The 288,358-nt window shown below is 46.2% G+C and overlaps 1 protein-coding gene across 5 annotated transcripts; it reads left to right on the top strand.

Annotated features, from left to right (window-relative positions):
• Positions 1 to 2,510: 2,510 nt before the first annotated feature.
• Positions 2,511 to 203,600, top strand: POGLUT3 (protein O-glucosyltransferase 3). 5 transcript variants are annotated; one of them, XM_069640275.1, is made up of 9 exons: positions 2,511 to 2,613; positions 18,811 to 19,008; positions 38,274 to 38,560; positions 40,042 to 40,258; positions 72,570 to 72,766; positions 145,458 to 145,652; positions 160,180 to 160,391; positions 182,674 to 182,778; positions 202,769 to 203,110. In XM_069640275.1, exons 2-9 carry the CDS (start codon positions 18,912 to 18,914, stop codon positions 202,878 to 202,880), a joined length of 1,422 nt encoding a protein of 473 aa, XP_069496376.1. In that variant the 5' UTR covers positions 2,511 to 2,613; positions 18,811 to 18,911; the 3' UTR covers positions 202,881 to 203,110. The 5 variants fall into 5 exon arrangements, with proteins under 5 accessions (XP_069496376.1, XP_069496374.1, XP_069496377.1 ...); XM_069640273.1 differs by having other exon boundaries at positions 2,588 to 2,857; positions 202,769 to 203,600; XM_069640274.1 differs by lacking the exon at positions 160,180 to 160,391 and having other exon boundaries at positions 2,591 to 2,857; positions 202,769 to 203,600.
• The last annotated feature ends 84,758 nt before the right edge of the window (positions 203,601 to 288,358 follow it).

Genomic DNA, 288,358 nt, shown 5'->3' on the forward strand with positions numbered 1-288,358 from the left:
ACTGGGAGCCAGTGCAGAGATTTCAGTCCTGGAGAGATACAATCTCTGGGCTTGAGGCCAAGGACAAGTCTCGCAGTCCTGTTCTGGATGAGTTGCAGAGGGCGGAGAGTATAAGCAGGCAGATTTAGAAAGAGGCTGTTGCAATAGTCCAGCCTAGAGAGAACCAGAGCTCTGGAGACAGTGAGCTTCTGGGGGAAGGAGAGAAAAGGAAAGGAAGAATACCTTCGAGGAGGTGCAGCTGGTAGTGTGACTTCTTAGAGATGTCAGAGATGTGAGGAGAGAAGGAGAGAGTGGAGTCAATGAATACCCCAAGGTTTTTAGCCTCGCAGGTGGGAGCAGAAGGAGGGCCAAGAGAGGCCGGCCAGAGAGCGACAGGAAAGGAGGAAGTTGGTGTGCCGACGAGGAGAATCTTGGTCTTACTGGCTTTAAGGCAGGGGTCATTGGCGGCACACCACTCCTGGATAGCAGACAGACAGTCAGAGATGAGAGAAGGAGAAGAGGTGGCTGAAGGTAGCCTGAAAATGAGCTGAGTGTCATCCGCATGGCACTGAAAGTTGGGGCAGAGAGCGGCAATGCGGTGGGCAAGAAGTGCCAGCTATTGGTTGAACAACCAGGGAGAGAAGTTAGACCCCTGGGGGACACCACAGGTAGAGATAAAGATAGAGGAGAGGAAGGACCCAAGTTGGACCTGTGAGGGTCAATGAGAGAGGAAAGAGGTTTGCCACGCCAGGACCTGACCAGTGATACCCAGATTATCACGGAGACGGTTCAGCAGGATGGCATGGTTGACCGTGTCAAAAGTCAGGTGAGAGATCAAGTAAGATGAGGACACGGGGGTGTTGGAATCAAGGTTGGAGAGCAGGTCTTTACAGATGTTCGGGAGAGCAGTTTCCATGCTTCTGGCAGCTCTGAAGCCAGACTGGTGGTCATGAAGACAACCAACAGATTCCATGTGAAGATTAAGCTGGGAGATGGCCAGCTTTTTCAGGAGTTTGCCCAGGAAAGGAGTGATGGAGAAAGGGCGATAGTTAGCCGGGCAGGACGGGTCGGCTGAGGGTTTCTTAAGAAGAGGGTGCACAAGGGAGTGCTTCAGGGGGAAGGGGAATAACACGGTGAGTATGCCCGTAATGTTTTCATTGTTATGAAAAGAGAGAGATGTGGAGATGTGGTCATGCTACGCCCGCGACAGAGTGACGCAACTCCGTCGGGGAGAACAAATCAGGAGACAGTGTGCAGGCGGAGCCCAGACAGAATACACATGTGCGTATCACTCTGTTGGGGGCGGGGGCTACCGTAGCACAAGGCCGTGAGGCTTCATAACACTATGTACTAAGTAACATTCAACCCACTGGGCCCCGTCAGTCCTTGCAAGGCTAAGGAACCAAGCATGGCGTGATCGTGGAGAACTTATGCGTGGCCAGAGCAACTCTGCTTTGTTTCCGTGCTAAGCGGAAACTGTGCAGTGTCTCATCACAGCAGGATGGCATATGTTGGTTTTAAACATTTTTCTTGTGAATAAATCGCTTTTTTATATCTGTAAACAATTTAACTCCCTTGTGCTCCTTGTAAGAGCAAAACTGATACATGCTATCTTAGCTCCACTGCTTATTAAAGAAAACTACCAGAGCGTTAATGACAAGAGTAGCCTTTGACTCCATCTTCTTTTTACAATTTTGCCCTAAACCTCTGGAGTCAGGCCCCCTTCAAAAAAAGAGGGTTTCCTGCCCTTATCTCATACATGGAACCCCTTTGGCAATGGTATGCGGTTTCTGGGGCATTTTTTAATCCAAGGGATGATTACAGTTCCATTTGCAGAGCATTGCTTTTACCATACAGGACGTGTGATGAATATTTACCGATTACAGGACGTGTGATGAATATTTACCGATGTATCGCGCATGTTCCCATTGTTTAGACTGCTAACTCCATAGGCACCCTACTGGAGGGTGAGACAGGGCAATCACGCAACGACAGAGGGTTCGGCCAGATAGCCCACCGTGGCCGAGATTGAGTTTTAGTGCATATTGGCAAATGTTACTGGCCCAATGTGCTTTCAAAAACATCATCTTTCGTACATTCAAACAAAATACGTACCCAGAAAGTAATCTTTTTGTCACAAAAAAATCGACACTATTGTGAATGTCGGTCCCTTATATTTCGTTGTTTGGGTCCATGACATTCAAACTTTACAATCATTCCGCTTAGGGGGTGTTAGGCCGTTTGCGCAGCAACTGTAGCTTCGTTTTTTTAGCTGAGGTGATTTGTCATGCTGCCGTGGTTTCGTGGATTGGGTGGTGCATTTGGAGGTGGTCACTGGTCACTATATCATGTTATTGATTGACAGTGCAAAGGCAGTGTGCTGTTGCAGTGCTAGCTGTTTTTGAGGTGATTGGATGCTGGCCAGAGATGCTGCACCCCGTCACTCTTCCGCGAGGAGTTATCAGTAGCGCATCGCGTGTGAACACTCTGTCAGTCCTCTTCTCCTCCCTCACCGAAAGGAGGAGCGGGGGGGGGGGGGAGCTAACCCGTCCCCCGATAGGCCGACCCTGCTCCAATCACGGACACACAGATCCCTTTTACCAAAAACGACTTCCTCCTCCATAAACGCAAAGTGTAAGTGTGCGCCTGTGTTCGCGTGGCGCGCAGCGGCTCCCTCCACCTGAGTGCAGCATGGCCCTCTGCCTGCTCTGGCTCAGCCTGCTGGCCGCCCACCCCCGGGCCTCGGCGGAGCAGGTCAGCCCGCAGAGGAGCCTGGTGTGGGGCCCCGGGCTGCGCTCAGACGTCGTCATGCCAGTCCGCTACTTCTTCATCCAGGCAGTGAGCCCCGAGGGGCAGAACTTGACGCGCGCCCCTTCAGGTACCGTGTGCTCTGCGACACCGTCACAGCTCCGTGTGTAGCGGGGTCTGTCTGCCTGTCTCTGCCCGCCGCCTCAGTCTGGAGCGCACCCCGCTCTCCCGAAGCATCAACGCGCGCAGGCAGTTGCAGCCACTGGGAGGACCTTTCACCAGCTCCGCCCATCACATTCTCCAGCAGGCCAGGCGTGAGCTACTCCCGCGGAGAAAGGAATGCCCCCCTTTCTCTGGCATGCGGTTTAGAAACGCAGCATTCCAACATGTTGTTTCCTGTCTGAATTCCACCAGCAGGGGGGGTCTGCAACCCTTGGCTTACCAGGTGTTTTGCACTACAGGTCCCCTCAGCGCCGGCCAGCACAGTCCACGAGGGATCATGGGAGTTGTGGTCCAACACATCTGGAGAGCCACAGGTTGCAGGCACGAGCCTCAGCCACTATTTTGCTGCTTCCAGACTTGCATGCTTGTACTTTGGGGAATGCAGTTGTTTCTCTCAAGTAAAGATTTAAAACTATGAGTGGCTTTTGATTTATGTTTCAGGTGCCTACAATAAAAATGGTGGTGAGGCTTCTGAATTTAAAACTTATTGGGTTGTTGGTTTGAAGAATCATGTTGAGCTCATCGCCAGCGCAAAATTCTACTCTATTATGTGCTAGATAAATGCCCTTTAAACATTAAATGTTGGTATTATTAATAATGTAATAATTGATCGTTGCAGGAATTTTAAAGGACGGTCACTACCTAGGTTTTGGCAAGTACAATCCCTTAGTGACTTTTGAATCCTAGTCGAGTTCACATCTAATTCCATGCAGCCTGACTCTTCTATTTTAGAATGGCCCAAACATGACTCTCAACGTTGCATTTACACATGCGTATCCCTTGGACATCCTATGTACAGAGATTATTTTCTATCTGGCTAGATGGTTTTAGAAGTCTGCAACTCTCTGCAGCATAGCGTGCCTTTTTATTGCATCTTGTCTTCCCAATTGGAGCGGGTGCGCGTGGCTCAGTGTGTACCTTCCTCCAGCAGACACTATGTTTTGTTAGATCTGCTTATTCATAGCTATTGTGTCTCTGTGCTGCAATCCTTCTACTGTCACTGCTGCCCAGTAAAGCACAGCGTTTGGTCTAATTGTCCATTGTATTGTGGCTTTCTGATTGGAGTAGGCGGATCTTCTGTAGTGTGGCTAATGCTGAGAAGCATCCTGTGGGGCATCACAAAATGTCATCTTAAGAGAATAGGAAACAGTTGAACTGATGGATTTTATGTTGTGCCGTTTATTTATTTATTTATTTATTGCATTTGGTTGTACGCCCAAACCCTGTGGTATTACAGCGTAATCTACATATGTACATGGGTTGCATAAAACAATGGTGTCATAAACTGTTTTGTGTGTCTTAGTCAATTACATGGGTTACATACAACAATGGTGTCATGTGTCTTGTTCAATTACATGCATCATATGTGTTTTGGCATAATCACCTGTCTAAGTAGGTTACACCCAGAATGAGTGACTAAGTAGTTACTGTGGTGGGGAAAGGATAAGTCAGTTCTACATCAGAGCCCATTACAAAGCCACTCCAACGTGTTTCATTCCCTCGGATATTACAGGAACTTCATCAAAGGGCAGGTGTTGTAATTCGAATCAGACTGCAGGGGATACATGATGGAAACATTCTATAATTTATGTAGGAATATCTAAATATTAAAAACCAAGTAGGAAACCTGTATCCTACTGGTCAGGAGTGAATCCCGTATCAAATGATAACGAGCGGGGGTACAAATCCTGTATTATGCAGAAATAATTTTATGCTCCTGGATTGCCACAGCGTCTAAATTGCTAGGGCATTGTCTGAAGACACCACAACAAGACATAATGGCATTTCCTCTCAAAAGATGGATAGTGTGAAGAAGTGGTACACGCTTTGGTTTCACGCTGACCTTTAAAGGTCCCAAGCAGGTAAAGATGTCAATCCAATTCTTAAATAAGATAGGAAACAATTGGTAGAAAAAAAGGGTGTGATAGAGAATATCATTATAGCGGTGGAGATATGTGTATACATTATAAGAAATGTGTATTTGACCACATTTATTTAAAGGTACTGGTCAGAACGAGAAAGGGAAAGCCTGTAGTGGTTACATACCTTTTTTTTTTTATTTTTTATTTTTTTATAGCATTTCAGAGTAACCATTCACTTCGTTCTGATGGGAGCTAAACAAACTGTCTGTTGCAGGTTTAAATAGACCGTCTGAGCACAAAATAATTCAGGGTAATGCATAATGCACAATGGCCTATGTGGGTGATGTATGCAAGTAATTAGTTGAGGAAGTGAGCCATTCTGTTTACCGAATGGCCAAGGGCAGACCTCTACTTAAATTGGTTCTGTTGTTAGTCAGTACTTTCATTCAGGCCTGTGATGCGGCTACGTTAGCAAGATAATCCTCTTCTTAAAATCCAAGAGGTTTTTTCAGCTCTAGTCCTGTCCCGATGGAAAATGTTCTTAAGAATTGTCCATTTCATGTCTTCTTCCGTATAGATTTTCTCTTTGTAATGGAAGACCATGGCTTGTAACCACAGAATTTCTAACGTAACGTCTATGTTTGCATATTCGTGTTTTAGCTTTTCTGATGGTCTTGCCTATATATAAGTAAGTACAGGGAAACATATGGCATACACAATCATAGTTGTGTTGCAGTTAGTGAATGTCGGTTGTTTTCTGGGGTATCTCATCTCAAACCCAGGTCTATCTGGTTACTTCTCTCAGTGAATTTGCATACAGCGCAATTTCGCGTGGTGCATGACTGGTCATTGGGAGAAGATTGACTGCTAATCTCGTGCTTTGAATGGGGGTTCTGCCCATCTCGTCATGTCACTTTTACCCAATTTGTCTCAAATGGACTTACTCTTTTTAAATGCAGAGGTGGTGTCAGACTAATACATAAAAATAAACCATATCTGGTTTGATATGGCAGTCTATGGGTAGGTTGAGTTACAGTTACACTAGCCCACAGAGGTTGTTGCAGCCAAGAGAGGAGTAAACCATCTTGGGATTTCTTAGGCCAATCAAATTCATGTGGCCCTCCACACTTCCTGCAGACAATGCAGTCTGGGACTGACATCATGAAAAGACTCTTGTCACAACAGCCAGGATTGTACCCTTACAGAAGGCTTGAAATTGAAAAATCCACTATGGCAAATTGACTCTATAAGGGGTTATTTATTTAATTAATTATGTATTCATTTTTCCTCTTATAATGTGTAGGAGCCCACAGGCATCAGGGCACAAAAAGACTGATGGGAGTGAGAATGATCAGATATCAGGGTTAGTCATCTCATTTAAACAGAAGCGTCTTCAGGCGTATTTTAAAACGATGCAAATCTGAAATCGGCCTCAGCTCAAAATAGGCAGCTTAATCCATGCTATGGGAGCTTGCACTGGAAAGGAGAGACCATCACCCTTTACTCTCTTAATGCGGGGGCAACAAAGAAGCACAGAGTCACTAGGCCTAGCGGTCCTGGCAGATTGTTGCAGCTGGAGACCATCCCGAAGATATGCCAGGGCTGAACCACATAAGCACTTATGAGTAATTGTGCTAATTTTAAAACTAATCCTCTCCTCAATAGCCAGCCAATGCAAATCTCTTCTATGTTCAGAGATTGGGCCACCTCATGGGATACTTTTTACAATATGGACTGCATCATTCTGCAGTACCTGCATCCTGTGGATGCATCTCTTATTTACTCCCACCAAAATAGCATTACAATAATCCAACCTCGGCATAAGCACTGCTCTAGTCAAGGTAATACAGTTTGCCTGAGAGAGGAACGATTTAATTAACCAGAGACATCTTAGATGGTATTGCGCTTTATTCACAACATTACTGGTATGAACAGCTGAATTCAGAGAAGGCTCGAGCGTAATGCCAAGAGTTTTAACTTCTGTGACAGTGTGGATCAATTGTTGTTTGATCTGGAAGCCTACATATTCTGCATTCAATTTCACTCGTGATTGTGTCGACCCAAATATGGGTAAAGCCCCCCACTCGTCTTCATGAAATCCTCTTTGGACATTGGAAGACCAAGGTATCACCTGAACTTTATTAGGGTATAGTTTGCCAAATTCATCTGCCGTAGGGGTGAAGATGAAGACTGCAAGGAGGGAGCAAGACCCTCCCCTCGCCCATCCCAGAGAACCATTTGTGGTGAACTGGTGTTTGGACAAGGCCTGCTGCTTCTCATCTTTGGAATCCATGATCCTGCTCCCTGGAGGTGGCAACCCCTGTGAAACCGCATACAATTTTGAAAAATAAACAGCATAAGAGGAATTGCCGAATTCGTCCGTGTTAGAAAGAAAATCCAAAATGTCAAAGAAAGGGATCCAGGGATTGCAGGGGTGTCCCCCGCTCCCTTTCTTTGACATTTAGGGGAATTCAGGGGTGGCAGGTGTGTCCACCACTTCCATAACAAGGAAAGCGGGGGATGAAGAAAGATTTTCAACAACAACAAAAAAGAACGGACCCTGCATCAGAAGTTACGCCCCTCAATGGGGAGGCAGAGGTCGCGTCTCAGGGAAGCGGCAGTGGCCATGCAGAGGAAACGCGGGTAAGTGAGGACCAGAAGGTATGTTTTATGGGTAGGCGGGTGGCGGGATAGCGGGCAGGGGTCATGTACGAGATTATTTCATTACGGGCATTTCAAATTCGTGATTTTGGAATTCGAAATTTTCCTTACCAAAATAACCACGTACATCTGCCCCTGCAACTGTTCTCTGGCAAACTCCTTGGTTTGAAAGAGCGGCAAAATCACTCGCGCTGTCCTTGGCGACCCTGAAAACGGTCCCCTAGCAACCAAGAAGCCAACAAACATCTATTTTCTGTTTCCTGCCTTGAACTGCTTTAGAGCTTACTCAACCACTTTTTCTTTCATTTTCAAGCTGCCATAGGACCCTCCCCAAAGGTACCTTTGACACTCACTGTTTCTTCGATCGACTTGAGCCACTGACGCGACCATCACCTGTCTGTGCTCCAGCCATTTTTGAACCAAGCCCCAATGCAAATCAACATGGTCTGGACCCCATTGAACCGACTCAACCATCCCGACGAGACTCAATCAATTGGGAGCAACAAAATCAACTGTGTTGATGCCTTTTCAGTCCATTGGGAAGCACCAAGAAGCCCAGCTCTGCACTGTCAAGTCACCCTGGGAGCATATAAAGGTACTGGTAGAGGTTCTGTCCACATTACCTGGTTTATAGGACCCTAGTGTCTTGTGTCCCGTTCGCGTCTATTACCCAATGTCTTCCTTATTTCTGCACACGCTGATAAAACATGACATGAATTTTGCAGAATATTAGCATTATCCTGCTGCTTTTAGGAATAACATGGGGGTTAAGGTTATGTCTACTCTGCAAATTACAATGGCTCTTGTCCACGTTGCAAATATAAGTGAGAGAACCAGTTGGGAATCCCCGGCATGTTTAGAAATGCATACACTTGGTGAAAGAAATACTTCGGGGATATCCCACTGGAATGTTGAAGGTCCTGAAGAAGACGGACATCATTTCACGTCTAGATGACCGTTCCGCTAAAACTAGAAAAAGGGAAGTGTTATTATAGGGAACCATTAAGGAGTATTATTGAATTGTGTGTTCCCTTGACCACCCTCTAGTAGACCAGATTGTCACTGTGACCATTGTCATAGTAATAATTTGTTTTTACATAAATTTACACACTTGGTAAGGTTTGTGCTTAGGTCATAAACCTGAAAAACAAGAGTGCCAAGCATACACAAAGGCATTTTCATAGGTAAAAAGGTCTTGGACCAAGGTTGAAATACATTGTCACAGAACACACTAGTTGGTGGCACAACAAGCAACCTCCCACTGGGTGTTTTTGTGCCATATTAAAGACAACACAGCATCAACAGGGAACGTAGGTGGAATGGTCAAAAGGAACAGACCACCACCCAAGGGAAAATTCACCCCAAACCCTTGAAGCCCCATTTGCAAAGCAAAATGACAAAACAGAATGCAAAGAATCACTGGTGGAGATCCTAGGACAAGGAGGACCAGAAGAAAACACAGGATAGGGACTGTTGTGTGGAGCAAGGGGGGCCTACTTGTGCACGCTCGGCACAGCACAGGTAAGGAATAGTCGGGAGGCAAGTGTTCTGATTACTGCCTGTTTCTGGATCACCCACTCCAATGTGGGATGAGGCCATTAATTCATTGAGCGTTGACATGGATGTATCACCGGTCATGCGTGCGTACGGTTAGTGCCCCGGCTGATCCTACATGAGCTAGCTAGGGCCACAATTATGATCAGTACATAACCTTCCTGACTCTTCCTTACAGCACCTCACATCTCCACATCTCTGGAATTTCAATGAGGGGGACCACATCTATACCCACGTCTCACACCCTGACACCCACATTCAATGGGGATCCTGCCACCCATACCTTTACCTATTTGCAGGCTGCTTCGATGCCCCCCCCCCACTGCACATGTTGCTGGGCCGCATTTGCCGGCACAGTGAGCCAGCATGCAGCAGGCCAGGGTAGGGGGCAGCGTTCTAGCATTACAAACACAAATATTACCGAGTTCAGAGATCTGTTCATGTAAGAGGCATTCTTGGTCATGGTCTTTTGGTTTTGCAGGTGACAATCCTTCATTCTTGTGGAGGTTGTATGGAAGTTCATTGGTCATGATGTTTTGTTCTAAATGGCTTCTTGGTTCAGCTAGCTTTAACAACGGTGGGGAAGACTCTTCTGTTTATCAAGAGCATTAGGGTTATAACTCATCATGGAAGTTGCCTGCCTGTGACCTGGTTGGGACTTCTATGGGGTTGTGGTTGGCATTGAATGCTTCTGGTATCTTTTCATCCCAATGGTTGTCATTCTTATCTTTTAAAATATGCTGCGTTCCGAGTGACAGAATCTTGATCATTGTTGGCAGTGACAAGGGTCCAATGACGATCAGTGATTGACAGGGGACTTGCATCAAAGGGCTAGCTTTACCTCTGGTATGGCGGGTAATTATAAGGACAATCTCTGACCTCTAAATCCGTTTCCTAGACATATTTTATTTATTTTAATTTCTGAGTAGGGCACTACACGCCCAAAGGCTTCAGAGCGCAGCAAGAAAGAAGAAGAGCAGAGCAACGAGGTTGCTGAAAGGTCAAACCAATGAAAGAGGCTGTTAGTCCACTGAATTAAAGAGCACCATTTTTATACTTCTCTTAAATGTTGCTAGGGACTGAGATGCTTTAGTGGCAGGAGGTAGAGCATTCCATTCACGCGGAGCATGGAAGTCAAAAGTTGCTTCTCCACATCTTTTCAAACGAAAGTGGGGTTGAGTCAACGGAGAATTATCAGAGGAACGCAACTGTCGACGGGGGGGTTTTGATGACAATCTCCTAGATAGATAAAGGGGAGTGCACCTCTTCTGACATTTAAAAGCGAGAGAAAATATCTTGTGTCTTATTCTCTGCTTAACTGGAAGCCAATACAGTTCTTTTTTAAAGGCTGTTACATGATTGCGTCTAGATAATCTGAAGACTGCTCTCACAGCCCCATTTTGAGTAGTCTGGAGGTGGTGGAGGTGCCTAACAGTATACTATTACAGTAGTCTAACCGTGAGTTCACATGTGAGGATGACAGGTGCACTCTCTTTACAGTAGAGAGACATGGTCTGATCTGGTGAAGCAACTACATGACCACAGGATGAGCGTAACTGTGATATTTGTTTCTTCATGGATAGCTCAGCATCAAGACACACCCAATGTTTTCACTGACGGCAATAGTAGTACCAGAAATTTCAATGTGTGAATATTGGGAATGGAGCTTCTTCAGGCGAGGACCAGATGCCATAATAAGAAGCTTAGTTTCCAAATTCTGTATTTTATTGTAAACTAGGTCTACTGTGTTGGTATCCTTAGAATGATCACCAGATAGTTCAAATAGGATCTGGGTGTCATCCGCATAATTCGAAAATTGGACACCCAGATCGTCAAGAAGATCAATAAATGGTCTTATGTAAATATTGAACAGCAAAGGCAACATGCAGGATCCTTGCAGCACGCCACGTGTCAGGGCTATGGGATTCGCTGGAGCACCAGGTACGGCCACACTAGAGGTCCTACGACCAAGATAGAAGGAGGCCAACCAGTTGGCGGCAGTTTCAGAGCAAATAGCTCCAGTTAACAATTTGTTATGTAAGAGTTTGTGATCAATTATGTCAAATGCTGCCGATAGAACTAATAATAACAGAAGAGCTGGATTAATTATTTAGATGATTTCCATGATGTTAAATTGAAGATCCAGAAACGCGGTTTCCGTTCCATGCTGGGATCTGAAGCCGGACTGATGGATATTTAATAGATTATTTTCCTATATGAAATTCTGAAACTGTAGATAAGCAACTCTGTCCAGAATTTTCAACAGATAAGGAGCATTGGTGATGGGCCTATAATTCTTTGGAATTGCAGGGTCCAGTGTGTCCTTTTTCAACAGGGGAGTAACCCAAACATCCTTAAGGATGGCCGGTACTGTACCTGATTCGAAGGACAGGTTAATCATTTCTGTGATCCAAGGGATCAGAACATCTAGGAAGGCTTTCAGAATGTCGCAAGGGCAGGAGTCCCCCAGACATGAGGTGGATTTCATGTTTTTGACAATCTCCAAACCCTCATTTTCAGAGCAGCTATGAAAAGTAAACTTAGAAGTCGTTTTGGACAAGTATAAATGTGCATTGTTTGATATGGTAGACTCATTATTAAGAACTAAGCTGGACAATTGCTTGGAAATAGACGGTGACTGCCAATTTATTTTGCAAACTCGTCCTAAATGGATTGACACAGAGGGAGTCTTAAGAGATAAGTGGTAAAGTTGATGAATGACTTTCACATTCTTTGAGAATTAAAAAAAGTTCTTTGATTTTGTGTTATCGGTGCGTACGTTGTAAGTTTTCTTTTTTGCTTCAATAATGGTATGTTTATATAACTGTACACTTTTTTTTTTTTTTTTTAATAGTTCTCGAGGGTGATAGGTGAGGGGTTCTTCCTCCATGTATGTTCTAAAGCTCTTTTTTTCCCTTCTTGCTTCGACAATCTCATCTTTCAACCATGTCCGATGGCGTCGATATGGTAATTGTGCTGGTGTTGTTGGGCTTCAACTTTTTCATTGTTAATGTTAGGGGGTCGCCAAGACAAATGTGCAGGACTTGTCATGTTTGCGGGATGCCTGTTCATTTGTGTTGCTAGGGAGCACCTGCTGGTTGGGTGTTAAGTGGTAAAATGGTACACTTCGTATTCGATGTCTGCTTGTTTCTCAAAGGCAATCTAAATTATTTGATATAAAATGTTCAGCATCACCAATGGATTGAGACCAGCAGGTGATCACTCGTTTACTTGGAAGGGCGGTCCACTGTCTGTTTTCAGTAGTCATGGGATTCCGTATAATGCCGTGATCTTTTCTAATTTGGGTAGGACCACTTCGGCAGCCATCAACTGCTCTAGCTTGACTTCTTGGTAGTGCCGGAAGGCATCAAGGATTAGCGAACAGCAGCCCATTAAACGGGAGCAAAAAGCAGTTCTCACATTTTCCCACAGGGATCCTCCTCTTTCTGAAGAGAAAATGACAGGCAGTGGTTTGTTGGACCCTGCAGCTGGGCACGTAACACACATGGCCACCAGTTCCCTGACTTTGACGGCTACGTATGCAAACTACACTTTTTCTCATAGCTTTGTTTTTGTTTTTTTAAATGCCTTGTCATTCGTGTAACTAACCAATCAGTCAGGGCATCCGGGATCACTATGTTGGGTGTTCTGCAAGAGCACCCCCTCTGTAGACTTTGACAATTTATTTAAAAAAAACTTTTATTTACTGGTGAACAGTTACAGCAATTACACACAGTAAAGCATTACTATTCAATTACATAGATACAGTCCTTTTCACAGTAGTGGATATTGCATACAAGTATGTTAGCTTAGCACAGATTTGCTTGATGACACCGTAGTTCAGATTAGTCCTGCAAGGCCGCCAATACAGGGGACTTGGGTTCTTCATCAGCCTGTCTGTTAAGATAACTAAAGAATGCAGTCCAAATTTTTTAGGGCGAGAATGCATGGGGAGGGATATGATGTATTGCTCTTCACAGGACTGCGTCCAGGTGAGTGCATTCAGCCACATTTTAAAGGTATGGGGAGAGGGGCGTTTCCAACACTAATATGCATTTCTTGGCCACCATACCGCTTACATTCAAAAACTAGACATTTACTTGGCATCATCACTGCTCCATACCCCGAACAGCACACCAATCGGGTCTGGGTCAACTGTTGCCCCCACGACATCAGAGAGAGCCCTGAGGAGCTCACACCAGAATGCATTAAGTGCGTTACATGACCAAAACCTGTGCATGTCGTCGGCGCTTTCCAAGCGGCATCTTGGGCTGGTGTGTATCTGGCTCTGGGCGAACTTGGCCAGTTTATGTGGAGTTAATATAATCTTTTCAGCAGTTTGTATTGCATGCAGCGAAGTATAAAATTAAGTGAAACTCTGCGTGTATGAGAGCATAGTTTTCTCTACAAGCCGTCCGTAATCTCTAGGTCAAGTTCGCCAGCCCATTCATTACGTGCCTTGGGGGGGTTGGTCTGGAGATTTCACAATCAGTATTTTATACAAAGAGGAGACTTACACCTCGGCTATTACTGGTATTGGCTATGTACTGTATTTCGGGTGTATCGGGGGGCTAGTCCGGGTAGGATGACCACATGGCACGGACTGCAGCTCGGAGTCTGTAGTATTGCAGCATCTCCAGTGCTGAACCAGTGTGACCGGGACGCCAAGTCTGTGGAGTGATAAACTTCCCCTCAGGGAATAGATCAATCAGTGCATGGTGCCCCAATTCTAGCCAGCGCTGAGACAGACGTTTGTCATGTGTGGGTTCGAGCCTGGGAAACTCCCAAATAGAGAGCCATTTGTAATGAGGGCGCAATTCCGACACCGGACTCAGTAGTCGGTTACATGCCATCAGTGTGGTCGCGATGGGGTCAGATGTGGCGTCCACTTCATACTTACGATGGAGGACAAGAGAGATGATGTTTACCTCGGCCGCTGCAAGCCTTTCCAGTTGACATGGGGTGAAGCAGTAGGGTTCTTGTACCAGTATGTGGCGTATTGGGCTTGTGCTGCAACCCAGTACAGAGTCAGATCGGGGGCAGTGAAGCCCCCGACTTTGGCAATTCTTGCTTAATTTCTGTGAGGGCGCTAGGCATGGTTGCAATACGCTTCATCTGCAGCTAGGAATCGGAGCAGGAATTGAATCCCTTGTCGTTGTTTCAGCTGCGTCTTTGGTCTTCAAAGTGTCAGTCCACTGATTCTGCACGTATGAACTATATGCCAACAGAGTACGTTTATGCTCACAATAGATCCAGGACACTAACGATTCGACATTTCAAGAATTGAAGCATACAGCTACGTGTCATGCAGGTTTACCCTACCCATAGTGACCCTTGGAACATACTGCTAAAGACCTGTTGGCTCCAGAAGGAATATTGCCAGTAGTCCTACAGGATTAATCCTACAAGTGTATTACTAATGAATACAGGACACCACCTCTTTGCAGCAGTGCCAGGAGGCGTTTTCCCTACAGAGATCCCCAATCCGGAGGCCCAGACGAAGGCGTTCCAACAACAAGCCGTAACGCCACAGGAGTAAGCACATATTGTGCTTATTTTTCCTTTTCCAACTAGATAGGGGGCTTCTCCCCCTGGCGTAGACCGATGGTTTTGGTCCTCTGTTTATAGAATTCAAAAGCTACCCAGGCTTCATCCCCACGGCCCTCCGAGCATAGCTAGGCAGAGTGTGCCTTGCTGTACCTGAGACCAGACGAGCCAATTTTTCCCTTTTAACTCTTACTCCACATAAGTCAACAACGAGAAGTTGCACTAAAGGATCCATTTATTTGGCCAGCCTAGATCTAACACAGTTTAGGATGCCAAAATAATTCTAAAAACATGCAGAGGTAAACCAGGTCATTAAACAACCTGAGCTAACATTCAGGGACCGAATTTTCTGTACCTCTCTAATCATGATGTGCAAGCGTTAAACAATCACTTCCATATAGTGCTAAAAAAAGTTTTTGCAACTATCTGCTCTTGTACATGTTTACTTTGATGTTATACAATGTAATCCATATCACACAAATGATACTAACCCACCAAACATGTGATTTTTAGACAATTGCTTCTCTCTTTGTGATTTTGCTTTGACTTTTTGGGATTCCTTCCTTTTTTGGATAAATACAGACCAAGAATAAATTGACCTAAATTATTTCTACACGAATAGGGGATTTGTGCCTTATTTGCTAGATTAGGGGATACAATTGTGTATTCATAAAGATACTAGGTTTACTATTTGAAGCCTTACTTTGTAAATAACTTGAACATAATCATTAAGACACCAAAAGATAGTGTCTAGTAATCTATCTGTGGTTGGAGCTCTTCCTTTGTTCCCTATTTGTACAACAACCCTCCCACCCTTCCACAGTAGGGGCTATCCCTTCCGTTACCAAGCATTGCAGCTTATCGACAGGCCAAGCCCACTTTTACAAGAAATACCCTCTTCGATATACTGTTTGTCATGAGTTATGGACGGTACAAACACTTCTTTAAGTGGGATACGATTCTTGTTTTGAGAAGTTAAGATGTTCATGCTGTTGCACTGAAGGCGAGGACGCAGTAAGATGTGACTACATTTGGAGGCTGGAAGCGCATTTACTAAGGCGCCCGTGTCAGTGATGGCCAACATTCGTAGGCCATTGTCATGGATCTTGCATCTCAGTCTTTTCACTTTACTTTCATAAGGTTTGTTTCAGTGCCTTAAGGCCACAATGATGACAATTTAGTGAACTCTATAAATATTATAGATAAAGACTAAACTATCTCTGCTGAAGTCTTAGGATTTAGGAGGGGTCTCTTGGTCAATAGAAGGATCCATCTATGGAACAGCTGTCTCAATGCCACTGACTTGGTGACATTGGTTTGGAATGTCACACTGTTGCGGCAGGTGTAGCCTCGTGCAGGGCAGGTTCCGCGGCCATGTCCATCCCCGTCACAATGCGCTCATGCTTGTTTGGCACATCAGAAAGTTCCATCTCTTGATGTCGCCGAGTCACGCCGATGTAGTTGGCAGGATTTGGGGCTTGCAGAGCTTTTATGTCTTCTCATTGCGTGAGCTTTCTTAATGGCTTGTTTTCTCTCAGAATGTGATTTGTCCATGGCTAAGGCACGTTAGTCAGCAAGGCCATGATTTTTCACCAGTCCTGGATTTTTTCTGATGAGAGAGCAGAGTTTGGTCTGGTACGCACTGATTTTAACGAATTGAAATCGAAGAATGACATTTTAACAAATCAAAAAACAGCGAAAAAATTACGAATTTTATTAAAATAATATATGTGGGGGTTAAATCATGTGGGATGGGGTTTTAAACAAGGGGAAACAGGGGGCTTAGAGGGGGTACCCCCTAAAAAAAGAAACAAAAAATGGATATTTGTTCATTGTTTTGGATTTGTTAAAAAGGCATTCTTAATTTTTTTAGTTCGTTAAAATCACATGTAACCCGTTTGTCTGGGTATGTTGCAGCATAGTTAGACAGATGTGCAGACTTGAATTATTTGGGTGGGCCTTTGCATGATTTCGGCTGGTGGCGGAAACGCATGTGGGATGCGTCAAGTGATTCTCCAAGCATCTACAGGGATTGCCACACATTAAATCATAATCCGGGTTGACCTGTGGCTGAAGGTAGGTTGATAACACTGTTGTGACTGCCGTGCAATCTTCATAATCGCCTGCTCAGGAAGCGTGTTGAAATGTTCATGAAAATCTTCTCCCACCAGGTGTATCAGTGTGGTGCGTATGATGTCGGGGTCACTCACCATAAAGGACTTTTTTCAACGAACTAGACACAGCACCCAACTTGAGCCTTGTATTAAAAATGTCAAAGGGCAGACGGGGGGGGGGGGAGCAGTACTTGGTTGGCTGTGCAGTGGATGTGCTTTGTCAAGGATTTTGACATGGATGCAGCTCTTCCGAATCACAGGGATGTTTGAGTGGGCGTGAAGATTTGCTTGGAGCCAGCAGCCAAGGCAGCAAGGCCATGTGTAGACTAGTGACCAGTTTTCCCTGCTGTCTTGGCAGTAGGAGAGGCTGCTGTGGGAATGACCACCTCATCGTCAATTGTTGTGTGGGGGCCACCTGAATATGCAAGGCACAGTATGGGAAAGAATAGCTGGAAGGCACGTATTCTGATTGTCCGTTACTGGTTCCCCTGCTTGAGGGAGGGCTAGGCCCTTTTTTGTTCATTGGCCTGTGATGGTCATGTGTCATTGTGAATTCTGAAGTGCGTGTGCGAGGTTAGCGTCTCCTACAAGAGCCAGCTTGGTCCACAATTCCGATGAGGACATAGCATGGACGATCAGGAAGGAGCGGTACAAAGGACAATTGTTATTAGGGTATTTCTTGAGCATGAACCTAGCTTCAGGAAGCAATGGGGCGCTTTACAATCCTAAGGGGAAGAACACAGTAAGGGAAGCGGAGAAAGGGAGCAGGGGGCTAACAGGGGAAGGGTGGGCAATTGGCAGCAAGTGATCTACAAGCAACAAGGGGAGCAGACAGTTGGGAGCACCCTACCTGAGTCTCAGGTAGGGTGGGGATGGGGAGTGCAGGGTATGTGAGTCAAGGTGTTACGGTGTTAGGGAGGAGCCATTCCTTGAAGAGGGAGGCCTTGAGCTCTTTCTTGAACTGTAGAAGCGACGTGGAAAGTATGATGTTGTTTGGGAGGAGGTTCTAGAGTTTTGGAGCGTAGACAGAGCAGGCCTATCTTCTGGTTCTTGCCTTCCCCTGCACCATCAGAGTTCAAGTCTGCATATTTCCTTACTTCTGGTGGACTGCCGGCCTCCAGGGATGCTGAGTGTCTCAGCGAGGTTGTTTGGGTACTTCAGGGTGACTGCTTTGTAGATGATGCAACAGGATTTGAAGATGATACTGCTTGCAGTGGGAGCCAGTGCAGTTAGATGAGGTTCAGGGGCGGGGGATGTGGTGTTATGTGGTCGAATTTGCGCAGCCCTTTAATGAGTCTTGCTGCAGCATGCAGGAAGCATCTCAGGGGAGGGGTGACGGGGTAGTCCCTGGAAGGCCTTCCAAAAGAGCACTGCCACCAAGCAGGTGGGAGAGAACCAAGGCTTGGCCAGCAGAGCTGAAGTTGTTTTCTGGGAGGAAGGGCTTGATTTTCTGCAGGAGAGAACATTGTTACCGAGCTGTCCGTGTCTTCATTGCTATGTGCTGTTCGAACGTGGGGTGTCTGTCGATGTTAAGCCAAGGGATTTGGCACAGGTGGCCAGCTGCAGTGCAAAGCCCTCGAATTTCATGGCAAAAAACCGGCAGCAAACACAGATACAAGAACAGAAGCTGCATTAGCAACAAAGGCAACACAGCTCTCCTACTGCTACATGCAGGGGTGTTGCTAGGTCTGGAAAAGACCCGGGGCTATGCTAATGTCGGAGCTGTCAGGACTGGGGGCTAGCTAGCCTTTTGGTTGTAGCTCCTTAGATTCTATCCGGGGCTACAACCAAAAGACCAGGGGCTATAGCTCCCTTAAACCCTCGACCCCCCTAACAATGCCTCTGGCTACATGTCCAGGAATATCAGAATTTCCAGAATCTGTCTTGTGCCGGTCCTGCGCTTACTGTTCGCATGTGCAAGTAGTCAGTCACCAGATAGCTGAATACCCTGCTACGGGTGCTGCCATTGTTTTTCTCAAGTTTGTAGCGTTCTATTTTCAGTCCAGCTGTGCCTACTACATCTTCATTATTACCACCAGGGCCACATCAGCACCAGCGCTCTGTGTAAGGAATCTGGGCAGCCTAGATAGCCTTACGTGATCATTATTTTTTCTTCTTTTCAGGACCGAAAACGTTCAAAGTATCCATCAAAGCACTCTCCTCAAAAGAATACATCCGCATCCACGTGCCCAACCCTCTAGACAGAAACGATGGCTCGTTCCTCATGCGCTACCGGATGTACGGAAGCATCAACGAGGGGCTCCTGATCGACGTACTCTATGGCGAGGAGCACGTCGCCCAGTCTCCGTATCTCTTGAAAGGTATGCCAATAGTCCAGCCTGTGTAAAATTCCATGTATTTGCAAAGGCATGGTCCTCCCGTGTTTCATAGAATTGTCTGAGGTTTTCATGTCTGCTTTTTAACCTTCACTTAAGGCACACGGCATAAAGTGGTATGTGACTAAGTGCAGTAGGGTGAGCAGAGGGTAAGTTAGAAGTTAAGTAGGGTGATCAGTCAACACATTTAGTGGCTGTCGGCTTAGACTTTGATATGAAAAGAAGCCTGCAGCGTTGCACACAGTGGAACTGCACTGAGTTTGAAAAGCGTGCTTGTGAATCCAGCAGAGCCTGCATGCGTATCACATGTTCCTACTAGAGCACAGTTCTCATGTGAAATATTTTGCTGGCATGAACGTTGTTTCTCCCTCGAGGTATATTCTTGCAACATTTTAAAAATAGTAATTTTTTTCAGTTGGTACATGGCAGACCTATTGAAAATGCATTTGCCGAAATTGTGAGAACAATTAACAGGGCCAAATAACCTGTTCTGTGGGATGGTGGATTAGGAAGGTTTAGGATCACGCTTTAGCTGCCTGTGAAGAACAACAGCTGAAATATCTGTGGGTCTTAGTCTGGTCCCGCCCACAATGACCGTCCAACACTGAAATGCTAGGCAAATCTCCTCTGAACCAGAGTACTAACGGCACCGCAGACACGGGGTTCAGCCCTGGTGGGCATGCCACGGGGTTCTGCTCTGACCTAAGTGAGGTGCGGCTCAGGTATGTCATCTCTAGCACACATATTTAAGTGGTCAAAGGGCCTCATTACGAGTTTGGTATTTCAGAGGTAACCCCTCTGAGATAACACCAAACGGATTTACAGTTACCCCCACTTGATCCTGTGAAATTACCGCAGGATTACAAGTGGTGGTAGGCGGTATAAATCCACATTTTCTGGAGTCCATAGGACTTCATTGGGGATTTTTGGTGGAATTAATTCCACCAATTCGTGGAGGATTCAGCTCCAGCATCATGCTTGAGGTACATACTCCACTTTTCCACCCAAAATCGGCGGAATTACCACTCTATGAAAACGTGTAATTTGGCAGTGCAGAAAAAATGGAGGTAACTGAATTACCTCAATTTTTCCCACACCACCAAATTCGTAATGAGGCCTAAAGTCTGGATTAGCAAGGCTACATTAGGGTACACCATTCTCACTTTAAATACTAGGTAGCTTGCATCAACAGTATAGTGAGCCTTTTGAAGGAGTGGTGAACTTCGAGTTAAGGTTTGATTAGTAGTGGGGTAGGCTTTGCTTATATGCAGGAAATACTTAATGTGAGCAGTCCTACAAAGTGGGGGAATGTTCACCACGCATTGAGGCACTGGAGGCGAAATGCAAAAAGCTGGGAGGTGCTCAGAATCTGTCCCAGCGAAGCAACATTTGGATCCAGGGCGTGCCAGCTCACGTATCAGATGGGGAGCTCCCTGAATTTGTTTGCTCCATCCTGTAGGTCGGTGACAACGCGAATATGGAACTGGCCAGGATGTACCGCACTCGCCCAAGAGCACAGTTATGGCCCAACGAAGCTCAGGATGTGCTTATGAGAGTGCACTTTTACCTCGCCAAAGTGTGATTAATGGAAGCTGCGAGAAACCTGCCAGAAAATCTCTTCAGCAATGCCAAAATCCTATTGTACCAAGATCTCTCCTGTGAGAAGGGCCCAAAATCTCTCCTGTGTCATGGGCCCTCAGGCCCATGACAGAATGGCTCTGGGAAAAACAAATCCCATACAGATGGGCTTTCCCCACAGCTCTAGCCTTCAGCATCAATGGAGAAAAGTGTCTGATAAAATCACTTAAGGAAGGGGAACGCCTGCTCTCACCTGCTACACCCGGAGACTCAACATCTTCTGCACCTGACGAACATTCAAGTATGGGATTTGATACGTCGAGAAATATCTGCACTAAGTCCAGAGGTCATGCAAGCTTGGAGGTTCGGATGTGGAATCTGAACAGACACTGAAACCTAATGGTCTTATACCAGCCCTTAATGGCTTGACCATTATAAGACCCTGTTCCACATGCAGACGGTGTATCCTTAACCTCAGGCCGTGCCCGGGTCCCCCCCGTCCCCAACGAGCCCCAGTGCTTTGCTCAGTTACACATCAACCAATGTTGTTTTGTTTATGCAAGGAGGGGATATGAGGGGAGTTATGTTTGGAAAAAGCCCCGATATCTTGCCATATGAGTTGAGAAGTCTTTGCATCAGACACATATTATGAACACTAGCATGTTTTTACCTCGATGCACCCACACTCTTAATGCTAGGCCCTGACGATTCCATAAGCGAGCTACTTCACTGCACCACTTGGAACGTATATGGGTTAAACTCCCCAATGAAAAGTAAAGGGGTGTCACTACAGCTCCAGGACTTGGGCACCTCCCTGGTCTTCCTTAAGGAAACCCATCTCCTCCCGAAGGACGAACACAGACTTGGGAATAGATGTTTCCCCATTCAATTCTTACCATCAACAGGGGAGAAAAAGAAAAAGGTTGCAATTTTAATAGCAAGAGGAGTCCCCTTCATCAGGACCCACACACTGAGGGACCCCACAGCGAGGTATGTCTACGTTAAGGGGAATCTCCTCAGGCAGAAATGTACCTTGATTCCGCTATACACGCCCAACAATGAACAGGACCACTACTTAGCCACTATACTCCCCCACATAGAAGCATTGACAGACGGACAAGCATTTATAGAGGGTGACTTCAATCTCGTCTCTAACCCATGGTTGGATAAAACCCTTCCTACCACATTATCTGACTAAAGGAACTGTGGCGGGTCGGAAGTATGAGTCGGACACTTTAGTGGTTTTTAATAAAATTATGTAGATGAGGCCTAACTTTGCCTATCACTAAATGGTTCAACCTGACTATCTAAAAGAACTAAGGGTGCTCATCAGTCATCGGAAAATCCTAAAATAAAAATGTCCTTGGTCCAAACCTAACTCTACCTGACCCTACCACTAAGATAAACAAGTTGGAGTCATCCAAGAGAAGATCCTTATTCTCTTGGGTTGCTGATTTCTTCAATAGTCTCTGTATGAAATGTCTGTTTCACCTGTTTCATCCTTTTATAATCTTCTTCAATAAGTCTCGACTTTGCCCCCTTTTAGGGCGATCAAGTCAGAGGGCTTCCCCTGCATCCAATATTCTCTCATCTCCTCTCCTCTACTTGACTAAGATAAGTGCCAGACTCTTAAAGGGACATTTCTTTTACATTCGCTGATGGTTTTGCTTCAGCATTACCTACAGTCACATGGAAGGATGTTGCATTCTTCTTCCCATTAGGCAGTCCATTACATGCTGATAGTGTGGCTGATCCAGCGAGTTCCTCACATGAACAGTAGTTTTGGCCCCTAAAGGGAGTCACTCCCAGTGAGGTCCCACTTGCCCAGATGCCTAGGGTTGGTCTTGCAGAGCGGGCTCACCTCCCTAGCCTCAAAGTGGGTGGCTCCCCCATGGGACAAAGGGACGAATACCATTGATTTGTCACAGAACGCAAACGCATATATTATTATGCTTCTGTGCAAGCTGTGAGTGGTAGATACATGGAGGGTCCTGAATAGCAAATCGATACACTTCACACACTTTTTTTCCATGTCCATCGAGGACACTCGAGGATGGACCGGTTACTGGTCTCTGACCGTGGTGGCACATATCTGAAGTGCCCATAAGAATGCGAGTACTGGCGGACCATGCCCCAGTGATGAAGACTATGAAAATAACCTGAGCAACCATCCCGTTCAAGGCACCCCTGGAGGTTGTATGACCCTGTATTATTGGACCTAGTCCCACTGCAGCATATTAATAGCACAATGAATGGCTACTTGATGAGCACTCCCATGTGCCAATCTGGGACTTGATGAAGGCATTAGTGCATGGGGTATTTCTAAGCCATTTAGCGGCCCATGCACAAACACTGGAAAGAGATTTCTTCTAAAAAAAAGCCAAATTTAAGCAGTGGGGTTCCCAGAAAGCATGGCAAGCGTTAAAAGAAGCTAGAGCTAAAGTCAAAGCCCATGTGGCAGGGAGAACCGCTAGAGCCATTCTCAAAGCTAAACAGTTTTATTACGCTAAAGGGAATAGATCCAACCAGATCCTAGCATACAAACTAGCAACACTAAATACCCTAAATAACATCCCTGGGGTAACATTATCACTTAGGAAAAGAGAGAAAGGTTGAACTTCTCCAAGGATGCTTTACTGCCCTCTTGTCCGAGGCTCACCTTGATCTACACTTCCAAAAGCAATAAATTGTGGGGACTAACGTCCCAAAGCTCCCCAACAAACTTCAGCTGGACCTGGAAGCTCCTATACAGCTGAGTGAAATTCATGCGGTTACCTAAACATTAAAAAATAAAGCTCACGGCCCTGACGTCTTCATAGCCTTACTTTACAAGACATATATGGCCAACCGTCTCCTCACCTAATGAGCATATATAACTGATTTCCTAAAACTGGTACAATCTCCCCTTCCATGAAAGAAACGATAACCACCCCAATCCTAAAACCTGGAAAAGATCCCACTATCTGCGAGACTTACGGGCCTATCTCTATAATGAATCTAGATGCCAAAATATACTCTTAAGATATTGCCCAACTCACTCTCCAGTATATTCCCCTCTATGTGACCAAACTGGGCTCATCATCGACAAATCCTCCCATGATAATATCAGGCAAGTCTTAGATTTAATCATCATCGGAACCAGAGAAAGACTCGAAATGGGCATACTCTCATTAGACGCCAATAAAGCATTTTACAACTGGCAGTATATCAAACTGCTTGTTGAGTCCCTCAACTTTGGCCCCGTGTTTACGACCTTCATCCTTGCCAAGCACCAATCACTCTACACTAGAATTAGGATCAATGGACAGCTTACCCCAATAATTCCAATCGCAGCAGGCACCAGACAAGGCTGCCTCCTTTCGCCGCTAATCTTCACCCTGTCTATCGAATCCTTGGCTGCAAGAATCAGGGGTAATAGACAGATCTAACAAATAAAGCGCGTGAAGACAGAATACAAGGTGTCCGTTATGCAGACGACCTGATGTTGACCCTGACTGATGCTCCCGCCTCACTTAGCACTTTATTAGTCGAGCTTTGTAATTACAATTCAGCATCGGTATTCACCATTTAACTACGCCAAATCCAAGGGGCTTAGTATCTCCCTACTTCCTGAAGTTATACACCAATTGACCAACATCTCCCCAATTTAGTGCGTGGGTTGGGCCATCGATTATCTTGGGGTCCACCTCCCAACCAAGCTGGTGGACCAATGCCAACTTTGGCCCGCTATTCAAGCAGCTAGCGGATGATATGGCCAGATAGAGGAATTGGGAGAAAATACAGCAGTGAAGATTAACTTGATCCCTCAGGCTCCTGTATGGCTGTCTGTCCTTGCCGTTGAGAATACCAGAGTCCCTCCTTCAAGGGCTGCAGAATAAAATCTATTCTTTTATTTGGGAAGGAAAAAAAGCTCAAATGTACTTCTCCGAAGTGCGAAGACATAGGCATGGGCATCCTGACATAAATAGATACAACCTGGCAGTGCAAATTTCATCTGCACTGGTCTGGGGGCAGACTGATGGGATTGGAGACAGAACATGCAACTTCTCAAGCTCCCCCTCTCATGACTCCTGTTCACCAGTCCCATGGTCCTGCGAGAGTTACCCTCCCTCTTAACTATGACACGCAACCCACTTTATTATAAGAATGAGGCAATATCGAGGTGGGGAACTCCCGTAGGCATGGCCAGGGAGATTTCGGCTTGGAGGGCCGGAGGACTGCAAACTGTACAACAGCTATCCCTTGACGGTGCGCCCTTACGTTCATGGAAACGAAAGCTACGTTTCAGCTGAGTGAAGCGGACAGGTGTTAGTACGTGAAGCTCAGGCATTGGATTGTGAATCCCAGGGCCAAAATTTGAGGCACTACAAATATCGTCTTGACTTATAATCTCACCTTTAGAAATGTCTTGACCTGCTGAAGGCTTTGTTTGTCTTCCTTTCCCGGTCTTGATAGAGGAGTGCTCCTTGAAGAGATAAGGTTGGTCCTGTCCTGTCGCCACAATATTTGGCTAATTGAAACAGGCAGAACAAAGGGACAGCCAAAGGGATGTGACCCTTGGGGGTAAGGGGAGCCCATAAGGCATAAAAACCCCAATAACGTTGTATCCAAAACAAAACAGATGAGTAGAATGTGATATGATAATATTATTATTTGCAGACTAGGTTGGTGGAAAGGAGGCAGGAGGAGCTAACCTTCTTAATGGAGCAATCAACAGGGTAAGTCAGGAAGGCAAGGAGCAAGGATTCAAGTTGAGACACAATGACAGCAAGGAAGGAGCCACAAAGGAAAATAACCGCAGGGAGCCGTTAGGGAGCAGGAAAAAGGAGAAAGCAAGAATGCAACAGCAATAGTGGTGAGGCAAGAAAAAGTCCAGAAGGTTAAAGGAAATGACCCAGCAGGAATCTGGGTTGCAAGGCAGCAGCGGCACTGAAGGAAGGAAAAGAAGAGATGCTGATTGCGTGACACCGTCTTGAAAAAGACTGGACCGCTACCCGGAGTTGCCAGGATAGCGTAACGGCACACAGGAGTGTGCTTGTTTCCAATGTTGCAACAGCAGCCAATGCGTCCCTGTGACACTAGGCCCCAGAATGCCCTCAAACTCACTCTGCAAGCAGTGTTGGCTAAGGCCAGGGTTGCCACTCTATACAGACTAGTAGACAATCAGAACCCACTGTTAAACTCTCCTACATGTCTAGATGGGAGGAGGGTCTAGGCACCCGGCCCCACACGAAGACTCCTGAGGCTGTATATCGTTTGGCATACACACATTCTCCAAATCCATCCCAAATCCATCCCAAACCAGGAGTGTGTTTTATAATTTGCGTTATAGGTGGTATATAGTCCCAACCAGAATACACGAAATCAAGTCTACCTGCCCTTCCTCTTGCTGGAGGGGTTGCTCTGACGCGGGTCCCCTAATCCACATGTAATGGCCATGCCCTAAATCAGCAGTCTTTTGGAAAGAGGTCTTGGCGCATATTAAAGCTATCACAGGGGCGCAATTATCCTTGGACCCAGCGGTAGTGCTCCTCGAGGATGCTCAGGCAGAGGTCTACCCTGACTCGGGGTACACCACAACCCTCATCACTCATCTCCTTGTTGCAGCCAAGATTACAATTGATTGGAGCTGGGAGGAGGCAGAGGGCCCACTCCTGCAGATGTGGTGGGGCAAAATCTGGGACATTTCAGTGGCCGAAAAAATCTCAGCACTGACTCGAAACCAATAATCGAAATTGTTAACAAGTGGCTGCCTTTCATCGAATACTCACAAACATACCCACAACTGACAATGAAGCCGTGACTTGTGGTGCATTTTGACCTACTATGACCCCTCCCCGATTAGGAGCCTTTTCTGAGACCCTCACCAAAAACCCTTAAGTGGAAGCGGCCATGACCCTTTCTCAAATTATCTGGGCCTATCAACTCCTGGGCAGCTGTTCAATGGATTCTTATACTCGCGTCTGGCTGTTGATGTTTTCTGCTCTTTCTGGCTTTCCTTTGTAACATTTGATACTATGACCAAGGCTGTTCTTCAAATAAAATTGTTTAAAAAAAAAAACAAGACTAATTATGCCTGTGAGTTAAATTCTTTTTGGAACCTCTCCAAGTCCGGTGGGCCAAATATCTTTAGCCAGTAATCCAAACTCCTATACGCACCAACAGCATTTAGCTATTAAGCCTCTATTTGAGAGACTAAACTACCTACCAAAGTCAAGAGACTAAACTACCTACCAAAGTCAATTTGCTCTGAAGGATGCGACTCCATCCTTCAGAGCAAATAATTGTAGCTCCAACCTAATAGAAGCAGCCGTGATAGTTTTTGGGAAGCCCACAATCAAGAACCAACATTACCTCTCTGATATCTATTAAGAGTGCGGACCTGAGCTAACCAAATGTCGGCGCCATAGAAAACAGAGGAGCATAGCTTAGCACTGGAAACTGTTAACAGGGCCTCAATAATATGTGCCTATTTTTCTATAGAAGGCATCCAGGTCCCTTAATGTACTTTTGTCTTTAAATATAGCAATGTCTAAATATCACTTTCTTTACATCTTCTTTGCAAATCTCAGTCGAAGATTTTATATTGCACAACTGTCTGAATAATGGACCCTCTGAGCTTGACAGACTCGGTGTGCTGCTTCCCAAGGTAGAGAATGATGCTCTTTACCTTATTTATAATGTATTTTGGTATTGCCTTTCCAATTTACATAGCTGCCTTCATACCCCCACACCCATTAGATCCCCAACAACCAAGTTGTCAATGCAGTAAGCAGTTTACAGAGGTTACCTGCGGTCTGGAAAGAAAGCATCTGGAATCCAGCGAAATTTACTGAGCTGGCCTACAGTCTGGGCGGAAAGCATTTGGTCTCTAGCACAGTTTACTGAGGGGGCCTGCGGTCTCGGATGGAAGCATCTGGAATCCAGCAAAGTTACTGAGCAGGCCTGCAGTCTGGGGGGAATGCATTTGGTCTCCCGCAAAGTTTATTGAGCGGGCTTGCATTCTGGGAGGAATACATCTGGAAACCCGCCAAGTTTCCCGAGCAGGCCTGCAGTCTGGGAGGAATGCATCTGGTCTCTGGTAAAGTTACTGAGCAGGCCTTCAGTCTGGGAGCAATGCATCCGGTATCCAGCAAAGTTTTGGGAAGATCACTAAGCTCCAAATTATAAAATAGAGGAGCAAGTATGCAGCCTTGAGCACCTAACCCACCATCTTACCCTATAATGTGTGTTCTTATGAAATAATGTAATTAGTGCTGGTAGTACAAGAGGAAATACCAGTTGCTTTGATTTTCTCCATAAAGTGGGTCTGTCCATGCAATGAAACACTGCTTTGAAATCTATGAAGCAGCAATATGCTTTGATCCGTTCTAATGTTCAAATAGAACACCTAGCAAGATATGCCAAGTGAGACCCCTTGTGTACTTGCCATCACAGTAGAGTGCCTGATGTCCCTGAAATGTATTTTCCCAATCTACCCATTTCTGAGGTAGTCCAAAGTACTTTAGCTCTGATCATGGGCATAGAAATCAGCAGAGAGATAAATCTTTGTGAAGCTGCGTTATCCTTTGGCCCTTTCTCATGAATGGGCATTGACGGTGCCCGTGTTCAGAAGTCTGGCAGTTGTCCCGCTGGCAATGCCTCAGACAATATATTTTTCATGGCCAACGACATACCTACTGACCGACTTGGCTTGAAGGATGCAATTGGTTTCTTTAGCGCATCCTCCTTTACATTCAGCCATTGACCATTTCTGTCGCCCTGTAAATCCTCAAAATTGCTATCGTTAGATATGCACATGAGTAAATGTGATGCACAAACATTTGCTCGAAGGCATCTCAGAAATGCTCCCATTAGCTGCGAATGTGCTCTAGTTTTAGGCACGTGCATCCAGTACATGGTAGCAGGAGCACATCTGGGATGCTCAGGGCATCTTCTGATTTGTCCTAGTGCGAATCTTTGAGAATTTGGCCTTTTGAATCTGAAACAATTGGCTTGTACAAGAACGGCCAATTAAATTATAAATACTGTTTTGTTACATGCTGTTTTTATTTTTTGTATTTATTTATTTGAAATTAACTTGAGGGAAAACAGTTTACGCATGCTGTTCGGTGATGGAGTAAAGGACAGAATATTAAACAAACAGCTTAAATAAAAGTACTAAACTAAAGGCTAAACTCTGCTTAAGGTACTACCCCAACGTGAGGTCTAGTACTGCTCCAACGTGAGGTTTTGGCACAGAAGGCCCGCTAAAGGCAAGCCCGTCTGTGCTCATCTTGGCTGAGGATGGGGCATGGCATTTTGCCAAAATACAGCAGATGCTACTGGACCACTGGTGCCCTCCACGTGTGATTTGCATGTGGTCAACCGAAGATACTGGTACTGCAGATACATTTGGCCCCTCCCGAGACTGTTTGCTTTAGGGCTCAATATTGTTGACCCATATAAGGCGCGGATGGGGGCTGCAGGGGCTGGTGCGATTCCCCTGATTGGATCTCGGCAAGCTGCTGAATTACTGGCAAAGCCCAGAGCCCCACCGCTAGGACTAAAGGGCTTATTGATTAATGCTAGATCGGTTTTATAAACAAGGGATCCTGGGAAAACCCTATTCTGCCCAGGAGGGTTTCATGATAGACAAAGATGCAGGTGAAAGTGTCAGTGTAACAAGCATGCCCCCTTACTGTTCAATCACCGTTAGCACATACAAAACAAGTACCAAGCCTAAACGTTTCGAATACTGGTTTTTATATTTTATAGCATCTAAATTTATATTGTTTTAGCTATAGTGCTGGACATCATGGGTTACAGGGTGAAGCAATACAGATTTGCATAATACAACAGATAACAAGTAGAAATTCTTGCACATATATCTATACAGTTAACAGAGTGCAGATGTCTGCATAACGACAGGGGTCAAATCACATAATAAATGAAATAATTATATAAAATGTATTTCGGTTCAGTACAGTTACAGAACATTGGTGACACCGTGGTTGGAAGAAAGGGGTTGTCTACACCAGGGTGTTTCGGCCGTCTATAAGGGCTAGATAGGCCACATATTTCTCACAGCCTTCATCAGGAGGGGAAGGACAGTGTTGTCAGGATGTTCAGAAGGTGCTGATAAAAGTGGATGAAATTCAGTAAGGGGAGTGCCCGGGAGAGGGTCGAGATGTATATAGCCGTTCGTAATACTCCCTGAATGCAGTATTGATTCCCTTCAAGTCTTTAATCAGAGACCCATTCAAGCCGTCGATTTCTATTATATTGGTGGCCGGGCGTTCCTTACGGATGGCTCAGGCCAGCGTTTTGCAAGGCCGAACCCCCTCTCCATGCCTCACTGCCATTATTGGGCCCCCTATATACTTCTCCTCATTATTAGCCAATTGTAGGAGTTCTTCCCTTTGTGGCTGCAGCTCACGCCGTAATTCTGGTGTGTCTATTAAACCCTGCCTATTCTCCCCCTCACGAATTTTGATTTCCAGCCCTCGCATGGTTCGGCGCATAGCCTTCAAGATTCCTCCCTCTTTCGAGATTCAACATCCCCTTATGTAAACCTTGAAGGCTTCCCAAACTGTTCCTGGGTCTGGAACGGATCCTTCGTTAGCCTGAAAAAAAAGTCTCAATGTCTTGCTCAATCTCAGAGCAGAATGCCACATCCTCAAGGGCTGTAGCCTTGAAACGCCAACAGAGCGGACCAGAGGGATTTATTTATTTATTTATTTATTAAATTTATATAGCGCGCAGGCAGCCCAGGGGCATTGTGGCACTGTTACTTGCAAGGAAGACTTAGTTACAATGTGTGCAGGTTGTGCCTTGGGATACAGTGAGGCAGTGACCTGTGATCAGATATACCACATAATACATCATACAATACAATTATGAGGGCTAGGCCATGTAATTGTTAGATGAACAGGGTCGTTTTCAGGGTTTTCCGAAAGGCGGTCAGTGAGGGTTCAGAGCGCAGGGAGCTAGGGAGGGTGTTCCAGTGTACGGCAGCGAGGTACGGGAAACTGGAGCCCCCTGCTCTGGTCCTTTTTACCCTAGGTACTGAGAGCATGCTGGCATAGGGTGATCTAGTGGGTCTTGTGGAGGAGACCAGGTGGATCCTCTGGGAAAGGTACATTGGGGCGGCAAGATGGACACATTTGTGGGTGATGCTTAGAGCCTTGAATAGGATCCTCTCCTTTATGGGGAGCCAGTGGGATGCTTTTCTGGCAGCGGTGATGTGTTCTCTCTTGGCAATGCCTTGTGCAGCGCGTAGGGCATTATTCTGTATTACTTGGAGCTTCTCAAGATTTTTGTTGGAGGTCCCAAGGAAAAGAATATTGCAGTAATCAAGTCGCGAGCCGGTTATGGCCCTGGCTATGTTAGTGCAAGTGTCTTTTGACAGATAAGGTCTGATTGCGTTAAGGAGTTTTGCATGGTAAGCGGCCGAGGAGGCAATGACGTTTACTTGTCTGGTCATGGATAGATTGGAGTCTAAGTAGACGCCTAATGTTTTTACCGTGTCAAGTACTGGTATCGTGATTGAGTCAATGGTGAAATGACTGAACTGAGCGTCAAGTTTCTTGGTGGTGTCAGGGGAGCCTACGAGTAGGAGCTCAGTTTTGTCAGAGTTAAGGCAGAGGCCGTTGATAGCCATCCACATTTGAATTGAATTGGATTCAAGGCTATTTCAAACCGGGCCAATACCGGTGAATGGTCGGACAGCGTCCGGGGCAGTATGGATGCCTCAATGACCGTCCGTAGCATGGGGGTAGTGGCCATTATATAATCTATTCTAGAAGCGGTGCAGTGCATGTTCGAGAAAAAAGTGTATTCCCTGGTGCTAGTGTGTTTGCTGCGCCACACATCGATCAGGTTGTGATATTGAGATATTGTAGTCCAGGCTTTAACCACCTGCGGTAGGGATGTTTGAGTTGTAGCCGATCTATCTAGCTCCAATGTAGGGACGAGATTAAAGTCGTCAGCCCACACAATCCCATAATCTGGGAATCTATGTATATGCCTGGCGCACTGGTAGAAGAACTCTGGAGAGTCAGTGTTTGGTGCATAAATATTCACCAAGAGGAGTTTAACGCCTAACAACTCTCCGCCGGCATGAGAAATCGCCCATCCTCGTCCTTAACCTGTTTGTGTAGTTTATATTGCAATGAGGGGTGGATATAAATGGCTACCCCTCGGGAATATGTAGTGAAGGATGAGTCATACCTGTGTATTCCCCACCCGGAGAGCCTGTGGAGGGGGCACCTCTGGCCAAGTGGGTCTCATGAAGGCACAGCATGTTCGCCCTGTGGTTTCTACTATAGTTCGCGATTAGTCGCGATTTCTTAGGGTTGGTGAACCCCTGTATGTTCCAAGAGAGAATTGTCAGTGCTGGTCCAGGTATCCTGTCCAGTATTAGATTGGGCATGTCCCCAATAGGATCGCATCTGCTAGCCCCCGGTAGCATTTAAGAAGTCTATGCATAATGATATCTCGTGCAATTGTTCGTGCTGTTCTAATGCAGTTTGTGAGAGTCGCCAAATGCATGTTCAAAACATTAACACTGAAAACCAGTATACAACCAGCCCAGAACAATAGCTTCCCTCCCTCTCTCTCCCTCCCATTCCAGAAACAGTAACTTACCGGCACCCATCCCACCCCCCTCTCAGTAACTAATCTCATGCTTCAAACCAAACTGACTGCAGTGACTGCGGGATGTGGAGGGCCGAGGGTGGCCAATGTGCTGCTAGTGGCTTCGGCCGTCGGGCTGCCTCGACTGGTTCATGCTCAACCAACTCAGCGGCATTATACAACTCGTTGCTGAATGAACACATTTGATTTCCTTCCAGCACTAAAAGTGTTTAGGATCTGCTGCCTCAGGCGAAGTGAAAAAAAACAGTGGACCCGTTGTGTATAACTGGGAGTTTGGCAGGGAATAGCATTGAAAATTGAACTCCTTTCTTGCGTAGAGATGATTTAGCTGCCTGGAATGATTTACGTTGATCTTGCACCCCGGGGCTAAAGTCTGGGAAAAGTAGGATAATGGAGGAGCCTCAGCGTAGCTCACCTTTCTCCCTGGCCACGCGAAGGATGATGTTGCGGTCTCTGTAGTTGGATATTCTTGCTATTATCGGGCACACAGGGGCGCCTGGAGGAGGCCGGGAGGCCAGGGAGCAGTGGGCTCTTTCGACCATGAACATTGCAGTCAGCGGTGGTTTATCCAGGATTTCCACCAGCAGTGTTTCAATAAACTTCTCCATGTTTCCTATAGCAGTCGATTCAGGGACCCCTAGTATCCAAATGTTATTTCTTCTGGAGCGCCCTTCCAAATCATTGTTCTTTGCCAGCACCTTCTTCACAGTTTGTTGCATTTCTGCCATTTCGTGCTGGAGAGTGGCAACCTTGTCCTCGCTGTCCCCAATCCGCTGCTCAGCTTCGGACATGCGACCACACAACTTATCTATTTGTATAGCGGATACATCCACTTTGCAAGTTAAAGCATCAATGTTTGCCCCTAAGTTGTCCGCGCTGTTCTTCAGGGCTAGCAGTGTTTGATTCAGGGCAGCCACATCCAGATGGGATTGGGATTGGTTTGAGGGGAAGGGCGATGGCGTACGAGATTGATCGGTGCAGGCGAACTGGTCTATTTTAGCATGTTTCTTAGTATTCACCATATTTGTGCCAGCCCCCACAAGATTTCCGAGGAGTAGTCCTGTGTCTTTTCAAGGCATGGGTGGGCTCAACAGGGAGATGAAAAACCTCGTAGGAGTTTATTGCAACTAATCAGCAGGCCTTTTGCAGATTATGGGCCTTATTACGAGGAAGGTGGTTAGGGATTACCGGCACCGGAAGGACACCAGTGCCGGTAATCCCTTACCACCCTATTCCGAGGTCCCTTAGCGGGTCCCTTCCTTAACACATTAAGGGACTTCAGAGCTAATAACGGTACCACAAATTGCGATACCGTTATTAGCTCCATCCCCATTCCCATTTGGCCCTATGGGGGCTCTAATGGGAATGGGGAATAGTTCCCGGAATGGGGCCTTACCAGGTCCTCCAAGGTTGGAATGGCCGGTAAGTGGCTATTTTGGGAACCCGGACCTGGAATGCGGTAAGGGGGTAGCCATGGTGCTAATAACACCATGGCTACCTCCAACCTCGTAATGAGGCCCTATATCTGGTATCCGGTAATTGTGAGGGCCAGTGCGGAGCTCTTGAACTAGGATGTCTTGGCTGGGGGTCTAGAGAACATCCACCCCTCGCTGCTTGCTCATGGTCCACTAACTGCTGTCCGCACTGGAAACCAGACAATTTGACCCGTTCAGGTGCTCGGGAGGGGCCAGAGCTAGCCGTAGCAGACCGCCCTGGCCAATCGATGTTGCTGCAGGCTCTTTTGCCGTTTACGTAGAATGCTAGTCCGGGGCCTAGGATATCTGTCTATCGCGTCCCTTACCGGTGCAGGGGCGATAGGGCAGGCGAGTCAGCGGCAGTTCAGAGGGACTCTTAGATGTTCCTGCAAATTCTGTGCCCCCCCTAGCTGAGAGGCCACACACTGTATGGGCACCCTGATTCCAAGGGTGCGAGATCGCCCAGTGCCATGCACCCAAGTCCAGCACAGAACAGAGCGGCGGCAACAAAGTAGTCTGAGGGACTAGAGATTGCGCCCGCGTTGGGGACACCCAGGGCGACTGATCCCCCTATATACCAGGGAGGTATCCCTGGGCTCTCCTCACGTCAACCAGCAGGCAGGAGCGAGGGCTACCAGGAACCTTGTACTCCCTCCCAACCCCCCCCGCTGTGTATTGAAGATTCTACAATGCCCTCCGGGGCCAAGGAAAGAGAGCCCCCGCAATCGGCTGCATACGCACCCAGGCCACCAGCCAGCTCGCCAGGGAGACGCGTGCCACCAGCGCCTCAGTGGCCGTCCAGCGCTGCCCTGGGCATTGGGCGGCTGGACCGCAGGGCCCCCCAGCACAGGCCAGAACAGGCGGAGATGCCATGCGCCGCCGCGTAAGCCACAATCCAACACTCACCGCGGCACTGCTACTGCGCTGGTATGTAAATGCAGGAGACAGGGACTGCCACAGCCCGCACCTCCTCCGGGCGCAATCCTCTGTCCAGCGGGGTAAGGCACATCCCGCACAAGCAACAGCTCGGCACTCGAGGTCCCACCAACAGCCGCAAGCTCCAGGAGCGGGGCAGAACCACCCCGCCTCAAATGCTGGCAAGCTGGCAGCGAGCCCAAATCCTCTCCTTCCAATCCGCGATTTTGAGATGGCAGCCCGGGTGTCCAGGCAGGCACCAGCATATATGTCACCCACAGGCGGCCCAGCCAAAATCTTTTATGTGGGCGCCATTCCCCCTCTATGCACTGCAGGGCAGCTAGGCGGCGGTCAGTCACTCCCTGTTTATCCTCATCTGGCATACTGGTGCTGCTCTGGGTGGATTCGACAGGAGCGCCATGCATTCATAATGCTGAAAAATGGTTCCAGAGGTTGAGCTGAGTCCCATTGTGAAGGATATTTCTCAGGATATTACGGACGAAGCCAGAGCCTCTCAGGCAGCGGCCATTTCCTTAGCCACGCAACAGCGCCCCCCAGGAACCTTTCAGTTCTTGCAAGGTGGGTGCTATCTTGTGGCCGGCTGGGAGTCCATATCCTGCTGGATGGACGGTGGGGCGTCAGACTGGCTGGCCGTGGCTGATTTAGGTGTTTTGAAGCAAGTTTTTAATGGAGGTGCCAGCCTTCTGCTTGGTCGCCTTCGTGGTGACACCGGACCTCATTTTTGGGATTGAGTGCACTTGAAGTGTAGCCAGAGTAGGTACCTAGATGACCCTCTTGCAATGGGGGATTCCAAATATTAGCCAGTCCAAAAAAAGAGTAGGCTATGCTCCCAGCCTCCAGATGCTCAGAGAGGCACCTTGCCCCAGTTCAGATATGAAGGATGGGCTTGGAGGGGGGAGAGAGCTGCCAAAAAGGAAAAGACATGCCTCAACACTTAAAGGGGCACACAGCCTAGATCACCCGATGGTACACAAACCACATCCTGGTCCAGCTGCAGAAGAGGCCTGTTGCCTGTGCTGGGGAGGAGGCACTCCTCTGAGCTCCAATCTGGGCTTCATGCCCAGCGCAGACAGCCCAGCGCTGCTCCAATCGTTCACGTTACAAAGTGTAGGAAATGAAAGGGGCCGCCCAAGAGGATGTTTCCTAAAGTGGTGCTGAGTGAGCCCAGCCGCTTCCCCCCACCTATAGCCTGTAAATGGGGCTCAACTCTGCAGAGAGCCGTCGCCACGGGATGAACTGTTGTCTCCATGGGGGGTCCCACTCTCCAGTGGTAGCTTGCAGGATTGTGAGGGGGTGTCCGCTCGACTCACACTTTACAGCAGCACAATCCGAGCTGCAGAGTCGAGTTGTCAGGAGTCCGCTCAGTAGAGGCTTGAGGAATCAGCGGCCATCTTGGAGCTGTCACAGAGCGGTGTCGAACCAAATGGAATTGTGTTGAAATTACATTGGGGTCATCACAGCCACGGGAGAAACACTGCATTCAAAGTCCCCACAAAGTCGATTGCTAGCTGGCAGGGCTGCGGAGCTCATGAATCTCATGACTTCATGAGCCTACTGCCAGGCTATACCCCGTGGCAGTCACAGTTTTAACTTGAAAGTCCCTAGAGTGGTGCGATTTCCAGATGCTAATCACGGACACGTCATTACGCTGCATAGGCACAGTCGCATGATGATGCCTGCGGCGTCCGGGTTGTCGTACGAGACAGCGGACATCCAACATGAAGAAAATTTGTAAGTGGTACGTGTTCAAAAGTCTCTGATTAGTCCAGAGCATTAAGAAAGTAGCACAAAATAGATTGCTATGAATAAGAGACTGAAAGTTGTGAATGAGCAGCCAAGGGGAGCCAGTAAAGTGCGAGACAAAATGCTGAATGGGCAAAACTACGTTGAACAAGCATAGTGAAGGCTTTGCAGGAAAGCCACCAAAATATATTAGGGAGAAGAAAACCTGAGATGTGTCAAGAAAGACTTAATTTATGAACTTGTGAGTCTTTGTGAACCGCCAAGGTGGAAAACTGGGTAAGGGCTACTGGTTACGTGAACTGTAATGGGTGGGCCGTGCAGCCTGTTAACTGCGCCTAGACCATGAAGACCCAACATATCCAGGAGCCGGGTGAGAGCAATCCTGAAACAAGATAAAGTTGAACATTATAAGACTGTTGTGCAATCCAGTGCTTGAAGTTTGGGGAAGGGAAACCCAAGCTCCTTTGTAACATTGTGTTGTGAACCAGTGCTTGAAGCTTTGGGAAGGGAATCCTGAGCTTCTTGGGAACATTGTTTTAGAACTATATCTTATGTTGGCAGTGTTGTAGTTAGTGTGGGTCTTAAACATCCAATGAATATTGTTTTGAGAAACTTCAGTGCTGGAAATCCAATACAGCAATTGCAATGCATGTCAGTTTTGCAAGTGACCAGCTACCAGGTCGAGGGGTATGTTCGACAAATTACTGATGGTATTTAATCGCAGTTTGCGTGGTGGTAGAATGTACAACATGCTGTTTAGAGCGAGAAACCCTATTAGCTTCCAATACTTGCACAGACAGTACTAGGAATCTGGTCTGTGTGACGCCTTTTCCAACAAAACTACACAAGTCAAGAAACCTGTGAAAAAACACTGGAACATTGTGGTGAGCACAGAATGCACTTCACAAATGCCTCTGTTTGCATTCAAACAAGTGAAGAACAACAAAGAACATTGTAGTACATTGTAGATTACCACTGAACCAACCCCACCACTAGGGATTAAAGCACCAGCAACCTCTTGTTCAGTCGGTAACAAATGTGGATATTTCACCTTAAAACCCACCTTACAGGGATGAACGTTGATCTACACTGGGCATCTTTGCTGTATGACCTGTGGGTTTTTGTGTCCTTTAGATTTTCATGCGAGTACTGTGCACAGTGTTTGTACAATTCAGTTGAGTGCACAGAGGGAGGGTTTTTTCTCATGTTATGGTTATATGTAGTATCACCACAGCAATATGCATTCATTTGTTTGTGCAGTGTCATGCGTATTCACGTGATATTTGGCTGTTTTGTTAATACTTGCAACAATATTTATTTAAAAATTCTCTTTTTTGTTATCTACAGTTCTTGTTTTCTCTGTATTCCATAGACACAGTTTGACTCCTTAACTCATTCAAATTTTTAGTATTGAGTATCTTCACATCAAATTAGCAGCCACCCGTCTCCCTTTGTTTTTTGCAATTGACTCCTCTTCCAGTTGCTGCCCTATGAATACATCTGGTGGGTGACGCTTTCTGTTTGTAGTTAGTTTTAGCAGTGCATGGCGGTGGCGCAAGTTCTGGTTGAATAGCTGGTGAATTTGTTGAATTTTTAGATTTTTACCTTGTAACCATAACATCCCCTTAGCAAGGTTTTCTCACTGATTATATATTTAAATATATATCACTTTAATTATTATTCTAAAGTTTGAAATGTATGCTGTATGTTTTTAAGCCTCTTGTGGACACTTATATTTGTGTTGCTGTGTTCCTAAAATGATCTTTTTGCCTAATATTGGGGATGCTGTTTTAACACATGACATGAACAATGTTTGCATTCTGAAATGTGTATCAAGTTTCTGTGAGAGCATCTATTAAAGAGGAGCTTTGTTTTACGCAGGGGCTGTGCTCCATGAGTACTGCGACTGCCCAGAGGAGGACCCCGAGACCTGGCGGAGAACTCTTTCTTGTCCAACTGAAGAGCCTCAAGCCACAGCAGACTTTGTGCCTTTCCCCAGCATAGACCTGCAGCGGATGCTGACGGAAGTCCCAAAGAGGTTTGCGGAAAAGAGAGGTGCAATTGTGCACTACACTGTCCTGAACAACAAAATATACCGGCGAGCTCTGGGGAAGTACACCGATTTTAAAATGTTCTCCGATGAGATCTTGCTGTCATTGTCCCGAAAGGTACCAGTATTTTTTTTTGCTCACTGAAGAGTACTTTTGTAGAATATTGAACTCCTTTTTGTATGTCTAACATTAGTGACCAGTTGGATATTTTTTGCAAAACAGTGCTCCCAGCCAGTCTGACGCATGAAATATGTTGGTGGGTTGGAATTTATTTAGTCATACAAGCTTTCTAATTTTATTGGTTAGGAAAGAATTGAGTGTTCCATTTCATGCTAAACATGTGCCATATTGTGAAGTGGAGGCTGATGAGGGCAGTAGGCAGCTTCTTCAGACTGGTGTCTTTATTGGTAGAAACTCTGGTACACTAGGTAAGTATAGTAACACAGAAGGACGGATATAAGCAAAGATTGAACAGAGGCACTGGGCTTCCTACTTCCGGTGATGGCAGATATAACTCGCCCAAATCTAAGACTTGGAACACAGAGACGGAACACTGACATGAGCACTCCAGAGCATGTACACCTGTCACTCAACTAAGGTCCCATACACCACAGCAATTGAGCAAAGCAACCTGATTCTTATTGATACATTTGTAGAAGGAACCTAAGAGCAACACTGGGGGCATACCCCCAAACCACATTCAACACAAGGAGTTAAACCAACAGCCATCGCCAAGTTATGTTACCATCCGTGGGTTGCATGTTGTTTTTAGGACATGTAATTACAATTATCTCGGCAGTGGACTCTTTTCAGAAGGTCCCCTTTAAGCACTGTGAATGTGACCTATTTCTCACCACTCGTTCTTTTTGTACATGTTTAACTTACATCCAGAAATGTTCTGAAGAGGCAGTCCCACATCCATGCATTTCTGACCAAAGATTTTTACACTTTACCACACATGGAATTTAAATGTATGTTTTTATTTTTTAGAGGTTGAATAGAACAGTGTGCCTGGTTTTGATGGTATGCTTACCTGTCACTTGGGCTCAACGTCTTCTTTGATTCCACACTTGTCAATGCCTTACATTTATTCTTATGTCATATCTTATTATAGTGCCACATTTTCTATGCCGGGAGTTGTATATAATTATACCAGTCCTGGGCTGTGTTGGAAAAGGCTGTTCAGTGGGAGAAAAAAATCATTGCCAGCCTGTATTTGATGGCAGCTATGCAGTGTGTAGTGCTAGCATTGCGTAGCACAAGGTGTATTGTTTGCACTGTTCAGAGATTCCACAAGCATGTGCTTTTCACACTCCTTCTCAAGTCTGCCACCGCTTCCGGGATTTGGCTCCAGGATTCTGTTGCCTGTTTAGTACCTTTAACCCCGTTTAAAACATTGTCCGGCATTGTAGCCCAAAAGTCAACCTCTTTTCCCCATTGTAATCCTTAATGTGCTTTTAATACAGATGTCTTATTAGAATGTAATATGGTCCCACTCCACTACCCTACTCTATCTTATTAAGCGATATCCTGTGCACCTACTTAAAGAAGAATGTTATTCCTTCTTGTGACCAGCCTGTGTGTCATTGCCCATCTAGGTTCGCCTGCCTGATTTTGAATTCTACATTAATGTTGGGGATTGGCCAATTGAACATCGAAAAGCAAACGAGACGCCAGGCCCTCTGCCAATCATTTCATGGTGTGGATCCATGGACTCAAGAGACATCATTCTTCCAACGTACGATATCATACATTCAACATATGAAACCCTGCGAGGTGTCACGAATGACCTGCTCTCTATTCAAGGCAATACAGGTAATTTATTTACATGACTTGGGAAACCATTTCTAACCATATTTTTATTTATTTATTTTTTACATTTATAGAGCGTGCTAAAACCCTGAGGCACCTAGGTGCTGGTTGCAGAGTGCGAGAAAAAAAATCTAGTGAATGGCTTTTATGACACGGTCTATCTGGATGGATTCCCACTGTGGGAAATATAAGTTGGCATATCAGATGATTATAGGAAATGTGTGGCTATTTAAAGCCTCCACAGGGTTTTGTCACGACTCCATGCGAGCTAGGTCTCCCAAACAAATTCACTACAGGGGACATCTAGAACACCCAAGAACAATTTGATCACTGCAAGGCTGTGGGTATGGAGAGGGGTAATTGTGTCTAGGTTGGTAGGGCAGGCCCATGCTGGAGACCGCCTTGTGGGCAGCGGTCTGGCTTCTACAGATTGATTGTGAGAGGAAAGTTATACATCCTGTCTGAGATGTGGCTAAAGAAGTACAATCCTGTAAAGAAATATAACATGAGCTGGTTGGATGGGATATGCACAAGTACCTATGGTTGAGACATGTTCTACCACCCACCTGGAATGGTACTGAACTGCCCGACTGTTTGCATCATATTTAAACCCCAAACCTAGGTCTACAGTTTATAAAGTAATTGCCGGGGTCTCCACGAAGAGCCCTGACAAACTCAAGGAGTTATATAGGTCAGACCCAACCCAGTTAAACTTTATGGGGCTAAACCGTCGATATGGGAACAAGGTAAGTCCATGAGAATACTCAAAATAAGCACATTCAGAAAATGTTGGGAGTCCCCAGACTCAACATCTTCATTAACCACATCAAGAAGTGGGTATGCCGCATATGAAGGTTTGGTTTGGAAAAACAACTATAATAATTAGGATGTTGGATGTATAAAAAGGCCCTAGTAACATACAAAGTTCAGATTTCGTCAAGCGAGTGACCATGCAGATATGGATCTTGCATGTGAAAGAACTGGGCAAAAAAAGAGGAACCGATTTGGTTTAATTCCTCGCACTGGATAATAAAGAAAACTGAAATGGAAGTAAACAAGGTACTGGCAGCTAGGTGCTGCAAATCAATGGAAGAAGTAGAAATTGATTTTTGTTTTACAGCTGGGCCCATATGTCATAGGTTTGTTCATGCAAATGGAAGGCTATCTGGAAATTGGGATACACATATTGGACACGGAAAAGTACCGACTCCAAATGAGATTTGATGCCTTCCGTTTAGGGCTCATGCTTAGTCAGTGGCTTATGAGGATGTCTGTTACTGTCCGTTTTTCCCCAGAGTCAAATGAGACCCAAATGAATGTAATCTTTTTCCTGCCTAACTAATTTACGACAAATCAGTTTCATGGGCTATATAATTGTACCTAATGAAGGCTCTAAAATTAAGGGAGTCCCAATTCAGATAGCATAGTGAATTGTATGACATTGACCATTTTTATGATTATATTCTTTTTAGTGTATCTTGTTGAGGAATGTGCACCGTATGAATTGTTGACATATGTATGTGTTTTCAAGGAAATATCTTTAGTTGCAGGGACGTTAAGGAGAGAACTTAACGCAACAAAACCCCTGAAATTCAGCTAAAGCCACCTTAACTTCGTGCCCCCTGCTGTGCAGCCTATGACCACAATGATGACATCACAGATGATATCCCTAATGATATAACTAATGGAATCACTGGTGACATCACTGTTTACATGATATATAACACCACTGATTACATCTGTGATGACATCAGGCATAATATAATGTATGACTTGGCTAATAAAAGCTTCGATTAACTGAATAACAATTTAGGCCATGGCCAACCCTGTGGACACAGTGCTTAGCCTAATGCCATGGCTAGTGAGTGTTTTACAATATACAGTGGGCACGGCTGAAGGCCGGAACTGTCTCCCATCTGCAGTATCTGGGATGTCCCTTCTTAGCTTCAAAGCGAGGAAGGGGCCGCCCCCCTCAGGCCATGTTGCTCCAAGTGGTCATGTAACTTGTGCTCATTTATTAGGCAGCATGGCCTGAGGGTGCCGGGCCCTTCATCGCTTTGAAGCTAAGCAGGGTCGGTCCCGGTTACTGCATGGATGGTTATCCCAGATGCCTGGGCCAGTGATTTTTCACCACAATGTCACTGTAGCTATATAAATCTATATATATATTCCTTTTTTTATAACCGCGGTTATGAACTTTGTGCCCCCTCATGTGTGCCTAATCCCACCACTCCCCTGACCGCCTCCTCACCTCATCTGCCCTCACCTATTCCCCCACAGTACTCGCTGTTTCTGTGATGCAGTTTGCTATGAAATGTCAGCTATTTGCAGCTATTCTGTCTGATAGCCGAGGTTTTAGAAAAACTTTGAGTTACCATCCCTACTCCTCCTCCAAATGTAACTCGGTGTGCCATTATCTCTCACACACACGCACGCACGCACACACACACACACACACACACACACACACACACGTTTTCGGCTAACCCAGGTTATAGACATGGCTATCTCTTGCATTGAGAAAAAAAAAGATGATGGCTGTTCCATTTATAAACACCCGTTTTCTTGCCAATTTACCTGAGGCATAGCTATCTCTTTTGGAGAAGGGGGCAACCCTTCTCTGTCAAATACTAAAAAAAAGTACAGGATGGAATAACCCCAAACCACGAAAGGATTGTGAGTCAACAGTTCATGGCAAGTTGTTTCGAATCTGATCCAATGATGACCCAGCCTACCTCAGGGTTTGTGCCTGCGAAAAGATAGCTCGCTATTGGAGGAATCTTTTGAAGGACTAGATTAGATTTAGTGCCACCAGAGCCCAAATTAATTTTATGGGAGACATGGGGTTATCAGGATCCTTTAATACATGAAGGGCTGTTTGTAGACATCACAAAGCTGATGGCTTAAAAGCATATGTCTCCGCCTCGGGTACAGAATGTGTACCAACAATTGCAAAGTGGCGTGAATGCATGAACAGCTATTTGACCCTTTACAAAAGGGTATATAATAACAGGGGATGCCCACAGAAATTTGAAAAAGACTGGGTTACGTGACAATATATATTGTAACTGGCGGAGAATAGGCACAGCGGGAAAATGTCTATTTATTCAAAAGAAAAATGAATAAGGTGTCTGAAGGAAGTCACTGCATACAGATGGTCACTTGATTTATTTATTCTGTATCTTGCAATTCACCCCATTGGCTCCTGTTACAACCTTATTCTCCAAGTGAAGCAGAATGTTTCACACCTCCCTTCCTTGTAACCCAAACAAACGGCATGGCATAAACTATGTACAGAGCTTTATACGAAAACGAACAACTAACAACAAATCCCTACGAACAGAACACAACTCTTGTATTCTACTCATATACTGGTATTCTCACTCCTGCAACAGTCCCTCTTGAGATGGACATCCTTTCTTATACCACTTTCTATCTCCTCTCGCAATACCCTCCTACCCAAATCACTCACTTCAGATTTCTTGCACAGTCTATTCACATTCCATACTCTGCCATCTTAAGTTTGTACTGCTCCATGCATACTCTCCACCACTTTGACAGGGTCAGACCACATTCGTCCTGCATCCCTCCTTCCAGGGGGAAGCTTTATTCACACCCAATCTCCTAGACAAATGCCTTTCTTTGGAAGCCTTTCTCATTTCAAAGCACACCTTATTATTCTCGTGTTTATCCTTGAACCTCTCCCTGACCGCATGAAAATCAATCTTAATTAACTTGGCCCTACCCAACCACAGCTGGCATACCCTGGTGTTGGGCTTTATTCCTCTGAGCATCTCAAAGGGAGATACCCCTGTGGTCGATTCGAGGTGTAAACCTATACGCCACAACTGTATCATCAGCAGCCTTCCTCCAATCTTTCCCTTCTGAAATGTCACAATGGATGCTGTCTTTAATAACTCCATTCGTCTTAGGATGATAAACGGCACTGGTACAAGCTTTATGCCATTCCCTTTCAAATATTTCTCCATTGCCTCAGATACCAACTGCACTCCATTGTACATCAATAGTATAGAGGGATATCCATCCCTCTTAAAATTGGTGTCTAGAGAACAAATAATATCACCAGTGCATATATTCTGTACCCAAGATGTCTCTACCCATCGATACGATATTCTGACTTCTCACAGGACCCACAATATCCAGTCCTACACATTCCCACAGTATGGATGGGACAGTCATAATTGCCAAAGGCTTTGTTCTGCTGGTACAACCTATAGCAGAATTCTAACACATATTACAATATGATCTCTTATTAATTTTTCCACTTAGACATCTATTCCCGGCTATCTTGCCTATTAACTGTTTCATCTTAGACATTACCTGATGTCCTTCATGAGCCACTTTAGGAATTCTGTCCCTCAAACCCACAGGGGGAAAAAGCTTATCACCTCTCAAAATCATGTGTCTTTAAATGCAGTTCATCAAAAACCATTCTCAGAATCTGGTATCCCCCATTTCCGTGTCTGCTCACTCCTCAAACCACTTTCGATCCTCTCCTTCACATTCATCATCACAGCATTCTTCTTCTGATACCAAGTGTTGATCAACACCCAGTTTCTGATCCTCACTCTCCCCATTCAAATGCTGCTTCTTCACCACATTGGTCCAGCGCAACAGACAATCGGGTGCCTTGTTCCTATTTCCTGAAACATACTCCACCTCCCGGGTATAATCCTGTAAACCTGCGACCCATTTCCTTATTTTGAAGGACACTCTGACCAAACCTTTTGTAGTCATTACCTCCTTCAACTGCTTGTGATCAGATTTAACAGTGAAGCTGGCACCCCACAAAAAGGTCTGAACTTCTCAACTTCCCATTTCACAGCCACAACTCCTTCTCTATAGTTGAATAGTTTCTTTCTGCATCCTTAAGCACTCTGGAGGCCAATGCTATGGTGCACTCTCTCCCATCACACCTCTGAGACAGAACAGCTACTAACCCTTGATTTCTGTCATCAGTGGTCAATGTGCTCCCTCTCGTAGGATCGAAATTATTACGTAGGAGCTCTGTTCAAAGCTACCTTGATCACCTGAAGCTCCGATTCACATCCTGTATCCCACTGAAACTTCACCCCCTTCTTCACCAATTTCCTCACATTTGGAAGTTTTGGCAGCAAGATTAAGAATTAATTTAAAGTAATATTCCACCATCCCAAGGAATGAAACAATCTGCTCCTTACTGCTCAGACTGGGAAAACCCCAAATAGTATTAACTAGTTCTTTCTTTGGGCTGATGCCACTTTCTGAAATGTCATGACCTAAATACTTGATCACTCCTTTGTGGAACATGCATTTTTCTTTACTGCGTGTCAAACCTGCATTCTTCAAAATGTCCAGCACTCTATTCAACCGCCCTTCGTGCTCTTCCACACTCTTACAATATACTAGCACATCATCCTGAAAGCACAACAAACCCATCTGATTATATAGTTGGTACATCAGACGTTGGAACACCGCAACCGATGACACCAAACCAAACGGCATGCGCTTCTACTGAAATAGCCCTTCCGGGGTAATGAACGTAGTGATGTTCCTAGATGAAGGATTCAAAACAATCTGGTGATACACTGATTTCAAGTCCAGCGTAATTCGCTCTTCAGCTCTACTTATGGTAACCAACATCTCAGTAATGTTCGGTAAGGGATGCCTATCCGGCACACTACACTTATTCACAGAACGCAAGTCAATACACACAGTCTCAATTGGGCTTATGGACAACTACTAAAGGAGAGACCCACTCCGACGAGCCCATCCTTTCAGCACCTCTTGTTTTTCCATCAGTTCCAACTTCATGCCTCAAATTGATGGGCACATTCCTCACTTAATGCACTGCAGGAATTAAACCTCTTTCACTCTGATCTCATGCATGTAGCTCCTCATACATCCCAGTTCATCCCTAAACACAGGGTAAATATTGTAGCCTTCAAACGTATTCTCCCTCTCTTACACTGGATACACTGCTTCATCAGCATTGGGATCTTTTCTGCTGTGCTCAACTCAATAATGAAGTCCCTTTACTGTAAGCATACACTTTCCCTTTTGCATGCTTATCCTTGAATTCCATTGTGGCCCAGAACAATCCTACTAGATTGATGTCTGCCCCCACAAGCTGTGGTTTTAATGTGTACTTCGTTCAACATAACTTTTCCATCCATGTATCTTTCAAACATTTTATTTGGCACGAGCGTGTACTTGACCCCAGAGTTTATCACCATATCTATGTCCTTTCCTTCAATTTTGATCACAGGCATGGGTTTCTCTTCATTAGCATCTCCGTCTTTAATGGCTCCTATGATGTCTAACATGTCCTCCACAACATACATGCACTCTTCAAACTCGGGGATGACGTTTTGGGGTCGCAACCACAACCCCTGTGTTTTCTCTTCCTTGCTACCTCTGAAAACTCCCTTGCTACCCCTGTAAAAAAAAATGTAATCAAGAAAACTTTCAATTAAGGTCATGGAGTAGCAAGGGCCCCGCAGCCCCTGTGGTGCAGGGGCCCAACCACACCAGGTTCGGGGGTGTCCCGGCACAGTTTTCACCCATTAGAGTGAAGGCTGGGCCGGGGCTTGCAGAACGAGAATGAATCGCTCAGTAGGGGTTGGAGCTGACGGTAACATGTGGCACGTGTCACATACCATGTTCAGCTCCAACCTCTTCTCCTATGGCTTCCTCGCGGCTCATATACAGGAACCAGGAAGCTGTCCGAGCTTCCTGGTTCCTGTTTGTGAGCAGCACGGAAGACCCGAGGGTGTCATGGAGTGATGGACCGAAGCTGGAAAAACAGGTAAGAAGGCTTTTAAAAACAGAAATGTGATGTGTATTTTGCATGTGTGAAGTGCGTGTCAGGTGTATGTATGCGCTATAGGTCAGTGAGTGGTGGGTGAATGAGATTAAATGTGATAGTGTGTCTGTTTGATAGTTCTGGGTGGGTGTGTGTCTATGTAGATAATGCAGTGGGAGTGGATGTAAGAGAAGGTGTATGAGCGGTAGGTGAATGAGTATGAATATTATAGTGTGTGCCAATGTTCTCGATTGGTACGTGTCTAGGTGGAGAATGCTGTGAGTGGACGCGAGAGAAGGTGTATGGGTCAGTTAGTGGTGGGTGAATGAGTAGGAATGTGATAGCATGTGTTTGAATGTTCTAGGTGGGTGCGTTCCTGTGTGGAGAATGCAGTGCAAGTAGATGTGAGAGGTTTACGCATGAGTGAATAGTGGGAGAGTGAGAAGGAATCTGAGTGATTGTGTGTGAATGTTCTGGGAAGGTGGGTGCATGCCTGTGTGGTGATTGCAGTGTGAATGAATGTGGGAGGAGGTGTGCGTGTGTGTTGACTTTGCATGTTTTACTAGTATTTTCGGGCAAAGCCAAGTTCATGTGTGTCATTGCCTGGCTAGACTGGCATTTTGATACAGCCAGTCTAGCCATTGCTTACTTTGGCATGACCTTTATTACTCGGCATCTTTGATAAAGCAAACACGATAAACAGTATTACCTCACTAGACTGAAAATGTGGTCTAGCGGCCTGTATATTTCTTAATGTAGCATGTTTTTTTTATTAACTGAGCATCTATGATGAAGCAAGGATAAGTGGTTTTATGGGTTTAACAGGCTTACACTGGAACCAGTTTGGACTTTTTTTTCGTATTGTGACATGCCACTTTTAATGGCCAAACCAATAGGACCATTTTTTTACATAGGAGTATTGGCAAATATTGGCTGAGCCAGCTGTTTGCCTAGCACCAGTAATAATACTATAAAAAACATCTCAAAGCGAACATGAGTATGTTCTTATATGGGAATACTAGCATATGTTGGTAGAGCTAGCATGGAAATGTATGGACAAAGCCAGCATGAAAATGTTCAATATACTGGTATATATTGAAGGGATAATACATTGGGAAATGCGTTTGTACACTTTTGGTGACTTGCATCTATTGTACTTTTTTCCATGACTTATCCTAAACCCTAACAAAACGATTGCAATCTGTCCGTCCTTCTATCCAAATGTTCTCAGAAAGTGTGCTGTGTAGTGCACCATTTTAATCCATTATTCAAAACATTTTCTCATGGGAGGCAGAAGAATCCCCCTGATGCCCACCAAACCCGTTTTTCTTAGTTCGGGCCTACTCGCTATTCTCGATCGCAATTTATGGCAAATACTTTACGATGCCGATAATAGCGGTCTGGTTGGTCGGAATATGACGTAGCAGTAATCGATGCTGGTATTCCTTTACCGGCATCGTTTTTCCTGGCATCGTTTTTTCCTTTGCATCAACCTCGGAATGAGGGCCTCTCTCTTCTTCACTTCCGGTTCAATCCGCTTCTGTAGTTCCTTGACGCACCTTTGTGTATGTTCAGCTTCCTTTGCAACCCTAATGACTTCTTCTAAAGAGGAATTGTTCTTGGACCATACACGCTCTCTCACTTTACTGTCACCGCATTCAAGCGTGAATTGGTCTCACAATATTTCCTGTAGTGTGTTTCCAAAATAACATGACGATGCCAAACCCATCAAGCATTTTGTTCTACCGACCCATTTGGTTCTTGCTTCTTCTTCCCAAAATGATAAGGCTCCAAAACAATGCTCCGCGCCTTCTCATAGTGTATATCTAGCATTTTATAAATTTCTCATACCGTGTCAAATTAGCAGATTCTTCTTCTGATAATGCTGTATCAGTAAACACTTCTACCTCTCTCCCGAGAAATTAGGATTATGTATAACCTGCACATAGTGCCAAAGCATTTCTTCCATTGCTTACATGTTATAACAGGCTCTGCGTATTTCAAAAAAATAATTAGGGGGGTGGTGCCATCTGCATAGTTGTATTACCAGTTTTCTATGAAAGAACTGACACGAGGAACAATGATAACGATCGCTGCTTACAGTCTGTGCACCACCACCTTCCTTCCAAGCACTGACGGGAAGAAGACTGATAATGATCCCTGCATACAGCCTTCTTTTTTTTCTTTTTCTTCCCCAGGAATCGAGACGAGGAAGAGGTGCCCAATAATTATTTGCGTACCTAATAGATGTAGTACAGTAGCTAATATGGCAGCAAGTTGCTCATGTCGCTTTCCCTAATTTCCTTGTCAGTCTCCCGGTAGACGCAGAGATACATTCAGAAGACTCTTCCTCTAATGTTGCATCCCGGGCAAACCGCCAATACTAGGTTTGAGAATCCCAGCAGTCACATCCCGCCGAGACAGAGTGGACCCTCAAATTAGCCTCCCTGGTCCCCCACTCACTTGTGGTAGTGGCAGAGTGGCAATCACAGGGCACTTAGCAAATCCCACGAAGGATCAGACATCTCCCGGTGGCCGGGAATTAAACGATGAGGCACGAAGACACTCCTCTGCACAAGAAGGGCCCAGATGTGGCTAGAGCTACTCGGTTGGGCTGCTGGCAGACCGCCGCTCGTCGCCAGTGCAGGAAATCAATGTGCACCAATGGTCATTTGATGTCTTTATTCAGTATCTTGCAATCCGCCCAACTGGCTCCTGTTACAACCTTATTTTCCAACCATCTCTTTCTACCTTAGCCTCCCATTCCATGTTCCAACTTCCATATTCCGGTTCTAAGTGAAGCAGAAAGTTAGTGTGGCTTTTTTGCGCTGCTTCGTACTGAGAGAAGATGATGCCGTTTACTTGTATAGATGGTTGTAAACCTGAGCAATGATATAGAATTCATTTACAATCAATGGAGTTATGTTCCTTGTTTTAGGGGGAATGGAAGGACTCCAACCTTAACTTTATGTAACCAACCACATTTGTTTCACTCTTTATGGATTTAAGCATGTTATTAATGAAATTGCAATAAACCCTTTTTAAAGAAAAATAATTGAACTATGTAACTCCAAATGCAGTTTCTTAGTGAAGGCAATGCATTATTTGAAAAAGATAGCTAATAACGGAGTTATCAATGCGTCCAGACAGTGGAGTAACTTGGCTGAAAATATTGGGTGGGACATGACACATGGCATCAAAATGATAGGGCCCCTGCCAAATGAGTGGGACAAAATGGTGTCCCACACAAGTTGGGGGAGAAGGGGTAAGCACCTACAATTACACCCATGCGTCCAGATACACTATTTAATTCATGTATGTAGGTGAAGAGTTTGTTGTGCAGGAATTGGAACTAAAGAGCTTCTGTTAGGACCCTTATGTATCTATAGAATAAAGATCACACTGTTTCGATACATCTTTTCCCCAATTCAGCTGTGTGGCTCATACACAGCAACCTGTTTCATGCTAAGAGTAACTTCAAGATCGCATTCAGGCAAAACATCAGTGATGAGCAGTGGATCAGGATCCTATCAAAGATTGACTTTTAACATATATTGGACTCTAGGTGCTCCCATACCACCCTAGATTAGATTTTTTCGGGAGCTCTTTGGTAACTTGTCCATTATCTTTTTGCAACGTCTTTTGATGGACATGCTGGGTCTTTCCATGAGTGGCCATAGCATATCAACAGGAATTTTTACAAATAGTTTGCTTTAAATTCCTTCACTGAGCCCTGATGCTAATCAGTGTAACCTCAGGGGTATATCTGCTGTCTGACCAAGTAAGATCTGTATAATATGAGGAAAAGATTTGCTGTCCACGCCTATAAGTACAACCTAAAACCGAGGGATAACTCTGCAGTCAATGGCCTGCAATTGTGAGTGGACCAGGTTTTCATGAAATGGTTAGACATGTTCCACTGGGATTGTCTGCATCAACAGAAAACATGTGGTAAGATAATGAGTCTCATTTCATAACAGCAAAGAGGAGAGGATGCATACACACAGCTGCCTCTTAATATTCTCTACTGTACCCCTGCCCTTTTGTAACTATACCGGCTTGTGCCTTTAATGGAGTATATGATAGATATCCAAACCCATCTTTGCTACGCGATACATGGAAGGGGATAGACCAGGCAGATTTCTAGCCAGAATAGCCAGGGCTAAGAGTGATAGGCCACCCATTACTGGGAGACGAGGGCATGATGGCAGAATTTTGACAACAGAGACTGATTTAAATGCTGTATTTCAAACATACTATTCGAGCCTCTATTTTAATTCTGATGTGAGATTGGATGCGGGTCTTGAACAATATTTGAGGGATGTCGAGCTACCGGCATTGTCGAAAGAGGCACATTTGGCTTTGGAACATCCTGTGACGCTCGAGAAAGTAACTGCAGCCATGAGGTCACTGGCATTGGGAAAGGCACTATGATCTGATGGGTTGGGGATAGAACTATATAAAGAATATCAATGAACTCTCGCCCCTAGATTGTTGCAGGTGTGGGAAGACTCACTTGAATGTGGTAGGCTTCCTGCTTCCCTTCAAGAGGCAATAATTGCAGTAATATTGAAACCAAATTGACTGCCCCATGATGTGGCCTCATACCAACCACTGTCCTTAATTAACACAAATGCAAAGGTGTTTGCCAAGATATTGGCTTTGCATCTTCCCCGACACATGTCACTATTTGTACATATGGACCAATCTGGATTTATTCCCAACAGATCCACAACATTAAATCTACGGAGGCTATTTTGTGTTATATTGCAAATCAACCCACATGCCAAGGCGGTTGCAGCCTCATTAGACCCCGAAAAGGCTTTTCATTCAGTTTCATGGTGATACTTATTCCAGGTACTTCGTCGCTTTGGATTGGGCCCTTACTTTGCTCAGTGTGTTCAGTTACTGTATACTGGCCCAATAGCCAGAGTGTGCACTTATAATATGATATGTACATCGGTTCGGCTGGAGAGGGGTATGCGGCAGGGGTGCCCGATCTCTCCTCTGTTTGCACTCATGATCAAGCCACTGGCATCCCTAATAAGAAACATAGACACAGGGGGATCAGGATGACTGGACCGCCTCAAGTGATCTCTTTATACGCTGATGATGTGTTACTATACCTTCAAGACCCAGAGAAAAACCTACGTCCTGTTATGAACCAGGTACATAAGTTTATTCAATACTCTGGCTATAAAATAAATACTACTAAATCAGAATTATTCCCTCTCATGACTTCCACAATGCAATTTACTGACCTCATAGGATTCCGATGGGTTCCTCTCCACTTTAGATATTTGAGGGTAATCATTTCTTATATTCAGCAACCTCTGTATGCCAATAACCTTGAAGTTTACTTACAACATTTGGCCACCAAGTTGAAAATATGGGCTGGGCTACCAATATCGCTATATGGAGGACTTTCACAATTGAAGATGGGGGCAGTTCCTAAACTGTTCTATCAATTTTGCAATATTCTGATTTGGCTAGGTCGGGTCTTCTTTAATAAAGTTAAATCAACGGTGGTAACGTTCCCTGTATCCACAGCGGTACACTTACCGCTGGAAAAATATGGAGCGACTCCTACAGACCTGAGGTCTGTCTTCTTTAGTGAGCTATATATTGACTCTTTCTCCTTTGACCCGGTCAGAACCACGGTCAATGTCTGGTGAGGCTATTCCGCAGACTAGACTTAAAGACACCTTACAGTGGTACGGTTTCTCTGTCGAACTTCCCTGGCATCCCTCCTTCGTTTGATAGGGAGATCAGAAGGTCCTGGGACATATTGGGGCAGCTGACAGTGGGGAAATGTTTCCTGAAAGGCGATTTGTGACCCTGCAGGACTTGACCAATAAGTTAGGAGGTAGTCAGCGTTTCATAGCCTTTGGCCCTCCATGCTGAATGAACCAGAAACCCACGAATGCATAACAGCGATAGTAACGGGGGATAGGGCTTGGCGTATGGTGTCCAAACTATACAGATTATTTCAATCTCACTTGAGATCCCAAAACACAATTCAAGAAAAATGGGAAAGGGATTTGGGATTAAGATTGGATGACGGCAAATGAAATAGATGTCGTCTACTGACTAAGGCAGTTTCTATGAATGCTAGGCTCCGATTATTACAGTCCTGAACCAGCTGCATTATACCCCGTCCAAACTGGCTAAATTCTCCCCTGGATTTAGGGGCGACAGTGGTACATGTGTGCACCAGCAGACTCCTTTCATATGTACTGGGAATGCCCACTAATTTTAGCATTTTGGCAAATTATTGCTGCTATATTGGGTGACATATTAAATATCCTGCCATCGATGATGCCACTTAAATACTTATTGGGGGATATTGGAAAATTATCCATAGTAACCGGCTGATCTTTTAACATTGCTTGCATTATTGCAAAGAAAAGTATCCTAAGACACTGGAAATCCAGATCTGCCCCTAACAAGGAGGAATGGCTGAGAGACCTGATATATACCAATGAACCGAAGGAATGTTGTGTCCAGAATCTTCTCCGAATATATTTGGCTCGTATTGACCTCAATGGAGGGTAAGCATGGGGGCTACAGGAGTGGGGTTATGGAGTGAGCAAGCTTATGGTATGTGACTCATGCAACGCTGATGTTTAAAATATGTGTATCCCAATGTCAAATGCACTCCTTTCATATATGTCAAGGTGCTTTGTAATGTCATTTGTACAATTTAGGTCAACAACATTAGATATGTATGTTTCAGAAATAAAGTTTTAAGAAAAAATATATATAATATGTAAGCATAATTCCTCCCCAAAAAATGCAATAAAAAAATAGAATATTTAAACAAATAAATGTACAAGAACAAAATACACATAAGCATCCAAGTGTCCTACTTCACATATAGAACAATATCAATTAACAAGGTACAAGTCATCATTGTAAATACATATATTTTACTGAACAATAAACATTACATTATAAAACGAAAACATACAGTAAACAATTAATGTATTAACATATATAACGTAAATGCTTAGAAACATTTACTTCTACACATAACAATATATGCACAATTATTTTAGTCCTTACACTCTGCATAGCATAAAAAAGGCAAACATGTAACATCTGCTAAATTAAATTTAGCAAATAATGTAAACTATAAATACTAAAAAAGCAGGACAAATGTAATACAAATTAAAAAAAAGTTAAACATTTGTAATAAATATTCACACAACACATTACATTAGTTTCACTATAAAGGATTTTAGAGCAAAAACTAAATATTTCAAAACCATAACAGGGTGACTCAAGGGTAGCATATTTGATTTTAATATATTTTTTAATGTATTAATACGTTTATTATATTGTTACCTTAACATTATTATTTCTGATGTTTGTAGACTACGTTTTTGTTTGTTTAACCTTATTTCTTTTGAACAAAAGAAATAACATTTTCAAATACCATGCATTCCTTTAGACTAGAGTCTCATGATTGACAAAATCAATTTACACAAATGCTCGATTTGTGTATATTTTATCCATATAATTGGTGGAAATATACTGTAATTAAAGTTATTTCATCCCAATAAATGGAAAGGCACATCATGAGATTTTATATAATCTCCATCCCATGATCTAATCACCAAAATGAAGGACAGATGGTCCTGATCTTGCTGCTATTTATCCTGAGACAGGGTGCATAATAGGAAAAGTACTTTTTCCCCTCCTGCTGATCTTTGTTTCTAGTCTAGTGATGTTATGGCTTCTGGTGGTGAGTTGGCCTCTGGAGATTGTGAGTTTCTCGGCCCGGTTAAGTGGCGTTTTAGTTGACTGCTTTCTAGGGGATACATGCTTTCTTGAAAGTTATGCATGCTTGAAGGGGTAGGCAGTGCAGTTTCTTGAGGATTGGGTGATGTAGTCAACATTTCTTAATCATGCCGTGTGGCATGCTGAAGCATGTTAGACTGCTTTCAGAAGGGCCAATTTGGCATCTAGGACTCCAGCGAGTAGGCATTGCCTCTGTCCACATGGAAGATTACCATGGCTTGGACACATGTTTGGAAATGTATTTCAGAATGAAAGGCTTGACTTTGGGGAGGAGCACAAGCTTGGACCATGCTGTTTGGGTCTTCTTGGTGATGTATGTTTTGAATGAGAGGTCACAGTCAATGGTAAAAACAATAAATGTTGCCCTGGGGGCGGGCTGAAGCTTGAGCCATGTCAGTCAGTGAATTCTGGACTTGGGCACGCTTGGTGGAGGTTCCTAGGTGAATTAATACAGTCAATGGGCCTCATCACGATCTCGGCGGTAACGCCGGCGGAATTAGCATGGGGGCTATTAGCATGACCGCCATAGCCCCCGGCGCTAATAGCGCGGGATCACGAGTTGGGCAGACTTGGAAGTCCCCATTCCCCATTGAGCCCATTCGGGAATGCCCCATTACCCATTGGGCTCAATGGGGAAATTTTGCGCTCATACCGCCGGCGGATTTCCCGCCGGCGGAATGAGCGCAAATTCTCGGCGGATTTCACACCAGCTCAGAGCTGGGTTGAAATCCGCCGAGGCCCTGATTCGGCGGACCCTTAAATCCAGCGTTAATAGCGCTACCGCCGGATTTAAGGGTTACCGCCGAGGTCGAGATGAGGCCCTTTGTCTAGTTGAGCATATGGTAAACCCTTCTCATCCAGGCTTGGACGAGGAGTGCCAGAGTCGATGGATGTCTTTTTAAAATCTGCAAGGAACTCACCAACACCTCTGCAGTCTCCACTTCCCCCCCTGCCATCCTTGACCCTCTGTACTTCACTGGCCTAACACGTAGTAAACAAAACTCAAAACATCCTGTCCTCAGTCTCTTCTACTCCACTCCCTCTGCCCTCTCGAGCTCTTAGGCCTCCCTTCGCCTCCCTCTACCCATCCCTCCCACTCTCTTCTTTCTCTTCCATAGCACAGGATGAGGTCTCTAGACAAGTCCTCTCAAAGAAAGTCTCCTCCAAACAGGTGCTCCCCTGCTCCTCCAGAACTATCAAGGACAACATTGCCTCCCTTGCGCCTGCCTTGGCTGATTTCTGTAACCACTCTTTTGCCACTCACTCTTTTGCCACTAGTTCCTTCCCTCTACCCCTCAAGCACTCCCGTGTGCATTCTCTCCTCAGAAATGCCTTGCAATTATTCCTTAAAATAGCATCCTTACTTCTATGCCGACATAGCCTTCCTGGTGTTCTGAATACAGTGCTTTCCAGTCTCCCCTGATACTGCAACCTTGGTCTGTCTCTGAGGTTGCTTGGTCGAATTCGACATGAGCAAGCATCCATTTTCCTATCATGGCTGTCCTTTCCACATATATATATATACATATATATATACATTCTATATATTCCTCTATAGTAAGGGTATTACCAAATTAGATTTTTTCAAATTGATCGTATGGTACATCTGGCCGAAGTCGGCCAGTACCATTAAATTGAAACAATCAAATTGGGTAATACTACCAAACATGGGGAGCGGGAGTTGCAGGGGTGTCCCCCGCTCCCCACATTTGGCAGTGATGGCCTTTGGGGGCAGCAGCGGTGTCCCCCCGCTTCTGGAGGTTTGGAGGCGGGGGATAGCGGAAAAAAAATAAAAGAAAAACGGGCCCGCCGGGTCGGATACGACCCGCGTAGGAGGGACGGAATTGATGCTGCAGAGTCAGAAGAAAAGCAGCCATCAAAAAGGTAAGTAGGGGGTGACTGGGGGATGCACTGGGTGCCGTGGGGGGTTAAAGATTTGCCAGATTTGGCCACAGCAAAATTGTCTGGGTGGCAAAATTGACAACGGCCGCCAAATCGTATACATCCATAGCAAGCTTCTATATGTTTCCTTCCCCCTTGCGTTACTGCGTATTTACAATTATTGACCAGTAAATTACTTCATCTTTGTATTCCAGATTACATTCCAGATTACTTTAGCCTTAGGTACATATTTCTGTTGGTGCTTCAGTTACATTGTCACTCTTAAGTATTTTCATATCTCATATCGTTACAGCATAGTTTTATATATCCTCCTCATGACTTCACTCTGCCCTTGTCAGGTGTTTTCTTTAACGTCCCATGATGTCCATAGGTGTGTGCTGACATCCTTCCACACTTTGTGCGAGGGTACATTCTGTATGTCTGTCTGAGTGCACAACGTCTCTCATACACTCAATGCAGTATAGCCACAATACAGGGTATCCCATTTACTGCTCTTCTTCTACTGTTCCAATATGACAGTGGTGAGGGGGCGGGAGCTAGGATAAATGCATCCACCTGTTCCTCTACACTGATGCACTGTTCATTCCCACTTTGAAAGAGCACTATTTTTGTACACAGTGTCTATCTTGTAAGTATGTAAGTATTGTATTCATGCTTATGTTGTAACTTTGTAAGCTTTGCATTTCCATAATGCTTCGCCCTTTTACTTACGAGTCTGGTGCGCTTAACAAATGAATAAAAAAACAAACAAACAAACTTGATGTAGCCCCAGGAATGCAAACCTCAGTCAAGTTCTGAATGTGTTTACTTTCTCCTCCTCAACCCACCACCACCTCCACTTCTCATGTCCCCTACCATTTGTCACCTTTTACTTTCTGTCTATTTTCCAAATCTGTTACCCGTCCATATCTATAAATAAACACATTTTTCCAACCTGCCTGAATCAGTGAAGAAATAGAATTATCATACCCTACGATTACATTTATCCAAAACAAAAGGGCATATCAAATGTTGATTTCTGTGACCTTTTCAAATTGTGTGTGCCATTAGTGCACTTTCTTGGCCTAGTCGGGATCAAAATAAATTCTGGTTGGGTTCTGTGGAATGGGCCCCTTCCCAGGTATTGAACCTCTGCTTTGGTAACACAGTGGTGTATTATTTTATGTATTATTAATGTGCTTAGTTAATTACAAACTTTACACATATAAAGAAAAATATTATTTTTGTACACTTTAAGTTCTAAAAATCATTAGCTGTATGTCATAATTACTATTGATTTACACATATAAATACATTTGTTTTCACTTTCTGAATATAACTTATATCTATTATAAAATCGTAATAAAATGTCATAAAATCCATCATAATATCAACCATAAATTTTATAATCAATTTTATTCAATAAAAATCGTTCTTTAAGTCATCACATTACTTCAAAAAGTTCATAACTTCTAACCATACATTTTAAAGTATGATATTAAAAGCGTTGTTCTCACCATTAAGGCAGTAATCCCACAATCCTTCTTCGTTTATAGTGTCCTAATGAGTCCCATATTTAACTGATTGAATCATGTAAATTTCTCCCAATTTTCTAAATGTCTTGAATGTTCTAATTGTGAGATATGTTCACAAATTCTACATTACATTTTCTAAATTGGGAGATTAATTTCAGGGCCCAGAGACGAGAGTAATGGTAGTCTATTTATACGAAGTAACAGTAAAATTCTTCACACACCAAGCGATAGGCACAGTAACTAAGGGGCCAATTCATAGAATTCGGCGCACAAGTGGCGCACGCGGCTGGCGCACAGTGTGCGCGTGCGGTAGTCTGCGCCAGACGCGTGCGCCGAAACACATTCAGGCGCACAGCGTATTCATGGATTCCAACATCCACAACCAGCCGTGGCGCAGAGTGGCGCAGCGACCCTGCAGCAGCGTCAGTTACGCCCCCAAGAACGCCCCTTGCGCAGGGAAAAGCCATCAAAATCCCCAATCCAGCGCAAAGGGCAGCAGCAAACGCAGAGCGGGGAGCGTGTATTTCAGGGGTGTGCGGGTGTCCCCACACGCGATAGGCCTGGTACGTGTATTACAGGGGTGCGCGAGAAAATCTACACGCGATTGGCCTGGGTACGTGGATTTCAGGGTTGCGCGAGAAATTCTACACGCGATTGGCCTGGGTACGTGGATTTCAGGGGTGCGCGAGAAATTCTACACGCGATTGGGCTGGGTACGTGGATTTCAGGGGTGCGCGAGACATTCTACACGCGATTGGCCTGGGTACGTGGATTTCAGGGGTGCGCGAGAAAATCTACACGCGATTGGCCTGGGTACGTGGATTTCAGGGGTGCGCGAGAAAATCTACACGCGATTGGCCTGGGTACGTGGATTTCAGGGGTGCGCGAGAAATTCTACACGCGATTGGGCTGGGTACGTGGATTTCAGGGGTGCGCGAGAAATTCTCCACGCGATTTGGCCTGGGTACGTGGATTTCAGGGGTGCGCGAGAAAATCTACACGCGATTGGCCTGGGTACGTGGATTTCAGGGGTGCGCGAGAAATTCTACACGCGATTGGCCTGGGTACGTGGATTTCAGGGGTGCGCGAGAAATTCTACACGCGATTGGGCCTGTGCGAGTGGGGCAGTGTATTACGTAGGTGTGCGGGAAGTTGAAGAGGTGAATTGCCAGTGTGGGTCCTCCCAGGTCTCCCCTCTACCCCCTCCACGACCTCTGCAGGCAGCCCACACCACAGGGGACTACCCTGCACCCCTGGTCATGTCCCGCAGGCAGCCCATCCACCATGGGCATGCCCCCCAGCCAAGCCACATGTCCCCTTGCACCCCCACCCCCCAGCAGGCCCCCACTCATGTCCCTCTGCACCCCCACCCCCCAGCAGTGCAGGGGCAGCCTCCACCAGGCCCCCACCCATGTCTCCCACCACCCCCACCCCCCCAGTCACCAGGGGCAGCCTCCACCAGGCCCCCACCCATGTCTCCCAGCACCCCCACCCCCCAGCAGTGCAGGGGCAGCCTCCACCAGGCCCCCACCCATGTCTCCCACCACCCCCACCCCCCCAGTCACCAGGGGCAGCCTCCACCAGGCCCCCAACCATGTCCCCTTGCACCCCCACCCCCCAGCAGGCCCCCACTCATGTCCCCCTGCACCCCCACCCCCCAGCACTGTGGGGCACCTGCCAGCAGGCCCCCAACCAAGTCCCACCCATGTCCCCTTGCACCCCCACCCCCCAGTAGTGCAGGGGCAGCCTCCACCAGGCCCCCACCCATGTCCAACTCATGTTCCCCACCCAACATGTCATCACAATCCAGAACCCTGGTCTCTATGGGCAGCCTCCAAATGCAAAACACCCACCCGAGTATTGCATCCACCCACTCATAATTTGCAATCACATCACAGAACACCAATTGCAAGTTCCGAAACAAACACATGTCCCTCACATACACCCAATGGGTGTCAGTGAATCTCAAAACACATAACATGAAATGCATGAAAACAATGAGATACCACACATTGAAGTTCAACAAAAAAATAATGTATTAAAGGAAACATGAATAGAATCAAAAATGAAGAAACTGAAATGTGAATGTAAAAAAATGAAAAGAAGCATGTCCGTTCAAAATAAAAAAAATAAAAATATATTGAAATCCAAAGTAATGTTGTACAAAGTCAATGTCCACAAAACAAAATCCAATGGGAAATAAAAATAAAAGCCATTGATCCATGGAGAATGTCAAAAAAGAAAGTATGTACAAGTCTACAACAATGTACAATGCAAGAAGCCAGGGTCCATTATCCCAACAAAATAAAGGAAACCTATCTAACTACACTAACTAATAAAAAAATATATACAAAAATGTGGCCAATGTCCAAAAGGTCCAAATGAAACAAAAACAAAAATGAAACCTAACACTACCTACATAACTATGTACAAGGGCAGCGGGCTAGTTCCACGGCTCACTTCTGGATGTGCCGGGCCAGGGCATCCTCGAACTCCTCCTCAATGTCCCGGAGGCGGTCCTCCTCCATGGCCCCGAGGGTCCGCAGGGCCGTCGACGTGTCCACCTCCAAACCCCTGCGGATTGCCTCGAGGCACTCGGCCCGCCTCCGGGACATCGACATGGAGTTCGAGGATGCCCTGGCCGGCAACATCAGAGTGAGCCGCAGGACTTGCCCGCTGCCATTGTATATAGTTCTTTAGTTAGTTAGTGTTAGGTTTCCTTTATTTTTTAAGTTTTTTTGGACCGCTCGGACAATGGCCACTTTTCTGTATATATTTTTATTATTAGTTAGTAGTAGTAGGTTTCATTTATGGTGTTGGGCTCATGGACCCTGGGATATTCTTGTACATAGTTTGATGTTTGGAAAACATTTGTTGGATTTATATTTGTGTTCACCATGAGGCAATGGTTTTTCCTTATTTTTCCCCCCATTATTTTGCTTTAGACTACATTAGTTTTTGGATTCCTTTGTTTTTTGATTTTTTCTATTTGTTCTCGGACATGGACCATTTGTTTTGTCATCCCCATTGTTGTGTGTTTTATTTCTTTACTTCATTTTCATCTTTAATACATATATTTATTACTTACATTTGTGGTATTTTCTCATTGGTTTCATGCATGTCATGATATGGGTTTTGACATTCACTTGCACCCATTGTGTATGTGTGTGTGAGGGACATGTGTTCATTTACATACTTGCCATTGGGGTTGTATCATGTAATTGCATCTACTATGTGGGTGGATGCAATCCTTGCCTGGGTGTTTGTGCTGGGTATGCTGCCCATTACTGCCATGATTGCGTTTCGTCAGGACCTGGGGGCAGGGGGACATGAGTGGGGGCCTGCTGGGGGGTGGGGGTGCAAGGGGACATGAGTGGGGGCCTGCTGGGGGGTGGGGGTGCAAGGGGACATGAGTGGGACATGGTTGGGGGCCTGCTGGCAGGTGCCCCACAGTGCTGGGGGGTGGGGGTGCAAGGGGACATGAGTGGGGGCCTGCTGGGGGGTGGGGGTGCAAGGGGACATGAGTGGGACATGGGTGGGGGCCTGCTGGGGGGTGGGGGTGCAAGGGGACATGGTTGGGGGCCTGCTGGCAGGTGCCCCACAGTGCTGGGGGGTGGGGGCGCAGGGGGACATGAGTGGGGGCCTGGTGGAGGCTGCCCCTGGTGACTGGAGGGGTGGGGGTGGTGGGAGACATGGGTGGGGGCCTGGTGGAGGCTGCCCCTGGTGACTGGGGGGGGCAAGGGGACATGAGTGGGACATGGTTGGGTGCCTGCTGGCAGGTGCCCCACGGTGCTGGGGGGTGGGGGTGCAAGGGGACATGTGGCTTGGCTGGGGGGCATGCCCATGGTGGATGGGCTGCCTGCGGGACATGACCAGTGGTGCAGGGTAGTCCCCTGTGGTGTGGGCTGCCTGCAGAGGTCGTGGAGGGGGTAGAGGGGAGACCTGGGAGGACCCACACTGGCAATTCACCTCTTCAACTTCCCGCACACCCACGTAATACACTGCCCCACTCGCACAGGCCCAATCGCGTGTAGATTTTCTCGCGCACCCCTGAAATCCACGTACCCAGGCCAATCGCGTGTAGATTTTCTTGCGCACCCCTGTAATACACGTACCCAGGCCAATCGCGTGTAGCATTTCTCGCGCACCCCTGAAATCCACGTACCTAGGCCAATCGCGTGTAGATTTTCTCGCGCACCCCTGTAATACACGTACCCAGGCCAATCGCGTGTAGCATTTCTCGTGCACCCCTGAAATCCACGTACCCAGGCCAATCGCGTGTAGATTTTCTAGCGCACCCCTGAAATCCACGTACCCAGGCCAATCGCGTGTAGATTTTCTCGCGCACCCCTGTAATACACGTACCCACGCCAATCGCGTGTAGAATTTCTCGCGCACCCCTGAAATCCACGTACCCGCTCAATCGCGTATTTAACTTCCCGCGCGCCACTTTTTTGATGCGCTGGGACTCTACCGCCTGCCTTCGTGTGGCGGCCGTGTTTCAGCTTGTGCGTGTCTTTGGCTGTGCGTGGCTTTGCCCTATTCGATTCCATGAATACGTGTGGTTCGAGTGCGTATGGGCGTTCCGTCTGCTTCCCTGCAGTACATCCCCAGTTACGCCCTTATTTTCGCGTGTTGTTCCCCATTCCGCGTGTTACGCCCCATGTCCCGCCCACTTTCTGGTGTGTGCGCTGCGGTTGTGCGCTTTCACTGTGCGCATCGCGCACGCCTTTCGCGATGTTGCAGTGACGTGTGCGCCATGCACGGGTTTGGCGCACATCCCGAGGAAGACACGCGCAGGGACTTCCATGAATCGCACGCGTGCGCGTGCGCCTCTTTTTTTCCGCTTGCGCCTGCTTGCGCCTGCTTGCGCCTGCTTGCGCGTAGATTTTCGGCGCACGTTTGTTCCATGAATCGGCCCCTAATAGTTTTTGGGTGTATTTCTGTTTTAAGTTACAGGCTTGATGTCAATGCAGTTTTTCAATTTATTAATGTATTTGTAATTCCTTAGCCCGTCTGAGATTTCAATTAGTTTATCTATCGTTGTTTTAGGGTGCAATATTCAATTTCCCAATCTGAACACCATTCTATTGATTCTAATGTTTGTCCATCCAATTTACCATATACACCACCCCGGTTATTCCTGGGACATTCACCCAAAGTTTTCAATAACATACATCTGTGTCCCATTTTAGATTTGATGTGCAATTGACATCTCCTTTTCAAAGCAAGTGCCGGGAGAGAGGCCAACCCCAATTTCAATCGCAGCAATTCTATTGACACTGCAGGGCCAACACCTAATACCTTTCTCCAGCAGTTCCGTTCTATTACTTTGAGCCAAGGATAATCACTCATAGCCAGGGCATCAATTCCTTACAGAATGGTGACACTAAAATATTGTTTGTACAACAATAAAACACCAGCCAGGTTGTAGCCTGACATTTCCCTGTCAAATCTGGCATCAAGAGCAGTTATGGTTAGCGCGTTCCTGCGTTAAGTGATAATAAAATCCTCATAGCAGTTAAGACATCTGCAAGATATTTGTAAGAGTCAACATATTCGATCTTGTTTCTTGATATCACTAATTCAGGTCTCAGCAACTTTTGATTCAATGCCTGCATCAACATAGTTTTATCATAGTTAATAATGAGTGCATGATCTCAGGAGAGGGCGCTACAGAGCCATCCAAGATGGCGGCCTCGCTGTGAGCTCCGTGTAGCTCCCCAAAGATCCAGAAAATAGTATTTTCCGTGGCGACCTGTTGACACTCAGCGAGAGCTAAGGCGTTTCTGTGGACAACCCTGGAATTATTTCATCTGCCGCATGAGGCTTCCTCCATCTGGGTGGCGGCGCAGTCTCGGTGGAGCTGTGGTGGGGTGGCCGTGCGGGAGGTAGCCGAGCCCGACGGTAACATCAAAAGGCGCCGGCCGTGCAGCGCCGGAGCTCCCGAGGTGCTTGGCGGAGCGGGGAAGCTGTGCGGCAGTGTTGTACAGCGGCGACCCCCCAGAGCGACAGCCGCCCTTCGCCGGTGCTCCTGGGAAGCGAGGAGGAGCCGGTTGCTGAGAAGCCGTAGAGTCCAGAGTGGGCCCAGAGGACCGGTGTGATCAAACAAGAATGCGGGAGACGGCGCCGAGGCCGTGGACCATACGCCAGCGGGAAGCCAGGTACGAGCGCGTTGTGCGTCCCCTTGACCGCCAGCACCCGCGATAGGTCGGATTGGTCCCCCGGCTCTCCCGCGTGACAACATAACCTACAACCACCGCGGATCTGTGGGGCCCGGCGGCCACATACACAAAACGAACATAGATCAGTCCTGCATTGCCATCAACAGTGAGGGAGGCCAACTGCGGGGCGCCGGATCCACCCCGGGGTTGGCACTCCGGTCAATTGACTGGGGGGTCCGGGGCACGTATCAGGAGCCTCGCAAGTGAAAAGGTTTCTACAGGCCCGCGCATGCGGATATAAGCGCCACTCCACAGTGGGGCAACTAGTCAACTAAAAAGTATTCTGAATCCCAGCAGAAGCACCCCACCTTCAACGGCTGACAGAGAAATCGCCCCAGAGCCCCTGCGAGGCCATAGCATTAGTTCTTGGCCATAAACTGCGCCGATCACTGCGGCTATGCCCGTGAATTGCACAGGTGCTCAACAAGAGGTGTGTACCCAAGTGGCGACGTCGATACATCCATAGACGTAACACGGAATTCCTCTCCAACTCCTCTCAGATACAATAGGGGAGGCAGAGGCGAAACCAAAACTTGCAGTGTGTGCGCCTAACCGTGCGGCAAGGAATCCTCGGCATGCCTGCCACAAACACACCCAGCAGACTCTTGGCTGGTTCTCCTGAGCCCGCCCTGTGTCGCATTCTTGGTGCTTAAACGCTCACTTTCATCGCGATCATGGGGAAAACGGATAGATCACAGAGAAAACTGAACTTTGAGGGCTGCTCCTCCGTCAAAGCGTCCTCTTCCAATATTGGATCACAATCACCTAACCCAAGACCGCCCCACGAAGAAGAGGAGACGCAAGACTTCGACATCAGAGAAATTCTGTTAGACCTCAAAGCAGGAATAGGGAGCCTGGGGAGCAAACTAGACTCGCTTTCCTCCAAAGTAGACCAGCTCCAACATCAGTTGGATAAACATGCTGACAGGCTAGACACTGTCGAACAGAGGGTTTCTGACCTTGATGATGGGACAACGGCCTTAACCTCCAGGGTATCCCTACTGGAGGCGCAAATGAAGGCCGTGAGTGCCAAAAGGCCGCTCACGGCGTAATAACATAAGGATCGTCGGAATCAGAGAGCACCAACCCACCCTAAAAATGGAGGAATATGTGGAGAAAATTTGCATAGACCTGTTCAGCTCAGAGATCCTCTCAAAGTGCTTTGCTGTCGAAAGAGCCCATAGGGTTCCTAATGCGAAACCCATTCCCGGAGCAAACCCCCCCGACCCATCATTGCGAAGCTACTTAATTACAAGGACCGGGATGCCATTCTCAGAGCAGCCAGAGTCAAAGGAGAGCTCCAATACGAGGGTGATAAGATTCAATTTTTTCCAGATTTCTCCCAAGCCGTCCAAGCGCAAAGGTGAACTTTCACGGCCGTGAAACGAAGATTGCAAGAAAACCAAATTCAATACTCCATGCTTTTCCCGGCGAACTTCGCCTCCAACACGAAGGTAAAACGCAGTTCTTCAACACACCAGAAGAGACCAGTGATTATTTGGACCGCGCCGGCTGCAGGCCCGCCCCAAACAATGGAAACCCTCAGAGGGGAAATAGACTGAGGAGAGATCCGCCATAAATATCCACTTCGTAATTGTCGCAAAATGAAAGACGCCTCAGCAACACTCACACAACAGTTTTATCACAACGGACCGAAATTCTTAACGAAGGTTGGGAGCCAGCTCCGTCTTGGAGGGCCACCGGCGCCCCTAGCACTGCAATGTTGAATGTTCTGTTTATAAGGGACTGTTCTTTGTGGGCCAGTTGGGGGTTGCCCACACAAGGGTGGGAATCCGGTTCTGCCGAGCCACTACATACCCCTCACCCTCATTCCACAACAATCACCTGGTTCATTCTCACTCCAACACAAGCCGGGCCCTCCGGCCACCTCCAGATTACAAGAATCCAGTCACTTCCTCTGGTCCTGACGGATTGAAACTTAATTAACCTTCCAGGTGGCAGGAATAACACTTAAAATCGCCACCTGGAACATCCGAGGTGGTAACCATCCAGCGAAGACTAGGAGAATCCTCCATTATCTCCGACGTCACAAGATCAACATTGCTATTTTACAAGAAACTCATCTCCTGCCTTCATCAGAACAACTTTGGGCCAAATCATGGGGTTGTCACAGGTACTTTTCATCATATTCGTCGTATGCTTAGAGGTGTTGCAATTTTAATCGACAGGAAAACGAACTTTAGTCTCATTACCTCAGTAAAGGACTGAGGGAAGAGCCCTGCTGGTGAGAGGGTTGATCTCAGGGAAAGAGGTAGCAGTAGTAAACTCATACGCACCAAATACCGATGGACCCAAGAACTTTAACTGGGTCATGACCCAGCTGGGGAAGATCACCGCAGCAACCATTATATGGGGAGCGGACCTTAACACGCCAATTGACCCCAATCTCGACAAGTCCCATAATACAACGGGACATCCCTCCAAAGCCAGCGCCCAAGTCTGGGAGATTTGCCATACTTTTGAGTTGTCCGACACATGGAGGCGTCACAATCGAGACGCAAGAGAGTACACCTTTCATTCTGCTGTTCACAATACTAGTTCCCGGATTGATTACATTCTGGCATCCACTCACTGCCCTTTTAACTGGGGGGAAAACCAGATGTTACCACGTTCCTTCTCTGATCATTCAATGGTCACACTGGAAGTCACCCTTTCAGGCACCACAAACCCTGGGTTCCGATGGAGATTCAAGCCCGGATCACTCAACGACACCGTCTTTGCGGATGAACTTCGCAAAGAAATAATATCCTTTATAGAAATAAACCAAGACTCTGTCGCCTCGGCCAGCACCATGTGGGAAACACTAAAATGTTACGTGCGAGGAGTATGTCTGGCCAAAGAAAATGGCATACTGAAACTGATCCGGAGAGACTTGGCCAGCAGTGAACAGCGCTTGAAAGAACTAGAGCTGAGAGCCTCCACTACCCAAGACTCACATGTTCAAGCCGAATTAAAGGAAGAACTGCTGAAGTTCAAGGAAATGGCTGAACGTGAAATAAAGTTCCTGAGCCGCAAACACCAGGTCCGCCAACATGGGGAAGGACAGAAACCAGGCGCTTTGTTAGCCCGTCTTCTATCAATAGACAAATCTCCGACCCAAGCGGAGTGTATCAAAGATGACCAAGGTCAACTAGTATATTCAGAGGAAAAAATTCCCAACGTATTTCGGGACCTCTATCAAGTTCTTTACAGTTCCAAAGGGGATTCAGATGCTGAATCTATACAAAAGTTCCTTGACGACACGGAGTTGTACTGGGTTGAAGCGGAGCTGCGTGAACCCCTGAATGCTCCGATAACAGTAGAGGAAATTCTTGAGGCAATAAAATCCCTCCCAAATGCCAAGGCGCCTGGGCCTGATGGGCTCATCGGAGAGTTCTACAAGGCCCATGCAACCATCCTAGCCCCTCTTTTGCTCCGAGTTTTTGAAGAATCTTCACAGTGTGGATACCCCCCCCCCCCACATTGCGTGAAGCTAATGTAATGGTGCTGCACAAAGCCGGTAAACCCCCAGATGAGTGTGCATCCTACAGGCCAATCTCCTTGATTAATCTGGACAATAACATTCTAGCTAAAATCCTCGCAGCACAGTTGCTTCCTCTTATGCCTGCACTTGTAATCGGTGATCAAGCTGGGTTTATCCCGGGGCGAAGCACAACCTACGGGATCAGAAGACTGTTTGGCGTCATAGAGGCCATAAATCCAACACAACAGGCAATAGCAGCCCTTCTCGACGCCGAGAAGGTGTTTGATTCTGTTGAATGGCCATTTATGTTCGCAACACTTACACAAATGGGCCTAGGCAAATTCTTTATCAAATTAGTGTCCTTGCTATACAGTGCCCCCCGCTCGTATATCACACTTGGAAACTCCAGGTCCTTAGGAATAACACTAGAACGCAGAACAAGACAGGCTTGCCCGCTTTCTGCCCTGATTTTTACCCTCATTATGGAACCCTTGGCGTCGAGGCTTCGCGCCAACCATCTGACCCGAGGTCTTAAACTGGGTCCCCATAGATGAATTGTCTCCCTCTACGCTGACGACGTCATGTTATTTGTCAGTGATCCCCAGGCCAATCTTAACCCGGTAATGCGCGAAGTCATAAAATTTGGGCAAATGTCAGGTCTCATCTTTCCCCTGACCTCGACCACAACTGAATTCGCAGATGATTACGGTCTTAAATGGGAAACCTCAAAGGTTCGCTATCTGGGTATTTGTATGTCACGTAATCATCATGAGATGTATATAGAGATAACTGTCTGTGCACTACATTCCTTGCAGGAACGAATTCACAGGTGGAAAGCTCTGCCACTAACGATATGAGGAAGAACCTCTTTAACGAAAATGGTTGTCTTACCTAAACTTCTCTATTTATTCACGAACATTCCGCTGCTTCCCCCAAATCCTTCTTCCAAAAAGTCTAGTCCTAGAGTTGTTGTGGGCTGGGAAACCGACACGCGTAGCGTACAGCACATTAACGTTGCCAGTGTCGAATAACAGATTAGCGCACCCCGATATCGAGAAGTACTACTGGGCAGCCCAGGCTCAATTTCTCAGTCATTGGTATACGGTCCACTTTGTTCGTCCTCACGTGCTGTGGAGCGAGCCTTAGCTTCCCCCAACCTCTTGAGGGCCGTCATTATCAGCCATATCCCGGTCCCATACAACACGCTAAACACGGTCCTATCCACGTACGCAATTTGGAAAAAAATAGCCAATAAATAAGGGGTGACAATAAGATTTTCACCATTATTGCCAATTAAATTCGTTCCTGGAATCCCCCTCACGAATGAGAAAGTGATCCTTATATGGACAGACAAGGTTAACATTCACTCCTTTGGAGACCTCTTCCCCGGGGGTACAGTTTTGACTCCACAAATGGCCAAAGATAGAGGCGGTAACTCCTCTTTGGATGTGTTCATTTACTTTAGAATACGTCACACCCTTCAAAAGTTGTTTCCGTCGTTTCCCAATCAACCTCCTACATGGGACTTATTACACAATACGATTCAACCGCAGGGGGAAGGAAGATTAGTGTCGCTACCATATAAGTCCCTCATAGTAGGCAGTGTGACACCCAAACCCAAGGCGCAGCAAAAATGGGAATCAGCCATTCATGAATCGATATCAGGCGGAGACTGGTCCTATATCCTCCGCCAAAAGCAAAAAGTTGCAATAAACACACGGTATAAATTAATTCACTTTAACTTCGTGCATCAGACGTACTACACCCCTGTTAAGAGGAACAATCCTCACCCAGAATTGTCGGCCCAATGCGACAGATGTGCGGCAGCCAACGCTGACTTCCTCCACCTAGCTTGGAACTGCCCGGGAATTCACAATTTCTGGTCCTCTGTTCGACAAATAACCGAAGACATCATAGGCGACAAAGTGACCCCAACGCCCCTTGGAGCCTTGCTCAGTCTTACGAAATACTTGCAGCCAGCATCTCGAACACTGAGTGCGGATTTATAAGACTCCTACCATTGCATGCTCGCCCCTCGGACATCTGGGATCCGTACATAACTTATCTGCTAAAAAACGCAGATCCCTCAGATTCCGATAACTCGGCGAGCTAGAAGATGTGTTGTGGGGCTGAGATTCGTAAGGAGGCTCTGGATAATGGCGAACTGAACATGCGGAAAGAACCCACGGAATCCTTCAACGGTGAACTTGGGAGGGCGGGGGCATGGGGGTTGTCTCGGCAGGGTTGGTTAAAGTTGGGTTTTGTTTTTCTTTCTAATTTTTCTGTTTGTTTTACTCTCTTTGCGCACCCAGGTGGTGCCTATGTATGTCGATCATATTGAAAAACCAAAAATAAAGTTTTTTAAAAAAAAAGTGCATGATCTCTAGCATAGTTATTTTATTTCAGGGCAGATCTTTTAATTCCTGCAAAGCTATGATCCATGATAACCAGATCATCAGCGTAAGTCATGCAAGGGATCTTAATTCCATCAATCTTTGGAGTACAGTTGTGGGTTTTACTCAATACTCCAGGTAAATCGGAAAGATAGACGTTAAACAATAGGGGGGCCATTACACAGCCTTGTTTTACACCCCTGCTAATTTGTATTGGTGCAGTAAACCCCTCCCCCCCACGGTCCAATCTCACCTGCACGGTGGTGTCTTTGTGTAGGCTACTAACCACAACAAAAAAACACCAGCCAGGCTATTGCCTGACATTTCCCTGGCAAATCTGGTATCAATAGCAGTAAGGGCTATCGTGTTCCTGCATTTAGTGATGATAAAATCCTCATAGCCCTTTTTAGAGGTTAAGATAACTGCAAGATATTTGTAAGAGTCGACATATTCAATCTTGTTTCTTGATATCACTAATTCAGATCGCAGCAACTTTCGATTCGATACCTGCATCAACATAGTTTTGTTGTAGTTAATGAGTGCATGATCTCTGGCATAGTTATTTAATTTCCTGGCAGATCTTTTAATTCCTGCAAAGGTATGATCCATGATAACCAGATCATCAGCGCAAGGGATCTTAATTCCAGCAATCTTTGGAGTACAGTTTAGGGTTTTACTCAATATTCCAGGTAAATCAGAAAGATAGACGTTAAACAGCAGGGGGGCCAATACAAAATCTTGTTTTACACCCCTACTCATTGTCAGGGCATCCAAATTGTACCATTTTGGCCCATAGTCTGTTTTGATTAACTGTATCGAAGGCGGATTGGAAGTCAACAAACACTACATACAAGGTTGTTTTACCACTCATACCTGCTTCAGAAATGAGCTTATCCATCAGTCTCAGGTTATGTGCTATCTCTAATCCTAGCCTGGATCCTGTGTGGAATCTGTCAAGTAATTTCACAGATTCTATCAATTTCTGTAACTCCTCCAGCATTAGGGTAGCAAAAATGTTTCCTGTGGTGTCAACCATAGATAGTAAACTGTAGTTTACAGGTTCAGTCCTAGGTCCTTTTTGGTATATAGGAACTAGAAGTGATCTCTTCCAGGAGTGATGAATCTTACCTAACAGGGTAACTTTAGAATCTAGTATGTATAGGATCGTTGCCCACAGTTCTGGTTCATTTTTCATTGCAATATTTGACAGGCCATTTGGGCCTGGAGTGCGGGAAGCCTCTTATTTCCTTATCTTTATCAGAAGATTATCTCTGTCGGTTTCTTTCCGAAGGTTTTTCTTTCACTTTACTTACTAGTAAAGTTAGCCACAATATACTGGAACCATTGTGTAGCAAACATAAAAAAACAAAGCAGTTTAGAAACACCGTATGACGTTTGCGTAGGGTGAAATGGTTTGTTCGCTGTACAGACTAATTCCTTGAGTCACCCTACGGTAAGGTTTACTTTACTTAGCCAGTTATCACATTTAAATACAGTGAGGTGACTGGCTGCTGACGAAAAAAAACAGAACGTTACCAGTGTCCTAGGAAATGTAGCACCTGAAGACTAAAAGCTTTGCCACCCACATTGTTGTGCTAGCTTGCACCTTTCTGTGGAGATAAAGGGGTGGTACAATTTATTGACAAATGATAACAATGAATTTCTCTTGCTTCAAAGAATAATGAGACGGGAGATATTGAGCGTTAATCCCTAAGCTAACTGCCAAGCTCCAGGATTGTGCATCAATTTGGCTTGATGTGAGGCCTTTCCCTTTTACCCACCCTTTCTCCGTATAGATGGGTATTTTTGTGCGATTACAGCTCAAGAAATCAACAATTACCGATGGTGCTACTAAATAATGGTCTTAGATGTATGCTAGCAGTTTCTTTAATGAATTTAAAGGTGTATTCTGCATCAAAATTCTCAATTTTAAGTTCAGTTCTTTCCTGACCAGTTTAGTTAGCAATGGTTGATCACACCATTTGCACAAAGCAGTAACTTGTTTGGATGCATTTACTATAATAATTACAACATAATGTTTAAGCCGACGTTCACTATCCTCTTGGCTGCAAAATGGAGGTAATTTGTTTTAACAAAACACGTTAAATTGGCTAATGGAATAACAGTTGTAGCAGCCTTCATGACATTGGGTTTGTGAAATTGTAACTGTTTTGCCCAACACCTTTCAGGTCCTTCCTGGAGCAATAAAACTGAGCAAGCCTTTTTCAGAGGTAGAGACAGCCGAGAGGAACGTCTACAACTAGTCCGACTTTCCAAAAAGCACCCAGACTTACTAGATGCTGGCATAACTGGGTATTTCTTTTTTCGAGAGATTGAGGAGAAGCTGGGAAAGGCACCACTGATTGGATTCTTTGACTTCTTTAAGGTAATCACTTTGCATCTCATGATACATTTGGTTAATGATATAGTATGTTTCTTGTAGTCATGTGTTCAGTGTGATATGCCATGTGATAGATTTCATGAGACTAGTCAACTTTTAGGTGGCCTTGACAGTTGATTTTGTTTTGACTGTGTGACTTGGAAATTCAGTAAAGGAACAGTGGGGATGCAATTTGCTTGGATTTCAGCAATATATTTGGCAGTAAAACAAAGACGATTGTTGAACTAGCTACATGACCTTTGGGTGGTGTACTAGACTGGCTCAAGTGCTGCGGCTTTTCAATAGACAACACAATATAGGTTATTGTTATTGTTATTGTTATTTTGCATTTATATAGCGCCTTATATACCATTGGTATGGTCTGAAGGCGCTGGTAGGTTGAACGCCCTTGGGAACCGAAGTTCATATCAGTAGAGAGAGTAGAGAGAGTCAAAAGGTGCGTGTGAGCACCAGGTATGTGTACAGCTCGTGCAGTATCAGTGTAATAGCTGCTTTCTAGTGGTAGGTGTGGTGGTTGAGAGGTCAGGAGTATGTGTTCGTTCTGGCAGGATTAATCCAGATCGGATGTGGCTGCGTTGGGCCTGAGGAGAACGCCTCGCTGGGGGGTGTGTAGCCAGCAGTGATTATTTAGAATGATGTGGAGTGAGCAGCGAATGTTGATATGAGAACAGTTATACCGAATGGTGTCATAGTATCTCTGTGTTCTAGTTGAGTGGTGATGTAAGGAGAGAGTAAGCGTGTTGGTGAGATATGATGGGTTTCATGCCCTTTCAGAGACTTCTAATTCACAGGGAGGCTATTGGGGACACTTCTAAATTTGACTTTTCACAGAGAGGCTATTGAGCACAATTCTGAATGCAACATTTCACAGCTATTGGGTGCACTTCTGAATTCAACTTTCTAAATGTACTTCTAAATTCAACTTTTCACAGAGAAGCTATTGGCTACACTTCTAAATGCAACTTTCTAAGTGTACTTCTAAATTCTACTTTTCACAGAGAGGCTATTGGGCACTCTTCTAAATTCTACTTTTCACAGAGAGGCTATTGGGTACACTTCTGAATTCCACTTTTCACAGAGAGGCTATTGGGCACACTTCTAAATTCAACTTTCCACAGAGAAGCTATTGGGTACACTTCTAAATGCAACTTTCTAAATGTACTTCTAAATTCAACTTTTCACAGAGGGGCTATTGGCACACTTCTAAATTCTACTTTTCACCGAGAGGCTATTGGGTACACTTCTGAATTCAACTTTTCCCGGAGAGGCTATTGGGTACACTTCTATATTCTACTTTCCACAGAGAGGCTATTGGGCACACTTCTAAATTCAACTTTTCACAGAGAGGCTATTGAGCACAATTCTAAATGCAACATTTCACAGCTATTGGGTGCACTTCTGAATTCAACTTTCTAAATGTACTTCTAAATTCTACTTTTCACAGAGAGGCTATTGGGCACACTTCTATATTCTACTTTTCACAGAGAGGCTATTGGGCACACTTCTAAATTCAACTTTCCATAGAGAAGCTATTGGGTACATTTCTAAATGCAACTTTCTAAATGTACTTCTAAATTCCACTTTTCACAGAGAGGCTATTGGGCACACTTCTAAATTCCACTTTTCACAGAGAGGCTATTGGGCACACTTCTGAATTCCACTTTTCACAGAGAGGCTATTGGGCACACTTCTATATTCTACTTTTCACAGAGAGGCTATTGGGCACACTTCTAAATTCAACTTTCCATAGAGAAGCTATTGGGTACACTTCTAAATGCAACTTTCTAAATGTACTTCTAAATTCAACTTTTCACAGAGAGGCTATTGGGCACACTTCTAAATTCTACTTTTCAGAGAGGCTATTGGGCACACTTCTAAAATCAACTTTTCCCGGAGAGGCTGTTGGGCACACTTCTATATTCTACTTTCCACAGAGAGGCTATTGGGCACACTTGTGAATTCCACTTTTCACAGAGAGGCTATTGGGCATTCTTCTAAATTCCACTTTTCACAGAGAGGCTATTGGGCATTCTTCTAAATTCAACTTTCCACAGAGAAGCTATTGGGTACACTTCTAAATGCAACTTTCTAAATGTACTTCTAAATTCTACTTTTCACAGAGATGCTATTGGGTACACTTGTGAATTCCACTTTTCACAGAGAGGCTATTGGGCATTCTTCTAAATTCTACTTTTCACAGAGAGGCTATTGGGTACACTTGTGAATTCCACTTTTCACAGAGAGGCTATTGGGCATTCTTCTAAATTCTACTTTTCACAGAGAGGCTATTAGGCACACTTCTAAATTCCACTTTTCACAGAGAGGCTATTGGGCATTCTTCTAAATTCTACTTTTCACAGAGAGGCTATTGGGCACATTTCTAAATTCAACTTTCCACAGAGAAGCTATTGGGTACACTTCTAAATGCAACTTTCTAAATGTACTTCTAAATTCTACTTTTCACAGAGATGCTATTGGGTACACTTGTGAATTCCACTTTTCACAGAGAGGCTATTGGGCATTCTTCTAAATTCTACTTTTCACAGAGAGGCTATTGGGTACACTTGTGAATTCCACTTTTCACAGAGAGGCTATTGGGCATTCTTCTAAATTCTACTTTTCACAGAGAGGCTATTAGGCACACTTCTAAATTCAACTTTTCACAGAGAGGCTATTGGGCACACTTCTAAATTCAACTTTTCACAGAGAGGCTATTGGGCATTCTTCTAAATTCTACTTTTCACAGAGAGGCTATTGGGCACACTTCTAAATTCAACTTTTCACAGAGAGGCTATTGGGCATACTTCTAAATTCAACTTTTCACAGAGAGGCTATTGGGCACATTTCTAAATTCAACTTTCCACAGAGAAGCTATTGGGTACACTTCTAAATGCAACTTTCTAAATGTACTTCTAAATTCTACTTTTCACAGAGAGGCTATTGGCCGCATTTCTAGATGCAACTTTTCATAGAGAGGCTATTAGAGATGCCATCTAAGTGGGGCATATGCTAACAATCACATTTCTGCCTAGATGTGGCGCAGGCTAATCAGTGTGGTTCATCAGTGTGGTTCTCTAGGGCAATGGTGCTGGTTAACATTAGACTGCAGGCCATTGAAAGGTAAGTGAGAGTGGCAGGAGCTTTCTGGAGTAGAGTAATTGCTCTACTCCCCACCCAAGCCAGCACTTACAGTTTTGTCGGTGTCTGGTGACTTCCTTGGCTTCCTCTGCGGACACCTGCTGACACTTCCTGGAGCCGCCCTTGGCCTTGGGGCCCTTAGCCGCTGGGGCTGCCGGGCAGAGGGCTGCCATGGGAGGACCAGTGATGAAGGGCTCACGGCCCAATCAGAGCGGGGATGGGCGGGTTGGGAGGCAGGAGGGGAGCGAGAAACAGGAAGAGGGTGCGGGGTGGGAGAGGGACGCTCGGAGGGCCTGGGGGCCCAGTTGGCTCCCAGAAATCGGCGGCATGCCCAGATGGGCTTCCTTACCTCGCGTCGGCTGCCTGCAGTGAATGCAGGGGCCGGTGCGAGGAGGGACGCTAGACCCTTTCAGCTGGGGCTCACGGCCCAATCAGAGTGGGGATGGGCGGGTTGGGAGGCGGGAGGGGAGCGGAAAACAGGAAGAGGGTGCGGGGTGGGAGAGGGACGCTCGGTGGGCCTGGGGGCCCAGTTGGCTCCCAGAAATCGGCGGCATGCCCGGATGGGCTTCCTTACCTCGCGTCGGCTGCCTGCAGGGACGCTAGACCCTTTCAGCTGGGGCTCACGGCCCAATCAGAGCGGGGATGGGTGGGTTGGGAGGCGGGAGGGGAGCGGGAAACAGGAAGAGGGTGCGGGTTGGGAGAGGGACGCTCGGTAAGGACATCACCAGTAGGGTGCCACAGGATCATTACCAGCCCTACAGATAAGGGGTGTAGCGTCCACCTTTACTGCCTAATAAGTAGCAAATACCCACAAAAAATTTAAATCGGGATTAAAAATGCAACGAAAAATAGGAAAAAGACATTTAGAATTTTGCGCCCCTGCTTTCACCATCACAGCTCTATGGCTATGTTTGGACCAGCAGTACTGGTAGTACCACAGGAAGAAACTACTATTTTAACTAACTGATTGGAAGAAGAAAATATGTATCTTTTAATGTGCATAATTAACTGGGTGCAAAGTAATACATATTACAAAAGCATTTCTGTTTTTCAGCTAAAACGTTTCTACTTGCTTATAAAATATTGGGATTTAGACTTATCAATTTGAGTCTTTAATTCAACAGTTAATGGCCCTTAGTGTAGCTCTAATCGGTACAGCAGGTGGCTGGTGTACAGCGAAGCGAGGAGAGGTGAACTCCGTTTGGCATTTGTACTAATTAGAGCTACACTATAGGCTGTTAGCCATTGAATTGAAGACTCAAATTGATCTACCTTTACGTACTCCACGCAGTATTAACGTGTAGAATATATTTGCATCAAGGTACGTGAATACTTTGACGAGACATTGGAATTAATTGACTTAGCAGTTTTGCTAGTGCTCCTGCCAAAATCTACATTAACAATTTCCAAATATGTATTGTGAGTGCACCAATGTGAGCACCAGTTATGCTAATAACAACACTATGAAATGATCAGATTAATCTGTTTTGTGCACACAAGCGACGCGTTGTACATCCACACTTTAAAAGTTGTAGTGCCACAAGTGAAAGGTTTTATCAAGATCTTTTGAAATATTGCACATACCATTGTTCCCGCTGAGGAAGTCTTGGTTACTTGTATCAATAATTAAGAAGGGATGAAACATGTCTGGCAATTTGTTTGACACGCACCCGATATAATTTATTTATACAGTGAAGTGTTACACTCAGACAATTAAGCTGAGGGACAAGAGGCCTATTAAAAGACTTCATATTACTATGCAGTGTTTGGTGGTGTGTTGATACAATTATTTGTCACTATTTGGTGATGTCTCTTTTTTATATATTTTTGAAATTAACATTTTTAGACGGTTGTTATTTAATTAAAGATGTATACTTTTTTTTATAATTGAGTATTTTTTCCAGTGAGACATTCCTACAGAACTACACGAGAGCGTCTATATTTGTATTACTTTTTCAGTTCTAGGGGTTACCTTCCTTGTATTTATCCCTATAGTGTCTCTCTCAGTCGTACTATGCATGTTTTGTTAAGTAAACTGTTAGATTATTTCAACAATAAACAATAAATCAACATTTTTTGTTGTATATTTTAAAACCTATTGATCCTGTCTAAATTCTGAAACTAGCAATGGAATGGTCTCTCGTCTGTCATTCCAAATATTGTCATTCTGATATTTATTCATTTAGCATGCTCTTCTTGTTAGTCTTGGAAACTTAATTTAGGCAGAATTTGACCACGTTTATCATCCTACTTATCGTCTTATAAGACAGCCACATTTTAGTAACCTAGTTTTGCAGGACATAAGGAAAATACCATTGCCACAATCTATTTCTGGCAATAATTATTGATGGTATTCACGCTGCTGCTAGATCGGTTCTGGCCTTAATAGTTATGATTGATCAAAAGATGAATCATTCTAAGTGTGTGTGTGGTGTTGTTTTATTGGTTCTATCATCAAATCTTGCCTAGGATAGCCTGTGAGCAGCCTGGTCATAGCGCCAAGCACTTCAAGGCTTTCGTGCTCGATTCAGACCTTAATAACACACATCCCATGGCTTGTGGTGGTGATCTCCACAGTCACATGACCTGTGAAAGCTACAGAACCTCTAATAGGTAGCCTACACAAAGGTGTGGTTGACAAAGTTTTGTAAAGTTGAAAAATTCAGCATCCGCAAATCCTGTACAGTGGGTATGGACTTGTAGAGTTAAAATGCTGATGGGAATAGCTCTCTGGACACAACAGACCATATAGAGATGCTTTTAAAATATTATATGAAGGGATGTGGTTAAAACCTGGGAACATTGGGTGGCGCTTTAACCAAGACAAATTGTCGACCTAGACGTCTTCTTCTCTTGCTGGAAGTTATGGTTGAGAGTAGGGTGAGGTATCCAAAATATTAAACACTCCTCTGGGGGTTGTACATTTCAACCATAGTAAATTAGGTGTTGACAGCGTTCCAGATAATACTTTGAAGTGGGAGTATAGAACTCCCTTTTTTTTAAATTGGTAGTAAAATAATTTTTTGTTAAAGAGTAAAACAGTAATTCACATTGCAATGTAGTTATTATATTAGGCATGTAAAATATATATTTAACCCTTTGTTTTCCATATTGCATTGCACCTATTAATTCATGCGCATTAAAAGATGCATTTTTACCTTAACGGTCTTGGGCAGTATTAATTGTAGAGCTTCTTTCTTTTTAACTACTCTGCTTGTACGACAGATCTGACGGAAAGAAGGTGGGCAGGCTCCTATGTGTCACGTTAGTGTCTTATTTTGTGTGGCCTATTTGCCTGGTTTTTAGGGTGTAAAGGTGGCTAGTATGGTACTTAAGCAATAATTCAATAATCCCTGAGCCAAGGGGAGGGGGCATTACTGAGTCAGGTAATGCCCCAGGGCCCATAGTTATAGTTAACTAAGGCCCGTGGCATTACCTGACTCAGTAATTCCCCCCAGTGAGGGTATTATTGCTATTAGTACCCTGGCCTGTTGGACCGGGGTACTAAAAGCTTGGTTTCTTCCTTTCCGAAAAGCTCCAGCGTTTCAGAAAGGAAGAAAAATAAAGCAAATTAAATGGCCAACAGGGAAGGAAAAACAAAGTCTGTTTTCCCTTTGCATGGCGGCCATTGACAAAAATAAAAAAGTAAACGAACAAAATGGCCGCCATGGAAAAGGACAAGAGACCACACATTGTCCCTTCTCCCTTTCCATGGCAGCCATTCAAAAAATAGGAAAAAAGTAAACAAAAAAAATGGGTGGCATGGAAAGGGAAGAAGGGACTATCTGTAATCCCTTCTTCCTTTCCATGGCGGCCTGTCGCAGATGGGGAGTGGATGCGCTGGAAACAGAAGTATTTCCATCATGTCTGCTCCCGATTAGGAGCAAAAGGTAGGTAAGTGGAGGGAAGGGGGGGAAATCTGGGGAGGTTGGAGGGGGGGGGAAGGGGAGCACTTACCTGAATCCACGGTGGGGGAAGATGGCGGCCTTCAGCCGTGAGAATGCTCGGATCGGGGAGATTACCATGTGCTAATTCCCCCGTTGCGAGCCTCCTCATTGGCTGGGAGGCTGCCAGCCCCCCATGCCGGGTACTAATTACCTGTAGAGCTGAGCATCAGATGTGATGCATCTGTGTTTAAAATGGCTGTTGCATCATACATTAGCACCAATATGTGCTGTCACCTTCTAGTCCTTCGTTTCAAGAGCATGTATGAACATTCATTATCTCACTAGTGACACTGGATTTTACAACCTTGTAATGCATTGTTCATGTATGACTACTGAAATGTGCCCCTCTCGAGGCCTACAGGAACAGAAGAGTCGGTAGTTGATTCAGAGATTTATTCAAGTAAGTGAAAACCTGCGGCCACAGTCTGCGACCATATTTTCCCCCAACCGTTGCTCCAATCCACTGTGTTCCCGCATTCCCCATTCCAAGCTCGGCTTTAGAATGTAGACCACGTGATCACTGCATATCACACATACCCCTCCCTCTAGAATTGATTGCCAATTACAACTTCGACCTTTAACATAACTAGTAATAATTCAAACAAAAACAAATCTAATTACTCCACTTAAGACAGAGCTACATTTCAAGACATTAGAAATTCTTAGAACACAGAATTTGAAGGATGGAATTCCTTGAACCCTAAGGTTTAAGGCATAATTTAATCCTTGGACCACATTGGTGCTCTTCTCATCCTCCTTGTAAAGCACTCTCTCAAACTCTGGACACTCTCCACCACCACCACTGCCAAGAAAACTCCCTTTCAGGCTGCTTGCGTCTCTTCCTTCTTCCCTTGTACATTCACTCAGTTCTTCACTATGCACTGCCCATTGACTCAACGAGCCTAATCTAGGTAACTATTTACTACTGCTTTCCACATCTATGACATCAACATCCCATTTGCTCACTCTGTTGAAATTCCATGTAGAACCATTAGCTATCATGACAGCATTTCTAAATACTTTTTTCACTTCAACAGGGTCTGACAACTTGGATAAACCCTTCTGCATATGCCTTCCCTTCTTTATTCTCACCCAATCCCCAGGCTTGAATTTCTCCCAGTTTACAGACCAGACATCTCTTCCCTACCACAACACTTATGTCACTGCATAATATGCTCTGTGACCTGTTCGGGGGGTAACTTCTCTCTAACAGCTTTCATAATTTATTCAACTTGGAGCCATCTTAGTGTTAGGCTCTCTGCCTCTCGTAAGTCTAAATGAGGATTTTCCTGTCATACTGTTCATGTGCATGCTCATACTCCAGACTCGTCCAACTACTGACTACAACTCATCAATGGTGTTCCCTACGGCTTGCTCAACCTCTTTCACTAATACTCGATTGTAGCTCTCAACCAACCAATTGGATTCTGGATGATAACGCGCTGTGATCTTCCACTGTATCCCTACTTCCTTTGCCTACTCAGTCAATTCATGTCCTCTAAATTGCTTGTCATTGCCGCTTATGGCTACTTCAGTATAGCCTTCTCTCCTACTAACCTGTAAGAAATTTGACCCATTCTCCTGACGTTGCTTCACTTGACTTAGACCCACTTGGACTAATGGTCTACCACTAATAACATGAACTTGATATTAGTTCTAAGTACATAGTATAGGCCTAACACATCAACCCCTATTTGTTTCCACGCTCCCCTCAGAGGCTCGCTGGTCTTGATCTCTGGTGTAACTACTCTACAACCTTTGTCTGAATTATGACATTCCCAACACACTCTCACTGCTCTTTCTATCTTGGCATCCATACCAGGCCACCAATATTTCGAATGGAATGTGTCCTCCCACGTATTCCTCATCTTTAATATACTCCAATATCCTACTTGCAGCTTGGAAACCTATCTCAGCAGAAGGTGCTGTGTGTCGTCGTGGACCTTGTGTCATTCATGGGCCTCCATCCTCCTCAAGCATGACGTTGACGCTGGTATATAAGGCTGGTATATAAGGCACGCACTGCGCCCATTGCTGTGGTTCCGTTCTTTGCCTCGGTTTGTTTGATAACTGCGTAGTTTGTGAGTTTTATCTGAAAAGGTCGACCCATACCCTGAAAACTGGCTTCAAGAGATGTGCCGGTGGTTCGGCTAAAATGTTTATAACCGATCCTCATTGGGTATGTCTCTGGTTCCTGTGGTCGTGTGACATCGTCAATGATTGTGGCTTGTGCCAGTCTATGACTGGAAAAGCTTTAAAAGAGAGTAAGTGGGGAAACGTGCTTTGGGCAAACTCTCCCCGAACCCGTCTTCGGTAACGCCCACAGATAAATAATCCGAAGATAAGAACCCAAGAGAGAGATCTCCAAACCAGGCCAAGCGTTCGAGATCTCGTCATTCCTCTTCATCGTCTTCAAGGAGATCTAAGAAAACGCGTCATTGCTCCAGATCGTCCTCTACAGATTCCGCCCCTGAAGGGAAAGGGGTACGTTTTCCAAAGAAGAGGGCTAGTAGGGCAGAACTGGAGAAAGTCTGCCTGCAGATGGAGGTGTTTGATAAGGCTGCAACATCAGCCCCTTCGATTAAGTCGTTAGAGACTCCCCACCCCATCACGCCAAAGGACGACAGGGAGTCGATGAAACCTGCTGACCACGCGCCCAAGAGCCCGGACAGCAGGTCATCGAAGACTTCCAAGGATTCAAAGTCCTCAAAGGCATCTCGTGTGCCACTCATGGCCTCGAAGGGATGCTCCTCCTCTGAGCCACTCGACACTGTCGAAGACATCGAGGTATAGTTCATCGCCGCCAACGCTGTTGGATTCGAGGCCCATCATTTCCTTTTCGGAACCATCAAAGGTTTACAAACCGCAAGACAAGAGACTTTTAAGTCTATGGCCTCTATTTATGAGGAGGAGGTGGAGAAGGAAAGCTCTAATTATGGTTTTGCCCCAGAGTACGGCACGTCTGATGTTCCAGAGGAGCTAATATCTCAGGAATCAAGAATGAAGGACCTTGTGGACACCCTAAATGATGCCAGTGGTCTGGATACTTCTCCGGAAGTTGACTCTGGTGCTCCTGAAAGCACAGGACACACTGATGCTTCTTATAGATCAGTGATGGCAAAGGTGATAGAATACCTGGGCTGGGGCAGGTCATCTGTTGAGTATAAACAGGATGACATGACTGATATTTTGGAAAAGGAGCGATCTAAGGACCCAATCCTTCTTTTTCATAACGCAGTCAAGAATAGGGTCGTGGAGAATTGAAAAAGACCAGATACCACTCCTGCAGTCTAAGGACTTAATAAAGAAATATAGACCTTCATCAATTGATCCAGAGTTTCTTTCGGAAAGTCCAACTCCACAAATCCTTGTTGTTAAAGCAGCCACTTCTGCTTCTAAGGGAGCAGCCTATCCCACGGTTCCTTTGGACAGGGAGGATGAAAGGCTGGGTGCTATGGGGGAAAAAAGTGTTTTCTGCCGGGAGTATGGTGCCGAAGGCTGCCAATGCAACCTGTGCACTAGCAAAGTTCACCTACACTGTGTGGTAGGTGATTGCCATGGCATGTCAATCCTTAGACAGGTCTGGACACTGCAGAATGTATTAACTGCTCTATGGCAGCTGGCACAGTCCTGAGACAATTTGACTGGCTACAGAAATCGGGGTTTGCTTCTGACGTGCAATCCAGGCTGTTGGATATGCCATTTGAAGGTTCTTATTTGTTTGGAACAAAAGCGGACGAAAGCCTTGAGAAATATCTGTCGTCTAAGGCAGCAGCAAAATCTGGCCATTAGGAAGCCCTAACCTACTCAATCAACTCTGTCTTCTAACCAGGGATGGAGAAAATGTTCATTTCGGAACTATTCTTCTGTTGGGAAACTAAGAGGTCAGTTTATGCAAAGGGGACAGAGAAGGCAACCAAGGCAGCCAAGGTCGTATGGGCAGAGGAGCTGCTACAGCATCTGCTTCCTTGCCTTGCGCACTGACCAGTGCCCCAAAATCGCTTTGAAGACTTAAAGCATTTATCTGTGGTGGGAGGCAGGTTAACCCAGAATCTGAAGGAATGGTGAAGCATTACAACAGATGCCTGGGCTCTGCAAACTGTTGCCCATGGTAACTGCCTCCCCTTTCTGAAAAAGCCACCAAACTGTCCCCCACTTAGCCAGTCCTTGAAAGTGGCAGATCCTTTCCTCCTACAAGAAGTTCAGACACTATTGGAGAAGGGTGAAATCGAACAGGTACCTGTACTGGAAAGAAATCGAGGTTGGTACTCTCCTTATTTTCTGATCCTGATTGCTACCCATCTTGGACTTCAGATGCTTGAACAAGTTCCCCAGGAAGGACAAGTTCAGGATGGTCACTGTTTTGCAGATCCACCAGGCCTTTTAGCTCCAGGATTGGATGGTGTCATTGAATCTTCAGGATGCTTATTTTCATGTGCCAAGTCATCTCAAATACAGAAAATACCTGAGATTCACTGTTGGCAGTTCTTGCTATCAGTTTCGGGTACTGCCTTTCAGGCTTACCTCTGCCCGAGGGTTTTCACCAAGTTTATGGCAGCAGTGGCAACAAATCTACGGAGGTGGGAATCGCATCTACCCCTACCTGGATGATTGGATGATCAGAGCTCGATCACACGCACAGTCTCTGAAACATCTGGACAGCACCTGCCGCGCTCTCCACAGGCTGGGCTTCTCCCTCAACTTCAGGAAGCCCCACATGACATCTTCCCAAAAGCTGCAATTTATTGGAGCAGTCCTGGACTCTTCCTCTGGGAAAGCTTTGCCACCCGAGGTAAGGGCTATCCACATATTTCAGATGGTAAACAAATATCAGAGTGCCCCAAATCTTCCGGCCTTTGGTTTTCTGAAGTTGCTTGGTCTCGTGGCATCCTGCATTTATCTGGTGCCAGATGCCCGTCTCAGAATGAGGTCCCTTCAGTGGGCTCTCAGGACTTGGTGGTCACAGTTCTCCAGAAGGATGAACTATCTGGTACGGACCCGAGCAGGGTCGCGCATGATCTCCTGTGGTGGGCCACCATCAAGGAGAATGTGTTAAAGGTGGAACCGTTTTGGCAGCCATGGCCAGAGATTACAGTGGTTTTAGACGCCTCCCTCTCAGGTTGGGGGGGTCACACCAACAGTTTGACAAAGAGCAGACGCTGGTCTCTGTCGAAGTCCAAACTACATATCAACCTTTTAGAGCAGAGGGCGGTCAGACTAGTGCTGATGGCCTTTCTGCCCTCTGTACGTGTAAAGAGTGTCATGATAATAACGGACAACACAGTGGTCATGCATTACCTCAACAAGAGAGGGAGTGTATGGTCACTACACTGAGCAAAGAGACGATGCAACTCTGGTTTTGGGAACTGCAAGAAGGAATATCTCTTGTTGGCAGTAACATGTGGCCGGAAAGGAAAACACAGCGGCGGACGATCTGAGCACGCAGAGCACCGTCTCCCATGAGTGGGAGCTAGATCAGGAAGTCCTTCAAAAGATCTTCACCCTTTGGGGAGCCCCTCAAGTGGATCTCAAGTGGATCTGTTTGTGTCCAGTATCAACTGAACTTCTACCTGTTCTGCTCCATGGAATTCCCTCAGAGAGGAGCTCTAGGGGACACGTTTGTAGTGGACTGGGAATTTCCACTTCTGTATGCGTTTCCACCGATCCCCGTCGTTCCTCATTTTCTCAGGAGGTTTTGGAAATACATGATACTGATTGCCCGGACTGGACCAGCAGGACGCGAAACCCGGAACTTCTGGAAATGTCCATCTGCCCTCCAATTCGTCTTCTCCAAAGGGAGGATCTGCTCTCGCAAGAGGGGGGTCCCATTCTTCAACCAGAGATCAGGACCCTCAACCTCCATGCATGGTTTCTGAGAGTTTGAGCTATAAAAATTGGGACCTTCCGGAAGACGTCATGGAGGTGTTGCTTTCGGCCAGCAACTAAATCTCTATACCGCTGCCACTGGAACAGATTTTTCAGCTGGTGTACAGATAAAGGAATTGACTCATTTTCTTGTGACACACCATCGGTTTTGTCTTTTCTACTACGCCTAACCCATCAGGGGCTACAGTTGGCTACGGCCAAGGGCAATCTGGCTGCGCTGTCCATTTACAAGTGCTCTCCAGAACAAGGTTCCTACTTCAAGGTTCCAATTGTCATCCAGTTTTTAAAATGGTTGACCAATATCTTCACACTGGTTCCATTCATTTTTCCGGCTTGGGATCTCAACCTGGTTTTAAGCTTCCTGATGGGTTCTCCTTTTGTACCATTACATTCTTGTCTACTTCGGATTTTGTCTTTGAAAACAGTATTGACGGCTATTGCCTCTGCTCGCAGAGTGAGTGAGCTTCAGGCCTTATCTTCTAAATCACCATTAACAGTCTTTCATAAAGACATGGGGCCTCATTCCAAGGTTGGCGGTAAGGGGTTAACGGCCGCTAAAGGACCAGGGAGCTAACAACGGGCCCGTTAGTAACGGGCCCGTTGTTAGCTCCCTCCCCATTCCCATTGAGCCCTAGGGGGGCTCGAATGGGAATGGGTTCCCTGAATGGGGAAATACCGGGCCCTCCAAGGTTGGAATGGCCCGGTAATTCCCCATTCAGGGAACCCGGACCCGGTATGCGGTAAGGGGGTAGCCCTAATAGCACCATGGCTACCTCCAACCTCGGAATGAGGCCCTTGGTAGTTTTGAGGGTTTGCCCTTCTTTTCTACCACAAATTGTGTCTGAATGTCATTTTACGCAAAAAATGTTTTACTGGCTTTCTACCCTCCTCCTGATCCATCTAAGGAGGAGGAGAGGTTACACAGCCTTGACCCTATTAACAGGGTTTCTAAGATGAGACTGGACAACCAACATGTTGTTAGTTACAGAGGCCACAAAATGGGACAAACGGTTACTAAGCAAATTGTGTCTCAGTGGGTTATACTGTGTATATCCGAAAGAGGTTTACATAGGTCCAAGGGCCCACTCAACTAGAGGTGTAGCCACTTATTCAGCCCGCCAGAGAGGCATACCGCTGCAGGACATCTGCAATGCTGCCACCTGGTTTTCTGTGCCTACACTTGCAAAGCATTACTGTTTAGATTCCCTTTCGGGCCGGGAATCCAGATTTGGAAAGGCTGTTTTAGACAGCGTAAATCAAAATGTAACTCTTCTTACCCACCTCGTGCAAAGCACTGCTATAGGAGAATATCAAAGATGAGGCATACATGGAATGACACAGTCCATTCGAAGAACTCGGGTGAATTGTATTTGTCATTTATATAGCTCAATTTCTCCATTTGTATGGCCTCCATGCGCTTTGTGGTCGGAGCGCCCCCGGGGACCGCAGTCCATGTGTAGAAGGTTATAAGAGTTTAAATTTAAAAGATGCATGTGTGCATGTTTGCCAGGTTAGGACCTGGGTGGGCTGCCGAGGCTCCAGTAAGCAGCCCGGAGGTCAGGCACATGGGTGGGTGCTGTTGAAGGTGTAGGATAGAGTGCTAGTGCTGAAGATTCGATCTGTGCCCAGCTAGACCGAATATTTTTTCCTTGAGTGTCGCTTTTTACTAATGGCAGAGGTACGTCAGGGGTTCCAGTGTGGACGGCTATGTGTGCTGCTAGACCGGAATAGCTGCATTCTAGGGTGCCTGGGACCCGTGTCCACAGACATGGTGTAAGGTATACGTACCGTACGCTTGGATTGCAGTGCAGTGTTCTTTTTCTTGGTGCAAAGCGATTGGTCGGTCTCGCTATTCGTGGTCTCTCTGGAATGAAAGTCTGAGCAGTGGGAGACGAGCCCGGAGGGACATGGGTAGCAGGGGTGAGGGGAGGACAGTAGTTTGTTACGGTGTGCCTCTGCGAACGCTGCCGGCATCCTTGGGGTATTGGCGGGTAGGAGTGTTGCTGTGTTTGAGCAGGACGATAGTTTGTCACAGTGTGCCACTGAGACCGCTGCCTGCATCCGTGGGGTACTAGTGTATAGGGGTGTAATGTTTGGGTCAGCGTTTCTGTGCGCCTGCAAGAGGGTTTCAAGAGGAGTGTGGGAATAATCAGGTTTTGAGGGCCTTTCTGAATGTCAGGTGATTATCCATATTGCAAATGTGCTGGGGTAGAGAGTTCCAGATGATCGCCGGTTGGACACAGAAAGAGGATCCGGCCAGTCTGGAGGAGTTGTAATGTGGGACAACTAGGAGAGATGCTGTGTGAGATCTGAGAGTCCTTAAGGGGTGGTAGCAAGTGACTTTGTCTTGAAGGAATTCTTGGCCAGTGTTGTAGAGGGCCTGGTGTGTGATGCACATGGCTTTAAAGGTAGTGCGTCAACCAGTAGGGAGCCAATGGATATTTCTCAGTGTAGGGCTGATGTATTCTGTGGGAGGTAAGCTAATGAGCAGACGGCTGCAGCATTTTGAATTCTTTGCAGTTTCATTAGCTGAAACGCTGGTGCGCATACGTAAAGGCAGTTTGCGTAGTCTAAGCGGGAAAGGATGATGGAGATGATGGCAGAGAAACAGTGAGTATAGGTTAGGTAAGAGAAGATACGCCTGAGGATGCTTAGATGGAAAAACAGGTTCTGCATATGGAGTTGATGTGTTAGGAGAGGGATACATCCGTGTTCACTGTGCATCCAAGGTTTTTCACCGAGGTGGAGGTTGCCGCTGGACGGGCCTAGGGATTGCGGCCATGGTATAGGTTGGGGGAGGAGCGCTGTTATCCAGCAGACTAGGATTTCAGTTTTCCCAGGATTGAGGATGAGGTGGTTGCTCATCATCCAGTAGTCAATATCTGAGAGGCATGATGACAGATCTGGATGGTTGGAGCCTGGCGCTTTTGGAATTGTAATGATGATCTGGGTGTTGTCTGCGTAGTTGTAGCAGGTAAGATTTTGGGAGCGGATGTGTAGCCTGTCTAGGAGGGTGGTGTGATCGATGGTATCGAAGGCTGCAGAAAGGTCAAGAAGGATGAGTACAGAGCAGCCTTCTGCATCAGCTGTTCCTTTTAGCTCGTCCCAGACTAACTCTAGGGAGAATTTTGTTCCTCGACTTGGTCTTAAGCCAGATTGCGCAGGGTCCAGGAGGTTGTTGGCTTCAGTGAAAAGGCCAAGCTGCTTGTATGCTGTGTGTTCCATGAGTTTGGCCGTAAAGCGGGTGGTGGTGATTGGCCAGTATTTCTGGGGGAGGAGTGGGTCGAGTGTAAGTTTTTCGAGGAGCGGTTTGATGTAGGAGGTTTTTAGGGCTTCCGGGAAGGTTCCCGATGTTGGGGAGTGGTAAGGATTGATCGTGGGATACTGGCTGCACAGGTTGAGGATAGGATGTTTTTGAGGAAAGTGGGCTGACAGGGGTCCGCAGGGGAGCTTGATGGGTGGCTTTGTGCTAGGAGCAAGAGGAACTTCTGGTGTGATATTGGAGAGAAAGAGGTGACGGTCTGTATCGAAGGGGGTTTCGACAGGGGCTGTGGGTGGGTAGGTAGGGGGTGGGGGCATGTGTTCCATTTTAGAGATGATGGCAAAGTGTCAGTCGATAGCGACATTGTGGAAGTGTTCTGATAAGGTTTTGCATAGTTATTGGGGGATTGGTGGGGCGGTGTTAGAGCAGGCTGGGGATTTGAATTCAGAAATTATTCTATGCAGATCCTTGCTCAGGTTGCGAGAGTTTAAGATTCTGTTGCCATAGAATGGCTTCTTGGTTTTCTGATTTCCAAACTGTATGCTCTGGTTAGTCTAGCTAGGGTGGTTTTGTTCTTCTCCTTCCTGTGAGGCTAAGAACCTTGGTGTCATCTTCGACTCGACCCTCTCCTTCTCTCCTCACATCTCTGACGGCTCTAAGAAGACAAACTATCATCTGCACCTCCTCAAAGGTATTCTTTCTTTTCTCACTTTCCCCCAGAAGCTCACTGTCTCCAGAGCTCTGGTCCTCCCTAGGCTGGACTACTGGATCAGCCTCTTTATAAATCTGCCTACCTCTACTCTTCGACCTTTACAACTTATCCAGAACAAGACTGCAAGACTTGTCCTTGGCCTCAAGCCCAGGGATCATATCGCTCCATCCCTGAAATCTCTTCACTGGCTCCCCAAGGCTGCAAGGATCAAGTTGAAGACCCTCTGCATCGTCCACAAGGCTTTCTGGGGGCCTGGGACCACCCTACCTCCAACGTTTTCTTCCTAAACATCTTCCTTCTCGAGCCATCTGCTCAACCACTTGAGCTCTCTGAGGGTTAGACGCTTCTCCAAGCAGAGAGTTAGGGCAGATCTTTCTCCTTGGCTGGGGCCTCCCTCTGGAAGAGCCTCCCTGCCTCTCTCAAACTTGAGCAGAACCACCTCCTGTTCCAGAAGCAACTCAGGACCTTCCTTTTAGCTCCCAATTCTCTCTTCCTCTCCCCTGCTGACATACCTGACTGCTCCACGTACTGGTCACCTGGATACACTCTGAACTCGGGGCCCAGGCTCCTGCATGTCCTGTTGCCCTCGCACTGTCTCTGAACTACCCCAGTACTTAAGGGTCTGTACCTGCAAACCTACAGTCCCTTCTCTCTGTACTTATGAGCCACCTGCTGGTTGCACTTATTGAGTCACCTGCACTTCTCCCTTCCCCTCCCCCCGGCACTTCTCCCCTTCCCTCTTCCCCACACGTGCACAATAAGAATGACACAAGGCTTAGTAAGATTGTTGTTTTGTCCTCCCTTTGTTTCCCTCTCCTTGTCTTGTTGCACCTAAAAACGCTTGTGTTCATGCGTGTTATAAATACCATATCATATCATAGGGATGGTTCTCCAGGTCCATTCCAGACAGTGCTCGAGGGTTTTTAGTGATTTGAGGTTGGTGGCGGGTCATGATTTCTGAGAGGTCCGTTTTGTTGGGATGACGGGTGTGAGGGCACTCGAGAGCCAGAGGTCGAAGAGTTTAATGGGGGTGCAGGCTTTACCCTTCCTGATTGGAGAGTGTTTGGAGAGAGGTGGGGAGGGAGGGAGCTGGGGTGATAATGACTTTATTCCATGGCGGAGTGAGAAGTGTGGGCATTGGTGGTGGTTGGGAGTGGCCTTGGGCTCGGGCTGTGGGGGTCAGTGGTACGGAAAAGAAGATTGCTGAGTGATCTGCCTATGATAAGAGGTTTGGGGGAATGTGGATATGTTTGTGGTGCTGAAGATCGCATCAAGAGTGTGACCTCCATTGTGGGTGTGTGTGGAGATACGTTGTGTCAGGCTGATGTTGAAATCCTGCTAGGATGTTAAGTGTTGGATGGAGGTTGTGGTTGGTTGTCAGAGCATTGCAGAGTGTGTCTGCAAAGTTTCTGTTGTAGCCAGGGGGTCTGTAGATGAGTAGGAAGCTGTGCAAGGGTGAGAGTTGGAGTTTTACCAGAAGGGATTCGTAGTCTGTGGTGTTGCCTGAGGTGTCCTTGATTATTAGTGGGAATTGGTGTTTGTGTAGTATCGCAAGTCCTCCAACCCTTTGCAATCTGTTTGTAAGGTTGTACCCGGGTGGGAAGGCCTTATGCACAATGGGCTCGTAATCGTTAGCAAACCAGGTCTCTGTGATGAAAAGGCGTCTGGATTTTCTTCTGTGATACAGTCAAAGATGTGGAATTTGTTTTTTGAGACTGACCTAGCATTGGTGAGGGTACAAGAGAGTTGGTGGGGTATGCTTGCAAGTGATGGAAGGGTTGGGAATGGTAGGAGGTGTGGGAGTGGTGGTGGCGAGGGGGGCGGTTTGGGGATGGGGATGGTGTTAGGGGAAGGGGGTTGATCGGGGCAAAGGGGTGGGCGGTGGAGGGTGGGGGGGGAATAGGCGTGGGGGGATGGAGGTGGACCAGGGGAATGGGCGAAGAGGGGAAAAGGCCTAGGAACGGGTTGGGTGCCGGCAGGGAAGTAAGTTTGGGCTCAATAGTGAAGTGGCAGAGTTTGGGATCTGGGTTGGAGAACGGGTGATGCTAGGAGGGGCCGGAGGTGGCCTTGGTCTGGGCCTTTCCTTGACTTTCGGCAAGCCGCTGGGGTGTGGGTGAGAGTGGAGGTGGCTGTGGAGGTTAGGGTTTTGGACAGGGCTTCTCTTGCTGCGCTAAGAGAAGGGAAGCGCGAGTTGGGAGTGGGGGTGCTATGTTGTTAGGGAGAGGTCCGAGCAGAGGGTGCAGTTGAGTGGCTAGCAGGGATGGGGTAAGAAGGTTGTTTTACCTGGGTCGCTGGGTGGTCCGGTATGTTCCAGGGGTCAACGTTTTCAGCTCCCACTTGCCGGCCCTCTTGCCGCTCTTGATTGAGCAGAGCAAGATCTACGTGCAGGGTGTAGCAGGTGGGGAAGGGGGGGGTGAACATGCCAGGAGGAGGGACGTGTACCTTGGGGTTTTGGAGGGTGGGCAGTGGGCTGCAAGACGAGGTGGAGGGTTCGGCTGATGGGCTGTGCCTTGGGGATGGTAGGGTTAGGGTGTGGCAGGTCTCGTCAGGCCTATTGGTGCACCAGCATGAGGCTTGGATTTGGCCAGTGTGTGGCATGGTGTCTAACCTGTGGGAAGGGTACATCGGATTATGTGACTCAGTAGAGGGGGGCACGTCCAACTGGGGTTCAACACTAGAGGTGTACTCACCTGGCCTTGGGGCACCTGGTCCGGGAAGGAGTGTTTAAGGTGGGGGCAGTAAGAGTGAGATCTGGGATACTTGGATGGGGGGGCACCTAAAAGGGGTGTACCACAGTAGACAGTAAAACACAGTAGCACATAGATTTGCGAGACCTGGATAGCGGGAGAAACGCCTAGATGAGAGTTGCAACAGTAGACATTAAATTACAGTAGCACCTAGATTTGGGACCCTGGGATAGAGGGAGGGAGCCTAAATGGGGATACAACAGTAGACAGTAAAATGCAGTAGCACCTACATTTGGGACACCTGGATAGAGGGAGGGACGCCTAAATGGGGATACAACAGTAGAGAGTAAAATCAGTAGCACCTAGAATTGGGACACCTGGATAGAGGGAGGGACGCCTAAATCGGGATACAACAGTAGACAGTAAAATGCAGTAGCACCTAGATTGTATCCTCCTCGGGGCCACAGAAAAATGGCGTTCTCCTTGTGAATAAGTGTGTGATTATGAGTGGTTATGAAATGGTGTGGGGTAATGTAATTAATAGTGGGTAAAAGAAAAATGGAACAAACAATGGGTACATAACAGTCCAAACAGGTGCCGATAGCCCCTAAATGTGTTCATGGGCATACTATATGTAGGGTGCAAAATTTGGACTCGCCACTGGCCAGTGATATTTGACACTTGGTGAGTAAGAAATGCTGTACTGTTTGTATAGAATTGAGGTGGCAAGTGACTTTTTTATGCTGCCTAGTAGCTTGCATTTTTGCTATGTGTACAAAATATAATCAAACAACATGCAAATATTTACAAGAATGGCATGGTTTAAAGTGGGACAATCGGCATAACCAATTCCTGTTGGAAGTTGCTTTTCATAAAGACCGACTAGCCAATCTGAAGCTTGCATTAGAATCTAAAAAAGGAAAACCCTGTAAAAACAATGGTAGCCATAGTCTGATTGGTATGAGAAGGCTTCAAAGAAATAAAACACTTCTAAAATTAGGGGATGTAACAATTTCAACGAGAAATTAAAGAATCATATAAAAGCCTTTAGAAATAAGTGTCAACTGGGGGGGAAAAATGCTGCTGGAATCAGAGCCGCTATGTCCTCAATTGGTAAAAAAAATAAGCAGGACCACTCCTTGATAGCGAACATGTGGACATGTGGACAGCACAGCACCCCCAACTTCGACCATTGCTACACCCACTAGGACAGCTCAGACCATGGCGCTGCAAGAGCCCCAAGGGCCAGTTACTTACCAGCAGGCCCAAGAACTGACCGCTCACCACTTTCCACCCACGGGTTATCTCAAATATCATATGGCAGGACCCAACGCTGTACAGCCAACATATTTCCCCACTGTCGTCTGGGGAGCTGGCTGCCCCCTAGTCTTTGTAGATCCCCGTTTCATCCCAGTTTGTGGCTTCACTTACATGGGAAGGTACTACATCTAGGGGAGACTCAATTCAGTCATGCCCCACTGAGTCAACTGCTGGGAAACTCGACTGATGGAGAGAAGGCCACTTAGTGATTTTACAGGTGTCATGGACTTCAGGAGTTCTCAGGAATCTGGTTGAGTTTCCAAATATTAGAAAGGAGCTCCAACCTTTTGTTGAGGAACCATGCAGACCATTGTCCAGTGGTACAGCCTCTTGGGCTGACAATGAACCAGCTTACAAGAGTCATAATACCAGCATAAGTCAGGTAAAGACTTCTACAGCAAGAACAATGGCCGAACGATCATCAGGGGATAGTTACGTGTGACAAGTTGCTCAATAAACCTCTCACCAACAACTGATATGTTCCAGATTTTTATAGAAAATATATATATGTGAGGTCCCCAGACTAGGAGTAGTCCCTGCACCTTTCCTCAACCTTTAAGTGGGTTCCCACCTCCATACTCTGTCACAACATTACTGTAAGATTGGCTAACTATTACCAGGGTACCCCTACTATCTGGTTCTATCCCTCAAACTTGAAATGTCTAAAGACTGTAGTCTTATTGTCTGTTAATGCCCTCCTGAGGGCTGATCCTCAGTGTCCCCTCACTCACCTCTCTCCTCTGGTCTCCCACAACACTGCTCTTTATCTTTATTCCTCTCTCTCTCTCGCTCCCTCCCACCTACACTATGTCTGCTGGTTTTACTGCTCTCTCCTGCTTATCCCATCGCTGCCCTTCAACTGTTCTCTCCCTTTTCCCTCTGCTCTCCAACTCCCTTTTGCTCTTCCCCTCCCAACACTACACATGCCAAGCTATCCCCCTGCCTCACATCCCTTGCTTGCTCACACACCGCCTTTTCTCCCAACTATCAAAACGTCCTCCTTTTCTACTCTCAGCCTTCAGGTCAGATTCAGACTAGATCAGTCTCTCACTCAGCTCAATTGGTACCACCCTCATAGAGCCAGCACCTTGGCATCACTTTATCCCAAAACTCCAAAAGTCTCCAACTCCTGCTCCACCAGGTACCCTACTGGAACTGCTGGTTAGCGCTGCCCTTCCTGTTCAGGAATTCTCCTTGGCTCCCCTTGACCAATCCCTAGCTGTAGTACTCGCATGGGGCCGTGATCTCATGGGAGGTCCTTAAGAAGCCTTCTATTCTGCCACCTTATCAGACTCAATTCTCCTGCGGCCAGCCGCATGTTCGGGCGGATCATTTTGTCTTCTGTTCAGGGTGAGTCTCTGTGAAAATAGGGGATGGGAAGTTGTTCCTCCGCAGTCTCTTGCCAGTTCTTTGATTACTGCCCCACAGCTCCTTAGATATTTGTCTGGAGTGTCTGGGGTGGGTGTTGTCTCTTTTAGTTTTGGGGGGTGAAACGCCAGTCCATTTCTATTTTGGTGCTGGATCCATTCCTCCGCCTCGAGGCCTGATTGTAATGGCTGCACCCTGGTGTATTCTGGTTGTGGTAGTTATGGTTTCCTTTCCGCTGGTATTTCTTCCCTGGATCCATGATTCTGGTCAGGCTTCCAAGGGCTCAGCCGCTTGCTGCAGTTTATTTGCTCTGAAACTGAAGAAAAAAAGGCTTGGCCGGGACAGAGGCTGAACGGTATTGAGACAGGGGCAGTGCCACCAGTAGCCCTGCATATATTCAGGCATGACGGGGAGCTATCTGCTCGGGTCCCTTCCATCTCCATTCTCTTGACCGGGTCACATGACCCTGTCACATGCGACATTGGAAAAAGCAAGAAATGGACTGCTAGCAGCAGTTAACTGGATGTGCCCAGAAAGACTAATTGGGGCAAGATCCATAAGCAGAATAAAGAGGAATCACCTGCAGATTCTGTGCAGACTCAAAATAGTGTTTAGACAATGTTTAGGTATCACCAAAACAGGAGACCCCACTGAGGCGGTAGCCAATGCCTTCATTTTAGGATTGCAACCCAAACTCCAGCAACAACTCCCAGAAATCTGTCTTGGATGGCAGACCAACCCGCTCTCAGAACTAGTGAGTCTGGCAAATCACTGGGGCACTTATTAGGAACAGAAAACGCAGAAAATTGGGAATAAGCTCATGGCTTCCGGGTCAAACCGCACAGGGGCAGGAGAGCATACAAAGAAGGACCTAGAGGAGGGGTGGTGATGACGTAGAGGTGCCCCTCAGGATTTCCAACAGGACAGGCCCCCCCAGTGCTACGCAATGTAATTACTGCAAGCAGGAGGGCAACTGGAAACATACATGCCAGAGTCGACCCAAGCAGGATTTTCTGCCTCACCCCTGATCAAGAATCTTTTCTAACCCCAATAAGCCCAACAAATAGGCACCAAGTGTCCCAGATGAAGACCAGTACTGAGACAGTTTGAGAGAAAGTCATTAATCTGCTGATTCCAGTAGACCAAGATGGCTCACATGTGCAGTGTGAGGTGGGAGGACAGGCCATCTCTTTTTCAGTAGACATGGGGGTGAGTAGATCTGCAGTCTGCTCCGATGGTTTCCTTACAGTCCTTTCTCTTCCACAACTGTGAATACAGTGTGCATATCAAATACACCTGTTCCACATAGAGTTACTGCACTAGTGTCTGCCAATCTACGACCCATTACTGACAAACCTGCATTCTGAGTGAGTCCGTCAACTGCTATAAATCTATTAGGGAGTAGAGACCTCTTATCTAAATTGAATTGCACAATTTACGGTATGGCAGACAAAGTATTTTTAGACATGTTGGCGTTGCTACACAACATACCTTTGCCCTGTTCGGATCCCAAGGATATTCACATCTCCCCAGCTCTCAATGATTTGTTGGCCCCCATCCCAAACTTCCTGTGGTTAAAACATGATAACCGTGTGATCTGTACACAATGCAGATCCAGCGCGAGTTAAGGTAGACCAGTCAATGTCATTCCCTTTCTCCCAGAAACATACGGATATAGCTCCAGGTGTACTCTTCCCCTGAAACAGGGTATAATCGTACCTACCAGTAGCCCATGCAAGACCCCAATATTGCCTGTGAGGAAGCCTGGGAAAGAAAATGATAGGTACATCCAAGACCTTAGTGTTGTCAATGTTGCAGTGTTATCATCCTTTCCAGTTGTTTTCAACCCAGCCACCATAATCTCATGTATTTCCCTGACAGCGACACATTTGACAGGATATCCAATCTTTTTACCACACAAATACACAGATTTTTTTTACTTCAAATATTTTGCCGAATTTATGCTGTAAAGTGCAGGGGTCGGGTTTGGGGGAGGCATTACCGGTTGGGAAGAGGTACGGGATGGATGAGGGTGTAGTGAGGTGTGCAAGGGGTTCCCCTCATTTGGCAGCAAAATACCTGCAGCGACAAATTGTGTTGCAAAAACATAATGAGCCATTTTGCAGTTGTAAACTATTGCTCTGCCTTCTTTTCTTTCCTAAACATCCGGACAGTAGGTGGTTATTTGTCTTTTCATGCAGAGGAATTCCGTGTATGCAGACACACCTTCCACAAGGGTACAACCCCTCCCACACTCGTCTCCCAAGACTTGAAAAAGGACCTGGATGACGCTGAGTTCCCTAGACAGCACATAGATGATTTACTGTTAGTATCGCCTTTACATGATGCCCACGAACAAGACACTCGGATACTCCTAAATGCATAAGCTCCCAAGGGACACAAAACCTAGGAACAGAACTTAAAACTATGTAGGGGAAAGGTCCACTGGCTAACGGTTCATAGAAAACAAATGCACAGAGGCCATTTCAAAGGTACCCAAACAGCAGACAATAAATTAGAAGAAGGTGTTTTGGGGGTGACAGGATAATGCAGACAATAGCTAGAACTTGTTGAAACACTACAACAATTGACTAAAATGAATACCCCAGAACTATTGCAGTGGACTGAAGAAACTGAAAAAGCGTTTGAAACAATTAAACGAGCATTCTACTTTTTATTATCATTTTCTTAATTATACAACAGAACGCATCACAAGAGAATCCATCAATTACACATCAGGCAAACAATCCAAAGCAGTACATTCCTGCAGCGTATGGGCTATCGTCATCCACCTGGTTCCCTTCCCTGCTCTGCTAAATTGTCCATGATCCAAGTCGTTTGCTGGTGGAGAGGGCGGGTAGCGGCGCCTCTGGGGCGAGTTAGAGGTCGCCAAAACCATCAGGGTTGAACTCTGAATCTCAATTTCCAGATTCACTCTGGTCACCAAATAGTTGTTGTACTGTATCCATACCTCCTCTGGTCGGCTCCAATTTCATATGAAGGTCTTCAGTATGATAGGATAACGTGATGTTCTTAAGCCATTCGCTTCTCTTTGCCAAGACTAACAGCCCCGCCAGTCAGGGCCCATAAGCCAGCATTTCTTTGGTGTAGTTCAAGAGTGCTACCATAGGTGTCGTGATTACACATTCTCCTATTTGGCTGATTTATTTCACTGCAAGCTCAGGCTAGATGAAATACATCTGTCCAATCAGCATAACACCGGTAGCACTTCCATTTGATCTAGGGGTAATATATGTGAAGTTGGGTTGGGGAGTAGTACATCCGATGGACATACTCTAGATGCATCCGTTTGTATGTAGCATTGCATGACACTTTTCTGGCAAATGTAACCCCACTGTTCATCTGTCAGTTCGACTTGTAAATCCCACATCATTCGGAATGAGATGGTAGCTTGCCCTTCATTAGCCGCTATTCTGCAATATATTATGGATACTAGCTTTACTTTGCCCTGTAGGGATATCATTTATTTATTTTTACATTTATAGCAGAGCACCAAACCCTCAGGGATCAGGGGCTAGTTAAAAGAAGTGCGATGTATAATACTTCATAATGAAAGATTACTTAAACAAATTACATCCGACATGTGGATCATGCATAGCAAAGTCTGGCAAAGCCCACCTCATGGTGTGGGGGTGGTGAGGGGGGCTACATCAGGCAGGCAGATACATAGGTGTCAAGATATGGTAAATGCAGAGTCTGGAGAAGCCGCGCCTCATGATATGGGGGGCTGAATCAGATATGCAGGTACACGGGTGAGGTATGGTAATAGCAGCAATTACAGTGGGGTGAACTTGGCCAATCCCAAGACATTGCAGGGTGTAGCCTTAGGGGCGCATGAAGTCACCGTAGGCGAGACCAATAAAATAGATGCAGAGATATTCCACTGTCTTTGTGCGTACAGTCAGGTTAGATTGGATGGCGGAGCATTTGGGTCCGGCGAGATAGTGTAGGGAAGCTCAGGTGTGATGTGAGCCTGGACGTTGCAAGCTGTGACTATATGGCGTGAAGCACAACATTTAACATAGTATATAGATGTTAGATGCTGTGCGCCGCCATCGCCATGTGGTGATCATCACACCCGAGGGGTGGGTCATTCGGGTAAGGCCAGTTGGAGGGATCCGATAGCGGAGAGCTTTTGGATATAAGTGCAGCGAGAAGCACTAAAGCACCGTTGCACTGCAGGACAAGGAGGAATGGGGTCAGAAGTGGGAGGTTGGAATCGGAGGGTTTGCTGCAGGATGTGGCGTGCATAGAATGTCTTGCAGAGTCAAAGGTGAGGGGTGTGGGAGTGCAGAATAGGCACGGAACAAAATGGCCATCAGTGCGTGCCAGGGGAATGCTTTCTTACCTGCAGGAAGGATCGCGTAGTGCTGGTGTTTGGGTGGCAGTCTAGTACATACAGGAGTAGTCGAGGAATGGTATGCTGCATTTGCACCCAGTGGCCCGGCCTGCTGGAACTTCATGTAACAGTCGGAATTTGGCCGGAAGCTGGGAATGTCGGAAAGACAACACTACAACTGCATGCCGCCATGGGCAATATGTGAATATGTCAAGCGCGGACCTCCCCCCCGCCCCCCTAGCTTGTATACGCTTCCAAAAAGATGTATGTCCCCTCCAGGAAAATGCCCCCTCCACCATGTGATGCCAGCAATATCGGAGTAAATGGAAATAGGATTGATTTGGGGGCACTGACGTTTCATGGCTTGTATTATAGGGCGAAGGTTTAAACTAGATTGCTCTACAAAAAGCTTCATATCGTCAGCATACATGGAGAAGAGTAGCCTGTGTGTGTAGAATTGAAGACCCCTTTACAGGTGGTGCTCCCTGAGATAGGCCACAAGCGGTTCAAACACCAGTTTAAACAATAGTGGAGACAGCGGGCATCCGGCCAGGTGCCTCTGCAGAGAGGGATCAGTGAGGATAAATGCCCATTAATCAGAATTCGGGTTAGGGGCTGAGTGTAGAGTAGCTGCACCATTTTAACCAGGGTGGGGTGCATCCCCATGTTGTATAGCACTGTAAAGAGGCATGGCCATTCAACCAAGTCAAAAGCTTTCTCCGCGTCTAGCAGGACCGTCGTTGCTGGATTATTTGGGTCCACTTAATGTATGCGCCCGAATACCCTCCTTAAGTTATACGAACTGACCTTCCCGGCATGAACCCCGCCTTGTTCATCTCTATACAGTGAGGTATCATAGGTAGCAGACGATTGGTCAGGACTCTAGCAAGAATCTTACTATCTCTATTTATAAGGGATATTGATCGATGCAAGGAGCAGGCATGGGGGTACTAGTCAAGTCTAAGGAGGAGGACAATGGTTGCCTCCTTAGCAGTGTCAGGGTGTACCCCGCACTCGCTATACATATGCAGTAATCTGGGTCGCCAGAAGGTCTATAAAGGTCTTATAAAAGCCTGAGGTGAGGCCATCAGGGCCTGTCTTTTTATCCCGAGCTAATTGCGTTATGGTCTGGTGTATTTCCTGCTCCATGAGCAAGGAGCCCAGCACATCATGTCATCAATTTCGACAAGTAAAGCGCGGAGTAGAATTCAGTAAAGACGTTAACAATATGAAGGTATTAGTACTGGGCTTTCCTTTTAACATCACGTATCATCTGCATGAAGGTGGGTTTGCGATCTGATTGCAACAACCAAGCAAGGGTTCTGCCTGGTCTCTTCCCCTGCCCATACTGCCTGACCTGATGCCACTGGCCTATGAATTCGACCTGGAATTTTTTGTAATTAATCCCTTGAGTAGTACCAGGTTTTTACTTTGATATTCTCGTTCCAGCGGCCTTAAAACTGACTCCCCTTTATTGAGTTAAGCCCTTATTGCTGTTAGAATCCCTGCCTCTTTAGCTATGCACCCACCCCCCTTGAAAAAGCACTTGAGGGCCTCTAATGGAGTGGCCCGTTTAGACTGCTTGCCTGTATTTACCTCAAAATACTGTATTATTTCATCCCGTAGTTCTTTACAGAGTGTGTTCTCTTTGAGGGCCTCTGATTTGAAGCACCAGGAGCGTGTGTAGGGAGTCGGGAGTTGGATAGTGTGCCGAACAATCACAGGACGAATGATCCGACAGCGTGCGTTTTCGTGTCAGACGGTCAATGCGAGTGATTCTCAAAAGTAAATTCCCTATCCAATGGATGCCTTACTCTCCGCACATCTACTAATGTATGCAGCACACAGACTTGATTAATTGGGACAGATCCCTGACAGGTGTGTGGGATTGATCAGCATAGGTATCCCTCACTGCATTGAAGTCCCCGCCCCATACTATGACTGCCTCGGTAAGATTTGTTAATTGGGATTTCATCCAGTCGTAATATTCAGGGCTGTTTATATTTGGTGTGTATGTGTTGACTATTGCTATGCAGTGACCTTTTACAATTAGCATCCTTCCCGCCCCGTCCGCAGTGGTCTCCTCGAGCTTGAATCCTACCGGATTAAGGTTACAATGCCTCGGATATATGTACTGTCAGAACCGAAATATCTGTGGCAGCCCCACTTCCTTGCATATCTGAATGCATGTTGCATACTAAGGTGCATTTTCTGTATAAGGGCTAGATTAATCCCATGGTGTTCCATATACAGTAAGGTCTTCCTCGCCTTTATGGGGTGATTCAGCCCCCTGACAATCCACGTCAATATGTTTAGGTTGAATTGAAACACACCAAGCACTCAAGTCAACATCTTAAGCCATGGTCTCGTATTTCCAGGGTCCTGCTATAACGGTCGATACCCAGGTGGATGTACCCTCAGGACCCTCAGCCGCCTTAGGTAAACCCCTTCTGCAGGCTGCGGACAGAAGCCTGCTTGCTATAAGTTGTTGCTCCTTGTGTAGAATCCCTAGTGTGTCGCCCCCAAACCAGAACAATAAACATCCATCCTCCATCCCTTCCTCCCACTAATGATCAATGATTAGTGACATCACAGGATTTCCCCAAACAGGTACTCCAACATACCCACCTTTCCCCCGCCTCCCTCTCTCACTGATAACAAAAACCTTCAGTGCAATCCCCATCCCAAAAAAAGAGGAACTAAAACTTCAAATGTGTCTTGAACCTGGTCGGCAATCAGAAGCCCAACCTCCCGTCCCTCCACCCCGTGCAAGATTTATGTATCCACAGGTCTATAAAGGTCTTATAAAAGCTAGAGGTGAGGCCATCAGGGCCCAGTGTTTTATCCTGCTCCATGAGTGGTGATCCCAGTGCTTCTGCCTACTCTCTCATGAGATCAAAATGACTAATTACGTCCAGAAATTGATGGTTTTGCTTCCTAGATGTCATCAATTAAGTGCAGAGTAGAATTCAGTAAAGACATGAACAATATCAAGGTATGAGTACTGGGCTTCCCCTTAACCATCACGTATCGTCTTTATGGAGGGAGGTTTGCGATCTGATTGTAACAGTTAAGCAAGGGCTGTGTCCGACCTCTGCCCTTCCCCATACTGCCTAACCTGATGCTGCTACCCCATGAATTTGACCTCCCTGGATTCTGCTTCCTGGAATTGTTGTAGTGTACCTCTAGTCTCTAAGTAATACCAGGTTTTTACTTCTTTGATATTCTCGTTCCAGTTACTTGAGCAGCATCTTGAATAACACTTAAAAGAAACCTATGTGACCACCCGTAGATATTTTACCCACACCAGCTTTAAGGTCCCTCTACCCTTGCCATCCTGTGAGGGCAAAAACCTTGGGGTCATCTTCAACTCCTTCTATCTCCTTCACCCTTGACATCTTGGACCTTGCCAAGAAGGCCCACTTCCAGCTTCACCTCCTTAGAGGCATTCTCCCTTTCCTCACCTTTCCCCTGAAGCTCAACGTCTCCAGCGCTCTGGTCCTCTCTAGGCTGGACTACTGCAACAGCCTCTTCCTCAATCTTCCCCTTTTCCTCCCGACACTCCCCCCACCCCCCCCTCCTCAGCTAATCCACAGTAACGCTGCAAGACATATCCTTGGCCTCAAGCCCAGGGACTGTATCTCTCGAGCCCTAAAATCTCTTCACTGGCTCCCAGTGGCCACAGGGATCAAATTCAAGACCCTCTGCATCATCCAAAAGGCGTCCTGGGTCCTGGGACCACACCACCTCCAACTTTCTCTCCCTAAATACGTTCCTACTAGAACCCTCTGATCCTCTAATTCCAGCTGTCTGCATGTTAAACGCTTCTCCAAGCAGAGAGTGGGAGGCAGCTGGTGCATCTCTTTGGAACAACCTCCCCGCCGCTCTCAGACTTGAGCCAGACCTCTTTAAGTTTCAGAATCTTCTCAAAACTCTGCTTTTCTCTACATCTTTCTCTCTTTCCATCCCTGCTAATGACCTCACTGCCGCTGAAACTGGTGGCCTGGCCCTTCATGATTCACACAGGTTACCAGGCCCTCTACCCTGTCAACACCAGCACTCCCCCCTCCCCCACCCCCAGCACTGCTCTTGCAGGCTCCCCGCCTTGCAGATGTGCATCCACCCTAGGGGTTCCTCCGCCCTAGCACTTAGCCAATGGCCTCGTCTCTGGCCCCCCTTCTTCCTTCCCAGGTTCCCACCAGCACTTATCCATACCTGCACCCCTTCCCTACCCCCTGAACCTCTCTTCGCTGCACTTGCACGCCCTAATGTCATAAAGCCTAGGAGGACCACAATTGTATATTTACTGTTTTGCCAATGCTATTTACTCCCCTGTTCCCTCCCCACGTTGTCCTGTGTCGCCTGGAAAGGAAGTACCCGAAAATAGCGAATAAAAATAGTTGAACTGCCCATTATTGCGAATATGGCTTGCCCGAAAATGTCGGAAATTCAAAAAAGCTAAGTACTACGTCTGTCGATGCTGAATGACATCGGGGGATGCTGAATGACCGGGGGTTGCGGCGGTGTCTCCCGCTCCACATGTTCAGTATCACATTCCCAAACAGAGGTTGCAAGGGTGACCCCCGATTCCCATATTCAGAAAATTGTCAGTACGTTTACAGTAAGGACAGGAAGCCTTACTTTTCGGGCACCATTTCTGTTTCGCAGACAAGGCAAGGAGAATTAGAGGAAAGGGGCTTGGTGTGTGATAACGCACAAGGACGCAGTTGAAGTACCAGGAAGTGGAGGAACAGGGAATGGAAGTAACAGTGTACACATGTTGTAAAGCCGAAGCCGAAAGGCGGTAAACAACATATTCAATATGCAAACTCTGTCTTTTAATCTTCAAACGTTTAACATAGATCCGCCTGGCAACACTATTCTATTGTATAGGCGCCTAACAAATGCTCAATAAATAAATAAATAAGGTCTGAAACATATGCATGCCTATAGAACCTGCTGCTTGCAGGAGTTACAGCGTGCCCTGTTTTGTCCCTCTGTGCTTCTTCTGGCACTGTCTTTGGCACATGTCGTGCCGGTGCACTCAGCTCCCGTCCTGTGATTTATGCACCATGAGAATTCCGAAACTGGGTGTCCCGTGCAGACTCCATTCCCATGAGGGAACTCCGTGCACATGTTAAGAGCTGCCATTTACATCTGTTCTGGACAAGTTTTTATTGCTATTATTGTCCATCCGCATTTTTTGGGAGAGAGCGCAGCCTCCAGAGTGCTGAAGAAGTCTCTTTTCCCCTTATAGGCTATGGGCAGTTTCTCATGGAAAATCATGGAGTAGGGAATAGTGTGGGCCCTCAGTGCCTTTTTCACATGAAAATACGATCTTCTGGCTGTTTGCACCAAGAGCAAAATGTCTGGATAAACATAGATTTCATCTCCCTTGTATTGCAGTTGTCCTTTCTCCCTCGCCATTGGCACTACTGTGTTGCAATCTCTGTAGTTTAACAGCTTTGCTATTATGGGATGCAGCACTCCCGGCAGAGGCCTTTGCCCCTGCATTCTGTGGGCCATCTCAACCACAAATAGTGTGAAGAATGATTAGCCCCAAACGGGTCAGCAACGATTCTACAAAGTTCTCCATGAGGAAAAGGGCGGCAGAGCTCACAGAGGAGCTGCCATCTTAGTCGGGCTCTCGAGTGCCACCAAACGAGTATCCTCATATGCACCAGCATTAGGGACGTTTAATTGTAAGAAGAAATTCACTCTATATTGTTATGACAAAAATTGGTTTTCCTTACCAGTCCTTACAGAAAAAAACGATGAAAAGCAGAGACAAATTGATTATTATAGTACAGCACTGGACTTGGGTGCAGCAGGTCTGCCCTATTGTCTCAGGTCAGTTGTCGCAGCTGCTCTTGCAGTACAACAACCTGAGTTAATGGTGTTAGGGTCACCACTAGAGGTAGCGGTTTCACATGCCATATCGACATTACTGTAAAAGAAAACAAAAACAGCATCTGGGGGCGCTGTTGCGCACGCACTTTATGGCTGCCTAGCTGTGGAGCTATGATCCGGGCCAGATCCTTTATACAAATATATCTGTTCCGGAGCCACTCAGCGACCAGATTTGCTGCTACATACGTTCACAAACAGTCATGGAACGTCCAACTTAATTTGTGAAGCAAACTGACGGAAAACACTCAAGATATCCATCCTAAAAGGCAGGAGGACCGTGGGCGACGAGTACAGAAGGCCGGCGGCGAGAACCACGCAGTACACACTTAAATCCGCTGGGGAGGCTGGACGATGCAAGCCGTGAAGGAAGAAAAGCCTATTGGGATCCTGCCACGCCGCCTAACACAATATGCGATATCTCTCTGAACTGCAAAACCCCACTGCGCTTGAACACTCTGAGATAACCCTTGTACGGGGGGACGAGCTTATCAATCCCCACCATATGATTTACAGCGGACGTTCCGCGCCACAGCTGATTGAGCTGCAGGCTGCGGCTGGCCCCATCGACTCCCTGCAGGGAGGACCCATACCGGGGACCCTCACGCACACCACCCTCAGCCGCTGAAGGTATCACTAGCTCTGATCCGTGCGGGATTGAGCTCCATAAACATTGGTGATTGGCTCCAGGCTTGGGCCAAAACAATATGGTAACCACCTCAACTACACGCACCAGGAGCGTACTGAGCCCAATGCAGGTTCTACGAAGGAGGCCCTTCATGAGTGGCTTCCGTCACACCGCTCTGGAGACGTGGTGGGCAGAGGGTGATTCCCCTCTTCGAACCGAGCCCCAAACGCCGTACTTGGTTTTGGCGGTGTGACCCGCTCGACCCAGTTCGGCGGTAGGCCCCAGCAGAGATCCTGCTGTGTTCCTGCGACGCAGACTCCCCAGCCACAACACCAACCCTGTTCTACAAGATCCTTCGAGGTCCCCAAAGATGGGAAGAAATAACAGAAGCCTTGCTACGCATCTCTCCCAGGCCGCGCAATATGGCTGCCAGTGTAGTTGGTAGGCCGCTTGGGGACCGTAACATCACTACATGCTACATTTACGCCGGTGAGCGGCGCAATAAGGCAAATACAAATTTGGAGACGTGGGAGATCACAACCCACCGATACATCCTTGGGAAGATGTTTGTGCATTTACATTTACGTTGAGGAACCGACATTCGTACTGTCCATCCTGGGTGGAGCGTTAAATGTGATTATTGTGCACTGTACTCTGCTTTGCCACTTAACGCCAGGAACTAATGGCAGACCCTCGCGCGATCAAGCTGCTGAACGTTATCGGTTGGAGAGGCCATAAAACGGGTCTCACTGCCGAAGCTATCAGGCCCATGAGAGCGACACAGTGATTAAGGAGGGATACCGCTCGCGGCGGGCATCTGGATATGAGCACACATTAGGCAAGGCAGCTTGTGCACTGCGACAAGCTCTGATAGGCTGGGACAACACTCGCTACGCCAGCACACATCCTATCCCACGGTGGCCACAGATGACTGGTATCTGGATAAATAAACTGCCCTATACAAGTGACCTGTGGAACACTCTGCAACAACTCGCTCTCAAGACTGGGATGAAACACTTGGCAGGTGCCTTGCCGACCACGGAAATATAGAGGGCATAACTCCTAAGGACGTGGGAGAAAACGGTCCATCCTAACCCGGAGTGTGGGCCAGGAGGTACATATACGGACATTGCAAAGAGATTTTTTTTTTGTGTGACAAACTACACGCACGGACGGCTCGCTACGTTGCGGTCTAACACTGGTGCACCATTGGCGATATCTAGACCGAGTAAGAGTCGTATACAGTAAGTTGGGAGCTACCCTCCTTAGTGTACGCCAGGGGAGCACTATCATCTGGCAAACAACCTTGGCGGACCCGATAGGAATTGCGGGGTGAACAATCCATAAAGAGTGATTCGAACAACGAGGCGCTAGTGCACTGTTGGGGCAGGCTACCGCCACAACTTGCCTGTTGATCCTCTATATACCGAACAAAACCGAAATAACTTGAATTATAAACAATACCCTCAGGTCGTGCTACGCTCCAGATACATGAAGGACACAATATCCTCGACCATGCTGCTCAGAAGACTGACACCGCTGTGAGGGAAATACGCCCCTGATACCAAACGACCAACATACTTTACTTTTGACCTCAACGGGGAAGTCGCGCATCAACAGCTCTCCTTTTACGACACAGTCTGCCTTTCTGACACTTTTCCGCTGATAGAAAGTGCAATGTCCTAGACCACAAGATCCATAAGGCGATGGATATAAGACAACGTGTCGATAACGACAAAGGGCTCCGGCACTAGGAAGAAGGGACCAATGGATTAATTCACGAGCTCCCAGGCCCTTGCGACAACGATGACCACACCAACAACTTAAGCCACTCCAACTACAACCTCAACTAGTCCTAGAGATGATTATCTCCTAGCCACAATGCAAAACAGATTTTTATCCGTCAACGTTAAATTGGACGATATTGTGGCCACCATCAGTTCACTCAAGGCAAGATTAGATAAAGAAAGCGCAGGAGTAACGGAAACCAAGGCCAGGATAAGCACGAACGAAGATACCATCGGCCAACATAGCCGCAAAATTGCCCAAATGAAAGGGGAAATCCCGAAAATGCGAGATAAATGTGAGAATGTTGAGTTCAGATCCAGGAGAAATAATATCAGAATAGTCGGAGTTGCTGAATCCTTTGGTAAGGGACCCATGGAGGCGCAAACCAAACCTCTCCTAAAATCCCTGTTTGGCACAACCGCATTTTCAGAACACTTCCTAGTGGAGAGGGCACACCGCACGCTTGCACCGATGCCTAAACCCAGGGCTCCGCCTCGTACCATCTTCGCCAGGCTGCTAAATTATCGTGACAAAGATCTGATCCTCAAGATGGCCAGGGAGATGTGGATGGTACGATATGATGGTAACAACATACACATCTACCCAGACTTCACTGCAGGAGTACAAGCTCAAAGAAGGTCCTACAAGCCAGTTAAAAGACAATTTAGACTGTGTCAAGTCCCCTATGCCTTAATTTTTCCGGGGAAAATGTGAATCCTTAATGGAGGCAGGGTGCACTTCTTCGAGAACTCCATGGCAGCAATGGACTACATACGGAATTGATCAGAACTTAGCCCCATGACTCAACGATGAAAGGAGAGATCCAGCGGATTGATTGAATGTAGCCGACTGCGATATTCTTTTGATGTGTTTTGAGTGCTGTCAATGGGTCGCACCGACTCATATTATTAGTTAGACCGGATTGGATACGTCCAGCTGGGGCTGACATTAAGCTGCAGAATACGCACCTCCGGAAGGTTCCACGAAGGTTCCACGAGTTTCAGGGGAAACATCATCATGTTGGGGTTGATGGTGTGGGAGGGAGGTACGTGGGGGGAAGCGCAATGGTCATTCCCTGGTACACCTGATGATGAGCAGATATGGGTGAGCGGTGTTGGCCGAGTTGGGGGGGTTAAACGTTTTAAAATGTATGCTTATGTCGCCATGAACAGCACTAGACTTAGAAGGGCACGCACAGATGATAAGAGGGATGAATACCAATGGCACGCAATACATATACGGGCAGAGGACTGAAAAGTAAATTGTTGTCTTGGAATGTAAGGGGCCTCAACAACCCGAGCAAAGCTAGGAAAGTGGGAACATATGAGACAAGGCACCACCCGCACATTTTGATGCTCCAAGAAACCCATGCGCTACAGAAAGTGAACAATGACTTTATCACAAGCTGTGGCCCGTTCCGATACCGCACTGAATATTCCACACAGGCCAGGGGTCTCCTCACCCTTGTCCACCCATCGCTGAGCTTCCGATATGTAGATAGTAAAACAGACCCACAGGGACGATACGTACTGGTTTGGGGTGAAATAGCAGGACAGTCAGTAATCCTGGTAAACACTTACGGACCCAATACAGACGATCCAGTTGCTACCTCACTGTGTTAAATATGCTATACCCACTGGATGAAGCTTGGGTGCCATGGGGAGGGGACATTAATACGATCCTCGACACTACCCAGGACAGGTCATCCGATACTCCGCGGACACCCATTAAAGCAGCTACCACCCTCCATCAGATATTATTACAATTACCTTTGATAGACGCCTGGAGAACGCTCCACCCATTAGACAGACAATACACATATTACTCTTTGGTACATGACTCTGAATCGCGCATCGATTACTGGCTTTTAACTGCCTCCCTCTCAAATGCACTGATGAGTTGTGATATCCATCCACGCACACTTTCGGATCATTCCCCGGTTTCTTTGTTGCTCAAACTGTGTGATGTCTCTCCCCCACCCCCAGCCGCTAAACACACGAGGATGCCTTCGGCTATCCTTAGGGACCCCAACGTGACCGAATCCCTGCACACAGAAATTGAAGAATTTTTTGCTATCAACAAGGACTCTGTCACAAGTCACGCAACACTCTGGGAGACCTTCAAGTTCTGGGTTCGGGGTATCTTTATGTCCAAAACCACAGGGTTACTTAAATCTGTTAGGCGAGAATTGTGCCAGTTAGAATCCCGGCTACGAGAACAAGAGAAAAATTACAGTAGCACACACAGCAGAGATACACTTGCAGATATTAACAAACTACTGAATGAATTTCATAAACTAGCCGACCGGGAAGTACAATACATGGCCGCCCCTGTGAAGGCACGTAGATACGGGGAAGGTAATAAAGCTGTACGGTCTCTGGACAACATGCTAAAGGCTGAGCACTATCGCAATCCTATCGCCAGTATCCAAACAATAAATGGCACTGTTACACAAGAAGAGGAAATAAATCAATAATTTGTGCGATTTTATACAGAGTTATACTCTACTCACGAGGAAAAATCGACACAGGAAACGGCTGCTTATCTACACACACTAGATCTCCCAGAGCTCTCCCTCGAAGCCAAATCTGTGTTGGATCAACCGAGAGGAAATAGCTGAGGCAATTAAAGCCCTAACATCGGGGAAGGCCTAGGCATTGAATTGTACAAGGAATACCATGCTGAGCTAACCGCTGTCTTGTTAAACATGTGGGTGGAAGCGATGAAGCATGGCACACTCCCGGAGTCCATGCGTGAAGCCAAGACGTCCACGCCACGGTATGTCCTGATATGGACCTCTCACCATAATCAACTCAGATGCGAAGATCTTCGCCAAGGTCCTCGGGACCAGACTTCTCCCGAACATACCCATGCTTGTACATCCAGACCAATGTGGTTTTGTTCCGACTCGGTCCACGGCCCTCAACCTCCGGAGACTATTCGGAGTCATGACACAGATAAACCCTAAGGCCAAAGCAGCTGTAGCTGCGTCAGACGATGAAAAGGCATTTGACTCAGTATCCTGGGAATATTTGTTTACAGTGCTTAAATGCTTTGGACTAGGCCCCTACTTCATCAAATGTGTTCGGCTCCTCTATACCAATCCAGGGGCCAGAGTCCTCACTAACCACACCTTATCCACAGTATTCCTGCTAGGCAGGGCCCCCAGACAAGGCTGCCCCTTCTCCCCTATACTGTTTGCCCTAACAATCGAACCGATGGCTGCGTTTGTGCAGAAAAACCATGGGCACAGGGGCGTAAGAATGACTGGCCCACCTCAAAGCATATAACTATACGCGGACGACACTTCTTTATATCCGAGACCCTGAAGTGAACCTAGAACCTATCATGAAAGACATACATGAGTTCGCGAGATAGTCTGGCTACAAAATGAACAATTCCAAATTAGAATTGTTCCCACTTACATCAGCTACTGAATGCCCATTAAACATTATTGGATTTAAATGGTCGCCTATCCGTGTTCGCTACCTAGGCATCATCGTGTCTAAAGAGAGACAAACGCTTTATGCATGCAACCATGAAAATGTCCTACGGCTGTTAAATACGATACTACAGATATGGGCCAAACTTCCCATCTCCTTATACGGTCGGATAGCGCTCCTAAAGATGGTGGTCCTCCCCAAACTTCTTAACTTCTTCGACAATATTCCCCTCTGGCCGGGTAAGATATTCTTCAATCCATGGCCACCTCGTTCATATGGAACGGGGGAGCGGATAGGATGAAATGGGAGCTAACCGCCATGCAGAGCGGACGTGTCTCCTGAGAGCTCTGCGCTGATGTGCCATGATAAGCTGTCTTTAAGTGACTTTAAAGTGCTCCGGGAACCCTACAAGTTGCACCATCTGCCGCAGAACCTCCTCGGCAACTTTTGCACTGTCTCCCAAGCGAAGCAGAGATGGCTAACACCTTTATCCGGCGAGTGAAGAGGGTCCCTGAGCGGATTCAAAATGGCGGCTCCTGCGCCCTGATCCCTTGAAAGGCCGGAGCGCACTACCATCGCTGGCGCCGGCGGGAGGAGAGGATCCTGAGCTGCCGCTGGACCCGGAGGAGGGGGCTGAACAGCTACACTCATCGATTGAGAGGACCGATCTGGACGCCCTGACCGGTTCGCGCCCTGCCCGCGGCACGTGACCGCCCTAGGTGTGCCCCGGACAGTCGAGAAGGTCCCTGGCACGAGCGGTGGCCGACCGGTACCGCAGAGGTAAGCAGGGGTGGCGGAGGACCACCCCAGACACCTACATCGTAGGCAGGGTGAGGGGGCCCTATTCTAGCCCCTGCGCCTGACTTTGCCGCCAGTAGCAACGCAAGAACTCGGGCATTGTGACCCCCCCGCTGTCTTCCTCCCCCCGCCTGCTGATCCTTCACCGGGGGGAGGTGTGGGCGAAAACACCGGACCCCCGCCTGCAGACTGACGCTCCGGCAGACCGCAAGGCCCCCATCACTTCACAGCCGACGGCGGAGCGGGCCGACCGCGCCTGCCTGATCCGAGATTCCTTTTGTTTCCCAAAAATCGGCCTGCTATCCCGCTGCTTCTTAACATCGCCCTGCGACGAGAGCGAGACCTAGTTGCCTCTCGATTGCGCCCCCGGCATTTTTGGTGCGGGGAGGCCCTGTGTTGACGACATGTCCGGCAGGAACAACTGGCCCAAGCAGCAGCGCCAGACCACGATGGACACCTTTGCAGCCTGTAAATCCCAGAATCCTGAGGGCACAAACAAAGCGGCCCCGGATGCTCAATCTAACCCCATGGCGCCCACAGCTTTAGAGCCTAGCAACACCCAGATACTCGAAGCCATCAAGCTTTTCCAGGCAACAATGGAAAACAAAATAGATGCCGTTACCACAGACCTGGGCCTCCTGCGTCAAGATGTCCGCTCTCTGGCTGGCAGGACTGAGGCGCTTGAAACACAAGTCCGGGAAAACACTGAATCCAAAACTCACCTTCTTCGAGACGTCGACGAGCTTCAGCAAAGGGTCAAAAACTTGGAGGACAGAGCCAAGGAGGCAGAAGGAAGGGCTCGCCGGAACAATATACGCCTTCTCGGTTTGCCAGAGGGTTCCGAAGGCTCCGACCCCACTAACTTCATAGAGAACCTCCTGCTTCAAGAGGTAGGAGCCGGCAAACTCTCCCAGGGCTTCACCATTGAGAGGGCCCACAGATCCCTGGCCAAGAGACCACCGCCGGGGGCCCCACCCAGGCCGGTGATAGTGAAAGTTCTCAACTACAGGGACCGTGAGGTCATTCTGGCCTTTTCCCGAGCTGGCGGCCAAATCAACGGGACTCTGCAAAAATCACCATATACCCTGATTATACCTTTCAGGCTTAAATGAACAGAGCGCAGTTCATACACACCAAGGCCAGATTGAAAGTGGCCGGGCTGCGTTATATGCTCCTGTATCCTTCCAGACTTAAAGTACTGCATAACGGCAAGGCGCACTTATTCGACACCCCGGCCCAGGCCAGGGACTGGATGGACGGATTACAGATCCCTGATATTGAGGAAAGGAAACAGAGACCGAGATAACGATCCTCCTGTCATTCAGGGGGGAACTATATTTGCTTGAACCGTTACACAGCTGAATGGATCCTCCCCGCGGAGACCCGGAGTCCTTGTTCACTCCACCCCCAGATTGTTTTTACCTTTTTTGGGTACATGTACCGGCCCGTACGCACCTGGAGACCGATGTACGGTCCAACGGAGCAGAAACGGGACAGTCATAACGAGGGTAACCTCGCTGGGCCAGTTTTATGTTTGGAGTTTTTTTTACAGTTCAGTAGGGAGGGTGGGAATACGGGAGTTTTTGTGCACGTTTTTGCACAAGTTGGGGACATGCACTGGGACACATCAAGACCACGGGAAAAATTCACAAGCAACGCAGCACCTCCTAGATCCCGGGCTCCACCTGCCACACAGAATAAACCACACCACGCCTATGGCTGACACAATAAGGGTCGTTACCTGGAACGTCAGGGGCCTAGACAGCTTTGTTAAACAACGACAGGTCCATACTTACCTGAAAAGGTGCAAGGTCGGAATCGCCATGCTGCAGGAAACTCACTTAATACCCAAGAAACTGGAAGCCCTGGCAAAAACCTGGCGGGGTACCCTAATAGGTTCGACTTACTCCTCCTATGCCAGGGGGGTTCTGATTTGGATTGCCCCCACTGTTCCTTTCAAACTCAGTAGCACTAAAACAGACAACGAGGGTAGGATGGTAGTGGTGTGCGGCTCCATAGAGGGCAAAGAGGTTTGCTTGGTCAGCACTTACGCACCCAACCATGACGCGACTGCCTTCTTCCATTCCCTTCATGCGCCACTCAGCCCATATGCGGACAGAATTATGATATGGGGGGGTAACCACAACTGCACCCTTGATCCTCGACTTGACAGATCTGATGACAAACATGACTGTCCCTCCCCCCCCAGGCAAAATACTTTCCAAACTAATCCAACAGTTGTAACTCAGTGATCTATGGAGGGCCCAGCAACCTGAGCGGCAGGAGTACTCCTTTTACTCCCCACCCCACGCTGTACACACCAGGCTGGATTACATCTTCCTTAGCTTAACGCAACAGTCCATATTTGTTGATGCGCGCTACCTGCCTAGGGTGCTGTCGTATCACTCTCCCCTTCTGGTAACCTGGGAGGTGTTTCCGCCCACACCCCCCATACCCACATGGAAGCTTAGGTCTGAGGCCCTACTTGACTCTGCATTCAAGGAACGCATTAAAGATAGCACTGAAGAATATTGGCAAAATAACCTGCATAGCGTTAGACACTTGAGCACAACTTGGGAAGCATATAAGGTGGTCATGAGGGGCGAGATGATTGTAGCAGTAGGGGGAGCCCAGAGATCTCTTACATCCTCGCTTGAGCGCGCAGAAAGGGACCCGAGTACGCTCGAAGGTAAAGCTGACCCATCCCCTGACCACTTAAAAAAAAATGGCCGAACTCAGACAAACCTGCCTAACTCATTGGGAATCCCTTGGTAAACTGAGTTACGCCAAACATGCAGAAAGAATTCATGCCCTGGGAGACAAGCCCGGGAAACTCTTGGCTTGGCTCTATAAAAGGGAGACCCCCAGGCCACCCATCTGCCATATGCTTACCCCCGACGGCACGGCCGTACATAACCAACAAGAAATCAATTTGGTCTTTACTGACTTCTATCGGAACCTGTACTCCGAAGCCCTGCCCCCCTCTGATACCGGGATCGAGGACGCCCTTGATGCCATCGGCCTACCTAAACTAGACTTGCAATTGGCTGAGACTCTTGATGAGTCCGTCGCCCCCGACGAGATCAGGGTGGTAATCAGATCGCTACCAGCTGGGAAAACCCCGGGTTCGGATGGGCTCCCGGGGGAATTCTACAAGACCTATGAGGAAGCTCTTGCCCCAATATTGGCCCAGGTCTTTAATGAGGCCTTTGAGCGTGGCATCCTCCCGGACTCCATGAACGAGGCCGTGATTATACCCTTGCTTAAACCGGGGAGGGACGGGCGGATTGTGGTTCCCACAGGCCCCTCTCTATGCTTAATGTTGACTGTTAGATCCTCACCGCCCTGCTGGCGAATAGACTGCGCAGAGTTATCCCTCTGCTGATCCATCAGGACCAAACGGGATACGTCCCAGGGCGCTCCATCACTGAGAACCTGCGCAGGCTGCATCATGTTATCTATAGCACTGAGGGAAGGCCACAGAAACTTGCAGTGGCATCACTTGACACCACCAAAGCCTTTGATTCAGTGAGGTGGGACTGGCTGAATGCCACCATGGCCAGAATGGGGATAGGCCCTGTGTTCCTTAAGTGGACCCGGCTGGTTTACGCCAGCCCCACTGCGAGGGTACGTACCAACAAAACCTATTCCACTAAATGGTCCCTACACAGGGGCACCCGCCAGGGGTGCCCTCTGTCCCCAATGCTATACATCCTTGGAGCTGAACCAGTGGCGGCCTACCTGAGACAGGAATATGGAGAGGGTGTCATTAAGATAGACGGGGTGACCCACCTCATCTCTATGTACGCTGACGACACCCTATTGTTCCTACGGGACCCTGAGCACATCCTTCCCTACATCTTGGAAACCCTGGACTGTTTCCACAAGCTCACCGGTATCCAGATCAATAGGAGCAAGTCTTGCCTTTATCCCCTCGCAGCTCTCTACACCGACGAATACGGGTCTCTCCACCCTCTGGATCTCGAATGGCAGGCTACTTCCTTCAAATACTTGGGTATAACTATACACCGCAACCCAGCCACCGAACACATCCTTAACACCGTAAGGGCCAAAGACTCTCTCACGAAATCTATGGAGTTCTGGGGCCGGCTCCCGCTTTCAATGGCCGGGAGGGCGGGACTCCTCAAAATGGTCGCCCTTCCCGCCTATTACAGAACTTCACTAACGTCCCCTTCAACACCCCCCCCCCTCCTTTTTCAAAGATCTCAACAAACTCTGTAGGGGCTTCCTTTGGCAGGGAGGCAGGCACAGGGTGGCACTGGAGACTCTCCAAAGACCGTACGAGAGGGGTGGGCTTAAGATCCCCAACTTTGAGCTGTACTTCCTCGCCAGCCAGCTGAGACATGTCACGCAGTGGACTGCGGACGAAAGCACGACACACTCACCTTCTTCAGCCCGCCCTCCGCCGGTTGTTACTCAGAGACATACTGTGGGCCGGGGAGGGTGCTACGAGTCATTGCCCTTAGCTCGCCAAGCTCGGGATCCGGCTTTGGAAAAGAGCCTGCAAACTGGTCGGGTCGGATGACCCGTTTTCCCCACAGATCCCCATCGCTGCACTTATGGTCAATCACTCTTGGGGGCATGTAGAAACACGTACTCAATGGGAGCCCCTTGGGGTGGCCACACTGGGGGACTTGATTCAAGAACAGGAAATACTAACTTTTTTGGAACTCTGTGAGACCACAGGCCTCCCGGCAGGACAGTTCCTGTTGCACAGGGTGGTTGTACAGGCCTTGGGCAGAAGATGGCAGGGCGCAGCTGACCTGACTGAGGAGAACTAATGCATTGAAATGATATTGAACTCCGCTGAGGGGGGCCACGAATCTACGAAGCCCTGTTATGGGGTACGACCAGGGGAGACCTCAAATGTAGGAGTAGGTGGGAAACTGAACTGGGCCTTGTTTTTGAAGTCCAAGATTGGGGTGACATAACCCACTATCATAAGAAGGTCTCTAGGAACGCCCGTTTACAGCTCATTCAATTGTATATCACCAATAGAGCGTACCTCACACCGGAAGCCATATCGAGATTCACGGGAGCTGGAACCCAGTCATGCCTCAAATGTAGTGAACCCAGGGCGGGAATGACCCACATGTTCTGGGGCTGCCCAGTAATCAGGGAGTTCTGGTCACAAGTGAGGGACAGAGTGACTGGCGCAGACATCGTAGTTGAGGTGGACGAGCCTACGGCCTGCATCCTTGGCAAATACAGGCGAAACAGGAAGCACAAACCCCTATCCAAGCTCACTGACCTTATTTACATTACAGCCAAAAGACATATTGCCATGGGGTGGAAAAGCCTCAGGGGGCCACATATGTCCCTATGGTGGGGTGACCTCACGAAGTGGATCATGGCTGAAACCGCGGCATGGGAAACAGCTATTCATGTGCAAAGACTGGATTACAGCGAGGAACTACACCGCTGGGTGGCCCTGATGGTGCCCTTGCTCCACCCTGAGGCGGATGATACGGAGCGGAGTGGAGGGAGTTGCCCGAACTAGAGAGGAACAGTGAACTGACCGTGGTCTTGGGGGGAAGGGGAGGGGAGAGGGTGGGGTGGGTGTCATGATCTCTGCTTCCAAAAGGTCAGGGTTTTCCCAACTCCCTTGGAAGCAGATCCATAACCCAGGTTCCGAGTGCCAACCAGTCCCAATTGGGACCTTTTGGACCCAGTCCTGGCACCAGTGGCACCAGGCTCATAAATATGCCCAGTCCCAGCGCTGGAAGCGCCGGGCTCATAATGCTTGGGTGGACTTACCTGCAGCAGACCATGCTGCTTACTTGCCTGCCAGTTGAGCCTCTGATCCTCTTCTGTTTGGAACTACTTTTCCTGTTGGGTGGGGCAGGAGCCACTCCCTAGATTCAGAACACTGGAACTCTTCTGGAAAGCAGGAACTCTTTTCTTACCTAGGCGTGGCTGTGGAAGGAGACACCTAAGCACTACAGGAGGCTATTTAAACCACACCCAATGGATGAATCTTGCTTTGCGTTATTCTGCATCCTCTGCAGCAGAACGCTCATCGTGTCTTCTGCATCTGATCCTGGGCCTAAGGAAAAAGGCTTACCATCCTGAATCCAGTCTTCAGCAACACCTATAAAGACAAGAAAGAACAGGTTAGCATTACGGTCTTCAGTGACAGCTCTTCACTTACCTGGTCCATCGGCTGTCACCAACGCCTCGCGGTGCATTCCGGCATCTGAAAGACAAAGGCTTACCTACTCTTCGTGCGCTCTGGAGGTCTTCACACTGCATTCCGGCATCTGAAAGACAAAAGCTTACCAACTCTTCGCACGCTCCGGAGGCCTTCGGCGCTGCATCCCGCATCTGAAAGACAAAACAAGGTGCGTTTAAAGACATTAGGGAACTTTAATACTCACGTGCCATTACTCCTTTCCACATCTAACCCAGTGGGTATTCCGGCACCCTGCAGCCGCTCCGAACTTGTACCTGCAAAATAAAAAGACAGTTAGAGCGCATCGTGAAGCAGGCAGCAAGCGCTTACTTACGTGCTTCCAGGCGCTTCTATTCATCACACGGGCTCCATCTTCAACTCACTTCAGCCCGTCATCCGCCATCGCCGGAACCCTGGAAAACAAGAAACATCATTGCTAAAGACTTTAAAGACATTAGAATTACTCGAAAACTTACCGTTCGTGCAGTAAACGACGGACAGCAGTCCTCTGAAGTCAAGAGGCCTGCTCCCCTTATCCAGTGAAGAAACTGGTTACAGCACCCTGCCCCGAGGCAGATGGAGAGCACGGCGTTCACTTACCTAAGACATCTTACCCTTCAAGTCAGACATACAGTGCACAGAGGTCCAGCCCAAAGAGCCAGCCGTGTGTTGCACATCACCTTTGAAGATACGGTATACGCCCAGTCAAGACCGGCGCCTCTACGGGAATCAGGTGAGCGTTACAGAACGCAAAGCCTACCACAAAACTCCCGTCCAGGCGCTATGGAAACCTCGGATACCGACCAGCTAGCCCAGTTACTTGGGGAACTAAGGGCAGAAGTGCATGCAGCCCGTCAGGAAACGAACGCTCTAAGAAGGGAACTGATTATTTCCAAGGAGCGAACAGATGATCTCGCTAGACAATTGCTACAGTCACAAGCCGGACAGACCCTGTTACCCGCATCTGGGGGAAATCTTCCTTCTACATCCTCTATGAATCCAGTGCAAATCAACTTACCTGGGAATGTACCTCTGGCTCCGCCCGAACGATTTTCTGGTGACCCAAAGAGGTTTGCAGTATTTATCAATCAGTGCCGGTTGCATTTCTTATGCCGGCCAGCAGCCTTTCCAACTGATCAAGCTAAAGTAGCTTTCGTGCTTTCGTACCTTAGTGGCAATGCGGCAGACTGGTCGATCCCTCTAGTAAATCAAGATGATCCGGTCCTCCATGATTTTCAAGCTTTTCAGCTCAGTATGGAAAAACTGTTCGCAAGACATTCACAGGGGCAGGCCTTGGACAATGAGCTTCTTTCGTTGCGCCAAGGTAATCAAGACCTTTTGGCTTATATTGCGTCTTTCAACAGACTGATAGTGGAAACTCAATGGCCTGAGGACAAAAGGATTACGCTGTTTTATAGAGGCCTACGTGGAGAGCTCAAAGATGTGTTAGCCCAAGTAGTGAATCCCCCACAAGATTGTTCGGACTATATAGACTTAGTTGTTCAAATAGATCACAGACTGCAGAACAGGAAGGCCGATCGTTCCAAGTTTGATGCTCGAGTATTTTCCAAACCGCCAACTCCTTCCAAAGGAGTAGACTCCGGGGAACCCATGCAAATAGGGGGTCTGAAAGGTCCTCTAACACAAAAGGAGCGGGAAAGGAGAAAACAGTTGCAATTATGCCTCTATTGCGGAAACTCAGGGCACTTTCTTCGAGACTGTCCGGTGAAACCTGCCAATAAGGCAGTCGGAGCTGCAGTTACCAAAGTTACAAACTCTGAGTAGGGAAACGACCTCGCCCGACAAGAATAGAGGTCTTCTTGCCGAGCGTGAAAACCAGTTCCGTGACCTTGCATTTCGTGATACCTATGGTCCTCATTAGCCCTGATAATCCGGATCGATTACATGCAATTGAAGCTTACGTCGACAGCGGTGCCATCGGCAATTATGTGGATCATGAAATGGTTTTGAGGATGAATCTAACTCTTTGTCCCAAGGCTGTAAAGGACGTCATTACTACGGTGGATGGTACGGAGATAGCCTCCGGGCCAGTAACGCATACCACTCAAAAGGTGACGCTAGTAAGTCAAGATGGACACCATGAGAAGATTGTGTTCGATGTGATGAAGGCCCCTCAGTTTCAGATTATTCTAGGAATACCTTGGTTAGAGAAACACAATCCTCTGATCGATTGGCAAGCAAGAACGGTCCAGTTTCCAGAATGTGTCTCTACTTGTCACCCTCCACCTGGTGTTGCACTGGCAGCAATTTCTTCAGAGACTCCCCAGTTACCTCCCGAATACCTAGAATACCAAGATGTTTTCCGGAAGGATCAGGCTAACTCTCTACCTCCTCATAGGTCTTATGACTGCCAGATAGACCTGATACCTGGATCTACTCCTCCTTGTAGTAGAATTTATGCCCTCACCGAGCCTGAGAACCTTCACCTTCGACAATACCTGGATCAATACCTGGCAAATGGGTTTATTCGTCCTTCCAAGTCCCCTGCTTCTTCAGCTTTGTTCTTCGTTCCAAAAAAGGAAGGAGACCTTAGAACTTGTATAGATTATCGCTCCCTGAACCAGATCACCGTTAACAATAGATATCCGTTACCTTTGATCCCTGAACTCCTAGACCAAGTCAGAAAAGCATGCATATATACAAAGCTGGATCTTAGAGGAGCTTACCACTTGGTACAAGTAAAAGAGGGCGATGAATGGAAGACGGCCTTCCGCACCAAGTATGGGCTATTTGAATATCAGGTCATGCCCTTCGGACTTTGCAATGCCCCGGCCGCCTTTCAATATTTTATGAACGATGTCCTCAGAGAGCTCATAGATGTGTGTGTTGTTGTTTACATTGACGACATCCTCGTTTATTCTTCATCGGAATCTGAACATCGGAAACACGTGAAAATGGTCCTCGAAAGATTGCGTCAACACAAACTTTTCGCTAAGTTGGAAAAATGTGTTTTCAACGTGACTGAAGTTGAATTCTTGGGATTCATATTATCACCTGGCGGAGTGCGTATGGATTCAAAGAAGGTCGATGCAGTTCTCAAATGGCCATCACCATCCTCCGTAAAAGGTGTGCAAAGCATGTTAGGCTTCGCTAACTTTTACCGCAGGTTTATCCCCGAATTCTCTCGAATAGTCCAGCCCATCACTGCCTTGTTAAAGAAAAACAAACGTTTTGAATGGTCTACCGAGGCGGAACAAACTTTCCAGGATTTGAAGACTAAATTTATCTCTGCACCAATCTTAAAACACCCTCGCCCCGAACTCCCCTACATCGTGGAAACTGATGCTTCAAGCCTTGCCATGGGGGCAGTTCTATCACAAAAGGACCCGGTAACCAATCAGTTGCATCCCGTGGCATTTTGGTCCCGCAAATTCTCGCCTCCTGAAATCAATTACACGATTACTGACAAGGAACTTCTGGCTATCAAGTCTGCCTTTAAGGCTTGGCGGCATTATCTGCTGGGGGCCCGACACACCGTTACTGTGATTACGGATCACCGAAACCTGCAATATTTGAAAACCGCAAAAGCCCAATCCTCTAGACAACTCCGTTGGGCATTATTCTTTGCCGAGTTTGACTTCATAATTACCTATCGACCTGGTACAAAGAACGGTAAAGCTGATGCCCTTTCTCGGATGGGAGTGGAAGAACACTTGATCAACCCTAAACCTGTACCAATCATTCCCGAACAAAGAATTCTGGGTGTAATCGCCACAGAATCCATAGAGGAAGTTAAGGATAAAGCCAGGCAACTTGTAACTCCAGCAGAAATACAGAATTGGCATCTGCAGGGAAAGGACTTTGCAGTAAAGGACAACTTATTGTATTTCCAAGAACGATTATACCTACCCAGCACAGATTTACAGAAAAAAGTAATCGCTTGTTATCACGATTCTTTAATGGAAGGACATCCCGGTATGGCCAAGACCTCAGAAAAGATCAAGCGCTACTTCTGGTGGCCGTCTTGGAAAAAAGATATCAGAGACTTTATAATGTCCTGTGGAGTATGCGCCCAAAACAAGAGTCAAAAGGAAAGACCAGCAGGCCTCTTACGCCCTATTGACATCCCACCTCGCCCTTGGCATACGCTTTCTATGGACTTCATCACAGATCTACCTCCATGCTCCGGATACAATACGATTCTAGTAATCGTGGACTTATTCTCCAAGATGGCGCATTTCATTCCGCTCAAAGGCTTGCCAACAGCAGCAACTCTGGCCCGAGAATTTCACGAAAACATCGTCCGACTGCACGGTTTTCCTTCGGTTCTAATTTCGGATCAAGGTAGTCAATTTATTTCTCATTTTTGGCGAAGTTGCTGTCGGTCGGCTCAAATTGATGTGAGACTATCGACCAGTCACCACCCTCAGACCGACGGACAAACCGAGAGGACCAATCAAACTCTGGAACAGTATTCACGCTGCATGCTGCAACAAACTGAAAAAACTTGGAAAGACATCCTTTGGATAGCCGAATATGCCTACAATAACTCTGTCCATTCGGGAACTGGGAAAACCCCGTTTTTTCTTTTGTACGGCAGTCACCCTCGAACCTCGGAGTTGGATCCCCTCCAAGATCTTGAAACACCAGCAGTAGACTACCTGCATTCTACAATCACCCAAGCCTTTAAGGAAGCTGTTTCTCACCTTCAAAGGGCTAAGGAACAATACAAGAAAGGAGCAGATCAACATCGGAAGGAAGCCCCTCAATATCAAGTAGGGGATCAAGTCTGGTTACCCACCAAATATCTACCTCTAAAAGGGCCACGCACATTCAACCCAAGATACCTTGGTCCCTATTCCATCACTACCATAGTAAACCCAATAGCGGTCAAGTTGGACTTGCCCCCGCACATGAAGATACATCCGGTCTTCCACGTCTCTCTATTAAAACCCGTGCAACCTCAAACCCGACTAACTAAATCTCCAAAACCTATCCTAGTTGATGGGGAACTCGAGTTTGAAGTCAAAAGCATTCTGGACTCCAAGATCTCCAAATCTAAACTATTTTACCTAATTGACTGGAAAGGCTACGGCCCCCAAGAGAGATCCTGGGAACCTGCTGAATATGTCCACGCTCCTCGCCTAATCAAAAGATTTCACCGAACATTTCCTGACAAGCCAAAACCCCCGGAGGAGCCCGGTTTGGGAGGGGCCTTGAGGGGGGGTACTGTCATGATCTCTGCTTCCAAAAGGTCAGGGTTTTCCCAACTCCCTTGGAAGCAGATCCATAACCCAGGTTCCGAGTGCCAACCAGTCCCAATTGGGACCTTTTGGACCCAGTCCTGGCGCCAGTGGCACCAGGCTCATAAATATGCCCAGTCCCAGCGCTGGAAGCGCCGGGCTCATAATCCTTGGGTGGACTTACCTGCAGCAGACCATGCTGCTTACTTGCCTGCCAGTTGAGCCTCTGATCCTCTTCTGTTTGGAACTACTTTTCCTGTTGGGTGGGGCAGGAGCCACTCCCTAGATTCAGAACACTGGAACTCTTCTCGAAAGCAGGAACTCTTTTCTTACCTAGGCGTGGCTGTGGAAGGAGACACCTAAGCACTACAGGAGGCTATTTAAACCACACCCAATGGATGAATCTTGCTTTGCGTTATTCTGCATCCTCTGCAGCAGAACGCTCATCGTGTCTTTCTGCATCTGATCCTGGGCCTAAGGAAAAAGGCTTACCATCCTGAATCCAGTCTTCAGCAACACCTATAAAGACAAGAAAGAACAGATTAGCATTACGGTCTTCAGTGACAGCTCTTCACTTAGCTGGTCCATCGGCTGTCACCAACGCCTCGCGGTGCATTCCGGCATCTGAAAGACAAAGACTTACCTACTCTTTGTGCGCTCCGGAGGTCTTCACACTGCATTCCGGCATCTGAAAGACAAAAGCTTACCAACTCTTCGCACGCTCCGGAGGCCTTCGGCGCTGCATCCCGCATCTGAAAGACAAAACAAGGTGCGTTTAAAGACATTAGGGAACTTTAATACTCACGTGCCATTACTCCTTTCCACATCTAACCCAGTGGGTATTCCGGCACCCTGCAGCCGCTCCGAACTTGTACCTGCAAAATAAAAAGACAGTTAGAGCGTATCGTGAAGCAGGCAGCAAGCGCTTACTTACGTGCTTCCAGGTGCTTCTATTCATCACACGGGCTCCATCTTCAACTCACTTCAGCCCGTCATCCGCCATCGCCGGAACCCTGGAAAACAAGAAACATCATTACTAAAGACTTTTAAAGACATTAGAATTACTCGAAACTTACCGTTCGTGCAGTAAACGACGGACAGCAGTCCTCTGAAGTCAAGAGGCCTGCTCCCCTTATCCAGTGAAGAAACTGGTTACAGCACCCTGCCCCGAGGCAGATGGAGAGCACGGCGTTCACTTACCTAAGACATCTTACCCTTCAAGTCAGACATACAGTGCACAGAGGCCCAGCCCAAAGAGCCAGCCGTGTGTTGCACATCACCTTTGAAGATACGGTATACGCCCAGTCAAGACTGGCGCCTCTACGGGAATCAGGTGAGCGTTACAGTGGGGTTTGGGGTTGTTTTCTTGATACGCTTGACCAATCGCCAATGATGCCTTTTTGTACTTGTTGTTTATTTCTTGTTACGAAACCAATAAAAATATTTTTTAAAAAAAAATTTTAAAAATAGGATGAAATGGGATAAATTGGTTGAGCCATACCATACTGCTGGCATTGCTGCACCAGACTTTGAACTTTTATTATTTAGTGGCGCAGGCCCAATTCGCCAAACACTGGTATGACCCACAGGATACCACCACACATATCCCGATAGAGAGATATGCTGCATCCCCCACTGATCTCTGCTCTGTCCTGTTCAGTGTCCGCCACAGAGACCCTTGTAGATATGACCCCGTTAGCGTTACTGTTCACGCCTGGTCCATGATATTTAAAAGACTTAAGATAGACGTACCCTATGATCCAGAATCCCCGCTCTGGCATTTGCCCGACATTTATGAGGCCCTAAAGAGATCGTGCGACCCGGACAAACAATTAAAGATGCAAGACATGTACCTTGCAGGCAAATATGTAACTCTTGTAACTTTCTCAATACTATGGGTGGAGGTCAGCTGAAATCACTTCAATATTCCCTCATGAGGGCCGCTTTTGGTGCCAGATGGCCAATGTTCCTTGATGAGCCGGCCTCACATTAATGTGTACGGGCTGGAACATCCGGGGCTGGAACAGGGACGGTGGTCTCTAAACTTTATGCTCTGATACAAACACACTCTCCATCCCTGAATCTGACCAAATCTGTGGGGGTCATTCTGAGGTTGGAGGTAATGGACAAACGATGCCGGTAAAGGATTACCGGCATCACTGACCGCTACGGGCTATTCTGACCAACCAGACCAATATTTACGGTACCGTAAAGAACGATGCCATAAATATCGGTCTAGGATCGCGCGCGCGACACACCATGCTGATATTACCGGCATGCCGTAAACCGGAGCTGATCCCAATTAATGCGGACATGCAAATAATGGCCTCCTGAAGCCCGAAAAGTACCTTACTGGCATGGAGTAAATACCGGCATCTCCGAGAAGGTGTTAAGAACCCTGAGCAGTGTTTCCAAGAGCCACAGTTGCACACAATCAGCACAGGTGGAGGCAATGGAGTCTGGAACAGCAGAAAAGGAGCACACCCACACACCACACCCCCTCTCACACCAAGATGATACCAATAGTAGTAGCATTACTGGAGCTGAAGGCCTTGCTTGCAAGGCAGCAACAGCAGCAACAACAACAACAACAGCCCCCACCACAGAGGATACATAGGAGGAGAAGGAGGGTGAGACAGACCCAGCATGCCCCACCAGTGCAGCCACCGTTACCACGCCGGCAGCCCCCAATCCCTCGCATCACAGCCACCCCCTTCAACCTAACACCAGAGCAAATCCACACCCTGTACCGGCATGACCGTGACACCACCATCACCACCATAGTGGACTTGATACATGATGACATAGTGAGCCTCATAGAAATACGCACCGCCATCCCCCCTCCACTGAAGGTTGTGTCTGTGCTCCACTTCTTTGCCACAGGCACCTACCAGCACAGAGTGGGGCACATGCATGGCATATCACAACCCTTATTTTCCCGGATACTGAACCAAGTGCTGGATGCCCTCCTCAAGCACACAAGGGACTACATATCCCTACCACGGACTCCCCAGGAGATATTCGATACAAAAGTTGCCTGCCATGCACTGGCAGGCATGCCAAATTGTATCGGTGCCCCCGACTGCACTCACGTGGAGATGGTGGTCCCTCATGCCATGGAGGTGGCGTATCGCAACCGCAAGCAATACCACTCCATCAACGTGCAGATGGTATGCAACGCAAGCAAGATCATCACACATTGCTGTGCCCGTTATCCAGGATCAACTCATGACTCTTTGGTCCTGCGGAACACCACGCTACCACACTACATGGAGCGACATGCTGGACAACGTGCCTGGCTGCTTGGTGAGTTGCATGACTGGCCCATGGCAGTGCATCGGCGTTATGAGTTGGGTGCCTGCATACTCCAGCTGAGTGGGAAGGGGGGGGAGATGCATAGTCCACCTGGGTGGAAATGATGACGCCAGTGCACAATGAGCACCTCACCGAACACCGTGCCCCAGAGCCAGTGAAACGGCACATGACTACCAAATCCCACAGTGATGAAGTAAGGCTGACACCCAACACTACATGACCAACAGGTGACCAGGCCACATCCCACAACACATGCACCACTCATCGGCGGCCCTCACACACCGTAAAGGCATCTTGCAATATGCACTATGTCGCTGCCTCCAGCATATCACCACACCGGAGAGTCATCCCTGGGAGTGCATTGAAGTGAGCCTAACAGGGATACCACAGCGTGGTACGAATGTGCTACTAACAACAGCCAACACTCTCTAATACCAAATCTCACAGAACACAACACAGCAATGATCACACTCCAACACTGCTGCATGCATATACGATGCACGTGCAACAAGATGTGGGTGCACACCATAAACCATCCTGAGGATGCTACCCACTCCATCATCCCATTGCACAGGACACATAGCGGGGTCAGATATGGGGCCAATGCATCCAGGGACATGTGCGTATGGGCAGAAATGACCTGCTGCCATGTAAGACTAGTACAGTTGTCCGCCATGAATATACAAACACTTACCTTCATTCCTCTCTCATGCAGGTGATGGTGGCTATCCCTTGAAGACGTGGCTCATGACCCCTGTTCGAAACCCACAGAACAGGCACGAGGAGAACTACAATCGTTCCCATACCCGTACACGTGTGGTGATTGAGCAGACCTTTGGCCTGTTGAAGGCACGATTTCGTTGCCTCAGCCGGTCGGGTGGGGCACTTATCTACAGCCATGAGAAGGTGGTCAAGATCACCATGGCATGTGTAATGTTGCACAATGGGGGTCATTCCAAATGTGCATCAGTCGGAACGTACACCTGCCCCCTGACATGGAGCTGCAACCACCTGATGATGATGAAGGGGAGGAGGAGGAGGAGGAAGAAGTGACAGGACAGCATCACGGTGCCGATGCACAGAAGGGACGTGCCGTGTGGCAATCATTGATGGACAATATTTCTGACACACAAGTCAGCAGAGGGTGTGAGGATGTCAGGACATCGGGCACTGGGTGTGGGGATACATGTACACCATGCACTGTGAAACATTAAATGACACATGCGCAATGATGAATGTTCACTCTGTTGATTTTTTTGATGAACAACCGGTGTATTGAATTAGTAGGTTCAAATGTGAAAAACAAACCCTCCACCTCCCTCCCCCTCCCTCCACAACACCCAAACACACCCTCAAACACCACTCCCCTCCCCCCACAACGACCCCACATTAGTCCCATAAGGACAACATAGGCCACACGTGTATGCCAGCATTTTCAATGTGCGCTCCCAGAGCCAGGGGGATCCATGTCATGGCGGCGCAATGTACGCTGTGAGAGCGGGCTGGTCTGGGCGGAGGAGCTTTGAGAATGTGTGCCCTGCTGCTGGGGCTGTCGTGCAGGAGGTGCAGGCTCCAGGGCGTCTGCAATCCGGCCAAGGACCTCGCAGAGCCGGTTCGTGCTGACTGTGATGACCTCTCCCAGTGCCCTGAGTTCATTACGCCACTCCTCCCTGGACTCCCGATTGTCTCGGATGAACTCATTAATGAGGCCTGTGAGCTGCTCAGAGTGCTCTGCATCCATGGCTAATGTGGCAGATGTGGTTGGCCCGCTGGGAATTAGGCTTGCATGGATTGCCGTTGCTTCAGTAAGGGAAGTGGCTATAGGACTGGCATGTTCCAGTGTGGCTCCTTGCCCTGTATCGCCTGGTGTATCGCTCTCACCGGAGTCGCTGTATGACACCTGGGGATTGGATTGGGCGTCAGGGGTGTGGACATTCACATCAGTGTCCTCCTCAGTAGCTACTCATACAGATGAGGGGCTGTCGGGGACATCGAGGGGGCCCGTGGCTGCATCCTCCCCAGCCACACTGGTCTCCTCAGTGTGCGGCGTGGGGCATGTGTCCTGTGCCAGTGCAGGGTGGGGTAGGGGTGAGGGTGGGGTTTGTGCACCCTCCATGGGCCCTGCAGGAGCCGGTGGTGTGACTTGCGGTGTCTTCCTGCTTGCAGGTAGACTGCAGGCTCTGGCTTGGCCCCTGGAGGTACTGGGCCGGTTGGCTGCCTGGTCCTCGCTGTCATGCTCGCTGCCTGTGGGGGTGGAAGAGTGAGACGGCATGAGCAATGATTTTAGATTCTGCATTTGGACATACGTACAATGTCACAATGGGATTCTAGTAGGTTGTCACCATTTGGGTGATGAGCGGCACATTGATCCATGCTTGGATGATAAATGCATGCATATGTCTGGGTCACTCATGTTGGCGGGGTACTGTGCTGGCTCACATGCACAATGTTTACATCACCTGCCCTGTGTGCCTCACGGAATAGGCCTCTTCATGTGGTATGTGCCATATGGGTTACAGCCCTGCACCCGGCATTTGCCTGGGTCTCACTTGTTTCGGCATTATTGATAGAGGGACGGGGGGGTGGTTTGGCCAACCATGACGTGACACCTTGGCCAGCCCTTGGCAATACAGACTTTCATTACAAATGCATTGTCAGTATTGACTTTGGACACTCACCTCCATCGACGGATGACGTTGCCCCGCACTCCGTGGCCAAACCCTTCAATGGCTTCTGGCCCAATCATGGCCGCACACGTCTCCTCCCACGGCATCAATTTGATGGGGGAACCTGGCCCTCCTCCTGTCTCCAGGGCCTGGCTTCTGTTGGCGGAGAGAATGCTCCGCACCCTCAGCCGTAGGTCGTCCCACCGTTTTCGGCAGTCCTTGGTGGTGTGGGGGGTGTTGACCACGGCGCTCACCTTCTGTGCTACCATGGCCCAGATCTCCTTTTTTACAATCGTCACCCTCCGCATGTCACCGCTAAAAACGGTGTCTGAATGCTCGTGGAGAGTGTCCACCATGATCTGGAGCTCATCCGGGGTAAAGCGCTCCTTCCTGATGCGGGCAGCTCCCTTTTTTGTTGCTTTCGGCATGATGGTGGTGTTGATGGTAGATGTCTGTATTCACTGGATGGCTCCGGGTCCTGTGCGGTGAGGATGGCAATGGATTGTATTTTTAAAGATGGCTGCCGTGCTCCTTCCAATTCCTGTTCGATGACGCTGTTTCCGGTTCTGCTATTTAACGGTGACCGTAAATAGCGGTGACCGTAATCAGCGGTCATCGCTGTTTACGGTCACCGCTATTGCTGCTTTGCTCTATGGCGGTAGTGTTATGTATGGTGCGTTTGATGCCGGTAAGGGCTTTTTGGGGCCCTTTTGCAGCATGGCGCTAGGTATGTTACCGGCATGGTGCAAGCTCGTGCCCGCAAAGTCGTAATAGGCCGCTTTTAGCGGTTTATTGCCAGCTTGGATACGCTATTTGCACCATGCCGGTAATAACCGGTACTTAGCTCCAAACTCGGAATGAGGCCCTGTATCTTTAAACGCAGGCCTCCGTTTGATTCAATTCAAGATCCTCAATCAACTACATTACACCCCTGTTAAAATGGCAAAGTTTACTGAAAATTGTTCGGGGGAATGCCTGAAATGTGAGGATCCACATGCAAACTCTTTTCATATGTATTGAGCATTCCCTTTGATTGCTGGGTTTTGGAACAATGTGGCTGAGATCATTGGAAAAATGACACAAATCCTGGTCCCTCTTCCTCCTCAGAAATATTTGTTCGCAGACATTGGTAAAGTGGCTGAAACCACTAGAAGACTGTTCAATGCATCATGCGCTGTTGCCAAAAGATGTATATTGCAATGTCGGAAAGCCAGACATGCACCCTGCACAGACAATTTCCTCTGAGAACTGACATTTGTGAATTAATGTGAGGAACAATTTGGGTTCACGATGCTTACAACAAACCGCCCCAAAGACATATGGGCCCCCTTCAGAAACCTTTTATGCAAAATGATATCCGATAATAACTTCTCTCCTGCTTCTTCGCCATGATTGTATAAAACCTAAATGTGCTTGCATCGCTGGAATTACATTCTGCTGTATAAGATGTTATTGTGCTTGTTGATATCGACGTGACCACCAATAAATAACATTTCTTTTTTAAAACAGCATCTGTCCCTATCACAACTGACCACGTATGAAATGTTACTATTAAACTCATCAGATATAAAACTGACATGTTGCCCCATTTTGAATCCAGCATCCGTTACCCACATCCCCTTGACGGTGAACCCATTGACTGTGAGCCACATGACTGCCTTGGTATAACTGATTAACCTAGGCAATACCTGTTTGACACTCCATTACGAAAGGCAGACTTAACATAATTTGACATTTCTTGCACTAGAGCTGAGATAGGTGAACATGGAAACGGATATGTAGTTTGTTCACCCCAAGAAATAACAAAGATCTGTAAACGACCCAATGTGTATTCAGCACAGGTGGCATAACTGGCTGCAGTGGCACGTGCATGTGAGCTGTGTTAACAATTACACCTACTCAGCTATGTGTTTGGTGTTGCACATGATTATTGCCAGCTATGGAAGCAAAGTGACTTCCTTACATCATTCGGCTCACCAATTTAAAATAATTGCAATGTAGCAGCCCTTTTAGATGCCTTTATGGTACCCAGTCATATAGCAATCATGAACTGTGCTGCACACCATCCTGTTAATGACAAGATTACGCATGAGAAAGTGTTAGCAGGTGCCTCTGTTAAACAAGTAGCAGTTTCTGACTTTCAGGAATAATATATTCTAAGAATAAAGAGTAAGTCACAAAAATCCTCCATTCACAACACTAGAGGAATTGGCAGGAGAGCTGGTCTTCTGCACTCCAGTACCCTTTGGTGAGACACCTTGTCACACCAAAGGTAGTGTTATCCTACTTGGCTCATATTTGTAGGAAAGGTGTGTACGGTTGCCTCACTGGGACAAGACTGATATATGCCCCAGATTTTGCTGCTGCAGCATAGGCTTATTGACTCGGGTATGGAGCTCAGTCATAAAACACATAACACCAATTGCGGTAAAAGTCAGTAGCAGGTTTTTACAGCTTCAGAAGAAAAAAAACGAATAATATACCCAGAACACTGTTTAAACAATAACCACCAAATGAATTAAAAAAAATATGAAAGAATTTTTTATTACATTTATTTCAACCCAGCAACATGTGCCTTTTCAACCTAAACAACTTACCAGAAATACTATTCAAGTCCATCAGCAACTGACTGTTACCGCAATTGGTGTTGTGTTTTATGTGTAAGTGGGCCAGTATCTAAATGTGTTTTTTTTCTGGCTGTCCATTTGTAGATTTTCCCTTATATTCAAGTCTCCAAATAATTTGGTGGCAGAGACCCGTTTACACAAAAAAGTAAACTTAACAGGTCTTTGCTGCCAAACCTTCCTCATTTGCACAGCGGAGTGCAAAGGGGAAGGCTAAAAAGGTGGCGTACAAGCATCTACGCCACCCTTTTGCACTCAGTGGTGCAAATGAAGTGAACACTGCTTGCATGGCAAGAAGTGTGTTTACAATGGATTCCTGTGGCGTTCTCTTGCTTATTGCTAGTATGAAAAGTAGGCGGACTACATAGGAATCCACAGCATTTTCACAGGCATGAAAATCCATGCCCATGTAAATGCTGTAGTATTTGTATAGCGCAGAGGAAGGGAGCAGTGGAATCTTAAGTAACGATCCACCCCTCCTCTCCACCATAAAAATGTATGAAAAGGAGCTGTGACATGAATGAAAGGCATAAAAGCTTTATGCAAGGCTTTTATGTATATATGTATGTATGTGTATTTCTTAAGCACAAACCAAGGCCCAGAGGCATCTGGGCACTGACGGCAGATCAGTTAAGCAGTACAGTATCAAACCTTAGAACAGGAAGGTTTTAAGAGTATTTCGAAAGATCCCTCAAAAGTGTTGACAGAGAGAATTCCACCATACTGGACCGAGTACAGAGAAGGAACATCCTCTGGACCTTGAATTGCAAAAGCGTGGAACTACCAGTACATTTTGGGTGGCAGATCGCAGGCGTCATGAAGGGACAAAGCAAGTAAGCTTTGCTTGAAGAAAAACAGCACCAACAGAGTGAACAGCACAGTGCCCAATACACAGAACCTTAAACTTGATACGGCTTCTCACCGGAAGCCAGTGAAGGTCAGTCAGCAGCGTAGTAGAATGGGACAGCCTAGGAGCATTCAGGGCTAAACGTGTTGCAGAATTTTGTAAAATCTGGAGCCTCGGGACTAAGACTTCAGGCTGCCCATGGTAAATGCCATTACAATAATCCAAAGAGCCCATAATAGAAGCAGTAACTACCAAGGAATGACAATGAAATGGCAAGAATGTAACGAGTTTCAGCCTAAGAGAACCGGCTTTACAGATGAAAGCAATCTGCGCCTCACACGAACCTGTAGGGAGAAGCTTTATCACTAGGCTCTTGACACAGGCACTGGGGACCGGGCAAGGGCCCACAGTCTGGCCAAAAACAGGGATTTGGAGAGCCAACCACCAAAACCTCAGTTTTCTCCATGTTAATGTTTCAGCCAGTTCCTGAACATCCAGCACCCAATCTCAGTTAAAACCTCCTTATGTTTGGAAGGAGGATCTGAGACTGGGGCCAGAGGCGAAAAACCAGATGAGTATCATTAGCATACATGTAGAAGCAAATACTATAGGAGGAGATAAGGTCAGCAAGTGGCCATAGATATAGATTAAAAAGAACAGGCGACAAGGAAGACCCTTGAGGTACCCCGCAAGAGACTGGGGACGATGCAGAGCATAAAGGAAATAGAGAGACAGTCGGTCTGCGTTTTGAAAGGAAGGATTCAAACCAAGCTAAAAGGGGACCAGACATCCCAGTTTTCTCCAAACATTGGAGAAATGTATGGCTGATGGTATCAAATGCTGCAGAGAGGTCAAGGAGAATCAAAACTCTGAACTCTCCGTGATCCTGCAGCAGTGTCAGATCGTCAAGAATTGAAATCATGACCGACTCTGTTCCCATTAGTGGCCTAAAACTTGCTTGAAATGGATGTAAATGGTCTTCCGTATCAAGAAACATAGATAACTGGGGAGTGACAATGTCTTCCATAGGTTTAATGAGAACGGGCAACAGTGAAATGGGACGATAACTCATGTGCTGCTGGATTGAGTTGGGGCTTTTTTTAAAGAGTCGATACAATGGTATGTATTAAAGAGGAAGGAATAACCATTTGAAAAGGAGAAATGGAGAGCTGCCTTGGGGAGTGCTTGAATCAGATGCAAAGGAATGGGGTCGGAAGGGGATGTCGATTTTAAGTTTACACATGGCTTTCGAAACAGTCTCATCAGTGACAAGGTCAAAAAGAAATGCGGAAGGTGCGCTGGTGGAATGTACTCCTAAAATAGGAGTAGTAACAGAGATGCTGACCCAGTAGATACAATCGAACTCCTAATCCTGTAATCTTTTCCTCCTTTCATTTACATGATGTGCTTCTTGAAAATGAGCTCTGAAATCATTTGTCAACAAAACAGTGTTGTGAAAGCTGTACAAGCGATTCCAGGAGCTCATCCTTGACCTTACGGTCCCTTTGTCAACCCCTTCAAATCGATTTCATCAGCTTGTGAAATACAACCCCGTTCATCATTTCCTTGGGATCGTAGATACTTTAGGCTGGATCTCACCGATGTCACTCACTATACAGAGTTGGCCTTGACACAAGAGGAGTTGTTATGACCTGCCAATAAGGGACATGCAATCTTGAAGGAACATGGCAGTTCGGCATAGACATGTTGGGGTTTATTCCATCACCTGCAAAGTGTTAACAGGGTCCCTGACCTGCCTTATTCAATTGGTTATCGGATGAGGACTATGCAAAGGCTTTGGCATCAGCGCAAATCGCATTAACTGCAGAACAGATCTTTCAATCTCCCGTCCTTGCAACAGTTATTAGTAAGCCAACTGTCGCAGTTGAAATAAGATGGCCTAAACCTTCTCATGTCACTCACGTACGCTCCTAGAGTCTTGTAAACCTGGATTTTAAAGAGAATGAAAGATGTAAGATCAGTACTTGGTTTAGCAATGGAACTGTACAGGTCATGGTGTGGGAAATTACTCCGCAATCAGAGACCCGGCACAGGGTGAAGCAGAGAACATGGTGGCTATATCAATTTATAGTGACAGGGTGTGGGACATTGACTATTTCAATAGATCCATATTTAAAAACCTATTTAACCATGAGGAATGAGACCGGCACAGAAAGTTTGTACTGATAGACCTCGTTTATGGGGTTCCCAAACAAGTGGGCTGGATGATTTCTCTTGCTCACACATACAGGCTTCTCTCTCTCATGTTATGAATCCACTGTAATTTAGAAATGTGACCAGTGTAGCTAGTCAGGAGCTGTGGCATGATACAGCAACCACATTAGGAGTCCGATTATAGGTATACCTTTATGAAATCCTCACTAGGAACGATCACATTTTCATTGCCTTTGTCTGCCTTCAAGTTATGTCGCAATTTACCAACTGTTCCAAAGGTGCAGCAACTAGTCTAGCAAAGCAGAAGGAAAGAATGAGGCCTCTGAGAAGTAAGAAGGATTTGGAGGATAGGTTGTGGGATGCAACAAATACCGCTCTTGCAATTACTGGTGAATCTCATCTAGAAAGTCACCCCTGTCGTAAAAGCCCTAGAATGGGACCTTGGCTGTGTAGAAGTTCAAGAATTCCTAAATAGGCAGCTGCACAGATCTGTAGCATCAGGCCTGGCCAGGCAAGTTCACCAAAAGATCTGGATTTCCAGCAGAGCTGTGGTCAGGGGTGCAATTAGGATAGGCCGTCAAATGGCGGGAGAGGCGCCAACTTCAGAAACGGTGGGGGAGGGGCAAACTTACCTGCGTGGGGGCATCTAACTTCTTTACGCATTCTAATGAGACAATTCTAGTGACGCTTCAATGCTACAAGCAGTTAACGCGTCTGAAATCACACACTTAAGGACTGCTGTGAAAATGTGCTGTCTCCTTTCCCACTATCCTTCCAACCACTCCCCTTGGCATGCAAGTACTAACCCCACATCACAATTTCAATTGCCTAAAAATGCATGTATACGAATGCAGGTGCTAACAATGAAATGCTTTACGTTGTTAACCGCGAAACCCAGACACCGTTTAACGTCTGTGTCCTGCTCTGTCCGGCCACAGCTCTGTAGGTCAGCCAGATCGAGTCAACCTAGCCCAAAATTTCAGTAGTTGTATTTTTTTATTTTTAATTGTGCATTTGGTTAAATCTTTATAACCTTAAGCACAGTTACACACATATACATACATGTAGAAAAAGTTCAGTATCATACATCCATCAAATGACATGATAAAATCCATCAATGATCAGAGTGAAATTCATTTACAGCTATCATGATGACAAAGTATTTTGGTTGGATCCAATCTGGGTACTCCCAGTCACAATCGCAGGGCTTGGCTGGTGTCATTAAACTTCTTCTATCCCCAAGATTGGGAGAAGGCAGCAACGGTATCGAGGGTTATGAGCCGTGCCCACCTAAATAGGCCCATGGGCCCATGTCGGATCCCGCCCCAAGTGGCTCAATTCCCATATGGTGTGGGTCACAGTGAGAGGGGGGTGACTGGCTGGCCTGGTTGGCAGATTACCTGATTCAGTACGGTCTCTGAACCAATTTGCCTGTCTCACTAGTATGGATGATATCGAATGATGTCCGTCCCCTGGGATGGCCAATGGGCGGCCGCAAGAGGTGGTATTGAATGCCGCTCGGGGCCTCCCCAGTGTGGAGTCTATGGATGGTGGAGATACCCTGTCATTATTATCATGGAATGTGGCGGGAATAAGAACTAAACTAGCGTGCACAGAGTCACTGAGGTTACTCAGTGAGATAGATATTGTGTTACTCCAAGAAACATGGTCCTGGGTCAAAAACAATGTGGATGGCTTTGTCTCATACCAGTGGGTGGCATAGAGAAAGAAGGGAGGAAGAAGTTATGGTGGGCTGTGTATTTTGGTTAAAACACATTTGGAGAGTGTGGAGGTGGTTTTGGCAAATCCGGTGCCATTTATATTGGTGGTCAGCATTTGCAGATCGGGCCAGGTGTACCTTTTTAGTAGTGAATCTTTATAACAGTCCCCACAAACAACACGAGAATTCTTTTCGGGTGTTTGTTTTTTTATTTCTAATGCGCACCAAACCCGTAGGTAGCAGGGCGCAGCAATAAGAAGATGCAAAGCTTACAAAGTTTCCAATAGTTCAGTGTCACAACATCATGGTACAGGTAGGGTACAAGTATGGTTACACACAGGCAGGAAATGGGCATCAATGCTCAAGTTACAGATTATATGCAATTCACAACTGTAAAATACAATTCTACAAGAATATTTACAATCAGATACAGCGTCAGCTAAGTATATCAATATTGTATAGGCCGTAGTGATAATCTGTCTAGCTTTCAGTCAGGTTAAGGTGGTGATGTACTTCTTTATAAAATGTAGGTAAGGTTGGTCTATTCTCAGCTCGTGGGGCAGGGCGTTTAAGAGTTTGGCAGCCTTCACCGGGAGACTATTGCCACCAATCTTGGTGAGCCTGAATCTCGGTACTACAAGGCAGTTGGTATTGTTGGCTCTTGTGGGCCTACTAGAAGTTCTTCTCATCAATTTGTCTATTAAGTAGGTGGGGGCAGCGTTGTTTACAGCTTTATGTGTCAGGGAGGCCATTTTTAACTGTATTTTATTGTGGGTGGGGAGCCACTTGTGTTGACGTCTAGTCGAAGCAATGTGTACTCTTTTGTTTATACCCAGTGCAGCTCTTAGAGCGTTATTTTTGCAGAATTTGTAACCTCTGGATGATTACTTTGTTTGCACCACTGTAGAGAGCATTGCAATAGTCTAATCTAGAGAGGATTATGGCTCTAGCCAGGATAATGCAGCTGTCATTTGAGAGAAATGGCCCACCGGCTCTAATAAGCTTACATGTGTAAACTGTGGTAGAGGCCAGCGACTTCGCCTGTTTATCAAGGGACAAGGTAGTCGAGGTAAAAGCCAAGGGGTTTTACCTCCTTAGAGACCTTGATGATGTTTCCATCAATGGTAAATGAGGAGTATTTGTGACCTAATGTATTGATATTAGCGGGAGTACCTAGGATTAACAACTCTGTCTTGTCGTCATTCAGGCATAGACCGTGGGTGGCCATCCATGCCTGGATGATGAGATACACCCTATTTACCAACGCCAAGTCCTTGAAATGATCCCCAGAAAGCGGGAGGAGAATCTGTGCATCATCTGCATAATTAGTGTAGGTGATACCCAGAAGGTCCAGATCATCGAACAAGCTGCCGATGGGGAGAACACCCTCATGGTTCTCTCACTCAGGAAGGATTCTATCCATTTGATGGCTTCTGTGGAAAAGTGGGCTGCTGAGTCCAGGTGCCTGCAGAGGACCTTGTGATCCACCAGGTCAAATGCAGCTGAGAGATCAAGTAGCAGGTGCAATGCTGTTTTCCCTTTATCTCTCAGCTCATCAATCTGTGTTTTCAGGTTGATCAAGGCAGTTTCTGTCCCGTGTAACGGGCGGAAGCCAGACTGTCTGACCCCTAGAAGTTTATGTAGCTCAAGGTGCTTCTGGATCTGCGTATAGGCGACTTTATCTAGAATTTTAAGTATAAATGGTACCGTCGTGATAGGACGATAGTAGCAATAAGTGGATCCAAGGTTTGCTTCTTTAAAAGTGGTAGGACCCAGGATTGTTTTAAATTAGCTGGGATAGAGCCGGAGGAGAATGAGGCATTGATCAGTTTAGAAATAAATGGGGAAAGGTCTCTTGCAGCATCTTTTATAATCTGTGCTGGGCAGATATCGCCTTTACATTTGGAAGGTTTAAGGGATAGGATAGTTTTTTCTACCTCTAACAGATGTTTTAGTAAAGCGGAATCTATTAATCTGGGGGGTAGGTGAATCAATATGTGGAGGGGTATTAGGGGAATGAGGTAAGTTTAAAGAGTCTTTCTTTAGTTTTATTTTATTTTAGAGGGTGTTTATTTTGTTAGCTAAAGCATGTTGGATATCTGAGCACCAGATCTTATTTTTTTGCATATGTCACGTCTAGAGGTTGGGGACTCAAGTTCTTTTAAAATGGAAAATAATTCCTTCATACTTTATTTATTTATTTATGTATTTATTTATTTGGTATTTGTAGAGCGCACTACAGCCCACAGGCAACGAGGCGCTATAAGGAAATTTTAAGAAGGCTTGCTTGCGAGTTACAATACACGGCCCAAGAAGGTATGCTTAAATACATTAACTTAGATACATTTGCTTGGTTCCAGGTGATACACAATGAGCGTTACAGTTGATTACTCATACTCTTGTCTAGGTAACAGATGGCAGAACAGATAATATCATATACATGGTGATACAACAATAGTGCAGACCTAATGAGAAGTGCTCTTTTAGACGAAGAGCTGGGTTTTTAAGGCCTTGCGGAAGGCAGTGTGGGAGTCGATTGATCTAATCTGAGCTGGGAGGTTGTTCCATAAGGTTTCCGCCATAGTGCGGAAGCTGGTGCCTCCTGCACGCACTCTGTGCGGGACAGTGATGTGGTTAGCATAGGCTGCCCTTGAAGGTCTGGCGACTGTTTGGTGATCCTTTGTGTCAGATAGGGAGGGGCCTGATCATGAAGACACTTATGTGTAAGGGCCAAAGTTTTGAAGACCACGCTTTCCTTGATGGGGAGCCAATGTACATGCCTCCTGTTCACCACGATGTGTTCCTTGCGCGAGGTGCCTGTAACAGCCCTTAAGGCATTATTTTGGGCAATCTGGAGTTTGGCGAGGTTTTTTTGTGAGGTTCCAATGAACAGGGCATTGCAATAGTCCAGTCTGGAACCGATGATGGCTCTGGCTATTGAGATGCAGTTTTGCCGTGAAAGGAAGGGCCTGATGGCATTGATGAGTTTGGAGTGATATGCTGTGGAGGAGGCGATGGCATTGACCGGTCTGTCCATGGTGAGGCTGGGTTCGAGATCCACACCCAGTGTTTTGATCGTTTGCGAGACTCTGATGGGAATATTATCCACGGTGAATGATTGGTACTTTTTATCAAGTTTGCCCAATGTTGATGGGGAGCCGACAATCAGGAGTTCCGTCTTATCACTATTTAGGCAGAGCCAATTCTCAGCCATCCATGATTGAATGGTGGCGTAGATGCTGTTGAGTGTGTCCAGGTCTGTAGTGTAATCACCTGACAGGGGGATGAGCACTTTTGTATCATCTGCATAATTTGTATATGAGATGCCCAGAGAGTCAAGTATCCTGAAAAGAGGTCTCGTAAAGAGGTTGTATAGTGTGGGGGCTATGCAGGAGCCCTGTGGGACTCCACATTTGATAGGGCTGGGTGTAGCGTTAGGTGAGTCTGAGAAGACCTTCATTGCCCTCTCCTGAAGGAATGAGATCCAGTCACAAGCTTTGGTTGAGAAGTGAGCTGAGCCTGTGAGATGGTGGCATAGCGTTTTATGCTCAACCAAATCGAAGGCTGCCGAGAGGTCTAGAATCAGGAGGAGAGCTGGTTTGCCTGTGTCTCTTAGGTCATCTATTATATTTTTTAGGTCAAGTAGTGTCGTCTTGGTACCATGTTGAGGGCAGAAGCCAGACTGGCATAGCCCAAGGAGGTGGTTGTCTTCAATACATTTTTGGACCTGCAGGTAGGCTGCTTTGTCCAGAATCTTTAACAGAAAGGGGACAGTTGTGATGGGACGGTAGTACCCTGGGATAGATCGGTCGAAAGACGTTTTATTTTAGGAGAGGTTTGACCCAAGCTTCTTTTAGGGACGTCGGTACATGCGACGATTGAAATGATGAACTGATGAAGGCCATAATGATGGGAGCCAAGGCAGGTGTGCAGTCTCAGAGTTAGATTTGGCAATGCAATCGTTATAGGAATTGCGTTTTGCCAGGCAGACTTCATTTTTGTAGTGTGCCGCAGTCGTTGTGAGTTGTTTTTGTTCTCAGTGGAGGGACATAATCTCCAGACAGTTTTGCATTTTCTCTTCAGTAGACGTTGGTCCTTTAATTGAGGGGTGAACCAGTTGTTAAGGTGGGCTTTAGTTTTACTTTTTCTTAATTTAAGTCGAGCAATCTTATCCAATGTGGTGAGCATGATTTTGTTATATTCATGCACCATGGTAGTCGGGTCAAGATTATTGGGCAGTGCGTTTAGGGTGGGGAGGATGGCAGGGATCACATTATCCACAGTAATGTTCTTTTTATTTCTAGTAGGGCAGGGTGGAGCTGTATGTATGGTCATTTTTTGGGGTCTGGTAGTTAGTAAGGTGAAGGACACAAGAGAATGGTCAGTCCAGAGTTGAGGCGTAATGGAGGTGATAATGCTTGTACAATTGTGGTCAGCAATACAGTCTAGGGTTCTACACTTTATATGAGTTAGTCCATTCACTTTTTGCGACAGGCCAAGTGCATTAAGGGTATTAGCTATTACTAAGGCATGCTTGTCCGCTGGATCGTTAAATCCTAAGTTAAAGTCGCCTAACACCAGTAGTTGGGATGTAGGTTCGAGATTGTTGGCAATTGTGCTATGCAGGTCTTTCTCAAATGTCCCAAGGGGCCCAGGGGCTCTGTAGATTAGGTGCATGGTAAGTGTTTCAGAGTTGTTTAACGGGAGTTTTACAGTGAGTATTTCACATGATTGCAGAGTTTGGTTGGGGACTAGTCTTAAAGCTAAGTTCTCTCTAGATATGATGGCAATTCCACCGCCTCGGGATCCATCTCTGTCTTGCCTAGAGATAGTGTATCCATCTGGAATGGCTAACGGAAGCGCCGGTCCTGCGGCATTGTGTAGCCAGGACTCTGTTATGGCAAGGAAATCCAAATTACCTTCTGTAATCAGATCACCAATGTCTATGGCATGGGCCACAAGGGATCTCGCATTTAGAAGTGCTCCCTTAAGGGAGTGCGCCTCTATTTTAGCTGAAGTCTGAGGGGAGTAGAAGTATTAGGGATCCTAGGCTTAAGGTTGGTTATCCGGGTCAGATTCATAGTGGTGCCGAGATTAGATGAGGGGGTAGACCGGTTAGTAGTCTTGAAGTTCATACTATTGTGACAACTTGTTCTCTTATTCGTTGGTGCTTGAGATCTTGTAAGTGGTTCATGCAATTTAGGTGTCCTGGCCCTTGTGCTGGAGGAACTCTCTGCAAGGTTTCCTATGGGTAAGATGTGTTGGATACTTGGTGGAGATTTAAATGTGAAATTGGGGGGTGGGCCGGTAGATAACCTATAACACAACACAGAAGATGTTGTGGCAGGGATACCTTCCCCACTATGACAGAGTTACTTTTTCTTCAGCAATAGGTAGCTCCACAATAGATTATTTCTCGGTCCCGGTAGTGCACTTGGGACTTATAAAGGGGTTTGAGGTATTGGCTTATATTTGTAGTGATCATTTTCCCATTAAACTCCGAGTTAAGTCAGCTCTAGGGGTGGACATGCTGGGTCAAGTATATGCGCTGGAAGTATCTTTTGATACCTCCCGGCGCAGGCTCAAATAGAAGGAGGACAGGAAGGATGAACTAATAAAAAAGGCAGTAGTGTCAAGCTCACGCGAACTGGACAACTTGCTGTCATGGAACCTGGAGAGCTATGGCATACTGGAGGAGTTTGGAAGCATGCAGACCTAGCTCTCTCAGGTATTTTCTGTGCTCCCGGCAAACAAGGAGGAAAGAGAAGGGGTGGCTGGTTCGAATCTGATTGTACCAGAGCCAGCAAGAACTTACTACATGCGTTTGGTAGTACCGGTACCCCCAAAACCACTATCGTAGGTGCCAGATCAAACTATAATAAAGCCTTGGCTACTAGAAAAGGGAAATAGAAGAAGCATGAGAAGCGTGGGTGGTAGCTGCAAGGAACAACGATTCTAAATTATTTTGGGAGATAGCCCAGAAGGGCCCCTATTATACATTTTATATGGACACCTCGATTAATAATGTCACAGACGAGGCCTGTTGGACGATTTCTCCTCACTCTACAGTGTGGGGAGCAGCGCTGTGGGAGATGGACAAGCAGGGGGGCGGGTAGCCCGGAACATAGTGATGAGGTGGCACTGAGGATAGCATCATGTTCTCAGTGGATGAAATAAAGAAGGTCATTGGTTGTCAGCGATGCAATCGAGCTCCAGACCCGGATAACATCCGGGCAGATCTATTTGGTATGGAGCCAGATCTTTGGGCACCAGTGCTCACCCAAGGGTTCAACGTCATATGTGTGGGGGGGCTATTCCACCTTCATGGTCCATGGTGGTAATCCAGCCCTTTTATAAGAAGGGATCCTGGGCTTCCCCTGCTTCATATAGACCCATTTCACTCCTAGACTCCATTTTTAAAATATTGGGTCGTGCCATACTGGCCTGACTGAAGGACTGGGTTGTGAGTAGTGGAGTTCTCTCTCAGGTTCAGTTATGCTTTAGGCCTGGGCTGTGTACAGCAGAACAGGCTCTTAATCTCCATTTGGTAGTGGCACACTCACTTTACCTGAAAGAGGAGCCCATCTATCTGGCATTCATGGAACTGAGCACAGCATTTGACAAAGTCAATCGTGCCAAGTTGTGGGACATGCTCAGGTCCATGAATTTGGCCGGGCGCATTGGTGAACCTTCTGGCGAGGCTGCATGGCACCACACAAGCTTGTGTGAGAAGTGGTGTCAACGGGCCTTGTACATGTTCCTTTAAAGTCGAATTGGAGGTGCGCCGGAGATGTGTGTTGGTGCACCAATTAATCTGCTTATATATAAATGGTCTCCACAAGCATCTGTTCAAGTCCTCTCTTGACGTCCCAAAGCTGGGCGGCCAGCCCCTACCAGTCCTGGTGTATGCAGACGACTCTGTATTGATGGCTTGTACTCCAAGGGCCTTGCAGGCCCTCATATCAGAATATGCTGTCTTCATGGAGGGCCTAGATCTGGTGGTAAACACAGTAAAGTCGGCAATGATGTCCTGCTGGAATGGGAGACGAAGGATCCATTTTAGGGCCATGTACTGTGGGAACACTGTTATTCCCAGGGTTGACCATTTTGATTATCTTGGTGTCAGATCCTCTGCCAAAATGGGCTCCTCAGTTGATAGATTTGGGATGGAGCTGTGGGGCCACCAGAACCTGGAGAACCAATTCTTGAAAAACTTGTTGGGGCTCCCAACTTCGGCTCTGAATTTTGGTGCATTAAAGGAACTCGGTTGTACACCAATTAGTGACACGATTTCCCTGCAACTGGTTTTGCACTGGCTTAGGTTATGGGGTAATGTCAGGGTGTCACTTACGCATGAATTGATCACCTTTCTGATAGATAAGGACCCGGGAGATAAGATCCTGTGGTTGTCCTACATCAGGAAACAGTTGAGGGGTATCAACTACACACATCTGTATACACCCAGTAGTATGCTCTCCACGGGATGGATCAATTGATGGACTGCTTGTCTTTATGAGTCTGTATACCTGGACAAAGAAAGCAGAGAAATCATGAAACCAAAAAATCGGGTGCTGATGACAATTATGTCCCTGGGTGTTCAGCGTTATTTACTATGGGCGGAATCCCCCAAAGGTTGCGTCCTTGTATCTAGGGCAAGGTTTAACTGCATCCGCCTAAAGGCTGTGGTGGCAGCATGAACCGGGGCGGCGATGCAGATCGATCCTGTCCAGTTTGCAAAGCTCCATACGAGGACCTGGCACACTTGATTCTATTTTGTCCTGCGTATGCACAGGCAAGAAAAATGCTCATAGGATCCTTATTAAGGGAAATGGGCTTTGCACAATACAGGCCAGCCCTAACTTACCTGTTATGGGCAAGTTCACAAGTGGGCTGGTCATTATTATCGTACCTAAAAATAGCACTTTGCCATAGGAAACTATTGCTTGACATACTGCCCTGATAATGAGTTCCTATACATTAAGTAATTGAACTTGAAATTCTTCCTGTTTGCTGTCCTCATTGTGGTTTTATGACTTTGTTTTTATTGTGATATAATTGTTATATATTTTTTGTACTTTGCAATGGCTTCATGGATTGTTTTTACATGCAATTCTGAATAAACCTGGTGATGATGTAATTATTTTGGCATTCAGTTGTTCTTCCCGCATAATGTCCATGCATTGTATAAATTGCTTTTCATCTGTGTTCATTGTGTGAACATAAAAATAGAAAGCAGAGCCCAGTATTTTCATTAAAGTCCATTAGGCTATGCTTTGGTGGCCCTTGATATCATTCTCAGTGCCTCCTGCCAGATATCATATGCTGCACGAATAACCACCAATGAGGTTGCCCCATTCAAAGTGCTCCAGAATTTAACGGTCTGTATATGCGATATATTTGCAGTGATGCAGTTAACGCAATAGATGCTGTGGATCTGGCCAGCTTTGTTTATTTTGATCGAAAGAACAATAGTGCTCTATATCCTGGTTATCGCTCAATAATTGGAATCTATTGTAACATCACTAAGATCTGTGACTGAATCTCTCATATGAGAGATTTGTATGATTTGCGATGTCCTCAATATTACTTCTAGGTAATTGTGTGCTGTGCAGAAAGGCTAGATTGTGCTTTTGTAAGGAATGTGAAAGAGGGCTAAAAAATCGGTTTTGGTTTTGGTTTTCGCTGCAGTACAAATACCAAGTAAATGTGGATGGCACCGTAGCTGCTTACAGATTTCCATACCTCATGCTGGGTGACAGCCTGGTGTTGAAGCAGGACTCTCCGTACTACGAGCACTTTTATGTAGCACTGCAACCATGGAAGCACTACGTGCCATTTAAAAGAAACCTAGGAGACCTACTTGAAAAGATTAAGTGGGCTAAGGTAAGTGACATCAAATGGATAATGCATTTTGAATAAATGAATGTGGTCATATATATTGAAGCATGTTGCCAGGGAAGTTTCAATAAATGAACTAGCAATGCATGCGACCCTCTCCTTCCCCACCCCCAGTTCTGTATTCATTTTCAAATTGCAGAAGGCGCTAATTAATTTGATCCTACAAGCAACTGAACAGATGTTTCTCCTCTGCATCTCCTAGAATTGTGAATCATTACACTCACCTAAAATATCAGCTGATGCCTCCAGATCTGCTTAACGTTCTTGGTGAAATTCTGACAAGGATCCAGTTCTGTAGTGCCCCAACTGTTGACTTTATTGCCCTCATTATGAGGTTCTACCGGCTGCCTACCGGCAACCTCGGTTTACCGTTTCCGCTGCCCAATATATCCAGGTAATACCGGGATATTTCAGGCAGCGGAGCGGTAAGTTCCCATTCCTGTCGAGTCCCATAAGACTCCAAGTCAGGCCTGCCGGTAGTTCGCAGCTCCTGCCGGCAGACTCAGAGTGAGCCGGTCCAGAAAAGGTGCCGGTAACACTGTTACAGCACCTTATTTCCGGCCCGGCTCACTTGTAATGAGGGCCAATATCTCAATAAAGGAACCCTTTTTTTAAATTTAAATAGGGTGGCTCTGCTGAAAAATGAAAGCAGAGTTTGATCTGACTAAGAGAGGGTTCATGTGAAATAATACTCAATAAGCAGTTTGAAGAATCATGTCAAAGACGAGCCTCTGCAAGGAGCAGAGGTGGAAATTAGAGATGGACAATTAATTATGTTTTACTGGGCAAACAGTTACTTTGTAATAATTTATTTGGGATAGTATCTCAAACATATATGCTGCACAGAGGGTACACAAAAACTGCGTAATACTATTTACAAGCATTGCTTGAAGAATGTATGATGTGGGGAGGCGCTGTGCAATAGAAAATATCCGTTTCAGGATGGTCCAAGAAGGCATCATTAATATCCAGCCCATGTGGCCCGACCAGGGGAAGTGAAGAAGTTTGCTATGGGTGTAACAGTTGTTAAAATCTGTGATGTAATGTTGAAGGTTTAAGTCTGTTGGTTGGGGTAGGCAATGGGAGCACAGCTTTAGGGCCCTATGCTGCTGATCCTGTGTACTGGGTCTTGCTTAGAATCGTTTTGGATGAAGCTTCTACTTGTACCAATCTGCATTGTTGAGGACGATACCCCTATGTAGCAATGTTGTTCTCCCATGGCTTTCTCCCACTAAAGCTACGAAATGCACTTTGGTCATGTCCTTCCATTGTTTCACAGAATACATGGATCACTTGGTGGGGGTGACAAAAAGGCAAAGTCCAGCCTCCTTTTTGTTTCTAATTGATCAAGGTCAGAATTAACAAACATCAAGTGCAATCCGTGTCGACTTCCTTTTTATATTATCTGTGTATGCTTTATATGCCTACCGTTCTTACCATGTCCACAGAAGCCACAGTTCTTCGCTCACGGTCTTCTGATATCCATCTTGCCACCATTGACCTCATGCTTAGAAGTACAGCACGAGAAGCGCACGCTTGCAGCATCACCTGGCCATCACAAGAACATCTCTGCATACAGGCATTCAACAGAATCTGCATGGCAAATTTAACCCTGCAGTACACAATCTGTCACCAAATTCAATCCAGCATTTCACAGGTGACTCAGTCACAGTTTCAGTCAGATGCAGACTCTGTAGCTTCTGTAAGGCAAGCCACAACTGCCTTGCATGCTCATATGATGGCTCTGGCTACTTGTTTTGACCAGCTGCAGATTAATAAACACCCTCTGCCCAGAAATGCACTCCAACTATGTGCCGCAGCACTCCTATGGTTCCCCCGCCCGCTCCAGTCCAGGTTCAACTGACTCAGCCACACGTTCCGCTTCCCTTAGTTCCACGCCAGTGGTTCCCTGAGTTCACCAAATCTGACGTTGCTGTACTTGAGTTCAAAGCAGCTTGGGCACCCAGCAGGCGTAGCAGGTGTAGCAGCTGTAGAGTGTGAAGTGCTGCCCAGGTCGAAAAGTCAGAGATGCCCAGTCCAGGCCACGTGTGGGGGGAGGGGTGAAGTCCAAACTGGGCAACCTGGCCATCCACATGTCGGCCCACCTCGTGGCCGGAGAGGCAGGCCCTGCAGTAAAGTCCTCCCTGTCCTTGTCTGTGAGATAGGTGAAGAAGCGGTAAACCCTCCTCCACCAAGGCAGAGCAGTAAAGGAAAGTCCTGGGCTTGGGTGAAATCCCAGGCTGCCATGGCTGAGCAGCTCGGGTGAAGCTGACGAGAGCTCCCAGAAGAAAAGCGACCTGCCCCCTGCATCCCTTTGATGCAGAGAAGAGAGCGGACGGGGAAGCGAGTTTGCCACATGAAGAGAGGCAAATTAACGTGTCCATCATCGCTTCAGCTCTCCCGTTTCAACGGTATAGACACGAACATTGCACTTCGCTCATAACATCTACCCCCTCACCACCATTATATTGCCGAAGTGAGAGGCTGAGACAACCGTACAGGCCCTACCCAGATCACGTCACTGAAGACATAAACCTGCAGGCGATGGACGCCTGGATAACCTGCAATTACAAAAGAGACAAATGATGTCACGGCTAGGGCCAACACACGTAGGTGCATTAGGCACGAAGCACATATGCATCCAAGCCCAAAGATGCATAAACACTAGTCCAAACGGCACATAGAAACGAAGCGCACGCTTAAAATCAATAGGGTAGAAAACATATAATCTCTTTCCTATGCTGGAACGCAAGTTGCACAAGGATACATATAAATTCTTGCTTAACTTTATTTAAATCAACAAGGAAACAAATGTTGTTGGAAGGTCAGTTTCTCATCAGCTCACAGCTGACACTGAGAAGAAAGTAGCTCAAACAAGTCTCCAGAGGCTAGAAAAATAATAACACCCATGGTAAAACCAGCTAAAATTAATATAAATTACTGAGCAGGATAATCTGAAATACGGTATCCACACACGTGACTTGCACCTGGCAGAGAAGGCCTAATCATTAGAGCCAGACAAGAGCAGACAGACTTTCGTTCCCATTCATCTCTTTGGACGAAAGATAAAATATAGTACTAAGTTGAAAGCTAAATGTCCTGGCTTGAGGCCTAGTGAATCAGGGAATTGTATTGTTGGTGGGACATGCAGCACCTTGGGGCTGTTTTATTTTATATATTTCATTACATACTGGTAACTCTGCAAGCATCATGGCGTGCTCTCATCACCTTCAATTGTTGCTCATGTGCTGGTAACTGACCAACCAGCCAAGGCTGAGAAGCTACCCCTGACCAATCCCTGTCCACTTTCACTTTTGACCTTCACCTTAAGTGTTGCAACAGCCACTCGTAGCTCGCCCCGATGTCATGTCCCCCATGTATCCTTTTCGTAGGTGGTCCTAGGCAGGGTTATTGTTATTTGGCATTCATATAGCACCCTATATATCATTAGTATGATCTCAAAGCGCTTGTAGGTTGAACGCCTTTGGGGATCGCAGCCCAGGTCAGTCAAGAGAGTAGTGTAGAATACAGTGCTTGGCTCCACTCAGTATGTGTGCAGCCAGTGCAATTTGCGTGATGGTGGCGGCATCCTAACACTCGGTGAGGAGGTAGTGAGAGATCAGACAAATTTGTGCAGTCAGGCAGTTGATCTCAGACTGCATTCTGGCGTCATTAGGCCTGTGTAGGAGGTTTGTGTGCAGCTAAGCCGATTTTATTCGTGGGGTATAGCTGCGTTATAGCAGGTTGTTGAGGTGTTTGTGGAGAATTGTTCGTATGTGTGAAGTTAGGCCGAAATTGATTGAGGGGTATAGCTGCATTCTATTGTTTGTTGGTGTAAAGTGGAGAGTGAGCATAGTGGTAGGAGTGGTGAGTGTCAGGAGTGGATGGTGTATTCTTTGGAGCCCACTGGTCCTGGTTACTTTGTGGTTCAGGATGAGCTGGCCGTGATCATTCTCATGTTTCGTGTTAGAGGTACTCATGATTTGCACGATCAGAGGGGCATTATTGCGGTGAGTTCCGGCGGGCATAAGTCATGGTTTACGGAAAAGGTCTGGTTTTTAGAGCTTTACGGAAGGCCATGTAGTCTTGGGTGTGTCAGATGTGAGGAGGGAGTGGGTTCCACAGAGTTGGAGCCAGGGATGAGTAGGCGGACCCTCCAATTCTGATTGATTCTGGTTACCTAATATCGCCGGACCAATTCAAAGACTAATCCTATCGAAAATATACGCTACCATGCTACTCACCCAATCATATCCCCCCCTAGGTTTGATCAATATATCAATTGTTTGTGACGTCATATCAAGGTAAAACTCGGTGGTAAGCCTGTATTCTGGCTTACCACGAGAAGGAACTGGACATCACCCGATGTCCATGACTATCCCAGTTTTGTATGAGTATTGTTAATAAAAACAGTATTTTTGCCACACTATTGGTTTCTTCTGTGTTTTGGGCTTGGGACCCTCCCTTCCTGTATGCTGCATACCCTGAGAGCGGGGGCGTCTTCACCAAACTCGACAAATGGTAGCAGAGGATGGTCGCCAATGCCCTCTGTGACTAGACCACCCTTTTCCCGCTGCAAGCCTGAAGGATTGCATCAGTCTGGTTTCTTTAGCACAAGGTCTCTTATTTCAGAGGGCCTGATACAACACAACTAACATCAAAGTTCCTTTAGAATTTCACATGGAGCAATTCTCAGGTGATTTTCTGTTCACCCTGGTTGCCCCTCCGCCGGGCACAGACCCACTTTAACACAAACCTTCACTTGGTCTCCCTCTGCTGGGATTGGACCAAATTCATGTACGTTTCTAAACTTTCTCTATTTCATCAAAATCGAAGGCTTTCGACTTTGGGCAGGATTTAGCTTGACCTGTCGCAGGACCACTTCGATTCACATTTATTCTTTCTCTTTCAATTGGGCTTCCTCCATCCGGCTCGGACCAAATTCTTCTACTGTTAATACTTGTCTACTGGATACCTTACAGAGACCTTGGATTGAGCACCCACGTGGTCCAGACCACTCCGTCAAAGGTATTCTAGCCTGCTTTAAAATTCAATCACTCAAAAGCAGTTTAACTTAATTTGTGTCTCTTATCACACGCGTTTGTTCCAGGGGCGCTATTGCGTGTTTTTCTCGAATGGCTGCCTTTACGTGAGCTCCGAAAGTGGGCAGGGTCTTCCAGCATAATACTGGCACTAAATTAGAAGAGCTTTCCACAAGACCAGCAGAGGTATAAAGGAGGCTAGCATAGCCTGACCAAGTACGGGACCGATTGCTCCAGTGGTTCCCGAGATATTCGGCAGTGATCGCCAGGTCCGGGAGGGACGTGTGGACTTGGCCGAACTGTGACTGCAAAGAGGGCATACCTCGGGGGGCGGGCCCAGCGGCTGTCTGTGAGCAGTCAAGGTGCGAAGTTACAGAGGCTTGCTGCAGGGATCGAGTTTACGGGGAGAGGGCGGCCCTTGAACACGCCGTCTTGCAGATAGACACCGGCGTGTACGGTCCCTGCTGTCTCTGCCACATCCTGTGCCACGGAGAAGGAGAGGAAGGCTCCGGCTGTCGACTGTGGTTCTCTCCCGCGCTGCCACAGCGAGTGGTGAGGGAGGCGGAGAGGGCCTGCCTCACTTCCCTGCTCTGATAACATATGGTGAGCGCGGGTACTTTGAGGCTCGGAGTGCAATCCCTGCCCAACGGACTGGAGATCAATCCGAACTTCGGCAATTCTTGGACTTAGCGATCGATACCCTGCGCCATGTGTCCGGGAGAACTTATGGGCAACTCGGCCCTTATCGGAACCTGGGACCGTGCCGACTTAGCTTGAGCGGTGTGGGTCTGTCATTACATGCAACCATGAATCACTTTGTAAGCAGGCTGCCAACGGGCACAATGGATTCCTGGGGTGAAGGCACCCCCTCATGTTTGTAGGAGTCTGGACGAAGATTACCATCATACACACTACTGATCCAACAATAGTGGCCTGCTGGGGCCGCTGTGTTACGTCGGACTACACAGTGTGTTGGATGATCCAACGGTGTGGGGCGGCCACTTGCTTTAAGCCGCTGTGGAATGGCTGGATAAAATATGGAGTGACGGTGGAGGCCTGGTGCTGTTATGTCCCCGTCGGCAGGTAGGCTTTGGAGTGTATGCCCAGCACATATTCCCCCTGGAACTGATTTGCGCATACTTTTACCCACAAGTACAACTAAAGAACTTCTTTCTGTGTCCCCCTCTCCTGTGCAGCTGCGAGGCAGCTTAACATCTCACTCTGCGGCCTGGGAGCTGGCCTGTGGACACTAGCGGATGGGAGGGGGAACACACGGGGGCCATGCCGGGCTCAGGTGGAGAGGGTGGGATACAGTTGATGTGCTAGCAGGGTTTGAGACCCCGTGGTGCTGACGTTTTGGGTGCTGTGCCCCCATGGGGCCTCAAAGACTGTCAGCCGCAGTCTGTGGCACTCAACTCTCCCCTGATCAAGGTGGGAGTTATGCCCCTAGGATTGGGGACCAGGTCCTGACAAGGAGACCTACAATGGGCGCACAGTACATCTGATGGTCCCACTCTAGCCTGCCGGCCCCCACAGCTTGAAAGAGAAGGCATGGACTGATTTGCTATCCCAAAGTGTGAAATGCATCAGTTGACTGCAACTTAGTGGCCAGGGGAAGACTGGGGCGCAGAGTGTGAAGGAAGGAATGCGGGGATCATTAAGCACCCGCACCGGTAGATCTGGGAATGCATTTGAGTGAGAGACTAACGAACGGAACAGTAGGCTTCGGGTAATCAGTGAAAGGTCTTCTAAGCCCACCATATTATAGGGCGCATAGAATTGAATACTGTGAAATCGCTCTGTAGCACAGTATAGTGGCTAAGGGGGCACCATCCAAAAAGAGTGGCACAATGGACAAATTCACTAAGCCAGCCGCTAAGCTAATGGACGCTGGAAGTCACGGGACAAGCGGTCAGGACTTGGCGACGGCAGCCCCGCTATCGACACCCACCGATCTACAGGGAGTCATGACCATTATGCAGCAACTAGATGGCATCACTATCAGCATTTCCATGATCCGCGCTGAGCTGGAAAAAGCCATGCAGCGCATCACAGAAACCGAAACGTGGATTGGCACAGTGGAGGACGCCATAGAGGAATTGCAGAGCACGGTGACAACTATGGTGAGTGTGAGAACTTGGAGGTGAGATCACGACGGAACAATGTCCGCATTGTAGGATTGCCAGAGGACGCCCTGAAGGGCCCTATGGAGCTGGCTGTAGAGGGTCTATTAAAAGATCTGCTGGCTGTCCCGCGTTGGTCTCCAATATTTGTGGTGGAGCGGGTGCATAGAACATTGGCGGCAAGACCTAAACCTGGTGCTTTCCCCCACCCAATAATTGCACGGCTAATGAACTACAGGGACATGGTATTGAAGGCCGAAAGTGAGAAACAAGATCTGAAGTTAGGCTCCAGTGTGATTTGTATTTTCCCTGACTATACGCAGGCAGTGCAGCAGGAGGGATGCACATTCATCGGGGTCAAGAAGCTGTTAAGAGAACGCAAAATACCCTACGCTATGCTATACCCAGCGAGGCTGCACATGCAGTTAAAAAGTAAAACTAATTTGTTCACGTTCCCAGAAGAGGCGGCATCATTTGTGGCGGCCACCATTCTACTACCGATGGAGCAACAACCCAAAGAAGGGTAGTGGCTAAAAAGATGCAACATTGCATACCTGTGTAGACACCGACCTTGCTGTTTGCTATGGACATCGCTGAAAATATGACGACTATACTATTGCTCTTGGTAATGCTTGTCTGAAATTTACATTGAGGTCCGAGTCCTGATTGGTGGGTATATAATGTATATGGTGGGTTGTGTGGCATATTCGGGACAATACTCAATATGTGGGGTGTACTATACCTCGTAATGTTTAGGTAAATTCATATTGTGTTTTTGTAACTTTGGTTTACGGTGTTCATAGTGGTTTTACCCCAGATATGGCTCTAATAATGCGCAAGCCGGGTACTCTTGTCACCACGGAAGTAGTCGCCCCCTATTCTGTTAAACGGGGGATGTGGAGGGGGGGATATGGGAAGGGGGCGGAGCATAGTCAAAGTTCGGGTTACTATGAGGGGAAAGGGGGATGTTGGGGGAAGGTGGGGTGGAAATGTTCTGAAAATGGGTTTATAGTGATTTTTTTGAAACCCATATTTTCGGATGCCATTTTTTTTTTTACACCAAATTTGCCGATTTTTTTTTTTTTTTTTCTAATGTTTTTATTTACGTTTTATTTTTTAAATGGTGGGGTTCCCCCCAAACCCCTGTTTTTTTTAAATTTACACCTATTTTTACTAACAAAACCCAAAAAAAAAAAATGTTTTCGACATAATGGTCATTCGAAAATATGACCGGATACCCTGAAAATGCACGGGTTGAGTACAACATGTTATTGCCGATATGGTGGATGGCATGGGATTGTGAAGACTGTCCGAAAATATGTGAAAGATGATGGCTAAAAGCGGGCCTACTGGGATAAAGTTACTCAGCTGGAATGTGAGGGGCCTAGGCATACCCATGAAGATGCGCAAGGTGATGACATATGTAAACAGACAGGGAGCTCAGATACTGGTTCTGCAGCAAAACGCATCTATTAGAACATCAGGCACGCAAGGTCGCCCCGGGATGGGGGGAGCGACGCTACCACACTTCTTATTCGACCAGGATACAAGGGGTTATGATCCTGGTCCATAGGTCACTCCCATTCACACATTATGCATCAGAAAGTGATCCTTGCGGCAGATATGTGAAGCTGGGAAACGTGGAAGTACTATTGATGAACATATATGGTCCCAACATAGATGATCAGAGTTCTATGAAGAGGTGTTTCTAAAATGTGCCAAATCCCCCACTGCACTAGTGATATGCGGCAGTGATTTTCACTCTATACTCGACACAGATCTGGATCGTACATCTATCACGCCCAGACCCCCAACAGGTGCAGCACGCACAATACACACACATATTGCAGATCTGGGCTTGAGGGACGCCTGGTGCTCACTGAATGGGACCCAGAGGGCCTACACTTTCTACTCGTCAGTGCATGATATACACTCCCGGATTGATCATTGGTTAACATCGCAGAGGGTGCTGGGCTGGGTTTCAGAGACCAAGATACTACCTAGAACACTGTCTGATCATTCCCCTGTATCTCTCTTGCTGGAAATCCCTGAGGGAGCTCCCCAGAGAACACCATGGCGGTTTAAGGCCACATCCCTGCTAGATCCGGTGTTCAGGTCGAGCATGGCGCACATTTCACTGATTATTTTTCAAAACAACGAGGGATCAGTGAGTACGCAGGCTGTTCTGTGGCAGGCGTTTAAAGTTTAAATGCGAGGAATTGCGATGGCCACAGAATTTGGGGTGCTCCGCGATATTAGGAGAGAAGTTAAGAGGAGGGAGGACTCCCTAGCGAAATTACAGAAGGAGTATGTGAGAAGCCAGTCACCACATATCAGTGGGGAAATTAAAAAGCAGCTGGATGAATATCGAGAAGCCGCTGACAGGGAGCTGCTCTATTTTGATAGGCCGGCAGCTGCACGCAGGTATGGGGAACACGAGAGGCCAGGTAAGCTTTTAGCACATATGGTACGCAGTGAGAGGGGCAACACGACCATTCTGTGTATTGCCAGGCAGGATGGGGTGGTGGTTACTAAAGTAGAGGAGGTCTGCGAGGTATTTTATGGCTTCTATGAAAACTTCTATTCCCCCCAAGTGTAGCCACGAACAGCAAGATCAACGAGTACCTAACTAAGATACCCACGATGCTGCTATCGGCAGACGCTCGCAATGCGCTGGAAACACCTATAACGCTGAGTGAGATAAAAGAGGTGATTAACAGGGTAATTCATAGAATTTCGCAGAAAAGTGTCGCAATCGGCTGGCGCAGAGTGTCCGCGTGCGATTGACTGCGCCAGGCACGTGCGATAAAACCGATTTCCGCGCACAGCGTATTCATGGATTACATGCTCCCAAACCAGCCGTGGCGCAGAGTATCGCAGCGACCCTGCAGCAGCGCCAGTAACGCCCCCAAGAACGCCCTCTCGCAAGGAAAAGCCAGCAAAATCGCTAAATCATCGCAAAGGGCTGCGCTAACTCTGGACCAGTTTACAGGGCAGCCAAACAAGGAACGCAAAGCGGGTAACGTGCATATCAGGGGTACACGTGAAGTCATACACGCGATTAGCCAGGGTACGTGTATTACAGGGGTACGCGGGAAGTTTAACACGCGATTGGCCAGGGTACGGTACGTGTATTACAGGGGTACGCGGGAAGTTCAACACGCGATTAGCCAGGGTAAGTGTATTACAGGGGTACGCGTGAAGTCATACACGCGATTAGCCAGGGTACGTGTATTACATGGGTACGCGGGAAGTTTAACACGCGATTGGCCAGGGTACGTGTATTACAGGGGTACGCGGGAAGTTTAACAGGCGATTAGCCAGGGTACGTGTATTACAGGGGTACGCGGGAAGTTTAAAACGCGATTGGCCAGGGTACGTGTATTACAGGGGTACGCGGGAAGTTCAACACGCGATTGGCCAGGGTACGTGTATTACAGGGGTACGCGGGAAGTTTAACACGCGATTAGCCAGGGTACGTGTATTACAGGGGTACGCGGGAACTTTAACACGCGATTAGCCAGGGTAAGTGTATTACAGGGGTACGCGGGAAGTTCAACACGCAATTAGCCAGGGTACGTGTATTACAGGGGTACGCGTGAAGTCATACACGCGATTAGCCAGGGTACGTGTATTACATGGGTACGCGGGAAGTTCAACACGCGATTGGCCAGGGTACGTGTATTACAGGGGTACGCGGGAAGTTTAACAGGCGATTAGCCAGGGTACGTGTATTACAGGGGTACGCGGGAAGTTTAAAACGCGATTGGCCAGGGTACGTGTATTACAGGGGTACGCGGGAAGTTCAACACGCGATTGGCCAGGGTACGTGTATTACAGGGGTACGCGGGAAGTTTAACACGCGATTAGCCAGGGTACGTGTATTACAGGGGTACGCGGGAACTTTAACACGCGATTAGCCAGGGTAAGTGTATTACAGGGGTACGCGGGAAGTTCAACACGCAATTAGCCAGGGTACGTGTATTACAGGGGTACGCGTGAAGTCATACACGCGATTAGCCAGGGTACGTGTATTACAGGGGTGCGTGGGAATCATCACACGCGATTAGGCTGGGTGGGTCCTCACAGGTGTTCCCTGTACACCCTCCACGGCCCCTGCAGGCAGTCTACAAAACAGGGGACTACCCTGCACACCTGCTCATGTCCCCCTGCACCCCCACCCCCCCAGCAGTGCAGGGGCAGCCTCCACCAGGCCCCCACTCATGTCTCCCACCACCCCCACCCTCCCGCCACCAGGGGCAGCCTCCACCAGGCCCCCACCCATGTCTCCCACCACCCCCCGCCACCAGGGGCACTCTCCACCAAGCCCCCACCCATGTCTCCCACCACCCCCACCAGTGCAGGGGCACCCTCCACCAGGCCCCCACCCATGTCTCCCAACACCCCCACCCACCAGCACTGTGGGGCACGTGGCCAGCAGGCAGTCAAGCAGCAGCAGATGGCAGGTGGGAGCGTGCTCAGGGCTCTGGGGGGCAGTAATTTCGCCTCCTGGCCAGGAGCGTGGTCTCTCGTGTGTGAACGCGTGGACAGCCTGATAGGTAGTGAAATCCCACACGTCAGCAAAGGCCCTTAGCGCGTAAACCCGTCAACAGCATATGCGCGCCTATAGTCACCTGCACGTGCAGGAAATTGTTACGTGACACGTCCCAGTGTCAAAGCGTGTGATTGGTGAAAATGGATGTACACGTAGAAGTGACAAAGCGTGTGATTGGTGAAAATGGATCTACACGCAGGAGTGACAAAGCGTGTGATTGGTGAACGTACACGCCGCGTAAGTGACGCTGTACGTGTGGGCCTGTATATAAGGTACATGTAGAACACCATTTCCTTGTACGTGCTTTTCGTGGAGAGCGAGTGGGTGAAATCTGTACTTCTTGTCGTTTCACACGCGATTTACTTCACGGCGTTTCCAGTTCGTATTCCCTGTTACCTCTGACAGCTTTTTCTCTTTTTTCTCTTTTACTGGTTTACCTGGGCCTGTTCCCTCAAACAGTGTCCCCTTCTACTGTTGTCCTGTCTTCTCAGACAGCGTACACATCTTCTTTTGGCGGGGGTTTAGCCAGCCAAACGCGCTCATTCTTCACGCTCTTTTACCTGGCAGACGGTGAGTCACGCACGTATCCAACTTCTGTGCTTGCCCCGTGTGTTGCCTACCCCTTCAGAGGTCATTCTAGGCTGCGTGTGACACGCATACGTTCATTCTTGTGTTACTGGGTGCCACAGCGTAGTGCAGGTTTTTCTTTCTGCACACGTGGTCTAGGAGGGGTTGCGTGCACGTCATCTCCCTTTTTTGGGCCTCCTGTGCGTTGCGTGACCCGTCATCTTTCCCCAGGGGTTACAATCAGCCGTGCTAGAGCACTAGGGTACAATTACCATCTGGTACCCAACCCCTTTGACCCCCAATTGCCCAGGACAATTGTCTACAGCCACTCCCATACGCACATTACTATCAGTGCCATGGCTGGGAGGCGAGGATTCCGTAAGGGTGGCAAAGGTGGAAGAGCCACAAGTGGTGGCCGTGGTGGATCCGGTAGGGGACGTGGTCGTAACTTGCAGGGTGAGCCTGTCCCCCCATGTGTGGAGGACCAGTCAAGGGCACCCATCATCCCCCCCCCTCCCCCCCCTCCCCCCCTCCCGTTGAGGCTGAAGTGGCTGACACCATCCATGCTCAGCCCTTGTTGGACCAGCCCATTGTGGCACCAGACCTGGCTGACTCCATGGCTGACTTCCAGGTCAGCAGGGCTACGACACGTGCGCTGGTGCACGTTGATGCCATCATGCCACGTGGATCTGGGGCAGCAAGGTCATCTACTGCACCAAGGAGGCAGGGCGGAGTGGCTGCAGGGGCAGCTGCGGCTCCATCCACCCCAGCCCTCACACACCCAGCCAGGACAGTGTCGGTCCTAGTCCATGCTGCTGAGATTCCCCCTGACACCATCACACTCGAGCCAATGCCTGCACCAACTCCCATGCTGAGTGTGCAATCCCACACTCCTGATACAGAGTCCACCAGGGCTCCTGCCCCTAGTGTCCAGAGCGGCGCAAGACACTCAGGATCACCACCACCTTCCAAGCGGAAGAGGAAGAGTGCTCGTCCGGCACAGGCTGATGCCCCAGACACGGCTACACAGTCCGGCCCGTCCAGGAAGCCCAGCTTCACGGATGACGAACTGAATGCACTTGTCGAGTATGTGTCCGGACATGACAACGAGATGGTCATTGTTGCAGGATCCAAGACCACACCTGCACAACGCCAGGCACACTGGCAGACCGTTGCGGACATCGTAAGTGCCCTTGGAATCGTGAGGCGCACAGCCAATGATTGCTATAAGCGCTGGAATGACCTAAAGCGCAGGGCAAAGAGTAAGCTGGCCTCAAGTCATGCCGCAACTCTAGTGACTGGAGGTGGGTCTCCAGTAGTAGACATGGAACTCACTCCACATGAGTCAGTCGCTGGGACCTACGTCACGGAGGAACAGATCCAAGGCGTGGGAGATCTGGCTGATTACGAGGCATTGTCCGGTGAGTGCACATGCATGTGTGTGTCATACATGTGCATGGTGTGTGTGTGAGGGCTTCTGTTTGGGTGCCAGGAGAGAGTGTGTGCGCCTCAGTCGTATGGGTCAGCCATGTGCTTCATGCAATACTTCCTGCGCAGCTGCATTTGGCCATAGCAGTATCCCTTCTGCCAACAGTAGACATCTAGCACAACTGCACGCCAGTTGCCCTTGAAGTGTCACCTTGACACAACAGATTTGCTTATTTTTCACTGTTCATTCAGTCAGTTTGTTTGCATTCCACCACTTTCACTAGGCATGTCGCTGTCCACTAGTCACATGTCTGACATGGGTATGGTAAAGGGGAGTGACTTTGTTACCTGGATATCATTTGCACACACATGTCCCTGTGCAATTTGACCATTACAGACTGGCAGCTCCAGGTGAAAAATCTGACCTGTTAGAATCAGAAAAGCTATTACATGCGGGAACTGGACTGAATGAATAGGTGCTGCCCTCCTCTCCATCTTCACTCAATAGCAATGGTACATGCCATCTGTGTGATGGCATGTGTGTTTCACCTGCCAATCACAGGCCAATGTGTGATGCCACTGCCAGGCAGCATGCAGAAAATTTGTTCATCTTCCATCTTGGTGTCATCAGTGTGTGCCGTTTGCCTGCACTTCATACGCAGTGAGGGTGCATGCATGGGAGGGTTCTAGTCATGTGGGACATGTCAATCAAGTACTGGTTCTCTTGCTTCTCAGCCCTCAATGTGTGCCATGGTGCTAATGCCTGTTTCCAATACTTTGTTTTCATGTCTTTGCAGGGGAAGACGCACCTGATACTGCTGGGGTTGTGGAGATGGTGCAGACCCAGGAGGTGTCCCAGGGCCGACCAACCACCAGTGAGGGACGTGGTGTGGTGGTGGGGGAGAACCCACAAGTGCTGCAGGTCGTGCTCTCAAGGGGTGTCTCTGGCTGCACCTCCCCCGAGCTGTACTCAGGTGTTGATTCGGATGAGACCTACGTGCCGTCGCTGGTGAGTGTTCCAGGGAGGGATTCTGTTCTGTCTCACCCACCTGCACCAGGGTCAGTACCCTCCATGGGGATGTCAGTGTTGGCAGCTACGCCTTTGGTGGTTACGGATGCAGGGTCACACTCCGCGACATCTGATCCTGTTCCTGGGCCAGCAGATCAGAGGGGGAATGCAGTCCTGCAGCCTCAGGCAGTGCCGGCACAGCAAGGCGCAGTTCGCCTTGCCCCAGACAGGTGTGGTGCCCGCCGACGTGGTGGCCGTACGCCACCTGGCAATACCGCATGGGAGCAATCCATTTACGGTATGGCTACCCAACAGGCTGCATCATCCGAGATGATGGCTCAGGCCATGGATAGGGTGGCCACTTCCATTGTCCCCCCAGAAAGGCTGATGGAGCGACTAGAGCAGGCAACTGACTCCATCTGCCAGTCACACAGGGAGGACATGTTGGGGTCCAACAGGGACAGGCGGGCGGCACTGGCGACTCTGCAGGAGGCCATCTCCATTGAGTCCCAGGGCCACAGGGAAGCCCTGAGGCAGGAGCTCCTACACCTCAGGACGACTCTTGTTGAGCTTGAGGCTTCAACACACCAAAGGACAGAACAGCAGCTGGAGCGTCTCACCCGTACGCTCTCAGCTGAGATGCAGGCAACGAGGGCGGAGGTCCGGGCATCCCGTGAGTTGTTGCATGGGGACCTCCGCACACTCATCCTCCAGAACCAGACCTACCTGAGGCACTGGAATCTGGCATCCTGCTGGACACAATGCAGGAGGTGGTCATCACCCTATTATTGAAGCCCGGGAAGCCACAAGAAGACTGCGGGTCGTATCGACCGCTGTTCCTTATCAACATGTATGTGAAGATATTTTCGCAAAGATACTGGCCTCCCAGCTTAATTCGCTAATGCCCTGTATGGTGCATGAGGACCAGGCGGGATTTGTGCAGGGGAAATCGACGGCATCAAATATAAAGGTTTTATACTATATTAGCGAGGATATCACAAGATACTGAGGGGGTCGCAATATCCTTAGACATGCAGAAGGCATTTGACACTGTATATTGGCCATTCCTGTTCAGGGTGCTACATAACTACGGGTTTGGCCCAAACTTTATTTGCTGGGTGCAAATCCTATATACACAACCATACGCTAGGGTGGATGTGAATGGGGTTCTCTCCTCAGTACTGAAACTTGCTGGAGGCACCAGGCAGGGCTGCACGCTTTCGCCCTTACTATTCGCATTGGTGATAGAAACCCTTGAAGACCTTATGAGAGCGTGTCACAATCGGGCCGGTATTCCCATAGCTGGACGGGTGGAATTGATAACACTGTATGCAGACGACATCATGCTGTGTGTGAGGAACCCCGCAAAATAGCTGCAGACGGCGCTAATAGCGGTTCACGTGTTCGGCAAATACTCTGGTCTCCGTTTGAATACCAATAAGTCTGAAATATTCCCATTGACGGACAAGACAAGTGAACCTAGCAATCTGTTTGGACTGCGGTGGACACCCCAGCAGGTGAAATGTTTAGGGGTAGAGATAGTGCGCTGAGCGAATCTGGTACGCTCCCTTAACTACGACACATTGGCCAATACAATATGTACTAAATGTGAACGCTGGAGCCAGCTCCCTATCTCAGTCATGGGACGAGTGGCACTGGTGAACATTTTTATACTGCCCAAGTTGTTTTATCTCCTTTTACTACGTTACCATTGTGGTCGGGTAGAGCCTTTTTCACGAGGATGACTGGTGCATGCTCGACGTTCGTGTGGAGGGGCCGGGTGAGGGCCAGCTGAAAACACCTTACATTGCCATACGAGCTGGGGGGACTGGCAACCCCAGATTATGAATTGTACTACTTGGCGTTACAAGCATTCTATGCAGTGTATTGGATGGAGGGTGGGCCGCACACATCATATGAGGAATTAGAGAGACAGGGTAAGGCTTCTCTTCTGCATGGGGTGGCTATGGGATGGCAGCGAAATGGTAACCAGCTGGACCCTGTTTTGGTCACACAGCAGGCATGGACGAGATTAGTTCAACACCCCAAGAATAATGCGATGTACAGCCGGGATATACCTATCTGGGATGCACGATATCTGGACCCTTCAAGGGATACAGTACTGGCAGCACACTGGCAGGGAGTGGGCATAATACACTTTGGGGATTTTTATTGTGAGAGTCTGTTTGTGACCTGGGATGAGGTTAAGAAACAAGTAGGGGACACCCCACTACAGAAATTACAATACTTTAGACTCTGCTCAGCGGTGTCATCTGTGTGGGATGGATTCCCACAAGAGCCGTCCTCACATCAGAGTTTAAACTACGCACTATCCTCTGGCACGATGAAGAAAACTGCCTCAGCGTTATACAAACTGGCGTTGTCAAAGGAGGATGCAGGTGCCGGATGTTAAGGGAGAGTGGGAAAGGGACCTGGGTATCACTTTCACAGAGATGCAATGGATGCAATTCTGTAGGCTAATGAAGCAGATATCATTCAACTCCAGATACAGGCTAATCCATTTCAAAATACTGAATATAGTATACCTCACCCTGGCTCGCCTTAAGAGAATGTATGTAACGGCGGAGGGGAGATGCCCGAGATACGGACATGAAGAGGCAGATTTATTGCATATGCTATGGTCCTGTCAGGCACTCTCTGCATAATGGGGTAGGGTGATGCGCTGGAAGAAATGGTGGACCAGCGTGTTAGATGGTATCAAGTGCCATGCATATTGGGCTGTGTGTTTAAAATGGACAAACTGAAGTGTAAACCTATAAATATAGGTATGTTGCTGGCTGAACATGCTATACTGATGCAGTGGATGAGTAGCGCCCCCCACGGTTGAAGAATGGGCGAGTGATATGACCTGGGCAAATGATCAGGAAGAATTGCACTCCACCTTGTTGCCTTTACTAGCGGACCAAGAGACATATGGGGTGGATTCCGTCAATACCTGGGCAATAAAGGAGATTGGAGAGAGGACGGAAGTGTGGCGCCATAGACTAACTGAAAACTTGGTCATCCTAATATGTGTTGTTGAAGTAACTCCTGTGCAATGTACTACTTGACTGTATTTGTATTTTGTTTATTTATATAGCGCAGACCAGGCCCGAAGGCTACCGGGCGCCCATCTTAAAGCACAGGTTACATCATCAATGTTACATCAATCATAGAAGACAATTACAAACATTGGGGCAAGCACAGAGTAGAGTCGTAATACATAGTAGTCAGACAGGACATGTGGTGAGGGAGTTTTAAGGCTGTGAGTTAGTTATCTGGGGTGACTAGCCACAGCTTGGCTTTCTGTTTGTATATGTTCAAAGATGGAAGATTTCTGATGGTAAGAGGCACAGAGTTCCAAAGTTTGGCTGCCAGGACTGGGAAACTGGCCCCACCGGCAGTTTGGAGTTTGTATCAAAGGACCAGTAGGCTTTGGCTATGGGCAGACCTTAGTGACCTAGGTGGGGTATACTGAGTAAACCGCGAGGCTGGGTAGATAGGGGCTTGGTTATTCATGCATTTGTAAGTCAAGGCAAGAGCTTTTAGGGAGATCCTTTGGGCGATTGAAAGCCAGTGAAGGTTTTTCCTCGTTTCTGAGATGTGTGCTGATCTCGGGATGTTAAGAGCTGCTCTGATGGCGTTGTTTTGAATGATTTGGAGTTTATTGAGGGTACATTGATTAGTGCCTTGGTACAGTACATTACAATAGTCCAATTTAGCCATAACCAGAGTCGAGAGGAAAGGGCGACATGCTGTATCAGCTTGCACGTGTAAGGGGAAGCGGCCGCGACTGCATTATTTTGTCTGTGGAGGGAGAGGGTGGAATCTAAGTATATTCCAAGGGTTTTTGTATCTTTGGACCCTTATAGAGTTGCCATCTATGTTGAAGGAGCTGAACAAAGGATTCAGTTTGTTGAGTCTTTGTTGTGTGCCTAGGATGAGGGGCTCTGTCTTGTCATCATTGAGACAGAGCTCATGTTGTGCCATTCAAGCTTGGATGACTTGGTAGATGTCATTTAAGGATTTAGAGTCTACAGTCTAATCACCAGTGATAGGGATGAGTATCTGGGTGTCATCGGCATAATTGGTATAAGTGACACCCAGATAATTAAGCACATCAAACAGTGGTTTGGTGAACACATTGGGGATACACAGGACCCTTGTCAGGTGTCATGACAGGAAGGAAAGGGAGTGGAACTAAAATAATCCATAGGTTGATTACCTGAAGAAAAGGTTCAGACGCACCTACCAATCCAAACAATACTGACTACGATACAGCTGGATCAGCGCAGTCGGCCCACGAGGAACCAGCAACAACCCAACCCACAGGTATACAACTCTAACCGAACCAGAACTACCTGAATCCGGATACAGACCCCACTAACCCAACCCTCAATCTTCTGCATACTTAACCCACACAAAGCCACACAACCATCTCTCTCCCAGCAATCCGCACGCACTTTACCACACCGCATCAACAACACATAAACATCACCCACAGCACTCGAGGCCTTGCCGATCCGATACTAGCACCAAAGCCCAGCACTCAGTGTATACCGAGCTGAAGCTGCCAAAGGCACACCACTTCTCCCACTCTCCTTATCCCCTCCTCCCGACTAACCCTGCCCATCCTTCCTGTTTACAGATCCGCCAGAGCGCCTAGGGACCAATTCAGTTGGTGACGGTGCGCTATACACCTTTAACATAACAATATAATGTATCGTAGGAACTACGTAACTTCAATAATTAATCCATATATTTTTATTTATACAGTTATTCTACTTTGGCAATATTTCCCTGATACTTTATTTGATTTGCTAATTGTATTTTGCTATCTCTTCTTTGGGACATATATTTTTTATTAGCTCACAAGGATAATTGGGCTTGGGTTAAGTAAAGAAACGGTGAAATCGTAAAGATTGTGTGCGAGATAGTAGATAATTAGTAGAATCTGGAATGATTATGATGTTTGTAAATAATTTTGTAATTACATTTTGTATAAACTAAATGTTACAATAAATTTTTTTTTTTTTTAAAGACTTTCATAGTTTGCTATTTGCCAGAAGAAGGAAACCGGGTCCTTTAACTACTGACTTTGTAGAAGAAAAAAATAGCCTTTGAACTTTTTCGGTATGAAGTGCATAAGTGCAGGTTTTGAATAAGCGACCGATGCCTTTGTGATAGGAATATTAGACAAGTCATGGAGAGAAAATATGGGCATTTTCTGCAGCAGTTTCCAAATCCTGAAGCCAAAATGTAACGAGGCGTGAGAGAACCTCGTGGTCGCTGTATGCATCGTTCTGTACTCTTGGGAGCTTAATTCGAAACCCATTATTAGAAATGAAAATAATGTTCAGTGTAGCTCTGCGGCCTGGCATGATGACCACTTTGTGATTTTGAGAAAACCTGCAATGTTAGAAATCATCTTTCAATCGAGAGTCAAGCAGCATGTTCTTGAAATGTAATCCTATCTTTACCGGGTTGCCAGTATTTCACTATTTGAACAATGCTGTAATGGGCCCATCTACATGCAAGTGGCCACCAGTTGGCAGACTGTGTTTGCTAGAATATGTTGAAGATGTGGAAACAAGCTAATTGAGCCAGGAGGCTCATCCATGACAGTTGGATGGGCAGTAATCTGAAATGGCGCATCTAAGGGGTGGTTACAGCAGCTTCGTGCCAAGCTATAACTTGTTTCATGCCTGTCCTCTGCTGTTGTACAATGCTTCCTTGTTTACGGTGCTAGGTGCCCGTCTGCCGACGCCCACTTCTAATTGCTTGTCTTTATTTGTGAAAGAAGATTGGTGTTTTGAAGAGATACACTGTGCATAAAGTCACATGGTTGACGAAGAAACCCCCCCAGTGAATCATCACTGCATGTAAAACTCCTATACAGGTTTAAATCATAACATACAGTTTGCATATGCCATATTGGGAGACACTGCTCGGGGTCTATTGGATGATTTGCTGATGATGAACAATATTACCCTGCAGTCTTGCGATGGATAATATGGCAATCTTGTTAGGGTAGTCTTTCAGAGCTTGTTCTCGAACCGTAAATCAGCCCAAACGTACAGACCTCTTTTGTGACCTACTGGCAGCTATCTCCCTCACAGCACCACTCCACTCTTTTCTTTTGTGGTTATATGGGCTGAGGATGCCTGGGAACGGGACGAGATGCCAATAAAATAGCAGTGCAAATTCATCCCTGGAGGAGATTTTGCTGGCTGAAGGATCTGGAGCAAAATTAGAAGACTCAAAGTGCACCCAAGGTGGATGAGAGGTTCTGGTCCCTAGAGCCGGCGAGTGGAACTTCTGTGCCATTCCCTATGTGACACAGGAGGTCCAAGGGATGGACAGAAAATGGGACCCTGGGGGACATCGCACAAAATCTACTTGCTGCATAGAGTGAAGTGCTACTTCTACAGAGTGTGGAGCTGTGGCATGCCTCAGAGTGCATATGCCTGGACCTCTGGTCATGCGATAGGCAGCAGAGAGATTGACTCCCTGTGGCTGTATCTAGAAACAAACATGCCTTCATTGGCTGTAGGGACGGACTGCAAACTCTCACATGATGCATGATCTGGCAAGTAGGATAAAGGGGCACTTGGGCTTCACATGGGGATTAGGTGAAATGATTAGGAGAATGCTGATCATGAACGAGCACGCTAATGGGGAAAGAGACCCACCAATTGCAGCACTCACTGAATCAATAACTGTCCTTTGTTCACTATAAAAAGGTAAGGTAGGAGACACCTGTCTCAGAGGCTGTTAGGATGGTGTTCAACTGCTTTTAAAGAGTTCAGCTTATTACGAGATAGTGCTTCTGGGAGGTTTAACCAAAGAGAATTCTCTAATTTGAGAATAAGCTCCAATTGCAACCACCTTATCCCGCCGTAGGTCTTGCGCCAAGTACTCCTTTTCAGTCATAAGCTGTCAGGGGAGTTGCTAGGTCTGGAAAAGACCCGGGGCTATGCTGATGTCGGAACTGTTGGGACTAGGGGCTAGCTAGTTTTTTGGCTGTAGCTCCTGAGATTCTATCCGGGGCTACAACCAAAAGATCAGGGGCTATAGCCCCCTTAGCCCCCCCCCCCTAGCAACGCCCCTGAGCTGTGTGTCTTGGTTCAGAAACTTATCGCGAATCCCTCTGGCAAGAAGGGCAACTGCTGGTCTTGCATCAGTGAAGACACTTGGGGCCCCCCTAAAGCAAGCGGGGTGATGGACATGACAGGTCTTACTCAAGTAGGTGGTCATCAAGGCAACAGTATCTCAGAAGGGATATTGTCTTCTAAGGCCAAGGACAAAGACATGCACTGGGGCATTCAAAACCTCCCTGAGAGTGGGAGTGCTGTGAAGGACACCTTCCTGGATGCAAATTCCCTGGGAGCTTTTAAAGTAGACCACGGTCTGACGTGGGGCTCCAAACGATAGGTACTTTAGTTTCAAAACCTTTCTCCCCTGACTTTGTTACTTCTCTTTTATACTCTTAAATATAAGGTAGTTAACATGTGGTCTAAACCATAGTTAAAGTGATTGCTGTAAGGTATTGGTGTGTTGTGAGTTTAAGGTTTTCTTTTTAGTGTGAGTTTGTTTATGAATATTTAATTTACAATGAATGTTTTTAGTGACTGTAACTTCATTTGTTCCCACATTTGTAGACTTTACTTTTCATAGATCGATAGTAACCCTATGTTTTCATTCATATATAATGTTACTGTGTTCCAGCTTCTATGCCATAGCACCTATACATTTCTCCAAACCCCCACAACTCGTGTCGAGGGGTATCGGAAATCACTAGCCAAGAGAGAAGACTATCCATTCCAGTATTAGAGGCATGTTTAGATGGAGCAATGCTACAGAAAGTTAATATCCCTGTATGTTGATTGCTACACAATAATAAATGGTATTGTGCTTTACTACATTTCAGTGTCTAGTTCTTTGCTCCTCACTACACAGGGAAGTTGTGAAGCCCTTCCTCCTCTCATACACTTCTTTTATAGACGCTAGGAGGACGTTAATGAGAACCACCCTGTTCGCAAATGGAATCCATCATATGAAGGAAAGCTAAGACACTTCGGAGGTCTGATAGTGAAGAAAAAATGTGGCTAGTAAACTAGATTGTTAAATGCGGTGGTACCTAATGGGATTTTTCCTGTATTTGTGTTTAGATTCTTTCCTCTTGCTCCTGTACGACAATTATTAAGCACTACTTTTTTTTCCTTCACATCTGGGGTTGGTAGATCGCGATTATTAAAAGGAACCCTGTATGATTGTGTTTACTATTGTATGTTTAACAGTGTGATATTGATTCATGAAGATCTGTAATGCGAAAGCTAAGAAATAAACAATTTAGTTGTGTAATAAGTGTGTGGAGGGAGATGCATCAATGTATGAGACTACCTCTTCTCATGTAAATAAAGTCTACTTAGTATTGATTTGCTATGTTTTAATGAACATTGTTCAGACAAATTGAAGATATAACTGAAGAGAGTATTTGGTGCAAAACCTACTGAGCGACAAGATGGTTGCAATTGAGGCTTCTTCTCAAATTAGAGAACTCTTTGGTAGAACCTTCCAAAACACTTCCCATATTTAGTGAAATTCTTTAAAAGCAAAGATCAAAGATAAGGGCATTGCCCAGACTGTTAACTTGAAAAACACAGGGAATATAAAAACTAATTCAGAATTTAGATCTGGAGAAAAATATAAACTACCTCTGAAAAGCTGCACCGTGATTTCATAGCAATGTCAGGCAAGTGAAATTCACACCTTACACATTATTTGGAAATAAGCCCAACAGGCCACTGGCTCACTATATCAAAGTTTAAGAGAAATCGAGCATTTTTCCCAAATTAAAGCACTGGTGGTGGTGGGAGAGGTCAGCGCCATGATACAATCTTCAAGATACAGTCCTCTGCACTCCTGTAATAGTAGTGCCACAAAAGCATCAGCAGTATCTTACAAGATCAGTCCTATCTAAACCCTCTGTCATCCAGAAGACTATTCCAACGACCCCAAACCTAAAGAACAAATGCTTACTGAGATTAGCACTCTATAAAAATTGTATTAAGGCTCCAGTCCCAGACAGTCTTTCCTGCATTTGGTATTTTAGTTTGAGCCCCCAGCCCCGTTCCGTACCCTCGATCCCTCCGACCCTATCCCCACTTCCATTTCCCATTCCATCCCATCCCATCTCCCAGCCCGCCCTCCTCCCATGATTGGTCAGCAAGACATAGCCTTGCCTGGGGCCTACAACCCGGCACTGCTCCCTTCTCGCTTTTTTTCATCATGGCAAAGCAGGTGAATGCAGCACATACAAGACCCTCGTGGGCCTTGTTTTTCCTGCATTTGGTATTTTTGTTGAAGCCCCCAGCCCTGTTCCGCACCCTCAATCCCCCGACCCTATCCCCACTTCCATTTCCTGTTCCACCCCTCCTCCCGTCACCCAGCCCACCCCCTCCCCTGATTGATCAGCAAGACCTAGCCTTGCCTGGCGCCTACAGCCCGGCACTGCTTGCCTCTTTTCATTGCGGCAAAGCAGGTCAGTGCAGCACATACAAGACCCTCCTGGGCCTTGTTTTTCCTGCATTTGGTATTTTTGTTTGAGCCCCCAGCCCCATTCTGCGGCCTCGATTCCCCCCCGACCCTATCCCCACTTCCATTTCCCGTTCCATCCCTCCTCCCACCTCCCAGCCAATCCCCTCTCCCCTGATTGGCACAATCGATGGTCTGAACTGACCTTTACAGGGCAGCCATCTGCCATGCAGACCCTGCGGCTAAGGGCCCCAAGGCAAAGGGCAGCTCCTGCAAAGACGGCTCCAGATTGTTTCTGCAGGCGTCAGCCGGGGAAGGCAGTGATTCACACATAAAAAGTGCCCTCTGAGATAGTACTGTGAATTATTAACCTGCGTCGCACACTTAGGAAATTGTTCATCTTACATTGATTCACACATGTAAAGTGCCACACTGAGATAGTACTGTGAATTATTGGCCTGCGTCGCATACTTAGGAAAATTTAATTGTTCATATTACATTGATTCACACCTAGAAAGTGCTGTGATTTATTTGCCTACGTCACACCCTTGAAGAATTGTTAGTATTGCATTGATTCACACCTAGAAGGTACCACACTGAGATAGGACTGTGAATTATTAGCCTGAGTCACATACTTGGAAAATTGTAAGTCCCACTTTGAGATAGTATTGCGAATACTAGCCTGCAACGCCCTCTTAGTGAACTGTGAATACTGACCTGTGTCGCATGCCCTTTCTCCCTCTATCCAGGTGTCCCAAGTCTAGGCACAGCTATTACATCTAGGGTGATTGTATATTACTTGCTACTGCATTTGCTGTTGTCACCGTATTGGCTCTCTCCTTCGATCCAGGTAGCCTAGTCTAGGTGCTGCTGTTATATCTAGGGTTATTACGTTCTCTGTTAGTACATTTACTAGTTTCCTCCTGCCTTTCTCCCCTATCCAGGTGTCCAGAGTCTAGGCACGGCTATTGCATCTAAGGTTACTACGTCTTCTGTTACTGCAATTGATGTTGTCCCCATATTAGACCTGCTCCCTCTATCCAGGTTTACGAAGCCAAGGCGCTGCCGCTTACTAGTGGGTTATTACATTGTCTGTTACATTTACTGTTGTCCCCCGTTAGGACTTTCTCTCTCTGTACAGGTATCCCGAGTCTAGGCGCTGCTACTACATCTAGGGTTTTTGCGTTCTCCATTGCTGCATTTGGTGGTGTCCTGTGTTAGGCCTTTTTCCCTCTATCATGGTGTCCCAAATCTAGGCATTGCTATTGCACCTAGAGTTGCTGCATTCTAAAGTTGCCCCCGGTTTGATCCTCTTCCCACTGTCCTGGTGTCCAGAAACTAGAGGCTGCCTCTAAATCTAGGGTCACTGCATCTACTGTTACAAATACACCAATCTCTAGGTGCTGCCCTTTAACCTCACCCAGGATAGCGATCCCACTTCAACAAAGAATACCTCTCCAACCTGTCCCCATTCCTAGCCTCCCTGCACCATACCCCCCCATAACTCACCCCTCCCGGCACAATACCCACACTCTAGCACCCAACTTCATGAACCCCCACTTTATCCTGCATCTGGTCGAACAATACACCCGGATGCTGCCAGGCCACCCTCCTACCATCATCCCTCCTCCAACTCCAAGATCAGAGGAGCACTCTGGCGCCCAAACACCTGTCTCCTCAAACGCTCATCTCCCACTCCTCAACCCACCCGAACACATCAACATCCACCTTCCCTCTAGCATCTATTGAGAACAAGCTCACACTCCCCGTCCATACACCCCGCCCAATATCAAACTCACAAGCCAGAGGAGCTCTCTGGCGCTCCAAACATTGCGAGTCCCCCTCCACTACCACGCCATCCTTGTGCCCACTGAGGATCTCCCCACCCTCTCAACCTACCTCCCATGCCACCCTCCCCCTCCCCGTAAGCCCCTACTCTAAAAGTAGCTTGTCTCGCCCTTGCTACAATGGTAGCTTAATCCTCTTCCCCCTCTGACCCTCCCAACCTCTCTCACACTCCTATGGTACCAAAACCCACAAAATGCTGAAAGTGACTGGTCCTCTCCCTCGACCCTCCATACCTCACCACTTCTCCATTGATCCAACCTCCCAGCCTTTCCCACCCCTACCCTCAGACCTTCCCATCCCCCTGTCTCCTCCCCCTTGCTCTTGACTTCTCACCCAGTACACCTAAACCCCCAGCGCCCTCCAGACTCGAACCAAAAACAGCCCACCTAAACCTCCACACCTCAAGTGATCCACTCACCACCCTCCCAATCCCCCCTGATCCCCTTCCTCATCTCTCACATACCTACCACTGCCGCCTACTCTTCACGCCCCCCATTGATGTAACCCTCTCCCCCGACACTCAAAGTCCACAGGCATCCAGTCCCCCCTCTATTCCCCTCAACCAGTCTCAACCACCAAGAATGATCCTACCACATCCGCCACCTCATTGGGCTCCCATGTCCACCTAGCACTCCCTGTGATGAGTCATGAAAACCACCTCCCCTCACAAAGTCGCATGCATCCTTTTTAATGCCCGCTACGTAGCAAGAAACAGTCACAGCATCTTTGATCTCTTATCCTCTGACAATTCTGACCTCATTTCTATCACCGAAACCTGGTTATCTGGTGATTTTGCCCCAGTCCTGCACAAGGACTTCCCCCCCCCTGGCTACCCGCTTATCGCCCACAATAGACCCTCCAGAAGTGGCGAAGTGGCAATCCTCTACAAACTCCATTTCTCTATCTCACTCGTCGAATCCAGGACATGCAACGCCTCCTGTGGATCCCTTCTGGCAAAACTCTCGCTACCATCGACATTTACCCACAGCTTCCTACTCATCCACAGACCCCCCTGGATACAACAGACATTTCGTCAGAAATCTCTGTGACTCAATAGCTACCATTCAGGTAAATCGCCCATCTCTTTCACTCCTGGGAGACTTCAATATCTGGTTTGATATGCCCAACAACCCCATGAACCATGCACTGGTTGACAGTCTTGATGCACTCAACCTCTCTCAACATACCACTGGTCCAACCCACTCAGGTGGGCACACCCTTGATGCGATTTTCAGCTCCTATGACCTGGTTTATATATCCAATCCCAAACCGCTGATCTGGACAGACCACTTTGCCATCCCTTTCTCTATCCACACACCTGCCTCTCCTCCTACAGCTCCCCCTTCCCCCTCCCTTGATCACAAATGCTGGAACAAAGTCAGGGTACTGCCCGACCTAGCTGAAGCCCTGCTACTCCATCCCCCTGCAATGCTGCCCAGTGGTAGACCCTTAACCATAGATTCCTTCGACTCCTGGCTTAAAGAATCACTAATTCCTCTCACACCCTCACGCCCCGCAACCTCACGCAAAAGACCGTCACCCAAATGGTTCACGTCCCACCTGAGGACAGTCAAAAAACAAAATAACTCTTGAATGCAAATGGCAAGCATCTCAAACCGATCTAAGTAGATCCATGTTCGCCCTCCACCACCGTAATTACAAATCTGAGATCCGAAAGGCCAAAAAAGCCTATTACAATAAACAAATTCTAAACTGTGGTAGCAGCAGCAAAGAACTCCACAAGATCATCTCTGAATTTGTGAAACCTACTTACACCTCTGCCCAATCCACTCCCACACAATCTTTCTGCGACTCCCTCTCACTACATTTCTACAACACAACACTTTACAGGATGGCAACACTAACACCAAATTGTCCTCGCTCAACCCCTACCCTCACCGACCCCTCCTGATCCCATTGGCCCGACGCCCACTTTACCAACCTTCGACTCTTTCAAACCCATCTCGTAAAACGAGTTTCTTGACCTACTATCAGCCAGCAGACCCTCTGGGACGCCTCTCAACCCCTGCCCCGTATCTGTTCTGAAAGAAATATTCTCTTCTACCTGCGCAGGAGAACATGCAAGAGCCATACTAAATGACTCCCTCATCTCTGGCATCTTACCTGAAGCCTTTAAAATAGTGCATGTCAAGCCACCTCTAAAAAAAGGCATCCCTTGGCCCCTTTGACCCTAAGAATTATAGGCCGATCTCCAACACAAGATTCCTCGCAAAACTCATTGACCGGACTGCATACTCCCATCTCAACTGCTGTAGAATCCTCAACTCCTCAACCCTGCACAATCAGGCTTCAGAAATGAACAGAAACCACTCTGATCTCGATCTGGGATGATCTCAAGGTCCCAGCAGACTCCAAGGGCTGTGCAGCCCTGATTCTCCTCAATCTCTCTGCAGCCTTTGACACAGTTAACCATTCAATCTTCCTTGGCTGCCTCCACTCCCTATGAATCCGTGGCTCAGCACTCAAATGGATTGCCTCTTTCCTCAGGAACAGGAAACAAATCGCCTTCCTCACCCCTTTTATCTCAACTGCTCACCCGGCGAACACTGGGGTACCCCAAGGCGCATGCCTCTCCGCTCTCGTTTTGACCACTTTACCAAGAATCATTTGCGCGTGCATCCTATGTTACAACTACGCCGACGATACCCAAATTATCCTAAGAATCCCCAAGACAAGCACCAACCCACGTCCTGACCTTGAAGCTTGTCTTCATGATATTGACCGATGGATGATAAGTAACTACCTCCTTTTGAACCCTGATAAAACTGAAATCATGATGTGCAGCAATATTGCCCTTCTCCCACGTCCGCTCCCATGGCCCCCCCTCCCTCAGCCTACCACCCCCTCCTTCCGATATAGTCAAACACCTAGGCTGCACTATGGACTCCGGCATAACCCTGTTCCGTCAGATCAATAACGTTTGAAAATGCTGTCATCAACACCTCAAACTTCTTAGACACATTTTCCTTACCTCTCCTACCCCAACAGACTCCTGGCTGTTATGTCTATTGTTATGTCGAAACTGGACTATGCCAACTCCCTATACCTGGGAGCACCGGCATAACAACTCAACAAAAAAGAGCCCAAAACGTTGCTGCCAAACTCCTCCTTGCCCTGGGACACAGAGACCACATCTAACCCACTCTCCGAACCCTTCACTGGCTCCCAGTCGGACGAATGGCCACCTTCATGACCCTATGCATTACCCACAGAGCAGTGCACAATACCGGCCTAACGTACCTACAAGAGAAGATAAAACCCTACCTCCCACCTCACACTCTAAAATCAAGCACTGCCCTCTTTCTAGTGACTCCAACCTCCAATTCTGACAAGATCGGAGGATCCGCCTTTTCAACCTTGGCCCCAACTCAGTGGAACTCACTCCCCCCACATATTCGACACACCCAAGACTACATGACCTTCCGCAAAGCTCTAAAAACCTGTCTCTTTCCATAATGCCGACTAAGACCACCTAAGGCGGCTGAGACCTCGCAACCCAATGACAAATGTTCAAAGAGATCCTGAGCAATGACGCCACTGAATGTGCCTATTAAGCCACTAGTAGGTTTACTCTGAACACAGCAATCGCAAACGTGCACTTGAAATCTGGAATAGTGAGCTTGTTGGATCAAAAACTCCACCCACTCACCTCCCCTATCACTATGCTCACTCTCTACTCTACGCCAACACTCAATTAGAGCGCTGCTACACCCCTCGATCAATTTCTGCCTAGCTGCTCACATACGAACAATACTCCATGAACACCTCAACATTCTGATAGAGTGCAGCTATACCCCACGAAAAACGGCCTAGCTGCACAGATAAGCGTCCTACACAGGCCTAACGCAGCCAGAACCCAGTCTGGGTGACCATCCTCCAGACTGCACACTTTCAACTGATATCAAATACCACCACACCTAATGCTATGATGCAGCTACCATCAGGCAATTGCATCAGCTGCGCACATAATAGGTCCACCCAAGCACCCTATGACACCCTACTCTCTCGACTGACCTGGACTATGGTCCCTGAGGATGGTCAACCTACCAGCGTTTTGAGGTCATACCAATGATATATAGAGCGCTATATAACATAACATAACTAAGCTCTTACCTCTGTTCGTTAGATTTGTTGAATTTCTTCATCCAGGAATGGATTTGAAATCAATAAAGCAACACACCAAGCTTGGGAAAGACTGTGGGTCCTATAGGCTCATTGCATTGCTTAAAAATGTCACCAAGGTTCTGGCTAGGAGTTTCTGATCAAGCCATGTTCATCCCAGGTTGTTCAACATTCGACAACAAATGCAAGGTGTTGCATATTTGATAATCGCTCTCTCATGTTGCTTTCCCAGAGTACTGATGCTTTTAGATTTGGTCAAACGGTATTTCCCTGCCAGAACCCTTGAATGTATAAATGTCGGCCCGATGTTCCTGAAATGACCACTTTCTAGTTGCGTCTACCCATCTTCCAGAATCATAATGACAGAGGTTTATTCTGGTGGAGGGACCTGGGAAGCGTACCCGCCAAGGATTCTCACTCTCCTCTCTCAGTTTGAAGCTATTATCCAGTGCATCAGATCCAGTAACGTTATTCCAGACAGTAACTGATGCAAGAGTAAATGTAAATTGCTAATAGTTGTCTGACATTTTAGCAACTCTAAGTAATTGTTACACCTTATGTAGATACATGTTTAAGAAAGCCTGAGATCTCCGTTATGTATTTAAATAGCAATGCAAGGGAAGAAGTAGAAGGGAAATTACCCTGCAGATCAGCTTGAATTAAAGAAAATATTTAGGGGTTTTCATTTATCGTAACATTAAAGATGCATAATATCATATTGCCCACTCTATTGCAATCACTTTTACTTGATCTAGCTGGCAGGAAGACAATGCGCCTCTCATGCCTGGATAGAATCAGTCTAATTAAAGTTAATGTATTGTCACACCATTTTCTATTATTCCAGGTGCTCCCTACAGAATCTGCCAAATTGGATCTGGTGCTCTTCCAGTTATGTATCTGAAATAAGACCCTCTTAAAAGTGTTTAGGCTACCCAGATTTATAAAGATTCAAAGCAATTTAAAGGGCCTCATTAGGAGTTGGGCGATAGTCCGGTAAATCAGCCGGAATACTGGCCAACAGAATTACTGTTACCGCCACCTGGTTCAGTAGAATTACCACTGGATTACAAGTGGTAGTGGCAGAGTTAATCCCCCTTTTTTGAGAGCCCGTTGAACTCTATGGGGCATTTATGGCAGAATTACCGCCATGCTACATCTGACGATTTTCAGCAAAAATTGGGAGGATTTAGCTCCAGCATGACACTGGAGGTAAATCCCCCACTCCAGGGCCATGCTCGTAGTATGGCGGTGCAGGAAAAGTGGCAGTAATTCCAGTACTGCCAATATTTCTCTGCAGCGCAATATTTGTAATGAGCCTGTTAGACTCTTATGGAAATGTTGTATCAGAAACATCCAGAAAGACATCTGTGGGCATTGATTGCACTGTGGGAGGGGACCACAATTTAAAAATTGTTTGGTTGCCTAAATCCTTTAGGTCACCATCAATTTATATTAATCCAGTAACAAGCTCCATCCTGGATTTGTGGGATACTTTGAACTGCCCTTATCTTTTGCCTACTATCACTCTCTCTGGACCTTGACCAAAAGGCTTTCAAATGTGGGAGGTTGGAAACTGCCTCAAAATATCAGCTATGTCTTTAGAGGATGGAATGAAATCCTTCCCTGAGGACAACATCGATTTATGATTGTTAGAGACAGAAAGGCCCCAATATCTACAGCAATGGCATTGGACACGTCATGGGCCTCATTAGGACCCTGGTGGTATGTGGTTAACGGCGCCGGTAGAGCTGCCGGCGCTGTTAACCCCATACCGCCTCATTACGAGGTCTGCTTGTGGGACCCGCTCTGGACGCCTGGTTTTACCAGACGTCCTTTGCGGGTCCCGCGAGCAGCCCAGCATGCTAACTAAGGGCCCGTCATTAACGGGCCCGTTGTTAGCATGCTCCCCATTCCCATTGAGCCCTATGGGGGTTCGAGATCTAGTCTGTACTCTTATGGAAAAGGCAGAGAGCCAACAAAAATCCACTTACGACAAAAAAGTGAGCTTCAGATAATTCGCTATAGGACAGAAAATACTGGTCTTTCTACCCACCTCAGAAAGCAAACTTGTTTCTAAGTGGCATGGGCCCTATGAGATATTAGAACGAACAGGAACCTGCACTTGTAAAGAAGCTCAACCGGTTAGGAAACAGAAGGTCCATTTTTATCACGTAAATCTCTTGAAAGAGTGGAAAGAGAACCCGTTAGCCACCCATTCCAAAGTATTAGCCTGTCTGGTTCCAGAAGAAGTAGAGAACTTTGAAGTAATTCCTCCAGAGCTGTCTATCCAACAAGAAGAAGATCTAAAAGATGTAGTGACCTAATTTCCTGATGTATTCTCAGAAAACCAGGAAGAGTAAAAGGCACATACTACTATATTAGAACCCCTAAAGATAAAGTGGTTCATTTAAAACCGTATAGACTCCCTGAAGCCCGTAAACAGATGAGGAAGTCAACAAGATGTTGAAAGCCAATATTAACGTGTCTTTGTCAAGTCCATGGTCCTCTCCTATTGTGTTGGTTACTAAACCTGACTGTTCCTGGACATTCTGCATAGATTTCTGTCAATTTAATTCCATTTCTGACTTTGATACCCTATCCCATGCCACGCATCAATGACCTAATTGATAAACTCGGGGCAGCCATCTTTCTATCCACCCGAGACTTAACCAAAGGGTACTGGCAAGTTCCAGTACATGGGCCAGATAAGGAAAAGATGGCGTTTTCAACACCCCTAGGACTGTTACAATTCAAAGTCTTCCCTTTTGGCTTACACAGCATCCCAGCCACTTTCCAGCGCCTCATGGATAAAATCATGCAACCTTATTCTGATTTCTGTGGCGCTTATATTGACAATATTGTCATTTATACTAAGACCTGAGAGGACCATCTCTTCCATCTTTATACCATCATGAAAGTTCTCAGATAGGCCAGCCTAACTTCTAATCCAGCTAAATGCAGACTGGCCCAGTCAGCCGTAAAATACCTTGGCTTCTTTGTAGGGAATGGGAATGCACAGCCTCAAGATGAGAAGGTTTAAGCCGTACTAGATACACCAACACCCAAGACCAAAAGTGATCTTGGAGCCTTTCTCCGGTGAATAGGATAATACCAAAGGTTTATCCCTAACTTTTCAGACAAAACAGCTAGGCTGACAGATAAACTTAAGAATGCCGAACCCCAGAAACTTAATTGGAATGACAAGAATAATATATCTTATGACACCCTAAAACAAACTCTGTGCCTGAACCCAATCCTGAAGGTAGTAGACTTCTCTAAAGAGGTTATATTACAGATAGATGCCTCCCTTATAGGGTTAGGAGCAGTACTGTCCCAAGTTTGCGACAGATTAGAACACCCCATCTTATTTGCAAGGCGCAAGCTCTTCCCATGTGAAATAAATTACTCTGTTTTTGAACAAGAGGCCTGGCCATCAAGTGGGCCATTATCCATCTTAGATAATACCTATTAGGAAGAAAGTTCACACTTGTTACAGACCACTCACCCCTAGTTTTGATTAGCCAACGCAATGATTCCAACCCTCTGGTCATGCAGTGGTTTCTAGACCTAAAACCCTACTGCTTCACGGTGGAACACCAAAAAGGAAAATGCCAGGGGAATTTAGACTTCCTTTCCCATTTCCCCTGTGAAACAGCTGCGGCTCCATCACACGGAGGAAGGGTATGTGAGAAACCTGAAGGTGTCTCACCCGCTAGTCCCCAGAGATCTGTCATCCAGGTGGCCAGGACACAGCTATCGTTATTGGTTCCAGTTCCTGATGGTGGACCAGTGGGGGAGGATCACCTGGATGGGGGTCTTCGGGGAGTGGAAGTGGGACACTGACGGGTGATACGCGGTACCCCCTTCCTTATAATACCTTTTCCCCATCATACCCCGTAGGATACTTAGACGCTCTACCCTCGAGCCCCCTTTTCCGACACGAACACTTTCCTTATCTGACTTGTCCCAACACAAGGGTCAGGGAGAGTCAGGCAATTGACAATTACTACACACACCTGACGGTCCTTACCCTTCCCTAGGGATAAAAGGTGCAGCATGAGAGCACACTTTGAGCAAGGAAAACGCATGAGGAGGCAGCTATTCTACGACGGCAGTTCAAACGGAGAAGAAAGGTGGCGAGACCGGAAAGGACAAGGAGGGAAGTGCCCTTGCCCTTTTCGACCCAAGCCCGCGAAGCCTCTGTGAAAGGAATCATAAGAACGGGAACTACAGCCGACATGTGGCGATAAAAGGTGGAGCACAACAGCACAGTACGAGCAAGGCAGACGGCACGACATAAGTGCTAACTCCGCACGGCAGTGCAAGTGGAGGAGAAAGACGGCGCATACCGAAACAGTGGCAAGGGGAGAGTCGACCTTGTCATTTCCGATCCGGACCTGTGAAGCCTCCGCAGAGCGAATGATAAGTCTGCTAACAATAGCCAACGTGTGTTGCAGCAGATGTTTACAGTACACAGCAACTTATTATGAACAAAGAACTTGAGTGCTCCTGAACTTTTAAAACCCAGGGAAAGACCAGCTGCAGAGTGGTCTGGCGCCACATGGGCGTCCATTCGAAAGACTCTGGCTGGTCCCCTTTTCTTGTGAATATTATAATACCCAGAGGCCGTAGGAAAAGGGCAGCATACAGAGTTAAGGTGGTCATACAATTCCTTGTACACTCGAAAGTCCTTAACCCATTAACAAAGTTGTGACATTGTAAAACAGGCGTGTGCGCCCGGCTGAGGGAAAACGCTGTATGAACGATAAATGTGGAAGCCTGACTGGGGGCTAGAAAAAGCTAAGGAAGTGATTTTGCAAATAAAATGGGCTCTTTCAAAATGCATTTTAGACCCATCCCAGCACATTGCCACTCAAGATAACACACCCTTGCAAACCATGAGGCGGGTGTTTTTGCAAGTCACCCTGCCTAGGTTGCATCATAGAATCATCCTGCCAGCTGTTTCAAATATTTCTAATACTTTACAGATCACAGCTGATGGGGTGAGTCATCAAATTGCAGACGCTGAAGACACATAGCCGACTTCTGTCAGCTGTGAGAATTATAGATAAGAGCCTGTCTCTGTCGGCCTATATAACACAATCAGCTAAATGGCAGGGTAAAGCATAGCAAAACATTTTCAGAGCACATTTGTTTTATGTATTGAATTTATTTAGACTGCAGCAAGCACTGTAGAGAGCCATTCTTTCACTCTTTGTTTTTAAATGTGAAAAATGCAGTGCTGGCGTTTATTACTAGCTGTGTTTTGCAGTCAGCAGACATTATACATAGGACATTATTTCAAATATAGACCCATTGTACTCTAAATAACAAAAATGCCATTGTTTAAAAAATCCCCCACACATTTTACAGTCCCATTTTAACTATAGCAATCATTCTACAAAGTTTTACTATTAATTTGTTTTAAATGACAAAACGCACAAAGGACCCACTCGGTCCCCATGCATTCATGTTTTCCATTGGGCATGTCTGCCACATGGGGCTGTGTTTTTGTGAACACTGTTTTTTTTAAATGGCAAAATCCAATGCCATAGCATTTTGCATGTAAATGAGTCTGTTTTTCAGACCAGAAATTAGATCTTCACTTCATCTTAAAAAACACTTATTTTCATTCTATGAAGAATAATGTTAGTAAATATATATTCCAAGGTCATGCAACTTAGCTGTTTTTTTAAACCCGTAGTTCCACTTTGGCAGTGTATATTTTCAATGGTTTGATGCCCCTTATAAAGAAACATGCCCACACAATTTTATTCAACTTTTATTCACATTAAAATGCCAAAACCCTTCCAAGCCTCTGCTCAACATTATAAAATGATAAGTGTGCCCTACAAAACACAGCCTCCTTTTTATATTAAATCTATATACGATCATGCCATCTGGCCTTAAAAGGCCAAATACAGCTTTATATTACATCGCTTTTAAATCTATATAAAATCATTTACAAAGCCAAACCCACTCCTGCATCATCAACACGTCACCACCACCTAACACTCGCAGTTTACCTCTTCACAACTCACTTCAACCTCAACCAGACAACAGCGCACACGCACTATCTCCCAGTCACATTTTTTAAAATCATTTTAATATAAACTTTAGATTCACTTTATATCAAATCATCTCAACATCCAATTCAAGTACAAAAACACTTTATATCAGAAAATATACATTTGATATAAAATTGACATCCGCTTATCATTTTCATATTAAATTTAGATCAAACCCATATCAAACCATATCAAAAGGGCACGATTAATACCGGAAGCAGGGGGCATTCCCACCGGTCAAAACCTCATTGCTTTAAAAAGGGCCCCCCACCCCCATGTACTCTACTTGTGTGCAAGGAAATGCCTTTCCAAACCCTATGCTAAGCACAAAACCGTTGACAAAGCTAATGCTTGCTTTAATATGGCTTAATGCCTGTGAGAGAGGCGGATGAGGTAGAGCCAGCAATCTGTTCTCTCATCTGGTCTGTGCTGATGAGATCTCTGATCCATCGGGATATCCAATGCAAACGTTTTAACAAATTGTATTTTTCTTATGTGTTATGGTTACCTGCTGGATGCCCAGTTTATTCTTTTTGTCTTTGTACCACACATTATAATATTCACTGCGGCACATAAAATATATACAGTATTTTAGTTCTGCTAGTTTCCTTGTAAACACTGTGGCCAGGCTAGTAATCTGTGATGACTTGACTAGGTTTACTAAGTGTTCCTTTCACAATTTCCAGGAAAATGATGAAGAAGCTCGGAGTATTGCTAAGGAGGGACAGTTGCTCGCTAGAGAACTGCTCCAGCCACACAGACTGTACTGCTATTATTTTACCGTGTTTCAGGTGAGTGTAACAATTTAAAAATAGCTATAGTGACCCAACTTGATTCAAGTAATATCTAATAGGGTTACATGTGTAATCTTTCCTTCATGATACACGAGTGATTCAAAGTCTTGTCTAGAGCACTTGCTTTCAAATCACAAAAGAAAGAGGGACATTGAGCTGGCACTCACATTTGCTAAAGGATGTGTCCTCTGAAATCACATTTGTTATTTCCTAGGGGACAGTCTGAGGCAGCACTTCCTTCCCTTACTGAGAGAGAACGGGCATGTTACCCTGTGGGAAACGTTATTTTAAGTATGCTCTATAATGAACTAGCAGTACCACCCGGCGTTGCACATGTCTGTAGCTGGGGGATCTGTTATAGCCATGTGTATGTTTTATTGTGTATTATTTTATTTATAAGCTAGGCCTTCTGTATTTGAATATTGGTAGCAAAAGTTAACTATTACTAGAGACCATTCTCATTATCTGTGTAAGGGAACCACCACGGAGTAGAACTTTAAAATGAATAAAAACACATATAAACACCATTGATTGAACAATCATATAACTACGACCAGGCACTAGTCACAAATTGTTAAAATCTTGAGTAAGATGTAATAAAAGCATCATACCACCAAGCCTTGCTTTCTAAAGTTCTTGTAGATATACAAACTGACAGTTAAAAAATGAACTGAAATGAATATGCACTAGTGACCCAGATTATTTCCACAAGGCAATAAGAACAATTAAAACCGATCATTAGTTCTTGATAGACCATTTTCTCAGGTTCCTAGGTATGTGTATAACTCTTCATCAAGGTTATGGCCTTTAGGTTTTTTCGATACAAGGTCCAAAATAAATCTAGTCTCCATTTGGCATAGTGCTAGTTCTCTGTTGCCCCCACAAGGGTTAGCTTGAACATGATGTAATCCAAAGAATCTCAGGCTGTCCAACTTGCTCTCATGTATGTCTTTGAAGTGGACTGCCATTGGGTAAGAAGGGTCACAGTTTTTTATCGCTCTCATATGCTGTAGAATTCTAAGTTTCAATTTACCGATGGTACTGCCAATGAACCAGCGGTTACAAGAGCATAGGAGGGCATAAACCACAAACTCAGTATTGCATGTAATGTGACTAACCAATTCTACAAGATGCTTTGTTATTGGATGTATATAGTTTGTTTTGTTCTGAGCAAATTTACATGCCTTACATTTCGAGCATTTAAAGAAGCCATTGGTGTTTTTGTGTAACCACGTGGTGGTATTTTGACTTTATTTATGGGCAACAGAAAACTGCTAACCAGCGAGTCTTTAATGGATGTGGATTTTCTGAAAGTTATGGTAACTAATCGGTGCTAGAGCTTCATCAGACTGTAAAACATGCCAATGTCGAAGTAGTATCTTTCTTATGACATTGGCATGTGTTACAAATGTAAGGATAAGTCTTATTACATCATCTTGTTCTTTGTCTTCTATTGATTTATTAGTTGAGAGTAAAGTCCTTCGGTTTAAGTTACAGGTTTTAGTGTATGCTCTCTCTAAGACTGCTTTCGGGTATCTTTGTTTTAAGAATTTCGCCACTGTGAATTTGCATTCTTTATCAAAGCTTTCAATTGTACTGCAATTATGTCTTATTCTTACAAATTCGCCGTATGGAATACTCCACTTTAGAGATGTCGGGTGGTTACTTGTGGCGAACAGAGCATATTTGAGCTTGTTGGCTTCCGATATAGTTCAGTGATGATTTCTTGTTGGTTGGTCTTCACCAAGACATCCAGAAAAATTATTTCTTGCCGACTAGGAGTTTCAGTAAATTGTAGATTTAGATTGTTCACATTTAGCATACTTACAAACTCAAGCCAATCTTTTTCTTCACCTTTCCAAAGGATAAAGAGGTCATTGATAAACCTAAGCCATAAAACCACTTGGTCAGTGTACCGATGGTTACCTTCTGTCCATACATGGAACTTCTCTCATCACCCCATTGTCAAGTTGGCATAAAATGGGGCAAAGCTTGTGCCCATAGCAGTCCCTCTAAGTTGATTATAGAATACGTTATCGAATAGAAAGACATTGTTGGTGAGACACATTTCTATCATTGCTATTATCATTTCTCCATGTGCGAGATAGTTAAGAGACCTGCTGTCAAGAAAATACTTTCACGCTTTTTTGCCATCATTGTGTTGAATAGAGGTGTACAATGAAACAACATCCAATGTGGCAAACATAATCTTCCTCCCACAATATACCTTCGATCTTGCTGAGGAAATCTTTAGTGTCCCGCAAGTATGATGGTAGCGTGAATACAAGCGGTAATAAGGTCTGATCCACATATTTAGAGATATTTTCGAGGGAAGCTCCATTGAAAGTGACGATGGGTCGGCCTGGTGGGCGGGTTGGATGTTTATGGACTTTTGGGAGAAAGTATATGGTAGGTATACTTGGGAATTTATTAAAAAGGAACCTGCAGTCTTCTTCATCAAACAGGCAAAAGCACTTCAGTTTGCCATTAACACCATCATCTAACCCACATAATGATTAAGCAATTGATGTGTTGGTACGCCCACCTTTCCATTGCTTATGGAACTCTTTGCTACTGAAATGTAAACTCTTCTGATGTCCTTTCTGTCACTCTTGTGTCCCATAACTATGGTGGGTAAACTTCTTGCCACGTGATTTGTATGGTACCTATGATTCTCAGGGGCTGTTCTGGATAAACTGCTGGGACTCACAAGCTAAACCGAACACTTAGATTCAGACCCAGTTTCAAAACTCTGCAGTCCAATCTGTGTAGGGGAGTTAGGCAAGATAATGAACTGGCAAACCATTCAGTGGGTGGTTTGGGCAACCCAATCAAAATTCTAAATTGCAATAGAGATTCTGGAACAGATAATACTTTAGAGAGAGAAAGCACATTTTAGTTTTCACTGGACCAATTAGTTGTTTGTTGGGTTGAATTTTAATTGGGGATGTTTTCATTTTATTATCTCACATCCATTTCCTTACTTTTGATTCATTGTTTTAGTTGTGAGGTTCCCATTAGCAGTTGCTATATATTTCAAGGTTTCTATACATTAAAATAGAGCAAGCGGATGCACATACAATGTCTGACCCAAGTTTTGTGCTGGTTATCATTCTCTGCTTGTCAAGAATTAGGGGGTGGGGGTCAGTGCAAGCTGGAACATTCATAAACTTTTCTGTACAGTTGCTTGAGGATCTTCAGAGGTCCAATTGAAGTGTCCAATACACCCCATTATCCACAATTTGTTTGAAAATGTGGGACTGTTGGAGAGTTTTACAAAAGCTTACCCATGGTAGGACTAATGAAGACTCGCTCTTTGATGTACAGGTTTCCAATTCTTAGATTTGGCCTGAACTAACCGAAATGTTTGGTAGTAATGGCTGAGCAGCCAGGCTTAGTCTAGGAGGGAAGAGGGCTGTAGGTAGGCACACAGGACTGGAAGCATGCAAGGTAGTTCAAAGATACACTGGCTCACTTGTAGTTTATATACAAATAACATTGATTATATACACACTAAGGTTAAGGCTGTTAAGCAAGGTAAGTACTATTCACAGAATAAATCACATTCAAATAACAGTAGAATAAAAGGTTGTATCCTTATTATACATTATTTAAAGGTTGTCTCATTTAAATAAAAATGCAATAAAAGAAGGCACACTTTATATCAAAGTGGGATAAAAGCAATGTTAAACTCTTGCAACAGGTAAGCAAACTTTTAGAAAACTCTGGTAACTTAAACTAGCCCCTGTTTAACCAGCCTTCAGAAGTCCAACCCTATAATAGGTGCTATGCACCGAGTCCAGGGGACATTGGGGTCCAGTGGCCAAGGTTGAGGAGGAGGAATCAGGCGAGTAGTTGGTAGAGCAAAATTCTATGAAGAAGTGTTCTTGTTTGCAGGTAATTACAATAGTTTTAGTAAAACTAGGCCAAGGGGACCTAGGGTGCCCTAGAGAGGGGTGCAAGTAACAGCTTAACAGCAGCCCTCATGGTGCACCAAGTGACACAACTAGACCAAGGTAAGTACCAAGGCTTGAGACAGTACCTTTTCAGTGCAGAATTTGGTGACAGACGTCCCCGGTTCGGGTTCCTTGGCTTAGAAGGCTGAAGAAGGTCCTTTGTAGGGAGCAGCCGGATGCTCTTGACCAGTGTGACGCCCAACAGTGGATTTCCATGGAACAGGTGTGTTGGAGCCTTTTGTTTTTTTGTGCAGTGGAGCTTTCACCTATTCTCAGTCCTCGTCTCGGTTGAGGGGACTTTCAGGAGCGGAATCCAGTCACTGGATGTCCAGAAAGATGCCTACCAAGTTACAGACGAAACTGGCCTTTGGCTGACATTGCACTGCTAAAGGGCACAGGCCCCCGAGTATTCGTGAATTGCAGGCTGTGGATGTCGTAGCTCTTCCAGGGATGGCTCAAATTGAAGCTCGTCTTGGGACTAGTTGGTCCCACCAGTCCAGTAGATGAAGTCGTCCTTTTTGTATCTTTTCAGCCATCCAGAAGTTGATGTCGGGATACAGCAGGTACTCAGCTGCCACTGGTGGTCGCTGGAAGTGGCTGCATGCGTCCTCTTTTTTTTCTGCTTCGGATCTTCGGTCCAGTGGTTCTGAGGTTTAATTCCAAGACCCTTGTCGTTTAAGAACTGGCTAGCCCACCAATCATACCACAAGCCTCTCATGCAATTCTTGTGTGTGGGCTGTCCAAAAGGACAGCCAGCCCCCTAGTTGGAACTGGTTCCAAGCAGGCACACTGGAGAACAAAGACCAGAGGCATTTTGGACTCCTCCCCCCCCTTCCTGTGTCTTCAGGTACTCATAGAGCCTTGGTGGGATTTCCAAGGGAATCCCGCCAAAGACAAAAGACTCATCAAAACCACCCCAGCCCAGCTAGGTAGAAGAAGGCCTCACAAAGGACAAGTCATCAAGACAAAAAAGTACAACCACCATTATACAGGAATGGTGTACCTTGTGTTCCCTGTTGCAGCTGCGAAGACAGTCTGCAACAAAAGTTGGTAGAAAAATATCCACTGACACCAGCCACTCAGATAACCTGCCACTGAAACTAGAAAGGTACTGGATAAGTGGAAAAAGGGCTACATTGTGTCCCTTCAGCACTCCACATAAGGTGGGGGGATGCTGATTCCACAAAATAGAAGTCCTGGTGGATAAAATGAATCATCTGCATTGATAACAGAATGTTATCACTTAAAAGTCAAAAGGAAAGCTCAAGGAGCTTCCCAGCCCTTCTGAACAGAAAGTGCTGTTTGATGCAATAAGACATTACAGATGCTGTAAAGTTGGAGGAAAACATAACTCCACAGGAGAGTATCAAAAAGATACAAAAGGTTCCTAAACACAGAATAAAGCCTGAGTGAGTGTGGAAAAAGGGTCACACTCACTCAGCAGCGTCACATTAAAAATTGAGTACCGCAAAAAGTGCTAGGGAACTCACAGGTTGTCATGAAATCGCACTGTCGCCCCCTCTGGACCTCCTGGTCCGTTCAACAACATGCCAGAATGCTCCCCAGACCCTCTCAACATAGCGGACACTGCTCCTGGATCAGCGGTGTAGTCTCCAACGCACCTAGATAAGCGCCACGCCCCTGCGGTTCTGCGCGTGTCAATGCGCTCACAATTCCTTGCTCGAGTGTAGTCCCTCGCGCTCGCTCTTAGGAATTTCCTTCTTCCATTGTGCTTTCCAGGTTGTCAGCGACCACGTTCCGCGGCTCTCCATCCCGGATTGCTTTGCGGTTGCCCTCGGACCGCCTTCGACTCACTGCGTTCCGCGGCCTCTCCATCCAGGACTAAGTTTGCGGTTGCCTGCGGCCACCTACAACTCACCGTGTTCCGCGGCCTCTCCATCCCGGATTGCTTCGCGGTTGCCTTCGGACCGCCTTCGACTCGCCGTGTGCCGCGGCGCTCCATCCAGGACTGCATTCGCAGCTGCCCTTGGACCGCCTAAGACTTACCACGTTCCACGGCTCTCCATCCAGAACTGCTTGGTGGTTGCCCTCGGACCGCCTTACCGTACCCAGGACTTCCGGAACCTGCGGACCTAACTGCGGCTGCGACTCACCTCCATCCGCGGCCTCTCCATCCAGGACTACTGCAGTTGCCTTCGGGCCGCCACAACTCAACGCTGAATCTAGGATTCGTGCCAAAGACAGTGTGGTGTCTGAAGAAGCCCTTCCTTACCTCCACGAGACCCGCACCTCCAGGAAACGTGGGGAGCCAGATCCAACAAGAAAGAAGCTCACCAAGCCTAAACAGGTGAGTCCTCCAACCAGTCGTGACACAGGTGAAGAGAATTTCACATAAAAAGGAAGTCTACTCTAACAGGGATCATTTTAAACTAAACTCTAGAGAGTTCCAAATTGCAGATTGTGTGACCGGTGGAAGGCAAACCAAGTCCAGTGTTAGTCAAAATGGCAAGACTGGAGATTTATTAGGCATACTGACCTTGATTAACCACTACACTGGCACATGGAGGCGTGTGACCCATAGTAGCACGGTTCATTGTCTTCATTTCATATCTACAACAGGAGCAGTGAGAAGACGTCCAAGGCCTCCAATGTGCTTGTTGCAGCAGGTCATTGGGTGGCTCGTTCCAGGTCTCTTGGAGAACAACATTGAGAACAACATTGTTATGTGTAATGACTGGTGTCTACGGGGTACAGACACAAAGCAGCAACATAAACGACCCTCACCAATTCTGTGTGTGTCAGGAATGCTGTTCCTCAAAATGAGTGATAATCGTGATAGCATTATCTAGCATACATGTACAGTGTGCCCGGTGTGTGGGCGGGAAATAGTCATCAACTAGAAGGGTGCATCAGCAGAGCAGGCATGGCTAGCCAGCGTTAGCATTGTTTACTATGCATTTTAAAAGATTTTTAACACATACTAGCAATAGGTCTTACACAATGACACCCCAAACCATACTATAAACTGTGCCCCTGTCGCATGCAATCTTGCCGGTAATACATTTGGCAATGTATCATAAAAAAATAGTCTTATTGGGATCTTGGTCTTTTCCCTGAAGTAAGACTGCCATGGCGATAGATAGATCACAGAAATGCAGAGGCCAATATGCAAAGGATGTCAGGACTCACCAATACCTCTGTGTGCTTCATAGGAAGGTTGTTAAGAAGCTGTTCTTCAACTAGCCTCGTCGAGGGTCTAAATATACCCTCCAACAGGATGATTGGGCCAAAGGCCAGAAAATGCACATGCACCCAGGCTCAGGAGCTGTAAAGAAACGCAGGGAAAGGATTACTATGTGAATAGAGACAGAACCCAATATCCATACCTGTTGTATGGTTGGAGAAAAAACTAAAAGGAGGAGGATACAAAGGTCAACCGAGGAAGGAGTAAAACTGGCCCTAAGCAAAAAAATGTGGGAGAGCTAGCGGAGGAGCTATCCCAGGCGGCACACCTAAATGAATGAAGGCGAAGAAGGAAAGGAAAAGGTCCAAAGCAGGTCCAGAACCAGTTCTGATGAACCAATCCACAGATTCCCAAAGGAACCAGCTGTCCACAACAGAAGCACAATCCAAAGAATAGTCAGAAAGGAAGTCCAAGGTCGAATAGCTAAGTAATCCAAAAAGCCAAAGTAGACAAAGCCAAATCACAATCCACAAGGGTCAAAGCCAGGAGAAAAGGAGGGTCGCACGTATCAGGAAAGCAATCAAGGTGTAGTGCCACGGCAGGAAGAAACACAGCTGTGAGGCATGGGGTCAGGTCTTAGCTGTTTTATAAGGTTCAACATGGCACTATGTCCCATTGCGTTTCCAGGAGGCGACGAGTCCGATGATGGAGCATACGCGATGACGCAGGCGGGGACGCTTCATGCACTGGGCTGGTGACCCCGAGAAGCGTGGTTTCCTACGCGCCTGTTGATGAGCCAGTCACCAGAGCAACATCCAGTTGTCTTGTGCTGCTCACCGCATGACAGAGGCAAAACGCACTAGACCTTTAAATCATAAGTGGACCCGATACGAGCTTTCAGCAGCCTGGCTATAGAGATGAAAAAGCAAACAATAAAGTGGCAAGAATGAACAGAACCAGGCTGCAGCCCTGTCTGCTCAGGGCCATGGTTTGAGGACAGGAATGTCCTCAAAGGATGTGTCAGCAACCAACCATGCAGGCGAGGACAGTTAGACGTCCATCCTGTCTCGATCTTCCTTTGTACTCTCTGGCAAGTTGGAAGAAGGACACAGACTCTGTGAGGACATTGTGAATTCTTATTTATTAAAACAACATTGAAAGGCCTAACCCTCCCTAATCTTTGGGGGATGCCTACCTACTTTACTAAGGTGCCCATGTGTCAGTCATGAATGTCCAAAGAAACAAGTCTGCTGTCCAAAACTTCCCTCACTAACCCTACCACTAAGGGAAACTAACAAAGCAGGATAATGACTCCCTTCTCCTGGGGTACTCCTAGTACCAGTCTGTAATATATTATCAGTAAATAGTCTTTTGTGACTTCTCTTATCAACCTCTTAAATTCCACAAGGGGTATTCTGAAGGTTCCCTCTTTGCTTTGGATTCCCTTTGGCTCTCCTTCCAACTTAATGTTTGATATCTGACTTCCGTCTGTAAATTCAAGATTGTATCCTTTTTTCTCTTTATCACTATAATGTTCTTGTACAGGATGACACTTTGGGCCTGATTCACAGATCGTTTTTCAATGGGATTGCACTATTATAAAATGCTTCTGTGAATAAGGCCCTTTATCTTTCCCCTTTCCTAGAGTATTCCTTGGCATTGATTCTCTTTCTTAATGCCTAACCTCTCTTTGTACTTTTCTCTTCGTATCTATTTGGTTTACAAGTTAACTGTCTGTTACTTCTTTCACCATGACCAGTTAACTGTGCCTGACCAGGCCTCTGTTTTACTCCACAATCTTAGCATCGTCTCAGGTTTCAAAGTTGCCTCTATTTCTTACTCTGAGCTGACACAACAGAGAGCAGGGCCTTGGAACATGCCTGCAAGAGACCCTCTGAGAGACTGCAGTGTCCACTTCCAAGATGAAGTACAACATACAGCTGCAACCCTCGGACGAGACAGACACGGAATACTTCCCTAGAATCATGATGAACGGGGCAGGGACTGATACAATCAGATGTACTAGTCATGAATCTCTCAGCGCACATCTTCACCGAGATTGAGACACGAGTGCTACAAAGGGGCCTTTGAATTGTACCCACCTCCCTACACGATCCATTCCAAACACGCATCAAGATTTCCCAACTCATGAGGAAAATTCTCTCGATGAGTCCCAACAAGACGCCACAGGCCTACATCCAAAATGTACCTTCCTTCCACCTGCTTCAAGTATTACCACTGAATCCATCACTTTTGAGAAAGCCTTGCTTAAGAAGCTGAGTGAACTAGAAGCAAAAGATGACAATTCTGTAATTTCTCTAGATCAGGCCCTGAAACAACTGAATAACAACAAAGTTTGAGAAACCTAAAGGTGTCTTACCCGCTAGTCACCGGAGATCTGTTATCCAGGTGGCCAGGACACGGCCATCGCTATTGGGTCCAGTTCCTGGGGGTGGACCAGTGCGGGAGGATAACCTGGATTGAGGGTCTTCAGGGAGTCTAAGTGGGGCACTGATGGGCAAGACGCCATACCGCCTTGCTTTATAATACCTTCTACCTTCCTACCCTTTCTAAGTATACTTAGAAGCTCTATCCCCCCCCTTTCCGATCGAAACACTTTTTTACACAGTGAAAGAAAACGGACTAACACCAGAGCCGTTTACCTGACTTGTCCAAACACGAGAGTCAGGCAATTGACAATAACTACACACACCTGACAACGCTTTCCCTTCACCACAGGGATAAAATGCAGAGCACGAGAGCACACTTTGAGAAAGGAAAAACGCACAAGAGGCAGCTATTTCAGGGCGGCAGTTCAAATGGAGAAGAAAGGCAGCGAGACCGGAAAGGACAACAAGGAGGGAAGTGCCCTTGCCCTTTCCAAGCCTATGAAGCCTCTGTGAAAGGAATCATAAAACGAAGAACTACAGCTGACGTGTGGTGTGATAGATGTCAACGGTGCACAGGACCCTCCCGCACTGATAACCGAGGCGGGGAGGAGCGCTTGCTCTTGTGGTACCGGTTTTGACTCCAGAGATAAGAAACGACAAGCAGGTCAGCACAGACGGTGAGTAGGACGGAGAACCGATAGTAAACCGGACGGTGTTGAGAGAAGGTTGCAAATGGCAACTTGTTATGAAGGAAGAACTTGTAGTACTACTGAACTTTTAAAACCCAGGGAAAGACCAGCTGCATAGTGGTCCAGCGCCACTTGGGCGTCCATTCGAAAGACTCTGGCTGGCCCCTTTTCTTGTGAATAATGTAGCAGCAAGAGGCCATAGGAAAGGCCGGCATACAGAGTTAAGGTGATCATACAAGGGTCAAGCTAAAATCCATTGTACAATCAAAGGTCCTTAACCCATTACCAAAGCTGTGACATTGTGAAACAGGCGTGTGCGCCCGGATGAGGGAAAACGATGTGTGAACAATAAATGTGGAAAGCCTGACTGGGGGCTTGAGAGAAAGCCTAACTGGGGGCTATAAAAAGCTAATGGAAGTGAATCCCTGCAACTGAGTGAACTGTGTTAAACTGGCAAATGTGAACCCGGCTGAGGGATGCTCATGAATGAGAGCAAAATGTAGCACCCCTTAAACATTGTGTCGACAAGCGTGAACCCGGCTGAGGGATGTCCACAATGAACGGTTGTTTAAAGTGACATTGGGACTCTTGAATGTAAGTTGCTGAGATCTTGAATGAAAGGCTGTAGTGAACCCGACTGAGGGAGGCCAATGTTGCAAAAGGATCAGAGCTTGGTTGAAGGGGATCCACGGGTGAAGGGAAATCACCCGACGGGAAGGTAACTGAAAGGAAATATTTGTTTGTTGTTTATAGTAGACCAGGCCCTCTGAGGCAAGAGACTTGGTGTATGAGAGACTTGGCCACAGAAGGCCCTGATCATTTGGAAACAAACTGTAAGCTCGTGCTGGAGAAGCCCAGGACTGTGCTGTGCTCCAGAGTCCCGCTTTGTCCCGTGCTAAAAAGGCGGGGAAGTGAGACTCCAGCTATACCATCCTGATTTATCATTTTGTGAACACTTATTTCTTTTCTTGTGATCATTATCCCACACTACTTTGTAAGGATTGGCAATAGGTTTTTTAGTATAAGCCCTTTTTATTTGACAAGACGCCACTAGGACTGCCTTATTATTATTTGATAGTCGTAGCTTGCTCCCATCTTAGATTTAGGTTTAGATTAGGCATTTTTCTCACCCATTTATACAGTTTAATAAACACCCTTGAACTGTGATCACTTGTGTCTATCTTGACTGTTGCTACCATGAGTTTCTTACAAAACCGATTACTGTCAAGCCAGCAGATAAAGGTGGTGCCATCGTCATCATGGATACCAATGCTTACGATGCCATGGTGACCCGATCATTAGATGTTGGAGAAAACTATCTCAGACTGGCCCGGGACCCCCACAAAGGCATTTACTGGTCTTATTGTGCCTATTGTGGAGGAAGCGTTATGCAAAGGACATATAAGTTCCAAGGAAGCTGCATTCCTTTGTCCCGTATATCCAAGGATTCCGGCCTTCTACGCTCTCCCTAAGGTCAATAAGGGGGTTTCACCCATCCCCGGATGTCCAATCGTGTCTGGTATGGGGTCTATCCTGGAACCATTATCGCAATTGGTCAATGCCTTTCTCCAATTTGAGGTCCCGAAAATGAGGTTGTATCTCAAAGACACCACTGCAGTGCTAGATGTATTAATAGACAAACACGTTGATGCCTCAAAACAGCTACTTGTTATGATGCATATTTAGTCCTTCTACACTCAGATTCCCCAAATGGAAACCTTAAGAGTGATGGAGAAGATATTACAAGACAAAGAACAACCAACAGAGGGCCCTGTAACGTTCATTGTGAAACTTGCGGAAACTGGCCCGCAATTAGAATTTCTTTAATTGCCTTGATCAATTTTATGAACAGGTATCACCGGAATTGCTTTGAAAGAGACACATTTGATGAAAAAGCCTTACTGCTTAAATACCTACAAAATCAGTAGTGAATTGTTGAAATTGCTCTATATACCAAGACATTGCATAGAATCTGCGGATTGTCCACATATTTGTATCAGGTCGACAATGTCTTGTTCTGTCTCTTCATAGATATGCGTCCCACCACCAGATCCTAGGTTTAGGGGTTGGTGTGATTCGGGACAGCTATAGGTGTGTGCTGTCTGTTTTTGGTGTGGTTTCTCCACCAGACTGCAGTGTCTTGGTACAGTGAGCAAGACTTGAATAAATGTTGTCTGTTATGTGTGAATGGTATGTAGGTTGTTCTGTCCCTCTGGATGAAAGCATTGCTGAGCCATTTGGGTTGCTGATGGACCACTGCGATGGGGAATAAAATGACTTGTTTTTCCTGAAACAGTCAATGACTACTTGTATACATGTGAAACCCATAAAGGGAGGTAGTTCCACAATAAAATCTGTGGGAAATGGAGTGCCGCGGATTTGGTGGAGGTTCAGTGGCATGCAGAAGACCTGGAGCCTCCTTATGAGTACTTTTGGCCTGTGCACACATACCAGACACGATACAACATAATCATGGACTTGAGTTGAGAAAGATGGCCAACTAAAATTGTGAAGTCAAGAGGTCCTTAGTAGCTTTAACGCCTCTGTGTCCAGCAATGAGAGAATCATGAAATGTACGTAGCAACTGCTTCCGCATTGCAGTCATTGGAATATACAGGTGGTGTTGATGGTACAACAAAGCATCTTTCTCGATTATGTTTTCATCCAGACTAAGGGAAATGTAAGCTGGATCAGCTAGGGTTCAAGTCTGAAGATGAGCAATGGAACACAAAAAATGAGTAGGGGAAGTACTGGAGACCAGTCAGATACTTGTTAGTTAGGAGGGTACATGGACCAGGACAAAGTATCTGCCCCTACATTCAGAGTTCCCGTAATGAAAGTAATGACAAACTCGTACTGAGTAAACAAAAAAAGCCTATCTGGCTTGTCTGCTGTTCTTACAGGTCATGGTGAGTAGATATTGTAGATTATAATGTTCTGTTCTTATTTCCACTGGGAATTGGGCCCCTTGTTTGTGATGCCTCCATTCTTCTAGGACCTCTTTGATTGTCAATTGCTCCTTCTCGATTGCGGAATAGTTGTGCTCACATGGTGTACGTTGACGTGAGTAGAATGCAATGGAATATTCAATCTTGGAGTTCTCCCCTCTTTACAGTAAAACTGACCCGATAGCAAAAGCTGAAGCGCCGGCTTCCACAATAAAGGGTAGTAAATTATTTGCATTTTGCAAAATAGGCACCCTTAGAAGGTCTGTTTCAATGATACAAAGGCATTTTCAGCATTTTCATCCCACCGGAAATCATTCTTAGTGCTTAACAGACACATCAAATCAGCTCAGATATTGGCAACGCCAGGTATAAACGGCCTGTAATAATTGACAAAGCCCATTAATTGTTGTAATCTTTTTAGATCAGTAGGACTTTTCCATTAATTGATTGCCTTCTGTTTTTTTGGGTCCATTTGTATACCTTCTTTATGGATCATGTAGCCAAGAAATTCAATTTGGTCTTGGTGAAAAGGCACTTCTCTTCCTTGGTGTATAGCTGGTTATCCGATAGACGGTGTAGGACCTCAGTGACATCCCTGACATGACCCTCCTTGGTCTGGGACTATATCAAGGTGTCCCCAGATGGGCCTAAACACTGTGCACCAACAAATCTGAGAATGGAGTCCATAAATCGTTGGAAAACAGCTGGTGCATTGCACAGGCCAAAAGGCATCACACGATTCTCAAAATTACCTGGTTGGGTTTTAACAGATGTTTTCCACTTATTTCCAGCCTTGATCTGTACAGGATGATATTCGCTTCTGAGGTCAAACTTAGTATAAACAGAGGCTGCGTGCAAGGACTTTATAATGTCCTTAATGAGAGGAGAGGATATTTAACTTTTTCAGTGATGTCACTCAACAAGCGAAAGTCCACACAACGCCACAGGTAGTAGCTCTTGCTTGGGAGTTTGAGGGAGCAATGCATCCTTATTCTAGGCATTCATTCAAGTATTTCTGTAGTTTGTGTTTTTCTGATACCGTCAATGAGTAGATTCTGCCATGTGGTATCAGACGGTTGAGCAATAAAGCGCGTACAGATGATGAAGCAGAAGAGAGATTTCTTTGGGTTCCCTGAATACATGCTGATACTGTATGTACTCCCATGGTACGTTGAACAGTTGTTGATCAGCTGGAGCAACGAATGTTGATTATGAGTCGATAAGGAAGCGTTTACTTCTGATTCTTGGCCGCAGTGCATGGTGCAAAAATCGGAACTAAATACCATAGAGCGGCTAATCCAATTTATGTGAGGATTATGTCATATCAACGAAGGAGGACCCAAGAACACTGGAAAAGAAGGCATTTGTATAACGTCAAAAGGCAATGATTTGCAGTGTTTGTTGATAGATATTTATAGAGGTATAGTAAATTAGGTTATGGGTCCAAATACCAGTGGTGTACCATCATTGGCAATGTCCCTGAAGAGGCTCATGATGATGTAAGGGAATACTTTGTTTCTTGGCAACCTCCATGTCAATATACTTTCCAGAAGTCCCACAATCTACGAGGACCATCGAAGAAAGAACGGTCTTCCTCTGAGGCCACTTAAGAGGGACCTGTAGCACAAACGACAGCTGGCGGTATGAGTATCTTTTTTCGTCTGGAAGGGTTGAACATGAGGTTGGGCCTGTGGTTTCCTTCCACTGCAGCAAGCCCTTTAGTTTCCCGCCGGTCCTAGTGGTATCTGAGGACAAAAGGGCAGTTATTACCACAATATAGGCACAAGTGATTGGTTCGACATCTCTTCTTCTCGGCTTCGATTAATGGTCCACGGATGGCTTGCAGATGCATAGGCTCAGGGGAAACTCTCTCCAGTGCTGGTTGGTGCTAGAGGACATCCTGGTGGACATAAGAAGCGATATCTCTCATGGCGGCATCTTCCTCAATGCCATTCCAAAATCCTATGTTCAATTCGTGTGATCTGGTCAATCAGTCCTTGTAAAACTTCGGGTTCAGGAATGCTCTCCAACTCATCTTTGATGTCCTCTCTCAGTCCCCTTCGAAAGATGGTGTGTTGGGCTATTTCTGGCAACATCAAATCCGCAGCTAATTGTCGGAACTTACTGATGTATGAATTCAGATCCATGTTTCCTTGTCTTAAATCAAGAGTTGACTCTGCCGAGTTGCGGTCTGATTGGATGATTTGAGCACAATGTTCCACTGTAGGACTTTGGGCAGAGAAATGGGGCACAGCCCAAGTCAAAGCATTCACGGTTAGATTACTGATAATGTATCCGATCTTCACTTTGTCCTGTAGAAAATATGTTGGACAGAGCAAAAACTGAATTGTGCAATGGTTTCAGAATTTGATTAGTTTTTCTCGCCATCGAATTTCATAGGATTAGTGGGTCCAGGTAGTGTTTCTGTCAAAGTAGCAACACCATTGTGCTATATGGCTTCTTTTAGGGTTGCATTCACCTCCAACCGTAAGGCCAGTAAATCGTTTGGCACCTCTGGGGCTGATGGGCATCTTAATATGTTGAGAAGCTCACCTCGCTTACGATGCATACCTGTATTGTTTCGGATCTCCATAATGTCCTCTTGATGGCAGTATGGTAGTGTGATACAGAAGTGCTCGCCCACAATGGTTGGGGTGCAAGGCAACACCACTCCGAAGGGGAGGCAGTCTCCCTGTACCACAGAGTTTTTGATGCCCCTCTATTTACATGGTACAACGACAGTGCAAGCACTGAAGAGGGCTACCTGATGTTCCGGTCTGCTTGATAGCAGGAGTAGTAGCAGGATCCAAGGTAGATGATATGAAGGGAAACTGATCCAAGGACAATCGGCTACTGTGAGCATTAGAAGAAAGAACCAAGGTGGAGAGGTCCCCAGAGAGACATGGCAAGTAGCCAAAAAAAGGCCAGAAGAAAGGAGGGGAATAAGGAATGCCCAGTAAAACAGAGGCAGGTACTGGGATGAGGAAGAACACAGGGGGGTGGAATGATGATCAGCAAAGGAAAACCACTGGCGAATTGAGGGCAAGGAACAGGCAGCACATACCATACAGGTCAGAGAACAAGGCTCTAGGTACAAGGTTGAGGAAGGCAAAAGGACAGAGCAGAGTGACCAACTCGACCAGGGGGGTTAAGATGCTCCGAACTGTAAGGTTCGTCTGCTTTTATAACAGACGAACGTGGAAGACACAGATGTCGGCTTCCAGTGTGTGTTCCCTGTTGCTAGGGGAATGCAGAGGGCCTGCGAACCCGTGAATGCACAGAGGGCAAGTGCCGGTCCTTTCCTGACTGTTCCTTGAAACACTTGTGTATATAGGCGCGTTACAAATGTCATATCATATCAAAGGAGTCTAAACATGGCGTTCAGCCGCCACAGCGGGCGCAGAGTAGTGCGTCCACACCGTATGGAGGCCCAGGGACGCAGAATTAGACATTGCCAGGTAAGCAAACACTTGTGTAAGCACAATGCATGTGTCGGGGTGACACCTTTACAGTAGCTGCATAACTTGGTTTCAATTGTGGTTTGTGCAACAAACAAAAAATATTGAGCAAATTGTGTACCAGAGGAGAATATTAGCATATTTGTCTTTATATGTAGTACATGGTTTTACATCTGTGCAAGAGTTCTTTTGGTAGCTTGGGCTCTTTTAAATCCACGACTCGTGGCAGTGATACGAGTAATTATGGTTTATGTATGAATGCTAAAATCTTGACAGTCCACCTTTTCTACACAGCTAACATTACACTATTCGACAACACAGTTGATAAACAATTATAACAAGTTTGTATCACCCTTTGTTAAGCTGCTTTCCCTGGATGGTGCTGTGGTTGAGATATTACTCCTCGGCCTCAAATAGGTCAAGCACGCAAATGAAACTTGAAAATTCCACCATCCGATAGGTTCAGAGGGCACTTGACAGTGGTTCCTGGACTAAATCAGATATCAAGGTTTGGTATTTTAGTGCCCTGTAATCCCTATAGCACAAAGTAGTCCATTCTGCATTAGTGCAGGTCTAAAGTCTTACACTGCTACTGCTGAAAGCATTACTGTGCCATTATTTGTGATGGCTCATGAAACACATTGCTGAGAAAGCGGTACCGCTTGCTTTTTTGGCTTATATAGGTTCAAGCTTTTAGGTACCTTGAAACCCCTCAAATGGGCTTCAAGTACTTGCAATTCTAGAATGTAAAAACCAGACTCAGGTTTATAAGGGAGTATATGAGGAAGCTAAAAATAGCATCAACCCTCCAGCACAGTCTAGCTTCCTCTTATATATAAATCCCTACAGACCTCATGTACTATGACAAAGTCCCCTATCTAACCTTGAGGACTGACAATGGGGTGGTCCAAGGGGCTGTGTGCCGCCCCAAGCTAGTGGATGCTGGACCTGAACGAGGTATACAGGGGATCCCAAGACCAGCTTGACTGTGTCAAAATGACTAAGGATGAGGCATTCACAGAAGCACCACCACACATATAACATCATGACAATCAAGGTAAGGAGGGTGGGGAGTGCGGGGGGGAGCAGCGTCAGCTACAAATCTCTTGAGGATGCCACTAACTGTAGTATTGGTATTTCCAGAGGGCCTTTCCTGGCCCCTAGCCAGACCCAAACACCCAGCATAGGAATTGATACTTCACCCTTCAAAAGAAACATGAATTGCAGCATGGAGGGCTTACGGAGGAGTGGGGAAATACATGTTTCCTCCGCACTGCTGCTGGGAGAAACAATCAGGAGACTAAACCAGACCAGCACAGTCCAGGGGTATCACAAGGACACAAAGTTGTACTTCATTAACAAAGAAATTAAATGAACGCATGAAAGATTAAAAAATGCTCTCCCATTGCCGCTAGCATCAGGGGAACTAAAAGTTGCAGTTCCCATGAGACAAACGCTTCAGATTATAAATATGGGCACTGTTTGGTAAGAAGAGGAAGCTGTTTTATATTCGAACACTGGAAAAGCAGAGTGACCAAATTCAAAGGCCAATTTCAGCAAGGGTTTATAATCTCTACATGGTCTTTCCCCTCCGTCCATCTCTTTCTACACCCCGCTCTGCTAACAATCTCTTGTTTTATTTCTGTCCCTAGCCCTCCGTGTGTCTCCTCCAGTTTCCGTTCTTTCTCTCTTCTAGCTCCTAAATATTGGAACTCTCTCCCTCTCTCACTTTTCCTTCCCTCTTTTTAAGGCTCACTTTCTTCCTTCTCGTTAATCTTCATTTACCCTGTTTTACCACATTATATTTTACCGTCATTGTTGTTTGTACAGCATTTAGGCGTTATGTGCTAAATAAATCAAAATAAAATATGGAAATACAAAACTACAAAGGGGATTGGGATCTCAAACATGGTTAAGACAGTTGTAGAATCCGAGATGGCGGTCAGCCTTAATGTAAGTTTAGGTCAGCCTTCTTTCAGCTCACCTAACCTCACACACAAGGCTCAGTCAGACAACAGGCCTGCCTACACTACACAGGTACATCCAGTGTCATAAAGCACCACCCAATGGGAAGAGAATTATAACTGTTTGTTTTATAACAGGCTTAATACCAAAGAGATTTCTAAGCGCGGACCCGGGTTTCAAAACCTGTGTTGCTCTGTGTCGTCTTGCTTCCAAGCCAAGCATGTTGTCACTGAGCTATACTACTGATGCCAACTACAGAAACCAAACTATAAGTCACTGTTCTCAGCCAGAAGGCATAGGCTATTTGAGAAGAAGCTGGAGAAAGGTGTTTGGAGGAGATTGGCGAGCAAAAGTCTTTTGGGAGGAGATTGTTGGAGGCCAGTGGAGGAGGTCCTAGTGGAGGAGGAAAGTTACCATTGGAGGGAGCTATTTTGAGGAGGTGGGGGGGCACCCTCTGAAGAGAGTTACACTGGGGACGTTGGAGAGCAAACCATTCCCCTCTTGGTAGGAAGCTATCGGTGGGGATAAAGCTGCCAGACCTAAGGAGGAGAGAGGATAACGGTCACCCTACCTAGCCAGCAAGATCAGGTCAGTCCAGGGCAGACTTTAGCAGAAGGAGGAACAAGTTGGGACATTATCAACAGGGTCAAGGAAGCTATTGCTATGTCTGGGGGTATGGAGGAGGGCAACATCCCAGTCTGCAGGACCCTAGAAAAGGGTGGTAGTCAGGAAATGGAAATCCCCCCCAAACCCATGGCTAAAACCCTGGAAGAGCAAACCATTGTTGGAAAGATCAACTGGTGTCTGCAACTACTTTAGGGGAACCTAAGACTTTTCCAGGCTGACTGCCTTTTGGTTTTGGAGGGCCCTGGCTATGGCCGCAGTGGAAGAGGGTTCGGCGTGGCCAATCTATTGGACACTGGAGTAGGAAAGGGATAAGCCCAAAGCAAGGATTTTGTAAAATATACGTTTGCTGACATTTTGCCATTGAAGAAACCAAATTAAATTTTTTCAAAACAAACTGTTTTCTTGAACTACATCCTCATGCCAGTCTCTTTGTGCTTCCCACTCATGCTGGCCATGACACTAACGGAGCGCAATGTTGGGGAACATTCCTTGCTTTAAGGTACCAGGCCTTTTTTAACAGATTAAACCTGTTACAGGCATTTGTGGAAAACATTTGAGTTGTCCATGGGGCTTGCAGACCTGGCATTTCCCCAAAATCATCACAGTAGGGCCCTTAATCTGCACCTGTTTAGGAGTAGCATGCAACACGTGTTATTGTTTGTACACAACACTGAGATAATTCTGCACATTTTGAATAAAAAAACGCAACTATTGGCATGCAGATATAATTGTATTTAAATGTATACAAATTGGCTCTTTCTGTACAAAGCAGCGTATCCTAATGTTGAAAATGTTGCTCTCACTTTCAGAAATATGCCGAGCGTCAAGCAACTCCCCCAGAGATACGGGATGGTATGGAGCTTGTGCCTCAGCCAGACGACAGCAACTCCATCTGCGATTGCAAGAAGAAAACTAACCTGAAAGAGGAACTTTAGCTATTGATCTGGGAGACGTTAACGTCTCTGCCAAAAACTCGGAATAGTAGAACATCTGTGAAACGGAACTAGGATGCGGCATAGAGAACAGGAAGATGCCGAATCCATGAAGTGCAGGGATTGGCAAACCTTTTCTGCTCGGCAAACCATGGTCGTGGTCTGCTTGAAGAAAGATTGAATGCAACATACAAATGCATTATATCCTGCTCGAAAGGACAGAGTGCTTTACTTGGTACTTTACAAAGATTTGATTGGACACTCCACTGACAGTGTCTGGGCCACACTTTCAGAAATCCTGATTCATTGCATCCAATTGTGTCTTAAGAATTGTGCTTTTGTTTTGCAAATCATGGCAATCTTGAGAATTCATGCACCTGTGTGCCTTGTATTCCCAACATGTGAGAACCCTGCACCCATGGCGTAGCTTGTGGTAGTGCTAAAAGCTATGCTTTGGAAGACAGAACAGGGGAAATGACAGGTCCCTTGTGTTCTCTAAATACCTCAACACCTAGTTCCATCAGCAATGAGGACTGATGCCGGTCTCATTTGTTTAAATGAAGGCTAGTTTCAGCCTCAAATTCAGGCTTATGAACAGCAAAGCCTGTTGGGCCTTACGCAGGGCAGATGTTTTAGCTATGTTTATTGTTCCTCCTATAAGAACGTTGTGCTGGTGGATTAAAAGATACCTCTTGCAATGTGTGCAAAAGAGGTTCATCACTTTATTTTTAATGGTGTAGACCCAAACAAGGTACAAAAGACATGATAGCAGGAGTTATACTAAAGCCATTGTGGGCAAGCAGTACCGCTACTGTTAGCTCTGCAGGGGTGGAAATCCTCACTCTAAGTTGTCAGACCATTTCTGTGTTACAGGATGAGGTAGTCACTCCTTGCTTGCACTGGGAGAGAGGTACCACGAAAAACAGATTAAGGATGGCAACCCTTCCAGAACATGATGCCTTAGGAAACAATCTCCAAACACAATTATCCCTTAAGAAGAATGATGCAGCAAACATTACAAGCCACTCCCCCTCACTGGTCAGCTCCATGAGTGTCCTTATAGCGCCTTACTTCTCGCAGTATTGAATTTGGGAAACATCACATTTTTATTTTATTTTTCGCGCTTAATACCAGCGAGTGGTTTCTAAGCGCGGGATCGGGATTAAACCTGTGTTGCGCCGCGTTGTCTTGCTTCCAAGACAAACGCGTTGCCCCTGAGCTATCCTTCCTCCCCACTTCACGCCTCGTCTATTACTACATATGTGGCTCCTACAATGAAATCTTGCAAAATGGGGCCTTCTCAAGGTGGTTTTAGATCCAGACGAGTTGTGAGAGAGTCAACAATTGCCCCAAGTCCATCAATATACCTTCTTCAATCCCTACCTTTTTTCCCTTACGTGGCACTTCCAGTTTGGCTAAGCCCCATCTCTTCACATCTGTCACCAATTGCGGGATAAGCGGGCCCCTGGAACACTTCCACGATATTGCAATCCTTCATGCCCCCCAATATCAATAGGAAGTGGGCAATTTTTCTCCTATGTTTCTCCCTGTTGGTGCCTGGGAATTTTCCCAGCAGGCACATGTATCGGACACATTCGTAGGACCTATGAAGCAAGGCATTTGTTTTGTCAATTACTTCCTTCCAATAGCATTGAATCACCCTACACTTCCAAACATGCCAAAATGGTGCAGAGTCTTGACTACACCTGGGGCACTTTTGTGCTATCTACGGGGCAATGAAATGCATCCTAGCTTAGGTCAAATATACCCTGCGGAGAAAATTAAACTGAATCAATTTAAACCTGGCATTCCTGGACACCTTTTTAATATGTTTGCATATCGCGAGCCATTCCAGACAGACATTATATAGCCTAAATCATTTTCCCACTTCCCCTTTATCGCGAGAACTGGTGTGGGCTGCATTTTAATAATACCTTGTAAATCTGTGAGAGCATGCCTCTCCCGTCGCCTGTTGAAACTCCTGCAGCATTGGGGTGCTCTCCGGCTCCTCCGGGATGGCGTTCCAAAGTACAGCCATTCTCCCAACATCCTGGCATAGTTTAGAAAACGTCCACGCGGCATAATACACTACTCTCCCCATTACACAGAGGTACGCGAAGAGCCTTCCCTGAAAAAATCCCCCAACGATCTACAATTTTTAGACTGCATTTTTGAAAAGCCCTTATCCCTAAATATTCCAATTAGTTCCTTATCAAATCCATTAGGTAACTCTAGGTGATAAAATCCTTTTATACGGAACATGGTCAGAAGTCTCTTGCATGCCATTTGCACTATACGTACCATCCACTGGTTACACCATCTTCTGGAGTGATAGGCCTACCTCCAGAGGAGGCGGTATTGCCCTGATAGCTAGAGACTCCCTCCCTTTCCGACAGTTCAACACCTCCATCGATGACAACATACACCTATTATCTCTCACGTGCACATCACCTTCCACCTCATCTACCGCCCTCACAAAACTTTGAGGAAAACCTCCTCCACATCCTGCAGGATAACATTAAAGCCTCCTCTAAAATGATCCTATTAGGAGACCTGAATTTGGGCCTTCACGACCCCAAAGACACTCAGGCCACCTTGCTGGCTAACGCCCTTGAAACCCTAGGCTTCAGCCAATGTATCACCAACCCCATCCACGTGAAGGGTTGCATATTAGACTGGATTGCCGACCACAACTGTGAGATTTCAACCAGTGCCAACACCACCACATAATCAACTCCTCCAGCCCACAGCCCGCAAAACCTAAACCTGTGCCGATTCCTTTACCACCAGCAGTCACACGCACTTCTCGGAAGCTCACCAAAGAAAACATTATGCCCCTGCTGGACACCCCAGGCCTTAAGACCCCATTCACCACCGACCCCAAATCATTAGTAGACATATACACCTCAGCACTATCAAAAGCAGTGAACACCCTTGACCCCTAGTTCCTCGTAAAGCCAAAGCTGTTAGACAATCCAACTCATGGTTCACCCCTGACCTTCTAGAACTATGCAATAAGAAACGGCAGGCACAACTAACCTGGCAAAAGAATCCCTCTGACACCCTGAAAGACGACTTCACCGAAATCTCCAAACTCTATAAACCTGCGATAAGTACTGCAAAATCCAACTCTTTCAATGCCAGAATTGGCAATGCCAAATCAGACTCTAGAGAGATTTTTACCATCTTTAGGGAACTGGAATCTGCAGCCTCACCCCCTCTACCCTCACCAAAGATTAAACCTGGTGCTCGAAAATCCAAATGACATTGTTAAATAAAATTGACACCCTGAACAAGAAAATTCTTCATCACCAAGCACAAGGACCCCAAAGCCCTAGGCATCATCATCGCACCCCCGCTCCAACTCCTCCACCCTACCCCCCCCCCGTTTCTCTTCGGAGACCTATCAGAAACAGAAGCCTGGGCCCTCCCTCTCCTAAAGAAAACATTGTTAGACCCTGCTATTGCCTCTAACTACAGGCCAATCACAACCATCCCCTTCCTATTAGAAATCCTCAATCGAGCAGCCTACCTGCAGGTTCAGCAGTTCCTTGAGGCAAACCAAATCCTAGGAATGCAGCAATCTGGTTTCTGCCCGAGCACGGCACCAAATCTGCCCTGATCGACCTAAGAAAATCAGCTAGACGAGATCAGGGTTTAGGGAAAGTCAGCACTTCTCCTCCTCCTAGCTTTATCTGCCGCATTTGACCTGGTCGACCACCAAATCCTTTGCCTCCACCTTACCACCTCTGCCAACTTCTCCACAACGGTCACTGCGTGGATTGCATCCTTCCTGGAAGGAAGAAACATGAGGGTATTCTCCGAGAACGCCAATGCCTCACCGTCCCCCATCCCATGTAGGGTACCGCAAGGGTCATGTATTTCCCTGACTCTATACAACATCTTCACCAGGCCCCTCTTCAAGATTCTGGACTCACTCGGCATGGTATACAGTGTTTATAACTAAATAAAAATAACAACAAGCTTTTTCAGTGAAACCTAAATAAGGAAAAAAAATTAATAATTGAATTATTTTGTAAAGGTATATTTGGGCGGGTGGGGTAAGGGATTATAAAGGGTGGGGGGGGAGCTTGGGGGTGGACCCAAATTAAAAAGAGAAAAAAAAGAATCATCATTTATTCTTTATTTTTATTTCACTGAACAGGTTTTCGTTATTTGTGTTGTCGTTATAAAGACATGGAACCACTCGGCATAGCCTACACCAACTATGCTGATAACATCAAAATCCTGATCCCAATAACAGGTAATTATGCAGATGACAACACCCTCAACAACATCTACTCCACAATACAGGCCTGGATGGCAGCTAACCACCTGTGCCTTAACAGCGAGAAAACTGAAATCTTACTTGTCGGACCTCCAAGAGCCCTAAAAAATCTCAACAATCAATACACTGCCTTCCAGATCAACAACTGCTCTAGCCCCGTCTCAGCTTCTGTAAAACCCTAGGGGTATACCTTGACGCCTGACTCACCATGCCCCGACAAGTAAGTGCCATTGCCTCATCAGCAGCCTACGCCACCAAGGTCCTAAATGGGGCCAGACCCTTCCTCTCTAAAAATAGTTGCCCGAGCAATCATTGGATCAAGGATTGATTACTACAATGTCCTATTTGTGGGCGCTTCTTCTGGTTACATCCACAAAAAGTCATCCAAAAGGACGCCCTGTGAGCAGCCCTTAACATCCAAAAAAGAGATCATATCTCCAAAGCAAGAAGAGAAGCACATTGGCTACCCATCCACAAGCATATTGCATTCAAAACCCTGTCCATCGCCCATAAGTGCCTGTCCAACAAAGCCCCGCATACCTCTCTAAGAGTTGACAAAGCTTATTCTTTAAGACCCACTAGGAAACCCAACACTGACTGCCTAATCTGATCCAGAATAAAAAGATCCAAAGTCAGCGGCTTAAGATTCCCCTACCTAGCAGCCAAACAATGGAATTCCCACCGCCGCCCTCATTGAGGGCTGAAAAATCATATTGGGTGTTCCGTAAAGCGTTCAAAACACAGCTCTTCTCCTAATCTGTAACACCACCAGTGCCTGCTTTCTTTGACCCAATTGTACTTTATTGCAAATCCTGATCTTCTTACCCTAATGTATTGTATGACAAAGCCACTGTAATAACATGTACCTGTAAGAGCGCATCAATACCTCTGGGTTGTATGCACGCTCTACAAATGAAATAAAATAAATATATATTGTAATTGGGCGGCAATAAAAGATAAATTGTAATCCGGAAGGGAGAGAACATCTTCCAGAGATGGTCTTCGTAGCCTTGATAGAGGCGCCACCATCCTCCTGTCACCACCCCAGAGCAATTCAGTCATTTTAATGTCCAGCATCTGAAAGAATACCTTTATTATCATCTATGGGATATTGTTAAAAAAATACAGCAGCCTAGGGAGGACTACCAAATGATATAGCGCTATTTTACCCATTAAAGAGCGAGGTAGTTTCTGCTAAAGGTTATTGCATCTCCAATTTCTGTTAGTGTCCTACCTGTATTGTACACAAATGTATCTTCAATCTCGTAAAAAATCTGGACTGATATTTGAACGATTCACGCTCTCATTGCACCCGACAATCCAGAAATGTGTGCTGTGGCCTCTGTCTCATACCAGCTAGGGGAAAAAGGTATGGATTAATTAGTGTGCCAAAATTATCCAGTACCTCTAATATAATTGGAATATTCTTTTTTTTATTAACGTGGCATACAGCTGAACAAATGTCAGCTTTTTAACACAACATATAAGAATTGAGGCATGCTAAAAAAAAAGAAAAATGAATCTTTCAGCACCACAAATTACATCATAACCATGAGCATAGGCGCAGCAATTCCCACCGACCTCCACCTCTGCCCCACTCATTCCCTCCCCCCACACCCGGTCGTTTCTAGCCTCCTAGCCCTTTCAAGAGCACTGCTATTTTCCTCCCCATAACTAAAGAATACAATGCAAGGCTCGTCGTTCCCATTCATCAGACATACCCATAACTCCCCCTCTCTCAGTCCATCACAGTTACCAGCAGATCTCGCAGCACTCTTTCTCATAACTCAGCTTTGCACTCCGTCAATAAGTGCTTCAACATTTTCAGCTCCTGATTTCCACAAAGGCGGCAGTTTTTTTCACTACGCAGGATGTTGGTCCATGACCCAGTTCTTCAAGTGTCTTAGCTGCATTTTTTTTTAGTTTTAGGTAATCCCAGGCCAGCTGGTTTCCCACAAACTGCTGGATATAAGCTGGTGCTCCCGGTCTGTTCGCAATATATTCAGCAAAATTAAGGCTGTTACTCCTAGTTTGCTTTAATGAAGCTCTTGGTGAAAGGCAACAACCTTAGATCTTATTTCCTGCTTACAGCGCAAATGGCTACATGTTAACGGGGCCTCTGGAAATCCAGAGTGCCAACAAAAAAGGGATTCAGAGAAGATATTAATCAGGCTACTGTTCGTAATAAATGCACCTTCAATTCGAGCTGCCTCAAAGTTGGATTGATTGAGGCTTCCGATTGGGTCCTTAGCGAGTTTCCAATGCGTGTATGTCTTGGACACCTGTACTCGCGCCGTGCACGTAACCAGCCCTAACTCAGATAAACCATGTCAACCCGGGTACGGGCTGGAAGGCAAAACAGTTTCTTGAGAAAGATTTCCTCTAACCTGGCCAGGTCATTCATGTTTTTATTTGGCCAACACTCGGCCTCATACACAAGAATAGGAAGGGGTTTTGCATAGAACAGTTGTGCTAGTATGCCCAGCAAATAGCCTCCACCCTTGGATGCTAGTTTTTTTTAAGCGTCCTATGACTTGGGCACTCTTCAGCTTCAGGTCCTCCATATGTTTGTGACCGGATAATTGGTGGTCGAAGAGAATACCAAGGTATTTGTATTCTTCTACCACCTCCAGTTCTCTCCCCCCCAAGGCACCAGCTCATCTGCTTAGTTTTGTGAAAGCAGGGGCTAAAGACCATCACCTTTGTTTTACTAATATTGGTGGTTAGGGAATTCAATTCAGAATAAGACCTCAGGTGATCCACGGACGCCTGGAGGCCCGCTGAAGTAAGATCCATCAATACTATGTTGTCGGCATAGCCTAGCCACTGAATGGGAGTAATCGCTAGTTTTGGTGGAATCGAAGTCGGATTGGTCAGTGCTCTGCCCATGTCTGCAAGGTACAGGTTAAAAAGAAGTGGGGCAAGATTACATCCCTGCTTTAGCACCTGGTGGGTGGAAATCCATGTAGAAGTCCTCCCGGGTTTGGTACAACCTGACCTTAACTTGTTTGCTCTCATGCAGGGCAATGATCATGGAGAGAAAGCCAGTTGGAATATTCCAGTCCGACAGTTTCTGCTAAAGCCGGCAGCTGTTCATGGACTCGAAGGGTGCGCTGTAGTCAATTAAGGCCACACACACAGGCTCTTGAGTTACTACCGTGATCAACTTCATAAGATCAGTGGGCTCCTTTTTATATTGCCATTTTAGTCATTGGATAAATGGTAAGGCAGTAGCATTCCCGCCATTTACCAAGGTTTTAGTAAGGAAGTCAGTCCAGGCAGGTTCGGCAACACCAATGATGTCCCCAGGTGGCTCCTGGTGTGCACCCTCTACAGCCTTCCAGAACTTAGGGGGATCTTTTTCTAGAGCTAGGCCAAGAGGGCCAGCGTCCACATTCAAGGTGGTAGCGATGCTTTTATAACCAATTGAGGTAATTTCCCTTTTCTAAGTTGGATTGAAAGGCGTACGCTGGGCCATCCAAGGAAGATTTTGATGGGGCGGGCAGAGTGACCCACAAGGACCTTAATTTGCTAACCAAAAGTTGATCGAACAGGTGGCTATGAGTTAGAATTTCCCTTAAAGAAGATCTTAGTGATCACCTTTGCTACAATAGCTCTGTATTATTTGATGGCTTCCAGTGCAGAATCTGCCAATTTGTTGGTCGCAGTTGCTTTGCTATACTTAATGTAGGAGACTAAAGCAACCTGCATATTATGCACAGATTTCTCTAGGCGACAGTTGTTCCAAGAGATGCGACTCAACACACAGGGTCCCTGACATGATAGTTTTCGGGGGAGGGGTAACGAGACATTCAAGCTGATGATCAGGGACAGGTGATTGTTCTCGAGCCTATGCGTTATGGTCAGGTCATTGATAATAAGGGAAATTATGACCCACATGTGTGAGCTCGGGTGGAGAATCATGTGGCATAGTGCCATTGATCATCCTAAAGCCAGAAGAATATATCACACTCGCCCACTCCAGTCCCTGCCTGCAGTATTTGGTTAATCGGATGTCTGCCTTAGGTATTGGGGATGATTTATGTTCGTGACACTGATACCAGTTCCTTGGGGATCTTAGAATTGTAAGTCACCACAGATAATACATGGGGAGCTACCCAGGTGGGTGTCAAGCAATATTTCTACATCAGCTATTACAAGGCTGTGGTCTAGTCTATAAAGAGGGTCATAAACATTGATAACGATGAGGCCACTGATTTCTCTGTTATTTAGTGAATGACCAGACACTTTGCCCACCAAGATGTTCGGAGAGGTAGATTCTAGTTCTTCTAGAAGCAATGGTTTTTTAATGCCCAGGAGTAGCCCTCCCTTTGGCCGACCCTGATCGCCCTGTGATGCCTTTTTACAAAGAAACTGCCCTCCATCGACATAGACTAGATTTGTGAGCCATGTCTCCTGCAGGGACACCAGTAAGTATTGGTCGATGTGGTCCATCAAGCCCTCACCCTCGTAGAGGTGGGAGTTGCCCCTTGTGTTCCAACAAATCATCTGAGGTCACCCGCCCTGGGCTAGGAAGTCCCTTTCCCATGTTGGGCAACAAGGCTCGCTAGCCAGGATCAGTGTGCCTCTTCCCCCCCGCAGGGCAATATCAGACTCTGTGCGTGGTGACAAGCTAGGGTCACAGTTCTGATTGCAACTTGAGTGATGGGTGATTTCACCATGGAGTGAAAATTTGGGGTGGTTGCTCAAGTGTGTATCTATTGGATGGAATCTCTTTCCATGTTTGACATCAAGAGCAAGACATTGATAGCCCAGATGATTCAAATATTCAGCATGGTCTAGAATGTATAACAAAGTACTGTTGGAGAAATAAACTATTATCAATGTAGGCCTAAGGGCATTCTCACAAATATCCACGACTTTGATGTCATTGCTCTCAATATGTCTTAGTGGGATGGTGCTGAAAGGGGCCCCTAGGGGTCCCTCGCGTTATGGAAACAAGGCAAGTCACCACACCCAATAGATACGCCAGACACAAGGTTGTATTCCCAAAGCTAGGGTTTATTGCAAAGCAAATAGTCTCAGTTGGCCAACTCAGTCTCACGCCCCGCGATGTGTATCTCTAGACCTCGAGGGACGCAAGAGAGCGAATTACGTACATCAGTTGCATATATACAAAATGCATATCATACAATCAGCTGTGACATGTTTGACACCCCCCTTTATTGGGTTTCTTTGAACTCGGTTTTATGATGGACACTTTTGACGAATATGACACCTTCAAATATCTATTCTAGTAACAATATGCAACCTTGCAAGTGCAGAGACATCTTTTCTTCATTGAACAGAACACAGTGCTTCTGTTCTTGTAAGCAAGCTACATAAGGGGGAAGAGTCACATTCCAGACCTTGCTATCTATGAGGTGCTATTCGTGTCCTGGGAGCCGACACGCTCTACAGGGCTCGGAAAAGGGGGGCCGTAAGAAGAGCATAATTCAAGCCTTTAGCTGCTTTATTCTAACATATTCTACCATATAATGAGACTGGCTGGCAGCTGTGAAATGATTAAATGCTCTGCGGCTCTGCTTCAAGGCTACATTCGGGAGGGAGCCGGGCATTCCTCCCCGGAGCAGCCTACGTTGTGTTTCAATGAACTCTTATTAGCCTTGCGGCCCTGCGGCCTTATCCTTTCACGTTCAGACAACAATGTTAACAGTCAAACACTTTAAGTAGAAAATATGCTGCTCAGCAGTTTGAACAGAAAGCAATGAGCAATTGTTAGAAAACAAAATGGCGATCCTTGTTACATCAAAATGGCCGTTCATTGGTAAAACTCGGAAACCTGTATTTCTATCGTTTCGTACATGAGACGGTTGGCCTTCGGCCACCAAAATACGTTTGCCGTCAATCATGAGAGGTATCCATTTTTCTAGACTGACAAACCCTCCTTTGGCCATATGCCAAACGTCTCATTCATTTATTGTATCCGCCTCTGATGACAATAAGTCTGAAGCACTTATGTCTGAGTTTTGCATGCTACTATAAGCATCATCATCTTCATTAATATCTATAGCCATTAATTCTTTCACTGTTTTCATTTAATTTGTGTCTCTGTCACCCCGGCCATAAGTTTGTTTTCTTTTTGTTATCATATGCATACATCCCTTAGTACATCCCTCAGTTTCCTCAGTGCAAACTAATGGTAGGCAGTGTATGCAACAACAGCACGTTATGAATATCACAAACACCACTACTAATATCGCAATCAACTTCCATCCCCAAGAACGCAGTATCCCCCAAAACCAGGACTCTATTCTGCAGCCCCCTTCTCCAGTAGGGAGTTCGGAGCAAAGGACATGCATTTTCTTTATTGCTTCAAAAATCGTAGGGGAATAGTCATCTACGAATACGCAGCACGCTGATCCCACAATCTTGCAAATTCCGCCATGATCAACCAGGATTACATCGAGAGCCATTCTATTTTGCAGCGTCATTAACCTAATTCCTTTTTCTTCCAATGTCATGTTAAATAGTATATCTGCCGTTGTGTTTATGGTATCTTTTAGTATTTTGGACAGCTGCCTTATGTTGTAGGAGTTCACTATCTGGGACAAGAATGGAATGAATGATTTTGCTGCGTCCGTCGCTATCAAAACACCTTTTGGTTCTAGATCTGGATAGCCTGGCCATGCCTGCTGTTTCTAAGAGGAACACTCCTGGGAACAGTAGACCTAGGTAACATGTACCTCCCCAGTTTCTGGGCAACCAAGGATATGCTTTCTCTCCACATATAAAATAGACTGGCTCTCCCACATATACTGGTTCTATTTCCCATTTTAGTACCGCTGTATTCATGCATCCAGTAAATGTTCTACTAAATAGGAGCCTTTCTTCTTTAAACAAGGGACAGTTCTGGGATTATATTTCACCCTGTAAGAAGGGGGAATTGCATCTTTATTCCCATCGGTTCTTACACGAAACGTCATCGCAGATGTTTTAACTGGTGGGGACAATCTATCTTGTCTATTTTGTTGTGTTATTTTTCGCTTACTTTTTGGCGTAGGTTCTGAGATCATCACTTGTGCTTTGTGGAATATGGAACAACCCACAGGCCTCATAATTATTTCCTCAAACTCATTCATGTTTGTTCTGTCTAATTGACCCGTAATACTCTTGTTCCATTTCCCATAAAACTTTGCACTTAAAGATGCACTGCATGCAGAACTCAATGTTAATGGCTGTACATACCACCCTATTCCTTTCCCCGCATGCTGTGGTAAATGGGCGCATATCCACCAATTATTTTTCTTTAGAATTGCATGCGTCATATTCATGATGAGTAATCGCGTATTGTTCCCATACCCTTCTCTGTGTCTCTCTTCCATTGGGAACAAGGTAGAAGTAATCACCTGAATCAGGCTTTCAGTAGTGGATATATTAACTATTGGTAAAAACATTCCCACATACCATACCACAAAGGCTGTCATTATTGGTGCTACCTCACTCATGAAGCACATGATTATTGTCAAAGCCAGCATACAATTTTTTTTTACCATGCGTTTTCCCTAGGTTTACAGTCTTTATAATTAACTCATTCTCAGCAGTGGTGCAGGAGGAGGCTGAAACCGGTCCCAACATTTTTCTCACCGTCCTTCTTCTTTCTGACAAAGTTTGTCGTGGATATTTCTCTTCGTCGCACTTGTCTGGATGTCAATAAGTTCAAAGGAATTGTCAACAGTTTAGTCTGCCAGCCCTTTGCAGCCTGGTTTGCTTATTCGTTCTAGGCAAGATCACTTATTCTCTCTCATACTGCTCAGAGGACTTCTGAACATTTCTCTATTGCCTTTGTACCATGTGCGCCCAGCTTGTCCGCTCTGGTTCAGAACACATGTACTTTTTATGATCGCACCGAGGAGCCGCGAGTCTTGAATTGTCCGATTTGCACAATTCTCACGCTTCTCTCCTCTACACCTCTAGTTCCTTCTCCGTCCATGAGCGGAACCAGAGGTTAGCATAAACACCAAAGAACTGTGAATCACTCTGTCTTTTGAGGCCACAAATCATATTGCCTCACTCCTGGTATTGTGTGATCCGTGAACAGTGCCGGTGCACTTCCAGGTTCAGCGTCAGCCTGTGGCGCAATGACAGATGCTGGTGTGCGCCGTGACAGTGATGCGGATTCGGTCTTTGGCTCTGGCGCAATGGCAAGTGCTGGTGGGCGCCAAAGGGGTAAACGTTTAGTATCTGACATTATTTGCAATGCAGATTTCGTGTCGGCCAGCAGTGATGTAGGTTATGCTGGGCAGCGTTGGGGCACTCTTTGCCCTTCCCTCTTTTTGGCAATCTTTTCAGGCTTTGTTTCGAGTTTCACTTCCCGCTCGGACAGATTTAGCGGCAGTGAACTGACAGCAGTTTCTTTCGTTTCTGGGACCGCTGTCTCTTTCTGGTTGTCCGGATTGGGCAAGTCTTTCAGTGAAGATGGGATCTTTTTGGCATGGGCGGCATGGATCCACGACTTCCTCCCATCCACCCATATTGCCGTCTGCGTTGCCAGAAGCACTTGATAGGGGCTGTGCCACCTGGGTGCTAACGACGATTTTCTCTCAAAGTTCTTATCCATTACCCAGTCGCCTGGCTCCAGCGCGTGCCCCGGACCAGTATATCTTATGGGTAGAGCCTCCTGCACCTGCTGATGAATCAAACGCAATTTCTGCATTAAAAGGCCAAAATAAGTGCTAAGTACAGGATGTTCCACTTCACTCAGTCGCTTTGGCTGAGGTGCGCACCAAACATTCGCCGGCCTCCCCATCACAATCTCATACGTGGAGAGCCCAGTTCTAGCCTGTACAGGCGTACGCATGCACAATAGCGCTATCGGTAATGCATCCACCCAACTCAACTTGCTCCCTGCACATATCCTGCTAATTTTTGACTTGAGGATTCCGTTGTGCCTCTCAACAAGACCGGCCGAACTCGGATGTCTCGAACTATGAAATCTCTTATCAATCTGAAGACCTGCACATATCTGTAACACCACTGCGCCCACAAAATGTGGACCATTATCTGACCATATGACATGGGGCAAGCCAAAACGGGAAAAGTATTCTTTAAGCATTACTTTTGCCGTACTCATTGCTGTGCAGTCTTTTAAGGGATATGCCTCCACCCACTTGCTAATGCACAGATCACCACTAAGACATATTTCAAGTTTTGGCACCTCTCCATCTCTATGAAATCAAAATGAATGACCTCAAAAGGCATAGAGGGCGGGCCAAAACTGCCTATTGGAGTCACTGTTCCCTTTCTTACATTGTGTTGTAAACACGTGATACAGTTCTGCACCAACCTCTCTGCATTCTTCTTTATGTTTGCATTCTGCCATACCGTAGATAGGTGCTGTATTATTTTTTTCGCACAGATGTGAGTAGGGCTGTGAGCCATGGTGACCATTGGAGTCACATAAGAATTTGGCAACATCCAGTTTTTAGTTCCCTTGTCCACCCAACAACCCTCTAAATTTAACTCAGCAGAGCCCTCTGCCCACTCTTGTATCTCATCGGCCGTGGCTTCGGCCTGCATCTCTTTCACAGTGGCAATTTTCATCTTCTATCATACCGGGTACTTCCTCAGTCTGGACTGTCATTTTATTATTCAAATCAGTGGCAGTTTGTTTCGCAATTCTGTCTGCAAATGCATTTTCCTCTCCCACTTTGCATGTTACCTTTTTCTGTGCCTCGCATTTCACTATTGCTAGGCGCTTTGGAAACATGAGTGCAGACTGTAATCGTACAATCAAGGGCCACGTTGAATTCTGCCACCATGTGATGCCAAGAAACCCCTCTCAGCCCAGAGTCCACCAAAGTTATGAACCACCCCAAAAGCATACTGACTATCAGTATAGATATTCACATACAAATTTTCAGAAATCTCACAGGCTCTGGTCAATGCTATTATTTCTGCGGCTTGTGCTGAGTTGTAGGGAATTCTTTTGCTTTCTACAACGCTCTCTAGGGTAGTGAAAGCGTAAGCGTCTGTTGTCGTGCCATCAGGTAGTTTAAAACAAGAGCCGTCACAAAATAACTCTCCATCTGGCTCCTTTTGTGGGATGTCACTGAAATCAACTCTCCCCTTGGTTTCTTCCTCAGTGACCATTAAGCAATCATGAGGTGGTGATTCGTGGTCACCAATTTCTTTTATGGGCAGTGGCATTAATTCTACAGGATTCAAAGCGCTACACCTCATAATTTGGATATTGGGCGTGAACAAGATAATCTCATATCTTGTCAGTCTAGCGGAGGTGAGGTCCTATTTGTCTGTCTGTGTCCTATTTAATACGACATCTATGGCATGTGGCACCATCAGGATTAAGGTATGCCCCAATACCACCCCTTCTGTTTGTTTCACCAATGCAGCAGCCGCCGTGACAGATCGCAAACATCGTGGTAGTGCGCGCACTACAGGGTCCAGCGCAGAAGAAATATAGCCGCACAGCCTATTTCTTCCACCTTGTTCCTGTGTCAAAACAGCTAATGCACATCCTTCATTCTCGCATACAAATAATCTAAAAACTTTTTCATAATTCGGCGTGCCCAAAACTGGAGCAGAACATAATGCAGTTTTCAATTGATCAAACGCTCTCTGACATTCTTCATTCCACTGCAAAGGCATCACTGCATCCTTCTTAGTTAATAGCACCATTGGCTTCACAATTAACGCAAAATTACCGATCTACTGCCGGCAATAAGAAGCCATGCCTATTATGGCTCTGACTCCTTTCTGTGTCTTTGGAATAGGCATACAAGAAATACTTTCTATGCGTTCTGGCGTTAGCCTTCTCCCTTCTTTCGAAAGTAGGTAGCCCAAATAAGCTACCTCCTTTCGATTATATTGAAACTTCTTCAAACTAGCTTTATGGCCATGTGCCAGTACGTATGTCAGTAGTAATACGGTGCTCTTTTTACAAATCTCTTCGGTATCAGCAGCGATCAACAGATCTATATACTGCAATAGTACACACCCCACTGGTAATTCTAGCATGTCTAGCTGCTCTTTTAACGCTCTACTGTAAATACTCGGACTTTCCGTATAACCTTGTGGAATGCGCGTGAATGTAAATGATCGTCCCCCTAATGTGAACGCGAACAAATATCTACTGCCCTTGTCCACCGGAATGCTAAAGAAAGCATTTTTTAGATCAATTACGCTAAAGTATTCTGCTGAGGCAGGTATCATTGGCAATATTGTAGTGACGTCTGGGACCAAAGGAAATTGTGGATCTACTACTTTGTTTAGTGCGCGCAAATCAATTATGAAACAATATGGTACTTCATTGCCTCCTTTCTTAAACACTGGAAGAATCTAGCTGTTACATGTACTGCCGGTAATTTCTTCAATTACCCCTAATTTCACCAAATCTGAAACAATACTTTTCAATCCTTTCTCTCCGTTAGCCGAAATTTTATACTGGGGAATTCTTGGCAGTGTAACTCCTTCTTTCAAAATGATCCTCACTTGCTCTATCTTCAAGCATCCTACATCTTGTCATGCATCGCCCATATACAGGTTGGCACTTCTCTTAACTCTCCTGGCAAGGTTTCTGACATGAATTCTGACACAGGGGCATCTTGTGGCCATATCGTCCGAAACACCCCGTCTGACGTACAATGTATAGTCGCACCAAGCTTTTTCAACAAGTTCAATCCCAACAAGTTCTCCCCAAAATTTTCTGTTAGGAGAAAGGGACAATGTTCAGTGAATGGTCCTATAGTAACTGGGACTGGTTGGGACACTGGGTTTATGACTGGTGTACCTGCGAACCCTACGGAAACATTCTTTTGCCCTGACAGTGGTATATCCGGAATCAAGTGATGGTCTTTTGAACACTTTTGCGCTCCTGTATCTACAAGGAAGCGGTGCTCCTTATTCCCGACTCCCATTTCTACGTAGGGTCCTCTCTGGTTCACGGGAATAGACACTGGTTCCGACCCCTGCCCTGGGCTGTCCTTTTGGGGAAATAACACATCATCCGATGTGTAGTCACTACTATTACTGTAATACGTATTTGGCTGCGTATTGAAAATGTCCCCACTCTTTCCTCTATTTCCCCAACTCTGATTCCCATACTGGTGGTTTTGCTGACCCTGACTCTGGTTAGGAGCACTTTGGTTTTGGGCTTGGTTTTGATTACCTTCATTATTGTGGTGCTGCTGCATACTATTCCTATTTGGTCCATTCGTTCCTTGGTGCCCTCTGTGCTGTCTTCTCTGACCGGGTCCATTTCTATTCTGTAAATGTGGACATTGCGCTTGCCAGTGTCCTTCCTCCTTACAGTATGCACACTGATTTGGTCCCAATGGCCCCCCATGCATATTCAAATTACTCCTCCCTTGTGCGTTCCCTCTTCCTCTATTATGTCCTGTTACTTGCTGCAGTAACACCCTTGTTTTCAAAATGCATTCTTTGAAGTCTTCCCCCACCTGTTTTAATAACAATAATTCGTCCACCATCGTCTTTCGCCCCGGCGATGGTAACTGTTGCCATCGATTGTGTGGCCCTAGCACTTCTTTCCTATCCCTCCCGATATCCTTACCCCTGTACCCAGGTGCAGTAAACATTTCAGCATATTCATTATCCAATTCATTTTTTAAGCTCAAAAAGTCCATACACATATTCTTCATCTCTTTGTCTACAGCGTGCTAATGCTTTTAAGTCTAACAATCGCGGTGGTAATTTCCCAATTAACTGTTTCCACCTCTCCACCAAATATTCACCCATGCATTCCAACACTACCTGTCTTTCGTTGCTTCTTCGGAAGTCATACATTGAAGCCAATGCTGCCATCCCATCATTCCCTTCTATATACATTTCTGCCTGTTGCTGCAATTGCACCTTCCTTTCTTTGCTGATCGTACTGCGAGTTACCCTCATGCATCCACTTTGTTCAGTCCCGCCTCTCGCCCCGCGGTTTGAACTTCAACCCCTGGAGGAATGGACGGTACCAAGTCTGTATCTAAGGCAGCAGGTGCGGATGGGACAATGGGACCGGGGAGTGTCTGCTGTGGGCCTGATTGGCTAATAGGAAGTGTTACGTGTGCGGTCTGTGGCTGTGGGAGGGCTTGAGCTGCAGGAGGGGCTTGAGCAATAGTTACTGACATGTTTGGCCTCGCTTCTGATCTTGGGCCTTGTTTTGTATGGATCAATATGTTTTCCATCACTTCATCTGCTATGTTCAATTCTCGTTGTGGGTATATAGTTTCTATATTTAACTGGTCACGTCTACCTGACCTTCTTAGACACTCAGTCCACTCCTCCTCCTCCTTTTCTTCCGCTACTTCACCTTTTGATTTATGCCTGCGCGCATGCTTCACTCTACTTCTAAATCGGAGCATTGCTTCCCTTCTCCAGTCCTTAACAATATCAAATGCTGCGGGACGCGCTTTCTTTCTTATCAACACTCTTTCCAAATTATCTATTCTCGCTATCTCAAAACTACCATTTATCGGCCACTGATGGTCTTGTTGCTTTCTGGTTTGCCTATGCCAAGTCTCACAGAATATTATCGCTCCCACACCATACTTCACATACATCTCATACTCCGGCGTTCCCCCAGGTGGTGCAATTTGGCCATCTTCCAAAGATTGTCTACCACAGCGGAAAAACCCTGCTAGGGTGGAAAATACCCGAGGCATGTTTCAACCTTCCCCCTGGTTAATCAACCTTACATAGGGCGTTTGATTTTGAAAAGTCAACTCTCAACCAATATCAGGATTACTTTGAATCGGGGTATGACTCACCTGATAAATCAATTTGTCCTCCAGGACACCATTCGTCTGTATACTGACACAACCAATGACGTTGTGTCTGCGTTTCTTGGCTTCTGCCTTGTTTCGGGACCCTCACCTCCTTGTTCTCTATCCAGATACGTCGTTCAGGGATCAGATGTGTGCAGATCTGCAAAGGAATCTCTCATCACTTCTACAGGGCGCCCCGAACACCTCTTGATCCCGGCTCGATCGTCCCGTCCTCGTCGTTCTCCGCCTTTACTCAATTACAACGTACACTATGGCACAAGTGGGGGAGGGTCCCTGTTCGGGCGCCATCTTGAAAGGGGCCCCTAGGGGTCCCTCGTGTTATGGAAACAAGGCAAGTCACCACACACGATAGATACGCCAGACATGAGGTTGTATTCCCAAAGCTAGGGTTTATTGAAAAGCAAATAGTCTCAGTTGGCCAACTCGGTCTCACACCCCGCGATGTGTATCTCTAGACCTCGAGGGACGCAAGAGAGCGAATTACGTACATCAGTTAAATGTATACAAAATGCATATCATACAATCAGCTGTGACATGTTTGACACCCCCCTTTATTGGGCTTCTTTGAACTCGGTTTGATGATGGACACTTTCGACGAATATGACACCTTCAAATATCTATTCTAGTAACAATATGCAACCTTGCAAGTGCGGAGACATCTTTTCTTTGTTGAACAGAACACAGTGCTTCTGTTCTTGTAAGCAAGCTACATACGGGGGAAGAGTCACATTCCAGACCTTGCTATCTATGAGGTGCTATTCGTGTCCTGGGAGCCGACACACTCTACAGGGCTCGGAAAAGGGGGGCCGTAAGAAGAGCATAATTCAAGCCTTTAGCTGCTTTATTCTAACATATTCTACCATATAACGAGACTGGCTGGCAGCTATGAAATGATTAAATGCCCTGTGGCTCTGCTTCAAGGCTACATTCGGGAGGGAGCCGGGCATTCCTCCCCAGAGCTGCCTACGTTGTGTTTCAACAAACTCTTATTAGCCTCGCGGCCCTGCGACCTTGTCCTTTCACGTTCAGACAACAATGTTAACAGCCGAGCAGTGTAAGCAGAAAATATGCTGCAAAGCAGTTTGAACAGAAAGCAATGAGCAATTGTTAGAAAACAAAATGGCGATCATTGTTATATCAAAATGGCCGTTCATTGGTAAAACTCAGAAACCTGTATTTCTATTGTTTCGTACATGAGATGGTTGGCCTTTGGGCACCAAAATACGTTTGCCGTCAATCATGAGAGGTATCCATTTTTCTAGACTGACAGTGCCATGGAATAGTTCTAGTAAGCAAGAGCGGTTTAGAGATGTCACTATTGCCGCCAAATAAGCTCTGTATTTTTAGGGCCCGAGTGCTATTAGTACACTTCCCCATGGGTGATCCCAAGGCCTGGAATTGGGACAATGGAGCATAGGCAAATTGACGTCACCTTGGTCAGTAGACTTCTTGTGGACCCGTCTGGGTTGATAATGGCATGAAGCAAGCTGACCCACCCCATTCATGCCATTATTTGCCAAGCAAGGGGTACCAGTGCAGGCCTGCAATGGCGACCCTTGTGGCAAGGAATGGTCCCCGTATCTTGCAGGTTGTACATTAGGCCCTGACCTTATATGCATCCTTCTTACTACCTGCCTCATATAGTCCTCTGGTTGAGCCAGCAACCTGGGGTGTGAGAAGCGCAGCAATATTTGTAGGCTCAGAGGGTTCCGACCATTCTCCCTCAATTTCCTTATCAATTATCGCACAGTTGGTTAATGGCAACTGGGTTAGTATGGTTGGAAGCTTAAGGCCAAAAAAGGATGATAAGGTATGGGTAGAGCCAAAGGACAGGGCTTTGAGTGCAGCTGGATTAGTGAACCCCAGTGCCTTCCTTGTTCTTTTCTTCTTTGTGGCTAAAGGTTCACACATTAGGGCTTGGCCTTGGGTGTTCCGCCTTCTTCCAATAGCAATGTGGCGTATCCCAATTGCTGTGTCGGTGTTAACGAGATGACAAGCTTCCGCACAGCAGAAGGGAAATTGGCCAACGTGGGGCATTTGGTGCAGGAGGGATCCATTAATAAACTGGAATTCTGGACTAAAGAGCAAACATCTTCCAGGTTTGCTGTCTGAGCAACAAACTGTGTGTTGAAAGATGCAAATAAAACGCTATTCTTGGACAGTTGGTCACCAAAAGTGCACAGCTTGTTCTCCATAGACTCGCACTTAGCCAAGAGAACAGTAAATATATTTTCGAGAATGTTGAACATAGTTTCAGATGAGGCACTTGCGGTGCTCGTGTCCAGATCCAAATCGACAAGTCTGTCATTGGATGCCAGTGGTGGAAGATCGTTTAGTCGAAAGAGAGTCACTGGATGGGGTCAAATACAGTTAGACAGATCTGCTGTACTGTGTGATGTTATCCGGGGAGGAGTCTTTTGGTTCAATACAGGTAAGGGCCTGTCAAACTGCACAGTTCATTGTTGTTGCGCCACCAGGTCTGCTGCATGATTGTCCGATGCTGAGGTATGTGTCAGAGCATGCACTACTGTGGCTATGGTTTTAGAGCCGAGACAGGAAAGTGACGAAGAAAGTTCTGCTGAAAGCTCTTCGTTTAGAGGGTCCATAGCGTCCTTTTCATGGGCGGTAGCTGGGTTGGTAGTAACCACCTCAGACGTGGCTGGGTTGCTGGTCGGGAGGAAGAAACCAGTCAAAGGTTTAGTGGGTAATGTATTTACAGCCCCTCATTGTTTTGTAGCAGTTTTTGCCAATTTGACAGTGCGTTGGGGGAAATTTCTCTCCTGATGTTGGTTGTGGGGTAATCCTTGGATGATGTACCCTCCATGGAGTTGCAGGCTTCCAAGGTGTGTTCAAGGATAGGTTCTTGACATCCCTCGTCCAAAGGGCTCGAAGCACACAGCACACAGTCATAAGGGCAGAGGGCTGTGAGGCAAGGCGACGTGGAGAGACCAGTGCATTCGCTGATTCGAGTAACTCCGATGGCTCAGGTGGAGCATGTATGACTGTGGTCATACTCGCACTGTGATCGGTGACCGCCATCACACTCGTCACAGGCATAATCGCCCGCTTCAATTCTGTTTCGGGTCCAATCTGTGTTCTTCAATGGACTTCGGGATCACTCTCTGAGTTGCGTGGAAAATAACGGAAAGGCAGGTGCCAGGTGATGGAGTGGGAGAGGAGGAACGAGAGCCACGATTCTGGTAAATGGTGGCAGCCCGTAGGTAGTCACTATCACAGGAAACACGTGGTTAGTAGGGTTCACTGCGAGTAAGTGAGGCAGCAATGCAAGCAGCGTGGGACTTACTTCGTGCTGGTTAATTAGGCAGTTGTAAACAGACAGTCGGGTGCTCGAGCAGTGTAGCAGTGGAAGCTGTTGAACTGCACACAGCCACACATTGCGCCGGGTGCTGGTTGTATGCTGGACACGCCTCCACGTTCAATGAAACAGCAAACAGACTCCGTTCAGGACTCCAGGCACCACCAGCCTCTGTAACTGCACACAGCCACACACTGCGCTGGGCGCTGGTTTTATGCTGGACCCACCTCCACATTCATTAACACAGCAAACCTACTGTTCAGAACTCCAGGCACCTCCAGGCTCCTCTCAGGATCTGTGTAACTGCACACAGCTGTACCGCGCCAGGTGCTGGTATTATGCTGGACCCTCCTCCACGTTCAATGAAACGGCAAACAGACACTGTTCAGAACTCGGGGCACCTCCAGGCTCCGTGTCACTGCAGAGTGTACAGAGAGTTACACACGTACAATAATACATCATCAGCATACAAAGAAATAGTATGCGTGCACCCCTCTACTCTTAAACCTGCCTCAGACATATATTTCCTAGACAGCTAGCCATGGGGGAAACCAGACATGCTTCGCTGGTCCCCCTTTCCAGGGTCCATCTGACAAAAATCGATCTTCCCATTTTAACTCTTGCCAGTGGTTTAAGATACAATAGACAGATCGACTGCAGTATAGATGTACTTAGTCCATAGTTTTGTAACATTTTAAATAGCAAAGGCCATTTAGGAGAATCAAAGGCCTTAACTGCACCCAGAGACATTATTGCCAATTCCTCCATAATGTGATGCCGTCTCCTTTGATTCATGGAAGTATTTCTCCCTCACCCCCCCCCCCCCAACGAAAACAGACTGATCCGGGTGGACTATGCTAGGAACTACTTTAAGTAACCGCAGAGCTATGATCTTATACTAGTATTCTTGCATCTATATTAATCAATGAAATGGGACGCTACGAATCAGTGTTATTTTTGCCACCCCATTTCATAGTCCCGGGTCCTTCTGGGGCTTGAGTAACACAATGATCACAGCCTCCCGCATTGATTCTGGAAGAGCACCAATACATAGGGCATGGTCATATACCTTCTTCAGTTGACGATCCAGCTCATCCATATAAGTGGAATAAAATTCGCCCGGAGGCCATCGGTTCCAGGCGGCCATCCCCTACTCAGGGATTGAATGGCGTGTCAAATTTCTCCCTCCTCTACAGGCGTATCCAATGCTTCCCTGGTCTCAACTGGCAATTGAGGTAAATGCACCTGCTCCAATAACTCAGAGGCCTATGTAGAGAAGCCCGTCAATGCTCACACCAGAAAAAATGCAACCCACTAGGGAAAAAGGCCCAGCACACCTCTTGCAAGGAGAACAAGGTTTATTTCCACAAAAATAAAGATGTGCCAGCAAAGAAATGCGCTACTATGGAACGTTCTGCCAAAATCAGCACAACCAACACATTAAAAAGGCACACTGAGTCAATATGATGTAGTTATATAAGTTACAAAGTCAAATTACTGGTTGGTGCAACCCTCTACATAGGCTACCTGCTCCATAGGGGATGCCAGGCCATTAGTCACAGCCCCTTGTGTCCATCTTCTTCCACGTGGGCTCCTCGCACGTCATCAGGCACGAAGCTACAGTTAATTGTTCATTTTACAAAGAAAAACAATGCATTCTCTAACCTAATGTGCATCTGGTACTACAGACAAGGGCTAGGAAGATACTTCGAGGTCACTGTAACTTACAAACCCTAGCTCGATTCCAGATACGTTGGCGTCCTTCGAAATCACCCCACCCTAGTTTTAGGTTTGTTGTCTTGCCCCTCCCTGCACCTCGCAGCACAAATCACGTGACCTAATGGTGAAGGCAGCCTGGCCCTGCTTTCTGATCTTTCTCTGATTGATTGGGGGGTCTAACAGCTTTATGCTCGGTGGTCTGGGACTGGCTGGTACCTTGGAAATTTGGGTCTTGAGACGGGGGCATTTGGGCACTATAACTTAGAGCTGGGACTGGTGGAGGTCAGAGGCTTGTGCCCTCCTTCTTTTGGGATTGTTCTTCAGAGGGAGCTCTCAGCCACCTAATGGCCTTGCAGGGTGCAGTCCTCCTAGGCTACGAAATGCTGGCAACATAAGACAATGAAAGGTTTATGAATCTGCGGCTCTGGCCTTTCTCATCGGTGCCCTTGATAAAACCTTTTGCCGCAGGCATACGCATATTTCTATGTTCGTGGCCCGGGCCCACGATGCTGGCTGCAGCGCAGAGTTAAGCCTCAATTTCAATATGGCGGTTATTTGTCTGAAATGGTGTATTCTAAACCGAAGCATGCACTAACCTCCCCACACTGTGGCTCCTATCGACAACCCCCTGTATCCTTCCTGAGCCCCTACAGTACACTCCCAGGCTTCTGCCTCATCCAAAACTGCTTGGGGGTCTGGGACTATCGTACCCCGTTCCCATCATTCCCCCCATCGTTAATGCCACATTAAACTTCCATGCTACCCTTCCCTTTTCCTCATGATCTATTCTTTCGCTTTCCAATCTCTGTGCTTCCAAATATGGTTGTGACCCTTCCTTTGGTACCCATGCTCTACACATGGACCCTAAACCTTTCCCCTGCTTGTGCATATTGCTCGGGTACATGTTATATATCTATATCTATCTATATATATATATCTATATATATATATATATAATGTGTGTGTATACACCCTCCATCCCCTGCTAAGTCTACCCAGTGTTCTATGTAATTTTTGGGGTCTGGTAGGGGAATTGTGGTGGTGCCTGGGGGGTGAAGGCATTGCTCTGTTGCAACCATGCGTGGCTTGTTAGGGTCATCTTTTTGGACCGCACTATCTTTTGAACCGCGAGGTGCACCCTGTACCCCGATTGAGACCATCATCATTGCACTGCTAGGCACTGCTTAGGCACAGCATCAGAGCCTCAGTTGGCAGGTACAGAAGATCACAAACCCTATCACAGGAACCAGTATCTTCACGATGATGCTCAAGAAAAAAAATTGTCAAAACAGTCTTCTGTATGCCAGCTTCTGTTTGCATGCAGATGCCAAGAGTGTGCAGGGCCCCTATTATTTGCATAAGGAAGCCGTACTCTGCATCGTTTGGAGGTATAAAATGTGCAGCAAGAATCGCTAATTTTGTGGCACACGCCTCCCTCCATTGCCGTTAGTAAGTCCAATATATAACGGTTCTGCAGTGTCATTAGTCTGATAGCAAGAATCTCAACTTTTGTAGCATTGAGGCCCTGCTCAGTGTCATTTGCCAGCTGTACCACCTCCCAACATACACTCTGGAGCCATTTGGCATTGGCAGCTTCTTGTATCCCAGACACCAAAAGCAACGCAAAGAACGTCTCTTCCTTGCTATAAAGTCTATATTGATCTGGTATTTCCTTGAGCAACTGTGATGAGTCTTGGGGTGGGTTATTGGACCTCCACCTTCTGCGCAACGTATCTCTTTTTCTGCTCTGGTAGGAAAGCGGAATATGGGGGTGGCACTGGAATCATTGTGGGGGCATCTGTCACTGGTGCTGTGTTTGGGGCGAGCAAGCGCTGGGATCCCACTATTAGATGCTCTTCAGGGATCACGAGAGATCTGAGTGCAATGTGATAAGCGAGCAAGTACGGTCCATGATGTCAGGAGTTGCAAGAATGCCTGCTGACCACAGATCCAATAACTGTCCATCACTGCTGCTGTGCCTTTCTTGAGGTCTGGAGTGTACAGCATTGTGTTGTCCTTGCTATTGGCGCCCACAAAAACACTCCCCTCGTTATAAAAACAGAGTTTGTATTCTTCTTGCTTCTACACTTTCACTGGTTTTTCCATTGCCTTGATCCATCTGAGTTTTCCCACATGCTCATTCCAGTACTGACTGCATATGTCATTTACCTTTGCAAGAGCTTCATCCCCACATCCCACCAGTCCGCAGGCCATGCAGCTCATTGGAGTTTCCTGCAACCTTTTTGCCACGAACTTCACTCCTACCAGCTTCAGGTAGGATCTTTGCAATCACTGCACGCTTTTGGGGTTCTGGGCACATTGCAGTTCATCAGGGTCCATTATCTCGAGTCGCACTCTTTGTTGTTGGAAAATACTTTGCAATCTGCACAACGTCAGATGAACTAAACATTGAGCCTCTAAAATCAGAGGTTCTTGCGTGATTAGTACCTAGAGGGCTCCCAATGCACGTGGTGTCAAGGAAATACACAACAGCTCCCATTGACCTACTTTTTCCATACTCCGATCATGTCTGCGTACCAACTATTACTTAATTCTGGAAGGTGCACATCTTCTATTGTATCTAAACCGAGACCTCGGTACTCATCGTACTTGGCTCTTTTAACAGTATCATGTGAAACACTAGAAGAGGAAGTAAAATTTGTAATTATGTAGGAAAACACATTAGGAAGTATGATAACATAAGTAAATTAGCAAGCTTCCCTATATGTTGCTGGGTGATAGAGGTATCATTAGCAGTTGCAGTAGACTTTGTATCAAGGACCGTGGCTACAGTATTGTTCACTTCAGTTACTTTGCTTAATAGGGATACATTTGTCGCATTGGCATGTGTTAAAGAACTATTAGTAATGTTTAAAGAACTATTAGTAATGTTTGTATTTCTATTCCCCCCCTTTATATGCCCACCCCATATAAAACTACATCCTAAGCATATACCTAGTCCAAACATAGATCTAGCAAATAAACAAGCAACAGCGTGCATAACACAGGTATATGTGGAAGAAAATACTGTTATTGTTAAGAGAGTATTCCCGAAAACGAGAATGTTGCTTTTTATAAATGGAATGGTCGGAACCTTGAACATCCCTGGCAAAACGGGGGTGAGAGATGGAGAGTGCCTTTTGTGCAAATAATGCATAGCAGCATTTGTTTATCGTGGAGGTAGATCAGTTGCAGGATACTCAATGAATAAAACTGAAAACGCAACGAGAAAGAATCGCTATTCAAGGTGCAACTGCACATGCTTCATCAGAAATATGAGGTCAAGGGGTCAGGGTACGCGGTGGGTGGGGGGTGCAGCCTGAGGTGCTTTGCGACCATCAGACAGATGCAAGCAATACCACAACTCTTGAACTTTCATCATAGGGGCAGTGGCATAAACTACCTCAAAAAGGCTGTTCTATCTAGGCTCACTCCACCGGCAGACAAAGTTCTTTATGTGCACAGGGTTGCCGGGGAATAACTGGAGAGGAGGTGACATTGCTGGTGTGTCAGATGCAGCGCTGGTCAAGTCTTTAGTCCTTGGTGGCGCTATCTGTTGAGAGATAAATTGTATTGTTTTGTTAGGGCAAATAGCTTCTGAATTCGTCTCCTAACATGGACACAGTCCTGTGAGCATTCGATGCTCTCCCTATTGGAGATCGGGCATGTGCATTGACTGCCCCATTAATGCCTCGAGGGACAAGCAGTGCACCCAGTTCTTCTCTAACGTTGTGCAGAGCTTGGACAATTTAATTTTCAAGAGACTGTTGATCCCCTCCACAACCCCTTGGCCAAGGTGTGGTAAATTGTGCACATTCAATGCTTGGTGCACAGTAATGCTGTGATCTCTTTAAAGAGCTCATTGAAAAAGTGTGTACCGTTATTGGACCTTGATACGTCACATACGCCCCAATGAGGGAAAACCTCTCTGACCAAAAACCTGGCTGCACACTTAGCATCTGGATGTGCACAAGGACCTGCCTCCAACCAACAGAAGAATGGACATACAACCACGATCAAATAACACGATCCATTACACCTTCTGCCCATGTCCGCGTAGTCTATGTGTAATTCGCGGAATGGCCCAGTAGGACTGGTCAGGGTACCTCGGATAGTTCTTAAGGTGAGACCAGTGCTGTAACTCTGACACGTGGTGCAATGAATAACCATTTTAGTCGATGTTTCTTGCAGATTGGGGACATATCAGTCCTCCTGTATATCTGCAACAATATGCTGTTTGGACACATCAGATGGTGTATCTGGTCAAATGCGACCAGCATCAATTCATGCGGCATAACCGCCTCACCTGATGTTTCCTGTTGCCACAATAGATCTGTAGGGGACTGCTTACATTCCCTCTTCAACCATAGATCCTGCAACTCAATCAATTGTTCAATTTGTATGGAATTATAGGAGGCTGGCAACTGCTCTATGTTCTGTGCTACCACTGGGTACTCAGAAACATTTGACACAAGGAGATACACTGCTTGCTTGGCCACCGCGTGCGCAACAGCGTTACAGAGTGAGACCTTGTCTGTGTCGTTAGTATGGGCAGTGCATTTCACCACCGCCGCCGGGGAGGGCTGTGATAGTGCTTCAATCAGTTTAACAGTGCTGCATGCTGTACCAGGGATCCATCCGCCCTCCTAAATCCTTTCCTTTTCCAATGTGAAAGTCCTGCATGCACTGTAGTAGTGATTTAGGGAGAATAGTATATGGCACCTCAATAAGCACTATAAGTTCTGCTGCTTGGGCTGAATAGTGCATGGGTAATCTTTTTTGCACCAATACCTCAGACCCCATTCACTAAGCGAATAACTGCTGCCCCAGTATGCCTCAGACCAGTCCCCTGGTAGATAGTTGCTGAACCTCCTCCCTCTTGGGTGGGCTGTCCCTTGCTTTTGGGATGTTGTCTTCCTCCCCCTCAAATGTCACACAGTCATGTCTTGCAAGGTCTTTGTCTGTGCACAATTCTGTCAAAAACGTGGCAGGATTTACTGTTTTGCACCACACTATATGGATGTTTGGGCTGGACAAGATGACCTCCAATGTGGATGCCAGTTGCATGGTCAGCGTAGATTTGGATCTTTCAAGGATGGCAAATACGGTGTGCTTCACATGCAATATGTGAGGATTTGTCGGTTTTGGGGGCGTTGTGTGCAATGACCGAGAGCAACAATGCAGGAAGGACTCTCTCCCCCTTTTGCAGCTGCTAATACTGCCTCCAAGAAGTATCTGGGGCAATTGATATCTGTCCACGGGACGAAAATCATACCTGACAGTGACACGTCTGTGTGCAGTGCTACTCAGCCTAAGACTGTTAAGGAAATGTAAAAATTCCTGGGGCTATGCAATTATTGCAGAGCATGGATCTTAGACTACACGGCTTACACCAAGCCCTGTTACAGCACCTTAAAGAGGCTCAAAAGAATGACCACAAGATTACATGGACGGAGGACATGCTCACAGGCTTTAACGACCTAAAAGAGATCATTTCCACTACCCCAGTGCTAGCCACACCTGACTACACACAAGAGTTGTATCTCTTTTCTCATTCCAATAGCCAACTGAAGACTGCAGTGCTTATGCAGAAGAGCACAATGGGTCACAAGCCACTGGCCTACTACTGTGGAGTGTTAGACTCCGTGATGCAGGGCCAGCTCCCATGTGAGCAGGCGCTGGCTGCTGCTTCATTTGCAATTGAAACAAGTTCCACAAATGTAATAGGGTGTTCCGTGACATTGTGTCACACTTGAAGGGGTATCCGCAACCCCTCCCTAACCACGGAAGTTGAAGGGAGTACAACCATCCCAACTTGGAGGAGCGTGGGTCCCTGATGCAGATAAAACGGGCCACCACGATACAACCAAATGGGGGTTGAGGGGAGGTGGTTAGGGAGAGGTTGTGGATAGGAGGAGTTTAGGATCACCAGAACAACAGTTAGGAATGCATAAATGGATAGGTATGGGGGAGTTTAAGGAACAGAACCATAGAGCTAAACAGCTTAAGTACTCTCTTATTTGAGTCAGATGCCTAACACTAACAGTGTCATGATGCCCGCTCCAGGGGAGCCGGTTCAAGCCCGGCGTCCCCGAAAGCGGACATCCAGTCCCCAAGGAAGGACCCAGCTACCCCATATAGGGGCCCTTTGGACAGTGTCCTGGCGCCTATGGCGCCAGGCTCATAAAAGACATCAGTCCTGGCGCCATAGGCGCCAGGCTCATTATGGGAATGCTTGGGTGCACTTACCTGATGCAGACCATGCTGCAGGATCCCGGCCTCCTTGAGGCCTGAAAGGAACTACTTTACCTGTGGGACTAATTTACCATCCGGGCGTGGTCGGGGAAGGATACATACCTGATTGGAGGAAGGATACATACCTGGAACTTCTTCCAAGGCTATTTAAACCCCACCCGAACAGCCACACGTGCTTCGCGTTGTTCTGCATCTAGCAGCTGGACGCTCACCGTATCTGCTCCTGCATCCTGACTTCTGCCACGCCTGCCAGCATCCTGGATCACCTGCAAAGGAAGAGAAGAAGAGAACAGAAGAAGGAAAAGTCCTTACCTGCTAAATCCGCATCCCGGAGACATCTCGCCGACAATCCTGAAAAGGAAGACTTTAATTTAAAAGCTCATCGCGTCGATCGCTGCAGCGCCGCATTCCACTTATCTTTACAGGACGCCTCCATGTTCAGCAGCGATCATCCGGATTCGCAGTCACGCCCCAGCGCCTAGGGAGAAAAAGACCAGAACAAAAGGTGAGAGAGAGAAGGGAATAAGGAAAGCTAAATCTCCATGTTAAGACTTACCTGTTGATTCATTCCCTCTTCATTTCGGGTCCGCGCCGCATCCTGGCATTTCCGGACCCTGGCCCCTAAGGGGAAAAAGAGACATCAGCGTTAGTGAGCAAATGAAAAGACATTACCAAAAAACGCTCATTAAAGACTTACCTGAGTTCTACAAGGATTTCACCTCTCATCTCGGGTCGGTGCCTGTTCCCCGGCATTCCGTACCCCAGCCCCTATGGGGAAAAAGACACTAGCATTAGTACATTAATGCATGGACACAAGGGGAACCTCTTATCAAAAAACTTACCTGGAAGCCAAGCAAGTTTGGTTCTCACCAATCCGAAAATCCAGTGAAGTAACTGGATACCAACGCGCCCCTGCATCAGAAGCAGGATGGAGAGCTCGTCCTTCCAGACCCTAAGGTGAGACGCTATGAGAAATGACTGAAGGGTTTCAAGGAGGGTGAGAGGGGAAAGTGGGAGGCCGATTGCATTACCCCGCAGACAGTTAATCCCCTATTTTCGCCTACAGAAGGATACTTCTGCAAGCCAGACAAGCCAGATTTGGGGGCCCGGTCCAGTCCGTCTTCCGAACCCTGCGCATCACCTTAGAAGAGGTCACAGCAGCGCGAACCAGGCCAGCACCTCCGTGGGAGTCAGGTGAGCGTAACAAACAGTCCTGTCCTGCTCCGTGCCTTCCAAAAACATGTAAATGCATACAGATGAATGTGATGTAGCGACACAAAAATACATGGAGAGCCAGCCCTCCTACAGTAAGCCATGCATGATGAACACACAATTCACGTGAGACATATGAAACATTAATATTCAGAGTCTACTTTGCTTTCCAGTCCCATGTTATCCTGTTGAATGTAAAACCATTGTCTTAGAAAGCTACCTGTATGTGAAACCCCCAGCATTGGCCAGTTCACTATTATACTAATGTTGTCCCATTCCTTCACAGGACAAACACATGCCTATTCATAAACTGTTCCCAGTCTCCCCCACGTCTAAACCAGAGTCAGGAGAAAAAGTTACCATGCCATATTGGGCCGAAGCGTAGATGCTGGAATGCGGTTTACCCATCTTGTATTCCCAAAAGCATCAACACACACATTGAATCGTTTCACTAGTTTTACAGCTTTACTTATCTTTTGCTCAGGAGCACCATGCAGCAACCCCAGGAGCGAGTTGCATAAGTCAGACAAAATCAATGCGCTCCTCCAGCAGGCAGCGAGTATTTCACTGTCACTGCCCGGGTAAGCGAGCGCTTCACAGAATCACTGACGATCACGGGTAAGCAGGAAGCTTTCCTGCGATGTCTCTGTCGCTGCCTTGGCCCTCCTTCAGCTGCTCCCAACCTTGCCGCCATCCACAGCACCCTGCCCGTGCTCGCAGAAGGTTAAAGCAATCAGCACTGAGCAGGTGCAGACCTTTTTAAGCCCCGGCGGCACGTGCTGTATGCACGCTTCTGCCGAGACCGATGGGAAATATAGTTCCCAGGTCTTCCAATGCTCCACAGCCCACAGAACTTCACAGTACCTCCTCTCCTAGGGGCCTCCCTGTCAGGTTCTCTGTTCCTTTTCCTAGATCAGGTTCCCTGGTCCTTTTCCTAGATCAGGTTCCCTGTTTCATGCTGCTTCTTTCATGCTGCTTCTTGTTTTCTGTGTTATGTGATCCTTAACTATCTTTTAATCAGAGGGAAATATTCCCAATCCAGCATAAAGGGAAGTAAGGAGGGAAAGAAGCAGGGAAATGATTGGCTATCAAGATACTGCAAGTTGATTGGAAGACAAGGTGACATGGAGGCAGTTACAAGGTTCTAAACTGCCTTTCATTGTCCAACCTTCATCAGGAAGGTCCTGTGTATTACAGTTCTGAGTTATGGCGTATGTTTTATTTTATAATGGTGATCAGGTGATGCTGAAGGAGCAGGATTGAAGACGGATCTTCGTGGGACAGGTCATGCAGATGATTGGTGGGAGCGCAGCGCTCTAGTTTTACTAAAGGAGAGCGACTGTCATTTTTTCATTACAACCTTAGTCAAGCCAAGGAACTGTTCATTTTTTGAGCCTTTAAAATCTTTACTAGTAGTTTAGGTATTTAGCAAGGTTAATATGAAACATATAAGTTTTTAACTCGGCGCAGCTTTAAAATTCTAATTTCTACAGCAACTGTATTTTTTTGCGTAAATGCTAAATGTGTTCTGTAAGAGTTCTGAAAATAATTATAATTATCAAGTAATTATATAAGCAGAGTTTTGTTTTGTTTAACCGCTACTCGTTCGCGCATGCCCAGTTGAGAGTTTCCCAATGAGCATGCGCATTGCGGTAGTGAACGCAGTAAACTCATCGCAATCGCGCATGAAATTGATTAAGAGGATTAGTTTCCTCACGATTTGAAAGGATCACATTGCTTGCCGTCGAGCGAGTTAAAGTACTTGCCGCACCATGTGTTATTGAGTAGTGATTCCACTGCGTGCCGTCAAGTGAGTTCAAGTACTCGCCGCACGCATGTGTTATTGAATAGTGTTTCTTACGCATGCACAGAAACATCAAAAACTACCAAAGAGACTAGTGTGTTCTTATATCAGAAAAGGAGTCACTAACTGTTGAGCATTATTTTAGTTGATAATCAACTTTTCTGATATTTTAAGGATGAACAATATTCTGAAAGCTTTATTGGAAGCAGAACAATTTGAATTCTAGTGTACATAGTGAATTGAGAATCCAGTCAGATGTCCAGGGAGCATATTTTTCTCTTGACCATACAAACACATGTTTGGCGACATTCCTAAGGGTGCATGTTCTGTGCTATTGTATTGTATTTAAATTCAGCTACCCGAAGGGCATGCACCCACAAGCTTAGCCCATCAGTTAATAAGCACCTCAAATACTGCTCCATGGTTTCATTCACCCGTTCGGTTTGTCCATCTGTCTGTGGGTGATAACTAGTGGATAGCGCACAGTTGATTCCTAGCAATTGACAAAAGGCTCACCAAAACCGTGAGGTAAATTGTGCACCTCAATCGGAGACAATGGTGTAAGGTAACTCATGTAATCGCACTATGTTGTGCAAAAATAACTCTGCTAATTTACCAGCACTCGGAATACCAATACAGGGAATGACATGTGCCTGCTTAGTGAAACAGTTAACTACCACCAGAAAAGTGTCATACTTATAATCCTTGGGTAACTGCGTAATGAAGTCCATACAATATGTGACCAAGGCCCCTCCAGGGTAGGTAACGGTTGCAACAACCCTTGTTTTTTCCCTTGATCCGCCTTGTTTCTCACACAGATATCACACTGCTGCATATAATCATGCACCTGTGTGTTCATACCTAGCTACCAAAAGTATTTACCCAACATCTGTAGAGCCTTGCGTTCCACTGCATGCCCTGCTAAGGGGGACATATGGCACCATAGTAATGCTCTGTCTCTCAAGCTTGCTGTTGGCAAGAACAGTCTGCCTGCATGATAAGGTAGCCCATTGTGTATAGACCTATGAGAGTCCTTAGTCATCCATTCTTGTAACTCTTTCTTCCTGAAACGACTTTGTATCTCATCTAAAGGTCCTTGCATGACTGCTCCTACAATAACAACTACTACCTTTTCTCCTTCCCCCACCCAAAATTCATTGGGCACAGGAATACGAGCTCTCTACTTATATGAGGCTCCTACTTTTAAATCCCCTTATCACAATAAAAATATGGTACCACCTTCTCCCCTAACTCAGAAATGATCCCACACTCCTGTTTTCCTCCTCTTACCAATAATAACAAAACCGTGATGAGGTCTCTTCCACTCTCCTCTCACTCCTGCATACTACATTTCCCCATTCACCCTTGCCCTCGTTGTTGTCACTCACAAGAGGTGTACTTGCATCTGCATGTTCAAGCAAGCTCCTCTGTCACGGGGTCCCAATAATGGACTGCACCCTCGTAGGAGCCGCGCCTGCTCCAAAGAGCAGAAAGGAATTCTGTCATAACAGCTCCTGTACACCACTGCGGGTTGTGCACATGGGACTGGTCACTGCAGGTGGACGTGGCCCCTCCAGTGATGCAGCTTGGAATCTTCTGTCTTCGTGAGGGTCATGTTCCCATGCTTGAATAGAGCATTTTAATTTATTTATTTAAACATTTATACGAGCGTGCAAAGCCCATGGGCAGCTAGGCGTTTATTACAAGGGTGCGGAAGTTGCAGAAAACGGGGAACAGGTAAAAAGGGGCACATTAGTTGAATAGGTGGGTTTTAAGATTTTTTTCTAAAGATGTAGGATGACTCCTTATGCAACAGGGGTAGAACGTTCCAAAGGAGGGCATCCCGGATGCGGAAGCAGGCACACCCGGCTCTTTTGCACTTGAATTTCGGGGTGAGGAGTTGGTGCTTGTGGCCAGTTCTCATGGGTCTTGCTGGCGAGTGTTTCTTGATTTTCTGAGTGAGGTAGGCCGGGGCCTCATTAGACAGGCACTGGTGGGCAATGACAGGGTCTTGAACGTGATTCGGTCCTTAACCGGGAGCCAGTGGGCAGATTTCCTGGCTTCTGAGGCGTGGGCACATTTTCCCATGTTGAGCGCAGCCCGAAGGGCGTTGTTCTGTATTACTTGTAACTTTTAGGATGTGCCACAAAGTAGAGAGTTACAGTAGTCAAGTTTTGATCCGATAAGGGCACGGGCTACCTTGAGCCGGTTCTTGGTTGATAAAAATGGCTTGCTGGCATTAAGGAGCTTGGTGGCGCAGCCAGAAGACGAAGCAATTTGATTGACCTGTCATGACATATTTAGAGAGTAATCTAGGTACACAGCCAGAGTTTTTACGGAAGTGGCAAGTGCAATGGTTTTGCCGTCGATGGTGAAGGCTTTGTAGGCATGGCCGAGTTTAGACAGTCGGGCAGGTGGGCCAACGATGAGCAGCTCTGTTATTTCATCATTGAGACAGAGGCTGTGAGCAGCCATCCAGGATTGGATAGTTCTTTAGGTTATGTTCACTTTAAGAGTGTCCTGGTGGTGGTCGCCAGAAAGGGTATGAGAATTTGCATGTTGTCAGCATAATTGGTGTACAAAATGCCTAGAGAGTCGAGGTGGTCAAATAGCGGCTTGGTGTACACATTGTACAGTGTGGGGGGACACACAAACCTTGGGGTACTCCACAGGATATCAGCATGGGATGAGCAGCATCATCACCTGTCAAGATACGCAAAGTTCTACTCGCCAGAAAAGAGGCCCCCCATTTAGCAGTGTTAGATGAGAAGTAGGCTGACAACATCAGGTGGTGGCAGAGTGTTGGGTGGTCGACGAGGTCGAAGGCTGCTGAGAGGTCGAGCAACTGGAGGAGGGAGCGATTGCCGTGATCAATAGCATTGTCTAGCTGATTCTTGTAATAGTTCCTAAATACTACCCTTTCTATGATGACACCAGTGCTCCAACCGCATCATGTATCTGGGTTATGGTGGACCTGGGTGTTTCCCATTTGAACAACCAAGCCAAAAGTCTACCCGCTTTGTCACCCTCGCCATGAATACACACCTCCTGCTGATTATCTTCAATCTTTATTTAGAGATTCATGGAGTTCCAAATATTTGTGAAGTTCCCTGGATTAGTCATCCTAACATTGACGCCCCATCACTATTTCCCCTTCCAGTATCTGAATTTTCTGTTTGACTTCCAGTATGGACCTATGAAGAGTCTTGCACACTCCCAAATTGCTAGCCATACACATCCCCTACATGTGACCTTAAAGACATCCCACACCACCCCAAAGTCCTCGACTGAGTCTTCAATCCTCTCAAAAAAGAAATATATTTCCTCCTTAATATGAGTCTAAAATGCCCCATCCCCCAGAGCATCTGCCCTCAATCTCCAGGTTGATATGGCAGGCATCTTCCGTGCCCAGGAAAGCTTAGTAGCAAGAGGGGAGTGATCGGAAAGTATCCTCCCCAAATATTCAGTATTAAAAAATAGATCAAATTTTTGTGGCAAGGGAATATTTTGAGGTAAGCATGAGTAAGAACCATGGGATGGAAGAAGAATGAATATCCCTTCTCCCCCCTATCTTTCCCGCCATAATTCTATCAATTCAAGTTCCTGTACTTTGCGATTCAGAGTTGTAGATGCTAATTTTATGCAGAGATCCAACAACATCTGATATATCCAGTACTGGGTCCAGGAGGCAATTGAAATCTCCACCCCAGAGAAAAATATCACATCTATACCTCACAGCCCGTTCCAATAGCCCTCAGAAATACTCAGTTTCATTACAATTTGGTGCATAGGAGTTAATAAGACACATCTCACTCCAATTTAAGCAAACTTTCAGTATCAATGTTCTACCTTCAGAATCCCCATGGTTTCCTCAATACTTATGGGAACTCCTCCCGCCACCCATATCATAACCCCTCTTGCATAAGGGGACTATCCAGATCCGAATACCAATTCTCTCCATCTGCACTTCACATGCTCCAAATCTGAATCCATAAGATGTGTTTCCTCCAATAATGCTTTTTGGATCCCATGTCTTTTCAGATAGGCACTAATTCTAGCGTGTTTACCCCTGTTGTCTCTGTCTTCACTTTGCCACCCCTCCCTTTCCTCATCACGCTTTGAAACACTTGTGTACAGGCACGTTATAAATGCCATATCATATTACCAAGGCCTTGTACATTCCACGTAACCAATCTCAATGTCGTAGGGGCCATGTTGAAACAAAACTGAAAACAATGCCACTACCCGGCCCCCACCAGTGTACAAATCTCTTGCAATCCTGTAAATCGGTTCCCTTTATGAAAAACAAAACCTCTGACTCTTCCTCGCCCTCATTACTGTTTATTCCACCCCAACATAATAACCACATACCTAAAAAACCAAACCAAACGAACATAGTCCAGACCATAAGAGAAACACCCCTTAAATACCTTCAATGAATACCCACAGAGTCCCGCAGCCCGCTCAATTGAACCTTCCCCATTCTGCGAACAATGGAACTGTGAGCTGGGATGAGGGGGGTGGGATGTGGCTCTGAACCTTAATCGTCAAACACCATATCCACATATAGTGTAAACATATCTGGAATGGCATGTGATAACCCTCTCATAAAACACCAACCCAACTGATGCATCAAAGAAGACAACCCACAAACTAATCAGCCATTTATAACTAACATTCAAAATGCTCCCCTTAGAACCTGACCTATCAGATAAAATCCTGCTTAGGTTTCCCAAAGCCAAAGGGACCATCAGGATTCCAATATCGATCTCACCACTCCAATATCCTTTCAGGCAAATAGTAAAAAAATCAAACAAAACAAATTCCCAGGGTCAGAACTATTCCCCACCTCGGGGTGAACCCAGTCAGAGTTGAGCCACGGTCTTCCATCATGTTCAATTATACATACTCAGTGCATTACCACATATGTTGTCCTAAAACAGGGTCCCTGAGATTCATGATCCTCAACCTGGTGGGTTGAGGCCTCCAGCCAAGCATCCCTTGGTTTCATAAATACCTGAGAGGTACCATCCACAATGACCTTCAATTTGTCTGGTAAGAACATTATATGTTTTATATTCTCTGCTCTCAATTTCTTCCTCACCATATCAAAGGAACATCACTGTTTTTGAACCTCCTGGGTAAAGTGGGGAAATATAGGATAGAAGCAGACCCCACTTTGAAGCAACCATTCCTCTGCACCACCTGCAATAAAGCATTGAAGTCCCTGAAGTTTAGGAATTTGGCCACCATCGCCCTGGGTGGGGTACCCGAAGGAGGCTGTTGTTCCAGCACCCTATGTGCCCTTTTAACAGTGAAAAATTTGGAAAGGTCCTTGATTTGCAGGTGTCCAATAACTTCTTCAAGAATAATTCTGCACACAACCTTCCTCCCCTTCAGGTAAACAAATAATCCGAATGTTGCATCTTTGGGATTACCCTTCTGCATCATCCGCCCTTCGTTCGAAAGTCCTCTTCGCCAGCACTAGGCCATCCATCCATTTTTGTAGCACAGATGGGGAGTCTTCTACATCACTAATCCGTTGTTTGGCTCTTGACACCCTCCCGATCTTATGCAAATCCACCCTGGTTAGCGAGAAATCCACACCAGCTGCTTGAATTTTATTTTCCAGAGCCACTTTTGAATCTTTAATGGCTTCCAGAAGACCATCCATGGTCACTCCTTCCCCAAGTCGTGGGGATTTCTGGGTTATGCCTTGCTCCACACTTCTACCTTGTTTGCTCCTGGCACCGACATATTGGTCAATTTTTTGCTGGCCTTTAACCATGTTGGAGACTCCACAACCAGTCGATCACTGTTAGGGGCCGGTGATCTCAATCCAAACGCAGCCCCCAGGTCACTCCCATACCGGGGTTAGGTCAGTGAAGCTCCTCTGCCCTTCTAGGGTGCCCATGCGAACAATAATCCAAAATCTGCCTCTGCCTCCTTCGTCCCAAGAAGCAATTCCATATTGAGGACATCAGCAGTACAGTTCAAGGAGCACGGTCTCCACGCCAAAAATGGTTAGGGCCACAATCCCTTGTACAACTCTGGTACTCTGTGCCGAGGATCAACCCTCTGACCGGATAAACCGAGGCGGCTATTGTCTGACCCTGCGTACAACAGCAAGCCAAACCCACCTGATGATCTAACTGGAGCCTTTCTGCCGATCACAATTAGGAGGGAGACTGCAGTCGACCCTCTGCAAGGCTGGCCAGAGCTTTAAGATCACGCTCTGCCACCGAGTGTGCTCTGCGACCTACTTGAGGATACCCCAAGATGGCGACCACCTTTGTTGTGGGGGAAAAACAAGTCTCCAGAGAAGTATAACCGTACCGCCTCAGGATGGGATACTCACCCCTGGGGTCACCAATCTCCGTCATCAGATCACTTCAATAAAGGATATCAGGATTTTGGATGGGTTGAACAAAGGGCTCAAACAGTTAACATCCTCACCGAACGGCTCCATGCGACACCTACCGCACCCAATCTCTTTTAAAAAGTCCAAGTGACTCAATACTGGAAGACCAAAAGCTAAAAAAAGACCATGCACTTTATCAAAGGTATATTTATCCTTCTGACTCCAAAAAGCATGAGAATAGTAAGAAAAAGGGGAGTGGCTGTTACTCTATGCAGTTTAGACCTTCCCATTCTGAAACAATCAAGACATAGTCACAGGAACGTAGTTCCATTGTTGTCATCCATACAAGGGCAACGTGCTTGGCTTGGAAGCAAGACTACACGGAACAACACAGGTTCGATCCCCAGGTCTGCGCTTAGAAACATCTGAGTATTAAGCACGTTATAAATAACCAATCATATCATATCATGCAGAGGTCTCACTGGACTGAATCAATTATGATGCCTCTGCGCACAGGCCTCACACAGAACTAGCTTGCATACCTCATCTAATCCTTGTGGTTTACTAGTTGTACTTCATCTCCGGTTGGGTTCTCAAATTTTAAAAAGCATCATCTAGACCCATTATCCCCAAAATTGCACACTCCTAGAAAGCTTCTAGGTCAATCACATAGCTTATGTGACTTTGGTACAAGTTCTACATCCAGACCTTCCTCTAGTGCTGGCATGAGATCCCATCTTGATTTCTTTGCAATGTTGCTGTATTTGGATCTTGGTTATGTATCGGATTCATGCATTAATTTCCTGCAGGTAGATACAGCATGCCATTCATCTGTGGCCTTTTCAATATTGGATTAAATCCATGACTGGTAACAATGGTAAATAAGTATTTCTACTCAACAGATCTTCTCTCCAGTGCATTTCATTTAAGGGCCCCAACAAATGATAGCATGCCTGATCTTCGTGCAAATGGTGGTTCCTTGTGCAACTCTATGGCCAAAACAATTGCTACTGAGAGGTGAGAGAAGGGAAGGGTCCAGGGAGCAGGATATCTGGTTTGCATGACATTGTGAATGTCCACAAGTCTTACAAGTAGTCCTTGTTGCTGTCAAAGATCAGCTGGTGCTGGGATGCTACATTACTGCCTGGGGGGTGCTGTGTGAGTGTCGCCACCTCAATGATCCTTATGGGGAGTTGGATGATGATTGCTCCTGCCAGTGATTGCTAGTCGCCTTATATGGGGGGCTGGAGCCACCAATAATGGATGCCACCAACATACTCAGTGTGCTGGAGCTCTGTCTTATTGCTCTCATTCTAGAAATACAACTGTGCCCCTGGTGGAGTGACTGTGGAATCCCTTTTGTCCTACAAAACACTGGAGGGTTGCTCATAGGAACAATTCCAAGAACCACACTACCCACTGAAATAGTAACTGTGGCCATTCAAAGCATTTCAAGCACCTGGTCTGAAAAAGATGAGTCTGCCATTCGTATTTAGGCATCACTAATTTCTGTACAACACAAGGACCCTCGTGAGAAGAGCACTGCCCACCCATCTAGCATTGTACTCCAGTTGAGTGCTGTGTTCCGCATGGATACAAAAATGGTAAGCTCTCTCCGGGCAGGCCAATTTTAACATCTTTTTTTAACAATTCCTTGCATGCTACTACGTCAGTGTAACAGGGTGAAACTGACAAGAACAAACTAGAAGAAAACTACACCTAGGCAACAGAGCAGTGGAAGGGGGCTCTGCAGAGCACCACAGCACTCGCTAGTACTGAGACAAGGCGATATATCTGAACATACACACTAAAATGGTGGTAAAGCCTTTTTATTATTAATATATTTCATATATTCCACAACCTCAATGTGAAGCTTGGATTGATAAAGTAAAGTAGAACCAAAGGGCCACCTAGCAAACTTGGAGGGAATTAGCACCAACAGAAGTTTGCACCATCCACCATCAGAAAATTATAAGTAAACAGGCTTGCTTAGCACAGCAAGTTACAGCCTGTGTCAAGAGGGGATGGAAACACCTCTCAGTCTGGTTTAGGAGGCCTATCCGGGAGAAATCCAGAGCCAGTCCTACCCCAGAGTGGATGGTGGTCGTTGAGAGGACTCCAATTCCTGCCCCTGCCACGTGAACCAGTCTGTTTTTCACCGCTCCACCTTTATCTCATGCCACACACCCTTGAGAAAATGCTTGCCAGTCTTTTTGTATTTCCTAAATCAGAACAAAAAAACAAAGACCAGCAAAGTGAGAGCCTGTGTCAAGTACAGACAGCTGCCACATCCTGAATCCGCGACCCGACCACCAGCAGACAGCCCTCCAGTCTTCTGGGATATACTGCCATCAGATTGGAGAGAGAACAGTAAAGCAACATCATCCGTGTGTGGCGGTCAGAGACGCTGTGCAGCGCTGCTGGATGATGGTGGAACACACCACCAACAATCCTCCTACACCACCAGAGACTGACTCAAGGGACACTGCAAGAAACCAGAAGGTGTCTCACATACCAGTCCTCAGGGATCTGTCATCCAGGTGGCTGGGGCACGCCATCACCATTGGATCCAGATATGGGAGGTGGACCAGTGCGGGAGGATCACCTGGATGGGGGATCCTTGGGAGTGGGTGTGGGACACCTAATGGTGAGACACCACAGGCTCCCTTTAAAATGGTTCTCTCTCTTTCCCGATCAATACATGAGTTTTGTAACCCCTTATCCCTTCCCTACACTAACACATATACATTCCCTTTACACACTGGAGAAAGACAGGCTTGAACATGTCCCGGTGCCGTGGTCCATCAGAGTTAGGCAATTGCCTGGAGTAACTCACACCTGAATCCCCTTTGCCTTCCCCACCTGGATAAAAGGCAGAGCACGGGAACACACTTCGAGCAAGGCAAGGAATGAGACAGAGCACATGAAGGAGCAGCCTATTCCAGACCGCAGCTGAATCAAAGAGGCAGGATGGAAAGTTATGGAACGAAACCAAGGAGGGTGATGGCCTTGGTTCATTTGACAAGTAATCGCAGGGCTGCTTAAAACTCAAAAGCAGCACATGTAACGCTGAGAAGTGAGGCCAGAGAATCCTGTAATGCATGTCTGAGATACCAAGGGCCCTCCTGCCTGACTAGACAAGTCGGGGGAGAAGTTCAGCCGCTGTGGTATCGCCCTTGACTCCATGATCAAAGCTGCAAGCCGAACATTGTATACAGCCGTGAGTTGAATGCAACTGTGTGAAACCAGGCTGCGTATGAACAAAGGTTACGGGCAGCAACTAAGTGTCCTGTGAAGTCAAATGGTGTTTGATGAAAGACACAAATGAAAAGGGAAAGCCGATAATTGTTTTCTGAACTTTGGAGACATGAACACACAATACTAAGTAGCAGAGTGGTCTGCGACCACGTGTGTGCCCAATCGAAAGGTCTCTGCCTGAATGTATGTTGCTAACATAACTTATGAAATGTGAATATGATTTATTAGGAACAGAATTGAAGTGGTCCTGCGAGGGTTTAAGTCAAATCCTTTGCACAATCCAAGGTCTTTGGTGTGCAGTGAACTGTGAAAGAAATAAGAGTCTGAGCCCGACAGAGGGGTTCTCAAAGTGAAAGGTGAAAGTGGTGTACCATACAGAGGGCAGAGTCAGACAGAGAGAGGTCTGTGGTAAATTGTAAAGTGAATAAAGAGTCTGAGCCCGGTCGAGGGGGACTCAAGGCGGAAGTAAAAGACTTTTATCGTTTAAAAAGTAAACTCCTGAGGAAAGGAACTTTGAACAATCTTTGTTGAACTTTTGTCTTGCAAGGGAGAAGCCTTCCATGATTGAGCAAGAGCCTTTTGGTTGCAGAGAGTCTGAACTGGAACCGTGCCCTTGTGCTTAGCCGGACTGAAGTGTGTTCCAAGCCCAAGTGTACCGCCTGGGGAGGGGGAACCAACTATCCAGTCATCCTGACATATTGTTTCATGACACACATTTTGTTATCTACATAATTTCCCACAGTGTTTATTGTTTAGAAGTAGGGATTGGCAATCGTTATTCTTTTAGTATAGGCCCTTTTATTTTGATGAAGACACTAATAGGACTGCGTTATCTTTATTTTGATGGCCGTAGCTTGCTCCCATCCATAGATTTAGGTTACGACAGGCGTTTTTGCATCCCCCCTGAAGTTCAACAAACACCCTTGAACTGTGATCACTTGTGTCTGCATTACTGGTTGATACCATGCCTTCCTTAAAGGCACCAACCCTCACAACACAGGGACCTAACACAGAGGTTCCAGGAATCAGGCCCCCTAACATGAACAATGTCTTTCAGCTTCATGGACCACTGTCGTTCCACGGCAGGGCAGCACGATGGAAGCAGTTGGGGCTTAGCATGATACTTGTAAATTTAATGATCATCACAACGCCATGGTTGGGAAGCTAAGGCTAGATTGGCCAGGGACAGAGTACCAATCCAGTGAGCAGGAGGGGAACACAAAGGGACTGCGGGAAGTGTTTAGTTTAGTCTATTATTTGTAATGCGCACCAGACCCAGGGGCATCAGGGCGCAGGATACAAGGATATGTTCAGCTTGGTTACATGGGCACATGAAATGCATGGGCAACAATAGGTACATTGGCATATATACAATGTGGTTACATGAAATACATAGGCAGCAATAGGTACATGAGATACATCAGCATATATACAATGTAAATTACATGAGCAAATAGAATTAAAGTGATTAAAGTACATCAGAGAGGGTGTCCCAGGGGACTAACACGTCAAGAGAATGATTATCAGACGATTATTTATTGTTTTCTTTTAGCCAGTTAGTTAGATTTTGTCTGAATTTAGAGAAGGACTGAGGTTCTCTAATACCAGGGGGTAGGAAGTTCCACAATTGCGCAGCCTTAACTGGGAAGCTGTGTCCTCCGATAGTGGAGAGTTTGAATCGTGGTACTTGGAGGGAGTTGGAGTTAGCTGTTCTGGTCGGTCTGAAAGAGGTTTTTCTACAGATTCTGTTAGTAAGGTATGGCAGTGCTCTATTACTAAGGCACTTGTATGTGAGGGAGGCAATTTTAAGTTGGATTTTATCAAAGGTGGGTAGCCATTTGTATTTTCTTCTAGTGGAGGAAATATGTTCATTTCTGTTGATCTTAAGTGCTGCTCTCAGGGCATTGTTCTGGAGAACCTGTATTTTATGGATAATCTGTTTGTCTGCACTAATGTAAAGCGTGTTACAGTAATCCAATTTGGAAAGTATGAGAGCTCTAGTGAGAGTAATGCAACGGTCAGTGGAGAGGAATTGTTTACTAGCTCTGATTAGTTTGCATGTATATGCGGTAGCAGAGGCTAGGGAGTTGACTTGCTTGCTGAGGTTCAGGGTGGCATCTAGATAGAAGCCTAAGGTCTTCACTTCCTTTGCTACTTTTATGTTATTTCCATCAATAGTGAAATTGGCATAATCTGGGCTATCTTTGGATAGGTGGGTCGAGGTAGCTAAGATAATAAGCTCAGTTTTGTCATCGTTCAGGCATAGTCCATGGGAGGCCATCCATGCCTGAACAATGCTATAAATTCTATTTGCCAAAGCCAAATGCATGGCGTAATCTCCGGTAAGAGGAAGGAGGATTTGGGTATCACATGCATAGTTCGTGTAGGAAATACCCAAATGGTCCATTTCGTCAAAGAGGGGCTTAGTGAATACATTGTAGAGTGTTGGTGACACACAAGATCCCTGTGGTACACCGCAGGTTATAGGGATAGGGTCTGCTGAGGCCGATGGTGAGAAGACTCTGATGGTCCTGTTGCTCAAGAATGACTCGATCCATGTTATAGCTTCCTTGGAGAAATGAGCTGCGGAGTCTAGGTAGCTGTATAAGACTTTGTGGTCATCAAGTCAAATGCAGCCGAGAGGTCTAGAAGGAGGATAATGGCTGATTGGCCTTTATCTCTAAGCTCATCTATTTGGCCCTTAAGATCAATTAAAGCCGTCTCCGTACTATGTTGGGGGCAGAATCCGGATCGTCGAGAGCCTAGTAGGAAGTTAGATTCCAGGAAGTTCTGTATTTGAATGTAGGCCCCTTTAGCACATTTTTTTAAAAGGAACAGCACAGTCGTGATGGGCCTGAAGTTTGTGGGAATGGCAGGGTCAAGGGTTTGCTTTTTGAGTAATGGCAGTACCCAAGATTCTTTCACATTGCTGAGGACATTACCAGTTGTGAATGAGGAGTTGATAAGTTTAGTTATGAAAGGGACAAGTTCTCTCGCAGCATCCTTAATAAGTTGCACCGGGCATTGGTCGCCCTTGCAGTTGGACGGAATAAGTCCCAGTATGACCTTCACCACCTCAATGATAGAATCTTTGGAGAAGCTGAAGCGTGTTTGTTTGTGGTGTGGTGGTGGGGCTATGCTCTGAGTGGGTCGAGGTGTTAGAGAGGCTTGCTTATGGGCAATTTTGGTTTGTAGGTTGGCGACTTTGTTGGTTAAGGCATATTGGATACTAGAGCACCACTTTTTATCTTTGATGCAGTTCTCTTGTGGTACAATAGGTGTTTCCAGTTCTTTTAGAATACTGAACAATTCTTTGATGCTAGATTTGGATTGAGATATTCTATTATCATAGGTCTCCTGTTTGGCTAAGAGGATGTCTTTCTTATATTGGGTTGAGACATTGGTAAGGTTAGGTTTGTTTTCTGATGATGGAGAGAGTCTCCAGGCAGTTTCAAGCTTTCTTTTGAGTAGTCTAAGGTTTTTTTAAGTGAGGGGTGAACCAAGAGTTAAGGTGTTTTTTAGGTTTGCTCTTCCTTAATTTGAGAGGTGCGATATTGTCAAGGGCTGAGTTCATGATATCATTATACTGTTCAACTAGGGAATTAGGGTCCTTGTTGTCCGGTATGGAATTAAGCTTGGGTATTATGTGGGGCAGCAGTTTGTCAACTGTCATATGTTTTTTGTTCCTCGTGAGTGTAGGTGTATGCTACTTCGGTGATGTTAAAGGAGGTGGAAGACCAAGAGACCAGAGGAAGGGAGGAAGGAGCAGCAGAGCATGGAGGCGATTTCTTGAGAAGTTGAGGTTTTGGCTAGTGAGTGAAAGGGTACTGCCTGGTGAGCATGTGTAGAAGTGTGGATAGGAGGAGCGTGAGTGTTTAGTGAAGGTGTGAGTGAACAGGGTTGTCTGAGTTAGAGGTCGGTGGAGTGTTAGTTGTAGTGTGGAGGAGGGGGTATTATTTAGGAGAGAGGAGGTTGAATGGAGGAGGCAAGTAGTATGGTGAGAGGCGTAGTAGTGTGAGTTAGTGGAGTGGAGGAGAGAGTAGTAGTGTAGATGATGGAGGAGTAACATCAAAAGGTGGAGGCAAGACCTTGAAGGTACGAGGGTACGAGAGACATCCAAGGGATGGCGGTGGAATACAACAGATGCAGGTGGACTGGCAGAAGGAGTTTAGTAAGAAGACAAGGCGAGCGAGAGAAACACCTGAGCATGAAAGTAGAAGAGTGAATGAAGCATGGTGCCTACAAGGCACACATCCCATATCTCATTAGAATACTAATATTGGCTAGAGTAGGGAGAGTTAGGTAGTCCCAGTGGGGCTTTATTGGTCAAATCTGAGTTCATTTAGTGATTAGTATACTGAGGGTGATACTATCGCTATATACTATATACTAGTGCTAAGAAACCTTGGGCTAGGGAGGAGATGCATTGAGAATAGAGAGAGAGGGGGGAGGCAATAGAGCCCATTGACATTTCAACACATCTGCATGGAGCGCATCTGCGATTTGTAGTGATTCTTGTGACATCTGTGAGAAACCCCACCAATTATTTTTCAGACAGCTGGTACAGCAAACATACCATGGCAGAGGCTGAAAGCCAGCTTTGAGTGTACCTTAAAGGTTTAGACCTACAACATAGTTCACACATCTGAGGGCAGCTCTTCTGGTCAATGTTCTGGAGATAGGTCGGGGTGTTCAGAAATCTACCAGAAGAAAAACAATGCACTAAATAGCATTGACTGTGACTCTACAATTGCCAACAAAACTGAGGTGGATGACATTGTTGCAGCAGTGCTGAGCAAACTGGCTAGACCCTGCAAGATTCAGGGTATGGAAGTAACAGATTTGCACAGAAAGAAAGACCAGGCAGGACCAACAGAAACACTGCATGAAAGTCAAGGAAAAGAGGAGGAACCTAAAAGAAAAAGGACACAGAACAAATGAATATGCCAAAGAAATAAGATACAAAAAGAGGTGTTGCTGCTGAAAAAGATAAACACACATCACAAACATCAGAGAATGGCCAGGCAGAGCCAAAACAGGTGCCAACTTCCAGTCAATTGGACATTTTATCCAAGGTGTGCAAAAGCACTGAAGAAAATGGAAAAGGAAAGTGGCAGCAGCAACAAACAAACTTAAGACTGTGACAGATTAACACAATACTGGGTGCTGGCCTTAACAAATGCAAATGCACCATCTGCTTTGTAGAAATAAACAGTGAAGACCTTAAAATGATGGTCGAGTCCGGCTCAGACCTTACCATTTCTACCAAAGAACTATTCAAAGAGAAGTAGGGTAACAAAAAAAGATAAGAGACACACTCCAAACCTTGTATAGAGATATGAATAACACTGCTACATGAAGAGCACTTTGAGCTTAAAGTCAATACAACCACTTCAAATGTGTTTGCCACAATAAAAAGTCAAATGAAAGAGGACTGTCAGTAAGGTTGGCAACTCCCATGGAAACCTGGACATTAAATTAGCCCACAGTGACAGTGGGCACGTGATGTCAATCACTTGCTGAGACAAAGATGACATAGTCAAACACAGCAAAGTGTTCAAACCAACTTTAAGGAGTTTAGTTTAAAAGGATTCATGCACAAAATCAAACTGAAAAAGATGTGATACTCTTAAAACTAAAATGTGACACTGGGAAGAGAAACAAAAAAACTACCTTGTGCAACTGCTCTCTCAGATAACAAAGGACAGCATCATTGACACAGTGCAGGTTACTGAATGGCTGAGTCCAGTGAAATTCTTGAGGAAACAGTCTTGCAAGAAATGAAGACTGCACAGGCTTACGCAGGCTCACCCATAAGGTCATTTATAACAACGTTTTGCTGCCAAAAATAAGTGAGCTTTATTCTTTCATTACACAGGCCATCATTCGTCAACAAATGAGACATTGCAAGTATGTACATTAACTAAACATTCTTGATTCTAAGCACATAACAGCGTTCCTTACATTGGTAGCCAGTGTTAGGAGAGAACTCCCAGGCAATCAGGGTGCTTGATAGGAGTTCACAAACTCAGAACTCATGGAAGGCTTAACTCCTTCCCTTTCCCAAAAGGAACATAAATCCAGACAGGCAGCAAGTTCAACTGTGGTTTATTACAGCCAACAAACCATCAGCGATTAGTACATGGAGAGAAATCCAGACACAGCTCAGAGAACACTGGCTCGCAGGCCATTTTTGTATTACAGTTGCATCATGACGACGACATAGTCTGTGCCCTTCTCCAGGAAACCTATTGCCTTCTGTGATTGGGTGTGGAGTGGTAGTTCCCTTACAGCGGTCCTTATAGTGGTTAGTTCACTGGTCCTCCCATGTTAGGTGTGAGGTCTGGGCCAAACCCCCGAAAAATGCTACTTCTAAATGTTACAGTATGCAGACCTGATGATTGGTAGCCCTGGCTACCCACCTCTAGTGTGCAGGGGACGCAAGTTCCCTAATTGAGAACTTTTTTTCTTGTTCATATTTGCAGTACATCCTAGATGCCAAGGCTGTCATTTTCTCCTCTGCACCTCAAATCACACTCAGACTTCTTTAAATATACTAATTTATACTTATACATAACACATCTAACTAAATAGGGAGTGGTTAGGGTTCATACCATTTCTATTTACCCAACCCTAGGGTCATGAATTGTGATTGGTCGAGCTGCTAACCCACAGGCCTGGGACTGGAGTTGGTTCCCAGCTTAGAGTGTACCTGTTCAAGGTGATATGTGCAACTATGTGTCTGCATTATACCCACATGTGAACCACCATAATTATGAGAGTGCTCCTTTCCCATCATACAACTTCAGCTCTGGTTGTAACAACCTTGTTGCCAGCCACTGCCTGGCTCATGAGACCGCTGCTCTCCCCAGCCATCATATATTGGCTCACCGTCAGCTCTGCTGGACCACATGTTCAGAGACCATGGTTGTGAGCTTCTGGAGCTCAGAATTAGTCTGAATTTAGGGATAATTAGTTGTTTCTGTCGTTTTGGTGCTACTTCAGTTCGGGGCAAAGAATGTCGCTTGCAACAATGCAACCTTGGCAGTGGTCCCGTTCCACACACGACAGCTCTCTGGTTCATGCTGCATTTAGCTTAGCTTCAGCTTTCTGAGATCGTTGTGGCCTACTGTGATTTCCTAAGCCATAGCCTGGCTCCTACCGTGTGTGCTCTTCCATAGTATCCATAGGTTAGTGGGTTCTGGCTTTGTTGAGTCCCTCGAGTGTGCCTGTGTTTCCGTAGGGTTATCTGCATGTGAGCATCTGCAAGTATTTACACAAGGTATACTTGCAGTTTCTATGTTGCTGCGACAAGCTAATGACAAAATAATTAACGTGTAGGCAGTATGTACATGTTACTGTCCTCTAACTTATAGAACTGTACGTATGTGTTCTTTGTGTGTTTGGGTGGGTGATTGTGTCCCGATGTGTGGATGGCAGTGTGCTTCATGTCTAACGCTGCTATGTTGTGTTGTCTCTAACAACTGGAAGCATGGCTTCCTGGCGCTTTTAGTCGAGTCTGTCAATGGAGTTGTCTTTGGTTCCATCCTGTCGATTTTTGTCCACCTTGGGTAATGTTCATACTGCTCTTGAGTTGTAAGGTTGACTAAGAGGTTATCTTTCACTGTATTTGTCCAACGTAGGCGCAGTGGGGGTTGGTGCGAGCTCGTACGATCGGCGGCCATATCGTCTTTGGTTCTTATTCTGGTTCGAGTATTTTGCGGGTGGGGGAACATGGTCGGATTTTGACCTTCCCTCTTCAGTCCTCCCTGTGGTCGACTTGTCAACCACATCACGATAAAACCGTGGATCGTCTATCAGTAGCCATATCTTTGGGATCCCTGGGGCATTCATGACCAGAGATATGCTAGCCAGATTTTATCCTTCCCTGTTCCACGCGCTTCATCCGCCATCTTCGCGTGCATCTGGGACAATTGTGCAACTGCGTCTGAGAGTGTTCCGTTATCTTCATCATTGGCATGTATGAACGTGCAACATGAACTCCCTATCTTTGCGCAGACTCCTCCTTCCATTGCTGTGAGGAGATCCAGTACTATCTATTCTAGAGAGCCACCAATCATATTGCTTTGAGTTCTTCTTTTATGGCGTTGAACCCAGTCACAGTTGAGTTTATGGTTACCATCAACTCCCAGCGAATCATATGTAGCCAAGTAATCCCCCCCTCTTTTTACTCTGCTCAGTCCCTTCTGCGTGTCTGTGTTGTCTGTTTGGGCCGATGGTACTGCATTCAGTGACTTCTTCCTTCTTTTGTTTTCCATTTTCGGGAAGTCATCAAGCTTCACGTCTTTCTTGGGTAACACTAGTGAGGGCATGTTGATGTGTCCTAGGGAGCATATTCCTCCCCTGTCAAGTGGCAATTTCTCATATGCTTTAGATCCTCAAGCCCAATAGTGATCCAACAGCACTACCATGCCTGCTCCCATTGCCGGGATTGGTTCAATCTTCTGGCATCCTTCGTTTTCACTGACCTCTTCATTGCTGTTGTGTTGATAACACAGGGCAGGCGTCTTCAGGGTGATTATTGGCATTGGTCCAGCTCCGTTCTCCACCCATGTCACCAGCTTTGCACTCCTGTCCCATTCCTTCAGGCACTTTTCATTGTCTTCTTGAACCTTGTTTACTGCCATCTTTGCTACGGTCAGTGCCTTGCTTCCCACCACTCTGTCTTCCCAACCATCATTAGTATATACTTGTCCATACACCAAGATCTGCGGTCTCTCACAGCAGCCGGGATCTCCTCCTATTTCCTTCACTCTTGTCCATGGACATGGCAAGTCTTTCAATGTGATCGTTTTGGTGTCTTCCTTTTCTGGTCCATCCGTTATGTATTGCAGCCCTTCATCAATCTGCCAGTAATTGTTCATCATGTCTAGTGTCTTGATGTAATTATCTTCATAAGGGAAGGTCCCCTTTGACAATGTTGCTGTTTTCCTTTGGAACCTGCCTCGCTTTTGGAACATCGCAAGGTACATCAAACATTGTGCTCTTGCTGTGGGTATTTCTGTTGCAACGAAGGTTCTGGAGGCACTCATGGCATAGGGGATTATAGAGCAGACATAACAGCTCTCCCCGGTGGTATCCCTACCAACTTTGGACATGTGCGTGTACCACATGTTGTTTGTTTGTTGTGTCTGAGATACGTGTCAACTCCCTTCATGTCTGCATAAACACTGCGCTTACCTCTCCTTACCTTATCAGCAGGGTCTTCTCTTCCACGTGACATGGTAGTTCCTGTTTCTTGCGTCAGTGGAACATTAGTATGGGTCACAGCGGTAGCATGCATTGCAAAATACAACTGCCATAGGACAGTACCCATTATTCCAGTGGGAACCAGAAAACACACAAGAGTCAATCTAAAGTTTATTTTATCCATTGTGACCACTTACACTGCTTAGTTCGAGCAGGTGATGGTGTGATAAAGTTGCCCACCTGAAAATCGCAAGAAAGGTGTTATTGTTTTAGTAGCCGTCAGTACCTTAAGCTCTGCAAACTAAATAATCACTTATAGCAAAGGCAAATACGTCCTCTCAGATGAGTCTCTTAATGGGGGTGGAACGGGGTATGTGCTGTGTGCAAGCTGTGGATAAGCTTGGGTCAAGTACTATTTGAATACCAGGAAATATACTTCGGGAGTTCGGAGTCTAAAAATTCTGGGTCTCCTTATAGAGTGTACGAATTGGTTGGACAATGCTTCTGGGTGGTCAACGGGAGGCAACATCAAGCTATTTCCTTAACAATTTCTACCAACATTCGCTTCAATCATGCGTGTGGAAGAAAGGAAAAGGTTAAATTGTGCTTCAGCTGTCAAGGGTGTGAGAATGTTCAAGTAGCAACCTTATAACTTGCAGGTGCTGGAGAACAAACAATGAACAATGTTTTTCACTGGTCAATTTACACAAGTGTGGTTGTGGCTGATTCAGCCACTTGAGAGCGCCTGATGATGGGGTGGCCATTAGTCTCCAATTCTTGGACATTTGCACCTTCTTGTAGATCGTTGGTAGTCACAGCGTTGGCCCTATTGATCTCTGCAGTTGTACTTCTGGGCGAGGGCGATGCTTTGTAGGGCTTGGTGTCCTGAAGGTGGTTCCAGACATGTTTTTCTTCTAAGCAAACACCTCAATCAGTCACAGCCTTCACTACATGAGGTCTGTGAGGTTCCTTGGTTGTCTCTTGTCTTGTGTCATTAGAGTTCTCTTGCTCGTCGTCTTCAGGTCTGCCCTTTGTCTGTTGTATCCGGTGAGAGATAAAGAAGCGCTAGAAATCAGTGAAGTGACATAGTCATACATTTCTTTACCCAAAATTTCAGCAGTATTTTCACAGTCCTTTAGTGCTGTAGTGGGAGGAGCCAGTGGAAGATGCATGCGCGTTCCGTCACCACCTCATGGGGCGTTAAATGGTGGTCGGACTTTGACTTTTTGCGCAATTTGAAATGTGCCAATGGCAAACAGTGAAGCCAGTTTTTCTTGGTGCTCTGCTGGGTTTTGGCAATGCTCTCCTTCAGGAGGCCATTGATGCATTTACACACCCCATTTGCTTGTGGGTGTTACGCACATGCAAATTTGTGTTTTATTCCTAGCAGGGTAGTGATGTGTTGGAAAATTTAGTTGGCGAAGTGAGGGCCATTGTCAGACCGCAGGACCTCACAAACGCCCCATCTTGGGAATACTTACCGGCCAGGAACTTGGCTGCCCGCAGTGCGTCAGCATGTGAACAGGGTCCAGCCTCTATCCACCTTGAGAATAGGAACACAACCACTATCATGTAGCGGTATCCTTGACATACTTGGATCACGTCCACGTAGTCAACATGGAGATGCAAAAATTGACCTTCGGGTCTGGGTATGGCTCCTCTCACAACTCTCAGTGTGTGCCCAGCCGTGAATTGCTGGCAGATTAAGCAGGTGCTAATGAAATTTGCCACATGTTCATTCAAATCTGGACAAAACCATGATTCTCCAATGCATCCAGCAATTATCTCTTTCCCTGTGTGCGTTGGATGGTGCAACTGCGCTAATGGTTTTTCAGTAGTGCAAGTGGCATGACCGCTTTCCCTGTGTTGTTCTGTCACCATAGGGCATCTGTGGGAGACATGGAGTACCCTCTTTTTACCTATACTTCATTTTCCTCCTTGGGTGCTGCTCCCTGTAGTTCCATAATTTGAGTTGATAATTGTACCCTTCTCTCAACACCATGTTTCACACATTGGGCCTCTCCTTCAGTTCCTACAAGGTTCCAAAATATGGTGCACACTTTGCCTCATAATCAGCTGCTTTGTTTCCCCTTGAGATAGCATCTTACCATTTGGTGTGCAACTGGCACTTCACCAATGCTAACTCCTGTGGGTATGTTATTACCTCAATCAGGACACCAAATAGCAGCGCATGCTGTACTGAGGACCCATCAGCTCTTCTGTACCCTCTCCTGAGCCATCGTGCCAATCCTGAATGAACTGTTTATGTGACATATGCACGATCACATTAAATTGTCAGCCTCTTACCTATGCAGTGTTGTAGGGCCAAAATGAAGGCCACTAGTTCTGCTGCTTGCGCTGAATAATGAGATGGTAACCGGTTACTTGCAACTGCCGCACTTGTCCCGTCCTCCTTCAACCTCACTATAGCAGCCCCAGTTCTCCTGATCCCATCAGTTTGATCAATCATTGAAGAACCATCATTGTAGAGCATTCGCCCCCCTTAAGTGCATCTTCCTCCACCTTGCATGTCTCACTGAATTGCTTGATTTTCTTGGTGCAGTCATGAGCCCAATCCCCTGGTTGATAGACATCTGCCATGAATAGTGCTAGGTTTACAGTCTTGCATCTTACTATCCTTAATTCTGCCTTGTATAGTATTATCTCATATCCTGATGCTCTCTGTGTGGTCAATGTGCTCTTTGGCTTATGCAGTATGGCAAACAGGGCGCGCTCCACGTAAAGGGTGGTGGTGCACCCCATTGTTATTGCAGATGCTCTTTCTACGGCGAAGGCTGCAGCTGCCAGAGATTGCTCGCATGCGTTGTGTCCTCTCATTACTGGGTCAAGTTGCCCACTATAGTAAGCAATTGGCTTATGGCCCATGCTTGTCTTCTGTGTCAGAACTGCCTTCATTACTACGCCGTCAGCGTGAGAGAATAAGAATTCCCTTTTATAGTCTGGGGTCCCTAGCACAGGAGCTGTACATATCGCTTCCTTTACTTCATTGAATGCTTCATTCATGTCTTGTGTCCAGGTTAGTAACTTGGCTCCTCTGTGTGCTTCTCTCAGTGCTGTTAAGAGTGGTCTGGTGTATGTGCTGTAATCGAAAACCCATGCTCTGCAATAGTTGCACAACCCCAGGAATTGCTGCATCTCCCTCACTATTTTACGCTGTGGTGTGTTGTGTATTGTCTGTGCTCTCTTTGGGGTAGTATGCCTGCTGTATTTGGACATCAGCTGTCCAATGTACAGTACTTCCTCTTGACAGTACTGGAGTTTTCTTCTTCTGTCTCACTACAAATCAGGATGTCATCTATGTATTGTAGCACTGTGCCCTCTGTTTCAATGTTTTCTAAATCCATCTGAATCACCCTGTTAAACATGGATGGTGACTCGCAGTACCCCTGTGGCAGCCTGATATGTTTCCCATTCTGGTTGCGATACATAAAGCTGGTCAAATCTCGTGAGTCTGGGTGTAATGGTACTGAGAAGAAGGCGTTTTTCAAATCAATCAATCAGAGTGAAGTAGGTGGCTTCTGCTGGAATGCCACACAGGATTGTTGCTGGGTTTGCTGTTACTGGGTACTCTGCTTCTACAATATGGTTAAGAAGGTGTAAAACCTGAATAAAACGTACGGGGGTACACTGATGTGTTGCATGAAGATTCTGATGGCACCAAGATGCCTCTTTCAATGAGGGTGCTGATTGTTTCATAAATGCTCTCCTCTGTTTCCTTTGTTAGGGGATACTGCTTTACTCGTGGTAAGATTGCTCGAGGTTTTAACTTTATCTTCACCCCCTATGCTCTTTATGTATCCTACATCATAGGGATTTGTGGTCCATAAGCTGTAGGCTAACTTGGCCATGTCCTCCTCCCAGAATGTGGGTGGTGCCTTTAGCGCCATTGCCATTTTTTGTGCGACCTCTCTGTAATGAATCTGTAACCAAAACCCGTCACTGTTAGCCTGCACCCTTCTGCCACTGCAATTATTGCGTGTACTGCAATCCAATCCTCCCTTGCCAAAACTACCTTGATGTCTATGGGCACTATTGTTCCTTCTGGCTTATTCAGTGTTGTCTCTGGTCTGAATAGGTACTCCCCTGGCACCCTCCATACCTTCCCTGCAATGCCTGGCATCCATGCAATTGCCATATCTATCCCATACTGAAACATTTCTGGGTCCAATGGCACCTCGCTCGGCACTGTGCTCCCACAATATGCTCGAATGATTTGTCTTAAATTCAACATGTGTATTCCTGGTATGGAGCATATTATGCATTTGTCCGTGAATGAGATGGTCATGTTTAGTCTGCTCATGATGTCACATCCCAACAGGTTTACAGGTGCTTGTTTAGAGTAGAGCAAAGGTAAAGATAAGTCGTGATCTCCTATAGATAGAGAGATGTTATCAGTGAAAGGAACCACTTCTCGAGCCCCGGAGAATCCTTGAGTGTTCATGGCATTGCTTGACAACGCAAATGTCCCTTCCCGAATGCATGGCTTATTCGGCGCCGGGTGTGAACAAGATAGGAAATGTGAAAGGGTTGTTCCCCACAATGGTGAACCCACCCATCTGTCTAACTGGCACTGACGCCACTGTGTCCATGAGGTCCTTGGTGTCATAGTCCTGTATTTGTGCTAACTGTTGTTTGCTTCCCCGAACTTGTGCTGCCTGGAAATATTGATGTAGTGGTGCTGCCATTTGTGGAGCCCGTGACTGTACCTGTGATGAAGCCGGTACCTGTACTTGTGCTTGCGGCATCTGTTGGTGTGTGTTCTGTACCTGTCCTTGTTGTTGTGTACCTTGGGCATAAGAGTATTGTTTGGGCTAGAGAAGTATGATGATGTCTATGTGAGGGCAGCAGGACTAATCACCCCCATTACTTTTAGCCGCTCGAGTATGTATACTCATAAAATGGAAAGCAGAGGTGATCCCGAGTAAGAAGCAATGGATAAATGTGGCTACTAACATATGTGTGATGGAAAAAATCACGGCAGCCCTACATGGGAAGTCCACACAATGTGAAACTCTATGGCAAGACTTCATAGCCAAATATGTACCAAGCCAATAGATTACAAAGCGTGGTTGATTAAAGCAGTGAAACGCCACGATAAGAGTAAATGTGGAAGCATGTCGGATCCAAGATGAGACCATGACCCTAACCACTAAATGAGGCTGAGTACTTTAGGAAATATCGGAGAGCTCCCTCCAGCCGCTGCACTTGGATATGTTGTAAGGACACAAATCTGACCGTAGGTGGTATTATGTGAATAAAGATCTATAGAGGAACTCAATGTAACAAACACTGTATTGGTGGGTGGGGAAGGGTGAGGGAGGCATTAATATTGGGAAACAGTTATATAACTAAGATATAGTAAAGTACGTTGAATGTTATTTCTTCACTGATACGTTTTCTTTATATGTTATGTCAAAACTTAATAAAATCAAATAATTTAAAAAAGAATAATCATTCTGTGCTCCTTGATAGCTTGGCTGTCCCTGATCTCCCCAACCTTGCTGTGCCCCTCTAAATCACCAAGCTCTTGAAATATGTCCTAGCCCCCCGCAGGTCCAGCACTGGGATGGTTCTCTCCCTTGGCCTGGGAAACCCCCCGAAAAGTCTCCCGGTCCCTGTGGCATTTGCTGATTGTATCCCCGAAAACCTCCTTGATAGTGATGCATTTGTCGTCGGAAGCCACGCCCCCTCGGGAAACTTACCTCCCTCGGAACTACTGTTGGAATCCGCTCCATCCCATGTACCCTCCTCCCATGTGCAGTGCGTATTGTTGCTGTTGTTGACACTGTTGCTGTGGTGCTGGTGCTGTGTGGGGCGAGTTGTGACTGCCCCATCCATGGCATATTTTGACAATTTCTTTTGAACTAACTTAGCCTCATCTGCCTTTCTCTTTTCTGCCTCTTGTTTGACCTTCTCCTGCCACAGCCTGGAATGGTGTACTATTGTGAGTTTTATTTCTGGTCAACCCTTTGCTTCCATCCCTACCAATTTCTTCAAATTCTTCTGTACAGGTTCTGATAACCCCTGCACTATCGTTTTGTCCCACAGCTCTCGAGTTTCAAGACGCCAAAGCTCTTGAATCCCTTGAATGTATTGAACAGGATCTTCGTTGTCACGCATTTTGCGTGACGTAATAGTCCCTATGTCTGATGTGTCTGGGTATTGTGTCTGTAATGCTTGCCACACTGCTGCTCTGCAATTTGCGAATGGTGACCCATCATGTGCTGTGTTTTGTATGGTCACCCCTGGGAAACCCGCTCTCTTCCATATTTCATCAGCCGCGTCACCCAATATTGATACCAACAGCCCCTTGATGTCACCCATTGCCAGCCTGTGGCACGCTGTCAACTTTTCCATTTCATATATCCATTTCCCAGCTCCCACACTCAATGAGGGTAATCTGCATTTAACATGTTCCTTGTCTGTGTGTTTTCAGGTTACATACTGAGGCCTTGTCCCTCCCCTTTCTAATAGGGGCATCTGTGAGTATGCTGCCCTCTCCTCTGGTGTTCTTCCATACTGTCTGATCTGAATGAGCCCTCTCTAATCCTTAATGTTTGTGCATATGTCTACAGGTTCTAGTGCAGGCACTCGTTTGGCCCCTTCATGAGTTCTAGACAACCGTCCTCTAGAATGCGCCAGTGCTGTCTCTTCTCTCCTGCGCCCTGGAAGATCCCTTAGTCTGTTAATGTATGTGTTTTGTGCGGTGACCTGACGGTCATGTGTTGTTTTGTTTGTCTAGATCGGACCCCCCTTCCATCTGTTCATGACACCTGCATTCACATGATGTCCCATCACCTTCCCTTGTGAGGTACGGTCTGCTATACCCCCCTCTCGTCTCCGCCGTCTCTGTTGTCATTGTCAGACCCTACGTCCATATTACTACAAAAGTAATTGGAAAAATCCAATTTCCATGATGCAGTTGGCATTATGCTCTAAATCAAGATCAATGTCCCCTAAATTATATTTTCTCTCCCCTTTCCGTAATCCTAAGTGTGCTGCGCCACACCCTACCGAGCTGTTCACATGTATATCTGTGCTATCCGGTTCTATTCGCCGCTCTCCCTCCTGTCTTTTCCTCTCCCATTCTAGTGCAGCCTGCTCACCAGCCGCCCTTATTGCTCGCTCATCCTGCTCCTTCCGCGCTCATTCCCTCGCCAGCCTGTCTAACTGCAACTTCCTTTGTTTTCTCTCGTTGAACTTGTGTGTTTCTTGCTCCATTATCTGCCTTCTCCAATCTGCCATGTGTGCCTCCTTCTACTCTCTCCCTCCTCTCCTTATCTTCCCTCTCTTTCGCTTTCAGTTCCCTTCCTATTCTCGCTCTTTATCCATAAACTCCTTCTCCCTTCTTGTCCCCTTTATTCCCATTCCAATTTCTCTCTTCTTTCCCTGGCTCTCTCTTCACGTTCTAGCCTTGCTCCCTTGTCCCTCTCTCGTTGCTCCTCTTCCTCTAATTGTGCTGCCCAGTCAAGTCTTCCCTGCTTCCTTTCTATGTGCGCCTTCTGCTACCCCTGTTGTCTTCCCTTTAAGTTTCAAGAGTATTTGTGCTGCTATCCACTCCTCCATACCTATGCCTTCAACTTCTGCCTTTGCATGCTGCAGCCCCTCCTCGTTTGTCTCTGTGCTGCTGGCAGCCTGCCCTGCACCTCACGGTTTCTTCTCTTGTGTATATGGTGGTGGTTTATATGTTGGGTTTCAGTACCCTTTTGCCGCCTTATGGTTCCCTTAATGGATATATTCCCTGGTTATCATCTGTGTCATCGGATATTACACTAGATGGGGCAGTGGGAGGTGCGGAAGTGCCACACCCCTCTTCCTTTACCTCCTGCTGGTTCATCATCCATACACGGTCTCCCGCCCCCTACTGGAACATGCGCCATAGTTCGGATATGCCATGCGATTTGCCAATTTCTTCCCCTTGTAGGTGTTCTATAAGTGTGTCAGTAGATATTGCTGCACGCCCTTGAAAAACTGCCGTTAGGCGGCCATGGCTTCATTATCTTTCCTTCAGTGTTCTTGGACCACTGTATACTATATTTAACAATTTTATCTTTATATGGTGGCAACGTTTTACAAAGGTGTTGAATGGGGGTTACTCCCCCAACCATTCCATGATACATTGGATACATTATGGGTTTACCTGGCCTCTAATAGAGGTTTTCGATACTCCGCTGTCAGGGTAAAAAGGTTACACTGCAATAAAGATATATTTCAATTGTTACGAGCCTTGCTTCCTCTGCGCCTTACACGGTGTACTGCGCGTACAGCCTCTCCTTCACAGTTGCTGCCTTTCTCCGACACACCACCACAATCCTGCGCATGCACCTTCCGCGCACCGGCACTCGTTCACCTCTCTACCAATCCCAAATCCACAACACTAGCTCCTCACCGTCACAACTCTCCGTCCTATGCAGCGACCTTAGGATGATGTCACCAAGATAAACTTTGAATCAAATAGACATAGAAAAGGGTCTTCTACCTCCGCTCAGGTCCCTACTTACCTAACACTACTAATAATACTAAAACACACTATTAACGCTACCAACAATACTTCCCACCTCCCAACAATTACTCAACACCCTCCCATACACCCTTGGTTGCTAATTGTCTGGACCAATACTTACGTTCCGTACTCGCTGACGCTACTCGGCTCCTGGCACAAAGTCAACCGCTCGCCTCCCCCTTCTGGTCTGCTTTGGGCCCTACACGGATTGTGGGTGGGATGGTTTCCAAACGGCTCCCAACAACCTTTCTCCAGTTTGTGCTTTCCCAGTTGTCTTGCAATGCCCACGAGGGTCCCACAGCCTTTCAGGTCCGGCGGCGGAGGAGGCAGCTTCTTGCCTGGCTGACGTCACAAACCATCACCTCTGCTATCAACCTGTTAGGGGAGAACTTTCAGGCAAGCAGGGTGGTTGTTAGGTGTTCGCGAACTCCAAACCCATGGAAGACCCAACTCCTTCCCTTTGCCAAAAGGAACGTCATTTCAGGCAGGCACAAGTTCAACTGTGGTTTATTACAGCAACAAACCATCAGGGATTAGTACATGGAGAGAAATCCAGGCACAACTCAGAGAACACTGGCTCGCTGGTCAGTTTTGTATTACAGTTGCATCATGACGATGTCATAGTCTGGGCCCTTCTCCAGGAAACCTATCAGCTTCTGTGATTGGGTGTCGATTGGTAGTTCCCTTATAGCGGTCCCATTGGGGGTTAGTTCACTGGTCCTCCCAGGTCAGGTGTCAGGCCTGGGCCATCCCCGAAAAATGCTACTTCTAATGTTACATAATGCAGACCTGATGATTGGTTGGTGGCCCAGGCTACCCACCCATAGGGCAATAAATTGTAATTGGTTGAGCTGCTTGCCCCCAGGCCTGGAACTCAAGTTGGTTCCCAGCTTGGAGTGTACCTATTCAAGGTGATATGTGCAACTATGTGTCTGCTTTATACCCGCCTGTGAACACCCATAATTATGAGAGTGCTCCTTTCCTATCGTACAACTTCGGCTCTGGTTGTAACAACTTTTTTGCCAGCCACTGTCGGGCTCTTCGCAACCATCAGTTTGTGGCTCACCATCAGCTCTGCTGGACCACGTGTTCAGAGACCACGGTTGTGAGCTTCTGGAGATCTGAATTAGTCTGAACTTAAGGAAAATTATTCATGTCTGTCGTGTTGGTGTTACATCAGTTCAGGGGAAAGAATGTCGCTTGCAACAATGCGACCTTGGCAGTGGTCCTGTTCCACACACAACATCTCTCTGGTTCATGCTGTATTCAGCTTAGCTTCAGCATTCTAAGATCATTGTGGCCTACTGTATTTTCCTAAGCCATAGCCTGGCTCCTACTGTATGTGCTTTTCCATAGTATCCATAGGTTAGTGGGTTCCGGCTTTGCCGAGTCCCTAGAGTGTTCCTGTATTTCTGTAGTGTTATTTGAATGTGAGTATCTGCAAGGGTTTACACAAGATCTTCTTCTTCTGGTTTCTATGTTGCTGCGACAAGCTAATGATAAAATAATAAACGCAAAGACAGTAAGTACATGTTACGGTCCTCTAACTTATAGAACTGGAGGCATGTGTTCTTCGTGTGTTTGGGTGCGTGATTGTGTCCCGGTGTGTAGATGGCACGTGTGCTTCATGTTTAACGCTGCTATGTCGTGTTGTCTGTAACAACTGGATGCATGGCTTCTTGGCGCTTTTAGTCAAGACTGTCAATGAAGTTGTCTTTGGTTCCATCCTGTGGGTAATGTTCATACTGCTCTTGGGTTTTAAGGTTGACTAAGAGGGTATCTTTCACTGTATTTGTCCATTATAGGCACAGTGAGGGTTGGTGCAAGCTCGTATGATCGGCGGCCATATCGTCTTTGGTTCTTATTACGGCTTTGAGTATTTTGGAGATGGGGGAACAGGGCTGGATTTCGACCTTCCCTCTTCGGTAGACATAATATCTGGAGAACAATATTTATTTTCAGCGCATTGTACACATTTTCCAGGACTGAAGTTCATGTAAACAAAATCCAGCCATAGAATATGATGGGATTGCAGTTTACTAGGAGAAAAATATATATATATATGGTTGATCCTAACAACCCTGACTGGAACACATTACCTCATGTGGCATCTTCTAATACACTAAAATGTCATTTGGACTCTGATCAACGATCTCTGTGTTCCAACTCATAATACCAGACATGCTGAAAAGTCAAGTACTTTCATGACAGCATAATCCTCTGGCGCCAAATAACAAGAACTCAATCGAGTGGTTAGCAAGGTGCCCAGTAGTCTAAGGAAAAGCGGATTTCACTTAAAGAAGGGGCAATGTGCATTTCAGAAGTAGAAACCTGACTTTTGAAGATACTTTGTCTCAATAGGGGACATAGAACTCAAAGAAAGCTTAGTCAAAGGTAATCAAGACGCACCAGAACTAGGAGACAAGGCCATCTGAAATCATTCTTGGGCATGGTGGAATATAAGGTCAAATGTGTCAACAACCTCTCAACGAAAACTGAAGGCTTAAGATACTTGACTGTGCTGATGTTAGAGTAGGACTTTGCATTAAATTCACTTAATTGTGTAAAAACGGACAGTGTGATTGCTAGACAGCCACATGAAAAGTGCTCTGCTTCCTAAACTCCTTACATTGGCATCTTGTCTTGCAGAACAACTGAGAACATTTTCATGTCATGCTCACTCACTGGCCAGTTGCTTGATAAGGTGGCAACCATCTATCGAAATATTATCACATCTCAAAATACTGATAGGTGTAGCTGTCGGGTGTAGCTCCATAACAGTTAGCATTCGCATTCATGATTATGTTGCGTGCATTTCGCATTATCTGCACATGCAAGGAATGCCAGTGTCTCCTATTCCTGTACAAGTGTTCTATGGCCGCAGGGCCACATGGGTACAATCGATGACAAGACAAACCACATAGTACCCAGCTATGTCATAATATGCCCTCAATTCCTGCCATAGTACATGTATAATGAAGCATGCCATGTGTAAGGATCAGATTGAAGACCTTGCTTGGGGCCTGTGACTGAGTATTATATCACCATTGTGACACCACTGCTCACCCGGACGGAGCTTGGGCAAAGAAATGCTGGGCTGACCGTACCTTGACTAGTGATGTATGGCATGGGCTTGCATTGTGGTTGTGCAACTCACCATCTCCAGTATGTGGGTGGGAAGAGGTTCCTCTTGTGACCTCTTCAGCTAGTTGAAATAAGGTGAACCGACTTCTATATATAATTTTCAACCTCATCACTCGGTGCAGCAGCTTGATGCTTACTGGATTGGCCATTTTGAGAACATGCATCTGTCTCACTGTGCTGGGCTTTTATACTGTGTTGTTGGTTGTGATTGGGGTGCATTGTCTGCTTCTTTTGGCAAATCAATTGCTCTCTTTTCTGGGCCACCTGCTCCACATTATGAAAGGTGCACATGTTGAAGGGCAGATTTTGGAGGAAATCCAGTCAGGTTTTGTGAATCAGAATTTTGGTGCATATTTGCTTACTTTCTGTGGTCACTCCCCCTTTGCATTCTTAATTGTATCCATTTGCATGCTTTACATCCACTTTGAGCATTTTCTGTGCAGATTATACACTCCTTTTTATCAACTGGCACACCTCTGTGTGAATGTGAGGCATGTATTTCTGGCGCATTTGTGGTACATCGCACATTAACGGACATTTTTATCTTTGAGAAACTGCCACAGTAGCATTTGCCTTCAAAGCGATCACTACATTTGAAAAACAGTATTCAGTTATTGAACAGGAAATGCTAGCATGCACGCACGTGGGCAGTGACTTACTACCAATAATATTTGTGGGGAAGGAAAGGTAGGGCATGGATGGACTATATTCCAACTATAAACATCCAGACATTTGGGAGACTGGCATGAAGAATGCAAGAGTTTAATTAGCTCAGATATAAGAATAACATCAACATCTGCATCAAGAAAATGTTGTGTAGATTGACCTGCAACTAGGAGCATATCTATGCGGGAATAAACATTAGGACAGCCGGTGTGGTTATGTATAGCAGTTATCTGAAGGATGGGCACGTCTCCATACATCCACAAACCAGAACCCAACTATTATTGCATGCACTGATGTGTGATTCATCCCACCCACAGAGGTGACAGAACCACCATAGTCTCATTAAAGTCATTGTTCACCAGAATATGGTCTTGTCCCATCTTTTGGAGGAACTGGGCAAGCGATCTAAAAAATTAACCATCCCCATCATTCGGGGCAGAAATATTGCAAATCCCAGCAACAGAATCCTGAATCTTAAGGGTCACATAGATGATCTGGTCCTCATTGTCCTTGTTTGAGGAGAAAACAGTGAAAGGTAGAACTTTCCTCAGCAAGGAGGCTATCTGATCAAGCATATGTCTGGATTGAAGTTTTCTTGTCGTTTTTGATACCTAAATCTAACTATTGGAAAATGAACACTGCACTGTTGAACAATGGTGACACCGTAGATAAAATAGTGAAAGAGGAAGAATTTCTTGTGGCCACAAAATGGTCCCCAGAGGTGTGCATTGAATCTACTTGGGAAGATTTTAATTGCTGCATGCAAGGCCTACCAATTGGTCTCTCCAACAAGAGAAATAAAGTGATGGAGGATGAACTTAGGTCATTAAAAACTGAGATTCAGTTGTCAGAAAGAGAATATATGTCAAATCCGACCGCAGATGTGCGAGCCGCCTTGGTTCACAAAAAGCATCAACTGAATATATTGCTCTCTGACAGGTCGGATAGACTCCTTTTCAGGACTAAATGTAACTATTATGTAGGGGGAAAGATATGATAGGCTACTGGCCCACCGCTTGAGGATTCAGGAGAGTGAAAGTACTATAAGTGCCATCACATGTGCATCTGGAGCCTTGACATACGACCCCATTGAGATTAATAGAGAGTTAGGATAGGATATGATATGTTAATTATAACGCGCTTAATACCCAGAGGTATCTAAGCGCGGACCCGGGCATCGAACCTTTGTTGCTCCGTGTCTTCTTGCTTCCAAAGCGAGCATGTTGCCCCTTAGCTATCCTCCAGAGACTACTTCTCTGGATTCTATTCGTCCGAGGTGAAGCCCAATATCGCAGATCTGAGAAGATACTTGGATGGCTCTGGGTTGCAGAGCCTGCCAGACTCGACAAGAGCTGATTTGGCACGCTCTGTGGATGAGTTGACAAGGACGCAGAATACTCTGAATGGTGGGAAATGCACTGGCCCACATGGTCTCCCAGCAGAGTTCAATAAGGTCATGCTGATGGTGGCATTTGCGTTGTTGTTGGAAGTGTTGCATGCACCAAAGCAGAAAGGTACTCTCCCTCTGGCAATGATACATGCATCTATCTCTCTGTTGTTGACAAACTGGAAGCCCTATACCTCTGTGGCAAGTTACATGCTCATCAGTCTAATGAACACATAAGATATTGGCCAAGGCATTTTCGATGCGAGTGGAGAACACTTTATTGCAACTCATGGATCCAAATCAGTCCGGATTTGTTAAGGGGAGGAACCCCTCAACCAACATGCGAAAGCCAATCCTCACGTTGCTGGAGAGCCATAAACAGGAATCTTGTGTGGCTGTATTTTCTCTTCATGCCGAAAAGGCATTTGATTGTATAGAACGGGGCTTCCTTCTTGCATTACTGGACAGTTATGGATTTGGGGCAGAGATAAGGCAATAGATATAATTGCTGTATTCAAAACAAACAGCGGCAGTTCATACATATGGCTTGTCCTCCAATAGTTTTGAGCTGGAACGAGGTCTGAGGCAGGGCTACCCACTCTTGCCTCTTTTCTTTGTGATGTCAATGGAGCTGCTGGCTATGAAAATGTGTTCCAACATGGAGATACGTGGAATTCAATATGGGGACGCAGTACAGAAGGTGTGGCTCTATGCTGATATGTTGCTTATGCTACAGGACCTGGATTCTTCACTGCTGGCTTTTATGAGGTAGATAGAGGCCTTTAAGTCTTTATCTGTAAAAATAAACTGGTCCAAGTCAGAGGCCATGCCCGCTTCCCCCTCATGCAACAGTACGTGTATCACCAAGTTCAAGGTTCTGCTGGTGCCCAGACCGGATAGGATGAGATATATGGGAGTGTGACTGACAAGTCAGGTCAGACTTATGGTGGATGTGAACATAAAGTACCCAACGCCAAACCTGAAGTTACAGCCTGCAAGATGGTCTGATCCAAAATGGTCTCTTTGGGGGAAGGTCAATGCCATCAAGATGTCTTCTGCTCCACGCATTAACTACGTGTGGAGTATGCTACCGCTGCATATAAAGAAGAAATGTTTCAAGGATATTGACAGCATGTTGCAAAGTTTTCTGTGGGAGAACAAATAGCCACACCTAAAGCTATGGAAATGTTAGCTCCCTTGTGAGAGCGGAGGTCTGAGGGTTCCAGACTTCGCAATGTACCATCTGGCTTTTTCTGCAATCCATTTGTTTCCATTCCTTGAAGGGTATTTTTTTTAATTTTATTAGCATATCTATAGTTTACATTTAAACTTTTTAATGCTATTTACTAAAAAAGAAAACAAATTTCCATTAAATTACAGCCAGAAAAAAAAGTTATATAAAATCAAGAAATCAGAAAAAGGAAGAGGAAAAAAAAAAATAAATAATAAAAATAATCAAAAATAAAAAACAAAAAAGTAACCCTTCCCAACGTTCCAACAAAAGCTCTACATTTCCATCAATTTTTCATCTCATTGCAGTGAGTCTCTTCCTTTCATCTTCTTCCACCGTCAGTCTCTCAAAGATTTTTTTGACGAAAGCCAGCAAGGCTAAAATCTCTGTGTTTATCCTCCCCTGACAGAAGTTAGCCCAGAGTGAGTTGGGGGATGTTATTGTTGAAATTTGAAACAGAGGTCCGAGGTACATTGTTCTTAGGTCTTTCAGTGACTCACATTCTGTAGTTAGATGTTCAAGGGTTTCGGGCATGCCCTTACAGAGCAGACACGTGTAGTTTTGTATTGTGGCTGTTTTACGCCTCTCAAGAACTTCTTTTGTTGGATACAGGTTAAAATGGAACCTCATGAAGTCTTGTCTCAGGGTGGGAGGGGGAAACTTTGTCAAGTATCTTGGAACCTGGCCTCGTTTCCTAGTGTCTTTCGTTATCCCTCCACCACTTTTCATGATTCGAATCCGTTCACCTGTGTCTATCCAATCCTGATCATAAAGTTTCTTCTTGACGTGATCTGGGTTTTTCCAATAGGAGCTCTTCGCTCAGTGTTAAGCTTTTTAGTATTGCCAGACATGTAGATCTCCATTCGGTTGGGGACTTCTCATTGTTCATACCAACCTTCACCTGGGGGTTGTAAACATTTCCTCAACAATGACAGAGATCGCCACACCATGATAGAGAACAATGACACCATTCCCATTTCTCTCCTAATCACTTCAACCGGGAGAGAAGTTGGCATGTTCAGGACACGTCTCCAAAATGCTCCCTCAACCTGACGCCACAGAGAGCCTGCAAGTTGTAGTTGAATGGGAGTCACCTACAGTTTATAGAAGTTGATGACGGGTAATAGAGTAAATTTGCCATAATTGCGATTAATTATTCTAGCCTGGGTTGCTAGGTTCTTAATTTTTGACCTCACAGCCATTACTGTTAAGAAGGATTTCTGAACTCTGTTCTGGAGGAGCAGAGGTTCAGAAGGCCAGCCTAGTTTCTTGGAAGAGGGTAACCTCTGGACAAGCCAGACCAATCAGGGTAGCTATGGCAGGCGGTCAAGACAGTCTCAAGAGGGGTGAGGGTGACTGAAAGACCTCAATGAGCATACAAAGCAAGGGCACTTACAAATTATTCCAGACAGGTGTTATATTAAAAATATAGACATTTATTACAAGGCCTTTGTAACATAGACCATAGCAAAGAATCACAATAACACTAAGTAAACCAATACATCAGACCAATGGGGTCTAAAGGATAAAACGCACCAAATATATTGACAACCTAGAGGGGAGGAAAACAGGCAGTGCAGGTAATCTTTAGACCCAGTTCCACATCAATAATACACCTAACTAAGAGGCAGTCCAAGCCCTACGAAGAGAGGAGCCTTGTGCTCAATAGTGCATGCACGCGCTTGTGCCAATGGGCAGGATAGGGTCTCTTCAAGCGTCTCTAGCAGCTCAGGAAGGTGGTTCCCACTATTCAAGAAGGACCTCCATTTGAGGGCAGAGGCAGTTTGAGGGTACGGGATAGAGTTGCTATTTTTGCAATAGCTGTGGAAAAGAAAGGGACCCTCAGGGGCCACTCGTGCATAAAAATGGGCTCCTGCACTAGGGGCCACCGGTTGGGGTAAGGACTACTCACCGGTCCCCGATGCAGGCAGACCCAAACTTCGCCAGTACAGCCCACTTCGCTGGCAGGTTCGAATGCGGCAAAAAGGACATCTCGGCACCTTGTAGTTCCCAAGATACAGTGATGATTCCCAAATGGGACAGTGGCGATTTCTCTGCTCCGGGTGGAGGAATCGGCCCAGTTTCACTGCAACAGCCTTCAGGGGCAAGAGGCTCACAGATGCAGCAAACTTGCACAGGTTGTTGCTGCGACAGGGCAACACGGTAACCACATTTACTCCGGTCCTGGCGCACTCGTCTCACTTCATACCTGGGAATGCCAAGTGTACGAAATTCGGTGTGAGGGTGCCGTGGACACAGAGCCAGCAGTATGCCAAGTTTCGAGGGCCTCCTCGAAACAATGGTGGAGACAAAGCAAAGGACCTGCGTGAGCTGGTCAGCCCACTGGTTGGCCCAGGGACACTTCAGAGAAGGCTTACTTGCAGGGTTTGATGAAGATGCCGATAATAGTTGGTCCCACTATTCCAATGGGTTGAAGCGTCTTCGCAGACCTTCTAGGACGATCATATGCAGCAGGGTCCCACGGGACGACAGCGGGCTCAGGGTGCCAAACCTTCCAGCGGGTCACCAGCGGTTCCTCGACTCAGCTTTGTGTTGTAGGATACTTGGCTCCTATCCTTTGTTCGGTGTGAACTCAGAAGATTGACATGGTAGTGGTGTTTTCAGCCTCCTCTTATCCAAAGTTCCCTTTGCGCCAAAACGGAGAGGACCTAATGGGAGATCTGCTTACAAACACACACTCCATACATGGACTAATCACGGACCACGGTGGTCCCAGGCATTCAGGGCATTCCAGACTCTCTGGCACCCAGGATGTGTATTGGGATCAGACATCCCCGCCCACATCCTGGAGGCACACACATAAGGCATGCAGAAGCCTGCAAAAGCATTTGGATTTGCGGGAAAGTGCATGACCAAATAAGGACTGACCCGGGTCGACTCGACCTGGGGGAAGGTGAAGGGGCAAGATGGCCAAAGGACAGGACAAAGAACCTTGTGGCATGGCCATTTTGGAGCCAGGCCACCTATTCGTGCCAAACGTGGTTAACATGGCAGGAAAGGGTTAAAAATAATGCAAAAAAGATAGCTGCCACCAGTCCTGTCCATGACACATCTGCACAGTTCATAAAAAGTCCAGCGAGAGTTTCTAGGGCCTTTGGAAATGACTAGAGAACCAAGCGTGCTGTATGGTAAAATACATTGCACACTTGTTACATGTTGCACAAAAGCTGCAACATGAGGAAAGGAATAAGGGAAACAAAGTCTCCCAGTACTGACTGTCTTAAGGGCATGTCAGTTTCCCCATAAAAAGTGAGCGAAAGCCCAGAGGAGTGCAGCTGAAGGCTGTGCTTGTCTGGCAAAGGCAGTCAGTTTGGGGGTTGACAGATGGAGGGAAAATTACATACAATTATGAAATCTTTCCTAAGAATTACCCCATGAGAGTCCACCATACTGTTGTTCACGGTTAGCCCCAAATACTGCATTGATGAAACCTCTGGTATTTCTACCCCTTGGAGACTCCAGCTTCTCTTCATTCTGCGAGTTCTATTGGCGTCTCCTATGACCATGATTTTAGACTTCTTCGGATTGATAATTAATGAATTGGCGTCCACATATTTGGTCAAGGCATTCAACTGTCTCTGCAGATCCACTTCAGTTTGTTCGATGATTAGAAGGTTGTCAGCATAAAGTAGTCTTCCTACTGGGATACCTGCAATCCGTGGGCAGAAGCATCTCACATCTTCAAATGCCTCCTCAATGTCGGATATGTAAAGGTTGACTATGGCTGGTGCTAATCTACAGCCTTGTTTTATCCCCGATGATGTTCCAATTTCTCTCGACAGAGTTCCTGCCCTATCCAACCGTATTCTTAATGTTGTTCCAGAATGCAGGAGTTCCAGGGCTTCTCTCAGATCTGTCGGACAGCCCCATTTTAACAGCTTTTCCCATAGAGTTTTCCTGTTTATTGAGTCAAATGCATGGGCCAGGTCTATTGACGCTATGTAAGTCTTGCTTTGATTAGTTACTTTCGCCCTACATTTCGACAAGTTTATCAGAAAAAGGTTTAAGGTGGTTCCAGTCCCTTTTTTAAAGCCGGACTGCCTGCGATCTTGGTGATGTGATTGTTGGGACCATGCATTCAAATGTTTCAGGAGTATGGCTGAACAACTTTCCTACCACGTCCAAAAGAGCGATATGTCTGTAGTTGGCAGGATCAGACCTATCGCCCTTTTTATAGATCGGGACCGCAATTGACTTGGTCCAGGAAGTGGGTATTTTCTTTGTCATTTTAATTTCCTGAAACAGAGACAGCAGGAAGTCGGCCCAGTGCTCCGGATGTTGCTTTAGAATAGCATTTGTTAGGCCGTCAGTGCCCGCCGCCCTTGATGAGCTTGCTTTTTTAAATTAGGTTAAGTATCTCCTCCCTATCAAATTCGAAGGTCCAAGGTAAATTGGAGAGTGTAACCTTTTCATGTCTTTCCCCTGGCTTGTTGGAAAATAAACCTGCAAAATGTTTCTCCCATGTAGGCGACGATATTGAGTTTTCAAGAATCGTGTCTTGTGGAAACGTTGAAGAGATCAGCAACTTCCAGATCTCGACCGTGTTTTTATTGCCCATCAGACCTAGCATTGTCTCCCAGTCAGCCTGCAAGAGCTGATGCATTTTCAACCAATTTTTAAGTGACTGTTTCTCTTTTCTTATCTTTTCTCTTACGTCAGGGAGCGTTCCTTTTCTAAGTTGCACAGTTAGTTTTTTGATGGACTTTTTCTTTTCATTGAATTCCTTGTTGAGGACGTGTTTCCTTGTAAACACACTTTTCAAACCTTTTACGGGTTTGGCCTGAAAGATTTTCAAAGCCAGTGGATATTGAAGTGGTAATATAATTTTGACAGAAGCGTCCCTGCTTTTGCCATTAAACAGGGACGTGGTTAGATTACTAAGGGCAGTAGAAGAGATTCTTAACCGGTTCAGACACAGTGTTACCTCAATATTATCAGTATTGTACGAGTGAGAAAACTGCCCAACAATATCTTTGACGTGACTACCCACCATCTTCAACAAATTGTGGTCACTATTGTTGCACGGTATCACTTCCAAGTGACTCATCTAGCCCAAAAGGGTCTCTGATGCAAAAATGTAGTGAAGGGTCTTTGTGTAAGGTCCTCTTTTCCTAGTTGCTTTCGGTGGGATGTCACCCCTTGTATTGCCATTCAACAGGTTTATATATTTTTTTTGTAGGCCTTCTCTCCAACTAATGCCCCGTAAGATCTTCGAGATGGCAGCTCTTGGTGGATTAGTTATCAGTTCATTCCTGGAATTAAAGCATTCAATGTTCAAGTCCCCACATACCAGAACATCAATGTTGTTGTAGGTAGTTCTGACTTCATCGATATAATTCATGACTGTCTCTGAAACATTTACTGCAAATGGAGACGCATGGTTCCAGTAGATGTTACATATCAGTAGGTGCCAATTGTATTCGATATACCTTTTTACCAGCAACACAAATTGAATCAATGGCGAAGGGTTCTGTACAGAGAGCTTGGTCCAACCATTCGTTCTTTTACACGCTGTAATCAGGCCTGCCATAGGTCGACCTAAGTTCCCTTTAACAGCGGGGTTCAGGAATACTTCATAGCCTTCCAGGGATGGTTCCTCATTCAGCTAAGTCTCCTGGAGGCACAATATGTAATATTTCTCAATTACAAGATCCCCTTCCCCAAATAAGTGTGCAAATCCCCTGGTGTTCCAAGAACAGATGGTCAGGTTCTGGAAGAGAACGGATTCTGTGCGCTTTGGACATTATGACTTCCTGGCCAGTGTACCCACTAGCCAGCTCCAATCTTCTCTTGGGCTATCCGGGCGTGTCCCTCCAGGCTGTTTAAACAGCGGTAGGTCATTTCCCAGGTAATCTGTTCCTACGCAGCGTGACGCTTGTCTTTCTCCTACTGCTTGCTTCTCGCTTAATAATTCCTCCGGACGGACCTCCCTGCCTCTCAGGCTTGTAGACTTCCCATGTACCGGTTTGACAGAGCTACGACGATCCTCTTCGAATACAAATGTTGATGTGGGAGATGGTATTTCTCTTTCTTTTAGCCAAAAGTCCATGTTGAGGAGCCTATGACCTTCTTTGATGAAAGTGTCTTTAATTCTGTGGTTCATTATATAGATCAGAGCTCTATCTTGGGGCTTGTCCTCTGGAAATTCAATTAACAGTATATCCCTTGATTGAATTTCTTTAATTGCTCGACAGACCCAATGAGCCTCATAATATTGGTTCTGTTGAGGATCAAGTTGTCTTTGAGGTTTAAGACCCTTCCTAGCAGAAAACAAGAGGGAGATCTGTTGTCACAATTCACAACCACCCTCATTATTCTAATGCTGTCTTTCTCTTTTATTACGTGTCTTCCGCTCGATCTTTGAGCCGCCTCCTTCCTTTCCAGCTTACCATGTCTATTCTGATTTCAGATTGTGTACTCTTGTATTACCAGTTGAATTACGAGATCGTCCTTTTTGGTTTCATCATGGTTCTCATTTGTCTGGCCACTAGTGCTTGAAATCTTTTCTTTAGATGAGTCGGTTGATTCAACAGTTCTGCAGTCTTTAGAGAATCTAACCTTTAGAGTCTTTTTGGAGAAGACCCCTGTTTATTACATTGCTCCTGTTCCTCTTCCGATTCTTCAGCCTGGTCTCCGTCCTCGTCGTCGGAGAGTTTAGAGTCAGGTTCTCCACTCTGTGATTGATTTTCAGACCCAATTGAACATATTGAATCTGAATCGTCAGAATAGGTAGATAGATTTAGTAGGGCAACCTCAATATCATTGTGCTGCCCTTGAACTTCAGGTAGTTGTATCGCTGTTTTTTGTACGTTGACATCTTGGATCTCTTTCACACTTACGTTGGCAGTAGGCTTCTTTGATCCTCTGCCAAACATCTCTGGAGTTTCTGGTCTCTGAATATTTTGAATAGTAGTACTTAAATTTGATTTTGTCCCCTTCTTAATAGGCGCCACCATTCCCCCGATTTTCCTCACTTCAACTTGTGGTTTGGCTGGCTGTGTCTTGGCCGGTGTATTTTTCGCCAGTACTTTTTTTGCTTGCTCAAGTTTTTTCCGAAAGGCTAGTCTCTTCGATTGTGGGGAGTCTGTCTTTTTTACGAACCCTTGGTCGCCCTCACCTAGTTTATCAAAGATGTTAAAGATCTTCAGAGGCAAGTGGGATTCACTTGTTGGTTTTTTATTCTTTTCAACCGGTGGTGCTAGCACAGTGTTTTGGGTCCCTACAGGCGCAAGTTGGCTTAGAGTTTGCCTTGTTCCTTCGGCCTGTGTGTCTACAATGACTTTAGTTACAGGGGGCATTGGTTCTATGAGTGTCGATTCAGATGTATATATTTTCCCTGATTTGTTAGTGATCACACTGTCCCCCACCCGAGGCCCTTTCTCATTAAATACATCCGTATTCAGTGGCTCTCCTCCCAACAGATGTTGTGAGTGTGTGACTGAAAATAATCTTTCTGATCCTCTCTCTTCGCCTCGAATTATGGGCTCTAATATACTCTTCAAGATGTTGGTAGTTTGTTCCTCGTTTTTATCCATTTTTGTTTGGATAGCCATAATAAACCCTTATACAAAGATCATTTTGCTGTGCAACATTGCAATCACTGTAGTTTGGTCTCTTATCTGTTTGGGTTTCAATCAACTTCATAAAAAGGTGCCGTGGTTAGAGAAAAAGCTGTTATTAGTTTGGGATCAATTGTGCTGCGACTACTCGATTCATCCTTGCTTTGCTCCACCTGGGAGGCTATTAAATCCATCAATGGATCCTCATCAAGGTAGTAAGATGTTGCTTTTTCCAAGTCAATCCTTTGTCGTTTATTTGCGGGGGTTGTCTTCGTTAGTTTTGAGCAGAATGTTGTCTGCTGTCTGTTGCCTGTTTTTGAGCCTGCTAAAGCACATTGTTTTGCACTAAGTCCCATGGTCGCAGGTTCCAGCCGCTTCGAGTCAACTGCCGGCGAGCCTCTGCAATGTCCTGTGGCGAGCTGTACCCTTGAGTCTGGTTCATTGTCCAGAAGACTCCCCCTCTGTTATGGTGTCTACACCTGGGAGTGTATCTAACAGACTGCCTTGGCTCCCGGCAGCCAAGCCGGGTAAAAGGTCTGTGCCCTTTCCACCTCTTTCTGTGGGCATTAGACTGTTGTCCTTAGTGTTCAAATTGCTTTTAGTGTTACCCCAGTCCCATCCTTGTTTATCGTCTTTCCTGTAGTAGTGAAAGCGCTGATTCCCTTTCAACAGAACAGGCGTGAAACCCCAGGGTCTCCAGGTAATTTCCAAAGTGCCTTGAGCCAAATAATTACGTGATTGATATTTGGCAGTTGTACCAAATGTATATGAGGAGGTTGGTGTGACTCCCCTATGTGCCTCCTGGGCACCGTGTCATGGTTTTACAGACTCTACTACTTTGGGATTTTCTATCACTCCTGAAGATAGAAGAGGTATAGATTTGCTCTTGCTGATGTTAGGACTTGGGGGGTATATAGGGCTTGTGGCCTCCCCCAAGTTGAGTCCATTGGCTTCTGCCATGGGTTTATGTATGTTATCGCTCTTTTCCTCACTTAGAGGTACACTAAAGTCGATGTCGTTTTGGAGCACCATTGCTGCCTCTGGTATTTGTTCCACCAGTGCCATCCCTTTCCTTTTCAGGGTATTTTCGTGCATCAATGTTTTCTTAGTTATTTCCACTGTGGGGAACAAGTGCACTCCAGACTGGGGGTCACTTGAAGGCTGCAGGTGGAGGGTTGGGGGCAAGCTACCTTCATTGTCCATATTAGATGTAATGCCCCCCCAACCGTTCCCCAGTACAGTTCGACTATCCTCAAGAGTGGATTCAACCGTAGCTGACACAAAGTCAGAGTCGTCCTCCATACAAAATTGAGGCTTGGTGTCACAATGGGAAACAGGGAAGTATGAGTTTCGGATACAGTTACAATAAAGTTTGAAAGTGGCCCCCAAGGCGCTCCGCAGATGAAACGGTCAAAGCCCTGCAGTCTCTGCGGTGCAATAATTGTCTAGTTGTCACAGGCAAGTGTCAGGAAGGTGAGTGGCTGCTTACTTCTGCTGCTAACTTCCAGTGGTACTTTGTGAGCGCAATAAGCAAGCAGAGAGTCTCCTGCTCCAGCCCCCACAGAGCCCCCAAGCCACATGCTCCTTACTTGCAAGTTAGCTGATCCAAGACTTTTTTTCCCTTTATTATCCTTTTCTGCTCTTGGGTTACCACTCCAAAGAAATGAATGGAATTTTCCAGTCTTCAGCCCAAAGGTGCGGAGAACAATGGAGCACAACACAACCGCGTTACCCTGTGGAACACCATAGAACACTTCCTCTCTGTTCCTCTCCGCCTCCGCCATGGGCTGGGCTGATATGCACAGCAAAGCCGCATGGGTAAACTGCTTAAAGCTGTAGCAGCACCCTGCAGCACACGGTCAGTTTACAGCCTCTCCGCCTCTCGGACCGTATAACACTTCCTCTCTGCTCCTCTTCGCTCCGCCTCTGCTGTGGGCTGGGCTGATATGCAAGAGTTATCTAACGAGTGGGTGCGGGCAGAGTCTGGATTGAACACACCGCTTGTTCCAGAGGCACTCTTGACGTCTGGAAATATGAGAGTTTATGCAACTTCAACAGTGACAGATTTTTTGCAGAAATCATGAAGTAAGCTAGAGGATTTGACTGAAGGGCAAAATTCTGTTTCGGCTAGATCATGCATCTGGTTGAGCGCAAGGGTGCGAATTGACGGGAAGCCTTTATTTTGGCCGCACCGGTTTTAGAATGGGGTGCAATGGAGTGGGGATCTGTTCGTGAACAAGAAATGTATCCCTTTTCATACATTGTCTGGGTTGAAGAACCTTTAGGACTGCACCTATGGTGAATATCGAAAATTAAGGACGCTCCTTGGACGAGTTGAAATGGTGGAGGATGATGTTCTCAAAACACAGTTGTTGAGTCTGAAAGAGAAAGGTCATTGTGTATTGAATGTGTATAGATTTATGATGGGCTATAGGCAATCTAATGAGAAACTCCTCAGTGCCTGGTCAGAGTCACTTGGCACAGAAATGGCAATGGGGAGATGAGAGAAACTATGCAGGAATGTGGCTTTAACCTCTCTGAATCTTGGACAGTGAGTGCGTCTTAATAAATTCTAAACAATGTTTACTGGACCCCTACTAAGATGTGTGCGAGAGGATTGGTTGACTCGCCTGCCTTTTGAGGTTGTGGGCACAGGCTGGGCTCCTTTGAGCACATGATATGGGAGTGCTCCAAAGTGAGGTAATTCTGCCTGGAAGTCATTGAGATTATGAACAGAGTCGTACTGTCAGACCTAGATTTTGAAACTTATTTTGGGGAAGGATTATCTTTTGGAGGATCAGACCTACCCGCAAAGATGACGTGAAAGTGTCTATGGGTCCAGACCCTTGAGAGTGCGCTTTGATCACCATCAGTATTAACAGCAGCAAGCTGTGTCTCCAATCCCACAAAGTCAGCCCATAAGGACCTTGAATGAGTAATACAGAAAATAAATTGGTATCGGAGAGTTGCGCTTTCCCTTCTTGAAGTTAATTTTACAGAATAAATGCAGAAAGGTTCATAGTGATAATGTCGAAAAAAAAATGTCGACTTACAAAAATATCGAAAAAAAATGTCGAAAACAATAATGTCGAAAACCTATACATATAATGAAAAGTCAATTTTTAGAAAAAAAAATTCATTTAGCACTATCAATAAATACATAAACAAGAAGAGTCCGCCCCAACCCCCCTCACCCAACACCCCCCTGCCACCCCTCCCACCCCCCACCACCCTCTCAACCCTTATACTCAACGCATTTTAAATATATATTTATTTATGTATTCAATAAATAAACAAGAAGAATATCATTTACTAGGGGGGGTCCCCCCCAACCCCCCTCACCAAACACCCCCCTGACACCCCCACCACCCCCCCACCACCCTCTCACCCCTCATACTCAACACATTTTAATTATATATATTTATTTTTTTCTAAAAATTCGAAAAAATGTAGAAAAAACATTATTGGTTTTCGACATTATTTTTTTTGACATTTTTTTCTCGACATTTTGACTGTCGACATTATTGCATTCGACATTATCACTGACCACCATGCAGAAACAATATAGTCAGATTTGTGTCCGTTCATGATTTAATTCCCAAAGAGTCAGCCTCTTTGGAAATTAAAGGCATGGTCTAGTAAACATTTTTATTGTCCCTACGGGTTGTCCATGTTTTTTTAAGCCTAAGTGGCTCGATTTTAAAAAACTTTCCTATGGACCTTACCCGAGTTTTCATCCATTAAACGCACGCGAAAACAAGCACCAGGGAGCCGCCATTTTCTGATAATCCTATCTTTTCCCCCATCGCCCTGGCTGACCTGCTTTTGCGGCACTAAATCAATTCCCCTGCCCCTGAGCCTGACATTATCAAAACATTTATATTCCCCGCCTCTCTCTGTGACGTTACTGTGCTGCGTAGGCAAACGCGCCCAGTCGTCTTCAACGCGACTCCACACAGAACCCGGAAACCAACACAGACCATCTCACAACACAGTGCGCCACAATTCGGAATATGAAACTGTACTTTAAAATCAAACAGCAACACGGTACATTTGGTAAAGTACATTTATTTTACATTAAATGTTTAGAGAATATTCAGCAATTGCCATATGAACTCCGAAAGCCATTTATTTTATCTGTATCCGCCATTGTACACAGGGTGTTGCTTTTCATTAAAAGAAGCACTTTGGAAGCACGGTGAACCGCAAGGCTGTTCCATCAACTAGGCACTAGTCCATCGTAAAGGTTGATATGTTGCTTCTAGTACAGCGTAAGGGCATGTGGGCCCTTGGCGATCGTCCCATAAAATTGTTAGTGTGCTCCAGTTGTTCACACGAAGCTGCAGGTGTCTACTGTAAAAGCCATCTGCTGGTGTCTCAAACCGATGGCAGTAGCAGAAGGGGAGCAAATAGCAAATACCTGTTATGAAAACAAAAAAATTATAATTAGTCTCGCCAGCCGATCTTCATTAATATTACTTATTTTATTTATTACAGCCGATCAGAAACTATTTGCTTGCAAGGATAGTTCAATGGAGTATGTTCAGTTCTAAAATCAATGCAAAAAGTAACGAAATAAATCGAGGCCAACACACAATGATAAACGACAGTTAGTCTACATGCGTGAGGAATGTTATGATATATGATATGGCATTTGTAACGCGCCTTTACTCAAGTGTTTCTAGGCGTGACGAGGCAGGTGGGGAACAAGGGCAGACAGACAACGATCCTACTAGGCCAGGTGTCTTTCTGATCGCGCATGGGGAAGGGCTGTACATGGTTAGTTGAATACAAATTAAATAATAGGGCCAGCTGGTGCCAAGTGCAAGGTAAATGCCGGGAGAAGGGGCTGAAGGATACAGAGACAGTCCCGTAGTGCAGGTAGGCAGTGCAGGGAAAAGTGGCTGGGCCAAGGACCGAGATCGGTGAGACCAGTGGACCTGCATGCCCATGTGCCCACTACGAACATGTTTTACTTGCTTTTCCTAGCTCTTCATTCATTCATTTATTCATGCATCCATTCATTAAATCTTCATTCCGGTATAAAAGCGTGTAAAGATTTACTTACATTATATTTGGAATTTCCATTGTGTCTCTTCGTAATGCAGTCTGTAAAACGGACCGTGCTCTTGACAACGATTTTTCGTATACTGAACTAAAATGAAACTCGGTCTAGTTTCTGAATTTTCTGCCTTATCGTCTCTTACGTTATTGCGCACCCCCTTCAAATGTAGTTCTTTCGGCATGGTCCCTGTCTCAAGGTCAAAAAACAATAGACCGTTATACTTCCAGTGTGACTTAGGGGCCTCATCTGGGCGCTGTCCTTCGCAATCTTTATTTGCAACATCACGTAGTATAGGCATCTGTGAGAACTTGAAGTTTAGAATCCGTCTATGTAGTGCGCCTCAATGTGCAAATGCGAACTGGCTTCTCTCCCAAATGCCACGGCCCGCTTGGCTGGCGCGTTCTAAGTGCCCCAATTTTGTCCCCGTTGTCTGCGAGCTTTCCAGCCCAAATTTAGACATTTAATTTATGGCGGAAGGTCAGGGAAAGTATAAAGTACCACAGGAGTTGAGTTAAAAGTGAGATTTATTGTTTGTTTGTTTTATTATTTGCAATACGCAAGCCTCCCCTCCGTTAAACAGTGCGCAGCATTTACATGAGATGAGACAAGAGAAAAATATATACATACACATATGTGAGGTGAATAGAGAGAATTCAAAGATGACACCCAGCTTGTTCGCCACCCATGATGGTGAAGGTAGGGGTTAGGTTTACAGGTACACTGTACAATAACATTTATTTACAAAAAGACAATCGTATTCCAATTATTTAAACCGGGATTTGTACTTCACAATCAGCTGTGCTTCAGCTGATAATAAGGCCTTTCACAAAGTCGAACTGCATTTCATCATAGACTGGTTTGATCACCCATTGCTTACTTCGTTTTGAAAACACCTTAGTGTAGCGAGGCATCCTTACTTTACCCCTAATCCTAGATTGTTCACGTCCGACATTGCTGTTATGGGCCAAGACCGCTAGTAGAGTGTGATGTTTCATGCCACGAAAGCTAAAATGCAAGCGCTTTGGCCTGTACTTTAGGCACATATTGTGGAACACCTCCAAATCTCCTGTGTGACAGAATTCTGTCAGTCCTCTCAAATCTCTTGATAAGAGTTTTGTCGAAAACAATCTTCTCAATAGCCTTGTGTGTCGGTGAAGATGGAATCAACCACTTCTTCTTCCGTGCCTCCTCTGGGGACAAAGGGCCATGTTCACATTGGTGGAAATGTTGATTTGCTGTCCAGCGGTGAACGTTGATACAGTGGTGCATCAGTGACTGCCATTTTTCAAGTAGTATTTCCACTGACCCCTCACAAGTTTTTGAGCTCCACCAAAGATGGTTGGTGATAGAATGTGACCACTGCAAAATACTTTCAAAACCTTTTTTTTTTCCCTGCAGCCGAGATTTTCTTATTGATTGATTTAGCAAGATGCCATACGTCAAATTGATGTTTAATATGTGGGAACTGCTCTCTCATTGTCTTGGCAATTGAAACGTGTCTATCCGTGGCTATGAGGTCGATGTGCATTCCCCTTGATTGTAGATATTCCACTGATTTTATAAATCCTAGTTTCTCCATGGCCACTGACGATGTACATTGTGTTACCTGCACGACCACCAAACTCACAATTTTCTTACTATCCATGTCCTGAAAGTGGTAGGTGCAGTACTTGGCAGAAAATCCAGGGCTGTCGCACTGTCCATCGCCGGCTAGTCTGAATCGTTTGCCTTCGAATGTACTTGCTAGAGACAATTGTTCAATTTTCCAAGCATCACTAATGGCCGGAAACAGATAATCACGTTGGTATATGTAGTACAGCGCTTTAGAAATGAAATGGAGTCCCACAAACTGAAAGAAAGCCTCTAACTTTCTAAAACTGGAGCCACTAAAAAGTGATGCAGCTGCACACAGTAGATTGCCTGCTGGCAGTTTCCCAGCATCGGTTGTGCAGACCATGAGAACCTATGATTTAATCTACAGGTGGCATTTATTTTGACGTTACTGCCTTTTATTTGACGAGTCACATTAATCAATGGCTTCCCACATACTTTCCCTCTAATGGAATGCACACATTTCAGCATACTTATAATTTCCATAAAACAACTGTTGAATACAATGTATTTGCTCTCTTTCATTAGACTGTCATCCTGCGTCAACGTTGTTTCGGCCTGTGACGTTGTGGAGATTTCAACACATTGGAAAGTAATATCGCTGATATCAAGTTCTGATGCGTCTATGGATGCTGCGGCTGGTTCATTCTCTGTCATTTCAACATCTATTACTTCAACATTGATGGGAGAACACAACAATGTCGACAGGTATTTTGGTGGCAAATTTTTGGCGGGTGTACATTGAGTGAATTGATCTGCAACTACTTCAGAGCTTTCTTCAATACATTCAATAACATCTTCTTGTGGTGGTGCGGTCGCACTGTAGCTATGGTCCAATGCATCTTTGCTGTAGTCTCCAAACACAGTTAATTCATGTTTTGGCCATTGGACATGAGCATCTCGAGCCTGAACACGCCTCGCCTCAATTAATAGTTCCTCCATAGTGTACACGGTCTGGCAAGACACATCTCTCATTCGCTTCACTGTCTGTGTGTGTATAGTTCTGACACCCACGGGTAACTGGAGGAGAGATTGGAAAAGGGATGTTCAGTTTAAACACAAGATGGAGTGTAGTAGAATTGACTGGAAAAATACATAAAATAGTCCCCAGCACAAACATTTTTTTAAAGTTATGAACTGTTTGTAACTAACCTTTTTTTGTTTTTTTTTTCTATGCAACTTTTTTGACTCGACCTTCAACATCTGCACGCTGTAGCTCTGATTCGTTTCCGCATGTCCTCCCGTCCTCTTGCGCTGCAACGACTATATTTTCTGTATCCGCATAGACAGCACGGAATGAGGCTCCATCGTCTCCCTGAAACATAGTACTTTCATTACCATGTATCAAAATATTGTTAGCATAAAACATACGTGAGGACGAACACACAGGTACATCTCAATAGCCAAACACGATTTAAACATTGTGTGCAACAATCAAACGACAAGTATTCGACCAGTGATGATCTATTTCGATGGAACTGTCAGTATCCATACCTCTGGCTCTGCATGGACTGCCATGAATGGTTGTATTGGAGAGGAGGCATCCGCATCTCCCTGAAACTACTACTTGCATTAGTATGCTTTTCAATATTGGAAACACGCCACACACTTGGGGTCGACGGCACAGGTATATATAAAGAGATAACCACAAATGATGCATTGTCCAAAAGAATCAAGGAAAATCCAAATATGATCACATTTCATCGACTTATTTCAATGATTCCTTTACATCTGCATCATCTAAATGAGATGTTGTGATTGTGGTGGAAGCTCCGTCGTCTCCCTGAAACACAGTACTTGGATTAGTATGGTTTTCAATATTGGAAACATAACACACACTTGGGGGTCGAACGCACAGGTACATATAAAGAGATAACCGCAAATGATGCATTGTCCAAAAGAATCAAGGAAAATCTAAATATGATCACATTTCATCGACTTATTTCTCCGATTTATTTACATCTGCATCATCTAAATTGGATGTTGTGATTGTAGTGGAAGCTTCGTCGTCTCCCTGAAACACAGCACTTGCGTTAATAGGGAAGAAAGTATAGCAAATGGAATCACGTTATATGATCACGCATGATGGAGCTGTCATTATCCATACCTCATGCTGCTGAAGAATATCTATGGATGTTGCAAATGTAGTGCGCACTTCCGAAAGCTGTTGCGCCTATTTGTATACGCATGGTCCCGCTTCCACTTCCCCTGGAATTACTTGAATGTCGGGCTCTGCATCAAGTGCAGGGGTTGACGCTCCATCAACTGCCTGAAACATAGTACTTGCATTAGTGAGGATTACAATAGTGAAAACATAGCACACACCTGGGGTCGACAGCACAGGTACATATCAACGGCTAACCACGAATGAAACATTGTGTAGAACAATCAAACAACAAGAATTCCAGCTCTGATGATGACGCTCGATGGAGCCGTCAGTATCCATACCTCCTGTTGGTGAAGAACATCTAGAAAGGTTGTAGATGTGGCGGACACTTCAGCATCTCCCTGAAAGACAGTACTTGCATCAGTATGGATAACACTAATTATAACTGAAAACAAACACCATTGGACGATAACTAAGGCGTATATCAATTGGAAAGCACTAACCAAACATTCGGTAAAATAATTACACGATAAAATAAAACTATTACTGGACATGCATAAAACAAGTCTGTAGCAGATTAGCCTAGTAAGATTACCTGATACGCGCTAGAAGTGGTTGATAACTGCGACCACGTCAAGGATGTAGAATGTTCTTGCTTCAGATTCAAGGGATAGTCAAGAAGTTGTAAAGGTAAATTAATGATTGATAATGAAATGCCAATATTAAAAATAGCCATGTAAGGCGACAGAATACTTGAAAAATGCTCAATACAGCACATTTCCCTGTTCCCATATATATACATTGCGTTTGTGGGTTATGAAATCGAAAAAGAATATATTGGTAAATGTCATTATTCAAAAAACTATACACTCATATCAATATCAAAATTATTACAAGGGATAGAACACCTACAATATCAATTAATCCGTTTGGATACCTACACACTACCGCAAGGCCTAAAGCTAAATCCGGACACTTGACTCACCGGTGGCGGAATGTGGACGAATAGAGTGGGAATAGCGTTTGAGCAATTTCCGTGTTGTTCGCCGTTTATTCTTCTTTGTTACCCAAGATGTTGTGTACATGTCCAAGGAAAAATGCCGGCTGCAGATGCGGTATCGATCACCCCTCTTGTCCTGTAAGACTTGTTGGACTCTACTTTCCAGCTCATCCATTGGATATCCGCAATGTCTGACCCATTCCCTTATTCGATCAACAGTTTTCGGGAATACATGCATTTTAGTGCCTTCAGATTTCGCATGGGTCTTCGAAGGGCAACCGCTAATCGAACAGGCAGGCATTGTTGATAAATCTGAAAAGTAAATATCGACATTATTATACAATCTTCAAGAATAAAGATTTGATACAAAAGTAAATGAATCATACAATGATCAATGCAAGGTTTGTTTTGGTTGTAGGACCTATACCAGTTCATTATGTGCGGCTTAGTATTTGCATAAGTTGCAGAAATGTATAAATGATGTGACTAAAAACTGAAAATGTGACTCATCCCTTGGATGTTCTGTATTGCACGAGAAGGAAACATGCTTACATTATAGACTGGACCCCCGAAGGGTGCAATTCGATGACAATAGACACAAATGAAAATAAATAGATCTATTGATAGCATAGCAATGGAAACTCAAGTCAATAGCAATGAGACCAATGAACCTAGCGCTATTGTGTACTCAACTCGCAAATAGATAGAAATTTAAAAATCTGCGAAATATGACTAGGATACATGGCATTACCTTGACCAACAAACAGTTGGATTCAGCAAGCAGAGCAGTATGTTGCAGGAGAATAGGTGGGTGGCCACAGGTAGCACACTGATGGGTTTGCTCTAAGCGGTCACAGAAGTTCACGGATAGCACGACGACGAGCAGATTAGTGTAGATCTCAGTGGTTGCCAGGTAACACGTTCAGGAGTTGACTTGCAAAGCACAAAGATGTTCTCATGAGACATATCAAGTGGTTTATAAAGTATTAGAAACAGGGGTGTGTTTGTGAATGAATGACGTATGTATGTCGTGGTCTTAGGGGGGCGGCCTGCTTCAAGGGGAGGCCTGGCTGGAGACACGGGGTCTGAGGAGGCCATGTGACCGATGGCCCCTTGGCGTGGGATACCTTTTGAAGTGTACATGTAGTTTGGCACCTTGGCCTTTCGCGCCCCTGACAGCCCCCCATGCCAGCGTGCATCCACTGGCGCGAACCGCCTTTGATAGAGGGGGGTGGGATGGATGGGCCTGGGGCGTGCAGATAAGGCACAGGAAGACTGCTGAATGGAGACACACTTATGTGGATTGCAGGGGGGCGGCCTGCTTCAAGGGGAGGCCTGGCTGGAGACACGGGGTCCGAGGAGGCCATGTGACCGATGGCCCCTTGGCGTGGGATACCTTTTGAAGTGTACATGTAGTTTGGCACCTTGGCCTTTCGCGCCCCTGACAGCCCCCCATGCCAGCGCGCATCCACTGGCGCGAACCGCCTTTATATCAATATATAGTATATCGTCTTTAAATCAATGATAGTATATCGTTGCTTATCAATAACAAATGCCACATACCAGAGATTCTTGTGAGCACAGACCCACACTTCAACCGGTGTATTGTAGTGGTCAAGACCCTAAGGCCTGTATAATCCAATGGTAATTGTTAGTATAGACATATGTGTGACTTTTATAGAGACATAACCCACTGAAAGACTTTGAACAAGTGTTATTTAGTGCATGCATTATCGAGAATATGTTATGTTAGCTTAGATAGTGACCACCCTGCTTCACAGCGACCAGACCTTCACCCATTCGGAGCACAGATGTCTGAAGTCCATCCTTGAATGGAGACACACTTGATTCATTTAAAAAATCGAAACAACCGTTGTTAAAATATATGTGGTGTTTTATTTTGTATCTTATTTTGATGACACAAAAATACAAGACTTTAAAGATTATACAGGTCAGG

Source organism: Ambystoma mexicanum, chromosome 7q (genome assembly GCF_040938575.1).
Source record: "Ambystoma mexicanum isolate Mex_15411 chromosome 7q, UKY_AmexF1_1, whole genome shotgun sequence".
NCBI classification, from domain to species: domain Eukaryota; kingdom Metazoa; phylum Chordata; class Amphibia; order Caudata; family Ambystomatidae; genus Ambystoma; species Ambystoma mexicanum.

Bases quoted from the DNA above. Each gene is read 5' to 3' on its own strand.
- POGLUT3 (XM_069640273.1), top strand. From the start codon at position 2,671: ATGGCCCTCTGCCTGCTCTGGCTCAGCCTGCTGGCCGCCCACCCCCGG. The intron at 40,259-72,569 runs GTAATTTATTTA...AACACCTTTCAG, and splicing joins CTCTATTCAAGGCAATACAG to GTCCTTCCTGGAGCAATAAA. The intron at 182,779-202,768 runs GTGAGTGTAACA...TCTCACTTTCAG, and splicing joins ATTATTTTACCGTGTTTCAG to AAATATGCCGAGCGTCAAGC.